The sequence below is a fragment of the Acartia tonsa genome, chromosome 3 (assembly GCF_053477335.1).
Source record: "Acartia tonsa isolate MP-2025a chromosome 3, ASM5347733v1, whole genome shotgun sequence".
NCBI classification, from domain to species: domain Eukaryota; kingdom Metazoa; phylum Arthropoda; class Copepoda; order Calanoida; family Acartiidae; genus Acartia; species Acartia tonsa.
Genome location: NC_137262.1, coordinates 4,971,473 through 5,222,988, shown reverse-complemented (window position 1 = coordinate 5,222,988; position 251,516 = coordinate 4,971,473). Strand labels below are relative to the sequence as shown.

General features: G+C 35.0%; 11 protein-coding genes and 2 long non-coding RNA genes across 16 annotated transcripts; 10 read left to right on the top strand and 3 right to left on the bottom strand.

The window, feature by feature from the left end:
• The first annotated feature begins 60,170 nt into the window (after positions 1-60,170).
• Positions 60,171-61,777, top strand: LOC145312968 (uncharacterized). The gene is made up of 2 exons (XM_080152180.1): positions 60,171-60,305; positions 60,696-61,777. The coding sequence occupies exon 2, from the start codon at positions 60,947-60,949 to the stop codon at positions 61,775-61,777; it is 831 nt and encodes a 276-aa protein (XP_080008306.1). The 5' UTR covers positions 60,171-60,305; positions 60,696-60,946.
• On the top strand, positions 61,778-66,687 carry LOC145312966 (uncharacterized). The gene is made up of 5 exons (XM_080152179.1): positions 61,778-63,515; positions 63,614-64,630; positions 64,748-65,029; positions 65,285-66,166; positions 66,260-66,687. The coding sequence occupies exons 1-5, from the start codon at positions 61,778-61,780 to the stop codon at positions 66,685-66,687; spliced, it is 4,347 nt and encodes a 1,448-aa protein (XP_080008305.1).
• Positions 66,688-99,401: 32,714 nt separating this feature from the next.
• On the bottom strand, positions 99,402-101,987 carry LOC145315059 (uncharacterized). The gene is made up of 4 exons (XM_080155106.1): positions 101,811-101,987; positions 100,444-101,021; positions 100,148-100,204; positions 99,402-99,710 (listed from the first exon to the last, which is right to left on the bottom strand). The coding sequence occupies exons 2-4, from the start codon at positions 100,631-100,633 to the stop codon at positions 99,649-99,651; spliced, it is 309 nt and encodes a 102-aa protein (XP_080011232.1). The 5' UTR covers positions 100,634-101,021; positions 101,811-101,987; the 3' UTR covers positions 99,402-99,648.
• Positions 101,988-114,923: 12,936 nt separating this feature from the next.
• Positions 114,924-121,780, top strand: LOC145313123 (uncharacterized). The gene is made up of 14 exons (XM_080152393.1): positions 114,924-115,064; positions 115,376-115,463; positions 116,046-116,209; positions 116,369-116,469; positions 116,701-116,914; positions 117,296-117,435; positions 117,715-117,787; positions 118,008-118,070; positions 118,326-118,424; positions 118,901-119,547; positions 119,678-119,827; positions 120,089-120,253; positions 120,908-121,091; positions 121,608-121,780. Exons 1-14 carry the CDS (start codon positions 114,965-114,967, stop codon positions 121,763-121,765), a joined length of 2,346 nt encoding a protein of 781 aa, XP_080008519.1. The 5' UTR covers positions 114,924-114,964; the 3' UTR covers positions 121,766-121,780.
• A 230-nt stretch (positions 121,781-122,010) lies between these two features.
• On the top strand, positions 122,011-125,109 carry LOC145313126 (uncharacterized). The gene is made up of 5 exons (XM_080152397.1): positions 122,011-122,128; positions 122,391-122,425; positions 122,587-122,668; positions 123,221-123,323; positions 124,448-125,109. Exons 1-5 carry the CDS (start codon positions 122,077-122,079, stop codon positions 124,605-124,607), a joined length of 432 nt encoding a protein of 143 aa, XP_080008523.1. The 5' UTR covers positions 122,011-122,076; the 3' UTR covers positions 124,608-125,109.
• Positions 125,110-125,157: 48 nt separating this feature from the next.
• LOC145313124 (metastasis-associated protein MTA2-like) lies at positions 125,158-134,112 on the top strand. The gene is made up of 13 exons (XM_080152394.1): positions 125,158-125,307; positions 125,567-125,650; positions 126,108-126,207; positions 128,877-128,999; positions 129,703-129,854; positions 130,344-130,454; positions 130,721-130,898; positions 131,261-131,384; positions 131,612-131,729; positions 132,159-132,258; positions 132,526-132,614; positions 132,851-132,968; positions 133,527-134,112. Exons 1-13 carry the CDS (start codon positions 125,165-125,167, stop codon positions 133,917-133,919), a joined length of 1,833 nt encoding a protein of 610 aa, XP_080008520.1. The 5' UTR covers positions 125,158-125,164; the 3' UTR covers positions 133,920-134,112.
• A 154-nt stretch (positions 134,113-134,266) lies between these two features.
• On the top strand, positions 134,267-144,455 carry Kat60 (katanin p60). The gene is made up of 10 exons (XM_080152395.1): positions 134,267-135,157; positions 135,673-135,803; positions 136,076-136,549; positions 136,988-137,161; positions 137,337-137,449; positions 137,729-137,795; positions 138,015-138,101; positions 141,327-141,460; positions 142,364-142,556; positions 143,435-144,455. The coding sequence occupies exons 1-10, from the start codon at positions 135,031-135,033 to the stop codon at positions 143,528-143,530; spliced, it is 1,596 nt and encodes a 531-aa protein (XP_080008521.1). The 5' UTR covers positions 134,267-135,030; the 3' UTR covers positions 143,531-144,455.
• Positions 144,456-148,238: 3,783 nt separating this feature from the next.
• Positions 148,239-153,004, top strand: LOC145313119 (uncharacterized). The gene is made up of 2 exons (XM_080152387.1): positions 148,239-148,515; positions 151,963-153,004. The coding sequence occupies exons 1-2, from the start codon at positions 148,282-148,284 to the stop codon at positions 152,812-152,814; spliced, it is 1,086 nt and encodes a 361-aa protein (XP_080008513.1). The 5' UTR covers positions 148,239-148,281; the 3' UTR covers positions 152,815-153,004.
• Positions 153,005-153,041: 37 nt separating this feature from the next.
• Positions 153,042-161,412, top strand: LOC145313121 (NADH-cytochrome b5 reductase-like). Of its 4 annotated transcripts, XM_080152389.1 has the most exons (7): positions 153,054-153,190; positions 153,658-153,832; positions 157,533-157,646; positions 158,122-158,243; positions 158,612-158,675; positions 159,442-159,569; positions 160,541-161,412. In XM_080152389.1, the coding sequence occupies exons 3-7, from the start codon at positions 157,551-157,553 to the stop codon at positions 161,010-161,012; spliced, it is 882 nt and encodes a 293-aa protein (XP_080008515.1). In that variant the 5' UTR covers positions 153,054-153,190; positions 153,658-153,832; positions 157,533-157,550; the 3' UTR covers positions 161,013-161,412. The 4 variants fall into 4 exon arrangements, with proteins under 4 accessions (XP_080008518.1, XP_080008517.1, XP_080008516.1 ...); XM_080152390.1 differs by lacking the exon at positions 153,658-153,832 and having other exon boundaries at positions 153,053-153,190; XM_080152392.1 differs by lacking the exons at positions 159,442-159,569; positions 160,541-161,412 and having other exon boundaries at positions 153,042-153,190; positions 153,771-153,832.
• On the top strand, positions 161,393-200,531 carry Polr3B (RNA polymerase III subunit RpIII128). The gene is made up of 28 exons (XM_080152386.1): positions 161,393-161,558; positions 161,948-162,034; positions 162,559-162,608; positions 162,965-163,122; positions 172,255-172,325; positions 172,944-173,035; positions 173,778-173,937; positions 174,138-174,222; positions 174,980-175,162; positions 175,487-175,556; positions 175,812-176,014; positions 176,378-176,538; positions 177,697-177,786; positions 178,097-178,260; positions 178,835-178,936; positions 184,964-185,018; positions 186,109-186,268; positions 186,573-186,769; positions 187,234-187,343; positions 187,745-187,916; positions 188,529-188,637; positions 189,538-189,681; positions 189,892-189,979; positions 192,432-192,573; positions 192,794-192,963; positions 193,463-193,574; positions 198,627-198,706; positions 200,180-200,531. The coding sequence occupies exons 1-28, from the start codon at positions 161,457-161,459 to the stop codon at positions 200,262-200,264; spliced, it is 3,402 nt and encodes a 1,133-aa protein (XP_080008512.1). The 5' UTR covers positions 161,393-161,456; the 3' UTR covers positions 200,265-200,531.
• LOC145315058 (uncharacterized) lies at positions 163,488-169,384 on the bottom strand. Its single transcript, XR_013877939.1, has 2 exons — positions 169,283-169,384; positions 163,488-164,011 (listed from the first exon to the last, which is right to left on the bottom strand). It is a non-coding gene; the product is annotated as an uncharacterized LOC145315058 (long non-coding RNA).
• LOC145313120 (uncharacterized) lies at positions 200,376-220,907 on the bottom strand. The gene is made up of 10 exons (XM_080152388.1): positions 220,653-220,907; positions 220,194-220,309; positions 207,777-207,845; positions 207,121-207,236; positions 206,585-206,641; positions 205,720-205,835; positions 203,380-203,466; positions 202,148-202,246; positions 201,065-201,145; positions 200,376-200,669 (listed from the first exon to the last, which is right to left on the bottom strand). Exons 1-10 carry the CDS (start codon positions 220,826-220,828, stop codon positions 200,534-200,536), a joined length of 1,053 nt encoding a protein of 350 aa, XP_080008514.1. The 5' UTR covers positions 220,829-220,907; the 3' UTR covers positions 200,376-200,533.
• LOC145315057 (uncharacterized) lies at positions 213,560-218,484 on the top strand. Its single transcript, XR_013877938.1, has 2 exons — positions 213,560-213,645; positions 218,216-218,484. It is a non-coding gene; the product is annotated as an uncharacterized LOC145315057 (long non-coding RNA).
• Positions 220,908-251,516: the final 30,609 nt, after the last annotated feature.

Here is a 251,516-nt window from a genome sequence, read left to right as displayed (position 1 = left end):
TCCCCCCCATTTTTTTTTTTTTTTTTTTTTTTTTTTTTTTTTTTGGTGAAGAATTCTTTTGTAGAAATATTCTTTTGAAGAAGAATTCTTTTGTAGAAGATTTCTTTTGTAGAAAATTTCTTTTGTAGAAGATTTCTTTAATTCTTCTTATTTTTTTTTTGAATTTTTTGTTGTTGTCATCTCTTGTGGCAAAGCCCCTAGAGGCTAGGGGCGAAGCCGCTAGTTATACATATATCAATAATATGTTCGTTTGCTATTTTTCTGTGTTTGAAAATGTTTTAGGCCAAACTATGAAAATGGTATATGAATATTTATGAGGTTTTTAAGAAGCTTATTAATTCAGCCGCGCGGCTTTAAAAGCTACATAATGAGCAACAGCCAATATACTTCAAATGAGCAACCCGTTTATTGTTCATTGTGAATTTGAAAACACGTTAGATTTTTATTTTTCATTAAAAACTTTAAATCACAACTTTACAAAACATTCATCTGTGTTGCCCAAGGGTTGATTTAATAGATTTTGAAAATATTTTGAGAAAAATAAAACTTTGCTTTAAAAAACCAGCTTATGTAAACTTTTTATATAATCCACCAGACAATAAAACTATTTCCTTTCAATTTTTCCTCCTGTGTCTAGATCTTTCAATTCGACATCCTGAAATTCAAAAGTTGTCACATTTTATAGGATTGGCAACCGACAAATTTTTTACAAAACCAAACCATAAGCGTGCAAAAAAAGAGGTGTATCCCCTTTAAGAAAGTCAAGTTGAGTGTTAAGTTAAAAAGAAATTTAAGGGTGGTGGGAAGGAACACAGTAAAAGTGTCTGACTGACTATGACGTAACAAAAAAATTAGCCAATGAGAGGCCACTATAAATTTTACCATTGGTCAATTATGGCCTCTCATTGGCTTTTTTTTTTGTTACGTCATAATCAGTCAGACACTATTACTGTGTTCGTGGGAAGAAAAAAATTGAGCTTGCAAAGATTGTTTGTTTGACTTTAGGTATGATGATTATGTGTATCAATCCCCCCCCCCCCGCCCCCATGAAAAAAATAAAACTCCTCTTGATGTGTGTAATAAGCCACTGCTTTGAACCATAGACTGCATTTCATTAACAATTGCACAATAAGTTTGCAAACCCGCTCTTTTAGCATATATTCTTATTAATCCTCAGCCCTGGTTTTGTCAATTCGTAAATGATCAAAAATTTTCTTTAATAGGCATAATCATCAAATATGTTTTCTTTCTTAATGAATGCGGCTACCGAGACCTGCCTTTTACATAAGTTAATTTTCTTCAAAATATTTTATGCTTACTTTTAATCATGTCAAAATTTTAATTTATGTGAATCTATTTGTCCACAGATGGAGAAAAAAATATTTCCAATATGGCTTCGAAACTGATTAATATCAGCTAGATTAAAACCAGTTCTTAGTTAAACTGAAAATCATGTAAAGCATTGTATTACAGGCCATTTTCAAGAGTATAAAAATAAAATTACAATATCAACACCAGTTTTGTTAGACCAAAGGGGCTGAATCTTTAAATTTTTCATTTTAACATCCGCAGAAGCTGTCTATTTTTTTCCTACTTCTCCTCTCATTTTTATGACGTCGCGTGGCTGATTTTAAAGTCACTTTGTTTAATAAAATCCTTTTTAAATATTTTGAGGACAGTATTTTTGATTATATGTCATTTAATTTCTGCAAGATATTTGCACAGAACTTTGGCAGATTATTTCAAAAATAAACGTGCAAATTACTCCTTACAACCTCCTCCCTTTCGCACATCCCTGTTTTTTTGGGGGGAAATACACAGAGATCAAAAGGGATAAGACAATTCCGATAAATTGATTAACTTCCCAATGATGATAAATAAATATTGAACTTCTGTAGATTACAATTAGTGGTTGAAGCGTTTGAACTTTATGTTAAAATTAAAAATATAAAGGTACCCAAAGTTGTTGAGCCAACGAATAAGAAAAGGTTATTTCAAAACTTTGGGCACTAGTAATAAACAGCCCAATATCATCTCCCTCCCTGCCCAAAGCCCTAAGAAAAATGTGTTGGGATGAGAGAAAAAATATTTGTCTCCAAATTGAACATGAAAATAGTTTAATTAAATTATCCTTATTATCAAATAGAAAGAAAACACTTTCACTGTTCATCCAATAATTAAAACTTTGTACTTTTAGAAAGGTTATTTATCTCATAGTATTATTGACAGCTTTCCGCGGATATCAAAAAAAAATTTAAGATTGAAACCAGTTTTGCCAATAAAATTTATATTCATTTTTTATTCTTATTTTAATAACAGTTGAAAATTGTCCTGAATAGTTTGCTACACAAGATCTTTTAGTATGAGAACCGGTTCTAATCCAACAAATATTTATTGGTTTCAACGCAATACTGGAAAAATGTTTATGTCAATAGGATGTACTATATTGTTGTAGTTTTACTTTAAAAAAAATGTTTTTTTGATATTTTTCCCGGGCTCGACAGCCGCTACTAAGTTTCAACTTTATGATCCCGTTAGGATAATTTGAAAACAAATTTTGAAAAAAGGAATACAATAATTGGGTCAGCTTTTTACTTCAATTTAATTTTTAAAATTTTAAAAGGTTGATTTCGCCGAGGCTTACAGGCGGCTGCCGAGCTCTGTTTTTGACCTCGTAAATCAATTTATTCCAGAGATTATATTTTTCCACCATTTCTCTTGAGATGAAAGCTTATAACGTTATTGGTTTCTGTACATTAGTACCTTAGTGGAATAGTACATAATTTTTATAAAGTGACGATCAACTTTATTCTAAAACTATTGACTGCACCCCCTAAAAGCGAAACAATGGAAAGATTATATTATTCATTATATTACAAAATCAAAATATGCTTATGTTGCATAATTTTGACTTCATAAATTTTTGTATTGAATTTGTCATCTTTGTTATATCAACTTTTGTACAGTACACGAAAAATTTAATGTATTTTCCTTTTTTGGTTAAAAATAAGAATTTGCAGTAATAATTTATGCACAATGTCTCTGGTGTAAATTAGTTAACATAGAATAATGGATATAGGATATACGTGGATATATTGACAGGAGAAAATTTAATTTAGGTTATTAATATTGACCTCATTTATTATTCAAGTCGTTCATCCAGTACAAGTAGAGTGTATGGGGTGAAGGTAGTGGATGGGAGGTATTTTTATTTTAGCCAGCTGCGAGTCTAAGTCACTCTAACTATATTAGAGTATATAAAAAACTGGTGCAACATCCAAGTAACAATATATCAATTTGTAAAATAGTTAACACAGAATATAGAAAATATACATTAGTGTCAGTAGTTTAGAGGGTTCCACAAATTTTTACAATTGGTCAAATTTTACATATTAGGCTCTTTTTGTTTTTACTATAAACAGAAGCGTGCAGATAGGGGTTAAGGGGCGTGTATCAAACCCCCCGGCAAACCCCCTCTCGAAAACAGCTAAAAGGAATGAAAGTTTAATAAGTTACAACCCTTTAAATTTAAGGGGGCCAGGTGGTGAAAAATAATGCATAATTTTAACATCAATTCTTTGATCAAAGGACACCAGTTTCACATTTAAGTTCGTTTATTATATGTAGGGGATGTAGAGGGTGTTTCTATCACCCTTATTTTGAATGGAAACAAAAAAACTCATCTTTTAAAGTTTTACCCTTATTCATTATTTCATTAATTTACATAATATAGTCGCATTTCTTGGGATAAAGCTTTGCCTGGGTAAGTTATATTGTGTTATGATAAAATCCCAAAATTTGTTGCGTGTATCATTAAAACAAACCGTATATAACAAAAATAAAAAAAAATATGTTTGTCTACTAGAATTTCCTTTTTAATGTTGATGTATATAATGTATCTAATATGAATACATTATATCCTTACTTGATTACCACATGGATAAAAAATCAGACATTCATTGTTGTAGATGTAAAAAACGTTGTGCAACTTTCTAAATTTCAAGTATATATATCTAGTGTATATAAATGATGAGGTGGTAGGGAAAAGTTTGCTCAGAATATCCTGCTCATACAATCTTGTTAACACAGGATGCATCACTGACTGAGTAGGGTGTAGTATTCCTCATTTTTTTGGGTGGGTATTGGAATTGAAATAAAATACTGGAGATTTATTAATTATTGGCAGACAGGCACATCAAATTGTGTTTAATAATTACACCTAGTTTATTGATTTCCAGTCTATTTATTAAGATTTTATTTTATGGGGATATGATATGAAGACGCTGTTTCAGAGATTAAATCATTGATTATTAAGCCCCTTTAATTATTCATGTTAATTTTAATTTTAAATTTAATAGGAATTTTCATTTAGTGTAGTAAAGGCTTTAATTAAATGTAATCATTAAACCAATTAATATTTTGAATGTTAAGGGCTTGATACAATATTGTTCATTAAATCAATTAATATATTTTGAATAATGAGCACTTGAGGGCTTGATACAATATTGTTCATACCTTCTATTTTCTCTATCCAAGAATTATGTGCAAAGTTTTGATGATTGCATTTTAGATTATATTCTCATCATATGTACATTTACCTAAGTAAGGTAAAATAGCTTTAGTTTTCAATTATGCTGATTGTAGCAGAGCTACTCTACAATTTGTGCTTCAAGCCTGTCCATTGGAACATACAAAAAAGTTGCATAGATGCTTATAATTTCTAATACATAATTTTCCTAGCAAATTTTATTTTCTTAACTTCAAAAATTACAAAAGTGTCAATCTCATGGTATGGCATATGGTCCAAACTATAAGTGTTTTTGGACAAACTACAGATGATTTTCTACTTATGGATGTAATTGCCTTTGTTACTATAAATTTTGTGTTCATTCTTACATATATTACTATTTTGTTTGTGAAGATATTTAATTGTTTTATCATGGATTATGATTTATCAAAGAAAATGATAATTATTTCTTTAATACTTTTTTTTATAAAAATATATTAACAATACTCCAAAGAAACCTTTTTATCTCATTCATTTCCTGAGGATAAAAAATCTATTCTTAATTCTAGAATCAAAGATTCAATTTTAGTTGACTCATACACTAAATGTTCTAGCCCCTTTTTGAACTTTAATTGATTTTGGGGGATGGGGTTGGTTAAATATCACATTGTCAATAAATACTAATTTATAAGATAGACATTTATAGATTTTGAAATTAAATTGGTGTCAAAAAAAGAATCTGAAGTGAGATACTTGTAAATTGATTGAAGATATTTTTAAAGTAGCAAGGATTTTCTTGTCTGTAGCTTAGGATTTTTATAATTATTGAACTGATAAAGCTCTCCCTTTTGTGGAATCTTCACATAGGTTTCGAGATGGTTTTGCCTAATTCGTTTGTTTTCAATTTGAGTCCATTTCTCTGCCCTTCCATTTCGGTTCAAAAAGCCCTTGGATAATAAGTATTATATATGTTATTTATGAGTGTTATGACTTACTTATTGGTTGTAATATTGAATAAACTGGTGTGATGATGTGAAGAAAACAATGACAGAAGACACATTTTTGGCATCAAAACATGGTAATATAAACAAAACATATTACTTATTCAAGGGTATGTATAGAAATACAAGAATAAGTGGGAAATAATTTTAAACATCAATGACAATACCAATAAGAAGCAAAAGTCATAGATATAAGACAAAGTGTAATATCAAAAAATTCTAACTGCCCATATTTGATATTAAAAGCAGTATTAAAAAAAATACATTTCTCCCATGATGTTTGTTAAAGACATTTTGATTTATTGAGTATCTTTAATACTAAAAAAGAAAATGTTATTGCCCATACTTTGAAATCTGAAATGACAAATCAAAAAAAAAGGGAGAAAAAACGGTCCTATGACAAACGCAGGAGTCCCAAATGGCGGAGTGGACAAATGCACAAGTGGAAACTTAACCTAACCTAACCTATTTTAGACCATTATATAGGTTTTTTTAAATGCCTAATCCCTGTGGGGGGCTTATTTTAACATTCATATCTTAACCTAACCTAATCTGCATAGAAATACTTAATTAAATTAATATTTTTACACCCCTGTTTGTCCACTCCGACGTTTGGGACTCCTGCGTTTGTCCTGGAACCGAAAAAACGTTTGCTTATTTATAATCATTTTCGTATCTCTAGCGACCACAAGTAGAAATTTGGAAACACTCTAACATACCAAATTATTTTCGTGACTTTCTTAATTTCACAGGTCTCAAAACTTATCTAAAGAGGCAAAATTCGAAATTTTATAATGTTTCTTTTAAAAAATAAAGTAATGTGCAAACAATTTTCTTGGAATTTTGTGAACTTATCATAAAAGTTTAGATTAAATTCTTCGCTTAAAAATTATTTTAATATTGCACAGAAAAGATGTTTACATTATTTTTTAGTAGCGAATCTCCTCTATAATTCTTTTTGTCTGTCCGTCAGTAACAGACAAAGTAATTTTCTCGGCTCTTATTAAAGATAGACAGTGGAATGACATATGCCCATCTTATCTATACATTATTTGTCCATCTGTTTGTTATTTGGGGTGCTAAATCGATTCCTAGATTTCGTGATTCTCTCAATTCCTATTCAAGATAGAAGGCTGAAACTTTTAGAGATTAAATAAATTTACATTCTTCATATTTTCACCAAGTTTTCTTAAGTTTTGTTTTTTAATTGCAGTGCAGTGCTAGATCGATTCCTATATTTGTATTTTCGTTATTTAAAGGTTGTATGATTTTAAAGGCTTCGAATCTTGATTTCCCTATTTTATTAAGTTTAATAATTATTATATGACACTTCTCTATAATATTTTTTCCCCAATATCCATTCATAATTCTTGAGCTTCGCTACTTATGGATGTTGTCATCCTTGTTTAGTTAACAAGAACAATTATGTCAATTACAAGCTAATAACAGTAGGAGAAAATTAACAGTGAATAAAGCGAGAAAAAATTCAAGATTTTTTTAAAAAGTAAACAAAATTTTTGAAGGATGTTGTCACCAAAGACCTTTAAAATTTCTAATTTTTAAAATTTAAAATCAATGATTTAGAGTCATTTTACAAATGTTAATGTAACGGTTGGATTTATTATTACTTGGATCTTAAACAAGATAATTTAATAATGTAAAACTAGTATCTGGCTAAAATAACGATTCCCCCATCTATCCTCTTTACTCCAATCCCCCCCCCCTCTCCTACTGGATGAAAGAACGGACCAATAAGTTATGACCATGTTAGCAACCTAAATTGATTACAATTTTCCCCTGTCATAATATCCACGTATATTCTATATCCATTGTGTGACGACAAACACAAACTTATCCATTATTCCTGCAAACAGACATCCTACTACTTTGAATTTTAAAAGCAAAAAGATTAGTGTGTAAGAAATAATAAAGTTTAGTTAATCCCAGAATTAATCCCTACCAAACTTATGTAAACCTTAATTTAGAATACAGAACAGATAAGTAATAAATGCAGGAATAGAGGAGTTTACTCATTTTTTACCATCACTTTTATCATAGTTATTATTGACAGGTTTCCGCGGATACTAAAATGAAAAATTATAAGACTTATTCCAGTTTTGTCGGCCTAGAGATGCCAAATGTTGGTCTAGAGATGCCAAAGGCCCAGGTCAACAAAACTGTTATTGACTTTATGATCTTTATTTTATTATTTCTTAAACATTTTTTAAAATACGATATGATATTTATATGATTTTAAAGCTAACTCAACGCCGGTTCTAATCCAGCGGATTTAAATTGTTTCACTAGTCTCACTGTGGAAAAAATATTACAGGTTAATGTTTATAATTTTTCATAATTGCCATGTCTGTCTAGGCCACCCAACAGCCGACCGTAACAAAAAAGGGCCAAAAACCTTACCCTGACTTAGTCAGAAAGTAGATTAACCTAAAACATTTCTATGTGAATTTGTTCAGTAATTATCCATATATTTAGCTACAGACAAAAAAGCTTACCACTTTATATAATAGGATAAAATACCTCAATGGGGAATAGTCCCTTTCGTGGCAACGCCCCGTCGTATTTTTAAAATGGCTTTTTTATTAGATTAGGTTAGGTTATATTGGGTTTGGTGATTGCCCCACAGGGTTAGGAGAAAAGCTACTGTGAAAAAAATACGAAGAATCGCCCCTTAAAGTGCGATGTCACGAAAGGGACTATACCCCCGCCCTGAATGTAATATTTAAAGTATAATTTTTAATATCTTCCTTTAAGTTTATTTATGGCCCATTTACGGTTCATTTTAACCAGTGAGAAATGCATTTCATATACTACAAAGTTGATATTTTTCACATCAAATAAACAAGAATAAAGATTTGCGATTGTTATCAATTAATTAATGTTTAAAATAGTTATTTATCGCATCGTATTATAGACAGGTTTTAGCGGATAGTAGAATGAAGATTAATTCTAGTTTAGTTAGCCCCGTGGGTCTAAAGGCCAAAGCTAACAAAACTGGTGTTAATATGTTGATTTTGATTTTATCATTATTCGTAGAAAATTGTCTGTAATACGATAAAATACGTGTATTTCTCACGCACTGCAGTATAGCTAAGAACTGGTTTTTGTCAAGCGTATGTTTTGATGCCTTACTGGAATTGTTATTTCTTTCATCGTATTATAAACCGCTTTCCGCGGATATAGAATGTACAATTATAAGATTAAAACCAATTTCTTAGCCCCGAGGTGCCGAAGGCACGGGCTGAAAAAACTGGTTTTAATCTTATGATTGTACATTTTTATATTCGTAGAAAGCTGGATATAATACGTTTTTTCGTATTGATAAGAACCGGTTCCTAGCCACCGGATTCGAATGAATACGAGAAAATACGTGTATTTCTCAGTATAGCTAAGAACCAATTTTTGTCAAGCGAATGTTTTGATGCCTTACTGGAAAAAACGTTAAATTATCCCTAAAGTTGGAATAGTGCATATTGTTTTATCAACTTTCCGCGCCTGACAAAGTAGAAGTAGGTTCTACAACTCGTTTCTTACATTTTTCCGACTTCCAGTAAACGACATTTTTTTATATGTTTTGCCAGCAGCTTCGTCTATAATCTAGAGGATCTGTATACGAAGGAGGAGGAAGTTGGCAGCAATGATAGCATAAAACTAGCCAGCTAATATTGATGAAACCTTTAAAACTAAAAGCAACAGCTACTAACCTTTGTCTTAAAGAAATTAATTTTAAACCATCTTGTTATTACTTATTTATCTACAAATTACAATATATTCAATTATGTTGTAATTAAAAACTTTATTTTATACTGTAATCATAAAAACAAATTTGTATTGAATGTTAGAGTATTTTAAACATAAAATTATTTCTGGTTTCGTGGAAAAGAAAAGAGAAAAACAATAAAACAAACTTTTCAAACAACTTCCTTTTCTTTTTTTCTTCTTCTTACTTCTTACAAAAATTAAAATTAAATGTTTGTTTATTTTGTGGGTTTTAATTAATGGATAAGACAGTTGACATCCTCAATGAGGATAATCAAGATTACCCCTTCTGTAGATTAAGATCATTGTTTGATACGTTAGGACACTATTATTTTTAACTAACCCATGAGAATTCAGCAAAACTACCGAAAAGCTTTTTTGCCAACGAGGTTATAAAACTTTGGATACCAGAACAATTAACAGCCCAATGTCCCCACCCTTCCTGGCTTTAATATACTTAGTTACATGTTGGTCGTATAAATAAGAAGTAAATTGGCAACAGTTTGATATAAGTAAAACATTTGATGCGTCATTTCAGGTTAGGAAAGGATAACAAAACACAGGGTATCGCAGCCTTTTTAGTTATGATGCTACTCTTTAATTTATTTCATTTGTCTGTCCGTCAGTTCGTAACACTATTGAGGACGTTTGATGTTCTCGACTGCTATTCAAGATACACGGTTGAAATATTTTTCTGAATATTTTCTATACCAACGCACATGCAGTTCATAATCTTCTTGGCCCATCATGATTTTTTAAAACAATTTGTTCAATTTCTTAGCTTCGCTACTTATGAATTTTGTTATCCTTGTTTATTTAATGAAGAATATTAGTTATTTAAGAAAATTAATTATCCAATCTACATAATCCTATTTGACATATGTAATAAAATTTATGTAGTATCTTGATTGTATAACTCTTTATAATAAGTATTATGCAAGTCATGCAAGCTTCCAAAAAAAGGTTTAGCAAAGATATAGAGATATTTACATAGACAAAATATCTCAAATAAGTTGTTAAATATTCTTATTCTTATTTCTGACTAAACTGTCTTGTTCTAGTAAATATTCTTATCCCTATATCCCTGACTAAACTGTCATGTTCTAGTAAATATTCTTATCCTTATATCCCTGACTAAACTATAATATTCTAGTAAATATTCTTATCCCTATATCCCTGACTAACCTTTCATGTTCTAGTAAATATTCTTATCCCTATATCCCTGACTAAACTGTCATGTTCTAGTAAATATTCTTATCCTTATACTTCTGACTAAACTGTCATGTTCTAGTAAATATTCTTATCCTTATATTCCTTACTAAACTGTCATGTTCTAGTAAATATTCTTATCCTTATACTTCTGACTAAACTGTCATGTTCTAGTAAATATTCTTATCCCTATATCCCTGACTAAACTGTCATGTTCTAAATTGTAAATATTCTTATCACTATATACCTGACTAAACTATCATGGTCTAGAAAATATTCTTATCCCTATATCCCTGACTAAACTGTCATGTTCTAAATAGTTAATATTCTTATCACTATATACCTGACTAAACTGTCATGTTCTAGTAAATATTCTTATCCTTATATTATTGACTAAACTGTCATGTTCTAGTAAATATTCTTATCCTTATATACCTGACTAAACTGTCATGTTCTAGTAAATATTCTTATCCCTTTAACCTTGACTAAAACTCATCTATCAGTAACTGTCATGTTCTGGTAAATTTAACAAATCCAAATTTTCTCTGCCATATTGCGTTTCAAACTTTTTGCTTAAGAAAATATATAAATATATAGTTGCGTACCTTGCATTTAAGGGGATTTGTTCTCGGAAGGGGAGAAGAGGAGCAGAAAAATAGCCTTAAACCTTCTCAAGACTTAGATTTTTAAATAAACTAGTTTAAAACCATACTCTTTGTAAGACTTCCCTAAACTAAAAAACCATATCGGTTTAATAGTTCTTAAAGTCATAATGAACAAACAAAATAACTTACTATATAATATGTACATTCTACTGTTCTTTTCATTAACAGCATTAGGCCATAGATTTAATTCAATATCAATGTCATGGATTGGGAGGGGCAAATTACCCCCCAGCCTAAATTATATGCGCGCACGCCCTTGATTGAACAATTCCTTGCTAGTTGTTCGTGTTTCTGAGAAAGTGTGCCAATGTTCTGATTGGTGTTCTGATGGTTAGTAATAGTGACAGAAACTCACCCATAAACAACATTTACAACTCAACTTAAAGTCGCACAAGCCTCACAAATTTTTTGGTTCATTTTCCTTTGAATATTCTTTGGAAAATTTATTTACCTACTTTAAACATTAAAATTTCATATTTTTTTTCTTTATTTTATTATGTTTAAGGAAAAATATGAATCATTATAAACACATAGTGGAAAAAAATTTAAATAGATTTCGCATTGATCTGAACAAAAAGGAGGGTGGGGATTTTAATGCAACCATCTTGTAATCGATGCGCAAATGGCACTTAGAATTCTAATTTCGTTATAAAACTTGGCATGAGTAATCCTAAATTGATCTATCTTCCCACAATCGAACAAGTAACAAGGATGACAACATCCATAAGTAGCGAAGCACAAAAAATCGTAGATGGGAATACGTACAGGTAGATTTAAAAGGTTTTTACTAAAATCAAGAATAGATTTATTAGATAAAATAAATATGAAACCTTGTTTTATTTTGTATGATGACGATGGTCAAAGTAAATTATATTAAAGATGCTCATAACAATGGGAAAAATTATTTTGATACTGATATCCCATAAAAGTTTGAAAATTAGATCAAAATAAACAAAGATCTTGGGAAATATGTCAAACATATAAAAATAGCCAAAAACCTGATAAAAGGCAGTCTGGCCGCCATGGTTGTTTTCTTAAAACGACAAAAAATTTAATTTTTAAATTCTTAAAAACTTTAAAAATTTGGAAAATCGGACCATATACACTGAAGATATGGAAAAAAGTGTTAAATATATTTATAAATAGCCTAAAACCTGCCAAAAAGGCAGTCTGGCCGTCATGGTCATTTCCTTTAAAGGCGGGAAATTTAATTTTGATATCTACAACTGAAAAAATTTTGAAAATCGGACTATAAACACTGAAGATATGGAGAAAAATGTTAAAACTATAAAAAAACAGCCTAAAACCTGCTGAAAAGGCAGTCTGGCCGTCATGGTTGTCTTCTTTAAAAGACGGGAAATTTAATTTTGATATCTATAACTGAAAAAATTTTGAAAATCGGACCATACACTGAAGATATGGAAAAAAATGTGAAAAATATAAAAATAGCCTAAAACCTGCTAAAAAGGCAGTCTGGCCTTCATGATTGTTTCTTTAAACGACAGGAAATTTAATTTTGATATCTGTAACTGAAAAAATTTTGAAAATCGGACCATAAACACTGAAGATATGGAGAAAAATGTGAAAAATATAAAAATAGCCTAAAACCTGCTAAAAATCGGTCCGACCGCAAATGATGTATTATAGTCAATTGTGCTCCTTAATAATGGGAATGTTGACAAAAAATTTCAGCATTCTATCTTTTATAGGAGCTGAGTAAATCCCATTTCCCCCATAGCGTTACGGACTGACGGACTGACGGACTGACTGACGGACGGACAAAGTGAATTATAGAGTAGCTTCGCTACTAAAAAAGTGGAAAAGTAACGGCTCAGCCTTTTTTTTTGGCTATTTTTAGGGAAAATCTATCAACGGCTACCGGCTAGAACCAGTTGAAAACGTTTGGGAGCGGCAAAGAGTGTGATGTGTAGATAAGGCTTGTGAGGGATTTGCCCCGAAAATAGCCACAAAACCAAATGGCTCAACGGCTGGGCCGCCAGCCATTAGCCGTTACTTTTCCAACTTTTCGTTCGATTTTGGGAGAATACACCTACCAAGGTTACTCATGCCAAGTTTCATAACAAAATTCGGATTTTAAGTGCCATTTGCGCATTGATTACGAGATGGTTGCATTACCTCCCCCCTCCCCTTATTTTATCAATCAAACCAATGAATACAAAGTTAATTTAATTTCCTTTTGAGTTTATATTTATTTTCTTCAAAGAATTGGGAATCAGGAGGGGCCAATGGACTGAAAATTATACTGTTATCAAAAGTTTTATAGCTAAGTAATCGTATTCGTTGGCTCACAAACAATTGGTACTTTTAAGGGTTTATTGTGAGTTGGCTCCAAACAAACTTAATTTTCAACAAGTGGGGTAATTTTTTTATCATCATTGGGGATGAATATCAATTTATCTCCCCTGGTGATCTCTGGAGATTAGCTATCTTTTATACTAAAGTAACAGGATGTCTGTGTGATTGTGTGTCTGTTTGTACCGAAGGATCTCGCTAACCGCTAAACCGATCGGGTTCTCCTTAACAGGGTAGCTTCTCATAGGTCCCGGGAAGGTTTATAACTATTTTCTTTGGGGTTGGAACACCCCCAGCCCCCCAAAAAATGTAAAATACCCCCCCCCCCCAAAAAAAAAAAAAAAAATTAATTTTTTTAACTAAAATTAAAAATGAGGGCGGAGGCATCCCCCCTCCCTATAAAAAAAACAAATTTCCACTCCCCCAAAATCTAAAATAAGAAATTGGGTTATCAAATCGACTCCCCCCTCCTCAAGTGCCCCTAGAGGCCTCTAGGGACGTAGCCGCTAGTAATGTTGAAAGTATTGATAGAGGATGGGGGGAGGGTTGTGTCACTGACGATGAAATGTGATTGTTCTAATTTTGGCTTACCATGCACGAGTGTCAGTGGCCAACCGCTCTGTGTCAGAGGGAGAGAAAGGTTTAACATAAAAATTTAGTTTAACGAGTATATCAATATCCATATGAGACAGATGGACCAACCAACATTAAAATTTATGGAGTGTCCATATCAAAATTCAATAAAAAGTACCAAGTTTTTGAGCCAAAAACAAGTAACGCAATTATAAAACTTTGGGTACTAGTGTAATTTTCAGTTCAATGTTCTCTCCCTCCTAGGTTAACATATATAAAGAAATTGTTAACCAAAAATAAATCCCCATCCTGTGGTTCAACCGCACGGTGAAGATAATAAAATGAGAGAATTATAAAAGACTGGATGTTATGAAACTAAACTTTACTGAAGTGTAATTTACAAAATATTTGCACTTATATACATACGACTGTGCAGTGCAAAATGAACAAAAAGTATTGAAATTGTTTGACAACCTTAATAAAATTATAATGAATTATTGTCTAAACAGCATTACCATGTGCGATCATAAAACGCTTTTCTATCCATGTTTGAAAATAATTACATTCCCCAAAACATTGAATTCCAAAGTTGTTTGATCAAATTTAACTAAATGCCGTTTTGAACATTTTTCATAAACTTCTCTTGGTTTGAAAAAAAAACTATGGCAATTTATAATCAAGAGTAAATAAACAACATCTTTTAGCAAAGCTGATAACTTGGAAGTAACAGAATGTCTATCAGTCTTTCTGTAGCCGTAAATCTCTCTAACCGCTGAACCAGTAGGGTTCTTCTTTACAGTGAAAGCTCTTATAGGTCCGAAGAAGTTTTTTTTTATTATTATTAAAATTGCGTAGGATACATTTACCCAGCCAAAATACCCAGGGAGTACAAAATACCACTCCAGGAATGGACAAATGAAAAAACGGTAATCACAGAATAGCTTCGCTGTTAAAAAAAAAAAGTTTGTTCTGTAACATAACTTAATTAACTCAAAATAAAAAGTAAAAAACTGCCATAAAAAAGTTTTGATGATACCTTATACAGAAAAACTGACCTTACTAGTTCAAACCTTTAGTTTGGTTTGGTTTGCTTAATATTCTGGAAAAGCGAGTGCAGATTTTTTTGCAAGAATAAGGGAATAATTAAATGGGATCAAATGGCTTTGAAACCGATTATTATCCGCCGGATTATGACCGGTTCTGAGCTATATTGAAAAATCATGTATCATATCGTATCATACACAATTTTCCTCCAATTACAAATACCAGTTTAGTCGGCCCCTAGGGGCCGAAGGCCAGGGCCAACTTAATTGGATTAATCTTTTAATTTCCTATAATCGGAGAGCTGTGTGTATAGTACGATGCAATAATAGTTATTTCTTTCATCGTATTATAAACCGCTTTCCGCGTATATAGAATGTACAATTATAAGATTAAATCCAGTTTTTTCGTATGGATGAGAACCGGTTCCTATCCACCGGATTCGAATGAATACGAGAAATAACTATTAATTAACGCATAGAACTCTTTTTCTATGTTAATAACAGTTGTCATGAATTACAAAAATGAAGATTTTTTTAAATGACCGGTCAAATCTTTTGCAATCAAATTGGAATTCAACAACTTTTGACTAGTGCAGGAAAATTTTACTTTAAAGCAATAATTGGGTAGATATACAGACGAACTAACTCGATGAAATTAAGAGGCTTTATGCTTCAAAGATATAATTTAGTATTAAGACATCGCTGACATTTTTTTATTTTGAAAAAAATCATATTAAACTGGGTGCAAAATGTTTCTGGTTTAAGATAACCCAGTCTTCTTTTCCCTGTGTTTCATAAAGAATGCAACTTATCATATAATATATAAATAGAAGTACTGGCAGGTACAAAGTGCTAAAGATAGAGAGAGATATTGGGTAATAATAGCTAATGTGCACATGATATTTTCCATTTTTTAATTCTTCAATAAAATGATTTCCAATTAATTTTTGTTTAGTTTTAATCTTTACACCCAAAATGCAATATATTACAGTTTGTGAAGATAACCTTACCAATCAGTATCCATTATATAATTTATTTGGTTCATGCACAAAAAAATAAACATCAATTATAACCTTGTTTTTAAACTATTTATAAAAGAGAAGCCGATTGAATATTTGTTTATTTCCTATTAAGGTCTAAATAACATAGTTCTGTAGTCATTTATTTGTGCATATTTCACTTGTTTAACTTTTTCAACCCGAAGAACAGCATGAACCTAGTAAAAGTGTCTAACTTTTTATCTTTGTGACGTAACAAAAATCTAAGGATGAGAGGGAAGGTGGGAAAGGAAACCCCTAAAAAAGAGATGGATTTTTGTTACGTCACATAGATAAAAAGTTAGACACTATTACTAGGTTCAACAGCATGGACAAGTACAATTCTACTTTCACATTCCATGGATTTTTGTTCTGTGTGATGATTGTGTGATGTCTCCTGCAACAATAAATGGTTCTAAGAAATTTGTAAAACAAAAAATTACAGCTAAATATCACCTTATTGTAGTTTACTTTAGTAATGTTATGTTATTGCCATAAATTTCCTGAAACCACCCCCATATAACTTTCATCACTAGCTCAATCAACATAAAAAAGTGGATTGAACATTTTGTAAGATCGTACTGTACATATGTACATCCTTGTATAAAAATAACAGAATGTCCGTGTGTCTTTGTGTCTTTTTGTATCAAAGGATCACAAAAACCGTTGGACCAAAATGGTTATCCTTTACAGTGAAGCTTCTCAAAGGTCCTAGAATGGTTAAAAATATTTTGTGGAAGGGTACGGACACCATCACAAGAGAAATCGCCCCTAGAAAAAAATGATCTCCAGCTGCAAATTAATATTCATTTTCTTCGACTCAATTCTCCCCCCCCCCCCCTTCCTTTCTGCAACTAAGGTACCTCTAGGGGCGTAACCGCTAGTATAAAAATAAAGAATAAGACGTATAAGTCACAGAGTTTGAACAACTTTGACCATTGCATTATATTACTAACTATAGATTACTCTGACATGAAACATCTATGTATACTCTACTGTGTATAGAATACTCCTGTTTACTCTAACATGAAACATCTATGTATACTCTACTGTGCATAAAATACTCCTGATTATTCAAACATGAAACATCTATGTATACTCTACTGTGTAAAGAATACTCCTGATTACTCTAACATTAAACATCTATGTATACTCTACTGTGTATAGAATACTCCTGATTACTCTAACATGAAACATCTATGTATACTCTACTGTGCATATAATACTTATGATTACTCTAACATGAAACATCTATGTATACTCTATTGTGCATATAATACTTCTGATAACTCTAACATGAATCATTTATGTATACTCTACTGTGTATAGAATACTCCTAATTACTCTAACATGAAACATCTATGTATACTATACTGTGCATATAATACTCCTGATTACTCTAACATGAAACATCTATGTATACTCAACTGTGCATAGAATACAAATTAGAGCTTTTATAATTCTCCAGATTACAGGGAACATTATACTAAACTAAAGTTTTTATAAGCTCAGGTACTCTACAATCAAGGTATCAAAGTTCCAATAGAAAATGACCAATGATAGGTCAGTATACAATTGGTCAATTACAATGTATGATTTTCTGTCCTATCATTGGTCATTTACATTGTATGACGTCATTTTCTATTGCATTGGACACTCTACGCCGTTTCATCAAAGTTTAGCTGAGTGTTAATGACTAAATTATTGCCGTCAAACTGAATGCCTACATCCCTGAGCCAAACTGAATCCCTACATCCCTGAGTCAAACTGAATCCCTACATCCCTGAGTCAAACTGAATCCCTAAATCCCTGAGTCAAACTGAATCCCTACATCCCTGAGTCAAACTGAATGCCTACATCCCTGAGAATTGTTCAGTGTACCATATTATTACTCTCTCTACATCCCTGAGAATTGTTCAGTGTACCATATTATTACTCTCTCTACATCCCTGAGAATTGTTCAGTGTACCATATTATTACTCTCTCTTCTTTAATTCATTTATTCTCTTCAAACAACATAATAACAAGTATAGCATAACAAAATCAACAAGATTACTTTTTAGAATTACTTAATTGAAATGATTAAAGATAAAATGTGAAACTGCATTTTTTATTATCTTTATAGTAGGACAGACGAAAGTACATACGGACATTTCGAATTATAGATTAGCTTCGCTAATGAAAAAATAACAACATCTTTATATATGGACATTAAGATATATAAGATGGAAAGAATTTTAATGTTAGAGGTAGATTTGAACTCTGCATCAAATTTTAAGGATTTTTTTTATAAAATTCGTTCTTTAAAGGCGCAAATACAATTTAAGTTAATTAATTTTGACATCCGTGATAGATGAATTGAAAACTTCCCTCGCTCTAATTGGTTAAATGATGTACGACACTTAAGCTTCTCCAATCAGAGCGCAGATAGTTTTCAATCCACCAATCACAGATGTCAAAACTAATTAACCTAAATTGTATTTGCGCTTTTAGATAAAGAATTATACAAAAAAACGAATTTTATAAAAAAAAAGCCTTTAAATTTTACGCAGATTTCAAATCTACCTCTAACAATTATTGAGAAGCTTTGCTGTACTAAAAAAAAGCTGAGACATTCAAGTTTGTCTTAAAATAAAAAAAAGTACATCATGCCTTAGTTGCAAAAATAAAGATAAAAATACATTTTAACCAGCATCAATATCTTTTTATATTTTCTGAGAAAATATGATATTTATATCAATATGGCAAAGAAAAACAGACTTTGATAATAATGTTTTTCTTCATACCACGAATCCGCAAAAAGGAAAAATAAAAATTATTGGCGAAAAATAACATTTAGTTTCCAATGTTACATAAGATAAAGCTAAAGGAAAAGTATTTCCAGAGCTGGATCTTTAAATCATTTCAATGGTGCGCCAAATCGGGGTGAGCCAACTTTCCACTAATGAGAGCACAGCATTTTACGAAATGCCGCGCTGTGATTGGCTGAAATTCGGCGCACCCCGATTTGGCGCACCATTGAAATGATTTAAAGATCCAGCTCAGTATGGCTTCCGTTGGATTAAAACTGGATCTCATGATGAAAAATTATGTATAGCATCGTACTACAGACATTTTTACACGGATATCGAAATAAAAATCATAAAAATCAAGTTTACTAAGCCCAGGCATTTGGCCCCTTAGACCTAACAAAACTGGTTTTAATCTTATAATTTTCATTTTAATAACCGCGGAAAGCTATCTATAATACAAAGCTATAAATTGTAGTAGGGCGGCATCATACGGACAAGCCTTTCATAGAGTTGCTATGCTTCAGCTTATCAAATCACAACCCAGCGCTAATCCTAGTTTATCACCACTTCACCCGGCCCCTTCGGGGCCTTGCCGACACCTCACAAGCAGCGGTCAAATTGGACATCTCTGATAGTAGGAGGGGCGCGGCCCCTCTACAACCCCAAGCCCCAGTCACCTGTCTTGCCGGGAGATGTCTGCCTTCCCCTTGCTGAAGCTTACCCCACAAATATTCACCAAAACAGGGCTCCGCCCTCAGCTCCCCACACCCCCTTCTACCTAACCTATTTTATCATCTAATTGTGTATATATAGTAGTAATCCTATTGTAAATGTATTCAGTCTAAAATATATCTCCTTAGTAGCAACTACTGTTAGTTATTTATTGATAGAATCTTTAAGGCTAGGGGCTCGTTTGAATCGAACTCGCGATTGTAGGGTTAAAACGCTTCACCCTATCACAACTTGGTGTCAGCGTGTTTCAATCGAGCCCTGCTAAAACTAGCCAATTCTATCTCTGATTGGACCCTTTTGCAAGTAAGGGGACAGTCAGCCGCCAACTAAGAAGCCAACTGACCCGAGAGACGGCCTTTTTTAGGTCAATTTTCCATCATTTTTGAACGCATTACGTAGGCATCTGGCCTACTGCAGGCAGATTTGGCCTGCTAAAAGCGCCAGTTAGCGGCGTTTTCCGCACCGTTTGGGAGCTGCGCTAGGTGCGCAACCACGGTGATCGGATAACTTAGCCCAGACTATACAGAACCAAGTCTAATTTGGCATGTGTAGCTGGGACAAGCCCCAGGACACCCAGGCCAAACCTACAAGACGGACAGCTGCTTAGCTGGTCTCCCCGAGAAGGCAATGTGTGGCTGTGAAGCTCCAGCACACAAGTAAGGCCTACCAACTGCAACGGATAGCAGAATTCGAACCCAAGGCGCGGCAGGCAGGAACATTCCCTGCCGCCACCTCTCTGGATTCGAACCCACGGCGCTGCAGGACGGGACATTCCCTGCCGCCACCTCTCTGGATTCGAACCCACGGCGCTGCAGGACGGGACATTCCCTGCCGCCACCTTTCTGGATTCGAACCCACGGCGCTGCATGACGGGACATTCCCTGCCGCCACCACTCCAGATACGAACCACCGGCGCTAGCAGGACGGGTATTCCCTGCCGCCGCTGCTTCTAACGCCGACCATGTCGCTGGAACCAGCCCAGGACACCACCTACCGGCGCTTGCAGGACGAGCATTCCCTGCTGCCATCGCTTCCAGAATCACCTTTTAGAGCTCTGAGTGATAAATATATATAAGTATTCCCAAATGTCAACCAAGTGATAAAGTATTAATTGTTGACCTAGTGATTTAAAAAGCTCAAGTGATTCGAAGCTCAAGTGTAGACCACCCCCAGAGGTTTGCACCCACTATGGTAGGCGAGAGCACCATAGCTGCGGCCCGACCGCCGCCGAAGTTCCGCCCGACACTGGCAGAACGGGAGGCCCCCTTGTCCAATGGCCAGGACCTCCACTTCCCCTGCCATATCAGGGTGAGGTTCCCCACTCACGACCCTGCCCAGCACGTACAGGTTGATGCCATGGTTGATTCTGGCAACCGTGTACCAGGGTTGGCTGTTATTTCCGAGTCCCTCATGCACGCAATGGGCGTGCATAGGATGTTGATTCCGGACAACACCCAAATCCTGACCGCTAATGAGGAAGGGCAGCCCCTCCAGGTAATTGGGAAGTTACATGAGTTGTATATGGCAGTTAGTCGGGACCGAACCTGTCGCGCCGCGGTCAGCTAAGTCCGAGACCAGGCCCGTCAAGTCGTGGCCTGATGCACTCGGAGCCGCACCCGACCCACGTGATTCAGCCACTCCCGACGCCGAGCCCGTCTAGTTGCGGCCGGACACCCCTGAGCCAAGGCTGGCCCCGCGCCAGCAACCACGTACAAGCTGAATGCCGTCACTCCAGCCAATGGCCAACCACCCCAGCTTCGGACGGCCAAACGGGTAGCCCTGCCTGGGCGCAGCATCATGGCTGTCCCCGTTGAACTGGTGGGGCACCGTACCAAAGACGCCATCCAGCTGTCTGCCCCGGAACAAAGGTTTAGGGAGTACCTTGTCATCCCAGAAGGCCTGTATGCGCACCGGCCTGGCTCTGCCAACATGTTCCGAGTACTGGTGGTAAATGAGGGGGAGATGCCGCTCCTGCTGGACGCCGGCCTCCCTGTGGCAGGGGAGCTGGTGAAACCCGACATCCTGGAGGTCTCTGATGAGCCTCCCCCTCGCCTCCACTCCATTCAAGAACCTTCTGAACCCCCAGATATGCAGCAGCTGTGGGCAGACCTTGAGCTGGAGGAGAACGAGTTCCTGCGCAAGGACCCCCTGCTCACGAAGGAGGTTTGGACAATGATATCAGAGTACAGAGACGTATTCTCGAACTCTACCCCAGGCTGCACCGATGTAGTAGAGCTGCAACTCCGACTAAAGCCTGGGACCCAGCCGATCCGCCAGAAATTTTGTGATCTGAACCCCCTGGTGCCCATCAAGAAGAAGGACGGGAGCACCCGCTGGGCTGTCGACTACCGGGCCCTCAACAAGTGCCTAGAGTTAGACAGCTACCCCCTGCCCAAGATCCAACAACTGGTAGAGCGAGCCGGGGGACACCGCGTCTACAGTGCCTTAGACGCGGTGGCTGCGTACTATACCATCCGAGTGTCCGAGGATAGCCGGCCCTGCACGGCCTTCACCACACCTAGAGGCTTGTACCAGTGGAAAAGGATGCCCTTTGGCCTAGCCACCGCACCTTCCGTCTACTCCAGGTTCATCGCCGGGGTCCTCAACCCCCTGGGCACAGCCAACCTCCAGTCCTACCTGGACGATGTCTTGTCCTTCCACAACGACACCTGGGCCCACTTGGCTAGACTCCGAGAGGTCTTGGAAGCCCACCGTCGGGAGGAATCTGCCTCAAGCCCTCCAAGACCAAGCTGTTCCGAGCCAAGGTCGATTACCTGGGCCACACCCTCAGCCGCGAAGGCATAGCCATGCAGAAGGACTACATCGACCGCATCCTAGACTGGCCAGCCCCTAGCACCCCCAAGGACCTGCTGGTGCTCCTGGGGTTCTTTGGGTACTACCGGCTGTTCATCCCAGAGTACGCCGACCTCACCTACGAGATGAATCGGCAGAAGACGGCCAAGGCATTGACATGGACGGCTGAAATGGATGCCCAGCTGGTACAGCTCAAGGACAAGTTCCGCCAAGCCCCGATCTGAGCGCCACCCAGGTTTGACCTACCAGCCGTGTTCCAGCTCACCACTGACTACAGCAGCCGGGCCATCTCCGCCATTCTCAGCCAGGACGGCAAGGAGAGGCTCATTGCCACCATGGGGCGCAAGACGACTGACCCCGAGACCCGCTACCTGTCCTGGAAGGGAGAGATGGCCGCCATCATGTATGGGATCCGGAAATTCCACGGGATCCTGTCCAACTGCAGCTTCCAGATCAACACTGACTCCTCTGCCTTGCTACAAATGAAGTCACTCAACGCATCCACAGGGATGGTAGCCTGCTGGCAGGAGGAACTGGCGGCCCTGGACTTCACCGTCTGCCATCGTCCCGGCGCCCAGAACACCAATGCCGACGCCCTCAGCCGCTGGGAGGATGACAACATGCCTGCCCCTTCCGCCGAAGAATTAGCAGATCAGGCTGAGTATCTCCACCACCTCTGCCAGCTAGGGGAGCCCGCACCTGGCCGACCCTCAACAGTACGCCTGGACCCGGAACGAGTCCTGGAAGCCCAGACCCAAGATCCTCTCCTGCTCCGTGTCCGCCAGTGGGTGGCTGACGGGAAGCCCCCAACCAAGGCTGAGCTCCGGGGCAAGTCTCGAGATGAACAGCAGTACGCCAGCCGGTTCGCAGCACTCGGACTCAATGAGCACGGCTGCCTTACCATCACCGCCAAGACCCTGACAGGGGAGAGGACTCGTTACCTGCTGCCTTCGGCCCTTTAGCAGGACGCGTACTTCCTGGCCCATGGAGCCCCCATGGCTGGACACCATGGGATGGACGCTACTGTAGCTCGCGTCGCCATGCACTTCTGGTGGCCCACCGTGCACCGCGACGTCCGCCTGATGGTCCAGACCTGCCCTGAGTGTGTACAGAAGATCACCAAGGAGCGGTTGAAAGCCAGGATACACGTGCCCTCCCGGCAGGGGTATCCACAGCAAGTCCTGTTCATTGACCTTGTGGGGCCCCTACCTGAGACGCCAGCCGGGAACCGCTACATCCTCACCTGTCAAGATGGGTTCAGCCGGTTTGTCAGCCTCTACGCCATCCCCAACAAGCGCACGATCACGGTCGCTGAGGCCTTACTGCACCGCCACATCGCCACGTTTGGATGCCCCCTGAAGATCCACTCCGACAATGGGATGGAGTTCACCGGCCAGGTATTCAAGGAACTGGCCTCCCAGCTCGAGATTGGCCTGACACATCCGCCGCCCTACAACCCGCAGACCAACCGGGTCGAGAGGTTCCACCGGACGCTCAACACAGGCATGCAGATGTTCCTAGACAGAGACGACAACAACTGGGAGCCGCACTTGCCTGCTATTGCCTTCGCCTACAACACAAAGACCTGCAAGGCCACCGGCGTGACCCCCTTCCTGGCCTACTTTGGAAGAGAGGCCAAGCTCCCAGTGGACCTGGTGCTCCGGCTGCCTGACACTGAGTACGCGTCGGCCCCAGCCAATGTCCAGGCCATCCTGCAGCGATACCACGCCGTGTTTGATGCAATCCAGCAGCGGGAAGACGGGACCATCAGAAGGAACGTGGCGGCCTACGAGGGAACGGCCAAGTACGAGGTTGGAGATCTGGTCTGGTATCTGGCCCCCCGCCTGGTGCCGGGGAAAGCAGCCAAGATTAACAAGAGGTGGACTGGCCCCTGGAAGATAGTGCGCCAAGCGACGGACGTCCACTACGTCATCAGCCCAGCCTCTCCAACAGCCAGGATCTCAGAAATCACCGCGCATGTTGGTCGGCTGCGCAAGTACACTGGAGATGTCACCGCCCAGCAGATTCCAACGGACATTCAGGACGATTTGGACGGCGACGAAGACGCCACCGAGCTGCCGGTCGGAGCCGCGGCGGTGCCATCCAGTGGACCAGGTCAGCTCCCCGTGTACCAGCTGGCTGCCGCGGCAACCGAAGCCTCACTGCCCAGCCACCAGGATCGTGACCCCGTGGAAGAGAACCTGCAGAACCAGCCCAGCGAGCAACGGCCAGCGCCGCCGGCCCCAGAACCACCCACTGATGCAGTATGGAACCCAGATGCAGACATGGAGCCCCTACCTGCCAGCAGCGAGCCCCCAGGACGAGAAGTTGCCACCGAGATGGAAGTAGCGGCCCCCGAGGACGAAACGGAAGCGATGTGCCCCCTCCAGATGACAGCCATCCCCATCTGGGTAGGAGCCAAGAGGCGGAGCAACCTGGACAAGACAGGCGCCCCCATGGAGTTCTACGCACCTACTACCATCGTTGTCCCTCCTCTAGGAGCCTCTAGAGTGAGCCTGGGTCTCTGTGTCCAGCTGCCAGCCGAGACAGAGATAGTTCTCCAGACAAGGCCTAACTTCCAGCGCCGAGGCCTGACCGTCGCCAACCCTCAGCAGGGAGCCAACCGGGAGTTGACCATGCTGATCTCCAACCACAGTCAGACCGAGCAACGAGTTTCCCGAGGGGCCTGTGTAGCCCGGGCTGTCCTACACCGCGCTGTGCCCCAGGGAGAGTCTGCCGCCCCCCATGGTTCAAGGCCTGATGTCCCGGTGGTCCCACAGCCCTTGAAGGGGAGGTTGTAGTAGGTTGGCATCATACGGACAAGCCTTTCATAGAGTTGCTATGCTTCAGCTTATCAAATCACAACCCAGCGCTAATCCTAGTTTATCACCACTTCACCCGGCCCCTTCGGGGCCTTGCCGACACCTCACAAGCAGAGGTCAAATTGGACATCTCTGATAGTAGGAGGGGCGCGGCCCCTCTACAACCCCAAGCCCCAGTCACCTGTCTTGCCGGGAGATGTCTGCCTTCCCCTTGCTGAAGCTTACCCCACAAATATTCACCAAAACAGGGCTCCGCCCTCAGCTCCCCACACCCCCTTCTACCTAACCTATTTTATCATCTAATTGTGTATATATAGTAGTAATCCTATTGTAAATGTATTCAGTCTAAAATATATCTCCTTAGCAGCAACTACTGTTAGTTATTTATTGATAGAATCTTTAAGGCTAGGGGCTCGTTTGAATCAAACTCGCGATTGTAGGGTTGAAACGCTTCACCCTACCACAAAATAACTATTAATGCATTAAAGTTAATATTTGTTTTTGTCTACGTTTGTTACTTAAGATCCTTCAAGTCCAGCTTTTTTAGAGATTTTATATGACAAACAGATAAACAATCATCCAGGGGGTTTTATTATTTAGAATATTGTACATTGTTAGTTATGGTACTTTAACCTTTTTCATTATTTCCAGACTATGGAAAAGCATTTGATTGTTTTTCCCTTAGAGAAGGTCATTAATTTTGCATAGTGACTAGGTATTCAAGTGAATGTGACAATAATCGATACATCATTACTTCGATGTTGCACCAGATTTTCATGGACTCTCATAAAGTTATGCTTGCAGCTGGCAAAAATAATTATATCATTAGTCCACCCCCTCCCCTCCCAATGGATGAACGAACTGAATAATAAATGAAGTCCATATTAGCAACCTAATGTGACAACAAATTTTCACCTGTCAATCCTAAATCCATTGGGACAATAGATTGATTTTTAAAAATGCATACTGTACAAATTATTAGATCAAATACAGATGCGTCAGATATGAAGAATATAAAAAGGAGCAATGTTTGTAGCTTTAGATTTGTTGTTGGTTTAAAATTTAAGTCTAGGGGTGAATTATTTTGTTCTTACAATATAGAGTCTAGATACTAGAGGAACAAAAAAAAGTTTCACTATATTTCAACATTAAAAGAACATTTTTATATAATATCATTCAGAAAAATATCAAGTTTAACTTCAACATTTAAATGCAAAGATTTTTGCGTGAATTTTTATATTTTCCCATTTAAACGTTCAAATTTTCAAATTCATCATTTAAACTTTTGAGTTATTACAGATAATTACTTTTACTGTATCATGATGATTTTTGGGTTTAAGAATAATTATTTTTCGTATCGTATCATAGACAGTTTCCGCGGATATTAAAATAAAAAATTATACGTTTAAAACCAGTTTGTTAGTCCGAGAGGCAGAAGGGCCGGGATAACAAAACTAGTACTAATTTTATAATTTTTATTTTAATATTCATGGAAACCTATCTGTAATACGATGCTTTATGGTTGAGAACAGGTTCTAGTCCAGCTGATATCAATCGGTTTGGAAGTCATACTAGAAATTTTATCAATGTCTTTTAAATAATGAACGAAAAAGGCGAAACAGAAAATACAATAGATATTTATCTAAATTTGTTATACTATAGCGGGTTTACCTCATTGTTACAGTAATCTATTAACAATTTTGAAATAAACAGAATGAATAAAACACACAGACTTACAGACAAACAGACAGACGCACACAATGAAAATAAGAGTGTCAGACTGACACATGAATAGAAAGAGAATGCATGAAATTGAAGAAAATAAGAGAATAATTTGGTACTATTCCAATAGAATTACAAGAATAGATTCTTGATATAAAAAATAAATGTAGCATAGTTGCATGGACCTCAAACTTTAGGCTGTAAATCATACTGGTCCCCAAAGTTTATTTTACTCACTGGCTCAAAAAACTTAGGGACTTTTATTAAATCTTAACTAGGTTGTACAATAAGAGATATAAGTTTTCCGGAATTTTAATGTAGGGAGTAGATTTGAAATCTGCATCAAATTTTAAGGATTTTTTATAAAATTCGTTTTTTGTAAAATTCTTTATCTAAAAGCGAAAATACATTTTAAGTTAATTAATTTTGACCAATAGGATAGGTGGATTTTAAACTACCTGCGCTCTAATTGGTTGAATGATGTACGACATCCAATCAGAGCGCAGATTTTTTAAATCCACCAATCACAGATGCCAAAATTAATTAACTTAATTTGTATTTCCGCTTTTAGATAAAGAATTATACAAAAAACGAATTTTATAAAAAATTCTTAAAATTTGATGCAGATTTCAAATCTACTCCCTACATTACAATTCCGGAAAACTTATATCTCTTATTGTACAAACCAACAATGTATAAACTTTTCCACCAATAATATTTGAATAATTCTTGCCCTGGTCTAGTTTTAGGCAATTTTCCTAATCATCATCATCGCCATTTATCTCTTCTTTCCAGAGCATAGGCCACGCACAATGGTTCTCAATTTATCTTTGAATTAGGTCTCAGTAGGGGCGTCTCTGAAAGATGATAGATTCTCATCTTTCAGTTCATCCAGGAATTCCCTCCTCCAGGTTGTTTTTGGTCTACCAGGTTTCCTCTTTCCCGTGAAGGGGTTCCAAGTCAAGGCTTGATTGGTTAAGTCATCATGCCCTTTTCTTAGAGTGTGCCCCAACCATCTCCATTTTCTCTGTTTTATTGTCAGTTTGATGTCTGACATATCACTGCGCTCTAGAAGCTCAGCATTTGTAATCTTGTTTGGCCAAAAGATCTTGTGGATTCTCCTAAGACATTTGTTGACATATGTCTGTAGCTTGGAGACCACTGCAGTGTTCAGGAACCAATTTTCGGCCCCATACAGCAAAACAGAGAGAACATTTGACTTGAAAAGTCTTAACTTGGTCTTTATGGAGATGTTGTTGGAATTACAAATTTTCACTGATCAAAAATACTAATTTAAAAATCTAGGAAATCTTTAAGACGGCCAAAAGTTTTTTTTAAAAATTAATTAAACTAGAAAATCCTCTATTTTATCAACTCTAATGTTTCACCCAATAAAAAGAAATGGCCACATTTCATAAATTGGTCTTTCCCTCCTTCTCATTTTATTATGTCATAAATTTTTCCTTTTTCTCTAACAATGTAATGGATATTTTGAAAGGCAAAGAATCGCCTTAGACGATTAGGTACAATGTTATAAGCGAGGCAACTCTATAATCATGATAGAAAATATACATGTGTCTTTATGAAGCATCCTTACTCCATTCTAAAATTGTTTATAATATATTTGTCAAGGCTTCTAAATATGCTGAAAATAAAAGAAAATTTAGATAGTAATAGGTTCGATGCCTGGCCCTTAAACAGTAAACACTTCATTCTAAAGTTTAATTTAATTCTGTCAAAAATGTGTTTTTTTTTATATTCTTTTCAGGAAGCAATTTCTTAGCACTAAAAGAGATGCAACACTTGCCTTATTAAATATGCATAGATCTTCAAGACAAATATCGGGCTACTAAGATACCCTATAAAATAAAACAGTCCAAGATTCCGATATTTTATTCTTTTACTAGCGGCTTCGCCCTTTAGAGGCCACTAGGGGAACTTGAGGAGGGAGGAGTAAAATCCCAAAACCCATACTTTTTATTTCAGATTAAAAATAATCTTTCCGAGTGAGTTTTTTTCTAGGGGCTATTACTCTTGGGATGGTGGTGGTACCCTCCCCCAAAATAGTTATAAATCTTTCCGGGACCTGGCTATGAGAAGCTACCCTGTTAAAGAGAACCCGATTGGTTCAGCGGTTAGTGAGATCCTTCGGTACAAACAAACAAAAAGACAGACAGACAAAAATCGTTTTACTTTTTGTCATAAATATATTTATGAAATAGAATTCAAAGGAATTTAGTATTTAAGAAAAATAATTTATTTACTTTCTAATTTTCGCATCAACTCTAACATCAATGCCTATTTGCATTTCTATGAATGGTAATTTTTACAACCAAAAAAAAGTAAACCAGATTTAATTAAAATTATTTTTAAAATTGTATAATAGTTTTTTATCGCATCGTATTATAGACAGCTTTCTGCGGATATTAAAATGAAAAAAATTAAGATTAGATAACAGAGGGACAGGATAAAAAAATGTTATTAAATTTATGTATCTGATTTTAATATTCGTGGAAAATTGTCTGTAATGCGATGCTACGAGTGATTTTTAGTATAACTGAGAACTGGTTCTCATCCAGCGGATATTATTTGGTTATAAAGCCACACTAGAAAGTTTATTTTCATGACGCAAGAACACAAGAATCAAAAATACCTCTAATTTTGATTTTTTTTATGGATTTTTTATGAAAAGAAAAAAACTGGTCAACTTTGATACTCATTTAATTTGCTTATAATATGGCAATGTCAATTTCAATGATTTATTGACAATATCATGGACGACAATATAGATATAAATGATGAGGTAAATCACGTAGAAAACATACATACACCATTATGTATCCTATTACTTGTTGGATAGTAGTAAAGTTGTATTGAACTTGTAAACATGATAAAGTCACGTCTGTCTCTCTATCTTTCTATACGTCTAGAAACTTTGATTAGTGCAGATTTTCAATTCTTTGGAGTACAGCTCCTAATAAAGTACATAATAGCCTGACTATAGACTACGAGGAAGGGTTGCGCGCTCCTTATTTTGGTGCATTTTTTAACCAAATCTTCCTTAATTTAATTTATTTACCGATGCGCACTTTCGTCAACCCACCCTTTGCACGATCCTCACCTGGTAGTGTATGGTATTGAATTGCAAGCAACTTTTTTGGGCCAAGGCATTCCCACTACTCTAAATATTTACTTGGCGCATCTGATATAGCAGCAGTAGGATCAACTTTTTTGTTGTATTTTTCTTTATTTATGATCATATTTATTTGAAAGTGGTCTGTTCTTGATCATCGTAAGAAAAATATTCAAGTTTAGATTTACTTAGTAGAAAAGTTTCTATGTAATTCAAAATGTTTGTACGTTTGTCCGAAACGGTTAGGGGAAAATATTAATCTCTCGGCTGTTATTCTAGATAGCCGGCTGGGATTTTTGGTGAAGATTACCTATACCTATGACTATCTATAATACAAAGTAGAACGATGTCTGTCTGTCCGTCTGTCTGTCCGTCTGTCTGTCCGCCTGTCTGTCCGTCTGTCTGTCCGTCTGTCTGTTCGTCTGTCTATCCGTCTGTCTGTCCGTCTGAAGCTTAAGATCTCAGTAACCGCTGAACCGATTGGGCTCTACTTTTCAGGGATTATACCTAATGGTCCTGTGATGGTTTTAAGCTATTTTCTTGGGGGATGGGACACCCCCAACTCCCCCAAAAAATGAAAAATCCCCCCCTCCAAAATTTTTTTTTTTTTTTAAACTAAAATTAAAATAGTGGGGTCGACTACCTCCCCCTTCCAAAAAAAAAAATTCCCCCCCCAAAAAATTTTTTTTTTTTTTAAATATTTCTTTCAAATCGAAAATACGAAAAATTGGTTTGATTAAACCTCTTGGGACAAAGCCCCTAGAGGCTAGGGGCGAATCCGCTAGTTCAGTTTATAATTTACTTATTCAAATGGGCTATCATTCATTAATTAATATTAAAACGTATGTGAAAGGTTTCTTGATTTAATTTTATATTAATAAATTCTTGAATTAAGACCATTACTCTCTTAATAACAGTGTCCGTTCATCCATATCTTTTTTAAGCTTCGCTACGTATGAATGTTGTCATCCTTGTTGATTTATGTTTAACTTTGGTTATAAGTGGTCTGGTTATGAGCGTTTTAACCAGACAGACATTAGCAAATAATTTATATCTTGGTAACAGCAAAGTTTTTCTACAATTTCAGTCCGGAATTTACACACATCTCTTATCAATTCATCTGATTTTTGGAATGGTGATTTCTAGGACAACGAGTTACAATATTTTATGCAAATCATCTGTAGTACAATCAAGTCCTAGAAATCAACCATTACCTTTACCTCGTAAGGGCAGGATTCTCCTTCGATTTAAGTGATCATCTAGAGAATCCAGAGCATGATCTACGTGTAATGGGATGCGATACTCTAACGTTCAAGGATATTAGGTTAAGTAATATACATCAGACAACCAACCCTTTGATTGCACGACCTTTGTCAGAGAAGTCCTAACTATGCATAATAGTGATTTGCGCCTGTTTACGGGCCAAGGCATTCCCCCGACTCTTACTATTTATGTCGCGCACCTGATATAGCAGCAGTAGGAACCATTTTTAACGTCTTTAGTTATGACGCGGTGTCGGCCCGAGATTCGAACCTATCACCTCCCTGGCGACAAGCGGATGTGCTACGTGTTGAGCCATGGTCGCGGGTAAGTCATAGAAATTTTGCAAAACATTTATTGTATACAATTTGTTTGTTAAAACTTTATAAATTAATATTCTGCTTATCAAGTTCTGTCAGTCTACAAGTCTTAATGTCCGTTTGTCCTACCGTCTGATTTTAGAGCTTTACTATATCGTTGTCATCTTCCTTGTTTAATATAACATATAAAAAGAGCTTTTAGTATTTTTATCCTTAGCGAAAACAATTATTTTGATAAGAAGTACAGAAGTTGGAAAAATCTAACAGGTGTTATTAATAAATCACACTAATTATTACAATTGTATATGACTACATAATCTATTTTCAAGTATCGCTTCGAAACCGATTAATATCCGGTGGATTAGAACCGGTTCTCAGCCGTGCTGAAATATTATGCATAGCATCGTATTATATCCAGTTTTCTACGATAATTAAAAAAAAAATCATAATATTAATACCAGTGCTGGCCTTTGTCCCCTCGGGGAAAATAAAACTGGTTTTAATCTTATAATTGTACATTTTCATATCCGCAGAAAGCTGTTTATGATACGATGCGATAAATATGTATTATTGATCACGAAGCATCTGATAGACGGTGCCATGTCAGTTTGGTGACATCAATACCGTGTTCTTCTTCATTTTTCAAAGACCTCTTTCGTCTGCTTCTAAACTATTTTCTGCTGTGTTAATATAGGCGACACAATTGGTTGATTTTCTATGACCCGATAGAAAGGTTGCGCAAGATGGTTGCGATGGGGAGATACCAGGGAGTAAGTATGGATCGAATATTCAATTTTTAAGGAGTCTCAGACTTTGGGGACTGGCTTAAAGGGAATGTGCACAAATACAGCAGATTCTTACTGATTTTGGGGACTTGCCCATCAATGCCCCGCTAACTAGCTGAGCTAGTTTTGAATATGCAGACAGAAAAGTTTGTTATTTATCGCTGGTTTTAACAAATATTTTTTCCCAAGAAAATGTCTTTTCATGTATATAAACTCTACTGTGATATTTATGTATTAAATAATCTAAGAACCGCTTGAATTTGGGGGTCAGTTATAAATATATCAGAAGGGTTGAGGTAGTTCTAAACAAGATTTTTCTAGTGATTAATTACAGAATGTTTACTACATTGTGATGTGTTGATAATTTAATTTTCAAGTAAATGATTTTTTTCTTAGAACTAATTTTGTTCTAAATTAGGTTACCATGATCCCTTTACAATTTTTGTAAAATTTTCTTGATAAATCTAGTTTTCATTGTTTTTCAGCGAACCCTCTTAAATTGAATTAATTGCCCATTGTCCTCTCCCTTGCTCCCTGGGGAGATACAGTTATTTAAGATTCGACAAACAGGTAAGCAGAAGAAAAATATTGATTTTCTTAAAACGCAAAAAGATGATTTTAAAAATATCAATATTTGTGGTATAAAAAGTTTGTTGAAGTATTTTTCTTTGTAAATTTGATGACAATAAAAGTTTTAAATTCAATTTGGTTTACAAATCCAAAGTAAATTGTATTTTCTTTTTGGGAGCGTAGGTACTCTATAATACTAAGGTTTATGTTAGTTCTACTCTTCCAGAGGCGTCCAGAAGGGGGAGTTCAGGGATCTTAGAGGATAGGACAATGGCCGATAAATGGATGTACATATTGATGATACACAAAATTACCCCTTCTGTAATAACGGTTGAAACATTTGGACACTTAACTTAATGAACCAACCAATCAAAATTCATTAAATGTCCCCAAAGTTGTTAAGCCAAGGAATAAGAAAACTTTTAAAAAATTTTTATAGTAATAAACTGTCCAATGTCCCATCCCTCCCTTGGAAGTGGGGGGGTGTATCACTATCCAACCCCATGGGAAAATTAAGGTCAGTGGATATACTACGAAGGGATCCACACCCCTTGGCATGGGTCTGCACCCCCCGGATACACCCCCTAAACTATAAGGGGGATGTCAAGTAAAAGAAAGTCTATACTACTCCCCTCCCTTAAAATAAAAAATTGTGCGCCAAATTGATAAGGACAGATAATAAAGAATAGATAATGTTTAATTTTACGGTAGATAATTTAGTATAAAAAAGGAGAAAATATATAAGAATGAAACCAACAGATGGACACAAGTAACTTACTTTTATAGTAGCTTCGCTACTTGATTTTTCTAGATTTTGAATAAAGTTTATTCCGTTTTATTTAAGCTTCTCTTTAAGCTTTAAATAATTCCAAATATGATGACATTGCAATTTGAGAGTTGCGACGTTTTTCGCAGATTTTTCTAAAGTTGGAAATTAAGAAGTCTACACATTTAAGCCAGAAGGGTAGATTTTTATATTTTCATTTGTCCAATTTATGAAAGATACCAACTTTAATCCTTAATATAAAAGTAAAAGTATATCTTGTTTGTTACGAAGGATCTCAATAACCGCTAAACCGATACAGTTTTCTTTTTCAGTGAAGCTACTTATTGGTTCAAAGAGTGCTATTTCGGGGGAGGGTTCTTTTACATTATTGAATGAAAGTCGACAAGGATAACAAAGTTTTAAATAATTTCTGATCGACCTTTAAATAGTATATCTATTCTTCTTAAATCTCAATTTTACAACCTTATAGTTTACATAATATTTGGCCTTTCAAACCAAACTATCTGAGACCAATTTTAATCAGTCTTTATTACGATATTGTAATAGATCATTCAAAATTATTGATATCATAACTTCTTTTACAACGTTCATTTTTAAGCCTTTAGAATTACAATGGAATAAAAAAAAGTTTACAAGGATTTAGGACAATTATAAAGGTTTCTTAAATAGAAATAAATTCCTTGTGAAGTAAAATTGTGGATTAAGAAAAAAGAAATATGTTTATAAAGAAAAAAATCGTTTTAGATCATAACATAACATAACATTAAAAATCTAACTTTTAATGTATATAGTTCAGTTTTAGGGTAAATATTTAAGTTGTAAAGAATATTAACATTAATCTCAGAAGCGCAGCCATTTGTTCACTATGGTTTTTTAGTAAGACCGTCTATACGTCATTTAATACAAGCAAAATTTAGTTTATTGACTATTGAACTTCAATATTTGGCATTCGACAACTGTCTCTGAAAAAAAAAATATATGGATTTTTTTATATTTTGCTAACAGTGGTCATTATTACTTATAATACATTATCATTAATTAGCGGCTACGCATCTATCCTCTAGAGGCTCTATATTCGAAGAGGTTAAAAATTGTATAAAACTGTCCCAAGACTTAAATCTGAAAATGAAACCGCCTAAAACCATCACAAAAGACATCTGAAGCTTACCTGAAAAAGATAACTCAATCGGATCAGAATTATTGAGATCTTAAGCTTCAGACAAAAAAAAGTCTTACTACTTCATATAATAGGATGTCTGTCTCCAACGATGCAATTTAATTGCAAGCAAATGTTAATTTCAAGCAAATTTTAGTTCCAAGTAATAGCTCGGAAAATTAGGTCAAACTTTGCAAGTATTTGCCTAGTATTTGCAAACATTTTTGCAAACCATAAGTATTCAGTAAACAATTTTTACTTGGGGTAAGAAAAAATGGCACAATCAAGGACATCCATCTTTTTTGAGGGGAATAATATGATGGGTTTCAAAGGTTTGAAGTTTAATGTATTTTTCTAAATCTTGAGGGTGGAAAATTAGAGTTTCAAAGTTTAAGGGGTATGAACACCCCCGCCCCCCTTCCATGGAGTTCTATTAGCACAATATAGACATTTTCTAAAAGACCAATTACCGTTTTAATGAACAACTCATTTTTTCATCTATAGTGAGTTTTTTTCAATATTCTTATTAATAAATAGACTTTTCTTCAGATGATATGTCCTTGTCTTATGTGAGATGGTTGATTTAAAAATATACTGATGTATATCAAGGAATATACTGTTCTTCAGATGATATATCCTTGTCTCATGTGAGATGTTTGATTTGAAAATATATTGATGTATTTCAAGGAATATACTGTTCTTCAGATGTTATATCCTTGTCTTATGTGAGATGGTTGATTTAAAAATATACTGATGTATTTGATGAATTGAATATACTGTTCTTCAGATGATATATCCTTGTCTCATGTGAGATGGTTGATTTGAAAATATACTGATGTATTTGATGAATTGAATATACTGTTCTTCAGATGATATATCCTTGTTTCGTGTGAGATGGTTGATTTGAAAATATATTGATGTATTTCAAGAAATATACTGTTCTTCAGATGTTATATCCTTGTCTCATGTGAGATGGTTGATTTGAAAATATATTGATGTATTTCAATAAAAAAGAATGTTTACTCAATAGAAAGAAAATTGTATTGATTCTTATCAGGAATACAATGATATGTTACACATTTTAAAACAAGTTTCTCAATAAAGGAAAATCATATTTTTGCTGCAAAGTATTTTTCTATACCTAAAACATGGATTAAAACACTATACACTAAGATATATAGGTTTTCCGGAATTTTAATGTTAGGGGGAGATTTGAAATCTGCATCAAATTTTAAGGATTTTTTATAAAATTATTTTTTTGTATAATTCTTTATCTAAAAGCGGAAATGCATTTTAAGTTAATTAATTTTGCGCTCTAATTGGTTGAATGATGTACGCCATCCAATCAGAGTGCAGATTTTTTAAATCCACCAATCACAGATGCCAAAATTAAATAACTTAAATTGCATTTCCGCTTTTAGATAAAGAATTATAGAAAAAACAAATTTTATAAAAAAATCCTCAAAATTTGATGCAGATTTCAAATCTCCCCCTAACTTTAAAATTCCGGAAAACTTATATATAGCTATAATGATCAACCAAAGGCTTTTTAAGATGTTAAAAGTTTTAAGTGTGGCTATTCATTTTTCTAATAAATAACTAAAAGGAAATTTATCAACAACAAATAAGTTATTTTAATAAAACATTTTTAGTTTAAATTTAAGATCTAATGATTTTGTTTTTCAATGGTAAAAACAAAAACCTTTTTTTCCTTTTATTTAGTGGCGTGATAAGCGATTCAAGGTGAAGTATGAAAACATTTAGGGGGTGTTAATACACTCTACACCCCTCTACCGCATGCTACGTTTATTTGAATCCTGATGACATGTCCCTTAATCCTTACAGGTTTAGAATGACATTATTGTGATCCCTTGAATCTGATAAACTTCCTATTTCCTAAGCTCCGGTGTACATATAATAATGTAAATATAGATAGATAAATAGATATATAGATAGATAGATATATAGATAGATATATAGATAGATAGATAGATAGATAGGTAGATAGATAGATAGATAGATAGATAGATAGATAGATAGATAGATAGATAGATAGATAGATAGATAGATAGATAGATAGATAGATAGATAGATAGATAGATAGATAGATAGATAGATAGATAGATATATAGATAGATAGATAGATAGATAGATAGATAAATAGACAGACAGATAGATATTTAGATAGTATTTTGTTCTGTAAGTACACATCGAGAAATAATTTCCAAAAACATTAATTTTATTTTTAGCAATCACTATAAAAAGAGGTTGTAAATTTTTTTATTTACTTTGCTATTTATCAAAAAGTAGTGGGGACAAAACACCTAATTTAAAAATGCCTAACTAAAAATGCCTAACTAAAAACACCTAAGTTTAAAAATACCTAATGTTAAAAACACCTACGTTAAAAACACCTAATTTATAAATGCCTAATCTATAAATGCCTAATTTAAAAACGCCTAACTAAAAATGCCTAACTAAAAATACCTAATTTTAAAAATGTCTAATTTTAAAAACGCCTAATTTAAAAATACCTAATTCTAAACTATCTAAACGCCTAATTTAACAATGCCTAATTCTAAAATATCTATTTCATAATTTTGTAAAATTTTAATAACATTAATCCAATTGGCTGATTGTTCTTGCTTAAGGATCTCGCTAGTCATTGAACCAATATGGTTCATCTTTACAATGAAGCTTCCTGTAGGTCGTGGGAGGGTTTATAACGCTTTAGGGGAGGTTACCAACACCTTTCAATGAGAAATCGCCCTTTGAAAAAATCTCCCCCTCCCTCCCCCCTTTTTTTTATATTTCTTCAATCTTTCTTTATAAAACTAGAACTAAAATGGGGGATGGTCAACTATCACCCCCCAAGAAAGCGACGCTATGGCTACTTAGGTTAGTGAAGAAACCAATAAAAATCTAAATTAATTTTCTTTGTCCTTCAACCTTTGAATTTACTAATTAAATTATTTCTTACGTGAGGTGCCACAAACTAATCATAAAATTTTATTTTTAAAAGCGAAGCTTTTCTATAATTAGGGTCGGTCCGTTCAAGCCTTTTTTTTGGGGGGTGGTAAAATTATTAAAGGGGGGGGGGTAATTTGTTTTTTGGGGGTAAATTTTGTTAAATATTTAGTATTACAAATGCGCACGAAGTGCGCAAAAAATTGTTTTGTCAGAGATTTTTTATTTTGGGGGGCGTATTTACCCCCCCAAAATTGTTTGGGGGGGGGGGGTAAATACCCCCTCCTAAATGGTTGGGATGACTTCGGCACCCCCAAGGTAGGGGTAAATTTTAAATGGGATGTCTGTGGGTCCGTTTGTACATCTGTCCAGTTTTCTATTTCAAACTATATTTTGAAATTTTGGAGGGGGTCGTAACCCCCCCCCCCCCCAATTAAATTCCCCTGAGCACTTCTAGGGGGCGTAGCCGCTGGTTTAATATATTCAATAACAGTTTTAAGATATGCTTAAAATTAGGTTTTTTTAAATTAGGTATTTTAAAATTAGGTATTTTTAAACTTAGGTATTTATAGTTAGGTGTTTATAAAATTAGGCATTTTTAAAATTAGGTGTTTTGTCACATTAGGCATTTTTAAAATTAGGTATTTTTAAATTAGACATTTTTGAATTAGGTATTTATAAATTAGGTGTTTTGTCACATTAGACATTTATAAAATTAGGCATTTTTAAATTAGGTATTTTTAAATTAGGTGTTTTGTCCCCACTCCATCAAAAATACCACAATACCACAAAATAAAAGCAGAAGGAATTTTTTTCAAGACGTTTCCTAGATCTTAAAAGGCAAGCTGGTATCCTACTAGTTTTTTAAACTATTATGTAAACACACACACAAAACAAACAGATACACACCAGGGATCTTAATGGATAAGACATTGGATAATTAATTTATGTACATCACCAATAATAATCAACAACAATAACCCCTTCTGTAAGTTATAAATATTAGCTGAAAATTTTGGACAATATCAGTTTGGGATCATCCAATTGAAATTCAATATAAGAAGTACCCAAAGATTTTGAGCGAACGACAATGGGTACAAGTGTAATTAACAGTCCAATGTCCCCTCCCTCCCTGAACACACACACACTCGCACAAATTTGTAAAGTTTTGACTCCTTTCAGAGCAAGTTGTAATGAAATTATCACTTTGGTAGTTGAGAACCACAGAGAGTAATACAAACCATACTTGTACAGTAACAGGTACAAGTAGTTACATAGTTGAGAACCACAGAGTAATACAAACCATACTTGTACAGTAACAGGTACAAGTAGGTACATAGTTGAGAACCACAGAGAGTAATACAAACCATACTCGTACAGTAACAGGTACAAGTAGGTACATAGTTGAGAACCACAGAGTAATACAAACCATACTTGTACAGTAACAGGTACAAGTAGTTACATAGTTGAGAACCACAGAGAGTAATACAAACCATACTTGTACAGTAACAGGTACAAGTAGGTACATAGTTGAGAACCACAGAGAGTAATACAAACCATACTTGTACAGTAACAGGTACAAGTAGGTACATAGTTGAGAACCACAGATAGTAATACAAACCATACTTGTACAGTAACAGGTACAAGTAGGTACATAGTTGAGAACCACAGAGAGTAATGCAAACCATACTTGTACAGTAACAGGTACAAGTAGGTACATAGTTGAGAAAGTAATACAAACCATACTTGTACAGTAACAGGTACAAGTAGGTACATAGTTGAGAACCACAGAGTAATACAAACCATACTTGTACAGTAACAGGTACAAGTAGGTACATAGTTGAGAACCACAGAGTAATACAAACCATACTTGTACAGTAACAGGTACAAGTAGTTACATAGTTGAGAAATACAGAGTAATACAAACCATACTTGTACAGTAACAGGTACAAGTGGGTACATAGTTGAGAACCACACAGAGTAATACAAACCATACTTGTACAAGTAGGTATATAAATAGCGCAGCAAAACACTTTGGTAGTTGTGTTGAGAACCACAGAGAGTAATACAAACCATACTTGTACAGTAACAGTTGAGAACCACAGAATAATACAAACCATACTTGTACAATAACAGGTACAAGTAGGTACATAGTTGAGAACCACAGAGTAATACAAACCATACTTGTACAGTAACAGGTACAAGTAGGTACATAGTTGAGAACCACAGAGAGTAATGCAAACCATACTTGTACAGTAACAGGTACAAGTAGGTACATAGTTGAGAACCACAGAGTAATACAAACCATACTTGTACAGTAACAGGTACAAGTGGGTACATAGTTGAGAACCACACAGAGTAATACAAACCATACTTGTACAAGTAGGTATATAAATAGCGCAGCAAAACACTTTGGTAGTTGTGTTGAGAACCACAGAGAGTAATACAAACCATACTTGTACAGTAACAGTTGAGAACAACAGAGTAATACAAACCATACTTGTACAGTAACAGGTACAAGTAGGTACATAGTTGAGAACCACAGAGTAATACAAACCATACTTGTACAGTAACAGGTACAAGTGGGTACATAGTTGAGAACCACACATAGTAATAAAAACCATACTTGTACAGTAACAGGTACAAGTAGTTACATAGTTGAGAACCACAGAGTAATACAAACCATACTTGTACAGTAACAGTTGAGAACCACAGAGTAATACAAACCATACTTGTACAGTAACAGGTACAAGTGGGTACATAGTTGAGAACCACACAGAGTAATACAAACCATACTTGTACAAGTAGGTATATAAATAGCGCAGCAAAACACTTTGGTAGTTGTGTTGAGAACCACAGAGAGTAATACAAACCATACTTGTACAGTAACAGTTGAGAACCACAGAGTAATACAAACCATACTTGTACAGTAACAGGTACAAGTAGGTACATAGTTGAGAACCACAGAGTAATACAAACCATACTTGTACAGTAACAGGTACAAGTAGGTACATAGTTGAGAACCACAGAGTAATACAAACCATACTTGTACAGTAACAGGTACAAGTGGGTACATAGTTGAGAACCACACAGAGTAATAAAAACCATACTTGTACAATAACAGGTACAAGTAGGTACATAAATAGCGCCGCAAAACAAAATGCACTAAAATGCAAATAGATAAATTAACAAGGACAATAATACCATAATTACTAAGTTAAGAGTTAAAGACCCTAGGGGGCTAGGTGTCGCTTCGGGTACTAGACCTTTCTCCACGCACCTTGGAACATACATACATTACTTATGATTGCGGTGTAAAGCGTCCAATCACCCATCAGACAACCAACTCTCTGAGATGCACGACCTTTGTCTGAGGAGTCCCAACTGTGCATGGCAACGAGTTGCGCCTGTTTTGGGCCAATGCATCCCCCCCCCCCCTCTAACTATTTACGTCGCGCATCTGACATAGTAGCAGTGGGAACCATTTTTAACGTCTTTAGTTATGACGCGGTGTCGGACCGAGATTTGAACCTATCACATTTCCGACGACGAGCGAATGCGCTACGTGTTAAGCCACGGTAGCGGGTTTCAATTACTAAGTAACGAGGAAATAACAACATTTATCTATAATTTAAAGTGGTAAGCTCTTTTGTCTGGAGCTAAAGATCTCGGAAATTCCTGGTCCGAACTGGATGTAATTTTTAGGAAAGTTTTATATGTCGTGGGCGAAGCAACTATTACTATTTAAAGAATGAAGAATTTAGTCTTAATTTAAGCTTAACAGATAAATGGACAACCCTTTGAAAGAAGTAAAAATTCTGATGTAATTTTATTGAGTAGATGCGATAGTATATATTAAAGAAAAACTTTGCTCCATAAAAGAACAGAAAAACGTAAATTAGATTCAAAGTTTGAAAATAAAATTTTATTTTCTTCTACCTTTCACAGACGTAATAAAATTCTGAAATTTCATTATTGAACATTATAAAGAACAAAAAAGAAGCATGGAAAAATAAAATCAATTAATTTGCCTTGGGAAACACTTAAATAAAAAAATATAGACACCATGGAAACTGTCCCAATTTTGTATAACTTTTGCGGAACATGTTCCAGTTACGTCATATTTTTCTTTCCCGAAAAAGGGAAGGGGGGAAGAAAATCTCTTCAAAAGAGATGGGGAAAACCCCCTTTTCTCCCATCTCTTTTTTCTTCCCCCCTTCCCTTTTTTTCTTTCCCCCCTCCCTTTTTCGGGAAAGAAAAATATGACGTAACTGGAACATGTTCCGCAAAAGTTATACAAAATTGGGACAGTTTCCATGGTGTCAAAAATATATAATTAACAAAAGCAAAGATGAACAAATTATACAAAGGAACAAAAAAATTAAAAACACATAAGGACATTTCATGAGTGTCTTAAAATGCAAGTTGAAAAAAAAGGACAGACTTTACATTTTCTAATATTTTAGAGTTGCTTGCTATGCTTTAGATATCCAAATATGTTAGTTAACTAATAAAGTCATCTGTAAAAAATGTACAAATATACCTACTGAAGACGAAGAAAGTCCCTCAATGACGTCATAAAAACGAGGGATGAGGAGAGGAGGAGTGGGAAAGAACACCCCTAAAAAGAGATGAATAACCCCTCGTAACATGTTGATTTTTTGAGGGACTTTCTTCGTCTTCATACCTTCTCTAAAACCATTGGATAAACCCGAGGATTAAGCAAGTTAGAAGTATCTTTCAAGTCATTTTTAGAAAAACTTTTACAATGTTTGATGAAATTTTAATGGGCGATCTAATAATAATGTTACCTACCAAAAATATCTTGTAATTGGGTGTGGATAATTTTTTAAGTGGCAATTTCTCTTTGAAGGTGGTGGTACCCTCCCCAAAATAATTAAAAACCTTTCCTGGACCTATGAGAAGCTTCTAAAGGAGAACCATATCAGTAGCAAATCCTTAGGTACAGAAAAACAATCATCTTGTTACTTTTATATAAGGTTTGTTTCTGTTTATAGAGTGATAAGGTACATTATAAAAGTCGTATCATGCATATATATGAATGCAGAAAGGTAATAGCAATAAATCTTTTGATATCATTGAGTAGTATGGAAGAAATATATTATTTTGAAAAAAATATGGTTTTCCATATGTATAGCTAGGCTAATATACTTCACTTCATACGGTATTCATACAATACTGTTAAAGAGCTTTTCTTATTTCTTTTAATGAAAGCATTCAAAATAGAAATAGAGGGTAAGAGGTTAAATTGTAAGATAATAAAAATATCTTTTTCTACGGGGAGGCACATACATATATAACTTACTTCTTTATATAGGATCGTAAATACTCTACAGTGTTCTCATTTCTTGTAGATTTCTAATTTCTAAGCTCAAAAAGAAAATATCTCACAGAAAAAAAAAGTTCGATTAATTATTTGTGCTATTGTTTTATTTTTCATAATTAATATTTTCAATTTTTATTAGGTTGCGTGAATATTATTATAATTTTTGCAATTGACAAACAATTTATATTAAAACATAACTCTTCTGTTTTTAATAGGTCTGTGGGAACACCACTGGTTATAGTTAGCCTGAAGATTAATGATTTACTGGGACAATCAATTCAACGAACAGAGAAGAACAGTGGAGCAGTGTGCCTTGAAATCAACATAAACATCTATTAAATAAAGTATTAAATTTCCTAAAACAGTTAGGGAGTTGAATCCATTTTTATAGAAGCAGAAATATAATCTATGATTATGGTTTGGACCCTCTAAAACTGTAATCTACCTTTCCACTTTCCCCTCTCTTGGTGAAGATATCTTCAACGCCGATACGATTTTTGAAATGTAAGATTCTACTTTCCCCTCTCTTGGTGAAGATATCTTCAACGCCGATACGATTTTTGAAATGTAAGATTCCACTTTCCCCTCTCTCGGTGAAGATATCTTCAACGCCGATACGATTTTTGAAATTTAAGATTCCACTTTTGCCTCTCTTGGTGAAGATATCTTTAACAAGAGAGGCAAAAGTGGAATCTTATATTTCAAAAATCGTATCGGCGTTGAAGATATCTTCACCAAGAGAGGGGAAAGTGGAAGGGTAGATTACAGTTTTAGAGGGTCCAAACCATAATCATAGATTATATTTCTTCTTCTATAAAAATGGATTCAACTCCCTAACTGTAAAAAATATCCATAAGGGCGAAGCTCTAAAATCAGACGTTAGGAAGAACGAACATTGTCAGAAATTACTAAACAGAATATTAATCTGTAAGTCTATACAAAATTGTATATAATTTGTTTCAAAATTGCGTAAATACAATATACTGTATAAGGAGAAACTTACATTTTTAGGACTTGATTATATAGATGATTCGCTCAAAATATTGATATTGAAGTTTGTATCCCTAGGAATCAATTGATTCAAATATCTAATAATTACGATAATGATAACATAAAAAAATGTTAAATTCATATTCATCTTAAAAAATTGTTTACAGATGAATTTCAAATGTTGTAATGTGCTTTTATATAATTATCATGCTTGATGTTACAAATATGTAAGATTAGAATTTGTTTTAGTGGGTTATTATTCAGGTTTTAGTCTATTTCTAGAGATGTTTGGCATGGAAGAATTTGCTTATTATCAAAATCTTTTTAACTTTTTTGTATGAATTGCCAAAAATAAATTCTTTGCGCAGACAGTATTACTTTATTTTATTTTATATTTATATACTTTTCAATTATAACCTTGAAGGCAGAGAGAAGCTAGTTCCTATTATTTATAGTAGCGTACCTTCTCTATGCCTCAGTATTTCCGTCCATACGTCCTAAAACTCAACCTTAATATTTGTGTACGAGGAATAATATTTGCTATCAAATGCTTTACTAATATCAAAGTGACTTTAAATTTCCACTGAGACAACATATATTTAAAAGGTGTTAAAATATAGCCTCTAAAAGAGGTCAATAAAATAGCGTAAACTACCCCTCTCCATGAAATATGTCGATTTAAAAAGCGTCCACGAAAATGGCCTCAAAAGCTCTTACTAATTTATAAAATAGGATTATATTATTTATACAATTTCAAACTTCCTTTTCATAGCATCTACATTTTTGACAATATCTGTATAGTACATTAAGATGACATTAAAAAATGATTTAAACATTGCAGCTTGGATAAATTCACATTATATTTCAGAAATAAACATTTATAAACAACTTTCTTACTTTAGTACAATGTGTATAAACAAGGTTATAGGTATAAGGAAACAATTTCCAAAATTTCTGCAAATAAAAAAAAACCTTTTTTGTCAATATGCATGCTTATGTGGTTTTCAGGGACATCAAAAGAGGGGAGTAAAGGGGTATTTACCACACCCCCACGAACAAAAAACAAAGAATTAGGGGGGGGGGGGTAATTATCTCCCCCCCCCTCTCTGTGAATTTTACCCCTGGGGTAATAATTTTTAAAGGGGGTTATAAAATAAACTTTTATCTACTCCCAAAGTTAATTACGCCTCCTATCCAGTTTTCCACCCTCTCCCCACACACAAAAAAAACTTACTTGACTGTTGGTTTGCATTATTTTACTAAAAAAGAAGAATTTTTTTATCATTATTAAGTGTACTATTTCTTCTTACAGATATGAAAAAAAACCTGGCCATTAACTTTGATTTATTTTTGCTTCAATCTTGTAATAATAGTACGTAGGAAAACAAGAATGAGACATTCTTTGTGAGCAGCTTATTAGAACATCTTATACGAGAAGTACAACATAAGAAGAAAAATAGTATTTTTTGTTAAAGAAATAACTTATTAAATTTAGTCCTTTTTAACAAAAGGCGTGCAGAAGGGGATGTATCCATATCCAACCCCCTAGTAAAATTAAAAGGGGGTGGAAACACCCCCATACACCACTCTACATCCCCCTTGAAAGTTCTGGGACACTTTTGGGACTTTTAAGTGAGAGTGAGGAGTAAGATGGGTGTCTAAATTTTCGAATGTACTTTGCGCAACCCTTGTCAAACTCCTCTGCAAGCCACGGCTTATGAAATGAAAAATTAGAGGTAAATGGTTAATAAGAAAAAAATTCTTGAATATTCATCATAAACTTTTTCTGAATGAAAAAAGTTTGTTGAGTTTTTAGTATGTTAACATTTTATCCTATTTAGATATTCTCAGAAAAAAATATTAAAAAATTTCTTTTTTTTCCTAGTATATAAAAAGAGTAATACATACTCTATAATTTCAGTTATTTGCTCGTTTCACAGTTTTTAAATCCGCAAACAGGGGTTTTATTTTTGTTTTTCGGGGGATTTTTATTAGCATTACAACAATAACTTTCAGAATCTTTTTTTAAAAATAGGCATAATTTGAGTAATCATTATTAAACTTAAAGTAAATATTTTTAGTCAATAAATAATTCTTGTAAGCATAACTATATATTTGTACCAAAGGATCTCGCTAGAAGCTTTACCGATATAGTTCTCCTTTTAAAATGTAGCTACTCATAGATCCAGAGAAGGTTTAGAACTATTTTAGGGGAGAGTTTCCTTCCAAGTGAAACGCCTCAAGAAATAGATAACCCCCCCCTCCCTAAAAAATGTATTTTCTTGTTGTAAAGAAATTAAAATGCTAGTGAAATATCCAAATATTTTATTATTCTTGTTTGAGATCTAAGAGAACCATGGATTATGAGAAAATGGTTTCAGCTACAAACAATGAATTGTACTGCATTGTTTAAGGACATTCATAAATTTTTAGTGCTTAATTATGATTAAGGAGATGCTTCACTTATAATATTGAACCTTGTTGTCCTAAGATGTATTGTTCTAAAAATTAGATAAATAGGATAATTATAACTTACAAATAAAATTATCAAAAAAGTTAAAAATCAGCATGTTTCAAGCGGACGTACGGACTTTCTAATAATGATTAGAGAGTTGCTACGCTTTTAAATTGAATATAACTATTGCAGGAATCATCAAGTTTCACAGTTTGAAAACGATCAGACACTTCTCACATGTATTAATTACCAGTAAGAACTATCAAGACAGACCAACCCTAATTATATGCAAAAAAGCTTTTCTAAAAAAAACAGTAACAAAGTACATAGTGAATGTACTGCTTTCAAAGAAGTGACTTCAATTTTGCTCACCATTTTGGGATTTCTATATAGATGCTTTATGATAAATTTGGAAGGACTATCGCACAGTTCATTACTTAATTGTAGAACTTATCCCCTGTACCGTATTGTAATCATTGAGAGAACTGTTGTACTATTCAGTACCAAAATATAAACCATTTCCCCTGTACCTAACCAATGTATTGTAATGATTGGAAGGACTGCCGAGCCGCACTGTTCAGTATAAAAGAATAACCATTTCCCCCCTGTACCTAACCAATGTATTGTAATGATTGGGAAGGACTACCGCACTGTTCAGTACAAAAATGTAGACCATTACCCCAGTAACTAACCAATGTATTGTAATGACTGCCGAGCCACACTGTTTAGTACAAAAATATAAGCCATTTCCCCTGTACCTAACCAATATATTGTAATGATGGGAAGGACTGCCGCACTGTTAAGTACAAAAATGTAGACCATTTCCCCTGTAACTAACCAATGTTTTGAAATGATTGGAAGGACTACCAATGTATTGTAATGACCGGAAGGACTACAGCACTGTTCTGTACAAAAATATAGACCATTTCCCCTGTACCTAACTAATGTATTGTAATGACCGGAAGGACTACCGCACTGTTCAGTACAAAAATATGAACCATATCCCCGGTACCTAACCAATGTATTGTAATGGAAGAAAACTAAATTGAATGAATAATTAATCCCTCTGAAACACATAGGAAGAGACAGGCATTCTTTGGAAGAGATTACCGTTTAAAAATAATAGGGGTCTAATGTGATAAGACAATGGCTAATAAATTGATGTACACCACCAATAATGCTACACAAAAATTACCCCTTCTGTAGATTACAATTAGTGGCTGAAACCTGTAAAAAATTTGATGAACCAACCACTAAAATAAAGTTTTTAGGCCAACAAATATGAAAACGTTATTATAAAGCTTCGGGGACTAGTGTTATAAGCAGCCCAAAGTCCCCATCCCTTTAAAAATTTAGATTTTCTAGTAGCAAGGGCAATGTGAAGAAGAAAAATATCGAAAAATGATTTAATTTGTCATAATTTACTAAAGGTATTTACGTATTATCAGACATCAATGCATATACAACAATACATACCTGTAAAACATACGCTGGCAGCAGATATGCTGTTCCACGAGGAGGAAGAGGATATTGGACTGTAAGTTATGCCTGGTCTGAGTCTCCAAGGTTTTGAAATATATTCTTTCATTGGTATTAAAACTTTTGTTAAATCTTAATTGGGTTGCACAAACTAGCAGTGTCAAAACTATTCCACCAATGACATTAATCTACCGAATGTGAAATGTACCCTAATTTATCGTCCATTGTCCAGTAGTCTTTTTAGTCCATTTCTAATTTACTACTGATTTTTTTTCCTTCAGGAAAGACCTACCCATCCTACAGTGAAAACAAGAGAAAGAATAAATAGGAAAAATACTGGGAAAAAAAGAAAATGAGATTGACCAGTATACAACAAGTTAGGAATTTGAATTGCTTTCGGTGTAGTAGAGTAGATTATATATTATTCTCTTTTCATCTTTGTTTTGAAATCATTTTTAAACAAAGCTTCTCGATAAAGTAAGATTTTACATATAAAAAAATGTTCATGGTACCCTAAATTCAAACAAAAGCTATGTATCAGATGATATCTAGTATCCAAAATATACTTGGATATTATGACAATGTTATTTGTGTCGTTGATATAAGTTGCTAATATAGTCCTCAGATATTATTCAATACTTTTGTGGTATTCGGCAACCGTGAGCCATGCCTATGGCAACCCTGACCTGGGTTCGGGGAAGGGCCGAGGGCCCTCCCCCGAGTCCTGGGGAAGGGGTCTGCCGACCCCCTCCCTATGCCTAAAATTAATGATAGATTCTGACAGCCTTATTATGGTTAAGCTGTATTGTTAATTCCCCCCACCCTTTCCAGGGATGGGGGATCATTATTGCCCAAACTGACTATTGTATATGTATTATATTGATTCTGTTTATGATTATTTATTCCTATCTGTGTATTCATTGTTTGTTGTATATAACTTTAGTAAACCTTAGACCCTGAATAAAGGAACAACTGAATAGACTCTGTTTATTATTTAGTGATTGCTAGAGAAGCGTAGCTTCTCTATAGTATAGGTGTCCACGTCTGTTCACACTGCCGTAGTCATTTGAACTCTGGTGTCTGCCAATTGTCCTAGGCGGATACCACAACTTTTGGTGACAGCTGTGTGAGATTACGGCAAACCACAAGTGTAGAGCAGACGTGCAGCTGAGGCTAAGGTACTCCCAGCAGTGAAACTGGCAAAACTGACACAAGCAACCTGAATTACCCACCCTGGATAGCAAGGTCTAACTCTGCATCCGGCAGTTGTGGAAGCGAAACCTAGCGAAAGACCACTAAGTGTGGCGGAACCCGAGCTGCGGAGAGTAGCGAAATCGGACGAGAGACTGCGGAGAGCAGCGAAACTTGACGGAGAACCGCGAGAAGCGCCGACATCTAACGGAGAATTGAGCGCTCAAGGGCTGAAACAGGCCTGCGGACGGGCTGAAACAGGCCAAATAAGTGCAAACGGCTGAAAATAGGCCAACATTTACTGCAAGAGATAGCAGGATCCGAACCAGCGGCGCTGCAGGAAGGGACATTCCCTGCCGCCACCAGCCGGATTCGGATACACGGCGCTGCAGGACGGGACATTCCCTGCCGCCGACAGGCTGAAACAAGCCAAATAGCTGCGAGCTGCGAGCGAAAATACGAGTGTAGTGTACCAAGCAGAAGAAAACTACGTTAACTCCAAGTATCCTGAGAGGCTACAGCGCAGCCACCCATCTAGAAAAACAGATATTATATCACATTTTAGGGATTACCACCCTAGTGTGAAGGCTGAACAATAGATTTATGAGCAAGGCTTGGTAAACAAATTTGTTGTGTATTGTGATAAAGCTAAAAATAGAACAGGCTTGGTAAGCAAATCTGTTGTGTATTGTGATAAAGCCAAAAAATAGAACCTAGATGTAATATAACAATGCATTGATAAACAATCTAACCCCCCAAGCCTTCAGCACAACAAATACACCCCTTATCCCAATGGAAGGGGAGGGGCCCACCATCAATTGAAGAAAATACAATCGAGGTGACATAACAATAAGCTCAGGATTAAGGAAAGGGCACAATTACCTCACCACACAGTTACTTCAAACCTACAGCACTCCCCCCTCCCCATAGGGGGGAACGGACGGTTTTACCCCGTCCCCTCACGCGCTCCCCCTTCCTACCCACACTTGAATATGTCCGCCCACGGTGTGGAGATAGCGACCGGGAGAACAGCGCGCCATTTACGGGTCGCGCAGCAGAGCTTGGGACGCACAACAAAATTCAACGGACGAATAAGACAAAGCGGACCAATGAGAGAGCGGATTGAGGGATAGGTGCGCGTTTTACCTGTGTGTGCGAATCTGACGGTGCGTAAGCGCGTTGCAAGGAAAGGATATTTCACGCACACACACACACACACAGGAGCGGAGCTACTCCATAGCATCCAACAGAGATATTTTTAGAAAAAAAAAGACTTGCAAGCTCCTCCCTCCTATCTATAGTGTGATAAGGAAAACCAAATCAGTTCCTGACAGCAGTTCAGACCCTCAACAGCTATCTACACCTACCAGCCTACTCTACAACTCAGACAACTAGTGACAAGTACTTTAGGTACACCTAATTTAAATCTTTGTAGTTAAACTACCAACCTAGTGACAAACAGTGTTGGCTGCCAGGCTAGAAAGCCTCAAGTGTAAACCATTTATAGTATTGACTTAAAAAAAACTTCGTGTCCCGCCGCTGAACCTTTGACCCGATGGAGCAGCCACAAGCGCCAGGAGGCGACCAGCTCCAAGGATGGCTCCAGGATGATCCCCAGCCGGCTCCAGCCGAGTACCGCAAGCTGATGCTGAGTAACCTGCCGGAGTATCGAGGACCGCCCAAGCAATCCTGGAATTCCCACATCCGGAGACTCGAAATGTCATGGGCGGCTTACCGTGTGCCCCCCCATGACACACTGAACCGCCGCAACGCCCTTTTACTATCCCTGGTGGGGCAAGCGGCGGAGATGGCCTCTCATCTGTTTGGCGAGGCAGGCCAAGCCTTGACATATGAACAAGTCAAGGCCGAGTGTGAAATGTTATTTCGTCCAGCCTATGAATCCCAGACCCTGAAGCAAGCCTTCAGGGATTATAGGCAACACTCGACAGAACCTATACAAGCATACATATCCACAAAGTGTGCATTGTATAGGGAGGCCTATAGCCATGAGGACCTTGAATTATTGATAGACGAATTAAATCGTGTCATTCGTAACGCTAATGTGAAAAGTGAAATGATGGGTCATGAGATCGCCTCGGTACCTGAGTACACGAGGCGAGCCATGTTTACCGTCACAATGATCACCAAGCAGCTGAAGGAGGGTGTGTGCCTAGTGGACGCCACCGACGGGCTCACGGGATCCGCCAGCGTCCAGTTGCCCCAATATGATGAGTCGGAGCCAATGGAGATTGGCGCCTTGGCTCCGGGTCTCCACCAGATGGGGAAGGTCGCCCCAGATGACAAGATTCCAGGCCGCTGCTATCGCTGCCATGGTGGGCCACCGAGTCCGAGACTGTCCTACACCTATGGAGGTCAGCCTAGAAGAGAGACGCACCCAGCCACGCCGTGACCGTCCTGCCAAATGTGACCGTTGCCATTACGCAGGCCATACGGCGGCCGAGTGCAAGGCCGACTGGGACCAGGTAGCCGGCCGGAGATGCGTCGTTGACAAGGGCGCTCCCTCAGGAAAGCCCAGCAGAGTAGCCAACATGGAAGGGAGCGCGCCCCCAGCAACACTCCAGCAAGCAGACGCCCCCAACGCAGCGGGCCGAGCCGACGGAATGCCGCAGTTTGGAACCGTCCCAGCTAGGATCAACATGCTGGGAGGAGCGGCTGAACCCAACCGGGTTGGTCTGGGCTTCAGCCTCAATCACCTGGGGCCGGAGTTCGTGCAGCCCACCAACATTGCAGAGCCAGAAGTCCTGAGGCCTCAACCCTTCAGCCTCAACATGATGGGGCCTGCCAGACCGAGTCTACCCAGCAAGAGTGGAGGGGCGCTACCCAGCGCCACTGAGACGGTGTACGGGGAGGCCCTGGCGGCCGCTGAGCGAGAGCGGCAGGAGGCGCTAGCCAGCGCAACGGAGTCGATGTATGGGGTGCCATCTGGCGCCGCCACCTGTGATGACTGGGGGGTGCTATCCAGCGCCCCCACCCTGGTGCCTGGGGCGACAACCGTCGCCGCCACCGAGATACCTGGATCCTGGAACGAGCCAGCAGTCCCAGAGGGAGGGGTGACATCCGTCACCCCCAGTCAGCCAGCGCCACCAGCCAGCCGGGAGGGTCCAGCGATCCATCAGCCAGCGCCACCAGCCCGTAGGGAGAGCCCAGCCATACACCATCCAGCGCCCCCTGCCAGCCGAGGGAACCCAGCTGACCACCATTCCCAACCGAGTCAGGATAAGTTAAATTTGACATATGTATTGTATCCAAAGCATTGTAACCCTCCAGCCTTGCCTGTGCCTCCCGCACCAGAGGCTGGGGAGATTGAAATTTGGGGATATAAGGACTTGCCTGTGCCACATGCACCTGAGTTCCTAGGGCAGGGGAGGGACATAATCCAGGGCGAGCCTGTGCCACACGCACTCCAGCCCCATGCCACTGGGCATGCCATGGACAAGGGAAGGGACCCCTTGGGGCTAGGGGAGCCGACACCCAGGCAGGCGCCAGTCGCCTGTCAGTCTGTCATTGGGGAGGGTATCGGGATGCCCCGGGCACCCAAAGATAACGCTCAATGGAAATTAATATCTAGCCAGGAGCAGCCTAGCAGTGTCCAGCCCCAAGAAGCAGCCGTGGCCCGAGCCGAGGATCCCCAGACGCGCGTGCGAGGTCGATGGCTGTCTGGTAGATTCTCACACTGGTGGATGGTTCTGTGGGGACTACTGCTCGCAGCCGTGTGGCCTACAACTAGCTACGTCCTGGTAGGGTGGGACTGTGCCAACCCCACCCATGTCACAGCCTACAACAAGGAGAAGATGTGTAGCACGGAGCCGCTACACCAGGAGGTGCCCTTGGGCCATGAGGTACATGTCCTGCAACAAGTCAAGATTAGGGAAACAACGGGATATAGCTGTCAACTCACCGTGTCCCAGTGGACATTTAGGTGTGGAGTATGGGGCCACCTCAAGGTGACCTCGGTCCCCACCCTCATGCGGCCAACCAAGATTGATCCAGAAACGTGCCGAGACCTGGCCAGGAACCGAGTCTACACGCTGCCAGGCAAGACCCAGCCACTGACGTTTCAGCTGAACCATCCCCTGTTCTTCACCCTCGATATGGTGGGCGCCTTGGTCAACAGCCCCGAGGGGGTGGGTTGTGAAGGGGAGGACATCCATTTCGAGGGCCAGCTGTACCGCAATGAATTAGTGCTCCAGGAGCGACGGCTGCTGGTCAAGGAAGAAACCTATGTCGTCGAGAATGGACGGGTGGAGTCCATGTCTGACCACCTGACCCTAGAGTGTCCCCATTCTGAGCCGTCCTGCATCACTGGGGAGGCCACCTACGTGTGGGACCACCTGGGGAGAGATTGCCCCTTGAGGCTGATCCGCAGCCTCCAGCCTAGCCTGGTGATGGATGCGTTTCTGGTTGACCATCAAGCCCAATTCTTCATCAACATGACTACCCCCACCTCAATAGTGAACTGCGACTTTGAGGCCCATGCCACCAACCACCCAGCATTGTTCGTGGCAGCCAACCCGGCCGCGGCAGCGCTGCCCAGAGTATCGGCCAGGGACGTGGATGTCCCCCTGCAGGCCCAGATACATGCAGGTTACATCGGATTTACCCTGGAAACTCGAATGAGAAGCACCGCAGCAGAAGAAGTAGCGGCCAATTGCTGGAAGCTCCAGCAACTAGACCCAGCCCATCCGGTGCGTGTCCAGGGGAGCACGTTCTCTGTGCTGAGGGGAGATGTACTGCTCCAGCTTACCTGCCAACGCAATAAATATGTTGTCAGGGAGAGCAATGAATGTTGGGACAAGGTGCCGGTGGAGCCCACAGGATTTGTAGATGCCGTGACAAAGGTGTATAGCGGCCACGCCACCAAAATTCCCTGCTCCTCCACCTACCCCCTAACTGTACACGCTGAGGAAGGCTGGATAGAGCTAACCCCCGCACCTAAGAAGAGGCCACCCCCGCTGGATACACCCAAGCAGCTGCTGACAGAGCCCTTGGATGACTTTAGTTCGGGAGGCTTGTATTCGCAGGCTGAGCTGAACGACTGGCAGCAGCTGCTAGCGTTCCCAGCGTATAAGGCCGCCATGCTGACCGGCCTGTCATATGGCTCATGCGTTCAGCAAGGTAGCTGTTCAGCCACCGGAGACCATGGGATCGTGTCCTACGATATTGACCGACTGGCGGAGGAAGGAGAAGCAACCCTGGATGTCTGGGCTGGGTTCAGACAGGCTATTCACGAGTGGGGAGATGGCGCAGCCATACTGTGTTTGCTGTTGTTGATTCTCAAGCTGCTGGGAGACTTAACCATCATTTCCCTGGCAGCCTGTATCACCCAACCTTGTATCGTAAGGCCTTGGCCAGAGCCAGGCTCACCCATGCCAAGTCCCGGGACTTTTCAGTAGACTGGGATGCCATTCCTATCGGCTGGGAAGCAGCCGAGGAAATGGTATCCATGCAATCAGCAGATAGTGGGAATGACCGCCCAGGCAGGCCTGGGCCACACTCTGGAAAGCCCCGCGGCCCCTCGGGAGGCCAGGCTGTCGCTCAGACGGTCAACCTGGTAGCCAGTGCCCCAGCCGCTGCCAACAACAACCAGAATGCCCCGCTACTGACCGGCCCCGCAGCGGCTGTGCCCCACGCCAACCTGACACCTGCTGGCGCCGAGCTACGTGTCCAACAAAAGCCAGCCTCTACCTTCTATCCCACGTTGGGAGCCCATCAGCCCTGAAAATCACCACTAGGATTCCATTGAATCATTATCGCTTGTATATAAATTAGCCCTAAGGAGCGGGACGAAGGCCTCAACCACTGTCGGAAGTCTGCAGGGAGACCCCCCTCCCAGCCTTCCGAGGGGAGAGTTGTGGTATTCGGCAACCGTGAGCCATGCCTATGGCAACCCTGACCTGGGTTCGGGGAAGGGCCGAGGGCCCTCCCCCGAGTCCTGGGGAAGGGGTCTGCCGACCCCCTCCCTATGCCTAAAATTAATGATAGATTCTGACAGCCTTATTATGGTTAAGCTGTATTGTTAATTCCCCCCACCCTTTCCAGGGATGGGGGATCATTATTGCCCAAACTGACTATTGTATATGTATTATATTGATTCTGTTTATGATTATTTATTCCTATCTGTGTATTCATTGTTTGTTGTATATAACTTTAGTAAACCTTAGACCCTGAATAAAGGAACAACTGAATAGACTCTGTTTATTATTTAGTGATTGCTAGAGAAGCGTAGCTTCTCTATAGTATAGGTGTCCACGTCTGTTCACACTGCCGTAGTCATTTGAACTCTGGTGTCTGCCAATTGTCCTAGGCGGATACCACACTTTCCCCCATAGTCAGCGAAGAGGATGGGGTAAGTTCATAAGTTGGGGATGGGGGATATCGTTGTATTTAAATTTTCTTTGTTAGTCAGCTAGGAGAAACATTTCATTAGAAAGAACATCTCACAATATCCAAGTATTATATATCATTTAGTAAATAATACTTTAATTATTGATGTAGGATTTTGATCAAGAATTAAACAAGAAAAAGAGGAAGAATGAGAGAAAAGAACCTAGAACAACAAAACTACACAAGACTTTATTACTGAACAGAGCTTTATGCTGCTTAAGTACATTAAAATCAATTCAAATTCCCCATTGTTTTTATGTTTTTAGAAACTACATACAAGATTTAAACATAAACATTACATTAACTTTATTTATGCTTTTACAAATAAAAAGTATTTTTTCAAGGATGCAACATCCTTAGGCAGCGAAGCACAGAAATATTAAAATTTACCAAGAAAACAAACAGAAAATAAATGGTACACCGACAAACGTCCTAATACGACAAACGTCCTAATGCGACAAACCTCCTAAACGACAAACCTCCTAAACGACAAACCTCCTAATGCGACAAACGTCCTAATGCGACATCTATTTAGTAAAACGTCCTAAAAATTTTAAAAATTATGAAATAAGAAAAATCTTCCAAAGAAGTTGTATCAACTTTTTTTTTTATAGCTAGCCGGTCCTTTTAGTAAGTAGTAGATGTAAAATTTTTCATAGAATTCAGATATGCAATCGGTTTTTTTGTAGACCTCTTATTTTTTAAGTAATTTAAGTTTAAAAAAAAAAAATTAAGTCGATTTTAAGGTACTAAAATGCAACAAAAAAAAGAAAGAAAATGGCCATTATGAACAAAAATAGTAAGATCTTTAATTTGACACCTTACTTTTTCAATTCTGTCAGGTAATTATTGAAAAAATCGATTTTTTTAAACCCACGAGAATAAAAACTTTGAACTCAATTTTATCATTTCACAAGTAAAATAATATGGGTTCATATATACCTTTAGAATCAGAAAAATATTACGAATCCATTGTAAGCAAAATTGAAAAAAAAGTTTACAATATAGTATATAAACTACAATAAAAGGAATTATATGAAAATATCATATTATATTGTACAGGCAACGTCTTAACTTTTGAATTGGGTATAAAAATGGGAAGGGGGTATAGAGTGGGTAAAGAGGGGGTAAAAAAGGGAAGACGATAGTGTTGCCAGAACAAAAAATACAATTGGCCATTTTTATATTTTTTTATTTTTTTACTTTTTTTCAATTTTGCTTACAATGGATTCGTAATATTTTTCTGATTCTAAAGGTATATATGAACCCATGTTTTTTATGTCTGTTTGAGAAAATATTTAGGTCTAAAGTTTTTATTAAACCGAGGTTAAAAAAATAGATTTTTTCAATAATTACTCAACAGAATTTTAAAAGTAAGGTGTCAAATTAAAGATCTTACTATTTTTGTTCTTACTGGCCATTTTCTTCTTTTATTTCGTTGCATTTTAGTACCTTAAAACCGACTTAATTATTTTTTTAAAAAACTTAAATTACTTAAAAAATAAGAGGTCTACAAAAAAACCGATTGCATATCTGAATTCTATGAAAAATTTTACATCTACTACTTACTAAAAGAACCGGCTAGCCATAAAAAAAAAAAGTTGATACACCTTCTTTAAGAACAAAATCCTCTAATTGTAAGAATACTTATCAATATAAAATTCAAAATGGCGATAAAACACAGGAATATAATCTTTTAAAACTTATTTTTTTAATAACTTTAACCATAAGCTAAATTTTAAAAATCTGTCCGACAGTTTTTCCAAAGTCTGTGTTGGCTATCAAACGGATTGGCTTCGAACCCGATACAACTGTGCATTACAAAAAATAGACCTTTAATTTTTTAGATAATATATATTGCCTCTTATCTTAGAACATTTTAAAATCAAATTTGGACAAATTAATTTTAAAAAAAAAATTAGGACGTTTTACTTAAGAGATGTCGCAGTAGGAGGTTTGTCATTTTGGAGGTTTGTCGCTTAGGACGTTTGTCGCATTAGGACGTTTGTCGCGGTAGGACGTTTGTCGGTGTACCAAATAAATTAATAGATAGAGAAGAAGATATTACCTGACTCTCAATCTTTAGATTAAATATAATATCAGTTCTAATGTTAACAGTCTAAATAGTTTTAAATAGGAATAAACAGCTAATATTTCTCAAAAAAAGATCCAAAAAGCTTCTTGTTTTTAACTTTTTATAGACACAAAGATCAGTAGTGAAAAATTAAAAGCAGCTGAAAAGCAATTGCGGTTTGTACTTAAATATGATTCCTAATAATGGGAATGTTAACAAGAATCTATCTTGAATAGGAGCCGAGAAATGCCCCTGGCGTACTGACGTACTTGCACTACCTTTTAGATTGGATATGATATCAGAGGTGAATTCTTAAAAAAACTTATGCTTCACCAAAATCAGTTTGCCCCACTAAAATTTAGTGAGGCAAAATTATCCATTCTAAATTCTTAACGAGCCTCACTGATTTTAGTGGGGCAAAATGATTTTAGTGAGGCAAATTTTTTTAAAGAATTCAAAAGATCCAAAAAGCTTCTTGTTTTTCAACTTTTTATAGACACAAAGATCAGTAGTGAAAAATAAAAGCAGCTAAAAAGCCATTGTGGTTTGTACTTAGATATGCTTCCTCATAATGGGAATGTTAACAAGAACCTATCTTGAATAGGAGCCAAGAAATGTCCCTGGCACACTGGCATACTTGTGTGGGAGTGTCCCCGCTTTAGCCTCAGGGGTTCGCGATCATGAGCTTGGTAGACAGACAGACTTACAACCACGTATTGCAGGTCAGCTTTGCTGATCTGACTATAACAATAACTAACAGAAATTCCAGTTTGATGTTTATTTGGAAAGGGCAACTTAAATACTAATAGTTTAACAACAATATATAATAACACATAGATTAAGGAAGTACAAAGCAAAAGATATCATATTAAATTGGTTGTTATACAAGGCTGATCCCCTTCCTGAGCCAGGGAGGGAGCGGAAGATGTATAACTGATTGGATAAACATAATAAATGGCACAACAACTATACAGAAGCATAATACATTATATTGATCTATTCACAATGGCTTCTCCCGTAGCAAAAAGGGGAATCAACAGAAAATTAGGGATACAGCTGGGGAGCGAAGCTACACTATTAGTCTGGTAAAGTAAAGGCGTCCTACACTTGCACTAACTTTGTTAGAATCTTTGTTTTTAAAGGAAAAAAAATAACAAAAACACTGTGAGTTGGTGAGGTGAGGTATTTTTATGAAATGCATAGAAAATGTAAAGTTTATTGAAAAATGCACCAAATCCCACCTCTCATATACATTGAAAAAGAAAGGGCTGTCAGCCGTTCTTATTTTGAACTCAGTTTTTTTCCTACGGGATCTAAATATACAAATTTAAAAGTTTTTTTGACACAATCTCTGGATTGCAAAAGAGTAAAATAACTTTTTTTCCATATTGGGTTGCAAACATTTTTTTGTACATTTCTCTGGGTGCATGTACAATTCCAATACACCCCTCAAAATAAAAGATATGGGCAATATCACTTGAGGTCCCAAATTGAAAACACAAACCTCCACCCCCCCCCCCCTCTCAAGACACCTTATAACATAAAAGTAAGGGGCCTATAATCAGTTTACTATGGTTTACAAGACTTAGGGGTACAGGGTATTCCTGCAAGGTTTGGGCACCCCTCAGGGGTAGGTCATGTTGGAGATCGAACGTGTGTACATCTTTTAGCCAGATACAAGATGATCTTAAAACCTTGACTTGGTTTACCATTAACCTAATTCAAAAATTTTTAAATTTCATTTGTAGTTGAGGAGAAGGGGGGGGGATCTTTGTCTGAATGCCCTTCCCAGCAGCATGTTTTTTTTTCTCTCCAAAAAATATCGTTTTCAGCCGCGGGTGGTGATATTTTTGAAGAGAAAAGGACAAAAATAATTTTGCTAATGCCTTCAAAATCTCCTGAGATCAAAGTTAAACAAAAACTTTACACTTTTCAAACTGTGAGTGTGTGTGTGGGTGTGTGTTTTATGTGTGTGAGTGTGTGCATATATGTGTGTAATCCTAAAGTTTAACGTTAATTTACACCATATGGAATATCTACCTATCCGTCTTTGCATTTCCTACGTATATCTATTGTATTGGAAGTATAATAGTGTGATGCGTTTGTGAACTCGAACCTTTATCCTTTTGTTTTCCTTATCATTAATGTCAGTTTGGAAAGCGCTGAGATTCAAATTGAAAGTTCATAATTGGACGCGGCAATCAAAACAACGCTTGCGCATTGATCATAAACAAAGCAAGCGTGGCCATCTTTAATCTTTCTTTCAAAATGTGCGGATTATCTGCGTGATAAAAAACCATGTATAGTCAGAATTGTGGTGTTGTCCGTACTGAAAAATACCTTTGAGTGCTTCCCGGCTTTACAGGAACAAAAACTTCGGTAAGAATTCTTTCTTTAAGCATTTTTAATGGAATGGAGTGATTTTTTTAAGACGGCAAATTAATCTTTCATTTTTACTTAAATTAGACCAAGTAATTAATTTATTTTTGTATCAGAATATTTTAATCGTAGTCTATAATGATTTTGTTTATGAATTTCAAACTCGTATTTAATTTTGATTAATTTTAAGCAAAAAGTAACCCTAGCATTCTTATATATTTTAAAATATAATTTCGAAGTCACGCAACCTCTCATAATGAATATTTACTTTATTAAAAAAGATGATTGTTCCAAATAAGAAAAAGATTTATTCTCTTTTTACAAGATTTATTTTATCATGTATTTAACATTTTAATATTTGATTATTAATTTTGTTATTTTCTATTTCAGCATGACCGTTTTCATACAATAAATTGTATTAGTAACTATGCTGGTTTTGTCTCTTGTGGGAAGTAGCAGGTTTCGTACGTCTGTACGTAAAGATCTGGTAAACGGCCAGCCAAATGCCGTTGTACCGAAACAATGAAAACGGTAAGAAGTCCAGTCAGCCAGTCAAAGCCAGTGACAGTTACCGTATGTGTTGAATGTGAATAAAATTCTACACGTGACTATAGTTGTAATCAGTGCTAACAAAAGTGAAAATGCCACCTAAAAAGAATAGGTATGCACTATTGTCGGACAGATTGCCTAGGGCAGTTGAAGTGATAACCGAAGAGTTAGACAGAGTGATGCAGGTAGTTTCGGATACCGCAGACATCAATGTTAATCTCACCAAGGAATGCATCCTTGTTCATGATGCGAACTTAAATCTTGAACGTACCATGAACGGTCTTCAACAGCTGGACGTGTTAATCCAGGATGATGATAACCTAAAAGATTTTTATAGTGACATTATCACGGCGCAAAAGAACTATAGCGAGTTAAAACTCACATTAAGTGCCATAGATGAGCTAAGAGCGATAAACAATGAGGTCTTAGTTCTTGGTGATGATCTTGCAGCTCACAAAAACAGTTTGCAACAACGTTGTATGCAAATAGTGAAAGTTATTAAAGGTGATTATATACCTCTACCAACTAAAATTATCAGTGATATGACTAAACTGATGGAGACGCTGGCAAAGGCTAAGCAAGAGCCTGTTACGCCAGTCTCGGGTGCCTCGGTAGATCCTATGCTGCCGTCATTCGGCGCCCAATCGTTTGCTGCCAGACCGATGTTTTCGTCTCATGGGTACATGCCACGCCTAGACGAAAAACTCCTTCCCAGCTTTGATGGGCAAGAATCTTCTTATGCGCAATTTAAGGAGAATTTCCAGAAGCTTACTACTGGATATGAGCCCAGCTACCTGCAGATGGTGTTAAGTTGTGAACGAGTAATGAAGGATAAACCGTTGAGGCTGCAGTTGCAACAGATTGCCACGCATGCAGCGCAATGGACATATTTGGACCAACTGTTCAAATCCAGAACCAGATAGATGTTGTGTATATTCAACAGCTGGGACAAGAAAGGTAAATTGTCCGAGAGCGGCCAGATTGTTAGCGCTCTCGCCGAGTTCTCAGGTGCCATCAACCAGCTCAAGCAGATGACCAAGGCTGATGGTAACGACGCAGTTTCTACAAGCCAATGGCTCACAGTTTTATTGTTGGAGATGTTATCTAAGAAAATGCCAAAAGAGTTTCAGGATAAGCTCGACCTTGCACTCGGGAGCATGGTCGTTCCCGACGTGCCTAAGCTGCTGGATATACTAGAACAGCAGCGTGGCGCATTATTGATGCGCAGCAGCCACGGCTTGGACACGCCGTCAAAGAAGAAAGGTAATCCTGCCGCAGCTGCGGCCGCCGTAGGTAAACCTGGTACACCTAGCAAGTTCAAGAAGAAGCAGTCCTGTCCGTCAGACGGCTGCAGTGGAGATCATTTTTTGTTTAAATGTTCGAAGTTTACAACCATGTCTGTTCCAGAACGGAAAGATTTTGTGATGAAAATCTGCGGGTGCCTCTTATGTCTTAATAAGGGGCACCGCGCCTCAGAGTGTCCGCGTGCTGAGAAGCTTGGAGGCTGCAGGATCAACAATTGTGGACAGAAACACAACTCCCTCCTCCATGAGTCCGTCGCCCAGGTTTCAGCTGTGTATGAAGCGCCATTTTTGGGTGAGAATAATTACATGTTAATGCTCCAGAAGCTGGACGCGCTGGATGTCTACAAGAGGAAGGTGCCTGTGTCTGGGATGTGGGACACAGGTGCCAACCTCACCATGGTTACACAGTCTATTGCCAAGAAGTTGCAGTTGCCCTCTACTGGACGTGTAGCTACCATTTCAATGGCTGATGGTAAAGTTCAGTCATGCCCAACAGTTAAACTCTGCCTGGTTGACCGTAACAAGAACAAGCATGTTATGGAAGCAGCTGTTGTGCACACAATTGGACATACAGATGGGCTGCGCAGCATGGACCCAGTCGCCGCAGCTGCTCTGTTTGATATGAGGCCACAAGATTTTTCATTGGTCAATGGACCACTTGATATTCTCCTAGGGCATGTCACGCCCACGACGTTCCCAGCGGCGGATAAACTCATCGGCGAGTCAAGATTATACCGCAGCATTTTTGGCACAGGTTTCCTTGTTGTTTCAGCCGATGGAAAGCCTGTTGTTTGTAAAGTTACCAAATTGGAAGTTGCAGCTATGGACTTCCTATCGTCGGAGGCGTTAGGCGTACAGCCGCCGCGGCTGTGCAGTGGATGCACGGGCTGCAGGCATTGCCTGGCACTTGCGTCAGGCAAGTCAGCCGTTGATCAGCGAAAACAGGATCTGATAAAAGAAGGTTTAACATTGGATCTTGTGAAGAAAGAGTGGACGGCAGCTTATCCGTACCGGCTGCCAACACATACGCTGCCGAACAATTCGCGGCAGGCGTATAATATTGCGCTTCGTGATCGCCGGCGCATGATAAAAAACGGCGAATATGACGTATTCGTGAAGGTGTTCAAGGAGGCGGTGTCCCGTGGGGTGTACGTCAAAGCCACGCCACAAGACTTAGCATTTGAAGGTCCAGTTTATTTTAATTCATTAGTGACGGCCTTCAAGGATAGCATTTCTACCCCCTTGAGAATCTGCGCAAACTCTAGCTTGACCTGCAATGGAACAAGTTTAAACCATATTATGATGGACGGCCCACCACCTACCTACACTTTGTTTCACAATCTTATTCGGTTCAGAAGTTACAAGTGTGCCTGTGTGTGTGTGATGTCTGTAAGTTTTACAATTCTTTGGCGGCCACATATGAAGATTCGCAGCTGAAGAGAGTGTGGTTTGCAGAGGATGAACATGCCAACCCCGAAGTTTACTTGACCAAAAAAGTTAACTTCGGGGAGAAATTGGCAGGCGATTTCGCCGTCACAGCCCTGAGATTGACAGCACAGATTTTTGGAGGGCGCAGCCGCCAAGATGTTCATGATGTTTATGGATCTGAATACGTCAAGGGAGCAGAGGTAGTTGCAAAGCAGGACCTGTGGAGAAGTGAGCAACAACCTACCGGTTCCAAGTTTGTACTGCATCAGGATGCTCCAGCTATCAAGCTGGAGCAGTGTACCTACATTGATGACCATACTGGCGGCCATAATAGCAAGCCAGAAGCCGTCAAAATGGTCGAAGAGTTGAAGGAAATGATTGAACCTGGCAACTTCAGCTTTAAATCAGTTATTTATTCTGGAGATGATGTTGATCCTGTTAAGGTACTGGGCATTCAATGGGCCCCCAGAGAAGATGTTCTTACTCTACCTGCTCGGGTGAATCATGGCGCCAAGATAAAGGGCCGAAAATTGCTGGAGGACCTTGATCTGTTAGATTTATGGAGAGCCATGCCAGAATGTGTAACGAAGAGAGAGATTTGGCGGGTCGTACAGCAATTATATGACCCTCTTGGCCTTATGTGCCCACTACTCCTGAAGTCCAAGCTTATACTTCGGGAAGTTTGCATTAGTGGCGTATCATGGGATGAGCATGTTCCTGCCAAGCTGAGAGATGATTTTGTTGACAGTTTGGCCGACAGGGCTAAGCTTGGAGAAGTGCTATTTCAACGTTCTTTAGTTCCTGATGAGCCATTGGGGCTCCCAACCATCATTGGTTTTTCTGATGCTTCAAGTTCAGCCTACGCAGCCATCATCTACCTACGTTGGCCAACGGCCAGAGGCTTCGAAGTGATTTTATGCAGTGGCAAGAGTCGTGTGGCTCCTGTTAAGATTGAGTCTATTCCAAGACTTGAGTTGTTGTCATGTTTATTAATGGCAAGATTGGCGGACGCAATTGTCCGAGCCCTGCCCTTTGCAGTAGCAGGCAAGATGTTTTTTAGCGACAGCACTTGCGCTATATCGCAAATCGTGTCTGAATCAGTGATGTTAAACAAATTTAACAGTCATCGTGTGAGTGAGATCTAACAGCTGACCAGCCCAGAGGATTGGCGCTGGCTTCCTACAGATCAGAACATTGCAGATCTTGCCACCAGAGGTGCCTGTACCATTCAAGATGTTTCACCAGGATCCAGGTATCAGGATGGGCCTGAATGGCTGCGCCTGGAGCAGGACCAGTGGCCTGTAAAGACGGCGGGTGAAGTAAATCACCCCATCCCAGAGGCTGAGATGAATCAGCGCATGGTCCGATTGAAGTGTATGGCCGTCCAGGTAGTAGATACTGATTTCTGGAGAACTTTAGCACGACGTACCTACAGGCAGGCACGTAAAACTATGCAGGCGGTGATCAGAGCTGCCAACTGTTTTAAGTTGTTGCTTCCGGCCAGGCAAGAGCCGATGAATGATTCGGTTCCAGCCGGACAAGAGCCGACGGGAGTTTTGGTTCCGGCTGGACAAGAGCCGATCAGTGTTGCGGTTCCAGCTGGACAAGAGCCAACGGGAGTTTCGGTTCCAGCTGGACAAGAGCCGCTAGTTGATTCCAAGTTTTATGGCAATCACACTTTTTCAATTACCTACCTAGATGTGGTGTGTGATTTATTCCTGGCATCATACAACCAGGAGAAGGAGATGGTTATGGAGGCTGAAGGTAAATACGATAGTCTTCAACCTTATTATCACGAGACTGAGGTGTACTGGCCTATCGTTGGTAATAATGGCTATTATCCTGTTCGTAAATTCAGAGTCCTCAAGATGCGTTCCCGTGGGGACGAGGCCTTGGAGGCAGCAGCCGAGGGAAAGAGAAAGCTGTTCAAGGATTCCCCTGGCCTTATTTTGATTGATCGTCACAATAACTTGGCCAGACTGTTCCTACAGCAGGCCCACGATGAACTTGGCCATGCCGGTCATAGAAAAACTTTGGTACAGAGTCGCTGGTATGCTTGGATATCACGTGGCCGCCAGGAAGCTATGAAGGTTGTCAAGTCATGTTCCAGTTGTTGTCTAGAGTATGCACGTTGTTCAGCCCCAACTATGGCAGACGTCCTGCCCAACAGGTTAGAATCTTCAGTTCCATTCTTCCATGTTCACCTTGACCTTGCTGGCCCGATGGAAGTTACAAGGCCTGGAGTCCGCACCAGGAAGAACCCAGCCAAGTACAAGGTTTGGTTGCTAATTGTTTGTTGTCGTTTTACACAAGCAGTGTTTATTGATGTTCTGCTGGATTACAGTACTGAGGCTGTCATTATTGGCCTCAGAAAGCTTCAAGCATTCTACAACATGCCCAGAGTCGTGACTACTGATCGCGGCACCAATTTTCTTGGCTCGAAAAGAATACTTGATGAAGTTATGAAGAAATCTGATGTGAGTTTTGAGTGGCACCTTGTACCGACTGGCGCTCATTCGTATGTAGGAAGTGTTGAGCGCCAGGTTGCCATGGTCAAGCGTGTCCTCAATAAGAAGTTGTGTGGAGCTGTTGTCAATCACAATGAGTTGTTGCTGCTGACTGCTGAAACTGCTAGAGTTTAAAACTCTAAACCCTTGAGCTATGCTACACAAGGGAATGATGTTAATACATGGAGAATCATTTCTCCTGCTGATTTGTTGGGTGGCAGAGCTAACGACGGAATTTGCTCGTTCGAGACCGGTTCCAGAGATCGAATTACACGCCGTTTAAGCCATCTGGAGGAGCTGACTAGACAGTTCCATGAAGTCTACAAGCAGCAGCTGCTGCCTGAGCTATTGCGCACGGTAAAGTGGAGGCGCAATCAAGTTCCGCTGAGCGTTGGAGATGTCGTTCTTGTTGACGGGTGCACCAACTTGGTTAAGAAGTATCGCCTCGGCAGAGTTCAAGACGTACGAGGCGGTGGCCGTACAGTTGTAGCCCGTTTCAAATTGTCCGATGATGTTGAAGCCACGGATAACGAGATTTCTTCAAGACGATTGTTGAAAGTAAACCAACCCCAAGATGATTCCCAAGACGATTAAGTATTTTTATTAGTATCGTTCTTATCGCGTTTTTTTTAACTTTCAACAATTGCATATTTTTTAAATTTATAATTGACGCAAATTTCCTTACAAATTCGTTTAAAATTATAAATGAGCTCAAAATTTTATTTCCAACGCATAAAACTAAAGTTTTCTATTCGAATACATAAGTTTTCTTTACAGATTTATTTGATCGGGACCTGGGATTTTTTCGCGTAAAAAATCTTAGGTACGTATTTTTTTAAATTTGGATGCGAAGCATTATTGTCGTTTCTTGTTTAACAGACGTGAAATATGATATATACAGATAAGAATATAAATGAAACACATTTGATCATTTTAAAAATATCTTTTTATATTACAAGCATTACAAATAATTTAATATTAACTATATATATTAAGATTATTACATTTTAATTTCGTTCTGAAGATTACCTAAAACAAAAAAGCAGTAATTTTATGAACACAGCAGATTTACTTTGATTTGTTTGATTTTATTTCGATGAGTATAGCCTAATGAAACTGCTATACAAAGCGTTCCAGCTCTGTTTCCTCGGCCGAACGCCTTGCATAACAGCAAAACTAAAGCTTAAGAAATATCTCATAATTTCATAAAGATTCTTTTTAGTTTCTTTGATTCCTTCTTTCTTTGAAGATTTTAACTTTAGAACATTTTTCATTCTATTTTTTTCAGAAATGTTCGTGAATTGAGCCCCGCGCCAGGAATCCTGTTCACGGTTACACAAAAAAGAAACAAAACATAACCATAAACAGGACTCGTCGCACGTGGCATTATTATAATTGTAGTGCGTCGGTTTGATCTGCAAGCTTTCGAGGTTCAGGTTGAACTGAGGCCCCAATTGCTCTTAATTTTAAAAAAAGACTGTATAAATAAGTACACAGAAAAGCTTATTATCTATTCAGCCAAAGAGAAATTGCCAAATAAACACTTTTTGAGACTTTTCTTTTACTTTGAGCTTAATTTAAAATTCGCATATGCAAAAATGCAATTTTACTTTCATTTTGATGTTTTATTGATGAATTAATACAGTTCTTTTATATGTTCTTAGATATAAGGATATTTTATTTTGATGATATGTTTAGATTAAGGATAATTTTACTTTATTTGATTATTCTGTTTATCTAGATTTAAGGATTGTTTCTTATCTATCTTTTACATAAAGATTTGATCGAAGAAAGATTTACGTATGCATTTTCACTTTTCTTTAGCAAAAAATATTTGTTTGAAAAGAATTTTTTAAGTAATTATTCTTCTTTTATTAAAAGATTTGAATGAATTATTTGATGATTAATGCAGATTATGTTTAGCATTAAGTTTATTTTAATATTAAGAATATTATTATTATCATTATTATTGATTAGGTACCTAATTAAAGTTTGGGTACTTATTTTAAATTATTATTATGTATTGCATTACATGGTCTAACAAATTCAAATAACCATTTGTTTATTTCGAAAAATTGTGAGGCCATGAGAATAAGTGTTATGAGTGAGTAGTGAATGTGTAAGCTTTCAATGAAGAATGTTTTATTTCCTATTCCTTTATTCCTACATTTTTGTGGAATTGTGTCATTTTGTGTTAGTGCGAGTATTCGTGAATATTACTACTAGCAAATTTGAGGCCAAAAGGCCAAAATTTAAAACTCTTGTAATTTATGTAGTTTTGAATTGTGACTTTTGTGGACATTGTCTGCACACAAAGTTGAAAATTTGAATAGTGTGGTGTTCGATTCCCCACTTTCAGGCGGGTGTGTATTGGAAGTATAATAGTGTGATGCGTTTGTGAACTCGAACCTTTATCCTTTTGTTTTCCTTATCATTAATGTCAGTTTGGAAAGCGCTGAGATTCAAATTGAAAGTTCATAATTGGACGCGGCAATCAAAACAACGCTTGCGCATGGACCATAAACAAAGCGAGCGTGGCCATCTTTAATCTTTCTTTCAAAATGTGCGGATTATCTGCGTGATAAAAAACCATGTATAGTCAGAATTGTGGTGTTGTCCGTACTGAAAAATACCTTTGAGTGCTTCCCGGCTTTACAGGAACAAAAACTTCTGTAAGAATTCTTTCTTTAAGCATTTTTAATGGAATGGAGTGATTTTTTTAAGACGGCAAATTAATCTTTCATTTTTACTTAAATTAGACCAAGTAATTAATTTATTTTTGTATCAGAATATTTTAATCGTAGTCTATAATGATTTTGTTTATGAATTTCAAACTCGTATTTAATTTTGATTAATTTTAAGCAAAAAGTAACCCTAGCATTCTTATATATTTTAAAATATAATTTCGAAGTCACGCAACCTCTCATAATGAATATTTACTTTATTAAAAAAGACGATTGTTCCAAATAAGAAAAAGATTTATTCTCTTTTTACAAGATTTATTTTATCATGTATTTAACATTTTAATATTTGATTATTAATTTTGTTATTTTCTATTTCAGCATGACCGTTTTCATACAATAAATTGTATTAGTAACTATGCTGGTTTTGTCTCTTGTGGGAAGTAGCAGGTTTCGTACGTCTGTACGTAAAGATCTGGTAAACGGCCAGCCAAATGCCGTTGTACCGAAACATCTATATTAATATGTTGTACTTTTCAAAAATTAAAAATCTGGATGAGAGAAACCACTCTACAGGTAGGTTGTGTTGGTCCGTCAGTCAGACCAATACAAGGATTATTTTGAACGTTGCCATTCGTCCTATCATATTAAATAAAGTAACTAGCGGTTTCGCCACTAGCCTCTAGGGGCTTTGCCGCGAGAGGTAATTAAAAAAAAATAAGTACCTCTAATGCTAAAGCCTCCACCTATAAAAAAAGAAGTGGGGGAAGAAATTTTTTGCTTTTTGAGGGGGTAAGAGGTTTCCCCCCCTCCCTCCTCCCCCCCAAGAAAATAGCCTAAAACCGGACCAGTAGGTATATTCCCTAAAGAGTAGAATCCAATCGGTTCGGTGGTTACCAAGATCTTTGAAAAGAAAAAAAGTTTTCTGGTCCTTTAGAGAGGCTCTACCCCTACAGGGTCCTATTCCAACTGAGTGCTTTCTTTGCGGTGCTCTTCCAACATTTAATTTTGCTCACGTAACCTTAAAAAAGACTGAAATAACATTTTTTCTTCAAAATGTTCTTTTGTTGTCCAAGCATCAATATTAATAGTTATTTCTTTCATTGTATTATAAACGGCTTTCCGCGGATATAGAATGTAAAATTATAAGATTAAAACCAGTTTTATTAGACCCGAGGTGCCAAAGGCACGGGCTTAAAAACCGGTTTTAATCTTATGATTGTACATTTTTATATTCGTAGAAAGCTGGATATAATTCGATGCTAGACATAGTTTTTTTGTATGGATGAGAACCGGTTCCTATCCACCGGATTCGAATGAATACGAGAAAAACATCCAAGACGTTTTTGTAAAGATGTTTGACAACTAATATTAAATATTTTAATTTTGAAAGATTTTTCTCAATCTATGCACCGAGAACTTTATCCAAAATCATATTTTGATATGAAAGTTTTAATTCCTATGAATCTGAAAACTTTGATAGTTGAATTACAGAAAGTTCTTAGATAGATAGATAGATGTATTTCAACATAAGCATACAAAATGATAATAATATTTCTTACACATATTTACAAAATTTTATGCATAGTTTGGTACTTTCATAACCTGGGTTGGCCGTTGCAAAAGCTGGAAGTACCGATTTAAGACAAACATATTCAAATGATTTTTTAATGTTTCTAGCTACATAGAAATTTTAATCAGATAATTAAATTGGATATATACATATAACATATAAATAGGTTTAAATAGTATAAATAAATAGTAAGGTATTAATGATGGTATTTACACTATGATACAATGGGGTTAGAGAAATTCAAATTTTGATAGTAAATTAAGGCAAATTTTAATTATTTTTACAGACAAAACATTTTTGCTTATTACAATTAAAACTCTTATATTTATCTAAAGCTTTCTTTTTGATGAGATTTTTAGTGGAATTTTTAGTTTCAGCACACCTTATAGCAGTGTCTAGGTTGTTCCATATTTTAACAAAGCAAACATTAGGAAAAGTTTCTAGAGCTTTATGTTTAGGTAAAGGTACTTTTAATTTCATTACTCTGTTGGATAACATTGGTTCAAAAATATTATTGAATGAGTCTGGCATTTGTCCTGCAAGGAAACTTTTTACAAAGCTACCTATGTTAACAGTCATAATATCTTCAAGTTTAAGTAAATCAAGTTTTTCAAGTAATGGATCTACATGAGCATTGTACTTTGCATTAGCGACATATCTCACAGATTGCTTTTGTTTTAATAATAATCTACTCATTCCCTCACATTTAGCATTACCCCATGTTATAATAGAAAATTCCAAGTGCGATTTTACAAGGGAATTATATATAGATTTACGAATTTTAGTTGGTGCAAACTTTTTCAATTGATTTAATACAAAATTAGCACTAGATACTTTGTTAATAACTGAGTTTATATGGTGTTCCCACGTTATAAACTCATCTAGATGAACACCTACAAATTTAAAAGATTTAATACTACAATCATTTCCAATTCTTTCAATCTTTTCACCACCAATTTTTATGACTAGAGAATCTTGGACACACTGCATTTTTTTGGTTCTAAAAACCATAAACTTAGTTTTGGCAACATTAAGTGAAAGTTTATTTGCTTGAAACCAAAGTTTAGCTTTTTCTAGTTCAATATTAACCCTTTCCTCTAATCTTTTTAAATTGCTATCACTGTGTGCAAAAATTGTGTCATCAGCAAAAAGTGAAGAAAATATATTAATTGCATTTGGCAAGTCATTTATATATAATAAAAACAGTATAGGACCCAGAACACTACCCTGTGGGACTCCATGGGTTATGTTTTGAATAGATGATTTGACACCATTAATTTCTACATATTGAGAACGATTATTTAAATAAGAATGAAACCATTTATTTGATAAACCTTTAAAACCATAATGGTTTAGCTTGGTTAAAAGAATTTGGACATTGCAAGTATCAAATGCCTTTTTTAAGTCAATGAAGCACCCCAGTGTGTATTCTGGTGTTTGAGAATCAAGACCTTGGTATATTTTATTCAATAATTGAATTAAGGGCTGTGTTGTGTTGTGCTTGGGTCTAAATCCATACTGATGTTTATAAAGAATATTGAACTTATTTAAGTATTTAAACATTTGACAGGCAACTATTTTTTCCAGTAGTTTAGAAAAGGCATTTAATATACTAATAGGTCTATAGTTATCAAATGAATTATTCCTTCCTGATTTAAAGATTGGCAAAATTTTAGCGCATTTATAATTGTTTGGAACAAAGCCATGTTTAAATGAAAGATTAAATAGGTGAACAACAGGATCTATAATACTTGGCATAATTTCTTTTAAAAGTTTAGTAGAAATATTGTCAGGTCCACAACTTAGTTTAGGTTTTAGCTTATTGAGAGTAGAAAAAATTATTTGAGGGGTGATTTTTTGAAAGACAAAATTTTCATTGACTGGAACCCCAAGGTAGTCATTAAAATCATTTTCGCAAAATGGAATTTCATCTGCTAGGCTGGGACCAACATTAATAAAAAAATTGTTAAAACCCTCACAAATATCTTGAAAGTTTTCATAAGATCTGTTATCATCAGTAAAAAGATTTGGGATAGAATGCGTTTTTTTATTCTTGTTAATAAGTTGATTAATTGTAGACCAAGTTTTTTTCATGTTAGACGAAAATTCATTGAATTTAGAAAAATAATACTCTTTTTTGGCTTTCCTAACTGCAGATTTATAAATATTATTTGCAATGACAAATTTTCTATTGCTATCAACGGTTTTATCCTTAAATTTTTGTCTTAATAACATTTCTTTTTTCTTTCTTAGGTTTAATAAAGCTGGTGACATCCAGGGATTTTGGGGGATAACTCTTTTGTTGGGTTTTATAGTTTTAAAAGGGAAACATTTTTCAAAGTTTTCATTGATAACATTAGAAAAGTTTTCAAAAGCACTCTCTGGATTACAATCTGTAGTTATGTCAGACCAATCAAAAGAGGATAAGGATTGCTTAAATATTTCAGTATTTTCATTAGACATATTTCTTTTTTGTATAAAAGAATCTTTGTTTTGCTTAGGATTACTAACATTTAAGTAAAATATTGGGAGATGGTCAGATAGACTTGAGTAAATAAGTCCGGCATTGTAATTATCCATCCTTTTATTTGTAAAAATGTTATCAATCAAAGTGGCACTTGTTGGTGTAATTCTGCTAGGTAATGTAATAACTGGTAAAAAAGAATGAGAGATTAACATATTTAAAAAGTCGTTGGTTGGAGAATGTTCATTATATTTAAGCAGATTAATATTTAAGTCAGAGCAAAGAATTATTTCTTCTGCATTCATAATTTTGAGAGAAGTTAGAGTTGTATTAAGCCAATCAGAAAAAAATTGTATATTGCTATTAGGTATTCTATAAATATTTGCGATTATCTTAAACTTGTTTCTTGAAATGTAAACTTTAATTATTAAAGATTCAAAATTGTCATTAAAGCACGAGAATTCTTTGATAATTTCATAGTTTTTTAAGTTAGATAAATAAATAGCCAAACCCCCTCCCCTCTTTACTTCCCTATCTTTTGAGATTAGATTATAATTATTTAGACAGACTAAATCTTGATTTTTGATTCCCCACGTCTCTTGGACACATAAACAAGAGAAATTAAAGTCTTTGTTTTTGGATTCCTCTATCAAGTCTCTAAGATCATTTGATTTATTTGAAATACTGCGAATATTTAAGCTTAAAACGGAAAAAATTTCACTTTTATTACTAACTAGCGATTTAAATTCATTTTGATCAACATACTTACAACTATGCCCAAAATCACTATTCAATACAAGCTCATTCTGACCATTACTTGAAATTAAATCTATATCATCATCAAAGCCCTATAATAACAGATAAGTTTAAATTTTACAATTAAAAAGTGCCAGTTTGGAAAATTAATTTTATAAGTTATACTATTAAACCCCAAAATAGTAAACTTGATTATCATATAGTAAGAGATTGGTGACATACAATAGAGATAAAGTGTAGAGTGGTGACTTTAGTTTAGACATATATTAGATTTGATATCAGAGAATGATTTTTAAATTTAGAATCAATTTAATTCTTTTTCACATATTTTGGCTTTGTATCAGATTTAACACCAACATGATTAGGCAGATAGCTGTCGATATCACTTATGGTGTAAGTAAACGAATTTTCACTTTTGGGATAGTAAGTTAGCCAAACGGGTTTTTCGCCTTCTTTGACAGTCATGTTAATGTCTCCATTTTGGTTTGTGTCAAATTTGTGAATGGATCCTTTTTTCTTTAGAAATTTGATATGACCTAAAATCTTATAACGATTTTTAGTTAGCTGGAAGTTTATGAAGAACCTTTGTCTGGGAATGGATGACTTTACCTTCGGCCCAGGATGTGAAGAGTCACATTTCTTGGTCATATCCTCCCCCTCCTTCTTGTCCCCCTCCCCCTCCTTCTGGTCCCCATACCCCTCATTCTTGACCCCCTCCCCACGCAGAGCCCCGCCTCCATTTTTCGGTATATCTGACTTCTTTACTCCTCCTCTTTTGACAGCGGAAACCAAATCAAAATAGGGTGACCCATTTTTTCTGTTCCAAATTTTTAGCAGGACTGAGTTGTTTTTTAGTTCATGTACTGCTGTTATGTCAGATTCAGGAATTCTGACTCCATAGCACTCATGGACAAGATCTAATGTCCTATCTGTCAGAGTTCTTGTGTCCTGTTCATCATGGGGTTCAAAGAGACTTTTCCATCCTTTTTCAACATTAGGCGGGCTAGTAAGTATAAAGTTGCCCTTAAGATTACGTTGCAATGAGTAATCTGCCGTATTCAACGCTTCTTTAGCCTCAGCCTTAGCAGTCTTCACATCATCCTTCAGATTTGTGCATTTGCCATCTTTGCCAACAGTTTTCCACTCTGATCCACTAGTGGAAATTATGTGCTGGCAAACAATAAATAGGTAGTTTAAAAGTGCTTTGTTGTTATTAACATCGACTTCACACTTTTCTCTTCCTATTTTCTTCAATACATCTTTCACTACCTCGACATCAACTTTCTTGGCCATTTTTTTAGAAATAAAAATTTTGTGTCACCCTACTAGTTTAACTGTAATTCACATGAATAGGATTATAGCGGTCAAACTAATTATGTGTTGCTTGCTTGAGAACTAGATCATCTTACTTTGAAAACATTTATCATATGTATGTTTTTAGAATATAAAATATCTAGAGCTATTTTTCTTTTTATTAATTTAAATATTATCTTTAATTGAATTCTTTTAAAGAAGTCTTTTATTAGATGCGAAGCCACTCTCCGAATGTTTCAGTCTCTCTGTATTTCTAGATTTTTTGTAAGGGGTAAATTTCATGTGAAATTTAACCCTCCTCTACCAATATAGATATTGCCTTCTTTACTCTTCTCTTTTTTTAATTCCTTCTCCTTTATTTAGAAACTAGCGGCTTCGCCCCTAGCCTCCTGGGGCTTTACCCCAAGAGGTATAATTAAATCTTCTATTACCTACCCAGCCAAAAAAATGCGAATGGATCGCAAATTTTCGTAAATACAGGGTGAATTTGCAAAATTCGTAAAAAAAATTGGGGGAGAGATTTTTTTTTTTGGGGGGGGGGGAATATCTATTGGTAGTATTGCCTATGAAATGAGTAGCCGCACTTCTTTTAAATTGGAATTTTTTATTTGTATTGTAATGAAACCATGTGGGGTATAATTCAGGGTCTGATGTTATATTTTTTGCACATTAGTTTTTATCGGGTTTTACAAATATTTCTAAACAGATTTATTTTACTAAATAATATAAAAATAGTTTGTTTTTTTTATAGCCATATAACATTTCAACTATTAGGAGCAGTATTTTAGTGTATGTTTTTTTCTTGTACACTATACACTTGCGTACATTCTCCGAACTGCTGGTTCCCTGTCATCTGAAACCTTACTGCAAAATAAGTTATGTATTCTGATTGCATTGTGAGTGAGTTCAAAAAGTTTTCACACATTACCACAGTAAAATTATTTAGCACGAACTTTTCTGGTACACCGACAAAAATCCTAAAGAGACAAACGTCCTAATGCGACAAACGTCCTAAAACTCAAAAAGGGACAAACCTCCTAATGTGACAAACGTCTTAAAGGACAAACCTCCTAAAGGGACAAACGTCCTAAATGCGACAAACCTCCTAATGTGACATATCTTAGGCAAAACATCCAAAAAATTTTCCAAAAATTAAGAAATAAAAAATCTTCCAAATTTTAATGAACAATGGCGATAAAACACAAGAAAATAATTTTTAAACTTAAATTATTTCTTGAATAACTTTATCCATTGGCCAAATTTTAAAAATCCGTCTGACAGTTTTCCCAAAGTTTATGTTGGCTACCCATCAGATTAGTTTCGAACCCAATTCATCCTTGCATTACAAAATTCGACAATTAATTTTTCTTTTATTTAAAAAATAATTTCCTCTGATTTTAGGACATTTTTTAATCAAAGTTGGAAAATTTTAATTTTTAAAATTTTTTAGGAGGTTTTACTTAAGAGTTGTCACATTAGGAGGTTTGTCCTTTAGGACGTTTGTCGCATTAGGACGTTTGTTCCTTTAGGACGTTTGTCGGTGTACCATTTTTTAACATATTCTCTAATTTGAAGGGAGGGAACATTGGCCTGTTAAATAAACTAGTTTCTAAAGTTTTATAACCATGTTAACTTATTTGTTGACTCTAAAAATCTGGGTATTTTTAAATGTTAGTTTCAAACATATTGGAATGTGAACTTTATAAGAAATTTTTAAATCTAAGTAGTGAAGTTTATCTTTATCTTGAAAGCTCTGAAATTGTTATTGTAAAAAAAGAATTAGATATTAGATTATCTAAGTTTCTTCTAAGTGAAAAAAAACAAGTATAAGGCAAAACTTTTTAATCTACAAAATGTGAATAAACAAGATTTTATTAGCAATGAAATAAAACCTGCTGAGTCTGACAATAACACAACTAAAAAACGTAATCGCAGATTTATAAAACGTTCCAAATATAGGAGAAAAATGAAAAGGTTAAGTCAAAAACCTTTAGATGATTTGGTCATTAATTATTCTGACCATGTTTTAACATCAGATGAAATTTCGCTTTTCAACAAACATTTAAATTTCGTTCCTTTGCCAAAAAAGCTGAATATTACCAGCTTAAGTTATGATGTTAAGAGATTCTCTAGGTCAATGAGATGGAGGGAAGCCATTGATTTAAATCCCGATATTTTTAGTGAAAATTCTGATACAAATAATATACCAGAATTTAGCGTTCCTGTTAAAAAATTTAATCTACCTTCATGTCAGCCAACTAAAACTTTGTCTAATTTTCTGTATGGAATTGAAAGTGATTTAATGTTTAATCAAAAAAAGAAAGTCTTTCCCAATGTATCAAAAGGGGAAGAAATTGCCTTAAAAAATTTAATTGACAAACAAAAATCGGGTCACATTGTTTGTTTAAGAGCTGATAAAGGTGGTGCATCCACTATAGTAAATAGAAATGATTATATTTCAGCGATTGAAGGTGAACACCTCAGCTCAAAAATAACCAATCAGGATGGATCTGTTTTGTCTGTTTATAGACAAATAGATCAAGTAATGGTGAAAGTACACTACAACAGAATCAAGGAGGCCTTAGAGGATGCTGTTGTAGACGAGACTATTGACAAAAAGCTGGCTGACCAACTTTTGCCTGACCAACCAGCAGAAGCGCGAGGTTATGGCTTAATCAAAGTACACAAAGGTGCAGCAGAAGGTAAAAAAATTCCGCCCACTAGATTAGTGATAAGTGGGTGTTCCAGCAATACTGAAAATCTAAGTAGCTATTTAGATTTTAAAGCCAAACATATTCCCCCAATGCTTGATAGCCACATTTTAGATACCCCTAATTTACTACGTTTTCTTGATCAGCAAAATGAAAATATGGACCAATCAGAACAGGCTATATTGGTCAGTATTGATGTCGAGGCACTTTATCCTTCAATTCCTATCAATGAAGGGATACAAGCTTTTAAAGAAGCTTTAAGTGATAAGAAATATGGCGATTGTAATGTATCTATTCCTTTTTTAATTATGTTACTGTCTTTTGTTCTAAAATTCAACTCGTTCATATTTAATGGATTGTATTATTTGCAAGAGTGGGGGACAGCCATTGGAACAAAAGTGGCACCAACATATGCCAATATTTTCATGGGAAAACTTGAATCCCAATTACTCACAGATTGGAAAGGCCGTCCCCCCTCTTGGTGGAAACGCTTTAGAGATAAAATCAACCTTATTCGACGTTCACTCAAAGCCCAAAAATAATGGACTTAAAAGTGTATTAAACTGTATATAAGACATTTGCGAATATATTAATACCATTAATTTGCCTCTTAGATAGAAACAAGTATGTTTTTTTAATATTTTTCTCTTGCTACAAATCAAATTTCAAATTTGAGTCACCAAAAATGCTAAACTAATTTTTGCTCTAGAAGAATCAATTTTTGGAGTTAGAAAGTGCTTAATACCTCATTTTAATTGCCTGGCATTGCTCTATAATATACAGATAATGCCTTGTTTTTTTATGGAACAGCTGACTAAAAAATCAAGGTTTTGTGATAAACCCACTTTTGTTGTTGCTCCATAAATGATATTTTTTTCCCCAATTTTTTTGGCTGTAAAGAAGCTTTATATATTCATATAACATCCACCTAAATTTGATATTTTATTTATAACATCACCAGAGGGAATTGAATTTTGGAAAAAAAATATCAATTTATATTTTACACTGCTATGCATTGTTCTTGTTCTTGTTTCTAAAAAAAATTTATATTATAAAAAAGAGAATTATTTAACGCTTCTATAGGTATGTTTATCATTTTTATAGGCTAAATATAACTATAATTACACCATTTTAAAGTTAGACATCATAACATATTAACACAATTATTGAATCGGTCTGTATTATTAAGCTGGCAACTCTTAAAACAGCTGCATTTCATTATCCTATTATATAAAGTAGTAATCTTTTTTGTCTTCAGCTTAAGATTTCGACCATTACAGTACCTATTGAGTTCTGTGTTTTATGGATGCTTCTTATAGGACCCTGGATAGTTTTGGAATTTTGAAAAAAATATCAATCTATATTTTACAATGCTATGCATTGTTCTCATTCTTGTTTCTAAAAAATATTTTTATAATTAAAAAGAAAATTATTTAATGCTTCTATAGGTATGTTAATCATTTTTCTAGTCTAAATATAACTATAATTTCAGCATTTTTTAAACATCATTATATTCAAGTTATTGTAATTTTTAAATAAAATATCAATATCAAGAACTATTGGAACAATTTTTACCATGCAAAACAAGGTGTTATAAAGTGTAGGATCCCTCACAATATCTATCTGTCCGTCTATAATGCATTACACATGTAATGCTAATAGAGAGGATGCTATAAGAGTGCTCTTATAATGTGAACTTCTCATAATTGAATGGGCTTCCTGAAACCAGAGACCATAAAGTTGGCCTAGTCACTACAAGGGGGAGTGCAGGAGTATCCAGGGGGAGGTGCTTGTAAAAGGGTAATTTTTTTAGGGATGGGGGTAATCAACCCCCGTAATATATTATGGGGGGTATAAAACCAGCCTTTTAAATTTTTTTCAATAGGAGTAAAGAAAATCCTTAAAACTTACAAATCTAGGAATCAAACTAGCACCCCAACCAATAATCGGTTCCATGCCAAATGTAGGAGTGGAAAAACATTGGAGGGACAAATGCTTGAGTCCCAAACGTCAGAGTGGAACAAACGCAGGAGTGGGACAAACATTGGAGTGGACAAACGCAGGATTTTTGGGACAAACATCTAAGTGGACAAACACAATTTTGAATTTTTTTTATACAAATTCAGCCCCCCCTACCTTCGTCCTGTTACTTTTCTTAGTTAGGTTAGGTTAGGATATAGGCTAGGGGGCTGAGCGCTGCCATAGTCATTATTTTGTAGACAAGGGTATAAAAAATTTCAAAATTGTAATATTATTAAAATAGTAGACACTCCTAGGTTTTATTTAAGCAATGTCCACTCCAATGTTTTCCACTCCAACGTTTGTCCACCTTGATGTTTGTCCACTCTGACGTTTGTCCCATTCTTACGTTTGTCCACTCCGATATTTGGGACTCCTGCATTTGTCCACTCCGACATTTGGGACTCCTATGTTTGAGGTAGAACCCCAATAAGTAAATCTCAATAAAACTTAATAAAATTATGCAAAATATCAAAGTATTTAATCCCTGAATTTCAACCATCTAACTTGAATAGGAGTAGAGAAAATCATGAAAACTTGAAATGTAGGAATCGATATAGCCCACCCCAGTTTTTTGGCAAATCCTAATGAAACTTGATGAAAATATGGAGTATTGATAGAGAGAGAGAATATTCAATCCATGAAAATTTCAGCCTTCTATCTTTTATAGAAGCCGAGAAAATATCGTTTTCCCCTTTCTGTCTCAGACAGACAGACATACCAATGAACAGACATACAGATAAATGGACAGACAATGGACGGACAAATATTTTGAATTATAGAGTAGCTTCACTACTAAAAAACTAAATAGGATAGTTGTTGTACACAAATTGATTTCAGTATGTTTTAAATGAGCTTACTTAATCAAGGACATCCAAGCTTTTTGATTTGGGGGGAAGGGGGGGGAATTGAAATATCTAAATTTGGGCATCCCCAAGTTCATTTTGTGGGGTAATCTTTATATAATAGAGGCAAGGACGTCAAAGCTTTTTATATTTTTTTTTTGGGGGGGGTGGGAAGGGGAAGAATAAAAATTATGGGGTTCCCCCAAATTAATTAATAACCCTTAACCCCCTAACCCCCCCCCCCCCACCAGGACATCCCTTTACATAAAGTAATAATTATAAAGTTGCTAAGTACCTTACTGCTACAAAAATCATCTTCCAACATTTAAGATTAATTCTAACACGCCTGAATTAACAAAAAGAGCTAACCATGGCGTGGATATACACATCCTAATTGTAAAAATGTTTTGCTTTTTAAAATTGTAAATCAATTATTCAGGAATCATTTTACTTTGTTTATTTACTAGCAGCTGTGCTCCAAGCATCTAGGAGCTCTGTAATTAAAGGAGTAAGGAAATTAGTAAAATAGCCTTATACTTTACCAAAATCTTAAGCTACAGACAAAAAAGCTTTATATAATATGTATTAATTTGTAAAACTGCAAATGATAAAATATGACCTATTTTTTTCTCTTTAAAGATTCTCTTCAAACACCTCCCCCTTTTTATATAAAGATGCTAATTCCCCCCCAACCCTAAGAGGATATAAGCAGTAAAAAACCCCGCAGGAACACAATTTTCTAACACTTCTTTCTTATTTAGTCTTTTAAAAGGATTCAAAATGCATTGACATATATATATATATATATTTTTTTTTAACTCTTATTTTATACATCTTAATTGGAACTGATGATCTATTTTTATAGAGAAACATATGTATTCCATCAATAAAAAGTTAAAAAATTAAGTGTGTTTATACATATAATACTTACTATAAATAATAGGATAATGAAATGCAGCTGTTTTAAGAGTTGCCAGCCTAATAATACAGACCAATTCAATAATTGTGTTAATATGTTAAGATGTCTAACTTTAAAATGGTGTAATTATAGTTATATTTAGCCTAGAAAAATGATAAACATACCTATAGAAGCGTTAAATAATTCTCTTTTTTATAATATAATTTTTTTTAGAAACAAGAACAAGAACAATGCAAAGCAGTGTAAAATATAAATTGATATTTTTTTTCCAAAATTCAATTCCCTCTAGTGATGTTATAAATAAAATATCAAAAGTCAAATTTAGGTGGATGTTATATGAATATATAAAGCTTCTTTACAGCCAAAAAAATTGGGGAAAAAAATATCATTTATGGAGCAACAACAAAAGTGGGTTTATCACAAAACCTCGATTTTTTAGTCAGCTGTTACATAAAAAAACAAGGCATTACCTGTATATTTTAAAGCAATGCCGGGCGATTAAAATGAGGTATTAAACACTTTCTAACTCCAAAAATTGATTCTTCTAGAGCAAAAATTAGTTTAGCATTTTTGGTGACTCAAATTTGAAATTTGATTTGTAGCAAGAGAAAAATATTAAAAAAAACATACTTTTTTCTATCTAAGAGGCAAATTAATGGTATCAATATATTCGCAAATGTCTTATATACAGTTTAATACACTTTTAAGTCCATTATTTTTGGGCTTTGAGTGAACGTCGAATAAGGTTGATTTTATCTCTTTATTGATGACATTCTTTGTTTGTTTGTAGGAACAGAGGATGAACTTCTTGATTTTTTAAAATATATAAGTACATTTCATAACACTATTAAATTTACATGTGAATATCGTTTAAAAGATAAAATTGTAAAAACAAAATGGAAAAATGGCCAATTTATTGTTGAAAATTTTCCTATTTTAAATATTAGGCCCAGATCTGTTGATTTTTTAGACTGTAATATTTGGATAAATGAAAATAATAAATTTGAAACTGACCTTTTTGTAAAGGGATCAGATCGTGTAACCTATTTAAAGCCTCAAAGTGCACATGCACCATTTGTCACAAAAAATATTCCTTACAGCTTAGCCTATAGATTAAAACGTATTTGTTCTTCAAATGATAACTTTGTAATTAGATTAAAGGAACTTGAATGTAATTTATTAATTCGTGGATATAACTCTAAAGTTATAAAACATGCTTTTGAGAAAGTAAAGATTATTTCTCGCACACAAGCCTTACAAAAAGTTGTTCATGTAAAAAGTAACAGTAGACCTGTGTTTTGTTTAACATATGACCCTCGTATTGATTCTGTATCTAATTCTATGAAAAAACATTTCTCTTTAGCAAGTAAAGATCCAGTTTTTAAAAAAACTTTTCCTCTGATGCCAATGATAGGATATAAAAGAGCAAGAAATTTAGGTGAACACCTAATTCGAGCCAAGTTATATCCTACTCAGAGATACAACTTAAGAGAAAGAAATGGATTCTTTAAATGTAGCATAAGAGATATTGGTTGTAACCTGTGTAATCGTAGTCAAAATATTGCTGAACATGTTGCCAGTTTTTCTCAAAAAAAAGTACCCAATCAAGTCAAATATTAAATGTTCAGATAATTTTGTAATTTATTCTATTCAGTGTAAACAATGTCCAATGCAATATGTTGGACAAACTTCTAATGCTGCCTCTGTTAGATTTAATGCTCATTCTTCGGATATTTTAAACAAAAAAATTTCAAAGCCAGTTGCCAAACATTTTAACAGTAGAAACCATTCATGGTCAGACATGGTTTTTACCCCTTTTGAAAAACTCCACAAAAAAGATAAAGCTCTGTTGGATATCAGAGAAAAATATTGGATAAGAGAAAAAAAGACAGTTGAACATGGTTTAAATATAAATTCATGACAATTTTATGTACCTTTTTGCTAGTTGCAATAAAATTTTTTTTTTTTTGTTTTGTTTTGTTACATTTGCTCATCTTTTTAAAAAAAATTTTCTTGGTCAAACTTTTACTTAAAGACTGATCTGCAAAGCTGCACCTATACTGAAGTTTTTTCTAGAGCAAATGATTTAATAACTTGTTTAATTTGACCGTCCAACTTACAAAAAATTTACAAAAAATCAATCAAAAATTTGCCAGTTTCAATTTGTGTTTTGTTAATAATGTACATGGACGAAAAAAAGTAAGATTTTATTTCAAATTTAATTCTATTTTGTTATTTAAACTGCCCTACTTTGCATTTAATTAACCTTGTATAAACATATATCCTATTTATTCACTTTATTTGTTATCAATGTGTAACCATAGGGAATTTTAATTCTTTTTTTTATATGTAAAAATGCCTATAAAACATATATTAAGTAATAATTGACTTAAAATGCATATTTTGATAAATTTTAATTGCTATTTTTTTGTTTAGTTCCTGATGATGAGGGCAGTTTTGCCCTCGAAACGTTGAATAAATTTAAAAATTTGATGCCTTGAGTTTTTCTGTCTGAGGATTTTACATGTTGGGTCCGTTAACCATTCGTCTTACTTAGTTTCAAACTGATAGTGTCTAATCAATTTTATCCAATTAATTTAATCAATTAAAAGGGTAATTATATTTATCATTATTGAGAATGTATTTAAATTCATTGTCCGTTGATTTATCCCATAAGATCCCCACTCATTTGATGACTTTAATTGATTGGTTTGCACAAAACTAGGGTTGGGCCGGATACTTTTTTGGCCGGAAACTGGATACCGGATATTCGGCTGACATCTAATGCCTAATATCCGGCCAGATATTGAAAATGACCTGATACCAGACAATTTACCGGATATCTGGATCCGGCATTAGAAATCAGCTGGATATACGGATAGTTTTAATATCCAGTATCCGGCCAATTATTGAAAATTGCCGAATATATGGTCGGATATCCAGCGAAACCGGATATCTGGCCCAACCCTACACAAAACAAGAGTGTCAATTGCTTTAAATAGTTGTAAAAGGTTTTAAATTTAAAAAAATAAATAAATAACCAAGAAATCAGCATTATAATTTACCTTAGCATATAGAAATCGAATTTTAGTTTTGTTCAAATGCAAGAACTTATGCAAGAAAATTTGCCACAAATAACTATGTTTCAATTTCTGAGCATCCTTTGTTTGAACTTCAATTAAAACTTTCTCGCCATTATCAACAATCGTTGAACTGATAGACCAGGAAAACTTTACAATTATATTCTCACATTCACTCTCCAGAAATGGGAGATTGTACTGTGCGAATTTCCTTTTAATAAAATATTATGAAAAAAATTTATAGTCTTCAATCTGAAAGTTTAAAGCTGTGATTCTAAGCAACAACATACCAATACATTTTATATTGCATAAATTTATTAGTTTGAGCTTCAATGTCCAAAGTTATAGTACATGTAAGCCAAAGATTCCAACTTGAACATCACTTTTTTATGTGCTTCAGTCATGGGTAAAATTAAGACATTTCTTTGTTTAAATAGTGATATTGATTGTATAAAAAGTAATCTTGAACTTTTAAATATTTTAGATTTACATTTTGCTTACATTGCAATTGTTTATTATACAGTATTTTAGATATTTATCTGGGTATGTGGACAGGAATTAGGATTAAAGGATACTTCAAATGAAATAAACTAAAGCCAAACAAATTTAAATCTTTCCCACTACTCATATTCTTTAATTTAATTAATATATTCATGTATTAAGAGAAAAAATAAAAAGAATGGAAAGTGAAGTATAAAATAAATTCTTGAAATATTGTTTATGTAGATTCGTAGAATGTTCTGAGCTTGAAGTGTGACAATTCATGAAACTTTGCAAACATATTGATGAGGTTGGTCATATTTGAATGGTGGAAGGAATGACAAATTTTTAAAGTTAATTAAAACTATATCTATTAAACATATAATTTACTAGATTATTGGCAAACTAGTAATAAACTTATGTTACCTGATGTTGGCTTAATTTGTTTTTTTGTTTGTTTATTGTTTATACATATAACCCTGAGAAGGAAGGAAGCTGCTTTGGATTGAAATGGACCATTCTTGGCCATTTATATTCGGTAATAAACATACTTTTATTGCAGAACAGGGTTAGGGATAAAGAATATACAATAATGTTTTAAATTTAAGAATAGTTACTTCTTGCAGCGTATTATAAACAGCTTTCGGCAAATATAAAATGTACAATTATAAGATTAAAAGATTAAAATTTTTAGCCCCGAGATGCTGAAGACACGGGATAAAAAAACTGGTTTTACTCTTATGATTGTACATTTTTATATTTGTAGAAAACTGGATATAATAAGTTGCTAGACATAATTTTTTTGTATTGATGAGAACCGGTTCTAATCCACCAGATATTAATCAGTTTTGAATGAATATAAGTTATTTCTAACACTGTATGAATTTAACTAAGTTAAAAATCATCTTCTTTTGGATATTATTGATTAGTACAATCAAAAATTTTGTGAAGATATTGTTTTACGTAAGAATGGAGTCTATTAGCTTGAATACCTGATGAGTTTTCTTTAAATTGAAATCATTTATGAATTGGGAAATTCTAAGAATAATGTAACCTCTCTGAATGGGTGAAGATTTGAATGGATGAAAAGAAGCCATAAGTTTTTATGGCCACTAGATCTGTACTTTTTACACTTAGCTGTTGTAAAGAAGTACATGAAAGGGAGAAAATTTGATGCCTTAAATTAAAACTAATAGTATAATAAGCTGATATTATTATAATAGCAAATATTAGAAAAGTAACTTTATTATCACTAACAAGATACTGCAAGAGCATATCAATCAAATTCTGAATGTAATTTCTTAAATTTTTTTATTTTAGTTTTAAAACTAAATTTTAATTAGAAGTTAAACTTTTAATATTCGATTAGGAATTTTTTAAAATAGGAAAACACTGTATTTATTAATTTGTAAAATTTTATGGGACATTCAATATGTTTGTATTGTGTTAAATAATGTTATATATTCAAAACCAATTAATTACTAAATTATATTATGTACTATTTAGTAAAGTAAGCGTTTAATCACTGGGTATTTATGTAAATAGCCCGTCATGACCAATTTGTGCAAATATTGTACTGTACTATGTACACAGATTATATAAATTATGTTTACAATTTCTATCTTTTTTCAATGAACCCTCTTGTTTTTCTAAAATGGAGACACCTGTCTGACATTTTTGTAACTAAATTATACTTAAATGTAAACTAAGAAAGTAGGATGATATGTATAAACTTTGTCAATGGATCAACACTTTAAACAATCTTATTAAATTTTTTTGGAGAAATGCTTAAAGAATTGTTTGAATGATGCTTTTTCGAAAAGTTTTAGGACAATAAGTATTATATTATTAAAATTAAGTTGAAATCATAAGAAAGTTTTGATTAATCTAGCTGACAAAAGGGTAAAAGTATTGATAGCCTAAATAAGACATAACTTACAAGATTTTTATTTCATATTAAGATTGATAATCTTAGGCTCATTAATATATATTTTTATTACCAGAAAAGGTGTTCAGATCTATTTCATATTAAGGGGTCCAATCTGAACTAAATTGAATTGTGTATATAAAGCCATTTGTGTTTGTTACTTTCAACATTATACCAAAACTTTTATTTTTTTGTGCAACATCGCAAAATGATCCGCAAAACTTATTATAATTGATATTTCTATCCTGTGACCCGTCTAGAAATGTATGATATTGAAACTTAAGTTTAAAAAAAAGGATGTAGGATGACTGTCTTTCTCTATATGTGTATCTCTTTTATAATGATCTCGATAACCGCTGGACTCATCATATTTAATCTAATTAGGGTGAAGATGGGTCAACCATCCCAAGAAAAGTTACCCAGGTAAAATTTTTATTTCTCCCGCAACCTCTCTAGTAGCAAAGTCACTTAATTAGTCAATAATAACGAATGGGACCTGTGTTGAAAGAAAAATTTGGAAAAATAAAATATCTAGTATCTTAAATAGCACCTGAGTTAGAGCCTCTAGTGTGGCAAAAACTATTTGGTTTATTTTTGTTAAGAACAATCATAAAAATCTAAGATCTTCAAGATAAACAAATTTTGATTGTATTTAATGTATAGCATTTATATTTTAGTTCCAGGTGGCTGCTCACTTAAACTTTGTTTAGACATTCCTGCACATAATTTAAAAAAAGGAAAAAATTAACTTTTAAATTATTAAGATGAAAATCATATTTACAACTTGTTATTCTTATGGGTTAATTAATGGTAGGACATCTGCCCTAATGAGAGCATGAATAGAATATAAAACATAAAATTTTGTTATAGATAAGAAGACGTGGAACTTTTAAAACATACTATTACAGCGAGTTTTATAAACTTACTATTTATCTTTTTTTATTAATAAAAGTTAGAGCTTTCTTATTCATAGTTTCACTACTTGCAGATGCTCTGATTTTATTTTGTAAGAACAACATATTGATGTTGAGAGTTTGGAAAATGTTAAGAAAGTTGCATCAAATATGCAGCAATAAAGTGGCCTTTATATGAGAAGAAAATTATCTAAATTGTTATATTTGAAATACATGTTTAACTCACCTATAATTTTAGAGACCTGTAAAATAAAAAGAATTTAAAATCCTCCAACATTTGAAAAGTTCTTAGCTAAAGAATAATACAAATAATTTTATTTAGGGTTCATATATAAAGAACAAGGATGACAACATCCATAAGTAGCGAAGCTCAAAAAATAAAAATGGATATCGGAAAAAAAATACTATAAAGCAGTGTCATACAATAAACAATAATCTTGATAAAATAAGGAAATCAGGAAACCTTACAAATCCCGCAACCTTAAAAAATCACGAAAATTTAAAAATCTAAGAATCGATCTAGCACCGCAATTTAGATAAATCTTAATAAAACTTGATAAAAATAAGTAGAATATGAGCATATTCAATTCTTGATAATTTCAGCCACAAATCCTGAATAGGAATCGGGAGGGCCATAAATACATACAAATCTATGAATCGATCTAACACCCCAAATAAAAGACAGATGGACAAAACAATGTATAGATTAGATGTTATAAGAATCTTCACAAAAATTTCATCTGTCTATCTTTTATAGGAGCCGAGAAAATCACGTTTCCCCCACTTTGTCTCAGACGGACGGACATTTTGAATTAGAAGCTTCGCTACTAATAAGCAGGAATAATCCCCTCCCTCCCTAATAAAAGGGCTTAGGACAAACCATTTATCAATACCTATAGCAATGTTTATGCTATAAAGATGTCAACTTTTTCTACAAATAACTTTTCAAATACACATATACAATAAGGTGAAGCTAAAACATAAAAATAATAATGCACATTGAGTGCACTGTGCTTCGCTTTTAAGGATGCTTTAATCCTTGTTTTAAAATGATATTATATTGTAAGCTTATACTATCAGGGCTCAGCATCCGCGCGTCAGCCACATTTTACAATTTTAAGTCTAAAAATGACCAAAATATGGCAATCCCACTTTTCAAAAAATTAAAAGCATGCAGACAGGTCTAATTTAAGTCGTGGCTGATGCTCGGCTGCCGAGCCCTGCATATTATCTTTGAAAGTGATCCTTTGTTTTGCTTGAATTTACCTTTTCTGCCTTGGGGTAAAATAATATTTGTTTATGATTATGTTAAACCCATAATATAATATAACAAGGATAGAAATATTGATGGGGAGCATATCATATATAATCTTAGATCAAGTCTCAAAATGCGATAAAAAAAGTTGGCTTATTGTTTTGATTTTGATAAAACGAGATTTTTCCAATAGAAGTTTATTTGGCTTCACTTAATTTTTTTGCCATTTTATTTTTATTGGCGTCTTAAAATTTCTACTAGCGGTTGAGCCCCTAGCATAGGCATAGTTACTCTGTCTTCAAAAGGGTAAGAAGGGGGCAAAAAATAGCCCTAAACTATACTGAGACCTCTGTGAAGCTTCCCTAAAAGGGAAATGTCTATGATTAAAGTCCCTCCACAGATTATGGCGTCATACGATAGAATAACCAATGAGGGGCCAGAATAAATTTTACCATTGGTCAATTACAGTGTATACTAGCCTCTCATTGGCTATTCTATCGTATTACGTCATAATCTGTGGAGGGACTTTAATCATCTTCAATGTCTATCAGTTCTGCAGTTATCAAAAGCTTCAGACAAAAAACCTTATTGCCTTTCTTACTTACATGGAAAACAAAACAATACTGACAGACAGACAGACGGACAATGTAAAGTGTAGAAAATCTGCTTTTAGATAAAATCTTTTTCTATATTCAATTTCTCATAAAGGATAAAATGTTGAATCATAAAATTAAACAAAATTGTTTGAAATGTGATATGTTTACAAAATAAAGTAAAAAAATTAGGGGGGAAGGGTCATTTTGTTAGACTTGATTTCTTTAGGAATTTAGGTGGTACCCTGCCCCCAAAATGTTTAAAAACATTTCCAGGACCTAGGAGAAGATAAATTGTAAAGGAGAACTATATCGGTTCAGCAGTGAGCAAGATCCTTTGGTACAAACAGACGCACATAAAAGCTCATAAACATCCTGTTACTTTTATAATTTAGTTTTTCTTAATATTTGCTTCAGAAAGGAAACACTTGCTAACTGACTGAGCTATTATAACCATACGTGGTGGGGATATAATACCTTTTCTATGCAAACCTGAACATTAAGGATATTTAATATTTTTTAAAGGATTTTTTAGTTATTTACTGTCAATCCTTTGGATATTTGTTGGTGCATATGTTTTCAGGTGGCATGGAGATTGATCCTACGAAAACAAGTAGGAATACCTCCCATCCATCCCCTTTACCCATCCCCTCTTTAGCTACTTAATAAAAGAACTGACCAATAAATAAGGTCCATATTAGCAAGCTAAATTGACGACATTTTTCCTTGTAAATACATTCACGTATATCCTATATCTATTAGTGGCTTTAAACACATTAAAGATTTTAATTGTCACATCCAAGCATAGGAAAATAGACCTTAAATGTCCTCTCCAAAGTCACATGTGATAATCCTTCCTTTTGTAGCTGTGAAACAGCGTTTAGTGTCCAATTGACCAATGGTAAATTGTAACCTGGCCTATTATTGGTCATTTTTATTGTATGACATTTTTTTTATTGGGCACTATACGCTGTTTCGTAGCTGGTAAAATTATAGTAAATAAATGTTGTCATTAAAGCAAAAAAATAGAGGGGGCATGAGCTATATGTAAGACTTTCCACAGGGCGGAACCCTGCCCTGATTTTGTATTGGGTCTTTTTAATCAGCTATTAGTTGCGGAAATATAAACACAGCCGAGACCCTACAAAAGAACATAAAGCAATTTGCTAGCAGACAATAAGGGACTCCACTACTTGGTCCAGGTATTTGTCTGGATTATACATCTATACTTATACATTTATTATGTTGGCAAGAAATGTTGCAAATAATCTACAGTTTTTTTTAATATATATTTAGAGTCATAGTCAAATACTTTGTTAAAATCAAAAATACACAAATTCACGTATTAAATCCTCTCTCTATATGTTTTATTTTTAGCTCTTTACTTTTCTTAAGATTAGACCAATAATTCATTCTTTTCAATTTCCAATCTTTTTTCTAGAGTATATTTGCACAATTTCTTACGTAAACCGTCCGTTTTCTATATGATTTGAATCCAAGAAAATGACATATAACATATGGTAGTATCCACACGGTTTTGCCTGGGGGGTGCTCAAAATTTTTAACAACCCCATTATGATTGATCTATGACATCCGACTTAAACTGAAATCGAGAGGGTGTATTTAAAGAAGATAGAAGTGATTAAATTGTGAGAGGGGTTGACGCGCGAAATCAACAAAAAAAATTTAACACCCATCTTTCATATTTAACTTGACACCCCCCTTGGGTGTTTGAGGGGGGGGGGGTGTATCAGCGGGTTGTAAATCATTAGTACAGGGTAGTGTAGGGGGTTGTATCATTCCAGGGGGGTGGAGGCACCAAACTTCTGCACTCAACTCTGGTAGTATCTCTTAGAAACCAAATTGAAGCTTGGCATATAAAGATATGACTATAATAATAAAACTAATTGTTCGATAGCGATTCTAGTATGTCGGAGACATAGTTTTTTTTATTTATAGGGAGGTAAAATGGGGTTTATAAAGGTTTGAGGGTGGTAATATAATGTATTTTTTTTATTTTAAGGGGGGTTGGATGAGGTGTTTAAAACTTTGAAGGTGGTAATACACCCCTTTGGGGCCTATGGTTGGAGATAATGTCGACGTGGTATGTCAGAAATGTATCAGCTAATATTATTGTTCAAAGAATTACATGTTTGAAACTTCTAGGGGAGTTAATTAATCTTTCATTGATATATCCTTTCATTAACTTCAACCTTAGGGGTTGTTAGGGGGCCAAAATGAATCATAATAGGAAATACCTAATATATAATATGTCTCTTTGGGTTTTAATAAATATGTTTGCCAGAGTTTTTATTTCTTTTTTCTAGGGGAAGAATCATTAATCTCTTTTTTATTTTCTTGTATAATTTACACAGTGAGAAAGGGGACATTGGACTGTAAATTACACCGGTACCCAAAGTTTTATAAAATGTTTTGCTCAAAAACAGAAGATGTATTTCTCTTATCATCATGGGGTACCCACATTCATATATCTCCATTGTCTTATCCCTTAGGATCCCTGAATGAACAAGACCAGACACTTATTTGTGTTGGATCAGACGTCATAAGAAGAGTTTGTACCTAATTTTTTAAAATATTTGTTCAATTATACAAGAGGGATGAATTTCACACTGAATATTTTTTATTAGCGTTATTTATATTGATACTTAGTCTAACCCATTCTAAAATAAGCATGGCATAAAAAACGGGATTTTTTTTCAAAAAGTTTGTTTAAGGTTCATATTTAAAATAAAGACGATAAATGTAGAGTAGACATATTACTTAAATCCATATTCCTATCATAAAAAGTAGAAAGGGCTTTTTATCTGAAGCTTAAGATCTCAATGACTACTGAACTCTGATTCATTTCTCTTTTTTATGTAAGCTTCACATAGCTCATGTGTTGGTTTTAGGCGATTACATTTGCAGATTTAAGTATTGGAATGGTTTTAGGCTCTTCTTCTAGCCCTTCTCTGACTCTACGAATACAGAGCCCCTCTAGACTAGGGGCGTAACTTCTAGTTAAGGTATAAGAAGCCTAGCACTCTACAAAAATCAACACATGTTTTATCTTTTTTATAATGATAATAATATTTTTTGGTTGATTCTTTTTCCAAGGAGATAAAATGATAAAATTACATAGATGAACCAATTTCAGAGCTTTCCCTCAAAGTAATTCTTGACCAGTGCCCCCCCCCCCCCACTCCTCCTCTCCCGTTTTAATAAATCTAAAATACAGTGGGAGAGGGATAAAACCTAAGCTAACCTAATGTAGGGTAGACTGGGGAGGGGGGCTTATGTTGTCACTGAGCACTTCGAGAGAAACCGCCAAATTTTTCTTGTTATCATCCTTCAAAAAAAAACTATAATTTAAACGGATGGATGATTTAATCTAAATTTTGTTATCTTTATTTATTTTAATAAAAATGAATTTTAATTTTTCTGAAATTCATAGATGTATATAGTCATTATTCGTAAATATAGAATAAAAGTTAACTAAAGAACACAACTTAAAATTTTTATGATATTAGCGGTTATGCGCCTAGCTTATAGGGAAAGAAAACAATGGGGTAACTTGGTAAGTTAGTTTTAGAAAAAAATTCACTCAAATGTTGTACCAATATGCTCTAAAATTCTAAATGTCCGTCAACAACGTTAAAAGATATATATATGACGTTTCGTCGTATTTTCACAGTAGCTTTTAATAGATTTTTTCAGGTTAGGTTAGGTTCAGTTGCGTTAGATGATTAACGGCAATTGGCTTCACAGGTTAGGGGCCCCCGCAGGTGCTAGAAATAGAAGAAAAGCTACTGTGAAAATACCACGAAAAGTCCCTTATGAGGCGTTGCCACGAAAGGGACTATACCCAATAATTTTTATACTTCTAATATATTTTTTTGTTTATCATTTTCAATATCTTTGTTTGTTTGATCTCAGTATATGAAGTAAAAATATTGATACCTTTTTGATTTATATGACACTTCTATAGATAGTAGTAGTACTGTTTATATCAAAATATTATTTTATATTTTCTTTTGCAAACTTTCTTCTCTATCTTTTGAACTATTTACAGAGTTTTAGAGCTTGATACTTTGTGTATAGGTATAAAAATATATTTAATTTGAATGAAAGTAAAAAATGACAACACCGAAATTGGGCAATTATAATCGCTCTCCCCCCTTTTTTTGAAATAAATCTAAAATAGTGGGTAGAGATAGATTTTCGTTTCGTTGTTCATTAGCTCATTTCGGGTTAGGTTAGGCTATATTGGGCAGTTTATCACCAATATTGAAATAAGAATAATACCTTCAGCCCCTCGGGTCTAAAAAAACTGGTTTTGATCTTTATTTGAGCATCTGCGGAAAGGTATGTATTGTATAATACGATGCGATAAAAAAAAACTAGGTATTCTAAAATTAAAATTGTAAGTATATGTTTATTCTGTGCAATTTCTCAGTTTGTTTTCCCAGATATCAGTTTCCAATACTTTATTACAACAGATTAAAATTCAACTTTTTTGCGTTATTTTGGCCAACATTTATTTTATGCACAGAAAATGAACTAATTTTAAGGCTAAATCTAACTTAACAAATACATTTAATTTAAGTATTAATGCTTGAATTACTCAAAATAAAACAAATTGATTTCACAATTTTATTTATTTATGAAGCATAGTTCATGTAGGGTTGGGCCGGAAACCGGATATCCGGCTGATTTATAATGCCGGATATATGGCCAACGCCGGAAATACGGAAATTTATCGGATATCTGGCCGGACAACCGGATATCTGACATTAGAAATCAGCCGGTTATCCGGTAACCAGATAGTTTTAGTATCCGGTATCCGGCCGAATATTGAAAATTGCCGGATGTCCGGCCCAACCCTAGTTCATAGAAATCTAAATTATCCTTTATTCTTTATTGAACACATGATTACTTTGATAAAAGACTAACCAGGGCTCAGCGAAATGGTAGATTACAAAAATCATATTGGCGTTGATAATATCATTACCAAGAGAGGGGAAAGTGGAATGGTAGATTACGTTTTTTAGAGGGTCAAAACCGTAATCATAGATTATATTTCTACTTCTATAAAAATGGAATCAACTCTCTAACTGTTTACCCTAGATTAAATAAAACAATAATTTCGAACAATAACTACGTTTTAAACTATTTACAACATAATTCATCAAAGTAAAGTTAAATAAAACTATTCATATTTTGCTTACTCAAGTTTCAGTTCTTGTAGTTTATAAAATTCCGTAAAAAATGCATAATAAAGCAATTTAATAAAATAAATTCTTCCAAAATTATTTCAAAACTTACATAAAAGTCTTTTGTAGCGAAGCTTCTAAGAGTCATGGTTTTGAGTTTACGAGTAAGTGAACAAACTTCTGGATAGATTTAAAGATTTTAATTTATTGTCTGGGGTGAGGGGGCAAGATCTCAATAGGTAGTTTAATAATTTTTTTTGACGATTATTTTTTGTTTATAGGGGGAGGGGCGGGAGGTAAAAAAACACATAAATGAAGTAGGAAATGTCCAAAATTCACCTAATTTGTAAAAAAAAAGAGCAACAATGATTTTACTATTTTAGAGTTATTTTTTAAGTGTCCCCACTCCCAAATTTGGATGTCATTTAACAAACTTAGGTTTTCACCGTCCTTGTTATTTATAAAAAAAAAAAAGAAAATAAAAATGTTCCAAGAAACCAAAATTATAAAAATTAAAATATCAGGAATAATTTACATTCAAGTGTTAAAAAAGGGGAACTGTAACACAGAATCTATAATACAAAGTAGAACGATGTCTGTCCGTCTGTCCGTCCGTCTGTCTGTCCGTCCGTCCCTTAAGATCTCGGTAACCACTGAACCGATCGGATTCTACTCTTCAGGGTATATACCTATTGGTCCTGTGGTGGTTTTAAGCTATTTTTTTTTTTTTTTTTTTCTTTTTTTTTTGTAGAAGAATTCTTTTGTAGAAATATTCTTTTGTAGAAGAATTCTTTTGTAGAAGATTTCTTTTGTAGAAAATTTCTTTTGTAGAAGATTTCTTTAATTCTTCTTATTTTTTTTTTTTTGAATTTTTTTTGTTGTCATCTCTTGGGGCAAAGCCCCAAGAGGCTAGGGGCGAAGCCGCTAGTGTTTAATAAAGGAGGGTGTCCAAGGACGTCCAATGGGGGTGGGGGGTAAAGGGAAGATTACCACAATCAAAAATTAAAAATCTTGGACGTCCTTACCTATATGATAATAATTTGGAAGTTATTAGACTTGTTTGAAGCCCTCTATAAAAGAATTAAGCTTTTGCTACGCTAATTATGAACGCTGTCGCGTTAAAATTAAATAAGCAAAGCTACTCTATAACTAGGTATGTCTGTATGTTCGTGTACAGTAAAAAAGGTGTTTTAAGCATCAATTAGATGCTATACAGAGAAAGCAATTCTTTAAAGATAAACTAATTCATAAAGTCTCCTATTTGTAAATTTTTAATAGATTAATTAGTAATCTGTCATATATTTATGTTGTGATGTCATATATTTAAGTTTGCAGACATGTTTTAGTTGTTACTCTTAATTACTCTTCAATTGCTCTCAGAAAGAATAAAGAGAAAATATATTATAGTCAGTTGATATTGAGAGTCCTAACACAGAACATTATCTGGTTTGGGTTCGAGTCTTATTAAGACCAATTCAGCTATTTACAGACATCCTATTACTTTAGCTAGTTTGCATAGGCAGATATTCTACCCCTTCAAAGTGCATAGTTAATTAATACATTGTATTAATTAAACAGACAGTCATCCTGTTGCTTGGTGTCCTGATATACAGACAGACATCCTGCTACTTCAGAACTTTCCAGCTTAAATAATCAGTAGTTTTGAATTATTAATATATTTAACCATTCCTAAATAAAGTATATATATCTAATCTTATTTACTCAAAAACTGCATTTAATCCAATATAATAAATACTTAAAAAACTGTTTGCATTTTGAATTGAATATTAAGTCTACTCTATCATTAACTTATGAAAGTCTGTCTATTTCACATTTGGCGCAGTCTTATTGTGCTACGTGTTATTTAGACCTGCTACTGAGTTAAGGGTGGGGGAAGTGGTGTTTAATTTGAATTCGATCACTTTTTGAGATTTTTTTATCTCGGATTTTTCACAGTTTTGTTTTATTTTTTTTTTATATTTATAACTTGATTTATATTTTAAGTTTTTGTGGAATTTCATTCTTTAACTCTTCTGATCTAAATTTCACGGCGAATCTAGTTCTAGTGCTCGGATATGGCTGATGGAGAAAAAGGAGAGCGGAGTAAAGGTGAAGGCAAGCGTGGACGGCCGCCTAAGCGTCCTCGGGAGACTGACAGTCAGGATGATGATGGAACTCCCGAAAATTGGGAGGAGGATGATGATGTGGCTGAGGATGTTGGTGCAGGTGCCAATGCGAATGTGGAGTCGGCGTTGGCGATGTGGAGAATGACGTTGTGCCTGAAAGCATAAAAAAATATGTTAGGGCAATGTTAAAGGAGCATACAACTGTCAAGGGTCAGGTGGATAAGCTAACGGCGGCGAATAAACGGCTGGAGAATAAGGTGAAAGAGTTCAAGAATTCTGATGAGCATAAGAAGTTAGGCTATGATGTTGATTTGGCTACTATTAAGAAAAAGGTGGCGCAACTGCCATCGGATGGGGATATTAGCGGTTTTTTGTATGAGACAAGTATGGGGGCTAGTGTATCTGCAGTCAAATTGACGGGAGATGATTTGTTTAATGCATCTTTCATTAATCGTTTGAGTGTGGAGGCTAAATTGGATTCTACCAATTTCGAGGCTAAAAGGGTGAAAAGTGCTCCTGGACATCTGAAGTTTTCGCAGATTGAGTTTTTGGGTCCGGTTGGGAATGGAAATTGGATGAATGTTCGTGAGAGTTGTTTGACCGAATATGAGAATCAATTGTTGGATATATTTCCTTTAATTGAGGAAAGGGCTGAAGTGCTTAAGGCTTATAAAAAGGTGGCCGGCGGTAGTGTAAGTCAACAGACTGTAGAGGAACAGTTTAAGGAGTTTTGTCTTGTAAGAGGAGTCAAGTGGGATAGTGATTTTGTGCGGGATGCTCCATTTTGGGATGGAAACATTGATTTTGAGGATTATTTCTTATCATTATGGAGGGTTGCTTGGTTCGCAAAATTGGAGGATCCTATGCTTTTCAAGGACGTTCTGTACAATAGGATATTTGAGTGCAAAGGAAAGAAGATGGGGAGGCTAATTACGCCGGAAGCCAATGCTTCCCTAAGTGCTTTAGGTTATTACCTGTTGATAAGAAGGTTGGTGATACCTTTTGCTGATATTGAAACTGCGACTGAGTACTTTTATGCCCTGAAACAGAAAAGTGGTCAAAATGTGGATGGATTCTTCAATGCTAAGTTACGGTTGTTTAGGCTTATGCATCCTGGTCAAATTTCTAGACAATCTTGGCGTGATTTCTATAATAATGTGACTAAGAATTTGCTGTTTTCTGATTTAGCTAGAGATATGGCTAATTTCATTGAATCTATGCATTACCTGGAAGATTACAGTGCTTTCTTGACTTATTTGATTCGCAGAGGTCAGCATTACATAAGCTGGGCCCGTTCTGGACACGTTTCACCTGAAAATGTAACGTCCTGTTATTCTCAGGCTATGGAAGGGTTGAAGCTAGAGGATTCCAGGGAGGTAAAAGCTAGGCCTGTAATCAGTGAAGTGCATGTATCCGATTTGGAGGGCAGGACTGAGATTGGCGATAATAATGCGTGGATTGAAGGGGATGATGATATTCCTTGGGATCAGGTTGAGAACGTGATTGGGGCTCTGAATTCGAAGGCTAAAACTATGATCTGTTGGTATTGTGGGAAAAAAGGTCATGTAGTGGCTAGTTGCTGGCAGAAGAGGGACGGTAAGCCGCCAGCTCCTGATTCTCGCATAGGAAAGACCAAAGCTAGGTTTTTCTCAGCAGGTAGCGAAAAGAAAGAAGGTCCTGGAGTGCCTAATAATAGGGTAATACCTGAGCAGTTTCTGAAGAAGACAGTCAATCAGGTGGGGCCTGTTGTGGATTCTGAAAAGAGCAGAGATGAGAAACAGTATGAGGCTATGATTGCTGACATAGCTAGGAACAATTTTCAGCAATATCCTATGTAATAGATATGATTGATTTGATATATAAATTTCATTTTGGGATGAAATTTATAGATCGTTCTTTTATTCGTATTCATTATATAGGCTATAGTACTGTAGTTGATTTTTTTGGGTTTGCTATGTGTAATTAGTTAATGTTGCTGTTTTGTATTCAGATAATTGCTCTCAACTTTATAAAGTATTTCTGTCTTGCTTATTCTTCAGTCAAGGTGTGATCGTGTTAGTGGCTGTCAATGAAAACAATATATATATATTTATATATATATATTTACTATATATTATATTTTTGATAGGTACCTATGCAAAGTTGTAGTAAATATTAAAACTTTGAGAGGTACTTACTTGTATGAGAAAAGGCTTGGTGTGTAGCTGTGTAATGCCGGTAGTCTGGAAGTTGTACAGGATTTCATAAATCGAACAGTATGTTGGCGGCTGGTGACGGATGGAGGGCTGACTGCTGTGTAGTGGAATGATGTATATCTAAAATTTAAAATTAATTAACATGGATATATTAATTATTTGTAATACTGCATTAAGATTTTAATTTGAAGGTATATTGATAGAAATGACTAGGGTTTTCAAGAGATCGTGAAGTTTTTGAAGATAACGAAAATGCCTATTTGTGCGGATTTAGATTTTTTTGTGCCAGGGGCTGATATTACGGTGAAGGAGTTAGGAATTATTGATACAGGAAATAATTTTAATTCTTTAATATCTAGAGAAATTCTTGATAAACATGGAATTGAGTTCTGTCCTGCTAAATTATCAGCGTATTCAGTAGATTTAAAGAAAGTTAATATTATTGGATATGTCGAGTTGAAATTTAGATTTGCTGGAACTCAAGCTGTGTTTACGGAGATATTTTATGTACCTGAGGTAACGAGTAGGTTGGTGAATCTTGGATCTGATTTCCTGAAAAAGAATAAAATTAATATTTGTTTGGATGAGGATAAATTTGAATTTTGTGGGGAATCTGTTCCTATTAATTCATGTTTACAGAAACAGGTGGTGGCGGAGATACAGAAAATTCCTATTTTGTCCGGACGAATGAATTCTGAAATTCCATCTAAACCTACCTTGCCAGGGATAAAGGAGGGGGGTGGGTTTGGAGAGTTATATTCAACGAAGTATAATGTGAAGTTGCTGGACAAAACTATTTTTTATCCTGGAGGATCTACAGCTGTTGTGCATGTGGCTGGATTAAAGAATGATGGGTTTTGGTATGTGTCCCCTAATTCTTTTAAGATGACAAGTGGTAATGGGATTATGATTATTGAGGGAGTGTATCAGCCACGGAAAGATGGGTCCTGCGTGGTTAATGTAGTTAATGCGTCAATAAAACCTATTACCTTGCTGAGAAATGTGAAGATGGGGCATTGTTTCGTCATGGATAATCAAGATGTCACCTGTAATAAAACAATAAATGAGTTGGATAAGCCAGAAAAGTTGTCGGGGCAAAAAATGCATGAGCGAGTACAGTTTATTATTCAAAAATTGAAGTTAGATGAAAACCAGATGATTAAAGAAAATCCAGAATTGAAACCTAAGATTATCAAAATTTGTTTGGAAAATTTTGATATCTTTTCAATGAATGATTCAGATATTGGTGATTGTCGATTAATGACATATAATATAGAATTGTTACCTGGAGCTAAACCTGTGAAGGCCAGAAATATTCCGTTGAATCCAGAGTACGATGCTAAGTTGAAAGAACAGTTAACCAAATGGTTGAACGCCGGCATTATTGAAGAGGGTTTCTCGGATTGGTCTAGTCCTATTTTTGCTGTGAAAAAGAAGGCTGCACCTGGAGCAGAGGCGAAGTTGAGGTTTGTCATCGATTTTCGCAATTTGAACAACGTGACTAAGCGGGTGGCGTGGCCGCTGCCATTGATTTCTGATAATCTGACGAAGCTGGGTTCTGGCAAGGTGTTCAGTACTCTTGACTTGACAGCTGCTTACCATTCGATGACTATGGATGAAGACTCTAAACCGTTGACAGCTTTTAGTGCAGCTAACAGGATGTATTTGTTTAACAGGTTGCCATTTGGGTTGTGTAATGCACCCAGCCTGTTCTGTGCTCTGATGGATAAGGTGCTGTCTATCCTGCCAGGAATGTATGGATTCTGTATCAGTTATTTGGACGATCTGATCGTATTTTCATCAAGTCCAGAGGAACATGTAGAGCATCTGCAGGCGCTGTTTCAAGTTCTTAGGCAGGTCAACCTGAAATTGAATTTAGATAAGTGTGATTTATTGACTAGAGAATGCCATTATTTGGGGCATATTATTAGTGCCGATGGATTGAAAATGAATCCTGCATATTTGGAACGGATTAAGGATTGGGGCAAGCCTAGAACAGGGAAGGAGTTACAGAAGTTTTTGGGATTTACCAATTTTTACAGAGGATATTTTGCTGATTATGCCAAGAGGTCGTGCATGTTGGATAGTCACAGGAATGACACTATAATTAAGTGGACAGAAGAATTGAATAGAGTATGGACTGAATTTATGGAAATGTTTAAGACTGAGATGTGTAAAGGCTATCCTCAATGGGATAATCCTAATCTTTTTATCATGGACGTAGATTATAGTTCTCAGTATTTTGCAGGGATTATTTCGCAAGAACAGGATGGTGTAGAAAGAGTGTTCGGTGTCTGTAGTAAAAAGTGTAATGCTGCGGAACAAAATTATCCTTCTTATAAAGGAGAATTAGGTGCATTAGTATATACACTAAAGAATTTTTTACACTTTTGTAGGTTTCGTGAATTTTTGGTTCGGACAGACAGTATTTCATTGGTGCATTATAAACGTTGGGCTAAAGGATCAATAAATGGTGTCACCTATCGATGGATAACTTTCTTGCAAAGTTTTGACTTTACAGTTATCCATTGACAGGGGACTAAGCATGTGAACGTAGATTATTTGTCGAGAACTGAGTTAGATTGTAAGGAACATCAACTGAAGGATTGTCAGGAGTGTAGAGAGACAGATAATAAAATTTTGGATCCTTACCTGGATGATTCACCATTTCTGGATCAAATCTATTCCATTATGCAGGTACATTCTGCAGAGGATGAGGTGGATGTTGAGTTTGTCTGGCAACGTAGTCTTCAGCAGGACGAGATTCTAAATGAAATAAGGTTATGGATATTGGAAAGGAGACAGTTGTCTTCTTATGAGAGGGCGGAGTTATCGGGCAGAAAAGAATTATTGTACAATCTTATTGGCCATATGTATGTGCTAGAGGGGGTTGTAATTTTCAGACAGCCTTTGGCCGAAGGGGGTTTTGTCGAGAGGCCTGTAGTGCCTCTTTCCTTATATAATGATATATTTGATTCAGCTCATGGTGGATATGGTTCTGGACATAGAGGTGTTCAGGAGACAATACGTAAGATAAATGAGAGATTTTTTATGCCTGGCGTGAACAAGTTTGTGGAATCGAGAATGCGAAGTTGTATTACATGTTTGAAAAAGGCTGGAAGTAATCCTAAACATGTTTCACCTATAACTCATTCTGTTCAAAGTAGTGAAGTTTTTGCTAATATGTCAGTGGACCTAGTTGGTCCTTGGACTCCATGTTATCATCAGGGACAGACGGTTAAGTTTGTCTTAATCATGGTTTGCTTATTTTCTAGATATGTCTTTACATGTCCGTTAGTTGACGCTAAAACTGAAACAACTGTAAGGGCTATATTGGAAAATTTTGTACCTACCTATGGCTTATTTAGGGCTTTGAGATCGGATAGAGGTACAAATTTTACAAGCAGTGTGTTTAAGGGGGTGATGAAAGGATTGGGGGTGGATACTGTTCTAGTTCCCCCCAGGAATCCAAATTCGAATCCTGTAGAGAGGCAAAATCAGAGTTTGTATGCTGCTTTGAAAGTAGATGAAAACCATGGAACTAAGGACTGGGCTAAAAAATTACCTTTGGCTACGTTAGTGATTAACTGTTCCAAGAGTTCAAGAACTGGTTATTCTCCATTTTTTCTGGTTTTCGGTCGTCAGCCACGTATTCCCCTCGATTTTCTATCACCAGCTCCGTCTGATGAATCTTCATCCTCGCGGTCGTATTTGGAATTTCTGAAGAATATGGAGGACGTAATTAAGAGAATTTCTACGAAATCCAAATTATATTTAGAGGTTCAAAATAAACACAGAGTACAGAAGGAGGCATTGAGAGTGACAGATGTTTGTTATGCTTTCTTCAATATTGTGAAGACTGACGTGTCCAAGAAATTACAGTCTTTTTATGGGGGGCCTTTTATTGTAGTTAAGAAATTTTCGGATGCATTGTATGAATTGGCACCTTTTGGGAATAATCCCATCAAGAAAAATCAGGTTGTGGCTAGAGATAAAATTCGAAAAATTCATGCTCGAACGGAGGTTTTAGGAGAGGAGGTTAATTTTAACGTTTTTCCTTTACCTGAAATTTGCCCTTCCGATGAGATATTTTTGGAAGTGGATAATATGCCTGTAGAGAGGGAAACTGTAGAGGAGAGAGAGAGTGAAGATGTTGTGTATTTGTCACCTGAAAATGATGGTTTTGAATTGGCAGAGGAAAGAAAGAGTGACGAGATTCAGGAGAAGGAGAGTGAGATTGCGGTTGATAATGACAGAGTTTCAAGGGATGGAAATGAGTGGGATATTAATAGAGAAAATATACCTGTAGGCGAAGGAGTAGAGGTGGGAGTGACAGATGAATCTGTGGTGCCTGCTCCTGTAGCTGAGGGTAATTTTGACAAGGTTGAGCTTCCATCGGAACAGTCGTTTTTGACTCTGGCGCCGCCGCAATCTTCGCCTGAAAGATTAGTGACAATTAAGAAAAGTGGGTCACGGGTGGCGAAATATTTATGGGACACTGGGAGGAGGTTAAGATCTCAGGTAGGGGGTCCTGTGGTACATGTTCAGATAGGAACTCGAGGACAGAAAAAGTAGGGAAAGGAGAACTGATAATAATTATTCTTGTATAAAAAAAGAATATATATTATAAAAATATATTATAATAAGAGTTCATGAATTGTTATTTGATTATTTTAATAACAAATATGTGCTGACAAAGCTAGTAGGTGGAAAGTTGTTCTACAATGAAAGGCTAAATCAGTTGATATTTGCGGGTGGACTTGTGAACAGTTATCAGCTAATAATGTCTGGTCATAATAATAAATTCAAATCAGGTAAATATTTTTTAATTTGGGGATTGTATTTAATATCCTGTGGGGCTGATGTGGTACCTGTGCTAGTAAAGGAGTGTGTTGGCGACGGTCCTGAATTGAGAGCTTCAGAATGTACAGTGTTTGGACAGCATGAGTTTAATGGGACAATCAGTGGTCACCTGTTAAAAAAAGTAGGAGTGAGATTTCTGCCTGCGGTACAATGTCACGTCGACAGAACGGTTCATACCTGGTATTGTGGCAAATATAGCCATATACATTTAGGGGCACCAGCTGTGGTTAGTAGTGATGAATTAATTTCTTGTGAAGATTGTAAAAGGATGGAAGAACAGAGGGTGTTAAACATAGATGGACGACAGTTGCCTGTAGCGTTTTATGACCGGTCAATGACTTATTTCATAAATGGTACCATTCTGTATGATGATATGATGACGTATGGAATTGACCCTCAGTGCAGAGGAGATGGTATTTATTTAAATAATACCTTTGTGCCTAATACTTTCCAAGAAGTTCAAATTACAAGTTATTTGAAAAATATACAAATTTCAATGTTACCTGATAACAGTTGTTTTCTTGAGGATCAGTTCATTGGTGCACATTGTCTGGAGTCTGATCTGCGGCTTGGGCTTGATCGAGTGATAGTTCACAATAAATCACATGAAGATAGACGTCATTTTAGTTATTTTCGGACTGTTGAAATTGTAAATTTAACTTTGTTTACATTTTCTAATATGGCGGATGATGCTAGTAATCAGGGTGGCCAAAGTTGGTTGGCGATCTCTACACATTTTTCGTTGGGATTGAAACTGGGGAAAAAAGTGGAGTTTTCTGACTTTCTGACTGATTTGCATTATTTTCATACCAACGTCCCGGATGTATTTTTGTGGATTACAACAGCTAAAAAGAATTTTTTTCCTTGGATGCGTAGAAAGGAGGAGGATGGTGCTTTATTATTACAGCTGACTTCTTCATACCATCAGGTGGAAAGGATTTTGCAGGCAGAACAGGGGTGTTGGGAGAATAATTTGTTTCATTCCAACATCAAACAAGTAGGAAATTTGTTGGTACAACATCTAGGGGAGATGGAACTTGTGTCTGTGTGTAAAAAAAGGTGGTTGAATGTGACTTTAGGAGCGAATTTGCCGTGTTATCTTGGTCATTTTTCTTTGTCCATGGACAATAGAATTGTCGCTGTAGAACCGTTTACAAGATTAGTTAAGAATGTTTCCTTGTTGATGGCTGTTGAGTGCAGGAAAAATCCAGTATTTGTGAGGGTTAAACCTGGATTATATTTGGGCAACAAGGGGGCAGGAATGCAGCTGGTTCAGACTAAACGGCTGGAGGATAGTTGGCTGAAGGTACCGTTGAATTTTGAGCATCTGTTGGATAAGGGAGAGATAGGACAGGTGTTGGAGTCTGTGGAAGAGGCTAAACTTTCGGAATTGGCTGCTAATTCACATGCTTTTGTTGTAGAGGTTACAGAAGATTGGTTTGTACATCTATATAATACCTCGATTAATTGGTTGACTAATAGTTGGCAGCATTTTGTTATGGCTGTGATTGGTGCTGCGGGGGTGGTTGTTGGATTGCTGTGTGTTGGTTGTTTGGGAAAACTGTGTAACTGCGTTAAATTTTCTCGTTATCCTTCGGGGAGGCAGTAATTTAAATTTGGCATCCCTGATAAATATAATTTGTGTAAAGTATTTCGTTTTGAATGTCGTCTTATATATGCAAAATGTTAAAATATTATAACATTTAATTATTGATTATTATCAGGAAATGGAGATGGAAACGAGAGGCGGTATCAGCGGGCGTCTGGACGGCGGGAGGAGCGTGAACCGTCTGTTGAGATGCTGGATGCTGATAGAGCTAATCGGCGGCATGTTGTGTATAGAAGAGATGATAGAGAAGGGTCTCGGAGGAGGCAGTATGAGGTAGAGTCGCCCAGGTATGAGCCTGTGTACGATGACGAGGACGATGTTGGCAACGTGGGCCTTGAGGTTGAGCTTGATTCCCGGGATCGTCTGCCTAGTGATCAGAGTGGTTCGGAGCTAGACAGTTGGGCTGAGCCTCCAACGGACAAGCCTGAACAAAAGGTGGCAGATACTAGTTCTGGCGAGGGACGGCGTAGGTTTGGTAAGTTTGTGCCAAAACAGGCTGCTGTATCGGTCAGGACTAAGGGAGCCAGCAAGGCTTATGATGATGCTGGGGAAGGTACTTCCAGAAGGGGCGTGGTTAAGCGTCCTGCTGGGGCAGATTCTTTTGGACCTAAACAGAAGAGGGAGTTACCAGACTTGCGTGCTGAAGTCGAGAGGAATAAGGCTGAGCGCAAGAATGACAGACGTGGTTTGGCGCCGCTCAGTGATGAAGATATAGGTCGAATCAGTAATTCTGTTGCTGTAACTTTAAAGCCTATGGTTGAGGAAAAAATTCGTGAGGCTGTAAAAGAATCAGTCAAAAGTTTGAACGTTGCACAGAAACTTTGGCAGACAGACGGTCATAAACGGATTAAAGACATGTTGGCCACGCATAAGAAGGATCTAATGGAATGTATTAGGAAGGTGGATACGGAAGTCCAGCAAATGGTAACTACTACTGCACAACAAAAGGCTTCTTATCTGGTACAGCGTGTACAGACAGCAGTGGCTGATAATTGGGAAAGTAGTTCAACCAAGTTGGGACAACAGGTGGGGCAACAGGTAGAAAATGTTTTGGCAGGGCAGGGAACTAAGGTTCAAGAGGCTATTTCTGAGATGGCGCAAAAGGAGGCTGAAGTGCAAAGGCACCTGGCTAATATTTTTAGCGAGTTGTCCGAGATCCGGCGCAGAATAAACAATGACTTACCGGCTGTGGCATATTGGCAGCTGCAACAGGCTGGGACTTCTGGCGGTGCTGAGGCTAACAATGGGGTGATGATGGTTCTGGGAGGTGTTCAGGTCGCTGGTGGTGTTGAGATGGAGGTGGCAATGTCGGCAGATGGGTCAGCGGTTGCTGCAGAGGTGGCGGCTGTGAATGATACTGCCGCGGCTGTAGATGATGCTGTGATGGTTGCTGTAGGAGGGCCAGTGGCTGCTGCAGCGAGTAATGCGGTCATGGCGGCAACAGTGGGTGTCTCGGCTGAGGTTGGTGGAGGGGCACTGAACACTCCTCCTCCAGTGGGTGAAGGAGATGAAGGACTTGAGGCCGGGGTTAATTTCGATGTAGGTTCACCCAGTGAAGACGTTGATCCCAGTTTGTTGGATCAGCCTGATGGATGGTGAAACCATGCCTAGCTGGATGGTTTCAGAAGGGGGTAAATGTCATATATTTATGTTGTGATGTCATATATTTAAGTTTGCAGACATGTTTTAGTTGTTACTCTTAATTACTCTTCAATTGCTCTCAGAAAGAATAAAGAGAAAATATATTATAGTCAGTTGATATTGAGAGTCCTAACACAGAACATTATCTGGTTTGGGTTCGAGTCTTATTAAGACCAATTCAGCTATTTACAGACATCCTATTACTTTAGCTAGTTTGCATAGGCAGATATTCTACCCCTTCAAAGTGCATAGTTAATTAATACATGTTATTAATTAAACAGACAGTCATCCTGTTGCTTGGTGTCCTGATATACAGACAGACATCCTGCTACTTCAGAACTTTCCAGCTTAAATATTCAGTAGTTTTGAATTATTAATATATTTAACCATTCCTAAATAAAGTATATATATCTAATCTTATTTACTCAAAAACTGCATTTAATCCAATTTAATAAATACTTAAAAAACTGTTTGCATTTTGAATTGAATATTAAGTCTACTCTATCATTAACTTATGAAAGTCTGTCTATTTCACAAATCTTACAGCATTAATATTTTTTTAAAGAAAAAACATATAATTCACATATTTATCTTTAAAAAATATAATAAAATTGAGTCATCTAGCGGCATAATTATAAACTACATATAATAGAAGTTTGGTGATTATCTCTGATAAAAACATGTATAATACAAACTAATACACTTTTAATAAAAATGAGGTTAAAAAAAGTTTTAAATAAAAAGAAAGCATGACATACAGAGATAGTTATTTTTTTTTGTAGAAATTCCTTGCTTCTAGTGTTAAAAAAATAATACAGTAATACCATCAATAAAACTTCTCTATAATTCCTGTACCAATAAGCATTCAGTGTATAATTTACTTGGTCCATCAGTCTGTCGGTATGCTCTGACGGTCATCTAATTTATATTTTTTAAAAATGATTTTCTCAGCTGCTATATTAGATAGACACTTAATTTTTTCAAGAAAAGATTTTCCTGGTCGAATAGCATCTACTTAATACCTCACTTGGACCATTAATATTCTGTAATAGTCTAAAGCTCGTCTACTCTATAAATTAGTAATGATCTTAAATACATTTTTCTTAGCTGTCATCAAAGATAATCCGCTAAATTTTAAGTGAAGATTTATATGACAACTCAACATCATTATTTACGATAGTCTGTCCATCTGTCTGTTATGCACTTTGCTTTGCTGTTCATAATTTCACAATCAAGGCGTCGTTACTATATGTATAATGTATATGGATGTTGTCATCCTTGTTTAAACTTTATATAAAGTTTTCTTAGCATCTAAATGTATATAAAAATGAATGGTTCCTAGTATTACAATAACAAGTTTTTAAGATGAAAAAAATATATATATATAATATCCTTATACTAAAGTAACAGGATGTGATATGTCTGTTTGTCTGTGTGTTTGTACCGAAAAATCTCGCCCGCTGAACCGATCGGGTTCTCCTTAACAGAGTAGCTTCTCATAGGTCCTAGGAAGGTTTATAACTCTACCACCCCAAGAGAAATCGCCTCTAGAAATTTTTTTTAACTAAATATAAAAAAAGTGGGGTGCTTCCCCCCCTCCAAAAAAAATTTAACCCTCCCCCCCCCCCCCAATTTTTTTTTATTTTTCTTTTCAAATCTTAAATAATAAATTGGGTTATCAAATTCGACTCTACCCTCCTCAAGTTCCCCTAGAGGCCTTTAGGTGCGTAGCCGCTAGTATGTAAATAAAGGCATATACATTATACACATAATTGTATTAAAAAATCATAATATGATAATTATTTTCCAGAAACAATTCCCTACCCTATAATGTTTCACATAACCAGCTAAAGCTGAAATATATTGTCATCAATCGAGATTTAGACAGTGCAAATTTGCATATACATACATAGTGTTAAAACACACAAGCCGAGTCTGCAGCCGACATGAAATCAACACCAGACCCACGAACATAGATTTATGATGGGTTCGAATCCCGGCTCAACACCGCACCATAACTGAAGATGTTAAAAAAGATTCCCAATATCGCTATGTTAGATGTGTGACATAAATGGTTAGAATAGGGGGTATGCCTTGGAACAAAACAGGCACAACTCACTCATAGTTAGATCTTCCAGACAAAGATCGTCCAATTAAAGAGTTGGTTGTTATTTTATACGGTCCTATGACAAATGCAGGAGTCCCAAACATCGGAGTGGACAAACGTCGGAGTGGAAGCTTAACCTAACCTAACCTATTTTAGACCATCTTATATGTTTTTTAAATGCCTAACCCCTGAGGGGGGCTTATTTGTACATTCATATCTTAACCTAACCTAATCTGTCTGGAAATACATAATCAAATTAATATTTTAACACTCCTCCGTTTGTCCACTCCGAAGTTTGGGAATCCTGCGTTTGTCCTGGAACCCTTTATACCCTAATTACCTATGAGCAGATTTCTTTAAAGGAGAATTATATCGGTTCAACAGTTAGTTAAAGCTATATGGAGAAAAACACACATCCTATTACTTTTATAAAAGGATATAATAAGAATCTTCAGCCAGTGATTAAAAGAAAATAACAACAATAAAATGAAAATAGAATTGTTGAACATTTTTATTTGTAGAGAAGCTGTGCAAATAAAAATGCACAGATGCAAAAAAACTAAATTTATTATTTTCAATATTATCTATGACGTAGAGATTATAGTATATGCTTATGTACATATATGAAGAGAAATATTGCAACTAAATCTTTCACATTTTCTTTTAAAAAGCGCAGCTATTATATGATTTGAATTATTTTTATGTCTGAAGATAAACTACAACAAATTTTCGCGCAAAAATTGTCTGCAATACGATGTTATACAATATACATGTTTGTTTCAGTATGGTTGACAAGCGGTACTAATCCAGCGAATATTAATCGGTTTCTAAGCCATACTGAAAAAAAGGATTATAGTTTTTGGAAATTTTTATGTCTGTCTGAATAAAAATATTTTCGTATATCCTGTGGTGGTTTTATGCTATTTTACCTTCAATGTTCTTTTCCATTTATAGGTCCTTGTAGGCTATGAGCTATGCAAAAATATTTAAGGTTGTTGTTTCGCTACTACTGGATATTGTATGCCTTGTCTTTGTTCCTTTACTAAGCATATTTTGATCAATCAAGAATTGTCATATATTGACAATTCTAACAAATTTGAAAGTCTTGCAAAGACTCCAAATAAGAACAAACTTTAAAATATTAGACTACTAGCGACTTCGCCCCTAGCCTCTAGGGGCTTTTTTCTCCAAGAGGGAATTAAAAAAAATGCAATACACGTGGTGCAACAACCATAACATCTAAGAAAAATAAAAATGGGGGGGGGGATTTTTGTTTTTTTGGGGGAGTTGAATGTGTCCCCCCCCCCCAATAGAAAAGCCTTAAACCACCCCAGGACCAGTAGATATATTCCCTGAAGAGTAGAATCTGATCGGTACATTGGTTACCGAGATCTTAGGGACGGGCGGACGGACAGACATCATTCTACTTTGTATTATAGATTACTAAAGTCCCGTAATTATTACTGTATTTCATCCGTCATCAAGCTGCCCACAGACTGAAATTATATTGTAATAATTAGGTTTGTAATATCTTAGTAAAAAGACTTTTTAATGTAAATTTTAAAAATTAAGTAAGGTTCTTAGTCCTTTGAGATCTTTAAAAAACTCGGATCAACTGCATTTCACAGTAAAATATTCCTGGTAACGAATATTTCCAAAAATCTATGAATTTTAAAGGCTGCTAGCTGCCAAACGGCTAAACGTACAGATCATACACGCACCCTGTTTTAAGCGGCATAAGAAGGCCTACAAATAATCTGGAATAGCCATAAATAAAGAATGCATAATTATCTCGTAGTGTGGAGAAATGCGCGAAAAAGACCTATTTTACGCGTATTTTCTTCAGTGAAGCTTTCCCTGTGAGTGTGCATCACTGATCTTAGCTTATTTTGTAGGCCTTCTTATGCCGCTTTAAATGGTGTGCGGGTATGATCTGTACGTTCAGCTGTTTGGCAGCTAGCAGCCTTTAATATTCATAGATTTTTGGAAATATTCGTTACCAGGAATATTTTACCGTGAACTGCAGTTGATCCAAAAACTCTAGACTGGATCGAGCGATTCTTTGATTATGGGAATGAATAAGTCTATTTTATTTTATGACATTATTCATGACTAGTGGCAAAGCCCATACACTTTTACAGATATCATTCTGTTAAAAATCAAATAAAAATTAGCTTTTCATTACAGTTCACCATATGTCCATATAAGTATTTAATTTTTATCCCTCAAAAGAAAAGCTTCTTGTTCCATTCTTTGTTGTCACTATATTTGGAGGGGGGGTGTCCTACGCCCCAAGAAAATAGCCTAAAACCACCACAAGACCAGTAGGTATATTCCTTGAAGGGTAGAATCCAATCATCAGTTCAGTGGTTACCGAGATCTTAAGGGACAAACATACAGACGGACGGACAGACAGACAGACATCAAGCTACTTTGTATTATAGATATTGCTACTTACCATTTCTGTATCTAAAGCAGATCTAAGCTAGGGGCGCAAAGATTATGAGATATTCAAAATAAAATATCTCAAAGTTTGGTATATATCAAATCTAAAATATTTATCTCAATCATAAATTGAAAAATTTGTTGAACTATGTTTTTTTTCAAGGACATATTAAACTTTTGTATGAAACGTCATAATGGTTTAATCTGTAATACAAAGTAGAACGATGTCTGTCTGTCCGTCCGTCTGAAGCTTAAGATCTCAGTAAGCACTGAACCGATCTGATTCTACTCTTTAGGGTATATACCTTTAGGCAGTTACTTCAAAATAAATAGAATTTTTTTTAATTACCTCTTGGGGCAAAGCCCCTAGAGGCTAGGGGCGAAGCCGCTAGTATTCTTAAAAGCGCAATTACTCTATAACTAGGGCCATTTAGTCTTTATGACAATAATTAGATATTGAAACACTGAGGGAATGATTTTGTTTATATAGATTCCGATAACTATAAAGTATTTTTAGGCATTTCATAAAATATTTACTTGGCTGATTCTGGAATAAGCAAAATAAAATTTTAATAGTGAAATAATCCCAAGTTAAAGTTTGTAGCTTCAGACAACTTATTTTGGACTTTTATGAAAAGTAGAACAAAAACGATTAAGATCTTTATAATCCTCCTGTTATAGAAATTATTAAGATTTGTTTGTCTATAGCGAAGGACGTCACTAACCACTGAACCGATGTGGTTCTCCTTTGCATTGAGGCTTCCTATATGTTCTTAGATGGTTTTAGGCTATTTTATTTCTATAAAAGTCACTAGTTTTTTATAAGGTTCCACGACAAACGCAGGAGTCCCAAACGTCGGAGTGGACAAACGCAGGAGTGTTAAAATATTATTTTAAGTAAGTATTTCTATACAGATTAGGTTAGGTTAAGATATGAATATACAAATAAGCCCCCCGCAGGGGTTAGGCATTTAAAAACCTAAAACATGGTTTAAAATAGGTTAGGTTAGGTTAATGGTCCACTCCTGTGTTTGTCCACTTCGACGTTTGGGACTCCTGCGTTTGTTCTAGTACATTTTATAATACAGGGGAAAATTCAAACAGAAATCCACTATCTTTTATAATGGGATTTAATTATATCTTAAACAAGGATGATAACATCTAAAAAGCAAAGCTCCAAAAACAAATATTTTTACTTGCACAGCACATGACAACAATCCTTTAGACTTTTAGAAATGATTCACTTATATTCGTCATAGGTTTCAATATTCCATAAGAGATTAAAATATTAACTGCATGCTGCATGGTATAGGAAATATTCACACACAAAAACACAGCCGCGTATCTTGATTACCAGCCGAGAAGATTTCGAATTATAGAGTAGCTTCGCTACTAAAAAAAAATGTTGCCCGTGTAAATAAACTAAATTTTGCACGAATAGTTTTTAACAAAAGAAATGCACTACAGAAATCTGACATTGATCATTGAGGAAACATGTAGCAAAATCATATTTATATAAAGGATGAAATTGATTTTTTAAATTACCTGTATAATGTATATGGTTTAGATTTTCCTTTATTTCTTTTTCAGAAGTACTTCGCCCCTTGCCTAACAGGAGACTTTAATCATACTTAATAAAGTTCTCCTACTACGGAACGTATAGATTAAATTTATTAAATTAATATATCGTTTCTGAGATCTTTTTGCTGCTGATCTATATTGTTTTAAAAAGTCAAAGAATTAGTCATGAATGGCGAACAATGTAAAAAGTTTAGTTTATATTTTGAAGGGAATTAAAAATATATTATATCAATAAAATTTGACTGTATATAATATTAATTTATTATTGTTTTTTTTATGTATGTACACCCAAGAATGATAAATATAATCTAATACTTTTTTAAAAATTTGTAATGTCAACACTATGAATATCAAATAATAAAAAGAAAGCAATGTTTACAATTTGTAGCAGACAAAAGTTTCAATCTCCATTCATTTCCTCTACCAACATTTCCTTCCCTTTCTTTGTATTAGAACTCTTACTTCTCCATACCGGCCTACGCAAAAATACGGTATTCTAATAATTTATTTCAATTAGGTCGACTATTTAGAAAAATAATTTTAACGATTTTTATATCTAATTGAGGTTTTAAGTTCTATTTTGGAAAAAAAAATTTATTTAAAAATCGTCGGCCTAAATACATTTTTCCAAAAACAGCGGTATTTTAATGTACGCATGCGTAACAAAAATCAAAATAGAATCTGATTGGTCGACAATAATACAACGTCTATGATTGGTGGAAATCGTAGCGATATTCCCATTGAAGGGAAAATTTATGTTGCCAGATTGATTTAATACTTTTTTAGATAATTAATATATTTGTTTATCTCACAAAATACGTTAAAATTAATTCCTAAGATGTTTGATTAGAATTTTAAATATTTAATGTAATAATTATTAAAAATATGACTCAATACATTATAAATTTTATTTTTGGCTTAAGTTCATTTTAAATTCAGGCAACATGAATGAAGTGCATTATTTCAATTTGTCCCCCAAGAAAGAATACAAGCTGAAATAAGGAGCAAGTTTACCGATTATCACTTTTGTTATCATAAATAATAACAAATGTTATTAATTTACAGAATATAATTTTTTTAATATGACTCCTACTTAAGATTTGTTAGTAAACAAAAATTTAATGTTGAAAATTGAATTATTTATGACTAAAACTTTATAAAAATACAATACATACCACAAAGGGGACTTTAGATTCATGTCGCTAAACAAAAGTAGCCTGAATTATATGAAAAGAAGACAAAATACGCACATATCTGAAATTGAACTTTGTTTGCATGTCCTTTGATTATGTATACATTTTTTTGTAAACAATTTTGTTTTTTATTAAAAGTATCTAAAATTCTTTCCAAACATCAATAAAATAATTTAGGTGATGCTCTTTTTATAAATAGACCTTCTCCATTTACTAAATTAATCAAGACCACCTTTTATTTTTCTTTTTACTGTTAGGTTTGATTTCATATAATGTACGTTATATCAGAAATGCATTGTTAAATATTAATCAAAGTAATGTAAACCTTTTGTAAAATTTTCAGATCCTTAGCTGGAAAGATTTCAAAATGAACACCTTTCCGAAAACTTTTCACCTGTCAACAAACCATTCCGCCCTTTTGGGGCCGTTTGATGCGACAATTTTGGACACCATGGAAAAGGGTACAGGTAAAGATTGGAATACTCTATTTTCTTATCTGATTTACTTTCTGGTGTTAAATATTTTAGAAAACATATTATTTTTTATTTAAATAGGTATAACAATAAAATTTGAATATTTAGGTATGTAGCTTCATTTAACAAAAATCTTTTTTTTGTTAAAGATTCGTAATCTTAAACTTTATTACTAAGTCGATGAAAATCCGGGAATATTTCTATAAAATTGGACCCAATTGATTTAGTCGAGATCATTAGCTACGTACAAACATTCAGACAGGCATAATGTTACTTTTTATTAAAATTAATTATACTCTTTTTAGGGTCTCATAGTGTGTTGCATCAAACTGTTGTCTCCTTCACCCTTGAGGAAGGAAAAGATCCAAAGTATGCCATTGGCATTCCTGGAAGGTAATTGTAGTTTTCTCGTATTCATTCGAATCCGGTGGATAGGAACCGGTTCTCATTCATACGAAATAACTATGTCTAGCATTGTATTATATCCAGCTTTCTACGAATATAAAAATGTACAATCATAAGATTAAAACCAGTTTTATTAGCCCGTCCCTCGACACTTTGGGGCTAAAAAACTGGTTTTAATCTTATAATTGTACATTCTATATCCGCGGAAAGCGGTTTATAATACGGTGAAAGATATAACTATTATCAACAACTTCTTACACGTGTGAATGTTTCAGAAGTGCCTCAATGAACAATATAAACCATCCGCATCTTTAATCACAATCAATAATTTACGAGGTCATAACTTTAAATATAAACATACACATATTTTTTTGTGCATTATGTAGAATTTAAATAAAGCCATGACATCAAAAATATATGATACAAATACAATTTAGAATTACCTACCAAAACAAATAGAAACCAAATCCTTATCAGCTTTGAACGGTTGACCATGAATAGATCACAATGGATATGTCGAATTTATTCAAAATAGATTTTAACAAAGGTATGTACTTTCTTACCTTGCAGGATGTATGTGAACGGCACAGACAACTTTCTAAAATACGCCAAGACCAACCAATTGGTGAATGGTTGCCATGAGAAATTTAGCTGGAAAGTTTGGGTCAGACAGATGCGTGATCCTTTGTACAAGAAGCTAAATTTAGATGCTGAATTGATGAAGCAATTTAAGGGTAAGTATTGCAAATTTGTGTTCCTCAATTTTAAAAAGAATTTGGTGGATAGTTATTCATTATTTTTCTGCTACGTTCCACAATTTTTCACCAATTGTTTTCCACGTATTCAACAAAACGATCATTCCATTAAAGATGATTTTTCTTGTTTTTATTTAGATACAAGAACGGCCAAACGAAACCAAGAGAACAAAGAAAGAATAAACTGCTCATATTACATCGTCATGATGGCACCAAAGGGATACGACAAGTCGCCAGAGGTTTGTCATTTTAGTTAAATAGTGCAGCTGCTCTATAGTTGGTTAGGTTGTGTGTACTATTCAACCGTCCATGTGAATTTTAGCCAAAACGCATGTGACAGTCATAAAACAGTTTTTTTTTTTTTAAATAATGTTTTAATCCTTTTTATTTTTTAGATAAAATATCAACTTAAGTACACCTAGCAGGTACTATACTTGGTTTAATGGTAATCATTTATTTTTTATTAACAGGATCTACAAGTTTCTATGAATACTGGAAAGATTATCAAGACAGAAACCTCCAGCTTCGCAAAGTTCTGGAACCATTTTCTGGACAGCCAGTTTCAGGACGTGAAAATTGAAAAGGATTCAATGGACAGCAACTGGTTCTTGTTGAGTGATGTTGGTCTGACTGGTTATAGTGGTGGGGATATTGATTATGATATGGTCAAACAAGCTGTAGAAAGTAAGACATTTATTTATTTATTGCCATTTTTACTAGAAAATATTTTTTTTCTGCATTGAAAAATTAGAATAACAGAACAGTGGACAAAAATTAACATTCGACAATAGCAAATAAAGTTTTGAAAGAGCAACCTTTGTTTTTTTAATCAAATTAGCTATACATACTTTAATATGCTACATGGTAGCCTTGACTATGCCTTATAACTACAGAAATCTTAATGCAAGGTTTGATGAAGAAAAATTGAATCGAGCCATCTCAAATTTACAACCATAGCTACCTATTGCTTAGCATCTTTAGCACAGACAGACAAATCATAAGCGTTTATGGCTTTGTGGAAAACAATAATCTCTTCTTTTTTTTTACTGATCCCTTTTTTTCTAGTGAAAGGAACCATTAAGAATTTGATCTTTCCCTTTGGTGGAATTATTGAATTGGAGAATGGCGAACTTGCACTTTTCCACAAGAAGACTGTTGTCAACGACGGTTATATAACCGGATTTATGGATCAGCTCAATGTTAAGGTAATTAATGAGTGCTTTTACTGAAACCTATTTTTGAAGAAAAAATCTTATTTCTAGCTTATGCGGGGCTCATAAAACTTAACCTAAAACAGCATCAAAATTCATTTCTCAGAAAGTCCCTATCAGTTTCATGTTTCGATTTAATTTATCATATAGATAAGAATAGTTTTAAACAATCAATCTCTTTGGAAAATAGGAAAGAACTATATTATAGTAATATATTGCGGAAGAGAAAAGGTCATAGCATATGCCTAAAATCTAATATTACAATTTCTTAAGGTTGGCTCGAAAGTGGACGTGATGACTATTCCAAACATGAAAGATGAGAAAGAAATCATCCATGGATTTGATGGTAATTATAATGTCTGCATCTGATGGCCTATGGACATAAAAAGAATGAGAGATGAAGGGATGACCATTGCACGAAAATCTTATTGTGTTTTTTTTAGTGTCTTTTATTTCTTGAATTCCTTTTATTAAATCAATAGATTACTACAGACCCACATACAAAAAAAACTTACAAGTTTTTTTGGCACATTAATAATGCCTATTAAAAAATCTTTCATTTTTAGGAAAGTTCATTGCTACGAAAGTGTTTGCTGGTAAAAGAGATGCCGCTTTGGAAATGGGACAAGGAAATTCATTTATTTTATATTGATTTCGTTTAATGTACTATGCTTTTCAGATATATTAAGAATTAAGGTTTCCAAAAAGTTTGTCTTATCTTATCGCTAAATTCTTCCAATATCTTATTAAAACCCTCCAAAAAATTAGATCCTTCTAGGATTCGAAAACAATTTTAGTTTATGAAAATTTGGTGTAATATCCAAATATCAATATATCCATATCACCTAAGTAAACAATAAGTAAATGAATATTATGCACCACAGTGGGTAAGTCAGAGATGATAGCTACTAAACTTGATGGCCAGGGTCACAAGATTATTGTCATTGAAATGTATGAGAATGAAGAAGGCTTTCTTGATGGAGGTTTGTTTATTCTTTTTATTTAGTTTGTTTTAAAAAGAAAATTCGGATCATGGAAAGAAAACTAAGTATCGGGTTTCGTCGTATTTTAACAGTAGCTTATCTTCTATTTCTAGTCTCTGCGGGGGGCTATCATTAAAATTTACCTGACCTAAAATAATCCATCAAAAACTTATTGTGGAAATATGACAAAATATACCTACTACTTCGTTTTCTTTCCATAGTCCTTAAATTCTTGATTTTCTATTTTACTTGGTTAAAAAATTGAAGATTAAGACTAAAATAAGTAGGTATAAAGCGGTCAACTGCCTTAGAGTAAAATCTAGCTTAATCTAGGTATAAACTATTTCTCATAAATTCTTTTTATCAGGCCATAAATACTTTTTCTTTCAATTGTAAAAACCCAACCATTTAGTCTTCCTTCCTGTCAATATTTAAATTATTTTACAGGCAAATAAGTAATGTTGTGCTTTATTTAGGCTTGGGAGTCCTCCAATACTCGCCAATGATCCGCATGAAGAAGGCCTCCGAGAGTATGGTCGGAGAATATGTCAAGTTTGAGGGCAAGAACATTTACTTTTGTGGATGTAGTCTCAGTGGAATTGACTTGGCTCACCTGATCCGAGTCGGGGACACTATTGATGTCATCCTCACTATGCTTGAAACCAAAGAGGACAACGCCCAGTACGCAGTCAAGTTTGGGCACATTGGCTCTCTCCCACCTGAAGATGTTCTCATGCCAGAAGGAACAATCACCACCAAGAGATTACTTGATAGAAACCTGGATTTTAATAGGGCGGAAAAAATTTTGTTGAAAAGAGTTGGGCCAGTGAGTAAAAGTATGCCAGCTGATACAGCTTTGGGCAGGATTATCCAGCTGGAAAAGCCGGAAAATAAGGAAACCTGCTGCAAGGGAACTGTTCTCATTGAGACAGGCAAGCATAGAGGCAAGAAGGTTAAGCTCAACAGAAACAAGCTATCCGTCCTCGGGCTGTCTCTGGCAAATGCAGACTTGTTATACTGTGTGTCCAGTCATGAGGCTGTTTATGTCGACGTAAATGGAATCGATGATTATCCAGAGGGGGTTTTTGTACCCAAGTTTGGCAGGCTGATTTCACCATTTGAGGTAAGATTATATAAATTCTTATGTCAATAAAAAAAAGCATCATCAGCTATTGACGAAAATGGATTGAGTCCATTAATGGTGGTAGTGCAGTGTATTAGGCACCTACTCATTTAATTTGATTAATTTTCAGTGTACTGAGGTGACTGGCGCTGAGTCCCTGTCTACCGAGGACAAGTCCGAGCTAATCCAATACCTGCATCAACATGGCATTGATTACCAGCTGTTTAAACAGGTCCTGGCTGGTACAGCACCTAACAGATACTTCATTCCGTTCCCAAAGGTAAACCAGTTTTTACATGTTCAATAACAGGAAAGGATTTAAGATAGCTTACAAAAAAAGTATAAAATTAACCTATTTAGTTTAAATATGTCTAGACATCTGTAAGGATAGGATAATTTATTTTAGTGAAGTATAATTTTTAATTAGGTAAGCCGAAGTAAAAGTTCTATGTAATAACCAATAAATAAAGTTATTCTTAGTCTTTGTCTTTTTTTTATAAACAAATACTTATAAATTTTAGAAATTGATCAATTATTTTAGTTTTGTTTCCCGCAATATGTGCAAGGTCACGTGACAAATCTGGAAACTATTGTTAACCCTAAGAACGGGTGCATAGCCGGCACTGTTCATGTGGATACAGGATACCTCACCCTGGACAAACCTGGAGTGGATGGAAAAGGCATTGTTAATATGAAGGATGAAAAGGTACCTATGTACTTTTCATTGAGGAGAAAGTTTTTTACACTTCTGTTGTTGTAATTTTAAAGTTAATATATTGGTGTTTTAAGTACAATTTAGTGCAGGGGTGTATATTCTGCAAAAGACTATTTTTTCCCCTGCTGCAATTTTTTTTTTTTTTCCGCTTTTTTTCCAGCAAGGAAGGGGATAAAATGGAAAAATATTTTCAAAACTCTTTATATTATTCATATTATCCCCCCTCCCACAAATTCTTATAGTTTTTTTTATCACCAAAGAGGGGAGAAAAATGCAAAAAAAAATGCGTTCAGTTCTCTTATATAATTTTTACATTCCCCCCCCCCCCCCCCCTCAGCAAGGTGAAATTTGCAAGATACACACCCCTGATTTAGTGGCGAAGTTAGTAGTCAGGTTTTCTATTAATATGATGTTGATTATTTTTATGCATAAAAAAATATTAAGGTAGTTTTTATTGTTATGCTACTTATGGACATGATTCTACGTGTTTTAATTTTTAGTCGTCTATTTACACTGATTAACGACTCGATCGAGTGATATTTCTTTAATGAAACTTTTAGTCAGCTTGTAATACACCAAATCAAATAACAAATATTTTAAATATGTAAAAAAAAAGGCATTGTCATAATGAAATATTTTGTTTAGGTATCATTTGTCCGATCAAACTTCTGGGTGTTTGGTCGTAAATGCGCGAAGGCTGACCTGACCTACCTGATAACGCCCAACCAGAGGGTCAACCTGGAGGTTGAACTCATCTCTGATGAGGACAGAGAAAAGATTGCGGATTTAGCCCCGTCTGTCAAATACAAAGCAACATGTATTTGGGTTGGTAAGTTTGATTTTCAATACTTTTTTGTTTGAAGTCTGTTATTCAGACTTAATATTTGGCTTATTTTAGCCGCTTTCCATTAGATTTAGTTTTATTTTGTAGATGGTATTATTAAAATCCAATTAACCTTTTTTCATGCGGTTTATTCCCCTATACAATAGGTATACATTAAGATTGAAGAAAAAATACATGAAGTAGGTAGTTTTTTACTTTTTTATGCATTCATAATGTATTGTAGTTTATTTAGTCCATCTGATCTAAAATATTTTAAACATTTTGATAATGGATATATTATTACTTTTATCTTAAACCAGATTTTCATGTTCTCTAATATACTGAAACTTGTAGCGGGCTAAAATAACGTTACCCCCTTTACTCCATCCCCTCCCCTTTTTCTGCATGAACGAACTGACCAATAAGCTAGTTCTATGTTAGCAACCTAAATTGATAATTTTACCACTTTCAATATATCCACGTATATTCTAAATCCATTATTTTGATGTTATTTTCATTTAGGTCCTGCCCGTCCCAGAAATGATAAGGACGATCCAAACAAAAATGACGTCAGTATCTTTGATTGGCTATCCAAAAGGAAAATAAGTTGGAATTTTTGCAACAGTGTACCATTACCTAATAATATTTCACCCATTTGTATTAGTTGGTGGGAAGGGTAAATTAGTTCAATCCTTATATAAAAGTAACAGAGTCTTTGTGTCTGACTATACCTTAGGATCTCGCTAAATAAAAGCTGTACCGTTATGGTTCCCCTTTACTACAGTGTAGCTTCTCACTGGAAAGGATTATAAATATACCGCTACCCCCCCCCCCTTTTTAAAAAGCTAACCGTTACTTACAAATTATAGAAATATATATACCCTAATTAAAGAAAAGCTATGCTTTTATAAACTCCAACTTATTACACAGAGGTCTGGACATTAAACAGTTTAAAGAACTTCTGGATGGAAATTTGCCAGCACATCGTCAGATGGAACTCGACATGAATAACTTCTTCCTGCCTCCTATGGGAGATAATGACGGTAATAGTTATGTATCGCATCATATTATGGTCAGCTTTCCGCAAATATTAAAATCAAAAATACTTGGATCAAAGTAAGTTTTGCTAGCCTTAGAATTTAGCCTTTTAAACCGTTTTTCTTAGGTATTGAAAACATTTTTTTAATAATACACTTTTATTCTAAAACCGCTTGGGTTTATAATTTCTTTCTCTTCAACTCTCTCCATTTCTTTCCCCAATTTATTTTTAATTGTGAAATTATTTTTATGTATTTCTTTATTTAGGAAGAAAGGGAAAAGAAGCTGGATTCGGTCTGGTGGTATGTTTTAGCATTTTGTTACATTTTTTGTATTCACTTTTAAAATTAGTTTTAGCAGTTTTCAAACGTTCACTGCAGTTTTCTTAGAGGATAGGACATATGAATTATATTAAATAATTTTTATGTTTGAATTAAAAAGGCCAATTACAAATATTTTTTAGGCTGAACCTGTTCAAGACCTTCCAGTGCTACGTCATGGAACAGGGCTGGCTAATATGCTGGAACAATGTATTGTGGCTGCTGGTAAGCACATGTTTGGTTATTTCTGACAAGTGGCTTCGCCCAATTAGAGGGTGAGATCTACCCCCCATTGCATCTAAAATAGAATTAAGAGTAAGACGGTCTAAAACCATTAATACAAATTGCCCAATCGGCCCTGCCGTTTAAGGGATCTGATTTAAGATACTGACAGACACAAACCCTGATTCTTTAGTATTGGATTGTTAGTACCGTTGTTGCTTTACTGTCGGCTGTGCCCCTAGCATCTAGATTAGCTGGGTATATTCGAAGGAGAAAAGAAGGGAGAAAATAGCTTAAAACCATCCTGGGACCCATTTAAAGCTTTCAATAGTTACCAAACTTTTAAGATAAAAAACTTTTTACTTTAAATAATAGGATATCTTAAGGACCTAAAAGACTGTCCATGAAGGGGTGTGGATTAAGGAGAGGGGGAAGTTTTAAAAAAATATTATACGATACCTTATTATAACTCTAATCTAATGATTGGTTTCCTCTTTCGGTCTGTAATCAACCTGGTATTTTATATTTAGAAATTTTAGTGATATTTTCTTTAAGGACCTCTTGATCCAAGATTGATGATGCTAATTCATAATGATGACCAGGCCCAGGCAGCCTTCCATGTCTCCGAGGCACTCAAGTTTGCACTCACACACTACAGGTAATCCTGGTAATCCAGGTAATCCTGGTGTTCCAGGTAATCCTGGTAATCCTGGTAATCCAGGTAATCCAGGTAATCCTGGTAATCCAGTTAATCCTGGTAATCCAGGTAATCCTACAGGTAATCTGATAGGAATCTGGTAACCGGAGGTGAGAACAAGTTTATTACAGAATTTCAAAAGACATATTTTTTTTTAAAGGAAGGTTTCCTGAACGTTAGCTTTACCATGAAAAATATCCTATTGATTTTAAACCTTGAGAGTTCCTATAACAATAAAGAATAATATTATCTATACCACAGCAATTCTTTACTTAATGATTATTATGAATATTCCAATTAATTTCATACAATCTCTATTTGATGATGTTCGTTTGTCCCTTGTAAGTTGTATGATTTGAAAAGCTAGTCTTTTATGAATTTTATGATCCTAGTTATGAATAATTTCTAGGTAGTCATAATTGATATTTTTTGTAGAATTGGAATATAAAATAAAACCTTTTACATGTTGGTAAGAAAAGCAGGTATATAAAACCAAAACTTAAAGTCAAAGGAACTCGACTAAATAAAGAGTTACAGCTCTGAGATTTGACATGGCAGTTGCTTTAATGAGGTACAATATGGAACTGTGAAGAAAACCGCCGTTTTCCGCCGAATTTGTTTAGCCTTTTCTCGCAAAATTGAATTATAAGGAACGACAGGAAAGTGAAAGGCTGCTAATGCAGGAGAAGAGAAGTGTGGTGTTACTAGAAGTATGATGCCGTTCAATATATTTGCCCTTGACACTTGCGATTTTTTTTAATATTGACATATTTGAAATATTACGTGTCAAGTGAAAATATAAGGGAAATTTTTATGAAAGAAAAGTTTATCTCAGATGATTGAAAATTGTCTAAGTTAGCGAAAAAAGTAAAAAGAAAAATTTCGGCGGGAAACGGCGGTTCCACCGCCGTTTCTTCACAGTTCCATATTGTAACTCTTTAAAGCAACTGCCATGCCAAATCTAAGAGCTGTAACTTTTAATTTAGTTGAGTTCCTTTGAGTTCAAGTTTTGGTTTCAAAAAGTGTCACTTCCGCCCCCTCCCTTTTAAAAAAAAACAGTTTAGTGATGTTGCTATATGTTTTAGGGAAAGGACCAACCAACCCTACAATGGGTTGATGGGTGGTAGGGGCGGCCCTCCCATGGGCCAGGGATTGTCGTCATGGGGACCTGGCGGCAACAAGCGTCCAGCTGGCAGCGGCAATGGTTTTGGCAGAGGTGGCAATTTCAAAAGACACCGCTTTTAAATTGAGAAATATTGCCTATTAATGGCAATATTGTACTTGCAAGACACAAGGTTTAGATTCTCGAATATTTAGAGACTTCATTAAACCTTTCAATATCTTTCTTGTAAAGATCAACATTTAAAATATGTTTCTTTGATGTCAAATTGTAAAAAAAATGAGAAAAATTGCTTTTATAAAATACTGTTTGTTATTTGTAATTATTTCCATTTACTTTACCTTGTGCTAAAAATAGAATAAAATTCAATTGCATTTGCTCTTTACAACCTAGAGCATAAAACAAACAAAAAACAGTTTTGCTTTTTAAAACCATTTTTGACCCTTTTGTCAGATTGGCAAGCCATGACATTTTTGCATTTGTAAGGGCTATTTGTAGTAGCCAAACATAATTTTTGTCATTGTAAAAGGCACTTTGGCCTTAAGTTGTATTTTTGTACTTATTTTGTTATGTTTTTGTTAATTTTGACAACCAAAAAAAATTAAATAATCATTTCTTTATTTCAGATGTATTAGATTATTGAGTTAAGCATAAAAAGCTGTTGGAAAAAAAGCTTTGAAAAATGGCGATGAATAATATGTACCGCGTGGGTGACTATGTGTACGTGGACACCGGACCAACAGACCCGTACTCGGTCAGGAGGATTGACGAGTTGCAAAAGCTGCCGAACGGCAATGTCGAGGTCGAAGTGATGATGTATTACAGGCAGAATAATTGGATAAAAAAATGAATAAATGTGTTTTTTTTAAGTATGAGGTGGTTGACAGTAACACCCCTCCACCCTCTCTTGGACGTCTTTAAACATAAGTCAAAGTTGGATCACCTAAAAATACACAAAAAATAACATTTTTCTTCCCTGATGGTTCCTTTAATTTTTGACCGCTGATATAAAAAAATGGACCATAACCATTACTTCTCAACGTTTATTTATTGATTTTATATCCATTTAACTTTATTATTTAAGGCGGTCAGAACTGCCGCCCGATATGGCCGCAGTTGCCGACGAAAATTTGGCGGAATACTGGGATGAAATGTCAAAAAGATACAGGTAGCCCCTTTTAACTCCCTAAAGTCGAACTAAATGCTCGTAAGTGTTGCCAAGAAGAACGTCTAACATTAGAGGTCTCTAGGGCACTTGAGAGGTGAGTGGTTGAATTCGTCCCCCCTCCCCATATTTTTATTTATGGGGATGGTTAATGTTTTTGGCAAGGAAAGTCGACCAACCCCCCCTTTTTTAATTTTAGTATAATAAAAATTAAATTTTTTGTTTTGGGGAGGGGGATAATTTTTTTTTAGAAGGGATTTCTCTTTGGAGAGTGGTAGTACCCTCCCCAAGAATAGTTATAAACCTTCCTAAGAACTGCTAGAAGCTACATTTTAAAGGATAACCATATCGGTTCAGCGGTTAGCGAGATCCTTCTCTGTACACAACAGATACATACAGATTCTGTTTCTTTATTTTAAGGATTTCAAAGCTGAAAATTAATTTACAAATATTGTTACAGAGCTCAAGTACATGAAAGAGAACTATTCCTGGCCAAAAAGACAGAGAAAATCTCAGCAACACAAATTAGAGGCAAATGTACTGTTTGTCTATTACACAAGGTAATTATATTTATCACATTTAATGTGAGAATGTTGCTATTCTCATATTCAAAATAAATGCTGTAATAAGCTTTAAAATATTAAAACACTAGTCTCTCATTGGACACAAAATGACGTCCAATAAGAAAAAGGAATAAAAATATTGGAAAGAAAATTATTTTATTTCAAAATTAATTCTTGGCATTTTGGAATAAAAAATATAGGGGAAAGAAAATTATTTATTTCAAATTTATTTCTGGTCTTGAAATAATATTCATTATTTTATTTTAATTCGAGTGTCAACCAATAAGAAATAGGCATGCTGTTTTAAAAGTTTGGAATAAAAATTATTATTTTTTGTCAATTCTTTTTTTCAGAGTATAAAATGAGAATAAATTTTCCAACATCATTATTGATTTCTAATTTAACATTTCATACAGTGGGTAATATTTATTTCAACATTTTTTGTCATTCAAAATCAAGTGTCACAAAAATAATAATATTTAACATAAAAAAGAAATTTTTAAAATAATTTTGTTTTCTTTATTTGTTGAAGATTTAAGCCCAAGCTTTTTCTGAGGGGGGAGACCCCCCTCAACCCCCCCTCTCCTGAGGGGGGAAACCCCCCTCGACCCCCCCCCTGACGCTCTCTTCTTTAAATCTTTCATTATTTCTGTAATTTATTCTAACTATCTTATAAATTTCAAAACATGAGATAAAAAGGAAATAATTTGCTGTACATTATTAAAAAATTTAAAAATTGTAAAAAAAATTCCAACATGATTTTAAATTTTAGATACAAGAATATTTTTTCCTATATGATATGTTAAATTTAAATACAGGAATAATTTTGTACTGTGGAATTGAAGAAATAAATGCTGTACATTAGAGTGGCTTGATTTTCAATGATTTTCTAATTTTAAATGTGCTACATACGCTTTCTGTCTGAACATCATATAAGAGACCAAAAACTGAGAAGAAAATATTTTGAATAATGGGGAGGCTCGCTGATGCATGTAAACTTTTAGAAAGACACTTGTGGGGAGAATTTTTTTTTTTTTTTTTGCGGGGGGGCAATTAATTTTCTTTCAAAGTATAGCTTTATGCACCTTCCCAATTTTGTCTTGAAGAGTAGAATAAGAATAAAAAATCTGTTTTTAAAACTATTGATCCTAGCAAGAAAAATCCATAAATAAATTTAAAAACCAAGAGATTTTACATTTAATTTAAGATTTTTCATGCTTGGATGAATATTTTTTAAAACCAATTTGATATTCTTATATTGATCAACAAGACAAATTCAAAAAGATGCATAAAGCAATACTTTGAAAGAAAAAAAGTTGCACCTCCAGAATAAACTTCTAAAGTTTTTAATGCATGGAAACACCTTCCCCCCATTTCCCCTCAAGGACAAAATCAATTTTTTATATTTAGGTTTCTTATATGACGTTTAAACTGTAGATGTTGATTACAAATTCAATGTCCAAAATTGATCCACTCTACTGTACATTGTTATAATTTAATATTTGATGTGGGTATAAACATTAGACATAGATGGTCAATCTGACCCCATTTTTTTCTTAAAAAGAAACCTTTGTTCACTTTTTGTTGTATATGAATTACAGCCCTATAGGCAACATTATTTGCAACTAAATTTTGCAATTATATAATTTTTAGAAAGATAACTTTATTATAAGAAATTAAATTATTTATAACTAACTTATTATATGTTGTGTCATACGCTTCACATTATATGATGGAAGAAATATTTTCTTCAAATATTTCACCCAAGGAAAGCTTTAACCTAAGATATTCAACAATTTATAGCTGATACATAATGTAAACAAAATTCCCTTGTGCTGTCTCTAGGTTATCTCTATTGTATAAATGAACGTACAAAAGAGGAGGAGAGAGAGAAGGAAATAGACAAAAAAGTGAGGGAGGGGGAAGGGGGAAGAAATATAGAGAAAAATAGACAGAGATATTTATTGTTCACCCTTAGATGATATAAATTTTTTGATAGACTTTTTTGAATTTAAGAAAAAGATAGAGAATGAGACAAAACCAAGTATCATATTTTATTAATATTGCTTATACAAGAAAGGTCATTCAAAATTATTTCACCAATATTAAGGTCAAGTGACAAAAATTTAAATTTCCACCTACTTCGCCCCCAGAGGGGGCAATAGTAGAAGGAAAATTTAAATTTTGATCACATGACCAAAATTGTTGAAATAATTTTAATATCCTTTCTAGCATTCACAATATTACGAAAATATGATAAATAACTATTCTTTTGTTGGTGTAAAATTCTGTTCTAGTGGTCTGTTTGCTCCCAACGACTAGGGGGGGAAAAGGGTCTGAAAATTAGCCGAAAACCGCAAGACTTGAATTTAGAAATAACTGTTCATGGACCCATGTGAAGTTTCTTAAAAGGACACACACAAAACTTTACTAATATCATAATAGTTTTATGGAAATTTTAAAAAAAATTTTTGGAAATTAAAGTGGGCCATTTTGTGGGGTAGAGGGTGGTTTCTCTGGTTGATGGAGGGAGGGGAAAGGTTGACCTAGATTCGATAGAATATATAAAATCTTCCTCAGTGTCAATATGAATCTTCCCTGAAAAGAAGGAACTAACCCTTCTTTTGATTTTTGAAAGATTTTATCTCAAGTTTTGTTTTGTTTAGGCTGAGTCTTTGTTTTCTTACATCAAGGCAGAAGATGCTTTCTTCTATACACTGGTCTATGATCCTGTTAACAAATCATTGTTTGAAGATAGAGGAGAAATTAAGATTGGGTCCAACTATCAGGTTTGTTCAATGTTCATCTTATCTCGTATTTCTTATATGTCCTTTTTTTAAAATTAGCTGAGAAATTAAAGAATAGTTATCAATGTAAATTTTAAAAATACCGTCATAGGTTTTGAAATCTAAACGAGATAAATCAGTCTTTTACTTTCAAAGCGATTAATTTTTTTTTTGTATTTCTTTAACACAGTTGCACGGACAGGCATACTCTCATTGTAGAGTAGCGTTGCTTCTAGATACTTTTGATTTTTTATTGTAAATGTTGTTGTATTGGCTGCTCATAGTCCATATTCGTGTCCAGGTTGTCATCAGTAGGTGGGGGAGGGGAGGCTTATGGAGGGGGCTCTGGAGGGGGGCGTTGAAGAGGAGGGAGGCTGGTGAAACTGGGGTGTGATGATAGGAAGGCAGCTACGAGGGTGGGATTTTGCCAGAGGTCAATGGGATTTAGGTTGGTGGGGTTATTAGGGCAGGAAAAGAGGTGTTGGACTGTTTCAGGGGTAGGATTGTTGGGGCAGGATGGGCAGTTGGGTTTATTGTAAATTGAAAGTTTAGGTAAATTAAGAATGTAACATTGATGTATTTAAATGTAAAATATTAGACATTTAAAATCAAATCTTATCACATAAGTTTTTAAATTTTAAAACTAAGTTAGGGCTTGATATTGCTCTTGAAAATTATGATTTTAATATAATCTTGTTTACTCCAGGCCGAGGTACCGATTCGACCCTGCGGCCCCGAGGAGGACACCAGGAGTTGTTCCGACCTGGAGGAGCTGGTCTGGTCACCTGACAACAAGCTCACTGATACACAGGTGGATCAGTTCCTGGTTCTGGCCAGAAGTGTCGGTACTTTTGCCAGGTAAGGTTTGCGACTTTTGTTAAGGAATTAGCTACTATCAAGATGTCTCTAAGAGAACTTAAGGGAGAGAGGGGGGGGGGGAAAGAGTCGAACATCTATAATAAATTTCAGCTTTAGAAAAATTGGGTTTATTTCGTTTCTCGGGGCGATTTCTTTTTTTTTTGGGGGGGGGTGGAGGTATTATCCCCCCCCCCCAAAAAAAAAAAAATAGTTATAAATCTTCCCTGGTCATATGAAAATAGAAACACACAATTCATTGGAATATTTTTTAACCAACAAATTCGGCTGCGGCAAATCCCACAACCCCAGCTTTATTTTCCTTAATACTTGCAAGGAGCTTAAACATTGCGTGAATATTTGGCACTAGCCTTGCGTGGCTCTCATAGCATTTATTTAGTCACATCTAACCAGAAAGTAATAACAAAACTTTTCTAAAGAAGCTTGTTTATGGTTCTTTGTCAAATCGGTGTAAAGTCTATTTGTTTATAGAGCTGTAGACGAAGCGTCCACACTAAAGCAGCCATCCCTCCACATGTCCGCGGCTGCAGCCTCAAGGGACATTACTCTCTTTAATGCCATGGGACTTCTACATAATAACAAGTAAGTTTATGTTAACAGTAGCTTATCTACTATATAAATTAACTTAACCGTGTAATTTCTTAATTTATTATATAACACAATCTACTTCATTGATGATACAGATTCAGTTTTTTTACAATACCTGTCAAGAAATATATGTATGCTGCATATCTAATCTTATTAATTCAAGAAATAAATTGACTGACTACTGTATAATGCGTTACTGTTTATTTTGTTACTTTTATACTGCCTTAAATATTTTATTAACACAATTGTATTTGTTCTAGATATGATTTCGCCAAGTCGGCCCTTTCGCTGGTGGCGAACGGCTCTCCACGGCTGTGCACCGACCAGATGGAGGAGTGGACGACGGCCGAGGCCGCCCTGTTCGAAGAGGCCATGGAGAAGCACGGCAAGACATTCAATGATATCTGGACAGAATATCTACCATGGAAAACTGTTAAGGTATAATTTTAAATCGGTGCTTTCCCAGTGGCCACTTAAGAAAAGATCCTTGTTAAATAAATTGAAAAAAAGGGGTAGTCTTTTACCTTATCCCTGCGGGCCCGGGGCCTGTAATTGCTGTGACCTAATATGACCTAAAGTACTAAATAAAGCAAAAAAATGCTCCCCCTTATTTTGAATTTATTTTAAAATAAAGGGAGGATTATCAGTGCGCAAGAGGGTAATCTTTAAATCACATAAAAATACAAAATCCCGCAAAGTAAAATGTTTTAAAACTAATACATATAGGTATGACTTTTGTAGTTTTAAATTTTTTGTTGTATTTTTTTTTTTAACTATTAGGTACTCCAAATTTATTTCAGAACCTAGTTGATTATTACTACACCTGGAAGACCACAGACAGATATGTCCAACAGAAACGGCTGAAGGCTGCTGAACATGAAACAAAGCTGAAGCAAGTGTATGTCCCAGATTATTCAAAACATGGTAAGCATACAGCATATGGGATTTAAAGATTTAAGATAATGGCCGATAACTTCATTTACATCCCAAATGATGATACACTATTTTCTCCTTTTGTAGATTAGAATTAGTGATTGAAACATTTGGACACTCAACCCAGTCAGAATTCAATAAAGATCATTAAAGAAGAAAATCTAGTATCGAATAAACCATATCTTTCTATTAATTCATCCAGTAACCTATGATTTTAGATGGAGCTATACCTGGCCACCTGCTGCAAGGAGCTATCTGTATATGCTGTAAGGCCACCCAGTCCCATTCCTGGTACGAGATGCCGGGAGCACAACTTATTGGCATGATGAACTGTAGGTATGCATTTCGAGTATTTTAATGAATATCAACAAGTATTAAATCTACCTATAGACATGGAACAAAAAGTTCAATTTTATATATTACTTATTATTTTACATGTCTCGTTATTTGTAAGGTTCTCAATGGCACTTAGGAGGGAGGAGTTGAATTCGATAATAACCCATTTTTTTATTTTAGATTTAATGCGTAAGAAAAAGTTTTAAAAAATAGGGGGAGGACTCAGGGTGGAGGGTAGCTCCTCCCTTCCATTTTTAATTTTAGTTAAAGAAATTTTTTTTAAAAATTGGGGGCTTGGTGGTACCGCCAAAACCTATAAGAAGTTACCCTGTAAAGGAGAACCATTTGGTTCAGCGGTTAGCGAGATCCTTTGGTTCAAATAGACAGTCAAACATGCTGTTACTTTATTATAAGGATGACACATTTTAGGATTTGTAACTCCTGCTGGACAGCTTATAGAAGATATGCTGCGACAGCTCCTGGTGGGGTCAGCAAGGATCTGGCCAATTACAAAACAGCAGGTTACAAGGTAAGCATTATTTGTCTTTAATTGTCTTGGCTGCGTCGTAACAAATGACGTTGAAATGATGATGGTACTACATATTTTTAAGCTTGTCACGGTCTTATGAGAGTTGGCCCATTTTTGGTCTTCCAGAACTGATTATTTAATGGTCTGACTTTTTTTTACATAATAATATGTTATACCAAAATTCAGCCATCCGATCCCAGAGGTTATCCAAATTAAATCCTGGTGAAATAAATGTTAAAATTATTAAATGGATTCTTATATTTTCAGGGTAAGAAAGCTACAACCCTTATTCTTCAGCAGACCCTCCTCTCACAAATTGCCAAAAAGCTACCAAAAGGAGCCTCCCTCAATGTCAGGTAAGTTTATCCAAAAAAAAGTAAAAGAATAGAGGGGGCATGAATTATATGTAACTCTGCCCACAGGGCGGAGACCTTGTCCCGTTTTCGTATTGGGTCTTTGAAATCAGCTAATAGCGTCGGAAATATAAACCCAGCTGAGTCCCTGCAAAAGAACAGAAAGCAATTGCTAGCAGACGAAAAGGGTCGGGTAGTTGTCTAGATTAGACATCTATACTTATACCTTTATTATTAAGGCAACTTGGGAGAAAGCCGCACAGAATAATCAGCCTGGAAAGAGTGAAGGATGACTGCTGTAAGATGGTCTCCTATATCCAACCAAACAAACTTAAACAGATGTTGTGCAAAAGGAAAATATTCATGTTAAAGATATCTTTCTATTTGGACGGGTTACACCTTGAAATCTTTTTTTGATTTATCTATGAACCAAATCTTGCTTAGTGATATGCATGATTATATGGTTAAACCCCCTTCGGACAACCAACCCTTGAGATTACACGACATTTGTTTGGAAGTCCTAACTTGCATGGTAATGAGTTTAGGTGTATTTTTGTCATCAAAACTGTGAATATGACAGCCTCATTGAATTTCTTGGGTGTGAAAATGACAGTAAAACTGTGTTTATGACAGTAGTAAAGGTGTAATTTTGACAGTGGATAAAAGATATTGCCAACAATACAGCTAAAAACAAAATTGACAAAAACACAAACTTTTTGTCAAAAACACAGAGGCTGTATTTTTGCTAGTGGTAAAAGTGGCAGCACCCCAATGAGTTGATCCTGTTTTCGGCTAAGGCATTCACTCTGACTCTGTATTTTTATCCAAAATATTTCTTTATTATTGGGAATTATCTATCACTTTGTGTTATTGAAGCAAAATATCGTTAACATGATTATATAAAATATTAGGAAATACAAACAAAAAATTCCAATGGATAAGATAATCGAGCGCTGCGGAAACCCTGACAAATCCCGCCCAGAATGGTTAATACCCAAGCCCAAGGACCAGCTGCCGAAGCCTGCCAAGGAAGCCTTTCCGCGCCCTCCAGGCGGCCGCAGCGGACTGTCCGTTCACGGCAAGCCTTCCAGCAGCCTTCTCCTGCCCACCCTACCTGCTGGTCCTAGCTTGAATAGGATCAAAGTTGCGGCTGCGGCTCGTGGACATGTTCGGAATGGAATTGAAGTCAAGGCTGCGCCCGACGATATTTTCTTTAAAGCAAATAAAGCGTTTAAAAGTCAGAGAAGTGAAATGACGGCTAGAGTTATTAAGAAGCTGGCAAGACGGCCCACCAAAACCTTCAGATGATCCGAGGCGACGGCGGCAGAGATGCCGCCAATTTCGGCTGCCGTTTGGCGGCCCCCATTGTCGGCATTTCCGTCGCAAACGTCATCGACTGCGGCGGTTGATATACAATATTCTTCGCCTAATCTCATTCCATACCAATTACCATTTATGTAAAAAAAAGTTATTCGTTGTTTGCAGGGGCAGGGAATGTACACTTGGGAAAATAAATAGTAGAGCAGGAATGACAAGTATTTAAGTGAACGTTCTGTTTTGTAAGTAAGAGTTACTTAAAAGGGATAGTAGAGGAATAACTAAAATGTTATTTTTTGCCAAATTTATTTCATTTCTGCTCTGCTATTTGTGTTCTATATTGTGCACCTGTCCCATGCATTGTGTCTGTCTTAAATTGTGCATTATCAATTTTTCAAAGTCAATGGGCAATACAGAAAAAATAAAATCTGGTATACAAAAATTCCTTTTGGTAGGTATCTTATTTTGTTTAACTTTATCGAATTTTAAAGTTATTTAATAACAATAATTTACAGAGAAACTTACAAAGCAAGTTATTTCTTTTTTTACATTTGTTTGAATTTTTTATTAAATTTGATCTCTTTTTTAACTTATTTTGTTTGTATGCATTGATGAATTATGGTCAAGTGTTTAAATACTGTCCTTTATTGTAATTTCATTGTAGTTCTAAATATTGTAAATCAATGTATTGAAAATAGTTTGAATATTTATTTTTTTAAATTGGAAATACTTTGACTACGTTCCTAGCCAATGAAATATGTTGTTTGGGGTTTTATAGGGAGAAAGTTGACAAGTGCCCAAAGTTTTATAACAAACTTTGGGTACCTACATTTATTTAATTTTTAAAAAATTTCTTTCATTCAATAGTTTATCTACAGAAGGGGTAATTCTGTTCATCATAATTGGAAATGTACATCAATTTATCGTCCGTTGTCTTATCCCTTTAAATCTCTGGATTTTTTAAGGATTTTAAAAATCTGTAAAAAAAATATTAATTTTCTACTCAGTACAAAATGTGCAAACTTGAATCTTTCAGAATGCGCCAAGCCCCTCTCTAACTTTACCCCCACAGAACTAGAGGCTTCCAGCAGCAAGAATAAAAATGTCCATCAGTGTAACAGATATATGTGATAATACGAAGCTAGCTCGGGAGATGAGCTTGCTGGGAAACTATGAAACTGCCAGTGTTTATTATCAAGGAGTTGTTCAACAAATACATAGATTATTAGGTACGCGGTTAAGTGTTTTACAGTAAAACAAGGATGACAACCTCCTTAAGTAGCGAAGCTAAAAAAATTGATGGAAATTTCCCTCCAATTTTTTTGCTTTTTCTCGTCAAATTAGACAATTTTGAACATTTTATAGGTACAAAATTATTATTTTTCAATAAAGTTCAACTTTTATTCAACTTGGTACTTGTGATTTTTTTTGTTCTAAATATTCTAAGCATGTAACTCCAAAAAAACGTGTCAATACAAAATACAGAGGAAGTTTATTTGAAAAAAAAAGATTGTATATACTTACCAAATTATTCATATTTGTCATTGCCACATTGGCGATAAATGGCAAAATTAAATTTTCGGCGGGAGTGGGGTTTCGGCCGCCGTTTCTCAACAGCTCCATATTACACTTCATTAGAGCAACTGCCATGCCAAATTTTATTGTTAATCTCCTATTCTAAAGTCTTAAAACAGATAGGTCCTATTGCAGGAATGCCCCCCCTATATCATTACATATTATATAGGAACAATAGACGATCCAGGTAGAAAGATGAAATGGCAGCAAATCCAGGGGGAAATTGCTCAGGAGTATGACGTCATCAAGAATATTATGCAGACGCTGAATCTCTTTAAGGGTGGCCATTATGATTCTCAGGTAATATTAAAAGTTCACCTATAAAGAGCTATTTGGCTTCAATCTTTTTGGGCCAGTCAAAATAACAATTCCTTTCAAATGTGGTTCTCATGCTTGAGATAACCTGTTATATAAAATATTAAGGTTTTTTTGTTGGCAGAAGCTAAAGATTTCAGATGGTCCAATTTAGTTGTACTTTTCAGGGAATATCGTGGGGTGGTTGTTGGCTATTGTAGACAATAAGTAAATGAGCAATACCTACCTACCTAATGATAAATTATTTTTCTGCTCAGGTTGTTGGTGCCCGTTCGCATACATCATTCGAGGAACCGACCAGAGACCCAGCCGTTTGGCCGGCTCCGCCGCCGCGAGATCCTGCAGTTTGGGAGCCGCCAACCCAGGCGGCCGACCGCGGCAGCGTCAAGCCCATTCGTGGTCCCAAAAAGTCGGAGCCTAGCCGCGGTGGTAGAAACAACAAGGCCGGCGGATCAGGCGGTACAGCTGCTGCCGGTAAACGTGGCGGTCCACCGAGTAAAGATGGCAAGAAAGGACGTTCCAGCAATGTTACGTATGGAAATGTTGCTAGTATGGGCAGTAGTGGTGGAGGGCCCAAGGCTCCTGGAGGATCTGGAGGCAGCAAAAAGGATGACAAGGATGATGATGGCGGTAATGGGGGCGGGGGAGTTGATGATGAAGGGCCCAGGTTTGATGGTTCGGGCTATGATGGAGATCTTGTGGATATGCTGGAGAGAGACATTGTTCAGAAGGTAATTTTAATGGAAATGTCTTGTTTAGTAGTTAGAATTCTTGTCAAACAAAGAAAGTAATAGGTACCTCTAAGTTTAAGTTTTCTTTAGTTTTATAGAAAAGGTCGTATAAAATAATTATTCTTGCTAGGAGGGAGAGGACATTTGGATGTATATTTTACTAGTCCCCAAGTTTTATATTATAAGAATATAACATTTCTCATTTGTTGACTTAACAACTTTGGGGACTTAATTTAATTTTGATTGGTTGGTTCATTAAGTTGAGTGTCCAAACGTTTCAGCCATAAATTTTAATCTAAAGAAGGGTAATTTTGTGAATCATAATTAAAGATGTTCATCAATTTATGGGCCATTGACTTATCCCTTTAGTTCCCTGGATTTATGAGGTTTTTTGTATTTAAAATTAAATATCTATAAAAGTTTATTTTTTTTTATTAGGATCCAAACATCCGTTGGGACGACATAGCCGACCTGCACGAGGCCAAGCGGCTGTTGGAGGAGGCCGTCGTCCTTCCCATGTGGATGCCAGATTTCTTCAAGGGTATCCGTAGGCCCTGGAGGGGTGTACTCATGGTGGGTCCTCCAGGCACTGGTAAAACTATGCTTGCCAAGGTAAAGATGATTATTTTAATAAATTTTAGAAAAAAGCTCACTAAAGATAGAAGTCTTATTTTATAACTTTTAAACATATACAAATTCTATACCTAATGATTTTAAGTTTATTCATGTTATTTAGGTAATTTATATCTTTTTTTAAGGCGAAGATGTATTATTTCTATAATTCTAGGCTGTTGCAACAGAGTGTGGAACAACTTTTTTCAATGTGTCCTCCAGTACTCTGACCTCCAAGTATAGAGGAGAGTCGGAGAAATTGGTTCGTCTACTTTTTGAGATGGCTAGGTTAGTTGATAGATTAATTTTTTATTGCATCAAATGTTATGAAAGTAAATAAATGTAAGTTTAGTGGGTAGAGTTAGTATGGCGACCCTTAAATCTACACACAGCATTACCTGAGAAATGAATATAATCTTCCTTTAAAGGAACAAGGGTTCTTATTCTTTTTTAAATTTTCCTTCGTACTAAAAGAATTTATGCATACGTTTAGGTAATATTTTTATTTTGTCAAATGTATTTAAAATCGTTGTGTGCCTTGGTCAACTATTTTTATTTTATTTTTAGATTCTATGCTCCAAGTACTATATTCATTGACGAGATTGATTCCCTGTGTTCTCGCAGAGGCAGTGAGGTAAGGTTTTTTTGCCAACCATTAGATTGTTCTTATTCATCAAATTAAATCCAAACAAAAGTGATGTGTTTGTTGCAATGGACGTTGTAGGTTATATACCTTATACCAAGTATAATAATATGTAGTAACATGGATTTTAACTTCGATTGGATTTTAAGCTTGGAACTTTTTCGAATCAGCTTGTTTATTATTATTTTGAATATGATTTTCCTTGTTCAGAGTGAACACGAGGCCTCTAGGAGGGTGAAATCAGAGCTGCTAGTCCAGATGGATGGTATGTCTAGTATTACAGATGAACCTGGTAAGGTAAGTAAGAGTTACTGCTAGTCCAGATGGATGGTATGTCTAGTATTACAGATGAACCTGGTAAGGTAAGTAAGAGTTACTACTAGTACAGATGGATGGTATGTCTAGTATTACAGATGAACCTGGTAAGGTAAGTAAGAGTTACTACTAGTACAGATGGATGGTATGTCTAGTATTACAGATGAACCTGGCAAGGTAAGTAAGAGTTACTACTAGTACAGATGGATGGTATGTCTAGTATAACAAGATGAACCTGGTAAGGTAAGTAAGAGTTACTACTAGTACAGAAGGATGGTATGTCTAGTATTACAGATGAACCTGGTAAGGTAAGTAAGAGTTACTACTAGTACAGATGGATGGTGTATGTCTAGTATTACAGATGAACCTCGTAAGGTAAGTAAGAGTTACTACTAGTACAGATGGATGGTATGTCTAGTATTACAGATGAACCTGGTAAGGTAAGTAAGAGTTACTTCTAGTACAGATGGATGGTATGACTAGTATTACAGATGAACCTGGTAAGGTAAGTAAGAGTTACTACTAGTACAGATGGATGGTATGTCTAGTATTACAGATGAACCTGGTAAGGTAAGTAAGAGTTACTACTAGTACAGATGGATGGTATGTCTAGTATTACAGATGAACCTGGTAAGGTAAGTAAGAGTTACTTCTAGTACAGATGGATGGTATGTCTAGTATTACAGATGAACCTGGTAAGGTAAGTAAGAGTTACTACTAGTACAGATGGATGGTATGTCTAGTATTACAGATGAACCTGGTAAGGTAAGTTAGAGTTACTACTAGTACAGATGGATGGTATGTCTAGTATTACAGATGAACCTGGTAAGGTAAGTAAGAGTTACTACTAGTACAGATGGATGGTATGTCTAGTATTACAGATGAACCTGGCAAGGTAAGAAATAAAATTATTAATGACATACAGGGTTGTCATATCGGGCGGGCGCTTTTGGGTGGGCGGTTTTAGGGGGGCGGTTTCGGGCTGCCCTTTATTGGGTCCTTTTGGGCAGATTTGGGCACCCTCCGTTTTGGGGGGTGAGATAAAGGGGAGGGGCGGGCCTATTTTTTGGGTGATATTCAGGGTTGTCAAATTGGGCGGGCGGGGTCCTTTTGGGCAGATTTTGGCACCCTCCATTTTGGGGGGTGAAAAAAATGGGAATGGGGGCAGACCTATTTTTTGGGTGATATTAACTATTATATAAATTAGTAAGCTTTTTTTGGATTTTGCTAACCGCTGAACCGATATGGTTCTCCTTTCCAGTGGAGCTTTTATAGGTCCTGGGATGGTTTTAGGCTATTTTATATCCTTTTTATATGCTTTTTGCGACATTTGCCCAAAAAGGGTGCCTAAAACCACTTTTGGGCGCCCAAAACCCTTTTTAGCAATTAGGCGGCCCGTTATCGAAAAAAATGCCCAATATGACAAACCCTTATGACATAACCTAAGTATCATAAAATACATTTCCAATGCCAAACAGATCCATTAATACAATTTTAACACTTCTCATTTACAAGACCATAAATTACATTTAAGCGGGGGGAGGCGGGTTTAACATTCTTTTAAATCAAAACCGCGGAACCGCCGTTTTCCGCCGAATTGTTTTTGTTTTTTTCTCACCAAATTAAATAAGGGGGGGGGGGGTTAATGCAACCATATCGTAATCAATGATTAAATGGCATTTAGAGTTCGAATTTCGATCTGAAATTTTGCATGAATAATCCTTGGTAGGTCTATTTTCCCTAAATCGAACAAAAAGTTGAAAGTTGACTGGCGGCTCATCCGTTTTGTCATTTTTTTTATATCTTAGGAGCAAAATAGTCACGAAACCTATCTCCACATAATACTTTTTGTCGCTCAAAAACCTTATCAAATGGTTCTAGCTGGTAGCTGCTGGTACTAGAAAGGGGGGGGGCGGATGTGCCACTTTTTGAAATCAAAAGTAAAACACGCATGATCTCAGCCCATAAAAGAGTTACAGCTCTAAAATTTGGCACAGCAATTGCTTTTGTGGAGAACAATATGGAACTGTGAAGAAACGGCGGCGGAACCGCCGCTCCCGCCGAAAACCGCCGTTTTTCCGCCGATTTTTTTTTGCCTTTTCTCGCCATAATAAACAATTTTGAATCATCTGAGATAAACTTTTTTTTTCATAAAAAAAATCCCTTATATTTTCACGTGACACTTGTAATATTTCAAACATGTCAATATTTTAAAATATTTAAGTGTAAAATCTTTTGTCAAGTGAAAATATAATGAAAATTTTTATGAAAAAAAAAATTTATCTCAGATGATTGAAAATTGTCTATTATGGCGAGAAAAGACAAAAAAAAATTCGGCGGGAAATCGGCGGTTTTCGGCGGGAGCGGCAGTTCCGCCGCCGTTTCTTCACAGTTCCATTTTGTTCTCCACAAAAGCAACTGCTGTGCCAAATTTTAGAGCTGTAACTCTTTTATGGGCTGAGATCATGCGCGTTTTCTTTTGGTTTTAAAAAGTGGCACATCCGCCCCCCCCCCCCTTTAAAAAATGGTTATTGCTATCATTTAACATGAAATAAACCAAAGATATGTTTTAAAAAGTTGATTCCTTTGATGAATTTGCCCTTAAAATAGGCAAAAAACGGCTAAACGGCTGAGCCGTCAGCTGTTACTTTTCCATTTTTTTGTTCGATTTAGGGAAAATAGACCTACCAAGGATTAATCATAAAAAATTTCAGATCGAAATTCGAATTCTAAGTGCCATTTAATCATTGATTACGAGATGGTTGCATTAACCCCCCCCCCCCCCACCCCCTTTTTTATATTATTTGTGACAACCCTTTTTTTTAACAAAAAATTCCTTGTATTTGTTTATGTTGAAGATGTTTACTATTGAAAAAAGTGTCAAATGAAGATATAAGCGAAAAATAATAAGTTTGTCTCAGATGATTTAAAATTGTTTTATTTGGCAAGGAAAAGCTAAAACAATTCGGCGGAAAACGGCGGTTCCGCGGTTTTGATTTAAAAGATTTTGACGGAAAACGGCGGTTTTCTTTTCTATGAGAGCGGTAGTTCCGCCGCCATTTCTTCACAGTTCCACATTGTACTGCCATGCCAACTTCCAATGCTGTAAATATTTTTTTAGTTGAGTTCCTTTGACTTGTAGTTTTGGTTTCAAAAAGTGTCACACCCGCCTCCCCCCTTAAATTTTTTAATGAATGAAAATTTTAGGTAGTTATGGTGCTCGCAGCTACCAACTTCCCATGGGATATTGACGAGGCTCTGAGAAGAAGATTAGAGAAACGAATTTACATTCCACTACCCACCACAGAGGGTAGAGAAGCTTTGCTCAAGATTAATTTGAGGTTTGCCTATACTTAGTTAACAAGATTAGAGTTAGTATTTTCACTGAAAAACTTGTAGGACATAGCAAGCATAAAAGTAAATAAAATTGACTTTTGATATTTTTCAATTGAATATTTTATATGACCTAAACATTTCCAATGTTATTGAGAAAATATAAAATAATAAGTTTTTTGTTTAAAGCCTAAGATCTCAGAAATTTCTGTTTGAATTGGTTGTAAGTTTCAGAAAAACTTGTTGTGTGATTATTATTGCGAAGAGAAATTCGAGTCAACACATGGAGAATTGAACTCGAACTCTCACCAGTGGTAACACACTGTGCTACGGTGGTGAGAGTTCAAGTTAAATTCTCCATGTGTCGACTCGAATTTCTCTTCGCATTAATAATCACACAACTTCCCCTGGTTGTGTAAGAAAGGGATTATTGAGTAAGTTTGGATACTCAATAGTAACGTACATAATATCAGTACTTCCCTTATCCCAAGCTCCTCTGCGGAGAGCGTCATTCATTACGGTGACTTAATTTGGGACACCGGCCATACTCGGCGAGGGTGAGGTAATAATGAGTAGCTCTCATGAGATAGCGGGTCAAGTCATAATGTGCTTGAACGTGGAGCTTGATGGCCCTAGTGGCTATACAAAAGTGTCTTAACCTACTCCATGACTACTTAGGTCCAAACTCTAAGAAACTATGGCTAATCAATCAATCAATCAAGAAAAACTTGTATGTATGTATATCCTATTTGTGGTGGCTTTTAGCTATTTTCCTGTCCTCCGCGGCCCTCCCCTAGAGAATAATATATTAAATAATGTAAATAAGAAAGTAATGTCAATAATCTATTTTGAATTTAATTATTGTATATGTCATCTTGATTAGTATCTAATCATATGCTTTCTACTTTTAGAGAGGTTAAAGCCGAAGAAAATCTTGATTTGAAAACCATAGCCCGCAAACTTGACGGGTACAGCGGTGCTGACATCACCAACGTGTGCAGGGACGCCTCCATGATGTCCATGAGGAAGAAGATTGCGGGACTCAAACCCTCGGAGATCAGGAACTTGGGCAAGGAGGAGCTAGATCTACCTGTTACTAAGGATGTAAGTTGTTCATTAACAAGGATCTTAAGGGATTAGGCAATGGACGAAAAAAAAACACCCCTTTTCTACATTAAAATTTGTGGTTGTAAAATTTTTAATTAACCAAGTAAGATTCAATGAAAAAGCTACAAGTTTCTGAGCCAACGAATAAGAAACTTAAGTTACATGTCAAATTGACAGTCCAATGTTTCCTCCCTCCCTGACAAAAAGTGTCACAAATACTTGTAGAACACTCCCCTTGTCGTTTTTTTTATCCAAGGTTGCTCAGCAATACTGTAAAAGCTCCGGTTAGGAAATGGGTCAGATTTTTTAATTTTTGCATACATTAGCAATTGCCAATATCTATCGGATTTCATAAATAAATTTTGCTTCAAGCATTAAAATAATTTCTCGTATTCATTTGAATCCGGTGGATAGAAACCGGTTCTCATCCATACGAAAAAACTATGTCTAGCATCGTATTATATCCAGCTTTCTACGAATATAAAAATGTACAATCATAATATTAAAACCAGTTTTTTTAGCCGGTGCCTTCGGCACCCCGGGGCTAATAAAACCTAGTTTTAATCTCATAATTGTACATTCTATATCCGCGGAAAGCCGTTTATAATACGATGCGAGAAATAACTATTCCAGTCGTTCAGTTGGTTGTTTACAAACATGCAGTACTCTTCAGCTTCCTAGTTGGGCAATAATAAGGAGGACAAAAGATGGGTTTAACTTTGGCTTCCCTTCACAAGGAGTTGGGTTTCACTTGGGTTGCGAAAACCCGACTAATGCATGTATGGAATCATGTATGCCTGTAGACAAAAGGACAATGATTTTTTGATATCTAAAACGCATAAGTTTGGACGAAAACTAATCTTGTTTTAATTTAGGATTTCCTGGAGGCTTTGAACAAGTGTAACAAGTCTGTATCCAAAGAGGATCTGGACAAGTATGAAAAATGGATGGAGGAGTTTGGATCTTCTTAAAATATGCAATCAATCAATCCATCTATCACATATTATTAGAAAATATTATAAATAAATAAGAAAAAATGATAATATTAGATTTGGGTGATCATGATGTTAGGTGTTGTAAGTTGGTGAAAGGGATTATAGTTTAAAAAAATGTTTTAAAAAACTTGTAATAAGAATCTTTTTGTAGAACAGTTTGCCTTAAAGAAATACTTTTTTTCACTTAGAGATTAGTCTTTATTTGTTTAGACAATAGACATGCACTTGCATTTAGCTGTTAAAGATTGGGGTAGGTGGGGCAATGTTCATTGTTCATCTTAAAGTTTTTAATGATGTTTAGAATATAAGAGAAAATAATCCTTTGATATTTTGGTAACTTAATATTAATAAGTAAAAAAGCTTGAAATTTTTTAAAAAGTTTCCCCCTCTAAATTTTCTAAGATATTTTAGAATTAACTGTTATTTATAAAAGTTTATACCTAATGCAATTTGTATTATTATATTTATACATTGATAAAAACAATGATTAATATAACAAAAATCTTCCAATTTTTAAAATGTAACAGTACCTACCGTCCTTGATAACTATGATAAAATTAACTCAACCGTCCATTTATGTAAAACTAATCGTCCAGTGATGCACTTAAAACTAAAATTTAACGATACTAACTTTTTGTAATTTTTACAATGTTTTAGATTATATAAAAGATTTATACATAATGAATACGTCGTAAGTTTTTAATCTAAATAATGCATTTGAAAGAAAAAAAAACTTAGCTAATTTGTTTTTAGTTAGAAAACTAGTCAATTTGAAAAAAATATATACTCAAGAAAAAAATTTAGATAGTCACTAAAAACAAATGTTAATTAGTTAACCAAGTTTATTATAAGTTTATAGAATTAATATTATTATAACAAATGAATAAATTTTAGTATAAAATGTTTAGTTGTAATGACTTTTCTTTAGATGTTGTGACATAATTTCAGATAATATAATATGAATTTAACAAAATGGTAAAATGAATTATGACAATTTGGTGAAGTTGGCATATATTCTCTTTTTACACACTTTGAAGAGAAAAATGCGTTTAGATTTTTGGCTTCCCCACAAAAAAAAGTCAATAGTAAGGTTCCAGGGGTATCTAAAACATAGGTTACAATTAAGTTTATAAGTTTTTTTAATGGGAATTTTAAACTGATGAAAACTAAAATTGCTAGTAACAGAATTTATATTCCATGATTTCTTTAGGGTTCCACTTAAAGTAAAACTTAGCTTTATATTTTTAACTAGTTTATTTTTATTAGGATTAATATTAACAATGATGACAACATCAATAAAAGCGAAGCACTGAAACGGTAGGACAAACGGACATTAACAATTGTATAGTATCTGAACTGAATAACCAGAAAATAAAAGTATAAGAGTCGAAGCAAAATTGTAAGTAAATTCGGTGAAAAACTGCTGTGTATAGGATAATGTTTATGGACATGCTTACATCTTTAAAATCAGATCAAACGGATAATTAGATCACATAAAAATTTGTTGTTAAAAAAGTAGAAAAATCAACATGTTTAAAATGGACGTACGGACATTTTTGTAATGATTATAGAGTTGCTACGCTTTCTAAATCGTACCTAACTACTACAGGAATCACCATGCAAAGTTTGAAATCGATAGGACAATTCTAACATGCCTAAATTAACGAATAAAAGCTAACTATCTCGGACGGACGGACCGACCCTAATTTTAGAAAAGCTTCGCTTTTAACAAGGAGTAGGATAAAAATTAAAAATCATCTTTTTCTTGCTAGGCTTTCTTTAACTTAAGTTTACTAAAACAAACAGGGAGGGAAGGGATACTGGGCACTTAATTACACTATAGTTTAGTAACGTTATCTTATTCGTTGGCTCAACAACATGGAGACTTTTATTGAATCTTTATCGATTGTTTCATAAAATTCAGTTTTTAAACGTTTCAACCAATAAGAGGGGGGGAAGTTCTGACACATTTGCGTAAACCTGGTATATAGGCTTTATCTTTGGACTGAGAGGATAGGTTATTAAAGATAAAATCATTCTTACAGTAGCGTGCGAACCGAAGGGGGCATTTGGGGCAATCGCCCCCCCCTAGCGACCAAAACGCCCCCCATTGCCCCCCCCTAGCAACCGCCCCCCCTGCCCCCCCCTAAATGTTAAAAAATGCCCCATTTTGCCCCCCCCTGGTCAACAAAAATGCCCCTTTTTGCCCCCTACCCTACAAAAAGCAAAACTATCCCAGTTTCCAAAAAAAAGACCAAGAAATACTCAACAAAAAAAAAAATTTTGGCGCTTCGCGCCAAACAGAGAGTTACTATTCATTTAACCCTACCAAATTTTTAAATTAGTGTAGAAATTAGGTTATAATCTTTATTCACTGAACATAACAAACCAGGTTATAGGAAGTATTTTATTTTGTATAATATAAACTTTTTACCAAAGAAATTTTGTACATCCCCAATGATGATACACAAAATTACCCCTTAGTAGTTTGATTAGTGGATGAAATGTATGGAAACTCGACTTAATTAACCAACCAATCAAAATTCCATTAAAGTCCCCAAAGTTGTTGAGCCAACGAATAAGAAAATTTTATATGAAATATTGGGGACTAATGTAATAAATAGCCCAAAAACTCCTCCCTCCCTGCATATTAGAAGAAAAAAATTTGCGCTTCGCGCTCTTCTAAATGGTTTCTGCTATGAAATATTAGGGACTAGTGTAATAAATAGCCCAAAAACCCCTCCCTCCCTGCATATTTGAAGAAAAAAATTTGCGCTTCGCGCCCTTCCAAATGGTTTCTGCTATGAAATATTGGGGACTAGTGTAATAAATAGCCCAAAAACCCCTCCCTCCCTGCATATTTAAAGAAAAAAATTTGCGCTTCGCGCCCTTCCAAATGGTTTCTGCTATGAAATTTTGGGGACTAGTGTAAAAAATATGCCAAAAACCCCTCCACCCTGCATATTAGAAGAAAAAAATTTGCGCTTCACGCCCTTCCAAATGGTTTTTGCTATGAAATATTGGGGAATAGTGTAATAAATAGCCCAAAAACCCCTCCCTCTCTGCATATTTGAAGAAAAAAATTTGCGCTTCGCACCCTTCCAAATGATTTCTGCTTTTTATCACAATGAAAGGACAAGTAATTTTTTTTTATTTTTTACATAGTTCATTATATCTTTGGTTTTTATGGTATGATAAATTTTTTGTGGAATATGATATTAAAAAAAATAAAATTTCTTGCTGTTTCGAGCATCCAGTATGTAATTTACTTTGACTTTCATCACACAACATACAGGAAAAAGGATTTGTGACTTTTTCTACCTAAAATATATATTTATTTCAACAGATGCTCTTTAAATCTACTTGTCTGTATTCTTATTGATGATTTTTTGTGCTTTGCTATATAAAGATGTTGTCATCCTTGTTGTCATACAATAAAGAAATATCTAATATCATTTTTTCATATTAGGTTGATTTTTGGTAAATTATTTCCAAAATGAGTGTTTTTATCTCCCCCCCCCCAAGTTTTTTTAATGGGGTTATTCATCCTTCCTGCTGAGATTTTATAACATCCCCTTCCACCCATTAAAAATATTTTGTGGTGGAGGGGGGGGGGGGGAAGGTTAATTTATCTTCTGTACTATTTTTTCGAAGATGCTTTCTAGCTCCCTTCCCTTCGGTCATTGCAGGGTGGGGAGAAGGGATGGGGGAGAAGAGATGGGGCGGGGAGAGATGGGGGGGGAGAGGTGGGGGATATAAATGAGAAATAGGGATGGGGGAAGGGATGGGGAAGAAGGAATAAGGACTAGGAGGCCCATAATCAAATAATCCCACCCCTTAAAACGCCCTTATGTAAAATTAGTATATATAATCAAAATGCCCCCCCCTAAAGCAAAGTGCCCCCCCGGGGCACTTTGATTTAGGGGGGGGCAAAATTTTACAAAATCTTCAAAATGCCCCCCCCTAGACAAAGTGCTTCGCACGCCACTGCATTCTTATATGATGAATTTTCCTAAGTTTTGAGATTTTTTGGATAGGCCTCCAGGTTCCGGAGCTTCAGACCTCCAGGTGGTCTCTGTACAGGTGAAAGTTAAAAATTAAATTTTTTTGAAGAGTTAGAGGTCAACTTATAAAACAAAATATGCAGCTTTTTGAATGTTATTCACATATTTAAAGAAAAAACATACATATTTTGTTCCATAAGCTGACATCTAACTCTTTAAAAAAAATTTGATTTTTAACTTTCACCCGTACAGAGACCACCTGGAGGCCTGGAGCTCCGGAACCTGGAGGCCTATTCAAAAATCTTAAAACTTAGGAAAATTCATCATATAAGAATGATTTTATCTTTAATAACCTATCCTCTCAGTCCAAAGATAACGCCTATATACCAGGTTTACGCAAATGTGTCAGAACTCCCCCCCCCCCTCTTATAGTCTACATAATGGATAATTTTGTGCATCATCATTAGGAATATTATGTTGGCTCAAAAACTCGTTGACTTTGATTGGTTGGTTCGAAACTTTTTACCTATAATTTTATTCTATCCTAAGATGTAATTTAGTCTTGAGATGTATATCAATTTATCGTACATTGTCTTATCCCTTAAGATCGTTGTGTAACTGTCGTTTGCTAATTCCTATTTCCCTGGTTACTGTATTTTTTAATTGAAATGTTGTTTTGTAACAGAAAATTTACATTTCAGAAAACCATATAGTTAACACAAAATGGGAACTAAAGTGGATAAAAAAAGCAGTGACAGCCTAAAGGTCAAGAAGTCTAGTTCTAAGGTTGCTAAAGTCAAAGTTACCGATGACAGCCTAAAGGTCAAGAAGTCTGGTACCAAGGTTGCTAAAGTCAAAGTTACCGATGACAGCCTAAAGGTCAAGAAGTCTGGTACCAAGGTTGCTGAAGTCAAAGTCACGCCTTCCATGAAACCGGACAAAAGTGAAAAGAAAAAGGTAAGTTTTATAAATATTATATATGCCTCGGTTTTGACCAGAGGTGGATTCTTTAAAAAAATTTGCCCCACTAAACGCTTAGTGGGGCAAAATTGTTTTCGTAAAAAATCCTCCAAAATCACATAAAAAATCTACAAAAATTAAATAAAATCTTATGTTAACCCTTCTATGATTTTGTTTAATTTTTGTAGATTTTCAATGTGATTTTGGTGGATTTTTCATGAACAAATTTTTGCCCCACTAAGCGATTAGTGGGACATTTTTTTTTAAAGAATCCACCTCAGTGGTGTATTTTCTGCACAAGATTCATATTTTCCCCTGCTGCAAAATATTTCATTTATTTCCCAACACTAGTTTTTGAAAGCTTAGCTTTTCTATAATTAGGGTCAGTCCATAACGGTTAGCTCTTTTCGTTAATTTAGACATTTTATAAAAGTCCTATCGATTTCAAACTTTGCATTGTGATTCCTGTAATAGTTAGGTATGATTTAGAAAGCATAGCAACTCTATTTAAATGTTTCTATAATGTCCGTACGTCCATTTAAACATGTTGATTTTAAACTTTTTTACAACAAATTTTTATTTCAGCCGTTTTGCCATTTCTTGCCTATCTATACTGCAAATTAGTCACGAAACCTATCTCCATATAATACTCTTTGCCACTCCAAAACTCTATCAAACGGTTCTAGACGGTAGCTGTTTGTACTAGAAGTTATTTTTTGTGTGTGAATATTCTAGGTTTCTAGCAACAAAAATAAGTTTCACCATGGTTTTATATTTATTAAAATAAACTTCGAAAGAGACAGACAGACGGACGGACGGACAGACATCATTCTACTTTGTATTATAAATAATTGAATTGTCTGTCTTAATAAAACTTTTGTTTCATTATTTTTCATCTTTTTTAGAGTTTTTTAGCTTAATTTATATAGTAAACAAGACTCAGTCGTTCCAAGTTCTAATTGTATGTCTTATCTGCTAAAGTAGCATGATGTATGTGTGAAATTGTGTTCATCTTCACACATTTCATTTTTATCCTTTTTTTGAAAAAAGGCATATACTTGTCACTTCTTCCAACAATTGAAAATCTAGTTTTAGTGTCTCTTCGTCATTTGTATGTCCCTTGGGACCTTTAAGACATTGGTCTCCAAAAAGTTTTGGAATAATATCCAAAAGGGATAGTTGCATGAAGGGCATTTTTAAAAAAAATTATTTCAAGCAAAAGTTACAAATATACCGTGAAACATATTTTTTGTATTACAATAAATAAATAACAATCAATTAACCATCACTAAATTAGACGTCATGCTGTTTTTGTGAAAATAAGCTAGCTATATAAATTGCTTATGTCACAAAAAACGATTTTCATGTCATTAAATTTTAAAAATTATTTGGTAGAAAATTAAAATTCTTTCAAATATATGCCATATAGGTAGATATAGTTTAAACTATTGACCAGGTTCATACAATTAAGTTCAAATGCATTTCATGCTAATACCTTGCTCTTGTTATTCGTTCAAAACTTCCTTAACATTTCGAAGTTTTTTTTAATAAGTATAAAACCATGGTGAAACTTATTTTTGCTGCTAGAAACATAGAATATTCACACACAAAAAAATACCCAAATTCACTCTTGGAGGGTGCTTAAAATAACTTACTCTTATTCGTGCATAGTCCCCTTTCTATATTCTCTGGGGTTTGTATCTATAAGAAAGTGATATTTTTATATGATTTAAGCATCAGCTTTCATGAAAACTTATCATGCTTTTGAATAAAAGAGGACTATCTACGAACTTGAGCAAGTGATTTTAAGCACCTTCCAACATTGATCCATAGTATTTTTTAGTGAATATACTAGGTTTATGTTAAATATTTGGTTTATCGACTCAAAAGTTATGCTTCACCATGGTTTTATATGAAAAAAACTTTAAAATGTAAAGCATTTTTAGATATAATATCATCAACTGCTTTGTTGAGTTCAAAGGACGAAATAAAATAAAAGCATCAAATGCTGTAAATTGCAAAAGTACATTAATAAAACTGTTAAAAATATTACAGGCTACCAACCCTTTTCTAAACATACATTTGTAATCAAAATGATATACTTTTGTGTCAAAGCTTTTAAACAACAGTTTGAACTCATCAAAACATTTGATGAATTTGCACCAAACTATGCTTAACATTCAAAGTTTTTTTCATATAAAACCATGGTGAAACCTAACTTTTTATTCGATAAACCAAATAATAAACAGGAACCTAGTATATTCACTAAAAAAATGCCAAGGATCAATGCTGGAAGGTGCTTAAAATCACTTGCTCTTGTTCGTGGATAGTTCTCTTTAACAACATTTTTAATAGCAAATCGACTCTAAAATTCACTCTTTTCATCTGTCAGTCTGTTGTGCTATGGGGAAAAGGGGGGGGGGGGGGGTAATGCAACCATCTCGTAATCAATGATTGAATGGTACTTAGAATTCGAATTTCGATCTGAAATTTTTCATGAGTAATCCTTGGTAGCTCTATTTTCCCTAAATTGAACAAAAAGTTGGAAAAGTAACGGCTGGCGGCTCAGCCGTATAGCCGTTTTTTTGCCTATTTTCAGGGCAAATTCATCATTAATTAACTAGGAATCAACTTTTTAAAACATATTTTTGGTTTAATTCATAATAAATTATAGCAATAACCATTTTTAAAATTTCTAGTACCAACAGCTAGAACCGGCTAGAACCGTTTGATAAGGTTTTTGAGCGACAAAATGTATTATGTGGATATAGGTTTCGTGACTGATTTTCTCTTAAGATAGCCGAAAAATGGCTAAACGGCTGAGCCGCCAGCCGTTACTTTTCCATTTTTTTTGTTCGATTTAGGGAAAATAGACCTACCAAGGATTATTCATGCAAAATTTCAGATCGAAATTCGAATTCTAAGTGCCATTTAATCATTGATTACGAGATGGTTGCATTAACCCCCCCCCCCCTTACGTAGGAATCAACTTTTAAAACATATTTTTGGTTTAATTCTTGGTAAATGAAAGTACATAGGGCTTGTGACGTATCTAGGGGTAGGTTTTTATGGGTGGTGAGCTCAAAAATACTTCCAAAAATAGTGGCCGCCCATCCATATGGTAGCTTTGTAAGTTGTAATGGCCGCAGCTCAGCTGGGAGCGGCCAAGAGTAGAATGAGTAGATGGTGCTTGTGACGTGTCTAGTGGTGGGCTTTTATGGTTACTTAGCTCAAAAATAATACAAAAAATAGTGGCGGCCAATATATAGTGCTCAAAGATGAAAGGGTAAGTTACAAGTAGCTTTTTGTTAATTTTTCACTTGTTTTTTTTTATTTTCTATATTGCTATTTAAGCAAGTATGCTTTATTTAGACCTCATTACAGTTATTATTGCAAATACATTACGCTGGTATAACTTACGCGAACTAATGTGTTTATATTTAGGAAAAGGTTAAGACGACAGTTGTAGCTCCACCTAAATCCGCCAAAAAGAAGTCAGAACTGCCAGTGAGCTTAACAGTTTCAGATGTTATTGGGAAAGTTATCGTCTTTAATGGCTCTAAAAAGTTTGGTTGGATCAAAAGAAATGATGCAAAGGATGGCGATAGAGATATATATTTTCGTGGTAATGATGTACTCTGCACACCTGGCCTTGAGGTTCAATTTGATATGAAACAAACAGAGAAAGGACCACGGGCTGAGAATGTCAAAATCCTGGAAACTCCTGAAAATAAAGCTCTCAAAGATTGTATTGAAAAGAATAGAGTTGTTGAAGAAGAAGTTTCTGGTACAGTTACCTTTCGTCATAAAAACAAGACATTTGGTTTCATCAAAAGAGAAAAGGAAGCCCCAAAGACCACCAAGAAAAAAGGAAAAGAGAAAAAAGAGGATTTTGAGAAGATATATTTCTGTGAAAATGCAGAAAAATACAGACCTGGCATGAATGTTAGATTTGATATAGCACTAACAGATAAAGGCCCAAGGGCAGTAAATCTTGAAGTTTATGGAAATGATGACGATAATGACAATGAGGACGGTGATGGCAGTGAAGACGGTGTTGATATTGAGAACGACGATGACAGTGAGGATGGAGATGACAATGAGGACATTGAGGAAGGCGCTGACAGTGAGGACGGCGCTGAAAGTGATGACGGTGATAACAATGATAGTGAGGATGGTGATGACATTGAGGACAACGCTGACAGTGAGGACGGTGTTGACATTGAGGACGGCGATGGCAGTGATGAAAGTGATGAACCAGAACCCCCCAAAAAAAAGAAAAAAACGAAAAAGTGAATAATACAATCCTAAAGATTTCTTTGTTTTTAAATTATTTTCCAATAGTTACGAAGACATCTTTTTTTTGATAATTCTTGGCATTTACAATATTTTTCCTATAATTGAAGAAAGCTTATTTACATTGTTACAAATGTGTATATTTTTCTAAGACTGGAAATTATGTTCTGCTACCTACCGAATTTTTTTTTCAGAAAATCATTTAGTTTATACAAAATGGTTAAGGAAGTAGGTAGATGAAGAGAGCAGTGCAAGCCCAATGGTCAAGAAGTCTGGTGCCAAGGCTGCTAAAGGTTTGGGCCTGGACAAAGTCAAGTCTGCCATGACTCCAGACAAAGTCAAGATTTCTACTCCTGCTAAGAGTGAAAAGAAGAAGGTAAGTTAAACTCTTGATAATTCTTTATTTCTAAACTAGCAGCTACGCACCTATATGCCTCTTCTTGGGGTATTTGAGGGGATGGGGGGGGGGGGTTTCCCCCTTTGAAATCTTAAAAAATTAAGGGGGTCATATTTTTTCTTTGGGCAATATCTCTTGGGAGGTTGGTGGTACCCTACCCCAAAATAGTATGTTAAAACTCCACAAGACCTGTCTACACAGTATACTCATGGCCGCTCCCAGTCGTTTTTTTTAGCCAGTTCTATCCTGTAAGCAGCTGTTACTTGAAAAAAAAATGGTTATTGTTACCATTTAACATAAATTAAAGCTAATATATATATTAAGGATTACTCATTTAAAGTTTAACGAAATTCGGATTTTAAGTACCATTTTGTGCACTGATGGAACCCCCCCCCCCCACCTTTATTTTACAAAAAAAAAATATTATGCAGGTTTTGATAATTAAGATTAGAAAACTGTGCGACCTCAATTACTTGAATTTTTCAATAAAACAATATCTACGTGGACTTTATATAAGTCAAGGAGAAATAAAAGCGATGGTGACGAAGTTAAAGTAAAGGTTAAGACTGAAGAAAAGAAGCCTGCCAAGAAGGTTGCTCCTTTGCAAAAGAACGACAATAGGTAAGATAAAAAAGCTAAAAGAAAATGTGGGAGGAAGGATGATATGAATAAAATAAATAGTTCTGAAAATATTTTTCCATTTTTCCCCTTCCTTGCTGGAAAAAAACTAGGAGGGGAAAAAAAATTTGCAGCAGGGAAAAAAATGAATCTTGTGCAGAATATACACCCCACAGTGGTCTATTTTGGCCTTTTGGTGGACATTTCACCTACCTCTACTCAAAGTCAATTTTCTCAGCTTGTAGTTGATAGAATCGTTCAAAATAAAAAAGTGTGCGCCTTATTATTACCTAATACAACTCGTATATCCATCTAGAGAAGAAAAACAAAAGCCAACTGGCCTAGAAAATACTTTGAAACTTAGCTAAAATTTCATATTTTTATATTTTTTTCTTAAGTCCTAGAGAGCCTAAATTCGATGTTTTAAAGCAAAAAAAAACATTTAAAAATCTTGAAGCATGAATAATTATTACTGTAGAAATGATTATATAAAGGTAAATGATCTATCACCAAACTTTGTACAACATACATTTGATACAACTAATTGAAGTTTCTTCACCCTTATTTTACGAAGTTATTTTCTCTTAGATAATTAATAATACTTAATGTAATCTAGTAATAAAAAACAAGGATAGGTTACTGGCAAAAATTATTTTATTTTATTGGAAAGGAATTCATCTAATAATTGTTTTTGTGGTAACCCAAGTTGTTGCTTCTTATCACGAAATAAATACACAGGGATATGTTACTTGAAGACAATCTTTTTGGCTCCAAAAGAAAGTTTCATACAGCATGCAATAGCAACGAGGAAGGGGACATACGACCGTAAATTACACTGGTACCCAAAGTTTTATAAACACATTATCTTGTTGGTTGGCCCAAAAACTTATTATTGAAATTGATTGGTTGGTTTCAAACTAGAAGTGTTTAAATTTTTTTACCAATAATAAAAGGGATAATTTTGTTCATCATTATTAGGGATGGATATCATTATTATTTAATCATCCATTGACTAATCCCTTTAGATTACTCGTTCAATAGCACTTAAATGGGAAGGAAAATGATTAAATTCGATGACTGAAAAGTCTGAGGCTTTGTTCCTTAGATGCCATATCTTTGACGAAAATAAAATTTCCAGATGGTTTTAGTCTAGCATTGGATATACTATTACTTGAATGTTACACCAGATTTTTATGTTCTCAAAAAAAGGGAAACTAGTAGCAGACTAAAATAACTATACCCCATCCCCCTCCTTTACCCCATCCCATCTCCTACTCGATAAATGAACTGGTAAATAAACGAGTTCCATGTTAGCAAGGGAAACTCTCAGCGGACTAAAATAACATGACCCCCTAATCAACCTCATTTACCGCATCCCATCTTCTACTCGATAAATGAACTAGCCAATAAACGAGAAACATGTTAGCAAGCTAAATTGACAACAATTTTTCCCCTGTTATATTATCCCCGTATATTCTATATCCATTAGTCTAGCAAGTACCCGAGGCTATAGCATAAAGGGTAATGCGTTTGCTAGTTTTTATTTTGTGTAAAACAGAATCATGCTAGAGACGTTAAAAAAGGCTGCAGCTTTGTTAGGCACGTTACTTTTAGAGTATAGGCATTGTATTGCCCTTGAATTGATAAATGTAACAAGACATTTTTATTGATATTATACCTACTAGTTTAACAAAAATCAAATTATTGTTCGAAAATCTGTTTTAGATATCTTACATAACAAACACACAAATTTAAACATTAATGTTATTGAGAAGAAATAAGTTAAAATGCATTTTTGATTAAAATTAACAAAGAATAAAAAAAAAAAATTTTCATGTATTGCAATTTTAGAGTTTACCCTATAAAGTTAAAGTTAAAATTTGAAATAAACCGGGCCCCGTAACAACCTAAACTAAACATCAAACTATAACATTATACCTGTATATTAAGAATACTATATGGTTTGGTATGTTACGGGGCCCGGTTTTTAGTCAAAAACTTAAAAAACTTAAAATTATTGCCAAAATTTATTGCAAAAATATTTAGGAAATGACATAAAAAAATTTTAAAAACAACTATAAAATTGATGAAAAAAGTAAAAAATAAATGTAAAACCCCAGTTTCCTAATATATCATGTAATATTATGAATATAAATAGGTGAAGAAACTTCATTGTATCAATGCAACACTGAAAAAAAATATTTTTTCCAAAGATGGTGAAAATTCAAAAGGTAAAATTTATGACGTGAAAATAATCCTGAACCTTCATGTTTCAAAGTTCATAATTCATCAACCAGTAGTTGAAAAGACAAAAACTCTTCGGTTTTATATGAGATAGGGTATATATTTTCAAAAGAAATTATTAATTTTGAGGAATTCCAATGTTGATTTTTGGCGAAATGTCCGGCCTTAGACCACTGTGCACCCCTTCCACATTTTTCATTAAAGATTTTCTGCACTCATTTTGTCTTTATCAATCCCTTTGTACAATACTTATATTAAAGTTCGTCAGTCAAATATTCTGAAATTTTGAATGTCTTAGCCGATTTTCATCGGATTTTAATTTGTTTTTGCTAAAAGCATTATTGCTGGAAAATTATGTATTTTCTTAATATTGAAAATAAAAATTTCTACATCTTTACATAAAAAGTTTGGACAAAAATAGTTTTAACCAATAAATCCAAAGGGGTAGTTGCACGAAATGCATTTAAACTTGAATTTTGTGAACTGCATCTTTTTTCCTGTTAAATGGTTTAAACTACATGTATAGGGCATATATTCGACAGAATTTAAATTTTCTACCGTTGATGGTATACTTGTAACTCATGCTTGAAATAAGTTTTCTGAAATGCACTTAATGCAACTATCCCTTTAAGTTAAGTATATAAGGTTTCTTAAGCCAAAGAATTAAACAACGCGCGTATAAAATTTGGTTAGATACCAGTGTGTCCGGTGTCTCCACCTTTCATGGATTATTATCCACTTGGCCGTCAGTCAGTCCTCTTGTCCGTAATGCTCTGGGGGTAATCAGTGATTTCCTCTGCTGATTTTGAAGATAGACAGCTGAAATGTACAGTAAGGGGGGGTTTTTTAATGCAACCATCTCGTAATCAATGAGCAAATGGCACTTAGAATTCGAATTTCCATCTATAATTTTGCATGAGTAATCCTTGGTAGATCTATTTTCCCTAAATCGAACAAAAAGTTGGAAAAGTAACGGCTAACGGCTGGCGGCTCATCTGTTTTGCCATTTGTTTGATATCTATATTGCAAATTAGTCACGAAACCTCTCTCAACATAATACTTTTTTCTACTCCAAAACGCTATCAAACGGTTCTAGACGGTAGCTGTTGGTACTAGAAGTTTTAAAATTGGTTATTGCTATCATTTAACATGAAATAAACCAAAAATATGTTTTAAAAAGTTGATTCCTACGTAATTGATGATGGAATTACCCTGAAAATAGGCAAAAAACGGCTGAACGGCTGAGCCGCTAGCTGTTACTTTTCCAACTTTTTGTTCGATTTAGGGAAAATAGACCTGCCAAGGATTACTCATACAAAAGTTCAGATCGAAATTCGAATTCTAAGTGTCATTTGCTCACTGATTACGAGATGGTTGCATTAAAAAACCTCCCCTTTAACAGCCATTATCTTATCACTTTAGATCCCTGATAAAAGGTTTAAAAAATCCTCTAATTCAGATATAAAAATGCTCCAAAATGGCGACCAATAATGATGTCACTCCATGGAAGCCTTTCGAATCTGACTGCTGCGGGTCAGGCTGTAATCCATGCATTCTGGATATTTATCAACAGGTTTAGGTTTAGACTTTTAGCAGCGCCTTAATCTGCAGCTGGCGCAATGATATACAGATATAAGGGGTCATTATTTCTAGGAGTGATTTGTAAGGAGAGTTGTGGTACTCTCCCCCCAAAGAGTTAAAAAATCTTTCCAGGACATATGAGGAGCTACATGTAAATTGTAAAGGATAAGTGGTTAGCGAGATCCTTTGGTACACACAGATCAAGTTACTTTTATATTAGGATAGTGTTTAATAGGTTTCTTAAGCAACTTACCTACAATATAGGACCAATTTCCAAGGACATCTTTCCAATTGAATTATTTTGTGTGAAATTCTTTTTTTTCATAACTTACAACATAAAGAAGAATATTAGTGTGGAAATTTCTTTCGCTGATTGTCCATTTCAATTCATCTATCAATTAATTCATTTTTCCCTCTTAGGCACTTAAAATCAGTTAGCTTTGAAAAAAAAAATACTTTTGTTCTAGGAATTAGAACTATCGAAGAAGAAAAATGAAAACATATCCAGCAGTCATTTGAATCCTGATACCTACACTCAATTTAAGCTGGTACAAATTACTCAGCATGTGAAAGATGTTAGTATTTATAGGCAATGATTGTTTATTGTTTTATCCTATTAAAAATAGATCGACAGAAAAGTAAATATTTTCATTTAAATGTTTGATAGTAATCGGCCCCCTCAGGCTAAAAAACTTGTTTGAACAGTATGATTTTTATTATATTATTCGTAGAAAATTGTCTATAATACGATACTATGCATGGCTCAGAACCGGTTCTAATCCAGCTGATATAGATCGGTTTCGAAGCCATTGGAAATTATTACTTCATACTTAATACATTTTGACGAAAAAAAAACAAATTACTGTTTGGAAAGTTTTTTTGACGTGTATAAAAAGATACCTAATTATTTGCATATTATGATTATTGTTTAAGTGAATAAACAATCAATTTGTAAAGGTTTGAGCTAAATGAAAATGAAAAACTTGGCCACAAAGTGGGACAACACGTTATCATCAAACAGGGACATAATTTCTTGTTAATGAAGGGGGGGGGGAAGTTCTGACACATTTGCGTAAACGGTGAGTATAGGCTTTAGCTTTGGACTGAGAGGATAGGTTATTAGGGATAAAATCATTCTTATATGATGAATTTCCCCCAGATTTAAGATTTTTTGGATAGGCCTCCAGGTTCCGGAGCTCCAGGCCTCCAGGTGGTCTCTGTACAGGTAAAAATGAAAAAAAAAAAAATTTTAAAGTTAAAAATCAACTTATAAAACAAAATATGCATATTTTTTCTTCAAATATGTGAATAATATTAAAAAAGATGCATATTTTGTTTTATAAGTTGACCTGTAACTCAAAAAAAAAAATTTTTTTTTTTCATTTTTACCTGTACAGAGACCACCTGGAGGCCTGGAGCTCCGGAACCTGGAGGCCTATCCGAAAAATCTTAAATCTGGGGGAAATTCATCATATAAGAATGATTTTATCCCTAATAACCTATCCTCTCAGTCCAAAGATAAAGCCTATACTCACCGTTTACGCAAATGTGTCAGAACTTCCCCCCCCCTTATTTAATTTCTTTAATATATATCGTTAGATATATGAATCAATCCTACTTTTTTATGTTCGAGCTTGTGTCATGATAAGTTAATTTAGGTATCTTAATTTCTTAAAATTAATTTACCAATGAAAATAAAGAGATAATTAAGTATTTGTCTATTTTACCATAATATTAACATAAAATCAGCATATACAAGAAAGTATTACCTAACAACATTAAAACAGAATCATCCAACAATGCCTGGATCAAGCATTACTCGACAGTACAGTATATTGTCTTCTCCAAATGATATTGGATATTTTGAACTGTTGATAAAATTGTATGAGAATGGAGTTATGTCTTCTGTAATTAGGTAAAAAAATATTTAATACTTAATATACATTACATTTTTAATACCTAATAGAATTGATAGAAAAAAAAATCAACCAATATACACCGTTTATATCTATTGTACTTCTTATGTAAAGAAAAGAAATATAATCTAACATACGTTACCTTTTTCATTATGAACGCAAATGAATTATTCGGAAGATGTCCCAATTTTATGCATGCCAAAATAATGTAAGCCTCAGTGCAAAGTAAAATTGAAAATCTTAACAACTAAATTAAACATTAGGTATAATCAGGTTTATTTAAATTATAAGAGTGTTAATGCAACCATCTCGTAATCAGTGAGCAAATGGCACTTAGAATTCGAATTTCGATTTGAACTTTTGCATGAGTAATCCTTGGTAGGTCTATTTTCCCTAAATCGAACAAAAAGTTGGAAAAGTGACGGCTGGCGGCTCAGCCGTTTTTTGCCTATTTTTAGGGTAAATTCATCATAAATTACGTAAGAATCAACTTTTTAAAACATATTTTGGTTTAATTCATGTTAAATAATAGCAATAACCATTTTTAAAACTTCCAGTTCCAACAGCTACCAGCTAGAATTGTTTGATAGCATTTTGGAGTGGCAAAGAGTATTATGTGGAGATAGGTTTCGTGACTAATGTGCACTAAAGATTGCCAAAAAATGGCAAAAAGGCTGAGCCGTTAGCCGTTACTTTTCCATCTTTTTGTTCGATATAGGGAAAATAGACCTACCAAGGCTTACTCATGCAAAATTTCAGATAGAAATTCGAATTCTAAGTGCCATTTGTTCACAGATTACGAGATGGTTGCATTAACCCCCCCCCCCCCCTTATTTTATTACCCAAATTTATGCATTAAGAATACCAAATATTTCTTTTTTTTTAACCCCTCCTTAAAGAGGAGGGGGGAGAATTATCAGAATATACGCCCATGTTTTAATAATAAAGTAATCTAAATTTATTTTAACAGAAATTGGAAACCTGGAGACTTAATACTAATGCGAGGTCCTTTTGGCATCATACATTCAGAAGCCCTATCCAGATATTCCTCCCTACTGATTATTTGCCAGGGAACTGGCTTAGTTCCATTTATATCACTACTGCAACATTTATTAAACAATGAAGATTCAGAACAAATGATACATCTAATTTTCTGTGTTAAAAGCTGTGATCAAATATTGTTATCCCAAAATTTATATGATTTTTGTAATTATTGGAATTTTAAGCTAACAATATATATTTCTAGTCCTGTAAGTAGTAATTTTAGATTGTTTGGACCTAATAAAACATTTATAAATAAAAAGCTGGACACTACAGCATTGAAAAATGAGATTGAAAAGAAAAGAAAATATATTTTATGTGGAAGTAAAGAGTTTATGTCTTGTATGCAGAATTATTTAGTAGAATTTAATGTTGACAAAAGTGATATTTTAAGACTGTGATATTCTTTAAGTGAAGCTTTTCTATACTTACGGTGTTTACTTTTCGTAAAGAATGTAGGTCGGATTGTGAATTGATGCTTGTTAGAATAGTCCTGTTGATTTTTAATCTATTTTTTAGATGGTGACTTTTTAATTTTTTTTCACCTAAAAGAATCATACTATTAGGTGATTATTTTGTTATATGACGATTCACAGGACGATTAAGATTAATGGCATAAGTGTAACCTTTTTACAATGATGTCTAAAAATGTACTTTTTGATTCTATGAAACGTTAGGCTTTACATTTATGGATGTTGTCATCCTTGCGAATATTTTAGCTTTTTATACTTTTGCTAAAAAAAATTTGCATTACTTACCTACCTATTTAATAATAAATAATTTATAAATATTATTTTCAGATTTAATAATGTTGTGAGCAAGTCAGATAAAAAAAAAACATAAAAATGGGGGAGTTATTTGGATGGGAGGGTGTGCCAAAATCAGAATTGGCCGCCCCAATAAAAACTGTCCAGGATAAATGGAAACTTGTGCCCGCGTTTTTAAAGGTAAAGTATCTTAGTATTACTTGTGAATTTATCGGCTTGTGTACCAAGATCTTTCATATGAAGTCCATGGGGTAAAAGGTTATTTATTTCCCCCCGCCCCCCCCCCCCCCTCCAATTTATGCTCGGGTGTCAATAAACTCTACGGTTTTTGAATCATTAAGGCTTACTTTGTTGCAATATAGGCAACCATCCCTTAGATTATCCTAAGTTCTAACTATGCATGGTTTTATTGTTTCCAATTTGGTCCAAATTGTTTATCCACTCTTACTAAGGACTTAATTAGGACTTTCTTACAAAGGTTTTGCAAACAAAGAATGGTTGTCTATTACCTACAATGAAATCAAATAATTCTAGTTCCATAATTAATGACAGTAAAAATACTATCCTAGGTGAAAGGCTTGGTGAAGCAGCATATTGACAGTTTCAACTATTTCATCAACCAAGACATCAAAGATATCATGAAGGCAAATGAAAAGGTATACCTACTACATAACATTTAAAAGTAACAGGATAACTCTGAGTTTGTCTGTTTGTAACATAGGGTATCGCTAATCGCTACAATGTTCTTCAGAAAGGTCTTTTGAAGTTTTAAACTATTTTTGGGGAGAGTAGCACCACCCTTCCAAGAAGAAAATCATCTCCCGAAAACTTAAATAAATAAAGAACGCCCCAAAACTGCCACTAGAGGGCTATATGTGCGCAACCACCACTTTTGATTATAAAGTAGTTGCATGAAAGATTTTTTTATTGCTGTCAATAACTGAGCCCCTAGAATCAATTTTGATTGTTTTCACATTGAAAGATGTATCCCATAATTGTTTAAATAGATCTAAAGTTCCAGTGTTTTACACATATTGCTGAAAAGAAACGAACTCATTCAATTTCTTGTATGTAGGGGTTAAAAAAACAGAAATAAGTGTAATTTACTGGGGTTTTTATGTATTTGTTTTGAAAAGGTTTGTTTACTACAATCCAAACTCCTACATTAATTTTTTTCTAGGTTTCCAGCGATGCTGATCCGATGTTTTACATGAAATATTTGGACATCAAGTAATATTATTTTATAAATAAAATTACCAAGAGGATATTTTCGTCCATATATGAAGCGCAGCAACAATATTTTGCATTTGAAAGAGCAACATACTTAAGCACAGTAATATTACAGAAAAACCTAAAACATATCAACTCAATATAAGAATTAAGATCTTTTTTGCAAGCGTGTTTTTGTTTGCGGCTTATCTTAAAAACTGCGTAGAAATAATATTTTAATATGTGTCGTTTACTGACTTAGGAAGATGCATAATCATATCATTTTAGATTATCTGTGATTTAGATAAAAAATATTTTGAAAATTAAAATTTTTGTAGTTATGTATTAAAATACATTTAAAATGTTCTTTTTTCTAGGGTTGGAGAGCCGAACACAGAGGAGGGTTTCAACATAACTAGATCCACATCCCCGCATGATTGCAGGCTCAGAGATATGACATACTCTGCCCCAATTATGGTTGACATTGAGTACACCAGAGGGCAGCAGAGGGTCATTAGAAATGGTTTAATCATAGGTAAAGAGGGAAGTCATTTTCTAGTAAATCCCGTAAAGGTGTGTGTTATAAGGCCTAAAAATAGTAGTAGAACGATAAGATGCTCTATATAGTGGTATTCCCTATTGAATAGAACAATAGTGAAATTTTTTTTTTTTTGATAACCGTACCTGGAATATCTATCATAAGAAATTTCTATCAAATGCTTTGTTTGGCTCAAACTGACAAAAATTAAAAAAATATATAATTATGATAATAATGTTTTCTATAGGTACAAGGTAAAGGTTAAGAACAATCTATACCATTAAATAAAGGAAGAAGCCATTCTTTACAGGTTGTACGAGCAGTGAACATTAAAATGAAACTTTAACAAATCATTAATAAGATAAGATAAGATTTTATTTCCTCTAAGGTGCATATAATTAGGGCGAGTTACTAATAAAAGTTTACAATTTTTTAACTATAGGTTTCTTCCTGAAAAAGATTGCATGTTAATTAAGATACTAGGTTTCTTCCTGAAAGAGATTGCAGGCAAGATAATAAATAAGTTATTACATTTTATAGTGAATAAATAATAAATTAAATTGTAATTTATTAGCAATTTTAAGATCCTGTAGTACATTTACTATTTATGTACCTAGCTCAGGGTTGTAGTGAACTTCTCCTTCCCCGTTCACCTACATTTTACATTTTTACTATACAATTATTATATAACTGAACACTGAGCAAGCTGTGAAGCGAGTGGATGGCTTAACCCCGGCCGGGGTTGTTGAACCGCAGTTCTTCGCGGCGCTTACCAAATCGTTTCATAGCTTTAGAAAATAGTTGTAACAATTTGTTTTAGTTACAATATTGACATATATAAAAACATATATAAGACTACTATACTACGGTATGCTGAATATACCATCTGACAATCATTCCACTAGAATCCATACGGGGTTTCCAAAAATAAGACCAATACAATTATGTTATCGGTGCCATGGAAGTTAGCCATGTTTTTTTTCCCGTTATAAACTGCGACTCCCACCGCCCTAACGTTCCCGGATTAAAAGATTATAAGAACTGAGTAATTTAAAATCCTGTGGGATTTTAATCCCACATTTCTTTGATACCTGTAATTTATTTCCGAACCCGTTACTATATTCCTACATCCCTGATGGCGTTTATTAAATAAGAATAAATTTACATATTTGAGTTTTTTGTTGAGTAAAAACTAGAGGGCTTGATGGATTTTAGCCACATTTAAACATTTAACATTGAACATTGCAATAACAAGGAATACATATGCGTGGTAGGCGCGCATATGTACCTAGTACGTTAAGTAAAAACTTAAATAAAACCAAAATAAAGCTAAAAAAGATATAAAATCTGAAAACTTATATGTATTTTAGAGAAAAACTGGTTTTATTTGAATTATTGTCAGGCGTTTTGGTGGCGATGTACTTAGGTATCCTATGTTGAACGTGTATTCAATATCGGCTATGCTAGTTGTAGAGTGGCTTTGTAGCTTTGAAATTAAATTCTTGTTAAGTTTGATATTAAGAAATTGTTTTTGCTAGATTCAATTTAAGAAGGATAAAAATCATTTTTAGAAACACATCAGTTTACTAGCATTGTTCTTCAAGTGAAGGTTCTTTTTGTAAGGATTAATAAGACGTTAAGACGTTAAGACGTTGAGACGTTAAGACTTAAGGAGAAAAGTATTGACTGAGTGAGGATTTGGCGACAAGGACTGGACTAGAGATAAAGAAGAATTAAAGAAAGAGATGGCAGGTTTGGTGTCCGAGTGGCTGCGCACCAGAGCTCTGACCGCGGCGGCCGGTCCCTGGAATAACTTATCTGAGCGATTAACAAACGCTTCCTTGTTGGCAGAGTTTTACCTCTGGGAGGTTTCAATTGAGGACGCTGTTTACCTTGAAATGATTGGGATTTATGACGAGATAAATGAGCTGCGCTCGTTTATCTTTGTCAGACAACCCCGTAGCTTGACAGGCTACCTGTCCGGGTTGCGCTCTTTGCGGCGCACACAAACCGCCGTTCCTATCATCAAGGAACGGCTCCTGGCGTGCGCGGAAAGATGCGCTCAGACTCTTAGTGGGCGGCGTCGGTCACCTTACCTGCCAGAAATTGTTGACGCTAATGAGGATTGAATGACTGAGTGGTCTGATCTGAGGAGGAACTGACCGACGGTATGGCTGATTGTGAATAGAGATAGAGAGGAGTGTGAGGAGAGTGGGCTACAGACTAAAGACTAAAAGACTGAGTGATGGATTTAATTTTGGTTGAACCCTATGATATTGACGCCTAATTTGTAGTGATGAATGTATATGTGAAAAAGTATGTATCAACCTATCGTTTATATATTTAGATGAGTCTGCTAGAGCCACCCTGCTCCGGCGCTTATTAACCTGTAACTGCAGCAACATATAAAATAAATAAAAGTGCTTGAAGAAAAGTTAGTTTTGTTTGTAAGAATTGTTAAAATAAATAATTTCTCCAATTTAATGGATTAATTTTCATGTCAACAACCTTACTGTTGTTGCAGTTATCAGTAACCTGTATCGCTGTGTCCCAACCTCACGCCTAAGCTTAATGCTCAACGACTTAATAACGCCAACGCTGCTCTATAATAGGATGTTTCCGTGCGTTCAAATATAAGACTTTCCGGCCACAACAAAAAACTATAGATTGTAGAATGGATGACAATGGAATTGGTGGAATTATGGTTGATGGAAAAACAAAAAGATTTTTGGTGAATTTAATGATATTGGATGAATATAATGAGTATGAAAACATAATTAAATTTGAAGTTAGAATGTTAGAATGTTAGAATGCAAGAATTTGGTGAAGTTTTGTAGGAAGCACTATATACCCCCCTCCCTATTTTTGGATTTTTGAGTATAAGACATGGATGAATAAAATATTGTTAGAACACTTACCATTTTTAAGTTTGTTAGTTATAGGTACCTATGTAAAATCAATTTGGTTAAGAAAGTGGGTAAAACATTTTCTATTGAATTCTTTTTCATTTACTATTTGCTTTATATTGTTTGGGAGACTGTTAAAAATTGTGGGAAAAGAATGAAGGGGTGAGTTCAGTAAAAAAGTTCTGTTTACTCCATTTGCATATGCAAAATTATTTACATTTCTTGTATTATACCTATGGCGATCACGGGAGATCTCCCAGGTATTATTAAAAATTTCTGGCTGTAAGCCATGTAGGTACCTATACATAAATTTACAAACGTTAAATTTAATTAATAAATTAATGGGCAATATCCCATTACTTTTAAAATATTCTGCTGTGTGTGCTCTGCTAGGTAAGTTTTCTATGATTCTTACTGCCGCCTTCTGTATCTTCAAAATGGGATCTAAAAGATAGGCTGGACAGGCTGTGAACAGAAGGCAGCAGTATTCCACATTTGATTTAATATAGCTGGTATATAAAATCTTTAAGTGTTTCTTATCGAGCAAGTGGCGCATGACGCGCATAGAGTAAATAATCTTTGAAATTTTTGCATGTACTTTTTTAAGGTGATAAGAAAACTTTAATTTTGTATCCAAGCTGATTCCTAAGTGCTTTACAAAACCCTCATTATTATCATCTACAAGGTTTAACTTTGTGATCTTTTCAGGGATGCTTTCACCTACGTTGTTCATGTCTATGAAGACATTAGATTCCGTTTTTAATTGAATTTCTTCAGGGGTAAGATTTTCTCTAGGGGAAGTAAAGACCATAACTTTGGTCTTGAGGGGATGGATTAAGAGTTCATTTGCGTTATACCAGGCGGTCAGTTTAGGGATGGTTATTTTTGCAAGTTCAATCAATTCTGCTAATGAGTTCCTTTCCATGAAGGTTAGGGCATCATCAGCGAAAAGATTAATAAAAACTTCTGGGCTGCAATTTGCAAGGTCATTTATGAAAATCAAAAACAATATTGGGCCAAGAACTGACCCCTGTAATACGCCTATGATAATCTCTTCCAACGTAGATGAAAACAGCCCCTTAAAATACACCTTTTGACGTCTATTACTATAATAAGAACGGAACCATTGTAATGGTAATCCCCTTATCCCTGCATTCCTTAACTTTTCAAACAACAAATTCCTAGGGATCATGTCGAAACACTTCCGTATGTCCAAAAATATGGACATACAGGAATTGTTTCGACCTAGACACTGAGTGATCATATTTGAGAGGTCAAGGACATTATGGTAAGTTGAGATATTTTTCCTAAATCCAAACTGTCTGCAGTTAAAAAAGTTTTTTTCATCCAAAAAATTTACCAAGCTATCGCATACGTACTTTTCCAGGGGCTTGCTTAGGTTATCAATCAATGATATACCACGGTGGTTATCCATTTGATTGAGTGAACCTGATTTGTGGAGGACAAGAATTTTGCTTACTTTCATACCGTCAGGAAAGACGCCAGATTGGAGGGAAAGGTTATAGACGTGGCAAAGGGGGTGTGCGATAACATCCGCACAGCGGGAAATTAAGAACATGCTGACATCATTGATGTCTGTGGACCTTTTGGGCCTGATGTTTCTAATCAAATTTATTACTTTGAAAGGGTAAAGGGGTTCAAAAAAGATTGAGTCTTGAATGGGGGGGGGTAAAAATTCTGCAAAGTTTTTTTCTGTTGTTGGGATCTCAGGTTTAAGGGAGGTTCCAATCTGGCTAAAATAGGAATTGAATTCGTTAGCGATAGCTTGGTCACCCTCAACTTTCCTATCCCCGACCTCTAAGTATGAGCACTCCGCACTCTTTTGATCAAATCCTAGCATATTTTTTAAACAACGCCATAATTTTTTACTATCTCTGCCGCAATTTCTTATACTTAACCTATAGTATTCTAGTTTTGCACGACGTACATTCCTATTATAAGAGTTTCTATAAGAGTTATACAACAGCTCACTTTCCCTTGTTCTTTCCCTAAGAAAATTGTCATGGAGGGTGTGTTTGTGTTCCCTCATTCTCAAGAGGTACTCGTTCATGAAGGGCTGCTGGGGTTGGACCCTAGAATTTTTTTTGACTTTTACAATGGGGCATGAGATGTTATATAACTCAAGAAACTTAGCTATGAAATTACTATAGGCAACGTTGACGTCATTTTGGTTAAGTACATTTGACCAATCGGTACTGAAAAGTGCGTCATTTAATGAATTAATGTTATCATCGCCTAGCAATCTTTTTTCATACGTATCAGGTTGTTTTGGTTTTTTGTTAGCATTAATTCTATACGCATTTATCAGCAACAAGTGGTCACTTATTTGTGATGTTAGGACACAAGACAACATAAGATTTGGAATAAAATTACCAACGCCAAAAATGTCGATCAATATTGAAGTGTTTTTTGTAATCCTGGTGGCCTTTGTAATTGTATTCAAAATGCCGTTGAAATTTAGCGACTCTAGCAGACGCATACTAGGGCTGTTGTTTTCATTAATCCTGAACAAGTCAAGATTAATGTCTCCAACAATAAAAACGGTAGGTTGAGTGACATAATCCTATCCAATAATTCAAGGTAAATTTCAAAAAATTCATCAAGTTCAGCACTACTTTGATTAGGGGGTCTATAGGTATTCAACACTAAGAATTTAAACCCATTAAACGAACATTTGAGACAGATAGATTCGCATATACGTTCTTTAAAGGAGATATTGTCAAACATTCTTACTACTTTATAATGTTTTTGCACGAGTAATCCCACCCCTCCCCCCCTTTGTGCTTTCCTAAGGTTGACATGCCAGTTATAGCCTTCAATATTATACACGTCAAAATTTGCATTGGAATTTGCCCAGAGCTCTTGACACGCAAGAACGCTGGGCCGTATTCCTTTGCAATTAAATTTATCTATACACGCCACCAATTCATCAAATTTAGAATTTATCGATTGACAGTTTAAAGAAAATAAAATTATCAGTTGTTCTCTAAAAGATTTTAATTTTGTTATTGCTTCATTTTCTGACATGTATTGACAGTTAATACCAAATTCTTCGTTAAATCCATCAAAATGTTGGCCATATATAGGGTTTAGGAGGTCTAGTGTAGGGTTAAGATTTAAATTAGCAGGTACCTGTTCATTTAATCCATTAGGGAGGCTTGTAGGGTACTGGTGTGGAGTCTAGGTTTATCGCAGGAGGATTAGCACGTATATCATCCAGTGGGAACGACTGAAAAACAATATATATCAGCATACATAAAACATGAACATATTTACAATAGCAATAATAGTGAAATAGATAAAACATTTAGTTAGGAGGTGATGTGCCTCCGCTCTTTACTTTCCCCCCCCCCCCCCCCCCCGTGGTATATTAGCTAGATACAAAAAATCTTTTAATCAATATTTTTTATCTAAGAGTTGGCATAGGGGGTAGGTAGGTAAAATAGAGTTAAATTCTTTACGTTTTTTAATCTTTGACAGACGATGACATGACATTATATGACAAGAAAAAAAACGGATTAATTTAGTAATTAATCAATAATAATAAGGACAGTAAGTATAGTAAGTATTTGTTATCTGCTAGAAGGTACTATCTAATCATTTTATCTTACTGTCGTTGGTTTTCTTTGCAGTTCTTGCAGGCATAGATTTCAGTTGTGGTAGCGGCTGCAGTTTAGGTGGTTCCGCTTCTGGCTCCCTGGCTGCTGGGCGGGCTGCTGTTGTGGCAGGGGCTGGAGCTGCTGCTACGCTGGGTGCAGTTGTTGGAGCTGGCATCGGCTCGGCTGGGGCACCTGCGTTCTCATCCTCGGCCTCAGGGACATCGGCGGCTGCCGTGTCAGAGGTGGTGGCGGACTCCAAGGGTGGGAACTCGTCCATGTTGGCAGCGTTGGGAGGAGGTTCAAAGCTATCCTCAAAATCATCCTCTGTGATGAGGGGATTGCAGAACTTTGAGTTGGGGAAGAATGATCCTCTGTCTGCATAGGGCACGCTGTTGTATTTGATCAGGGGGGGCTCCATTGATGTGCTGAACAGGTTCTCGGTGCCAGGTATTGGTCTTGTCATACCAATTAATGTGTCGGCAAATGGATTCAGAACTTTTTGCCATCTGGATCCTGACTTGATCTGAAAGCCCACAGTTTCCCCCATTATTTTGGTGCGGGAGATCAGCTTAGTTGAATGCAAAAATGTCTGGACGTTTTTATTCAAACGCGTTGCATCGTATTGCATTTTTATCATTCTACCTGGATAATAGGGTGCAGGGGACACACTCTGGCTGGCTGCCTTGTACTGGTTCAACTTAGCTGTGTATTCCTCGAGGACAGGGCGCTTGGATATCATTACCGCTTGGAGGTGGACGCGGGAATGAAACCTGAAGATGGCCTGTGGGACTTCCTTCTTCTTGGGGTTGAACGGCAAGTGATGCGCGTACTCGATGACGTCCCCCCAGTACTGGGGGACGAAATCGAGTAGGCCGTTACGGTGGGCTATTTTCAGTGAGGGCAGAATGAGTGTGTTGTATATCAGCAGCATGGTGATCTTCTCACGGCTGTGCGGCGACTGGAAATTCGTCACCCTCAGGGACCACGCCCTACTACGCTGCTCGCGGCAGGAGTTCTGAAAAAACGAATAGCGTTTAAAATTGTCATCGTTTTTTGCTTGACTTTCGAACTTACTCTGGAGGACCGCAATACTATCCTTTATCGCTTTTAGAGTTTCTGCCGATATTTGGGCATCCTTAAAATTGTCAATTTGCTCAAGAACAGAGATTTTATCACTAAGTTCGGAAAATTGTTTTTTTACCGCATCTATTTCTTTTTTATGGCTAGAGATAGTATTAAAAACTTCTTCATGTCTTACCTTGGCTTTTTTGTTATCGTATTCCTCAAATTTTTTGTCGAAAATCACTTCCATTTTTTCCCAAAATGCGGGAGATGATTGTTCCGGCAACATTTTCAAGCGAGTGAAGCCGTGTGGCTAAGATGGAGGTGATTTCGTGTTCAGCTAGCCAATAGGAAGCGAGGAAAATTGATAACAGCCAATAGCGTGGTTTGTTGTGGACGCTACTTACTTACTAGCCAATGAGAGAACGACACTGATTTGGCCCTCGTGTGACGTGGCCAAGTTTTAAAAATAGAAATAGATAAAATATTGCGGATTTTTATTTCACTTGGTTAGGCGATTTTTCACAAGGATAGTATTAACGGTTTTACACCGGCGATTTTGCCTAGACGGCGGTGTAAAATATGGTGCCAAAACTATATACGAGTTTGCCCATGGCTACCATATCTTCCCAGTACCAACACGCGGAGGGACCACGGACGTGGGGTAAAGGGGAATTAGTAAAGAGCGGGGGGTGTGCTGTACAGACTAGTACATACACATGGGCTAGAGAGAGAGAGATGTTGTTCGCTCCACGCTCTGAACTAAACTAAACTAATACAATGACTTAGTGAAACAAACCAACACAACAAGTTACATACAGACAATTTTGAAAACATTCAGATATACAATCTATATAAGAAGGTAAGAGATTCAAAGTGGAGGTTGCATGTCATATTCTTTTATTGCTTGTTGTGTAGTATGTCATTTTTAGTTTCAAATCCTATTTTAAAGCCAGAATATTTTTTTTATAATAAAGATTGACCAAAATATAGTTGAAAAACAAGTTAGTTTTTTGATAATGAAAGTTTAATTTACAGAAAAAAATGTTCTAAAATGTAGTTGTTCGCTGTAGTGAAATTGAAATGAAACAATGCACATTGAAACCTTCTACTTCAAAGCAAACAAACATGAAATTCCACAAACATAAAACTAATTTTTGTCACCTTGAATAAATCAACCTGTAAAGAATGGCTTCTTCCTTTTTTTAATGGTATAGATTGTTCTAAACCTTTACCTTGTACCTATAGAAAACATTATTATTATAATTATATTTTTTTTTAATTTTAGTCAGTTTGAGCCAAACAAAGCGTTTGATAGAAATTTCTTATTTTTTAAAGATATTCCAGGTACGGTTATCAAAAAAAAAAAAAAAATTTTTTTATAGTTATTTTTATAGACAGAAAAGAGGGGATATTTCAATTGACAAAATATTTGACAACTTGACAAGGATCAATTTAAAGCTTTCCTGAATATTTTAATCCTTTAGAAAGCCCCTAGTATTTTACCCTTAGAAAAAAGATCACAATTTTGCTATTCTTAGGTCGAATGCCGATTATGCTGCGTAGCTCAAATTGTGTTCTGCATGGAAAATCAGAGGCGGAGCTAGCCAAGGTGAGTTGTGTTGGTTTAGCAAAGGACAAGCACAAAACTCACTTAAAAATTTCTGACTGATGTTTCAAGCAATTTATGAGATTTTACATTACAATACAATATGTAAAATATATATTGCACACAAGCATAGAAAAAATATGTATAAATCAAAAAGTACCTACAAACTTTGTTTAAGAGCTTTTTTTGTGTTATTTCATTGATTTGTGTTTGCTTTTCTAGGTACCTTTCTTTTTAGTAACAATACTACTTTATAATTAATTTTGGCTGTTCGTCTGTCAGTCCATAATATTATCCTATGAAGCAAATTCCCCAGCTACTATTTAAGACAGACAGCTGATTTTTTTTGTTAAGATATGCCTTTCCAAAGAGCATCCAGTATACAACTTTGCCTGTTAGTCATTCAACAAAAGGCATATGGATCTGTTTTTATAAAGGTTTTCATGATTTCTCTCATTATTCTTTTCTTATTTTCTTCTTTCTCTTTCTTCCTCTTTTGAGATAAATGATTACTCTGTAATGCACTATGTCCTTTTTTCAATCCATCATTTTTGTGATTCCTTACTTATAGATGTAGATGTTGTCATCCTTATTTATTTTATTTATCAACCATTATTTTAGTTCAACGAGTGTCCCCATGACCCTGGAGGTTATTTTGTTGTCAGAGGTCAAGAGAAGGTCATTCTAATCCAGGAACAAATGAGCAGAAACAGGTAGTTGACATTTAAAGTAGTTGTTACTTAGTTTTTGTCTGTCTGTCTGTATTGGCGATACATTTGCATAAAGAAGTGGCTCACTTTTGCGGTAAAACAGGCTTGATCACTCTGAAACAATCATCCAATTAGAACCAGTCATGCATCATCAATAAACATATACCTGACAACATTGCATTAACGACATATTAATCTTGGCAGCTTTTGATTCTTCTTATATTGGCAGCTGGCTATAGTCTTGATAAATCTAAGCTCTTGCAGCTTACTATCTTCATTAGATACATTATAAGGGTCATCATCTTGTCCATTAAGATCTTCTTCTTCTTAGTCTAAAAGTAGGAAGAATATAGATCTGCGTTGATTTTGTATTTTATTTAATCCATTCAATTAAGCTATATGACAAAATAAGTTAGAAAATAGATTTTTTATCGCCTCGTATTATAGACAATATCTGCGGCGGATAATAAAGTAAAATATTATAAGATTAAAACCAGTTTTGTACACGCAGAGGGGCGGAATGCGCGGGCTAAGATAACTGGTATTTTATTTTAATATTTTTGGAAAATTTTATGCAATACGATGCTATACATGGTTTTTCTGAACTGAGAACCAGTTCTAATCTAGCGGATATTAATAGGTTTCGAAGCCATACTGAAAAAAAAACATTAGATTATCTCTCTATAAGGTTTTGACTATGAATTTTTCTAATTCTCCATCAATGAACAAAATTATTATTTTCTAGAATGATAGTAGAAAAAGATCGACTAGGAGCCATCACGTGTCTTGTCACGAGTTCTACACACGGTGTAAAGTCAAGAACAAATGTCATCACCAAGAATGGAAGATATTATCTCAAACAGAATTTGTTAGAGAAAGATATTCCTGTTGCCATCATTTTTAAGGTAAGAGATGTTTAGGTAAATAGTTTGCAGTGAACATAAACATGCAGAAAAGATCGATTTTGCGCACTTTTTTCTTGACCTTTACGTTTGGCCTTGTTTATATAAATTATTGTTGCTTTTTTAGGTAGGTAAATTGTATTGATTTATAATCTTAGAAAATCCAAAATACTAAAATATTGACTACTGCATTTTTTTATTAGGCCATGGGTGTGATCAGTGACCAGGAGATTGTTCAAATGGTTGGAACTGAGGATAAGATTATGACGAAGTTTTCTGCGAGTTTAGGTACATTTATACTACTTATCCTTATAAAAAGGATCTTGTTAACCGCTGAACCGATATAGTTCTATACAAATGTAGCTTCTCATAAGTACAGGGAAGGTTTATTACTTTTTTTTAAGTGTGTATGAAATCAAAGTTAATTGACCTTCTACTTTTATATTCATGCATTTTTGTCTAAACTCAAAGTGCCCCCCAAAGGAGCACATAAAACTTCCTACCCCTTAATTTTTAGAATTGAAAAAAGAGGGTGTTGTACTTTTATCTTTATGCCTAAACCCTGCGAGGCCCAGGACGATCACCACCTCACCCAAGGTTATCGGGGTAAACCCTGCGAGGCTGCGATGTCCTAAACATTTAGGGCTACCCTGTACCCAACATTACTTAACTTAACCTGACCTAAATTTAAAAACGCGAACACTAAGTACCTCTTTTTTCGTGTATGAAAGTGCCATTAATTAGGGTGGCTTGATATGGAACACCTGCCAACACTCTAGGCCAGGGTGATGAGTAGCTTCCACGAGAATTGCGGGTCAGCTTGTAATGTAACATAGAATCCATTCAGCTGTACGCGAAGCTTACCAATCTAAGAGATTGGCCAAAGGATTCTCACTTCCAGTCTCCGTGTGCATCTGAGTCCTAACTTCTGAGAATCATAGCTACAACAACAACAACCTCTTTTTTTTAATATAAGAGGGGTATCTGTACTCGACTAGTATAGGTTAGGCAGTGTGAAAGAAACCCACATTATTTTTTTTTTTAGAGGAATGTCATCGTGCCAAAGTGTATACACAAGATCAAGCCCTCAAATATATTGGCTCAAAAATGCGGCAACGAAAATTTTTTGGCGGCCCCAAGCGAACCCCAGTTGATGATGCCCGCGGACTTATCGCCAACACTTGTCTTGCGCACGTGCCTGTCGTTAATTATAACTTCAAGATGAAGGAATGACATTTTACATTTGTTTACTAAAGAAAGTTTAATCAACAAGACAAAACTTTAAGCTAGGTATCGGACGTAATTTACACCAAAGATTTAATTATGGTGTAAAATTTGCAATAATACTTCTGGAAATTTGAAAAACTCTTTACTAAGTAGGTATACCATTTCGTATTTTGAATCTCCTTGCTTTTTTTCTTTTCCCTTTTGCCAATTATCTTTCCATTTACCATAGTTAATAGTTATGTACTGCTTTTGGTAAGTTTTTATTTTTTTTCACTATTGGACTTCATCAGTCTTGTATCAAATGTAAAATGGTCTTGTGCAAAGGCTTTATACCTGGCCCTTATGGTGCGAAGAATCATTGAGGCGGAAGGCGATCCTGAAGCGCTGGATGATAGGTATGCTTATAGAGTTTAGTGAATTTAGATGTTTTAAAATTCTCCAATGACTATCAAAATTTAAAACCATATTTTTATCAGATAACTATTCTTTGTTTTGATAATGTTCGTCAACAATAGTTATTAAAAAGATTATTAATACTTGCAAAAAATTACAAATAAATGTTCTTAATGGTTCTCAAATTTGCAGTGGTCTTGTTATTATTGCATTTTTTATACTTATTTGTCCTTGTTAAAAAAAAGTATATTTTTAAGGGACTATTATGGAAACAAAAGGATGGAGTTAGCTGGTTCTCTTCTATCTCTCCTGTTCGAGGATTTATTCAAGAGACTCAACTGGGAACTAAAAATGATTGCGGACAAGAACATTCCGAAAGTGAAGGCGGCGCAGTTTGATATTGTCAAGCATATTCGACAGGATATGATCACTGTTGGCTTGGATACAGCTATTTCTTCAGGTACCCATTATTTTTAGTTTTTGAAGGATTATATAGCACATTAATACTTAAACTTATTCAAAAGTCCAGTGCCAATGTATGTTGTATGTGGATGATTTTTTTCTGTTGACATCAAAAGCAACAGAATATCGTGTTAATTTTAATAGTGAAAAAGTTCCAAGTGTTATCTTAGATGAAGTTTTCCAGTAGTTGATAGATTTTTTAAACAAACCTTTTTTCTTAAATGTGGTGGTTAAGGTTTCGACCCTAACCTATGCGGGATTAGATTTGATTCCCTTCAGACTGACAAAACGGACAAAAAAAAAAACATTGTTATACTTTGTGTTATAAGTTTGGCTGGTAAACTATCTTCTTTCTTTGTAGGAAATTGGACAATCAAACGTTTCCGCATGGAACGGCAGGGTGTAACTCAAGTTTTGTCCCGGCTCTCCTACATTTCCGCCCTCGGTATGATGACAAGGGTTAACTCACAGTTTGAGAAGTCTAGGAAAGTCAGCGGACCCAGATCTTTGCAACCAAGTCAGGTTTGTTTGATATTGTTTGTTTCAGTAATAGCAGGACACATGCCATATGATTTAATGAAATAATGCACGGCTCTAGCGTTGAAAAGAGACCATCCACAAAAACAAACATTCAGCTAAAAAGTAGTCATCTAATCCTTGTCATTTTTTACAAAATAAACCATATTTCATAGGTATATTTATGAAAAAATCAGATATAATAATTTTAAAAATAAAGGATTAGTTTTAAAGTAAAAGTAGCAAAAAAATTGCTTAAAAATAACAAGAAATAGTTGGACGTCTTTATTATAAATATGATTATCCCTTCCATGGTCCATTTTATACGAAAGTTTGATTAAAATGGAGCAATTTTACCGCTGATTTAGATCCAAAGGAAGGGGTAGGAGGGATAGGGGTTCATAATGTTTAATGTAACCTTAATTGGAGACTTATGTACATTTATAGATTTCCTTTTTATCCTCTTCTATTGATTTTAAACTCCTACCAAGAAATAATGATGTATAAATCTCACTCTACATATATGATTACACATCTTGTGTTTAAGTTAAAGCTTGGTGAATCTCTAAATATGCTTATAATCTGTATATATCACTATACATGTTTTAGTGGGTAATGTTGTGTCCTAGTGATACACCAGAAGGAGAAAGTTGTGGCTTGGTGAAGAATCAATCTCTAAATATGATACTAATCTGTATCTCATCAGTATACATGTTTTAGTGGGGAATGTTGTGTCCTAGTGATACACCAGAAGGAGAAAGTTGTGGCTAGGTGAAGAATCTATCTCTGATTATAATTATAATCTGTATCTCATCACTATACATGTTTTAGTGGGGAATGTTTTGTCCTAGTGATACACCAGAAGGAGAAAGTTGTGGCTTGGTGAAGAATCTATCTCTAATTATAATTATAATCTGTATCTCATCACTATACATGTTTTAGTGGGGAATGTTGTGTCCTAGTGATACACCAGAAGGAGAAAGTTGTGGCTTGGTGAAGAATCTATCTCTGATTATAATTATAATCTGTATCTCATCAGTATACATGTTTTGGTGGGGAATGTTGTGTCCTAGTGATACACCAGAAGGAGAAAGTTGTGGCTTGGTGAAGAATCAATCTCTAATTATAATTATAATCTGTATCTCATCACTATACATGTTTTAGTGGGGAATGTTGTGTCCTAGTGATACACCAGAAGGAGAAAGTTGTGGCTTGGTGAAGAATCTTGCTCTCATGACACATATCACGACAGAGGTATATTTTAGAAAATGTAAATATTTTACTTTCATCTTCGCTGAAAGATAAAACTATAAACAATGAAGTTTTTATTGAAATGGGTAAAATGAGGGGTTATAAAGGTTTTAGGGGGGGAGGTAATCTAATATAGTTTAAAAATTGGAGGGGGAAACCACCTCTTTACCCCCCCCCCCCCCCTTCGGGACTATAAATTAACCTTCACCCAAAATTTTTGACCATTTTTGAGAGACATAAAGAATTTCAGATTCATTGATTTTGCACAAGCATTGCCCCCTTCCTCTATAAATGCGATTATTTACATAATTAGGGAGATGAAACAGCTGTCATGCGTCTGGCATTCAACGCCGGGGTTGAGGACTTGTTCCTGCTCTCTGGTGAAGAGATATCAGATCCCAGGATTTATACTGTTTTTCTCAATGGTAACATCCTTGGAGTGGTCAGAAATTACAAGAAACTTGTTAGAACTTTCAGGTATAGTAAATACTTTTCTCGTATTCATTCGAATCCGGTGGATAGGAACCGGTTCTCATCCATACGAAAAAACTATGTCTATCATCGTATTATATCCAGCTTTCTACGAATATAGAAATGTACAATCATAAGATTAAAACTAGGTTTTTTAGCCCCGAGGTGCCGAAGGTACATTCTATATCCGCGGAAAGCCGTTTATAATACGATAAAAGAAATAACTATTATGCTATTGTAATAGAAGTTGGATTTCCATCTGCCAAAGTATCAGGATGTGTGTTTCTGTCTCTCAAATTTTGCATAACTTAGAGATTACATGTCTTATAAATTTCAGTTGATTTATTCAGAAATAGAATTTATTTATATCAAAGTAGTTGGATGTATGTGTCTTGTGTCGCAATGACATCATTTTTCTTAAAAACAAATCTTGTTTGACTTATTTTTTGGCTCATTTAAATCAATCACAAAAAGATTTTAGTTTATGCATGTAATTGCCTTGTAAACCCATAGGCTTTTTGAACTGAAGAACAGACAGACAAACAAACATCCTTTTTTTCATAAAAATTATTTATTTTAGGCTGCTGAGAAGAAATGGAATTTTGAACAGTTATGTATCTATCTATCCTCATCATAAGACTAGAACTGTTAACATTTGTTCTGATGGTGGCAGATTATGCAGGTTAGTTATTATATTGGTCAATCTTTTTAGGATCTTAATCAGCAGCAATATACAAGGCTAAGTAGAGCATAAAATAAGGGGGGGGGGAGTTCTGACACTTTTGCGTAAACAGTGATTATAGGCTTTGTCTTTGGAGATAATGGATAGGTTATTTGGCAAAAAAGTTTCCTTTTGGGATGTAGTTTTCCTATTTAAAAAAAAAAAATTGGATTCGGCCTCCAGGTTCCGGTACTCCAGGCCTCCAGGTGGATTCTGGACAGGTATAAATTGAAAAATCAAGATAGAACAAAACTTATTTAACAAAAGTTTGTACTTTATGGATGGTATGAACTAATTTGAAGAAATTTTTGAAATCGGGCTCCAGGTTCTGGTACTGCAGGCCTCCAGGTGGATCCTGGACAGGTAAAAATTGAAAATTTTTAATTTTAAAGTTAGAACAAAACTTATTTAACAAAAGTTGGTACTTTATGGATGGTATGAACTAATTTGAAGAAATTTTTGGATTCGGCCTCCAGGTTCCGGTAATCCAGGCCTCCAGGTGGATTCTGGACAGGTAAAAATTGAAAATTCAAGATAGAACAAAACTTATTTAACAAAAGTTTGTACTTTATGGATGGTATGAACTAATTTGAAGAAATTTTTGATATCGGGCTCCAGGTTCTGGTACTGCAGGCCTCCAGGTAGATCCTGGACAGGTAAAAATGAAAAATTTTTAATTTTAAAGTTAGAACAAAACTTATTTAACAAAAGTGGCTTCTTTATAGATGGTATTAACTAATCTGAAAAAAAATTTGAAATCGGGCTCCAGGTTCAGATGCTGCAGGCCTCCAGGTGGATCATGGACATGTAAAAATTGAAAATTTTTACTTTAAAAGTTAGAACAAAACTTATTTAACAAAAGTGGCTTCTTTATGGATGGTATGAACTAATTTGAAGAAAATTTTGAAATCGGGCTCAAGGTTCAGGTGCTGCAGGCCTCCAAGTGGATCCTGGACAGGTAAAAATTGAAAATTTTTTATTTTAAAGTTAGAACAAAACTTATTTAACAAAAGCGGCTTCTTTATGGATGGTATGAACTAATTTGAAGAAAATTTTGAAATCGGGCTCCAGGTTCAGGTACTGCAGGTCTCCAGGTGGATCCTGGACGGGTAAAAATTGATAATTTTTACTTTAAAAGTTAGAACAAAACTTATTTTTACAAAAGTAGCTTCTTTATAGATGGTATTAACTAATCTGAAGAAAATTTTGATATCGGGCTCAAGGTTCAGGTGCTGCAGGCCTCCAAGTGGATCCTGGACAGGTAAAAATTGAAAATTTTTAATTTTAAAGTTAGAACAAAACTTTTTTTTACAAAAGTGGCTTCTTTATAGATGGTTTTAACTAATCTGAAGAAAATTTTGAAATCGAGCTCCAGGTTCAGGTACTGCAGGCCTCCAGGTGGATCCTGGACAGATAAACAGTAATTTTTTACTTTAAAAGTTAGAAAAAAACTTATTTAAAAAAAGTGGCTTCTTTATAGATGGTGTGAACTATTTTGAAGAAAATTTTGAAATCGGGCTTCAGGTTCAGGTACTGCAGGCCTCCAGGTAGATCCTGGACAGGTAAAAATTGAAATTGTTTACTTTAAAAGTTAGAACAAAACTTATTTAACAAAAGTGGCTTCTTTATGGATGGTAGGAAGTAATTTGAAGAAAATTTTGAAATCGGGCTCCAGGTTTAGGTACTGCAGGCCTCCAGGTGGATCCTGGACAGGTAAAAACTAAAAATTTTTTCTATTAAAGTTAGAACAAAACTTAGGTATTGAACAAAAGTTTATACTTTATGGATGGTATTAAATACTTTAAAGAAAAATTTGAAATTGGGCTCCAGGTTCAGGTACTACAGGCCTCCAGGTAGATCCTTGACATGTAAACATTGTATTTAGTACCTGAACCTGGCGCCCGATTTCAAAATTTTCTTCAAATTACTTCCTACCATCTATAAAGAAGCCACTTTTGTTAAATAAGTTAAGTTCTAACTTTTAAAGTAAAAATTGAAATTTTTACCTGAACCTGGAGCCCGATTTCAAATTTTTTTTCAGATTAGTTAATACCATCTATAAAGAAGCCACTATTGTTAAATAAGTTTTGTTTTAACTTTTAAAGTAAAAATTTCAGTTTTTACCTGTCCAGGATCCACCTGAAGGCCTGCAGTACCTAAACCTGGAGCCCGATTTCAAAATTTTTCTTCAAATTAGTTAATACTATCTATAAAGAAGCCATTATTGTCAAATAAGTTTTGTTCTAACTTTTAAAGTAAAAAAATTCAGTTTTTACCTGTCCAGGATCCACCTGGAGGCCTGCAGTACCAGAACCTGGAGCCAGATTTCAAAATTTTCTTCAAATTAGTTCAAACCATCTATAAAGAATTCACTTTTGTAAAATAAGTTTTGTTCTAACTTTTTAATTAAAACTTTTCAATTTTTACCTGTCCAGGATCCACCTGGAGGCCTGCAGTACCAGAACCTGGAGCCCGATTTTAAAAATTTCTTCAAATTAGATCATACCATCCATAAAGTAGCAACTTTTGTTAAATAAGTTTTGTTCTAACTTTTAAATTAAAAATTTTCAATTTTTACCTGTCCAGGATACACCTGGAGGCCTGCAGAACCTGAACCTGGAGCCCGATTTCAAAATTTTCTTCAAATTAGATCATACCATCCATAAAGTAGCAACTTTTGTTAAATAAGTTTTGTTCTAACTTTTAAATTAAAAATTTTCAATTTTTACCTGTCCAGAAACCACCTGGAGGCCTGGACACAGCTAGCTTAAGCCAGGTGCAGGTTTACCTGAGCACGCCAAAGAAACTAACTAGCAGGGGTGTTCTAGGAAGGTATTGTGAGTTCATAACTACTCTTACTTAAATCGTAGCTGTAGCTTCCCTACTATGATTTTTTTCAAAATACATTTTCTTGGCTGCTGGGTTTCAAATTTTCTTTCTACAAGAATTATGAAATGAATTGTTTGTTTCAGCGAGTTAGTTTACAAAGTTTAAAGAGCAAATCTAACTGTTAACTGGATATTTCAATCATATAATCCAATCCATCAATGAAAAATAATAAAAAAAAATTCATATTCTTTTACTAATTATAAAGTTTTATAGTAGATACTTTCAAAGTTATATAATCTACATTTAGGCTAATTAACCATTCTTATCTTCAATTTAATTGATGAAAGCAATGATAAAAGCCTGGTGAATCTGTATCAGATTGTCCCAGAATATTTCTGAGACAATTCTGAAACACCAAGTCTATTTTCCATTTCTCTACTGCAAATTATATTTTTGAATCAAAGATATATAAGATTATTTTAAACTTAATCATCTAAACTATAATATGTCTGAAACAAGTAAACTGAAATAATCCTTACAGTAACATTCAAATATGGCAAGGTATGTGTCCATTGTGGCAAAAAATATAAATAGAGTAGATCATACTGAAATAGTTTACATAGTATACTTAATTCTCAGCTATACTACACAACAAGAACAAACTTCTTAGTAGAAAATATATTTCACTTTATTCAAGCCTTCTCATGTTTAATCATTTGAGAGTTTCTGTATATTTAATGAATGTGAACTATAACATTAACAATACTGTGTTTCCAACTGGCACATGCAGTACATGTTGAAATATCTTAAGTACTGCCAAAAAAATACTGGTAATTTAACAAAATTACTTGCTATGCTTAATTATTAAGATCTTATTCTGCAAACAAATACCTGTTCAGATGATAAAACAGAGCAGAAATGCAATTGTAATATTTGTTTGACTGCAAGATCCCAAAGATTGAAAAAAATCAGGTCTGTATAGATCATCTGAATTAGTATATCAGATTCTAAATAATAAAACACTTTAAAAAAAGAAGATACCTTCTTTATTAATTTGTCCAACAAACAAGAAATAGGTTCTGGTATCAATCATCAATGTAATTTGTGTCATTTATCTGATCATATTGTTAAACATGTACTGATATTACCTGTCAGAAACTCTCAAATTATTAAAATTGAGAAGGCTTGAATAAAGTGAAATATAATTTCTACTAAGAAGTTTGTTCTTGTTGTGTAGTATATCTTTTGAGAATTAAATAGACTATGTAAACTATTTCAGTATGACCTACTCTCCTTATATTTTTTGCCACAATGGACACATACCTTGCCATATTTACCTGTTAGTGTAAGGATTATTTTAGTTTACTTGTTTCAGACATATTATAGTTTAGATGATTAAGTTTAAAATAATCTTATTTATCTTTGATTCAAAGATAAAATTTGCAGTAAAGAAATTTAAACAAGGATGACAACATCCATAAAAGCGAAGCTCTGAAACGATATGACAGACGAACATTAACTTTTGTTGAGTGTCAGAACTGAATATACAAAATATGAAAATATAAGGTTTGACAAAATTATACGTAAATTTGTTGCAAAACTTCTGTTTAAGGACATACTGACATTTTAATACTTGATTATAGAGATGCTTTGCTCATAATATTGTACCTTGTTGTAATAGGAATCAGTAATCAAAAAATCAGACTAATCGGATGATTTTATCACATAAAAAATTGTTATTAAAAAAGTAAAAAAATCAACATGTTTAAAATGGACATACGGACATTCTGGTAATGATTATAGAGTTGCTACGCTTTCTAAATCGTACCTAACTACTACAGGAATCACCATGCAAAGTTTGAAATCGATAGGACAATTCTAACATGCCCTAATTAACGAATAAAAGCTAACTATCTCGGACGGACGGACGTACGGACGGACGAACGGACGGACCGACCCTAATTATAGAAAAGCTTCGCTTTTAAAAATACTAGGTGTTTCAGAATTGTCACAGAAATATTCTGGGACAATCTGATACATATTCACTAGGCTTTTATCATTGCTTTCATCAATTAAATTAAAGATAAGGATGGTTTATTAGCCTAAATGTAGATTATATAACTTTGAAAGTATCTACTATAAAATTTTAAAATTAGTAAAAAGGATATGAATTTTTTATTATTTTTCATTGATGGATTGGATTATATGATTGAAATATCCAGTTAACAGTTAGATTTGCTCTTTAAACTTTGTAAACTAGCTCGCTGAAACAAACAATTCATTTCATAATTCTTGTAGAAAGAAAAATTGAAACCCAGCAGCCAAGAAAATGTATTTTGAAAAAAATCATTGTAGGGAAGCTACAGCTACGATTTAAGTAAGAGTAGTTATGAACTCACAATACCTTCCTAGAACACCCCTGCTAGTTAGTTTCTTTGGCGTGCTCAGGTAAACCTGTACCTGGCTTAAGCTAGCTGTGTGGATTACCGGAACCTGGAGGCCGAATCCAAAAATTTCTTCAAATTAGTTCATACCATCCATAAAGAACCAACTTTTGTTAAATAAGTTTTGTTCTAACTTTAAAATTAAAAATTTTCAATTTTTACCTGTCCAGGATCCACCTGGAGGCCTGCAGTACCAGAACCTGGAGCCCGATTTCAAAAATTTCTTCAAATTAGTTCATACCATCCATAAAGTACCAACTTTTGTTAAATAAGTTTTGTTCTGTCTTGAATTTTCAATTTTTACCTGTCCAGAATCCACCTGGAGGCCTGGAGTACCGGAACCTGGAGGCCGAATCCAAAATTTTTTTGAAAATAGGAAAACTACATCCCAAAAGGAAACTTTTTCGCCAAATAACCTATCCATTATCTCCAAAGACAAAGCCTATAATCACTGTTTACGCAAAAGTGTCAGAACTTCCCCCCCCCCCCCCTTAAAACACCAAGTCAACAATTTTTACTTGGTTTTTTTAAAAATTCATTTTAGATATCTAGCTTATTTGAATTTCTAATTTTAATCTTCATTTGTGTTTGGTGTAGCTTACCCACGGCCTATTTTCATTATGCTTTATTATTCACTTATACTTTAAATCATCACATGAAATTTAAATTCAATGCTTTTGGTGTTTCATATTAAATTAAAAAGAACAAATTTTAGGCCATACATTATTGTGAGACGTAGTAAACCTTTGGTAGCTCAACATCATATCCAGGTATTCCTTTTGCTTCATTTTAATAGCTCAAAATCTTATGTATAAAATGGGGGGGGGGGGTGTTAATGCAACCATCTCGTAATCAATGTATAAATGGCACTTAGAATTCTAATTTCGATCTGAAATTTTGCGTGAGTAATCCTTGGTAGGTCTATTTTCCCTAAATCGAACAAAAAGTAGGAAAAGTAGCAGCTAACGGCTGGCGGCTCAGCTGTTTAGCCATTTTTAGGCTATTTTCAAGGTAAATCCATCACGAAACCTAACTCCACATAATACTCTTTTCCGCTCCAAAACGTTTTCAAACGGTTCTAGCCGGTAGTTGCTGGTAATAGAAATTTAAAAAATGTTTTTTTTTGTATCATTTTAAATGATTTAAAGCAAAAATATGTTCAAAAAGTTGATTCCTACGTAATTTATGACAGATTTGCCCTAAAAATAGCCAAAAACGGCTAAACGGCTGAGCCGTTAGCCGTTACTTTTTCAACTTTTTGTTCAATTTAGGGAAAATAGACCTACCAAGGATTACTCACTCATGCAAAATTTTAGATTGAAATTCGAATTTTAAGTGCAATTTATACATTGATTACGAGATGGTTGCATTAAAAACTCCCCCTTATTCCTTTAATAGTAATATTTCCATTACAAATTAGCATCTAGTATGTAACATACCTATATATTATCATTATAACGTCTACTTGAATAAATAAGAATGGTTTGCAGTGACTCTTATCTTTTAAGTTTTTGCATTAAGGAATATTGCAGTAGTAGAAAAACACTTCAGACTCACATTAGAATTAAAATTCATATTTGCTATTTATTTAACACTTTAAAAATCCACATAATTCTAAAATAATATTTTAATAAGGGGGAGGTCATTTTCTAGTAAATTCCTTAAAGGTGTGTAAAGGTGTGTGTGTTATAAGGCCTAAAAATAGTAGTAGAACGATAAGGTGCTCCCTATTGTTCTATTCAATAGGGAATACAAATATATAGAGCACCTTATCGTTCTACTACTTTTTTTAGGCCTTATAACACACACACCTTTACGGAATTTACTAGAAAATGACCTCCCCCTTTTTATTTGTTTTAGGATCTGATTGAAGAGAAGCTGGTATTCAAAGACTTTGTAAAGAAAGGACTGATAGAATATCTTGATGTGAATGAAGAGAATGATAGCAACATTGCTCTGTATGAGAAAGATATCACTCAAGACACAACTCATCTAGAAATTGAACCTTTCACTTTACTGGGTGAGTATTCTTTTAGTAAAATGTTTTGAAAAGTTGCGTGATTTTCTTGTTTATCGTATATTTCTGACAAAATAGGAAGGATAAGCTGATGGAAAAAAAAGGTTTTTAATGGTCTGGATTTTAGTTCATGCTGGCCAGCCAAAATCTCCTACCTGAAATCCTATCTATACTCTATTATCTTTGCTCGTTCTTATCCTTGTTTTATTGATACTAAAAATCTTCTCCAATGTCCGATCCATGTCCATTCATAATTTTATTTGTGCTCTGCTATTTATAGATGTTGGGATCCTTGTTATTATTTAAGGTGTATGCGCTGGCTTGATCCCCTACCCGCACCACAACCAAAGTCCCCGGAACACATATCAATGTGCTATGGGCAAGCAGGCCATGGGCTCGATTGCGTACAACCAGAAGAACAGGATTGACACGCTGATGTACAACCTGGTGTATCCTATGAGACCTATGGTCAAGTCCAGGACTATTGAGCTTATCCATTTTGAGGTAAACTTCATTCAGACTTGATAAAAATAAGCAAAATGTTTTCAGGGCTGCTTACGATCTCCGAAACAGTATAAAGCAAGAGGTTGTGTCCATTTAATACTGTCAAATCCATTAATTCAATAAAAACTTTTAGTACATAATTTCCTTGAATAAGGACCGACAATCAATCAATAATTTTGAGCATTTTCGGTACCTAATAAACCAAGAGAAAATGCATAATTATATTTATGGAATATGTGTTAATACCGGTTCTAAGCCAAACTGAAAATTTATGTGTCGTATCATATTAAAGAAGTTTTCCACGAATAATAAAATATAAATCATGAAGCAAAAATCATAAAAACAAACCGTTTTTGTTAGCCGGGCCTTTGGTCCCTCGAGGCCAAATAAACTGTAATTTATCTTATAATTTTTCATTTTACTATCCACGGAAAGCTGTCTATAATACGATGCAATTATTCCAGGATTTGCCAGCCGGACAGAATGCAATAGTGGCTGTGATGTCGTACAGTGGATACGATATTGAGGATGCAAGTATTCTGAACAAGGCTAGTCTTGACAGAGGCTATGGAAGGTAGGTTCCTAGTATTTTGAGCAAGGCTACTCCGTATTTCACTTTGTTGATGGGTCCATGTTCCTCAAATAAGCTCCTAAAATCTTTACTTACCAATATAATAGAATCTTTAGCTCACCGTATTCTAACCTCGATAATTTAATCAAACATTCTATGTTATTGAGAAGAATTACCAACAGAAAACAAAATATTTTTTTTTTATTCAGAAGTATTATGATTAATATTATAGATAGACTGGACTTAGTAATACAAAAGTAAAAAAAGTACTTAAGGAGAAAAAAAAAAAATAGTTTTTAAAATAAACGCCGTTCAAATGACTTTTTAGTTCACATTGGAGCTATCATTTATATTATAAATGATTTTTTTTTAAATGGAAAAACTGCAACAAGAAAATATTGTAGGTGTCTGGTGTACCGTAATCAGAAGTGCAACCTGAAGAGATACGCCAACCAATCCTCTGACAGAGTCCTGGGCCCCATGGTGGACGCAGAGACAAAGAAACCTATCTTCAAGCATCAAGCACTGGATGGGGATGGTATATCTGCCACTGGTGCCAGGGTTCTTAATAAACAGGTTGGAAAATAGAAAATATGGTCCTTTACATGCTAATTTTTATTGCTTTCACAATCCTGCTAGGTTTTTTTTTGAAGGGGATGGATTTGAACTTCTGGCTAAAGGTGTTTAAACTTATTGTGTTATAGATTAATCTTGTTGCTGTTAAGTCAGACGCTTTTCATTTGTGCTATGATTGCCCTTGTCCAATGAATATTTGTGCACCAATTGGACCTTCAGACAAATAACTTAAACTTACAATCAAAATGATGTTTTTTTAACATCTTTCATCTGTGTTGCGTTTACAGCCCATTAAGCATTAATTACCAGAGGTGAATTGTTAAAAAAAATTTGCCTTACTAAAATCAGTTTGCCCCACTAAAATCTGTGAGGCTCGCTAAAAATTTAGAGGGGATTATTTTGCCTTACTAAAATTTTAGTGAGGCAAAAGTTTTTTTAAGAATTCACTTCAGGATTCATTTCGAGATAATTTGATAACAAATAGGCTTTGCTTTAGTTATATGTATATATACGGTAAAAAAAGAATCACTTTAATTAACAGAATTCTCTTAGTTAGATTCCTATACATAAGTACCAAGCAACTTTTATTATGATTTTGATAATTTTTGTTAGATTCTGATAAACAAGTGTATGCCTACAGTGACAAGAGACCCTCTTTCTGAACCTGGAATACCAAGACCTAACCAAGCTGAATATAGAGAGACTCCTATATCCTACAGAGGTACAGATTTATTACAAGCTATAGTGTTATTACTTTAAGTTACACAAAGTACTTTCTTCATCACTGATATATAACCCTCTCCAATTTCTAAATAAATGGGTGATATTATCGTTTGTTCATATTTATAGGTAAGGATATATTGGGTACTGGTTAGCCCCGCGTATGCCCTAATCAATCCTTCCTATTATCATTCTTTCCTCTCCAATATGATTTTATCTATTGCTTATTATTTTTTTCTTTTTTTTGTCTTATATGGCCTGTATGAAAACAATGTGTGAATACACATTACTGCATACTTCCTGACCTTTTAGAAAACTGCCATTTGGGAAGAAAATTTTTTTTACAAATTAACCATATCAATAAAATTTGACTGTATATATAAATGTTTATGATATTCATTTAATTCATTTATTATTGTTTTTTTTATGTATGTACAGTACACCCAAGAATAATAAATGTAATCTAATCTATAGGCCCGCTTATTTAAGAGTTGTAATAAATCTACCACCCAATTGGGGGTAGAGAAGTTTGTACACTTACTTTTGCAGACCAATCATAGATTAACCTAGACACCAAAAGTTTTTAAGCATTTATAAAAATTAGTGGTATGAAGGATGCTTTTGTAAAAGTTAAATATCATTTTCCTCCTTGTATATTTATCAAATATTGACTAATATTTCAAATGACCTAAATGCTAATGCTAATGCTAGACCTAAAGTCTAATGCACAATAATTTAATTTCATCATTTTTTAAGTATTCAAGACCTTACAAGCCATTGTTAACAAAGGTTCATTAGGTTTATAAAAGAAATTTCCCTCCATAACTTTTTTTTTTGATGCTTTTTATTTATTTTTCATATTTAAGATATTTGACATTTATGAGAACAAATAATCTTTTAGGTCCAATACCGTCCTACATAGAGAAAGTGATGTTAACATGTGACTCAAACGATGCCACCCTGATAAAAATCCTCTTGAGACAAACCAGAAGGCCAGAGTTGGGGGACAAGTTCTCGTCCCGCCATGGACAGAAGGGAGTTACAGGTATGGTAGCATGGCAACTTCCATCCTAATATTACCTAAAGTAGCATTTTCCTTTCCATTATGTGATATTTGAAAATAACATCTTTATAAATAGATTTTTATTAAAAAATTCTAATATATCAAGCTTTTTCAGAACAGTATGCGAAAGACTATGCTTTTTAAAGAATGATGAGGAGAAAAAAATTTAGCCTCTTATCGTATTTGTTTTAGGATTGATTGTTCAGCAAGAGGATATGCCATTCAATGATCAGGGTATTTGTCCAGATATGATTATGAATCCTCATGGTTTTCCTAGCAGGTATACTTGTATAATATTATAATATATAGATAGGAGGACATACCATGCAATGATCAGGGTATTTGTCCAGATATGATTATGAATCCTCATGGTTTTCCTAGCAGGTATACTTGTATAATATTATAATATATAGATAGGAGGACATACCATGCAATGATCAGGGTATTTGTCCAGATATGATTATGAATCCTCATGGTTTTCCTAGCAGGTATACTTGTATAATATTATAATATATAGATAGGAGGACATACCATGCAATGATCAGGGTATTTGTCCAGATATGATTATGAATCCTCATGGTTTTCCTAGCAGGTATACTTGTATAATATTATAATATACAGTATGACCCTCGAAAAAGTATTTTTAAGCATCTGCAGCCCTTATTTCTCAATGAATTATTAAAAAATGCATATGTCCTTGTTCTCCATAGTATTCCACGTAAGTAGATATAAAAATATTTTTTTTACCTCCATTAACACCGGAGATTTTTAGAGCTAAAGTTTTGAAAAAGTGACTGAGAAAAAGAATTTTTTTTGTTTCTCTTATTTTTTGGATTGTTATATTATGTTTTTCTGGCAACTGAATAATGAGACACAAAGAAAAACAAGTTAACTAAATATTTCTTTTTTATTCCACCAAAAAATATAAATTTTTAATGGCAAAAAATACTACTGAATGAATTGATTAATTGCAAATTTTAGGTTATTTATTAACCCTTATTTATAGAAAAGGATTAATTATGACAGTTGCTCCGCCTACTTTTCTGACATCTCAATTATTTAATTGGGGGTAAATTAAGCTTTTTAGACTAAAAAATCATTATGTTTTATATTTATTTTCTTTATAACTTTTTTGTTATTAAAGTTAGGATTGTGAAACAAAAACAATTTTCCTGCTATATTCATAGAGATTTATTTGGTTTTTTAATCTTAAACAATTTTGCCTAATAAGTAAGTTTTTCAAAATATCATTAAACTAAAAAGACTCAAAAAATATGTGTAAAAAAATGCTTTTTACTCAAAAACAAAATTTTTTATTTCATTTTGTATAAAGTTTCTGCTAGTAACAAAAATAAAAGGATTTCTAGCTTAATTTTGCTAAAAAAGTCGTTTCATGTTAAAAGTTACTTTTTCCTCAGTCACTTTTTCAAAACTTTAGCACTAAAAATCTCCGGTGTTAATGGAGGTAAAAAAAATATTTTTATATCTACTTACGTGGAATACTATGGAGAACAAGGACATATGCATTTTTTAATAATTCATTGAGAAATAAGGGCTGCAGATGCTTAAAAATACTTTTTCGAGGGTCATACTGTATAGATAGGAGGACATACCATGCAATGATCAGGGTATTTGTCCAGATATGATTATGAATCCTCATGGTTTTCCTAGCAGGTATACTTGTATAATATTATAATATATAGATAGGAGGACATACCATGCAATGATCAGGGTATTTGTCCAGATATGATTATGAATCCTCATGGTTTTCCTAGCAGGTATCCTAGTATAATATTATAATATATAGATAGGAGGACATACCATGCAATGATCAGGGTATTTGTCCAGATAAGATTATGAATCCTCATGGTTTTCCTAGCAGGTATACTTGTATAATATTATAATATATAGATAGGAGGACATACCATGCAATGATCAGGGTATTTGTCCAGATATGATTATGAATCCTCATGGTTTTCCTAGCAGGTATACTTGTATAATATTATAATATATAGATAGGAGGACATACCATGCAATGATCAGGGTATTTGTCCAGATATGATTATGAATTCTCATGGTTTTCCTAGCAGGTATCCTAGTATAATATTATAATATATAGATAGGAGGACATACCATGCAATGATCAGGGTATTTGTCCAGATATGATTATGAATCCTCATGGTTTTCCTAGCAGGTATACTTGTATAATATTATAATATATAGACAGGAGGACATACCATGCAATGATCAGGGTATTTGTCCAGATATGATTATGAATCCTCATGGTTTTCCTAGCAGGTATACTTGTATAATATTATAATATATAGATAGGAGGACATACCATGCAATGATCAGGGTATTTGTCCAGATATGATTATGAATCCTCATGGTTTTCCTAGCAGGTATCCTAGTATAATATTATAATATAAAGAAAGGAGGACATACCATGCAATGATCAGGGTATTTGTCCAGATATGATTATAAATCGTCATGGTTTTCCTAGCAGGTATATGGTTTGTATGCGTATGCATAAAGTAGAGGTCTGTCTGTAATTAAAAACTTTATCTGATTTTTAAGATTTATGTATAAAATACCTACCAGTTCTGATTTTAAAAGTTTTTGTCGAATTTTCAAATTTATAATTGAAAGTTCATGATCATTTGCAATTTAGAGTCATGAGTTTTCAAAAAATAATCTTGCTTAAATTGTTTCAAAATGCTAGCTTTGTTTAGAATGACAGTTGGCAAGCTATTGGAGCTACTTGGAGGCAAAGCAGGTGTTCTGAAGGGAAAATTCCATTATGGCACGGCGTTTGGAGGCTCCAAAGCGGATGATATCAGACAAGAACTCGTGGAAGCTGGATATAATTATCAGGTTTATATTGTACAACAATTATAGGAAAGGCAGGGGAGGGGGGGGGGGTGAGCTACTTATTTCAGTCGCGTTCCAGCTTGCAATCATGATAGGATTTAAACATATGTATCTTCTTATACCTAAAAACGTGGCTTATATATAAAATTCATCTTTAAGAAGTATGGGAGAATCTCTTACAATATCCATGTATTATATATCCATTGCTATGTCACTTTTTTAGGGTAAAGATATTCTGACATCTGGAATCACAGGTGAGAGCCTGCAAGCCTACATCTACCATGGACCTGTATATTATCAGAAGCTGAAGCACATGGTGTTGGACAAGATGCACGGCAGGTCCACAGGTCCTAGAGCGGTCCTCACTAGGCAACCTACTGAGGGCAGATCCAGGTAAAGATTTACGAGAAGGATTTACCTCTAAGTGCATAGTCGAACATGGAAATCCCAGTCTCCCCCTCCCCTAACTTTCAAATTGATTGAAAATAAGAGGGGTGGATTCGTTTCAGAACTAAAAAAAAGTAGAATATAAGTAAAAACATTATTGTAAGCAAATTTGTTGCAAAACTGCTAAAATACAGGATACTGTTTAAGGACATATTTACATTTTTAGGACTTGATCATAGAGAAGCTCCGCTTATAACATTGTACCTTGTTGTAATAAGAATCAGTGTTATAAAAACCAGATGAATAGGATAAATATATCATGTAAAAAATTGTTGTTCAAAGGGTTAAGTTTGGAATTGACAGCACAATTCTAACATGTCTAAATTAACGAAAAAAGCTATCTGTTCCGGACGGATGGACGGACCAACCCTAATTATAGAATAGCTTTGCTTAAAAAAAATTTAAAAGCTTATTACTGCTGTGCTTCTTGATAAAAAATATTTAGGGATGGAGGTTTGCGGCTGGGAGAGATGGAGAGAGATTGCTTGATTGCCTACGGTGCCAGCATGCTTCTTGTAGAAAGGCTTATGATTTCTAGTGATGCTTTCAATGTTGAGGTAAACTAGAATTATGTATCTATCTATCCTACATGCTTTAGTGCAGAGGAATATGATTTCTAGTGATGCTTTCAATGTTGAGGTAAACTAGAATTATGTATCTATCTATCCTACATGCTTTAGTGCAGAGGAATATGATTTCTAGTGATGCTTTCAATGTTGAGGTAAACTAGAATTATATATCTATCTATCTTATATGCTTCTAGTAGAGAGGCTTATGATTTCTAGTGATGCTTTCAATGTCGAGGTAAACTAGAATTATATATCTATCTATCTTATATGCTTCTTGTAGAGAGGCTTATGATTTCTAGTGATGCTTTCAATTTCGAGGTAAACTAGAATTTTATAATATCGACAAGTATCTCTTATGTGCTAGTGGAGATACTTATGATTTCTAGTGATGCTTTCAATGTCGAGGCATACTAGAATTATATTTTTACTAATCTGCAGTTTCCCTCGATTTGCCTAGTCGAACAAAGATACCCCTCCTCCCCCCATCAAATATTGTGAAATAAATTGAAATAGTTTTTTATAGTTTGTTTTTTATTTTACTTCAGGTCTTTAGGTTAGGTGATATTGTGTTGAGGGTTTCTTGTTGTCCCTCAACGTTAGGACACATTAGGCATTGGCCCCGCAAGTTAAGGCATAAAAGGGAAAACCTACCTTCTATTAACAATATATCTGTGCTCGCTTGGCAAATCTCTATTAACTTTTTGACCCTTGTCTTATGCGTAAAGTGTCATTAAAAGTAATCTTGAGGGAAATTTCTAGCCTGTAAAAAATTCAAATCACTGTGATGTACTGTTAGGTCTTGCAGATAAGGATTACGCAATCAAAAGGTTGGTTTGTATGCAGAAAATTTTGTATGTCTGTTATATTTTTAAGGCATGAGGCATTTATTCAGTGGTAGATTAGGCCGTACATACATAATACACCATGGTACTGCTTAGTACCTGAGGTGAATTCTTAAAAAAAACTTTTGCCCCACTAAAATTTTAGTGGGGCATACTGATTTTAGTGGGGCAAAAGTTTTGTAAGGATTCGCCTCTGGTGTATTATAATTCCAGGGTGACCACCATGTACGTTATGTTCAATATGTTCATATTGAACACCATTTTAAGTTTTTTTGGTACGTTTTTGTACGTTATTGGTTTTTGTGTTCAATATGAACATTTCAGCATACGTTATTGTACGTTTTTCTGTAATGTATGATTGTATTAGAAATCATTAATAGTTTGTATTTCTTAAAAACTATTATAAAAAAAATTTCTGCGCGCTTCGCGCGCCATTTTACAAATTTTTCCTGGGATCTATGACGTCATTGTGAAGCTTCCATAAAATAACTATACTCCATCAAACATTTCAGTAAATATCAAAAAAAAATTCCTCTAATTACATACCTTACCAAGACAAATGAGAATTTACACTTTAAAGGAGTGTTATATTTGTTCATCAGTTATCGAGATATTTTTTAGTTGATTTTTGTGTTTTCATGTACCTATAGGAATGAGATACTACTTTCTATAATACAAAGTAGAACGATGTCTGTCTGTCTATTCGTCTGTCTTAAGCTTAAGATCTCGGTAATTGTTGAACCGATTTGGTTCTACTCTTCAGGTAATATACCTACTGGTCTTGTTGTGGTTTTAGGCTATTTATTTGGGGTTTGGGACAACCCCAAATCCCCTACAAAAAAGCAAAAATATCCAATAAAAATTTTCTATTTTTCAAAAATTTAAGTAGGTAAGTGGGGGGGGGGGGGGAAACTCCCTTAAAAAAAAAAAAAAATTTTTTTTTCATTTTAAAAGCGAAGCTTTTCTATAATTAGGGTCGGTCTGTACCGGTCTGTACCGACCCTAATTATTAATTTAGTTATTTAGGCATGTTAGAATTAACCTATTGATTTCAAACTTTGCATGGTGATTCCTTTAGTAGTTAGGTACGATTTAGAAAGCGTAGCAACTCTATAATCGTTACTAGTATGTACTTACATCCATTCTAAACATGTTGATTTACTTTTTAAACAACAAATTTTTAAATGATCTATTCATCCGATTGTTCTGATTTTTGGTATATTGATTTCTGGGACAACAAAGTATAATGTTATAAGAGAAGCAACCCTATACCTAGTCCTAAAAATGTAAGTATATCCATAGACATTATCCTGTATTAAGCAGTTTTTTCAATTTACTTACATTTTTGCTTCGACTCTTATACATTTTTATTCTGATTATTCAGTACTGACACTATACAAGTGTTAAAGTCCGTATGTCCTACCGTTTCAGTGCTTTGCTTTTATGGATGTTGTCATCCTTGTTTTTTTTACAAATTGCGAACGAACAATTTTATACCTTTAAGAGGGGGACTTTCCAATACCTCTTTGCAGGGTGTCGGAGCCATATAATTTTGATCCGGCTCCGCGGAGCTGTATTTGGAAATACGGCTCCAGCTCCGGCCCCGGCTCCAGCTCCGGCTCCTACCTTAAAATTATAAAAGTAGAAGGATGTGTGTCTATTTGTTAAGTAACAATAGTTTTTCAGTTTATTATATGGAAATAGACCGTTGCCAAATTATAATATTACTTTAAAAAATCATTTTTAGCTAATCCGGAGCCGGAGCCGTTTTTAACGAAAAATACGGCTCCGGGCTCCACCAAAAATGTTGCTGCTCCGGCTCCAGAACACTGCCTCTTTGGGTGACGCCCCTAGAGGCTAGGGGCAAAGCTGCTGGAATATTTAATCGAACATAAATAGACGAATAAAAACCTAATTATGAGGTAGGTACTTTTTACATGATCAAATTGGGGTAAATTTTCTTAGGGGAGGTAATTAAGTGGGGATAATTAACACCCAAAACAGATTTCAAGGGGGTAGAAAAATTGCCAGCATTCATCGCGTGCCAATTTACCGTCCCCCACCCCCTCACAAATTGAGTTTTTTTATACCCCCCTTCAGTTGTGCTGAGAGCTTCAGAATGAAAACATCTCATTCCCACACAACTCACTGTATTTGTGAAAGGTAAGCAATTTAACACTAACTATGTTACTAATACAAAAAAACACTTACACTGACTTTAAAAAAATAAGAAAAGGTTACTACACAAATAAAATCCTAACACACTAAAAAAAAAATTTAAAAAAGGTAACTACACAAAATAAAAACCTAACACACTCTAGTATGGAGTGCAAATTTAAAAACCTTAAAAACTACTTAATACTAGAGTATAATAAATCGAAACTACTAAGTTAAAATTCATACTTTTAAGAAGAAAAAAAAATCTGCTGACTTAATTCTTAGAAATATTCATTGATTCGTCAAAAATAAAATTAAAACTGCTAATTGCTGAGTTTTAAGTTATAAAATTACAATCTGATTCATGAACAGTTAATATATTAATTAAATATAAACAAGTACTTAAAAGGACACTCCTAATTACTAAAAATCAAAAATCAATTTCTTTATTTTAGATCAACAGCTCGCTCTGGAAACTCTGACACACAGCTCATAACGCAGACAGAGAAAACTCAAACACTCAGTGACAGAAAAACAAAACAAAACCACCAATAAAAACACAAACATATACAAACCTGAAAACTCACCACCAAAAAAAAAAAAATTTAAAAAAGTACTATGAAATTACAACAAGAGCAAAAAATATACAAAGACAAAGAATAATAAAATGAAACTACTGTGACATGACATAAAATGACAAAATAACCCAACTGACAATGTATGTGATTTAACCATTTACAGCTAGTTTGCAAAGTAAACATAAAACAAAAATAAACAACTACTGTATTAAATAACAAAAAAAAATTGTAACAATATGAACCATAAACCTGCTTACCGGAAGTTTTTTTCTTTCATAAGTATCCATATATGTAATAATATATGTTATAATGTAATCATTTTCAGGGCGAAGGGGGATAGGCAGGAATGAAGGCTACTAAATTTAAAAAATATAACACATTTAAACATGACTTTTGGCCTTTCAGCCTGTCTTGTCCTTCTGCCGCCTTCACCCAATCCCCAACCTGAAAAACAAATCCAAGTCGTGGGTAAATCTACAACGTACCAAGATACAGTGTAGTGCCATGAATCTTCCTAGTTATATTTTAATATATAATACTGTATATGTTAATTGTAATTCATTATTAAATCCTAATGTGCTTTATTATTATATTATATGTAACTAGTGGAATAATAATAATAATAAATCTATCTATCTAAATAATAAAGGTTGGACAACCTTGGATTAGTATACTTCTTTCTATATATACTAGCGGCTACGCCTCTAGAGGGTTCTAGGGGGGGGGGCGCACTTGAGGAGTAGTGAATTGAATTGGATGACCCAATTGCTTAATTTAGATTTTAAAAGAAAAAGTAAAAAAAATATTTGGGAGGGGTATTTTTTTGGGGGGGAGGGGTTGACGCCCCATTTTAATTTTAGTTTTAAAAAATTTAAGGGGGGGGGATTTTTTTCTAGGGGCGATTTCTCTTTGGAGGGTGGTGGTACCCTCCCCCAAAATAGTTATTAACCTTCCCGGGACCTCTGAGAAGTTACCCTGTTAAGTTATTGGAAGGAATATGGAGGGCAGAAAAATAGCCTAAAACCATACCCGGACTCTTTATGAAAATGTAATAGAATATAACCATCTAGGGACCAATAAGAAGCTTCCATATAAAGGAGGACCACATCGGTTCAGCGGTCAGCGAGATCCTTCCCTACAAATAAAAAAGCTTACTACTATAATATAATAGGATATCAATTCCCTGAAGAGTAGATCCCAATCAGTTCATCATTTACTGAGATCTTAAGCTTCAGACAGACGGAAAGACATTGTTCTACTTTGTAATATATATATATATATTTATATGTGTGTGTGTGTTTTATGGTACGTTATTGTACGTTATTTTTTCAAAAAATGTACGTTATTGTGTTCATTGTAATTTTTTTGTAGTACGTTATTTTCAATATTAATATCAAAAAGGCGGTGGTCGCCCTGTAATTCATATGACCTATTTGATTTGACGAAACGTGTTGTATATTTAGGTATGTGGCAAGTGTGGATTGTTGGCATATTCTGGATGGTGTCATCCTTGTCAATCCTCTAGTCATGTCTCTGCTATCAGGTATTTACTATTCTTGATAGTATCATCCTTGTCAATCCTCTAGTCATGTCTCTGCTATCAGGTATTTACTATTCTGGATAGTGTCATCCTTGTCAATCCTCTAGTAATGTCTCTGCTATCAGGTATTTACTATTCTGGATAGTGTCATCCTTGTCAATCCTCTAGTAATGTCTCTGCTATCAGGTATTTACTATTCTGGATAGTGTCATCCTTGTCAATCCTCTAGTAATGTCTCTGCTATCAGGTATTTACTATTCTGGATAGTGTCATCCTTGTCAATCCTCTAGTAATGTCTCTGCTATCAGGTATTTACTATTCTGGATAGTGTCATCCTTGTCAATCCTCTAGTAATGTCTCTGCTATCAGGTATTTACTATTCTGGATAGTGTCTTCCTTGTCAATCCTCTAGTAATGTCTCTGCTATCAGGTATTTACTACAGAAGCTTTACATAAACCAAACAGATTAGCCGTTTGAGATATCTTAAACACACATAGGTATAAGTACTTCAAAGCACTTAGGCTATAATTTTATTAGTAGCGAAGCTACTCTAGGTATTATTCACTTAGTCAGTCCGTCCGTAACGCTACGGTAGAAACGTGATTTTCTCAGCTCCTATTCAAGATAGACTGCTGAAATTTTTAGGGATTATATTTATGTTCATTTTCTACATATTTGCCTATTAATTGGGGTACTAGCTCGATTCCTAGATTTTCACGTTTTCGTGATTTTTCGACCCTTATTCAAGATAGACGGCTAAAATTTTCAAGGATTGAAGAACTTTACACTCTACAAATTTCCATTAAGTTTGAGTTTCATTAAGATTTTTTATTGGTTGGAGTAACGTCCGCTACGGGAGGAACGTGATTTTCTTGGCTCCTATTCAAGATAGCTTATAGACTGCTGAAATTTTTAGGGGAAAACAATATGTTCACATTCTACATATTTCAATAAAGTTTCATTAAGATTTCATTAAGATTTGCCTATTAATTGGGGTATCAAGATAGACGGCTGAAACTTTTAGGGATTGAATAAGTTCACGCTCTACAAATTTCCATTAAGTTTTATTAGAATTTTCTTATTGGTTGGGGTGCTGATAATATATTCTTAGTTTTCCGTCATTTTCTCGATTCCTATAAGATATACATCTGGAATTTTGAGGGATTAAATAAGTTCAAATTCTACATATTTTCACCAAGTTTTTTAAAGACTTGCTTATTGGTTGGGGTGTCAGATCAATTTCTATATTTACTAGTTTTCCTTATTAGCTTAATGCTTCAAAAGACCATGATAATTTTATTTAGGTTTCATGTTTTACTCAAGAATAATGTGTTTTTTTCTGTACTTATTTTTTTCCGGTTCTCGTCCATCCATAATTTTTGAGCTTCGCTACTTATGGATGTTGTCATCCTTGTTACTATTCAAATTGCCTCCTTTTTTATACCAATTCAAGCTAATGTTTCTTATTTTTTTAGGATTCCATATGCTTGCAAGCTGCTATTTCAAGAACTGCAGAGCATGAACATTGTACCCCGTCTCAAGCTGGAGAAACAATGTTAAATAAAATTAGAACATTTCTGTCTTCCATTTGGAAGATTTTTTAAGAACGAGAAACATATAGGCCGATAAAACCAAGGACGTCCACGCTTTTATTTTTTTTTGGGGGGGGGGTTCTCAAATGTTTTTGAAATTCAAAATTTTTGGGGGAGAGGTTAACACCTCGAAAACCTCCATCTCCCCCCTTCTTGGACGTCCCTAAAAAAAAGGAAAGAGCTGTGATTTTTTTCTATTTATTTTTTTTTGTTACAAATAAAAATATAAATCCAATTTTACATGTAGTTATTAATATTAGTAGATTCAGGTTTCATGTATTCTTTATGTTGGTCTTTATATTTATTGACAAGAATGTTCCAGATCCAAACAGGACATTCGTCGCCGTATATTTCCTCGCAAACTTGTTCTGATCTACAATGAAAATGAATCATCATAGTTTTTTTCTACTAAAATAGTAAACAATTACGGCTACGCCTCTAGAGGCGTAGATGTTTGAATGTATACTTGTAACTTATGCTTGAAATAATTTTTTTGAAATGCACTTCATGCAACTATCTTTTTCAAAAGAAAGATAAATATAAATTTTGGTGGGTAATTTTTTTCTAGGGACGATTTCTCCCCTAAATAGTTGTAAACCTTCTCAGGGCCTATAAGAAGCTACATAGTAAAGGAGAACAATTGCGTTTCAGCGGGTAAAAAAGATATACATCATTAATTTTTGTGACGATTCTTCTCATAAATTAACACCTATCCATCAACTCAAGTTGGCCGTCAGTCCTTAATGATTTGATGGAAACTATGCTTACCTATCTATGTTTGCTGACTGTAAGCCATGATTTAAAGCCTTTAATAAGTCTTGTTCTGATTTTAAATCAACTGAATGCCATCTACAAAATAAGATTAATTTTTTTAAATCCAATGAAATAAGGATTTATTGTATAAGGGGCGCAGTAACCACAGATTAAGAATAGCAAGAATAGTTATTTCTCGCATCGTATTATAAACAGCTTTCCGTGGATATGAAATGTAGAATTATAAGATTAAAACCAGTTTTTTATCCCCGAGATGCCGAAGGCACGAGTCAAAAAACTTGTTTTAATCTTATGATTGTATATTTTATATTCGTAGAAAACTGGAAATGATACGATGCTAGACATAATTTTTTCGCATTGATGAGAACCGGCTTTATTCTACGCACCGGTTTCAAATGAATACGAGAAAAAAATTATAACATACCTATTTAGTACATGTTTAAAAGAAAAGAATTTTGCCATGTTAAAGCACAACCTAGTGTTGTTTTGTGAGAAAGAACTATGGTCTGTTGAATGACTCTTTGTAGGTATGCTGTTTGAAAATGGCTTGTATGAAAAATGTATAATAGTTATTTATCGTATCGTATTATAGACATCTTTCCAATGATATTAAAATAAATTAATTAAATTATAGGATTAAAGTCAGTTTTGTTAGACCCGAAGGCCCTAGGCAAACAAAACTGGCATTGATTTTCTCGTATTCATTCGAAACCGGTGGATAAGGACCGGTTCTCGTTTTTTTAGCCCGTGCCTTCGGCACCTCGGGGCTAAAAAAAAACAGGTTTTAATCTTATGATTGTACATTCTATATCCGCGGAAAGCTGTTTATAATACGATGCGAGAAATAACTATTATTCTCTTCATCTAATATTCGTGGAAAATTGTCTGTAATACGTTGTCATTCATGATTTTTCAGTATGGCTTAGGACCGGTTCTAATCCAGCGGATATCAATCTATTTCGAAGCCATGCTGGAAATCATTTTACCTAGTTATGGAATAGCTACTCTACTAATAAGCTGCTCCCCTATTGGTGGTTATAGAAGCCCTGCCCCACACCTCCAAATAAAATATTAAACCTGGTTAAAACACCGCCGGCTGTTTGTGTCAACATTGCAGACAAGTTTCCCCAATATCCACCATTCAATCCTAGCTCACAAATACTCCTTCTCATACATCTATACATAGATAGATAGATAGATGGATGGATAGATAGATAGATAGACAAATGGATGGACAGATAGATAGATAGATAGATAGACAGATAGATATTAAGACACATAGATAGATAGATGAACATGGTAAATAAGTTTCCCCAATAACCGCCATTCAATCCTAGCTCACATATACTCCTTCTCATACATCTATACATAGATAGATAGATAGACAGATGGATGGATAGTTAAATAGATAAACATGAAATATAAGTTTCCCCAATATCCACCATTCAATCCTAGCTCACATATACTCCTTCTCATACATCTACACATAGATAGATAGATAGATAGATAGACAGATGGATGGATAAATAGATAGATGAACATGATTTATAAGTTTCCCCAATATCCACCATTCAATCCTAGCTCACATATACTCCTTCTCATACATCTATACATAGATAATTAGACAGATGGATAGATGGATAGATAGATAGATAGACAGATGGATGGATAGATAGATATATAGACAGATGGAGGGATAGATAGATAGATATTAAGACACATAGATAGATAGATGAACATGGTAAATAAGTTTTCCCAATATCCACTATGCAATCCTAGCTCACATATACTCCTTCTCATACATCTATACATAGATAGATAGATAGACAGATGGACATATGGATAGATAGATAGATGAACATGATATAAAAGTCTCCCCAATAACCGCAATTCAATCCTTAACATGTTGATTTTTTACTTTTTTAACAACAAATTTTTTTGTGATCTAATTTTCCGATTGTTATGATTTTTGGTATACTGATTCCTGGGAAAACAAAGTACAATATTATAAGCAAAGCAACTCTATATTCGAGTCCATAAACATTTTCCTGTATCAAGAAGTTTTTTAACAAATTTACTTACAATTTTGCTTTGACTCTTATACTTTTATATTCTGTTTATTCAGTTCTGACACTATACAAGTGTTAATGTCCGTTTGTCTTACCGTTTCAGAGCTTCGCTTTCATGGATGTTGTCATCCTTGTTGAACTAAAATTAAAGTTGTAGAGCGTGTATATCCTGCAGGCTTCCTTCCATTGATAGATAAATTCATAGAGAGATAGTTTGATTGATTGATTGAAAGACAATACCTGTTAATACCAGCGTCCATTAAATGCCAGGTATTCAATGTCATAACCAAACCAAGACTAAGTTCTTCTTGAATAGTTTTTGGATCACTAAAAGATATATTTTTATCAGCGTTTCGGAGCCGTTTGATTTTGGTGCGGCACCGGCTCCGACCTAAAATCAAGAAAAACTCGACATATTATTTTCCCCCATAAAAAATATTTTTGACTTTTGAAGGTTTTAAAAGTTCAATTTTTGATAAAAATGGACTTGAAAAACTTAAGAAGGGCATTTTCACATGACAAAAAAGAGTTACCAAATTATAATTTATAAAAAAATCTTTATTTATCTAGTCGGAGCCGGAGCCGTTTTTTTAACGAAAATTACGGCTCCAGCAAAATATGGCGGCTCCGAAACACTGATTTTTATACTCTTTTTGTTTTTTTTGTTTTTAGTATTTATTAGTGATGGGAATCCGGATCCGGAATCCGAATCTGGAATCCGGAATCCGCCCAATTTTCGGCCAATTTTGGAATCCGAATCCGGATCCGGAATCCGTTTTTTATAGCGGATTCCGGATTCTAAATTGGTAGGCTAAATTTAATTTAAATAGGTTAGAAAATACCAAGCACATTTATAGGACATACGTAGCACTTAAATTTTTAAATTTACTAATGTGATGTAAATGTTTTAGTTATGCTGGAAGTCAACACTTTAAACAAATCAAGGCTTCAACCAAGTAACATAGTGATAAATTAACGAAAAAAGCTATCCCTCTGTGACGGACGGCCTTTTAAAATACTGCTAGAATCCGGAATCCGAATCCGGAATTCGCCAAAAATAAGAATCCGGAATCCGCAAGAATCTGTCACTTTTTTTGACGGATTCCTTCAGAATCCGGAATCCGAATCCGGCCCAAAAATTCGACGGATTCCCATCCCTAGTATTTATACAAACTATCGACTGCACCCTTAGCATCTAGAGAGTCTCTACTCGAAGATCTAAGAATAGAGATGAGTAAATAGCCTAAAACCCTCCTGGGGCCTATGTAAAGCATCTCTAAAAAGAAAAATCCTTGAAATTTTAAGCTTTAGACAAAAAATCTTTCTACTTTATATAATAGGACTAGCGGCTTTGCCCCAAGAGATGGTAAAAAAAGTGTAAGGTGAAATTTGTACAAAAAAAATAATAAGAAGGACCAAGGAAATCTTCTACAAAGGAAATATTCCACAAAGGAATCTTCTACAAAGGACCAAGGATATTTCTTACAAAAAAAAAAAAAAAAAAAAATGGGGGGAGTAGAATCCGATCGGTTCAGTGGTTACCGAGATCTTAAGGGACGGACGGACAGACATCGTTCTACTTTGTATTATAGATATGAGTAATATTTTTTCTTTGCTAATATACCAAAATACATGAGGCAAGAACATGTTCGGTCAAACGCAAAACCTTGCTACTTTATCCTTTGCTAGCAGCTTCGCCCCTAGCATCTACAGCTCGCGAATGGGATAAGAAGGGAGGGGGGCAGAAAATAGCCTATAACTATCCTATGCTTTGATTTTAAATTAAGTAGCCTAAAACCATCCTGGGGCTAATATGAAGCTTCCCTACATTAGAAAACTCTATCAGTTAAGAGCCAGTCGAATTTATAACGGACAACTACTTCATATCCTTATACTAAAGTAACAGGATGTCTGTTTGTGTGCCTGTACCGAAGGATATTGCTAACCGATGAACCGATTGGGTTCTCCTTAACAGGGTAGCTTCTCATAGGTCCCGGGAAGGTTTATACTATTTTGGGGGAGGGTACTACCTCCCTCCCAAGAGAAATCACAATAAATCGAATTTTTTTCTTCTCGAATAAGGACTCCTACGTAACATTGCAAAGTATCGTAATAATTTGATATAGAGACTCCTTCGCAACATTTCAAGGTATCGTAATTTTTTTTAAACACCAAACATTTAAAGTGCCACTAGAGGCCTCTAGAGGCGTAACCGCTAGTCCTTATAATAAAGTAACAGGATGTCTGTCTGTTTGTCTGTACCGAAGGATCTCGCTAACCGCTGAACCGATCGGGCTATCCTTAACAGGGTAGCTTCTCATAAGTCCCGGGAAGGTTTATAACTTTTTTTGGGGAAGGTACCACCACCCTCCCAAGTATTCGTGCCTACCAAGAGAAATTACAATAAATCGATTTTTTCTCGAATAGAGACTCCTACGTAACATTGCAAAGTATCGTAGAAACTTGATAGAGACTCTTACGCAACATTTTAAGATATTGCAAAAATACATTTAAAGTGCCACTAGAGGCCTCTAGGGTGATAGCCGCTAGTAATTAAATATGTTATTAATTTTAAATCACCTTGGAATTTCAAAAGAACTGGAAGTAATATTGACAAACTGAGAATCCTGGTGGCTAAATATTGTCAGACTCAAATTATTTCCAGATAATCCCGCCTCCAGGTACACTGGCAAATCCTGGAAGAAAAAAAAGGTTTACAAAAAAGATTGCTGACCTTTTTAAAATTCAAATTGCACGGCTTGTGTTAATGGTAAACAATGTTATGAAAAATAAAATATTTTTTTTTTCAAATTATATAATCATGTTCCAACTTACTTAAAACTTTTCAACCATTCTCACATTTTTCAATGTAGCTCATAAACAACAAATAGCACAAAAAATAGTGCTTGTATTTGCAAAAACTAGAGCTAATATAGGTCCTAACAATATGCAGAGCATTTTTTTACTATTAACACACGCTGTGCAATTTGGATTTTAAAATGGTCTGCATTTTTTGGCACACACTTTAATTATGTGCGTTGAAATCACATCAGAGTAAGGTAAATCTTTGTTTGTAGCTGAATGTTTATGTCAGTTAAGATTTCGTGTACGGCTTGGAGAATGAGTAGTAGTTTCAGGGAAGGTTAGTATTTTTACCAGCGAGATTAGGGGACAATGGGCTGTTTATCACACTCAAAGTTTTACAAAAACGTTTTCTTATTCGTTGGCTTAACAACTTTGGGGACTCTAACTAAATTTTGATCGGTTGGTTTATTTAGTTGAGTGTTTAAACCACTAATTTTAATGGTAATTTTGTGTGTCATCATTGGGGATGTACATCAATTTATTGGCCATTGTCTTATTCCTTAGATCCCTGATTTTCAATAGACAGCCATTATCTATTGGTATTGGAACTGGTTTTGTGATGTCAATATTATTTCAAAACCTGTTTTTGTGAAATTGCTCTTTTTCTCCTCCCTACTCCAGGTGGCGTCATCATAACCTAGAAATTAAAAAAATAGCAACGAAGCTACTCTATATCTTACGTTGTGAGAAACATAATTTTGAGGGGCGATTCGTTGTATTTTTAAAATGGCTTTACATAGGTTAGGTTAGGTGATTGCCCCAAAGGATTAGGCAATAGGCCCCACAGGGGCTAGAAATAGAAGAAAAGATACTGTAAAAATATGAAGAATCGCCCATTAAGGTGCGTTGCCACGAAAGGGACTATACTCCATCCTTGTTATCAATAATTTGACTTAACTAGTACTACCTAAGACTAACCAGCGGTGAGCCTAAAATCAAGGATCGGCATTCGCCTGTCTACCACGTGAAAGCTCAGGGAAATCAACCTTAAGTGATATAAAAAAAACAGCTGGAAGTCTAAACATGACCCAGATATGGAAATCTCTCTTTTGTCAAGCATCCAATGGGTTTTAATTTCAGGCTTGAACGCAGGTGCCAAGCCCTGCTAAAATGTACCTGATTAGCAGATGCTTGTCCAGGATTAACGTTGCTTTCAGCATTGTTATTCAGATTAACATTGTCAGAATTATCGTTGATATTGTTCCTATTGTTATTGTTGTTGGCGTTGGATACTGAAAATTTTTTAAACCTAGTTCATCAAGAGTAAAAAGCTTCCCAGAAAAGCAAAAATACGTTAAAATCAGGGAGTGAGATTCAGACAAACAATTATAAGTGAAAATTTCCCCACAACAATCTTCCCCCATTCCTCACCCTTCTTACCCACTTCCCTTCAGCTACAACGACTACAAGTTTTACATCAATTTTACGCCAACAAAATATTTAATTTTCGGCAATTTAAATGGAATTAATTGGCTGAATCACAGCCCCTGTGTTAAAATGAAAACTTTAGTTCTTATTAAAAGGGATATTTGAAATGTACAAAAACAAGGATGACACAATCCATAAAACCGAAGCACTAAAATCATACGGTAGGAGAAACAAATATTAACACTTGCAGACGATAACAGAACTTAATGACAGAGCAACATTTTTGTATATACATTTATTACAAATTTGCTTAAAAACAGTATATAATTTTTATATTACTATCTTAACGTGGTATAAATTTTGAAAAACTTAACTATTATAAATATTTATGATATATTTTTTACCTAAAATATCAACAATGTTGAAAATGGATAGAAGTAGAGCCAAAACACTCCACGTACTCATAGAGCCACCTGAAAAAAACAGTAATCTTATTTCATGTCGAAGTTTTGTTTAAATGGCAGTAAATGGAACCTAGTAAAAGTGTCTGACTCTGATTATGACAAAAAAAATTAGCGAATGAGAGGCCAGTATACACTGTAATGGACCGATGGTAAAATTTATAGTGGTCTCTTATTGGCTAATTTTTTTTTAAAGTCATAATCAGAGTCAGACACTTTTACTAGGTTCCAGTCAGGGGCAGTCCGTCTCATCAACAATTCTTCAATAATTCTTCAACAATTCTTGGAAAATCACCAAACCTACCACGGTAATCGTCAGCTGATATAGCAAAAAGAAAGATGCAACTACTTATATTATGTACTATTATTCATTTCAGACAGTATAAATCATAAGCTATCACCAAACCTTGTTAGCTTAGAATTTTAGGATTGCCGTCTGCTGGTGGAATCAAAACAAAGATTTCTTACTAAAGAATTTAGAATTAGGGAGATTAAAAAAATATTTTTAAAAACTTCTTAAAATTAAAATCTTTAAATTTTTTTCTTATCCAAAATATTTGTAACTGTTTAAAATCAAAAACAAAATATTTCAAAAAATTTTTAATCCTAAACATTTTCAAGCACTTTGTTTAACCCCCTGAAGTAGGTTAATGCAAAAGTTTCAAAATGATTCAATAACTAAATAATATCTCACTTTATGAATCTATAAAAAATGAAATAGGACAAATTCAATCAAAACAATTTGGATCTTTAAAGAAAAATTGAAAATAATTAGAAAATAATCAAACTTATGCCTAAAGCTCAAAATTAAATTCATTTTTCATTATTTATCAAACAAGGATGACAACATCTATGAGATCAAAGCTCTGATACGATAGGATAAATGGACATGAACACTTACAGAATGTCAGAACTGAATAATCAGAAGTTAAATGTATAAGAGTCGAAGCAAAATTGTTAGTAAACTTTGTTGAAAAACTGCTTAATACAGGATAATGTTTATGGACATACTCACATTTCTAGGACTTGATTATAGAGTTGCTTCGCTTATAATATTGTACTTTGTTGTCCCAGGAAACAGTATACCAAATCAATAGGATAATTAGATCACATAAAAATTTGTAATTAAAAAGTAAAAAAAATCAACATAATGTTTAAAATGGACATATGGACATTCTGGTAACAATTATAGAGTTGCTACGCTCTCTAAATTGTATCTAACTACTACAGGAATCACATGCAAAGTTTTAAAACAATAGGACAATTCTAATATGCCGCCCTTTTGATCGTTTTCAATTTTTTTACATTAATGATAGGGAAAGGGGGGACTCTGTGCTCTACAAGGCACTTTGGGGGAAATTACCCAAATCTTAAATGATTCAAATGTTTGTAAGTTGTAATATTCGGAGAAGATTAGAAGTTTTTAGGTTTGATTATTGCAGTACTTATTAAATCATGATTTCAGGGAAGCTTTTTTATTTTACTTCCCTAATTCGCCACTTTCCTCCAACGTGTTTAGCCATTAGAGACAAGAAGTTGCCAAGAAAGTCAAAATTAAACTACTACAAATATTATAAAATGTATGATTGTGAAAATTCAGAGCTATGTAGTTCAGAATTTTATTGCTAGGTGTCGTAAAAACCTTTTTTGAATTAAAATATGTATATGAGATGAATTTTTAAATAATCTTAAATATTTTTCAAAGTATCACAGCTATTCACTCTTTAGGATTTTTATAAATTTATTCACTCTTTAACATATAATTTACGAGTAGTTTATGATTTAGATAAAATACCTAAATATCGTAAAAAAGCTTAATTTCTGCCCAAACATCTTTAAACTGTACGTGTAGGCGAACTCTGTCTATCCTTTTAGCATGGCTTTTAGTAAACAAAGCAAAAAGTGTTAAAATAATGCTTGAGTTTCTTATCAAATTCTGCCAAAAGTTGCTTTATCTCATCATCAAGTTTAAACTGGAAATCTAAGAAATCAGCTCTAAAGCATTGTTTGCCAGAATAGCCTTCCCTTGTCCCTGGGTTCCAGTAAATTGGGTCTATGTTGCATAATGTACAAGGTGTTTCAAATAAAACTGCGTTTTCCGGTTTTGGGAAACAACCAGTAGGAGTATGAAAGAAATAATTATATATATTCTTAATCTCTATAAAAATATGGATCAATTTTATAAAAGGTATTTTTTTTAATATCTCCTAAAACAATAGCGCTTTTTAGAGCTTAAAGAATTTAAAATGTATGTGTGTTGCTTTATTCTTGTAGAATTTAGGGCTATAACGTCCAATTAAATTTTTCTTTTTACTTGAAAACGACATTATAGCATGCTCAACCAAATATTCTAACAATTACATTTAAAATCTAATTCAATAATGCTTTTTTAAAGAATAAATAACACATTTTATTTTTGCTTTCATTACGATTCAATCATGATCATTCAGTTATGCTCTCATAACCCTTCCTCCTACCCCTCCCCTTTTAATCTCTTATTATTATTATTTGATACTTTATTTGTCTTTATCATTTACATACAAAAAATACATTTAAAGTATATCAATATTATTTTAAAAGTCATTCACAATATTCAAAAAAATGGATAAAAATTATTTATGTACACATATATTAAAGAATATTATATAAAAATTACATTGGTTATAAGAAAAGATTTTTTACATACTGTGACATCCCCTTTCTTTAGTCATAATTGACGTCTTCATAAAGTAATAATGGATCACATTTAAGATTTGATTGGCAGACTGATTAAGGAAGGGAGGGGCATGGACATTTTTATTAACACTGTTGGGTACAAGGGTCGCCAGAGGATGACTGGTCCCTTACCTTGGTATTGCCCCTTTAATTTAAGTCAGACATCCTGTGGTATTCCCTGAGCCCAGTCATCAATAAAGCCTCAAAAAAATATTGTATCACATATAAGATGTGCTTGGTAGACTGAATTAAGATGAGTGGGGCAAGGACAGGTATTCTGATAGTAGACAGCTCTGACCCTGTTAGGTTTAAGAGTCGCCAGAGGATTAATGAAGGATCATTATTGACTGGTCCCTTACCTAGGTATTTACTCTAGAGCTGAATAACTCTTAATCCCTTTTGATTTGACATTTGTGACATATTAACCTAATATGATATAAATAGAAGCACTTTATACGGCATTTTCAAACTAAGATAGCTTGCTTTTTTTTTAAGATATTGAAATGAATTAAAAAGTGACTTGTTTTATTTATCAATGCGCATGGAATTAAAAGAGATTTTTTTTTAAAAAATGCCTTTGCAATAGAGAAATAGAAAAAAATAAATTCCGAGGAACCCAAAAATCTCTGTGCATGTAGCCAAAAAAAGAAAATATGTAAAAAATCTCAAATGTGGACATTGATTTAACCTTTTATTACTATAATATTGAACTTTTCAGCCTATATGTTGCAAAAAAAATAAGTTAATTGAATCTTATTGTTGTCACAGATTTAGGATCAGGCATTTTTAACCTACATGTACCTATCAGTACAGCCACATTTTTAGAGATATCAAAAACCACCTTAAGTAAATGTTATGTGCATTTTTACAGAGAATATGGACCTATAAATATTTTTTTTCATGCTCCTTCTGGTTAATTCCCAAAACTGGAAAACGCAGTTTTTTCTTAAACACATTGTACATCCCTAATAAAGTTAACAAAATTACTACGCTGTAGATTTACATTATTTTTTGAAAAGCTGGACTCTGCTATTTGAACCAATTAATCAAGATTTAATTAAAGTATCCAAAAGCTTTTCAGTCAGTTAATGAGGTATAGTGTTAAAAAAAAACTTTGGGTGACAGCGTGTCGAAGCCGTTTAATTTTGATGCGGCTCCGGCTCCGGCTCCGGCTCCTGCCTTAAAATTAATATATCAATTTTTGTTCATTATTGAATTTGATAAAATATAATAAATATTTTGCTTTTATTTGATTAAAGCTATATAAAAGTAGAAGGATGTGTGTCTTAAGTATTGTTAGGTAACAATAGTTTTTCAGTTTATTATATGGAAATAGACCGTTGCCAAATTATAATATTACTTTAAAAATCATTTTTAGCTAATCTGGAGCCGGAGCCGTTTTTAACGAAAAATACGGCTCCGGCTCCACCAAAAATGTTGTTGCTTCTGGCTCCGGCTCCGAAACGCTGGGTGACAGTATAAATAATTTACAGTCCAATCTTCCCCCCTCCCCGCACCAGGTACTATGCAATGTTATACATGCTTACAAGGATCTAGAGATAGGATGATAAACGATAAATCAATCTTTCTTTAAATTCTTGGTTTGAAATTCTGTCTTTTGTATCTGCTAAGATATTGGGGGAAGAACTGTTTGTTGAATAATTTAACCACTAATGTCTTGTCCCTCCCAGCCAAGCATAAGAATTGAAAATCAGGTGTAATCAGGAGGAGTGTAAATTAAGCAAATGTTGTATCGTACTAATTTTAAGGGCGGGATTTTCAAGTTAAAAGATGAACTAAGAAGATTAGGTGTCCCATCACAATAGCAGATTTCTAAAAAAAAGCTATTAATATCGCGAATTTATCATCACATCAAAAAAATTCATAATTTCGTTTACTTTCTTTTTGATTTGTGTTTTGCGATTAAAATAATATTGGCATAAGAATCATATTTAGCATATAATTTTCGCGTATTTAGTAAAACACCTTCCCATCCCCTTCTTCAAACAAACCAAAAACAAACAGGTAGATTTAAAATAAACCTTCCCCCTTTAAATAGTACATACATAACCCCCCCCCCCCCTTCATCTTCATCTACTACTTACAAACAATGATTTGTCAGTTGACCGCTGACTTTACTGTTAGAATTTTTTTTTATAGTAGCAATATTTAGTATAGTGAACTCCTAGCTTTCTTTTCATAAACAAAACAAAACAAAGTGAAATATTAATATCTAGCTCAATCTTGTTAGGCGCGAGGCTATTCAACAGTTAGGGTCTTTTAACCCCTCCCTCGCCATGTAAAATTCAAAACATTAGAGTAAAACACTAGAGGAAGAAAGGGTTAAATAACTGCATTTCCCCATCGCATCAACCTTGTGCAACATTTCTATTGGGTCATTGAAGCAACCAATGGTGTCGCTTTTATGAACACAGCCAAGTAGCAGAAAATAATTTAGAAGCAGACGAAAAAGGTCATTGAGGGAGTTGAGAAAGGGAGGTAGTTGTCTGTAATCTTTACTATAGATCTGTTATCAAAACTAAAAAACAAGAATACTGTAAAGAGCCTGATTTTCCTATGATTTATGCTGACAGAAAGCTTCGTGAATTCAAATAAAATTAGTTCTTGTTTATAATAGTTTTGTTTATCTTTGTTCTAAATAACGCATCTTCGGGGAAAGATATTTTAGTATTATCTAAAATATCAAGATAATAATTGAGTTAAAGTTTATGATTTGAAATTAAATATGTATAGTTTTAACAAATTTGTTTTATTTTTATATAAAGCATTTCCACTAATTTAAAATATTACCTTTTTCCTATTAAGTATTGATTTTAATGTTTATTAAACTGAATGAGTTCTCCTATTTAGAGAAACTTCTCGTAGGTTTTATGATGGTTAAATTTTTCTGTCCCTTCAAAAGTAGAGCCCCTAGATACTAGGTGCGTAGCCGCTAGTTTAACATAAATGGAAACAGGCGATTGTTTGAATAAATTTTAAAATTTATATTTTTTCAGAGAAAATGGACAATAGCTTTGAGAGAGACTTGATAATTGTTGGCTTTATTCTTGTTCTTTTCTTCATTTATTTATTAAAGGTAACATCTTTATATCCTTATACTAAAGTAACAGGATGTCTGTTGGTGTGTTTGTGTCTGTGTTTGTACCGAAGGATCTTGCTAATCGATGAACCGATCGGGTTCTTCTTAACAGGGTAACTTTTCGGAAAGGTTTATAACTATTATAAGGGAGGGTACCACCACCATCCCAAGAGAAATCGCCCTAGAAAGAAATAACCCCCCCATAAAAAAAATTTATTTAATTTTTAACTAAAAATAAAAATGAGGGGACGTCAGCCCCTTCGTCCCAAAAAAAATTTCCCCTCCAAAATTTTTTTTCTTAAATCTAAAAAAAAATAATGGTAATCAAATTCAACTCCCCCAGCCTCAAGTGCCCCCAGAAGCCTCTAGGGGCGTAGCAGCTTGTAGCATAAAAAAAGGATAGCCTTTGGATTTCCTTAGTCTTATATACATATACTAGCGGCTACGCCCCTAGAGGCCTCTAGTGGCACTTTAAATGTTTTTGTTTGTTAAAGTTAATTTTTTATGTACGATACCACCTTATTTGACGTTGAAGTCTCCCCTAAATTTTGCAAAATTTAGATTTTTTTGTCATTTCTCTTGGGAGGGTGGTGGTACCCTCCCCCAAAATAGTTATAAACCTTCCCGGGACTTAGGAGAAGCTACCCTGTTAAGGAGAACCCGATCGGTTCAGCGGTTAGCGAGATCCTTCGGTACAGACACACAGATACACACACAGACATCCTGTTACTTTAGTATAAGGATATGGCAAGCTACTCTATGATATTTTGTCATTTACTTTTCTTTGGCTAGCCTAGTAATAAGTCCCCCCTTTTCCTTTATATTAATGCAAGGACAAGAAAACCCTATGCTAGTTCATTTTTTTATAGCCAATTATTTTTATATCTCTTGATAATTTTATTGTTTAAGTAAGACGTACAGAGCACTGTGTTCCAGAAATCCCGAAAAATATAAAAAATCATAGAGAGCGTATAATTGAAAATTTTGATGAAATTTTCTTTGAATAGCAATAAATATACATATATCTTTTTAAAAATGGTGAAAAATACTTATAATAGGGGTTTTACACAAGGGGCGTCAAGATAGTCTAATAAGCACATTTCAGAAGCTGTAACTTCCTTTGTTTTGGGGCTACATTGACAACCCAAATAACAATGTATGTTAACCCTTAACAGTCTGGGGGGGGGGGGGTCGCCCCGCCTTCTGGTATTTTCTGTCTCATTTTCTGTGTGTGAAAGATAGAGAGCTATAACTGAGTGACTTGTTTTAAATGGGTACGACACATAACTGAAAGTTGAATATCTCCATCCTGGCGGGCACAGGATGCCAGGATACGTTGCATATCATACAGGGAAAGAACAAAAATATTTTTTTTTATGACTTAAACTTAGCATTTCCTCTTACCAAAATACTAAAATATCTTATATTACTAGATCCAAATATGAAATATAGGAGTATATTTAAGCAGGGAGGGAGGGAACAATTGGCTGTTTATAATACTAGTCCACAAAGTTTTATAATAGTGTTTTCTTATTTGTAGGCACAACAACTTTTGGGACTTTTATTGAATCTGATTGGTTGGTTTATTTATTAGTTGAGTGTCCAAACATTTCAACAACTAAATGTAATTTATAGAATACACAATGGGCAATTTTGTGTATTAGCATTGGGGATGTACATTAATTCATCTGCCATTATCTTGTCCCTTCCAATCATAGATATGTAAGACTTTAATTTTTACTTTAAAGGAAACATTTTCTACCTTAATAAAAATAAATTCTACTCTGTTCTTCTTTGTTAATAAGTATGAAAGAACCTTTTGTGAAAGGTTGCTCAATAAAAGGGTAAAGGGAGTAGATAATGTTAAACGTATAAAATCAGAATATTTATGGTTGATCAAGGAAAACACTTCAAGCTTCAATGGGATCTAAGATAGATATAACCCCCCCCCCCCCCCCCAATGAGGGGTATGATAGTTCAGATAAGAGCTAAGACATTAGTAGATAATCTTTTATTTGATTTTAAAACTTTTCTTTACTTTAAGTTTAATTTAATATGTGTTTTAAATAATAAGAAAAATATATTACTTTTTATTTCATGCCTTAAAAAATTGTTATTTTTTTTGGTTGACCCTAGTTACTTAAGAGCTTAAAAAAAAACTTCGGAAGATTTAGGAAGATTAGGCTAAGTTCTATAATATTGTACATAGTTCTAATTTACTCATACGAGAGGATTTTATTGCCATCCTTTGCCATTTTTAGTTCTGGAACCAAACGTAAAATTTTCATTTTTAAGAAAATTGTTTATCTTACAAGAAACGGGTATGTCTAGAAAAGTACCTACAATTACAACAAAAAATGGAGATTTGACTTCTTTTAAAGGCTAAACGTTTAAAGCATTGCATATCGAATCCAAAAATGTATAATACTTAACAACAGCTTTAAAAATAATCCGTCCACACGGATTTGAAATGTAGTTTAGTTGACCAAAAAAAACAGTTGTCTACTATAATGAAAAGGAACCTAATTCCAAACCTCTGGTATGATTACACATACAATTCTTATTTTTCATATTAAAGAGTTAATTCTTTCGGTTTTATTTCCAAAAACTTGTGTAATTGTATATTACTAAACAATTGTTTAAAAGTGTATTTTCCAAAATGTAAAAATCGATTTTTTGTCACTGTCTGGAACATAGTGCAGAGACATAGAATGGAGAATACACACTCACATTCAAAACAAAAACAAACGCATTGGGCGCCAAAAATATGCCAACATTCTATTTTATAGCCATTTTATAGCATAATTGTAGAGCCCAATGAATGCGTTTGTTTATGTTTTGAATGTAAGTGTGAATTTTCTTTATGTCTTGAATTCTCACCTCAGTATAGACAGACATGGCTTTATGGAGACAATATTAAGTACAAGAAATGTTATTTTGCCTTTAATTTACGTCTTCATTGTGCCCAATACTAGCTGCAAATTTTTATTAGACGTGCAACTTAATAACACTATTCTAATAATCATAGTATGACTATTACATTTTGCATTAAAAAAAACCCAAATTTAAAAGGACAGAGGTCTTAATTATAATAGTAGCGAAGCTAGACACAACCCAATCTTTCCCGATTTTGTATAATTTTTACGGAATACGATTCCAGTGAGGTCATATTTTTCTTTCCCGAAAAAGGGAAGGGGGGAAGAAAAAAAGAGATGGGAGAAAAGGGGGTTTTACCCATCTCTTTTGAAGAGATTTTCTTCCCTTCTTCCCTTTTTCGGGAAAGAAAAACATGACGTCACTGGAATCGTGTTCCGTAAAAATTATACAAAATCGGGAAAGATTGGGTTGTGTCGCGAAGCTATGGTCAGCCAGTGCACAACGAAATGGGGGGAATGTGATTTTTTTTTCAGTTGCTTTTAAAGATGGACAGCTAAGTTTTCTATGATATATGTCTCTATCTGTAAATTGTTTTGTCTGTCTGTCGGTCGGTCTTGCTTCAAAAGACATAAAAACATATTTTTTAGATTTCTTTTAGTATATTATCTCTCTTTCTTTTCTTCTCTATTCAATGATTTTGTTGTGCTTTGCACCTTGTCAACCTTGTTTTTACGCACTTTAACAGAAACTAGCGGCTACGCCCCTAGAGGCCTCTAGTGGCACTATAATTGTTTTTTTTTTATAACTAAAATATGGCTATTTTACGTTTGACGTTTATTTTTCGTTGAACTCTCTTTCTAAAATCGCGAAATTTAAAAAATAAAATATTTCTCTAGGGAGGGTGGTGGTACCCTCCCCCAAAATAGTTATAAACCTTCCCGGGACATATGAGAATCTACCCTGTTAAGGAGAACCCGATCGGTTCAGCGGTTAGCGAGATCCTTTGGTACAAACATACAAACACACACACACAAACACACAGAAAACACACATCCTGTTACTTTATTATAAGGATTAATATAAAAGCTTTGCGTTGAATAAAACTTGTTTATCTTTGTTTTTAAAAGCGAAGCTTTTCTATAATTAGGGTCGGTCCGTCCGTCCGTCCGTACGTCCGTCCGTCCGTCCGTACGTCCGTCCGTCCGAGATAGATAGCTTTTATTCGTTATTTTAGGCATGTTAGAATTGTCCTATCGATTTCAAACTTTGCATGATGATTCCTGTAGTAGTTAGGTATGATTTAGAAAGCGTAGCAACTCTATAATCATTACCATAATGTCCGTACGTCCATTTTAAACATGTTGATTTTTTTACTTTTTTTACAACAAATTTTTATGTGATCTAATTATCCGTTTGATCTGATTTTTGGTATATTGATTCCTGGGACAACAAAGAACAATATTATAAGCGACGCAACTCTATAATCAAGTCCTTAAAAAGTAAGTATGTCCATAAACATTATCCTGTATCAAGTAGTTTTTTAACAAATTTACTTACAATTTTGCTTCGACTCTTTCGATATTTTTATATTCTGATTATTCAGTTCAGACACTATACAAGTGTTAATATCCGTTTGTCCTTCCGTTTCAGTGCTTCGCTTTTATGGATGTTGTCATCCTTGTTTTTTTAGATGTTATGTAGTAACGCGAGCATACTGTACAAAAGCCATAAAAGCCGACAACACCAAAGAATCCCAACCTCACCGCCACCGCCTCAGTCAACAGCCAACCAACGGCCGGCGGTTGTGAAAATATCCGCTATTTCCGCCTCCCAACCGCCACCGCCGTACGATGTTGTTGTGGGATCTTATGATTATCAGTACCATCAGTTTGCCTGATCTATCAATTATAGAGTAGCGGTGTCTTTGTAAATAATAAACCTTTAAAAAATACTTTAAAACAAGGATGACAACATCCATAAAAGCGAAGCACTGAAACGGTAGGACAAACGGACATTAATACTTGTATAGTGTCTGAACTGAATAATCAGAATATAAAAGTATAAGATTCGAAGCAAAATTGTAAGTAAATTTGTTGAAAAACTGCTTTATACAGGATAATGTTTATGGACATACTTACATCTTTAGGGCTTGATTATAGAGTTGCTTCGCTTAAAATCTTGTTCTATGTTGTCCCAGGAATCAATATACCAAATATCAGATCAAACGGATAATTAGATCATATAAAAATTTGTTGTTAAAAAAGTAGAAAAATCAACATGTTTAAAATGGACGTACGGACATTTTGGTAATGATTATAGAGTTGCTACGCTTTCTAAATCGTACCTAACTACTACAGAAATCACCATGCAAAGTTTGAAATCGATAGGACAATTCTAACATGCTTAAATTAACGAATAAAAGCTAACTATCTCGGACGGACGGACGTACGGACGGACCGACCCTAATTATAGAAAAGCTTCGCTTTTAAAAAAGCAGTGGCGTGCACAGAAATTCACAAGGGGTTGGTGAGTAACCCTACCGCACGCCATTGCTTAATAGTACAATTACAAAAACTCTCTTTCTATGATAACAAGGATGACAACATCCATAAAAGCGAAGCACTGAAACGGTAGGACAAACGGACATTAACATTTGTATAGTATCTGAACTGAATAATCTGAATTTAAAAGTATAAGAGTTGAAGCAAAATTGTAAGTAAATTTGTTGAAAAACAGCTTGAAGCAGGATAATGTTTATGGACATACTTACATTTTTGGACTTGATTATAGAGTTGCTTCGCTTATTATATTGTTCTTTGTTGTCCCAGGAATCAATATACCAAAAATCAGATCAAACGGATAATTAGAACACTTGAAAATTTGTTGTTAAAAAAGTAGAAAAATCAACATGTTTAAAATGGACGTATGGACATTCTGGTAATGATTATAGAGTTGCTACGCTTTCTAAATCGTACCCAACTACTACAGGAATCATCATGCAAAGTTTGAAATCGATAGGACAATTCTAACATGCCTAAATTAACGAATAAAAGCTATCTATCTCGGACGGACGTACGGACGGACGTACGGACGGACGGACGTACGGACGGACGGACCGACCCTAATTATAGAAAAGCTTCGCTTTTAAAAAGCGAATTTAATAATATTATAGAAAATGTATTCAATGACCTACTAAAAATTTTTTTGAATTTAAATTCTATCTTTATTATGATTTTTTTAGCTATCGCTCATTAATGATCTAAAAACCTACTTTTACTGACTCTTAAAGTAAATTCTACATTGTACCTTTATCATAATATTTATTGTTATTTATTAAAATGTAAATATGAAAATAATTGACTGTTTTTATTATTAAATAAAATTTGATACTGGATTTTCTATTGCTTTAATTCTAAATGAGGTAAAATTTTAAACTGTTATGAAATATAAACAATTTTTGTAGCTGTTGTATCAAAAGGAAAGAAAAAAGAATTAGTAGTTCTTATTAGTGTTTATTTTACTTTAGAATAGGTTATATTCGCTATTCCTGTAGTGATAAGGCATACAGAAAAATATATCTCCACCCCGCCCCCCCCCCCCACCGTCATATCTTGAATTTATTTCAAAATTAAAAGGGGGATTTCTGTTGAAAAAATTAATATTCTTACTTGGTTTAGCTGGAGGTCCACAGTCCGCACTCCCCCCTGGGAAGAAAATTACTGGATCAGGGGGCGGGGGAGGCGGTGGCTCATATTTATGCTTCGATTCTGATGCTACTTGTTCTCTAAAACAAGGATTATTTCATGTATAGCAAATTAGCACTAAGACTTTTTGTGGTGAAATCCTTTATGTAGCCATAAATAATTTTGATTTGCCAATCTAGGATAAAAGGGCCCTTTGTAAGACTTTTGCCGCAGTACTTGATATGGCAACAGTAAAAAAAGGAATTGGCGAGTAGAAACTATTGCTTATTTTTGCTGTTTTTCCTTTAATATAAAGATTTTGGCAAGGATTGTACTTTTCAGGGAAGCTTTATAAATATTTATGTTACTTTCCTGACATCCCTCTCCCTCCTCTAGAGGCAAAGGGCGAAGTAACTTTTCAATCTAAAAAGTTCATTTTCATACCTTGTGAAATCATCCGCCATTTTTTGAAGAAGTTTTCCACCGTGCTCTGGTATAATTAAGCCTCCAAGATTATTAGTTGCAAAACTTCCGCTAGAGGGTTTATTTTTGTTGTTGTTAGTTGCAAAACTGCCGCTAGGCGGCTTATTTCTGTTAGGTCCAGATACTAATCTTGACATTTGTGTAGGTCTTCCTATCTGCTAGTTTTTTATATACTTTTATTTTCTTTAAATAGGGAGGGAGGGGACATTGGACTGTAAATTAGTTTAGTACAAAAGCTCAATAATCACTTACGTTATCTTATTGGTTGGTTTAAAAACGTTGGGTACTTTTACATAATTGTGAATGGTTGTGTCCAAACTTGTTAACCCATAATTTTAAACTACAAAAGTGTAATTTTGTTTATCACAATTAGGATATAATTCAATTTATCATCCATTGTCTCTCAAGATCCATAGAGAAAGTGGCAGTAAAAAGTATAAAAAGTTTCCTGCTTATTATTGAAATACTTTTGTTGTATATTATTCTCCATTCTAGCCATAGGATTCAATGATGGCATATTAAATAGTTCGGTTAGGGAACTCATTTTTGGGCTGAAAAATCGCACAGATTTGAAACAATAAATATTGAAATTTGTTTTCCTGTGCCTATGGCTTCGAAACTAATATTCACTGGATTAGAACCGGTTCTCGGCAATAATGATAAAATTTTGTACTTAAAGACATTTTACAACGAATATAAAATATAAAGTTTATGCCAGTTTTGTTAGCCCGGATTCAACTAAACAGGTTTTAATCTTATAATTTTTCATTTTAATATCCGCAGAAAGTTGTCTATAATACATTGCGATATATATAACTATTATTTTTGAAACAGAAAGAGGTAAAGTTCATAACGAATAGATCTAACATCAAATGAGGATTTTATAACAATAAGGTATAGTTATAGAAGGTATAGCAACTACAGAATCATTACTTGAGTATTTCTATTTAAACAAGGATGACAACATCCATAAGTAGCAAAGCACAAAAAATCATGGATTGGAATACGTACAAGTAGATTTAAAGTGTATTTATTAAAATCAAGAACAGATTTATTGGAGAAAATAATATTTTGTATAATGATGACGGTCAAAGTAAATTACATAAAAGATGCTCATAACAACGAGAAATAATATTTTGATACTGATATCCCAAAAAAAGTTTTAAAATTGGACCACCACAGATATTGGGAAATATGTAAAACATACAAAATTCGCGAGTCGGCTCCTATTTTTTTCTGGCTCCCAATATCGAATCTCATATGTATTATAGTAAAGATTATAAGCAAATTTACATATATAATCCCAGAATTTTGGGAGTCAATTCATGTCTTCAAAGGCGATTTTTTTCAAAGATTTTTGGTGTTTAGGAGCCACTTTACAAATTTGATATGTAACGGTAATAAAGATGTTAAAGATAAGAAAGTATTGTTTATAAATAATTAATTACTCTTCAAATACTTGAAAAATATACTGCTAAAAAATCGCGCAACCTATTATATTTGTTAATTAAAATCTTGTAAACGGCTTGAATGATTGTTACAAAATTTTATTTATTGGGATTTATGTATTTTATTTAAGATCTATAAAACGGCGAAATCACACATCTTATTGACTATTCTATAAATCAATTTATCTGTCTGTATGTATGTGTTAACAAAGATCTCATAAACAGTTAAATCACACAATTTTTAACCGCTGGACCAATTGTGGTATCCGCCGAGGATAATGGCAGACACCGGAGTTCAGTTAGATTACGGCAGTGTGACAGACGTGGACACCTTACTATAGAGAAGCTACGCTTCTCTAGCTTTCACTAGATAATGATCAACATCTATTTTCAGTTGTCACTTTATTGAAGGTTTAAAAGATACTGAAGCTATATACAACAAACAATAATTACATGGATAGGAATAAATAATCATAACATAAAAGCATAAATAATACATATACAATGGTCAGTTTGGGCAATAATGATCCCCCATCCCTGAAAAGGGTGGGGGAGAATTAAGAATACAGTTAACCATAATAAACATGACAGATTCAATCATTAATTCTAAGCGTAGGGAGGGGGTCACTAGACCCCTTCCCCAGGACTCGGGGGAGGGCCATTGACCCTCCACCGAACCCCAGATCAGGGGTGCCATAGGCATGGCTCACGGTTGCCGAATACCACAACTCTCCCCTCGGAAGGCTGGGAGGTGGTTTCCCTACCAGACTTCCGACAGTGGTTGAGGCCTTCGGTCCGCTCCTTAGGGCTAAAATATATACAAACGATAATGATTCAATGGAATCCTAGTGGTGAGTATCTTCTTAGGGTTGATGGGCTCCCAATGTGGGATAGAAGGCAGAGGCTGGCTTGGGTTGGACACGTTGGTCAGCGCCGGCAGGTATCAGGGTTGCTGGTGGCACAGTTTTTGCTGGAACAGTCAGCAGTGGGGCCTGCTGGTTGTTGTTGGCAGCGGCTGGGGCACTGGCTGCCAGGTTGATCGTCTGAGCAGCGGCCTGTCCTCCTGAGGGGCCGCGGGGTCTGCCAGAGGGCGGTCCTGGCCTACCTGGGCGGTCATGCCCGCTGTCAGTTGATTTCATAGACACCATTTCCTCGGCTGCTTCCCTGCCGATGGGAATGGCATCCCAGTCCACTGAAAAGTCCCGGGACTTGGCATGGTTGAGCCTGGCTCTAGCCAGCGCTTTCCTATATAAAGCTGGATGGTACAGGAACACTTGTGATATCGCATTCAGGGCTGCTCGGACTCCTCCTTGTGCTGCTGCCAGGGAAATGATGGTTAGGTCCCCCAGCAGTTTGAGGATCAACAACAGCAGACACAGTATGGCTGCGCCATCTCCCCACTCGTGGATGGCTTGTCTAAATCCAGCCCAGACATCCAGGGCTGCCTCTCCTTCCTCCGCCAGTCGGTCAATGTTGTAGGACACTATCCCATGGTCTCCTGTGGCCGAACAGCTGCCTTGCTGAACGCAGGAGCCATAGGATAGGCCGGTCAGCATGGCACTCTTGTATGCTGGGAACGCCAGCAGTTGTTGCCAGTCGTTCAACTCAGCCTGCGAATACAAGCCACCTGAACTGAAGTCATCTAAGGGTTCGGTCAACAACTGTTTAGGCGTATCCAGCGGGGGTGGCCTCTTCTTGGGAGTGGGGGTTAACTCTATCCAGCCTTCCTCCGCGTGCACAGTCAGGGGGTAGGTGGAGGAGCAGGGAATCTTGGTGGCATGTTCACTGTATACCCGTGTCACAGCGTCTACAAAACCTGTGGGCTCTACTGGCACTTTGTCCCAACACTCCTTGTGCTCGCGGACAACGTACTTGTGACGTTGGCAGGTCAGCTGCAGCAGGATGTCTCCCCTCAGTACCGAGAACGTGCTCCCCTGGACACGCACCGGGTGGGCCGGGTCTAGTTGCTGGAGCTTCCAGCAGTTGGCCGCTACTTCTTCTGCTGCGGTGCTTTTCATGCGCGTTTCCAGGGTAAACCCAATATAACCTGCATGTATCTGTGCTTGAAGGGGAACGTCAACATCCCTGGCCGACACTCTGGGCAGCGCAGCCGCGGCTGGGTCAGCTGCCACGAACAACGCTGGATGGTTTGTGGCATGGGCCTCGAAGTCGCAGTTCACAATCGAGGTGGGGTTGGTCATGTTGATGAAAAACTGGGCCTGATGGTCAACCAGATATGCATCCATCACCAGGCTGGGCTGGAGGCTGCGGATCAGCCTCAAGGGGCAATCTCTTCCCAGGTGGTCCCACACGTAGGTTGCTTCCCTGATGCAGGACAGCTCAGAATGGGGACACTCTAGGGTCAGGTGGTCAGACTGGGACTCCACCCGTCCATCCTCCACCACATAGGTCTCCTCCTTGACCAGCAGCCGTCGCTCCTGGAGCACTAATTCGTTGCGGTATAGCTGGCCCTCAAAGTGGACGTCCTCCCCCTCACAACCCACCCCCTCGGGGCTGTTGACGAGGGCGCCCACCATGTCGATGGTGAAGAACAGGGGGTGGTTCAGCTGGAACGTCAGTGGCTGGGTCTTGCCTGGCAACGTGTAGACTCGGTTCCTGGCCAGGTCTCGGCACGCTTCTGGGTCTATCTTGGTTGGCCTCATGAGGGTGGGGACCGAGGTCACCTTGAGGTGACCCCATACCCCACACCTGAATGTCCACTGGGACACGGTGAGCTGACAACTGTACCCAGTGGTTTCCCTCACCTTGACTTGCTGCAGGACGTGTACTTCATGGCCAAGGGGCACCTCCTGGTGTAGGGGCTCGGTGTTACACATCTTTTCTTTATTGTAAGACGTGACATGGGTGGGGTTGGCACAGTCCCACCCCACCAGGACGTAGCTGGTTGTAGGCCACACGGCTGCCAGCAGGAGGCCCCACAGGACCATCCACCAATGGGAGAGGCTTCCAGGCAACCATCTTCCTCGTACACGCGGCTGGGGATCTTCAGCTCTGGTCACGGCTGCTTCTTGGGACTGGACACGGCTGGGCTGCTCCTGGCTAGATACAAGTTTCCATTGAGCGTTATCTGTATGCGGCCGAGGCACCCCGATACCCTCCCCAATGACAGACTGGCAAGCGACTGGCACTTGCCTGGGTGTCGGCTCCCCTAGCCCTAAGTGCTCCCTTCCCTTGTCCAAAGCATGCCCAGTGGCATGGGGCTGAAGTGCATGTGGCACAGGCTCGCCCTTACTCACTTCCCTCCCCTGCCCTAGGAACTCAGGTGCATGTGGCACAGGCAAGTCCTTATTTTCCCAAATTTCAATCTCCCCAGCCTCTGGTGCAGGGGGCACAGGCAAGGCTGGGTTTTTACAATATCTTGGATACAACACATTTAACAAATTCAACTTATCCTGATGTTGAGCAGCTGGGTTCCCTTGGCTGGCAGGGGGCTCTGGATGGCATGTAGCTGGGCTCTCCCTGCAGGCTGGTGGCGCTGGCTGACTGGGGGTGACGGGTGTCACCCCTTCCTCTGGGACCGCTGGCTCGTTCCAGGACTCAGGTCTCTCGGTGGCGGCGACGGTTGTCGCCCCAGACATCAGGTTGGAGGCTGGCTCGTTCCAGGATCCAGGTATCTCGGTGGCGGCGACGGTTGTCGCCCCAGGCACCAGGTGGGAGGCGCTGGATAGCACCCCCCCATCATCCCAGGTGGCGACGCCGGGTGGCGTCCCATACATCGATGCAGAGGTGCTGGCTAGCACCTCCTGCCTCTCTCGTTCGGCGGCTGCCAGGACCTCCCCATACACCGTCTCAGGGACGCTGGGCAGCGCCCCTCCACTCTTGCTGGGCAGGCTCAGTCGGGCAGGTTCCATCATGTTGAGGCTAAAAGGCTGGGGCCTCAGCACCTCTGGCTCGGCTATGTTGTTGGGCTGTATCAGCTCTGGCCCCAGATGGTTAAGACTGAAGCCTAGGCCAACCCGGTTGGGTTCAGCCGCGCCGCCCAGTACGTTGATCCTAGCTGGGACAGTCCCAAACTGCGGCATCCCATCGGCTCGGTCCGCAGCTCTGGGGGCGGCTGCTTGCTGTGGTGGTGCTGGGGGCGCGCTCCCTTCCATGTGGGCCACTCTGCTGGGCTTCCCTGGAGGGGCACCCTTGTCGGCGGTGCGCCTGCGGCTGGCTACCTGGGCCCAGTCAGCTCTACAATCGGCCGCCGTGTGACCGTCATAGTGGCAACGCTCACACTTGGCAGAACGGTCACGGCGTGGCTGGGTGCGTCTCTCCTCTAGGCTAACTTCCACAGGCGTTGGGCAGTCTCGAGCTCGGTGGCCTCTCCCCTGGCAGCAGTAGCAGCGGCCTGGAACCTTGTCATCTGGAGCGACCTTCCCCATCTGGTGGAGACCCGGAGCCAAGGAGCCAATCTCCATTGGCTCCGACTCGTCATATTGGGGCAACTGGATGCAGGCAGATCCAGTCAGCCCGTCGGTCGAGTCCACTAAGCACACACCTTCCTTCAGCTGCTTAGTAACCATGGTCACGGTGAACATGGCCTTACGAGTGTACTCAGGTACACTCGTAATTTCATGGTTCATCATGAGGCGTTTTACATTGGCGTTACGAATTCCACGATTTAATTCGTCCACCAACAACTCAAGATCCTCATGGTTGTAGGCGTCCCTATACAAGGCGCACTTAGTTGATATGTACGCTTGTATAGGTTCTGTCGAGTGTTGCTTGTAATCCCTAAACGCTTGTTTAAGCGTTTGGGATTCAAAAGCAGGGCGAAATAGCAATTCACACTCGGTCTTGACCTGTTCGTAGGTCAAGGCTTGGCCTGCCTCGCCAAACAGATGGGACGCCATTTCCGCCGCTTGCCCTACCAGTGACAGTAGTAGGGCGTTGCGGCGGTTGAGGGAATCATGAGGTGGCACGCGGTAAGCCGCCCATGACATCTCGAGTCTGCGGATATGTGCCGACCAGGATTGCTTGGGCGGCCCTCTAAACTCCGGCAGATTGCTCAGCATCAGCTTGCGGTACTCGGCTGGGGCCGGCTGAGGGTCATCCTGGAGCCATCCTGGGGCTTGGTCACCTCCTGGGGCTTGATGCTGGTCCATTGGGTCAACGGTGCAACGGCGGGCACAAAGTTATACAGTACTAAAATGGATGGTTTGTCACTTGAGGCGTCCTAGCCTAACAGCCAACACTGTTTGTATCACTAGGTTGGGAGTTTAGTTGCAAAGATATAACTTAGCTGTACTTATCACTAGTTAGGTGTTGAGGTTGTAGGGTAGGCTGGTAGAGGTAGATAGATGTTGAGGGTCTGAACTGCTGTCAGGAACTGATTGGGTTTTCCTTTATCACACTAGAGCTAGAAGGAAAGAAACTTGCAATTCTTTATTTGCTAAAAATACCCCTGTTAAATGCTATGGAGTAGCTCCGCTCCGGTGTGAGTGTGTGTGTGTGTGTGTGCGTGAAATCTCCTGTCCTTGTAACGCGCGTCCGCGCCGTCAAATCCGCGCACACGGGGAAAACGCGCTCTCACCCCTCAACTCGCTCTCTCATTGGTCCGCTTCGTCCATTGGATTTATGATATTTTCCGCACTCTGTTGCGCTACCCGTGAATGGCGCTCTGTGTGTCCGATCGCTAGCCCCACACTACAGACGGACTTAGTCTAGTGTGGGTAGGAAGGGGGAAGCGCGTGAGGGGACGGGGGTAACTCCGTCCGTTCCCCCTGTGAGGGAGGGGGGTAACTGTGTGCTGGTGTAATATTGCCTTTTCTTCTTAATCCTAGGCTTATCTATTATATCACCCTGATTGTATTTGCCTTCAATGGAGAGGGGCTCCTCCCTTTCCCTTGGAATAAGGGGTGTATTGTTGTTGTGCTGTGGGCTTGAGATGTTTTGATTGTATATCAGGGTCTTTATTATATTACATCTAGCTTCTATTTTTGTCCTTATCACAATTGCATAACAGATTTGTTTACCAACTCTGTTCTATTTTTAGCTGTTATCACAATACACAATAATCCAAGCCTGTTCTATTCTTAGATTTATCACAACACAACAATTTGTTTGCCAAGCTTTGCTCATAAATCTATTGTTTGGCCATAACACCAGGGTGGTAATCCCTGCAATGTAACATAATATCTGTTTTTCTAGATGGGTGGCTGCGTTGTAGCTTCTCAGGATACTCGGAGTTGACGTAGTTTTTCTCTGTTCTGGTGCACTACACTCGTATGTTAGCTCGCAGCTTGCAGCTATGTGGCATGTTTCAGCCTATCGGCGGCAGGGAATGTCCCGTCCTGCTAGCGCCGCTGATCCAAATCCGGCTGATGGCGGCAGGGAATGTCCCGTCCTGCTAGCGCCACTGGTTCGGATCCTGCTATTTCTTGCAGTAAAGTTGGCCTATTTCCAGCCGTTTACACTTATTTGGCTTGTTTCAGCCGGTCCGCAGGCCTGTTTCAGCCCTTTTGGCGCTCAATTCTCCGTTAGATATCAGCGCTGCTCGCGGTTATTCGTCAAATTTCGCTGTCTCGCTTCCACAACTGCCGGATGCAGAGTTAAACTTTGCTGTCCAGGGTGGGTAATTCAGGTTGCTTGCGTCAGTTTTGCCAGATTCACTGCTGGGAGTACCTTAGCCTCAGATGCGCATCTGCTCTACACTTGTGGTTCGCCGTAATCTCACACAGCTGTCACCAAAGTTGTGGTATCCGCCGAGGATAATGGCAGACACCGGAGTTCAGTTAGATTACGGCAGTGTGACAGACGTGGACACCTTACTATAGAGAAGCTACGCTTCTCTAGCTTTCACTAGATAATGATCAACATCTATTTTCAGTTGTCACTTTATTGAAGGTTTAAAAGATACTGAAGCTATATACAACAAACAATAATTACATGGATAGGAATAAATAATCATAACATAAAAGCATAAATAATACATATACAATGGTCAGTTTGGGCAATAATGATCCCCCATCCCTGAAAAGGGTGGGGGAGAATTAAGAATACAGTTAACCATAATAAACATGACAGATTCAATCATTAATTCTAAGCGTAGGGAGGGGGTCACTAGACCCCTTCCCCAGGACTCGGGGGAGGGCCATTGACCCTCCACCGAACCCCAGATCAGGGGTGCCATAGGCATGGCTCACGGTTGCCGAATACCACACAATCAATACAAAATTTTCAGGGAAGTTTAATGTAGGTCTCGGGTTAGTTTTAAGTTGTTTTGAGGGGGGAGGGGGGTGGAGATTGTCAACTAAGATCTCGTAAAATTCCGCGGTACCCAAAGTATCATAACAGCATCTTATTAGACATTGGGGACTGTAAATTTCCGCGGTACCCAAAGTATTATAACAGCATCTTATTAGACGTTGGGGACTGTAAATTTCCGCAGTACCCAAAGTATTATAATAGCATCTTATTAGACATTGGGGACAGTAAATTTCCGCGGTACCCAAAGTATTACAACAGCATCTAATTAGACATTTGGGACTGTAAAATTCCGCGGTACCCAAAGTACTATAACAGCATCTTATTAGGCATTAGGGACTGTAAATTTCAGCGGTACCCAAAGTATTATAACAGCATCTTATTAGGCATTAGGGACTGTAAATTTCCGCGGTACCCAAAGTATTATAACAGCATCTTATTAGGCATTAGGGACTGTAAATTTCAGCGGTACCCAAAGTATTATAACAGCATCTTATTAGGCATTGGAGACTGTAAAATTCCGCGGTACCCAAAGTATCATAACAGCATCTTATTAGACATTGGGGACTGTAAATTTCCGCGGTACCCAAAGTATTATAACAGCATCTTATTAGACATTGGGGACTGTAAATTTCCGCGGTACCCAAAGTATTATAACAGCATCTTATTATGCATTAGGGACTGTAAAATTCCGCGGTACCCAAAGTATTATAACAGCATTTTATTAGACATTGGGGACTGTAAATTTCCGCGGTACCCAAAGTATTATAACAGCATCTTATTAGACATTGGGGACTGTAAAATTCCTGCGGTGCCCAAAGTATTATAACAGCATCTTATTAGACATTGGGGACTGTAAATTTCCGCGTTAAAGATAAAACAATAGCCATTAATCCTAGTAGGCTAAATTTTTAATATGTTGTACTCAAAGCAATTCCTAACAACTTTGCTTTTATAAAAAAGTTGAAAAAAATCACTTTAAATATCATTTTTTCCCTTCGTAAGTTCGTATGTAATAATTATCAATGGAAAGAAGGAAAAAAAGATAGATAGATAGATATTAGATATGTTTAGGCTAAGCAATGTATGGGTTGCGTATGTATATGTGTGTGTGTATTATGTGTTGTGTTATAATTACATACGGAAGCCCTTACCACAGCGCATCCAACTTACAACTAGTTTTATCAGTCTGTCGGTCTACAAGCCATAAAAGACATATTAAATACTACACTCCATAGATGCCTCTAGGGGCACTTAAGGTAGGGGGGGGGGAGGTATCTCTTATTAAGAGGGTGAAGATACCCACCCCAAAATTAAAAAAAACTTCTGACCTTAAGAACCATATCGGTTAAACAGTTAGCAAGATCCTTTGTAACAGACAAAAAAGCATACTACTTTATTTCAATGGCATCTATAAACCCCGACTAAACTGTACATATATTAATTAGGAAATTATCTAGTTTTACTTTCTCAAGATTTTCTACAGATATGATTGTCCTTGTTTAAAAGTTTAACCTTAAACTGCATGGGAGGCAATTAATTTCCAACGAACTATCATAACAGCTAAAATATTTGAAGAATAAACAAACAGATAAATAGATAGATAGATCACACACCCACTTACAAATACATATACACATTTTAGCATTTTTTTTGTTGTAAAATTTTAAATTATATTTTGTAACATAATTTTCTAAAACATTTATTAAAAATTCTCTTTTTGTTTTATGAACACTTTGTGTTTTATTAAAGATTTTTAAAGCATGCAATTTCAAGTGTAAAATAGTTGAAGTAAATTAAAGTAAAACAAGGATGACAACATCTATAAATTCAAAGCAGTAGGACAAACGAACAGTAACACTTGTAGAGTGTCAGAACTGAATAATCAGAATATAAATGTACGAGTCTAAACAAAATTGTAAGTAATTCTTTTGAAAATCTTTTTGATACAGGATAATGTTTATGGATGTACTTACATTTTTAGGGCTTAATTTTACAGATGCTTAGCTTATAACATTATACCTTGATGTAAGAAGAAGAATTATTCTCGTATTCATTCGAATCCGGTGGATAGGAACTGGTTCTCATCCATACGAAAAACTATGTCTAGCATCGTATTATATACAGCTTTCTACGAATATAAAAATGTACAATCATAAGATTAAAACCAGTTTTTTAGCCGGTGCCTTCGGCACCTCGGGGCTAAAAAAACTAGTTTTAATCTTATAATTGTACATTCTATATCCGCGGAAAGCCGTTTATAATACGATGCAAGAAATAACTATTACAAAACTCGGATGAATAGAATAATTATAGCACATTTTGTTGTTGAAAAGGTTAAAAACCTACATGTTTTTAATGGACTTAACAGACTTTTGGAAATGCTTATAGAGTTGCTACGCTTTCTAAATTATACCTAACTTATATAGGAATCATCATACAAAGTTTTTAAATTGACAGTACAATTCTAACATGTCTAAATTAACTAAAAAAGCTATTCATTCCAGACAAACAGACTGACCATTATTATAGAAAAGCTTGACTTTTAAAAACGTTTTTTTACTGTATAGAAAATGTGTAAATTTCAAATTTAACCAAAAAATTCATTTACTAAGTATATTTGCGATAACTTTTATTTAATGAAATCTTCCAATTTTTAACATGTATAAAACGGCCTGCTTAATTGCTTCAAGATCCATGTCAGATCTGTATAGGAAATAAATGTCTATAAACGAGCTCAAGTTTTCCAAGGAATATTTGTTGAAAACTCATAGTGCTCCAATAATCCATAATAAACTCTCATTGCCCAGAACGATAAGACCCATTATTTTACTTTATTCAAAATAAATTCCTTTTTTTAATTTCATGTTGCTATTTACCTTATATCAATGTATTTAATTTCTAATCATAAAAAAGAAAATTTAGATTTATAATATAATAAATTTAAGAAAACTCTGTTTTAAAAGAATTCGATTGTGGCGACACTTTGTGTGTTCAAATATTAAACTAAAATTGTAATCATCATCATTAACCCTTTGGTGATGGTAATGTAAAGAAAAAATATAATTTAAAAAATCTTTTTAAAATCATTTAGATAATTAAATATTTACTTTTTTTTAGATAGTAATGCCGGGTGAGGAAAATAGATTTATTGAGAAATAGATATGCATAGAATAGGGAGATAATTATATCGAGCCAACTCTAGTATGTATAGATTAGCAATAAAGATAGTCTTAATTGCTCAACTGAATTTTTCTGAACGGAAAATATTTCTTTTTTTATTTAAACTTGGAAACTATTTGACTTTTACTGTATAATCTACTAACTGCTTTGCCCCTAATCTTTAGGGCGAGTTGGGAATGTAAGAAACATAGCATAAAATCACCCCAAGATTATTCATAAAGCTTTCCTGAAAAGTATAACCAATTAAGACCCACAATTTCTGTAATTTTTAGCTTCAGACAAAAAAAACCTTACTACTTTATAGTATGGAACACTGTACTAGAAGCGGCTACGCCCCTAGAGGCATATAAGCGCTCTTGGTTTGGGGGGAAACATATATTGTTATCCCATAAGTGATTATATATTATGTAAATTCTAAATTTATCATATTATATTCATAAGTTTTAAAGTTATTGTATCAAAGCCAATTTAAGGATTCTTTCAATTTAGCAAAATGTGTAGCTTTTAATGTTAAACTTATAACTTGCTATTATTTCAACAATATACTAGAAATTTAATTTCATTGGCTGAAAATTTTTCTGTTATAAATACTTTAATGAAATGAGTTATTTAATAAACCCAAATTTAGCAATAATAAATATTTAATATTATATTTGAAATTCAAACATAAGTCAAAATCTAACAATCTATAATACAAAGTAGAATAATGTTTCTCCGTCCGTCTGTCTGTTTGTCTGTCTGTCCGTTTGTCTGTCGGTCTGTATTATATTTTACTATTCTTTTATATATTAAACATTGGAGTGTTATTCATACTCTAAAAATGCACGAAACTTGCAAAATGCCATCCTTGTTAAAACCACAGACAAAACTATATAGCAGTGTAATTAAAGGCATACTAAAATTGTTATCTTAACTTGAGACAAAAATAGGTGTAGCCCTGGGATTTTCAGGGCTTAAACATTGGACAAAAGTTTGATATAAACACATAATTAAACTTATTATGATAGAACAGTTGCTTTAATTTTTAATTTAACAAAAAAGTCAATGGATGAGATGATATGATTGTAAAACTTTGGGGACAAATAGAATTTACAATCCAGTGTTCCCATCCCTTCCTCCCTGATCTAATCTGCTTCAGTAATAAGAGGTATTTTTTTAAATCTTAAATTATATAGGTATAAATTATAGAATGATAAAGGAGAACTCAATCGGTTAAGTGGTTATCGAAATCTGAAGCTACACACAAATTAACTTACTACTTTATACGATAGGATATATTTGAAATAACTTATACATTTTTGAAATAACTTATATTTTTTTCTATCGATTTATCCTTTAGAATTCGTGAACTATTACTTGAAAAGGTAAAGATATTAGAGCTAATCACAAACGGTTTATTAGGGACCCTTTAAAAATAAGGGTATCTTAAGCTTTACTTTAGTTTGGGGGAGATAGGCTACCCTTAAATTTAGTAATGTCAAGCTTAAGTAAAGATTTTGATAGGCATACTTTAGCCTTACATAAACCTCTCATAAACAAGTGTACATAAGCCTGTACTAAACCTTCCTTATTACATCAACTTGCAATAAAAAATAGGAATATTTTAAAACCTTTCTTAACTTATTCTTTATGTATTTGTTTATGTAAAATAACGTGGATTTAAAAAAATGTATTTCATAAATAAATTACAGTTCTCTTTGCATTATTTGTAAGAATAGAATTGTAGAAATGAACTCTTTGTATGATTAAAAGTTCATAAAGGCAAAGAGAAAAAAGTAAAAGAGGGGAATCAAGGGAATTTAAGAATGGACAAAATCAGTAGGCCTGGCCATTTTTGCTGTGCTAAACCATATTGTTGTTGCACCTCTTTCCAAACTAAAAGAATTTAAAGAAGATTAATTAACTTTTGTTATAAAATTTTGATATTAAATTGTTAAAAAAACCTTTTTCTACTAATATCGTGGATTTAAAAGATTTTTATTAGCAAAGTTACTATATAATATGAATTTATGTCTGTCCATCTGAAACATTTATGGGAAATTTAATATTTGAGAAAGCCATTTTGGTTCAATTGCTTTTAATAGAAAAGGTTCTGATTGATTTGAAAACAATTTATTTTATCTTTTATCTTCATTTTAATTTCAACATTAAATGAAAATATGCTTAAAAATGATATTGGAAAAGATGTTGTCTTAACTCTTATTAGTTTTCCTCATGACATTATAAGGCTGCACCACCAATGTATTTTTCCCCTCTCTCTTTTACTTTACTTACTGCTTCTCTTTTCCCCCCAATTGTTTATATCTACCCTTTTCAACCGATTCCCCCCAATAAGTGTACCTTAATTTTGTGTTAACACTCACTAGGCCAATCCTCCCCCCACCTCCCCCCCCCCCTTAGTGTTCTTCATTTTGGGTTTAAAAGTTATCATGATTGAGGCTGTACATTTGTATCTAACGTTTTTTTTCCTTTTTTCCCATTAATCTTAATCTAGTTTTTGCTACTTTAAAGATAGCATTTTATTTCTTTTCTCCCTTAATCTTGTTTTTAATACTTTAAAGATAACATTTGTTTAGCTGATTTATAAAAACTCTTCCTATCTTTTCTGTATTTAAGATAGGATACCCTAAGAAAAAATAAGGCTTTCCTTATTTTATTTAAATAATAATGAATGAAATTCTTTCTTAGCTAGACAATTTGATACATTTTTTTAACAAAACATATTGTAGATTAAATTTAACTTTACTACAACAGAAAAAAATTAACAATCTATTTGCATGAATTTGTCTATTGGATGTACTCTTTGCATTTTTCCTTTCTTATTAGAGAGTTGCTAAACAAGAATGACAACATCAATAAAAGCGAAGCTCTAAATTTGTAAACAATTATAATGTAAAATAGATTAAATGCAGGATAATGACATACACTCATTTTTTAGGAATCATTATTTCAAATATAAGATCAAGATGAATAGGATAACTAAATAATTAAAGTTTTTATAAAAAAAAGTTTTAAAAATCAGTATGTTTAAAATGAACATGTGGGCATTTGGATAACGATTATAGAGTTGCTAAATCGTATCTAACTATTACAGGAAACATTATTTGAAATTGATAGGATAATTCTTATATGCCTAAATTAATAATATGAGCTATCAGATACAGATGGACGGACTTACCCTTATTATAGAAAAGCTTCGCTTTTAAAAAGAGAAGTACAAAGTTGCATTCTCTCAATTAAATTTGTTATGTAATTACATTTATGTTCCCAATCTTATTAGTATTGTTATTTTTAAAATTTTAGATTTTAGGAACCTGCCTTAATTGAATAGATATAGGACATTTAGATACACATTTTCTAATGCAGCCAATAGGAAAACAATGTAGCAATAATTCGGCCATATTATTGGTTAAAAATTGTGCAGATTTTTGTACAAAAGTGAGGACGTCAAAATATGTGGGGAAGGGGGGGGGGAGGGATGGTTGTTTATCTTCCTAAAAATGCTTTGAAAAAAAATTTTTTTTTATTACCCTCACAATAAAATCTTTACCAACATTTGATGAAGGGGTAAATAATTTTTAGTAGTGAAGCTACTCTTTAGATCCAAATGTTTGTCTATCGGTCAGTTTGTCCTTCAAAGACAAAAATGTAGAGAATATGATTATCTCATCTCCTATTCAAGATATACAGCAGTAACTTTTTGTCAACACTCTCATATTAAGAAGTATAATTATCTATTAACCCTTACAGATCAGGGGGGGGTAATATTGACCCCCCCCCCTCTATTTTTTTCAATGTCATATTTTTGTAGGTAAGATAGAGAGTTGTGACTTCATGACTTTTTAAGTTTAGTAATTATATGTTGGCAAGAGTTGATCTTAAAAGGATATCTAGTCTATGTCGGTCATGGCGTCCGGTCAAAGTCGGTTAGGTGGCACCAAAGAAGGTGTATTTTCTTTTATTTTTATATCTAGCCGGTGCTTTTAGTAAGTAGTAGATGTAAATTTTTCCATAGAATTCAGATATGCAATCGGTTTTTTTGTAGACCTCTTATTTTTAAAGTAATGTAAGTTTTTTTTTTTTAAATTAAGTCAATTTTAAGGTACTAAAATGCAACAAAAAAAAGAAAGAAAATGGCCATTATGAACAAAAATGGTAAAATCTTTAATTTGACACCTTACTTTTTAAATTCTGTCAGGTAATTATTGAAAAAATCGATTTTTTTAAACCCACAAGAACATAAACTTTGAACTTAATTTTATCATTACCCAGGCATAAGAAATAGGCGTTATATATACTGTTAGAATGAGAAAAATATTACAAATCCATTCTAAGCAAAATTGAAATAAAAAGTTTACACTATAGTATATAAACTACAATAAAAGGAATTACATAAAAATATTATGTTATATTATACAGGCAACCATCTTATTTCTTATTTTGAGAATAAAAATGGGAAGGGGGTAAAGAGGGGATGAAGAAAGTGTTGCTTGTACAAAATAATATATTAGGCCATTTTTATTTTTTTACTTTTTTTCAATTTTGCTTATAATGGATTCGTAATATTTTTCTGATTCTAAAGGTATATATGAACCCATATTTTTTATACCTGTGTAATGATAAAATTAAGTTCAAAGTTTTTATTCTCGTGGGTTTAAAAAAATCAATTTTTTCAATAATTACCTGACAAAATTCAAAAAGTAAGGTGTCAAATTAAAGATCTTACTATATTTGTTCATAATGCCCATTTTCTTCCTTTTTTTTGTTGCGTTTTGGTACCTTAAGATCGACTTAATTTTAAAAAAACAAACTTAATTATTTTAAAAATTGCATAACTGAATTCTATGAAAAATTTTACATCTACTACTTAATAAAAGCACCAGCTTATATAAAAATGTATAATTACCAAACTTACAGCCGTTTGAAATTTTTAAGTAAAAAAGGACCTAAAAACAAAGGTTGTTAAATAAAAGGGTGAAGGAAGCGAAAATTGACTTTGACTTACTTAAGGTCGGAAATTCATCATAACACAGGGGACTTGTACAAAAAAATTTAGCCCTCTAGCTCTAATACGAACTGAGATAATATGGGGGGGCGTTGAACGCCCCCCCCCCCCCTGACTGATTAAGGTGCGGCAAGGGGCCCAACTGTTAAGGGTTAAAGCTAAAGAATCAGGAAAAAATATATCATCTAAAAATTTTGTTGCCCAAATTATTGAATTTAAACAAATACGTCTAAATAATCAAAAGCATTTCAGAAATTTATATCATCTAAACATTTTGTTGCTGAAATTATCAAAATAAAACTTATACAGTTACAAATAAACAAAAGGGTTTGTCTTACACCTCTATATGTATGACAGAATTTGGTGCCAGATAGACCATCTAGATCTTATATATCTATTCATTGGATGTCAAAGCTCTTCCCACCTCTACCTGCTTTCTTTTGAATTAAGAACCCTTAGGCATCGCTAACTTTAATGTAAGCCTACCTTAAAGTTGTACTAAAAAAGCTTACATAAATTTGAAAGTAACCTTTATCAACCCCCCCCCCCCCCACCACCACCCTTCCCTATTAATTTCTACCTGCTTTCTTTGCAAAGAAAGGTTTAGGAATCCCTAACTATTTATGTAAAGGTAGCTTAATCCCCTCCCTATTTTCGATGCCCCTAACTTATATGAATCATCCCTTTTGATCCACTTCTCCATCAAAAATCCTAGGGTATCTTATCAAAAAAAGGTACCTTAACTAATTTTAAAAATAATAAGAAATAAAATTCTTTCTTAGGATGACAATTTGATGTTTTTTCAACAAAACTTTGTGTGGATTATTTTTAATTTTACTATAATAGAAAAACAAACTATAAGGATAGATCATATAGAACTAAAAGCTACTCTTTGTAATAAACATATAAAATTTGTTAACATGTGGCTCTTTGTAGATTTTAATATCTATATAGATGTTCATACATTTTAACAAAAAAGTATCATAGGTTCAACACTTGCCTATTTCTAATATTTGATTATATGTCATGTGTTTTACCTATATTTTACATGGTGCCTTTACCAAGCTAAGAAATCACTCTCTACAAAACGTTTTTTTTAACCTTTCTTTATAAATCTAACAGCTTTAAAGCTTAGAGGGGTTGTAGCTATTAAGTATAACACAGACAGGACTTGAAAAGAAACTACTTAAAAACTAATGAAAGCTATATAATTTTTATGATTTTTTAGCTAAAAGAACAGTTAGCTGTTTTAAATAATAACCTTTAAAAAAATATTCTACCAAGAAAGTACAAAAGTATAGTATAATGAACCAATAGATATAGTAGATCTAGATGGTAAATCGGGCCCAATAAGAAATATCCAAAGAGGTAACTTTATCCCAAGAAAGTTAACTATTTAAAGATGACTTCTTATATATGTTATGTCATATATGCTTTAAATCATGCGAGGGAAGAAATTTTTTAACCATATGACCAAAGCAAAGGCTTATCCTATGAAAGACTATTTTAGATGATTCATTTTGCGAATGATATCAAAGGATAATTGCTCTTTCTAACCAAATTTTGTTTACTTTCTAACCAATATATGGTAGATTGATCCTCCCCTGTATTCCTATTGGCTGAATTTGGGAGTATGTATCTAGATTACACCTTTTAATAATTCTTACTTGATAATTTCTGATCAGCTGAAATAAATTTCCTATTCGAGCCCTAGTTTCCTAAAGTGTACAGCAGATAACCCAATTATTGCAGACCCTATTTTCAGCGACTCCGGTCAAATGTAAAAGCGATTTAATGTATAAACGATTTATACATTATACATTCAAAAATTTTAATTTTTCAAATTTTGATTTTTTAAAAAAGTTTGAAGCTTTTTTAGCTAGTAGCAAATATTGAGATAGGACGCGGAAGCTACGCACACTTTCGGAAACTAAATTCAGTTCATCTAATTTCTTTATTGGTGTTCCTTTATTTCTTCAAATCTTGAATGACAGCTTTAAATGACTTATTTTTGATTACATTTTTTTACGGCAATGCTTCGCCTATCTATTATGAAGTGTTGATTTAGGGAAAAGAGAACACTGAAAACATTTTTTACTGTGCTAAGAAAATTGCTAATAAAACATCACATGTTTTATTTTAATAGAGAAAGAGGGGACAATGGGCTATTTATTACCAGCTTATACCAATAACGAAATTAATTTGAAAAAATCACAAACATTAACACTTGTATAGTGTCAGAACTGAATAATCAGAATATAAATGTATACGAGTCGAAGCAAAATTGTAAGTAAATTTGTTGAAAAACTGCTTGATACAGAATAATGTTTATGGACATACTTACATTTTAAGGACTTGATAGAGTTGCTTTGCTTATAATATTGTTCTTTGTTGTCCCAGGAATCAATATACCAAAAAGCAGATCAAAGGGATAATTAGATCACATAAAAAATTGTTGTTAAAAAAGTAGAAAAATCAACATGTTTAAAATGGACGTACGGACATTCTGGTGATGATTATAGAGTTGCTATGCTTTCTAAATCGTACCTAACTACTACAGGAATCATCATGCAAAGTTTGAAATCAATAGGACAATTCTAACATGCCTAAATTAACGAATAAAAGCTATCTATCTTGGACGGACCTACCCTAATTATAGAAAAGCCTCGCTTTTAAAAATCATCCTGTACAAAACATTTTGAAGCAATTCATATAAATCTAATATCTTTAGAGGGGTAGCCAAAAGATGTGGTGTATGTCTGTCTGTGTGTGTAGAACTGGACTAAGAACTACGCATGAAAACAGTTTTTAGTATCTTTAAAAGTTTTTTAAAGCAAGAATAAGTTTCCTTTTTTTTAAATATAACTAATGGCATATAAGAAGCTTCCATGAGAGAAACCTATTCATTCCAGAAGCTAGCAAGATATTTTAAACATCCTTGATTATATCTTTTTTTTTATGACCATTGTATTTACCTTCACTTTTACTTTATTTCTAAAATAGCAGCTACGCCCCTAGAGGCCTCTAGTGGCACTTTAGATGTTTTTATTTGTTAAAGTCTCTACATTACTTCTTTATTTTACGATAATTCTCTTTATGTTACAATGAAGTGTCCCATATATTTTAAATATTTTGATTTTTTGTCATTTCTCTTAGGAGGTTGGTTGTACCCTCTCCCAAAATAGTCATAAACCTTCCCAGAAACCATTAGAATCTACATATTAAGGAGAACCCGATCGGTTCAGCCAGATCCTTTGGTACAGACACACAGACAAACAAACATCCTGCTACTTTAGTATACGGATTTTAGCGCATATGAAGGAACACAAATGAATATATCAATCAGTTAAATGTAGATGAAATCAGGGATCTAAAGGGATAAGACAATAGTAGATAAATTGATACCCCGCCCAAATTGAATTTTGGGATGCCTAGGCAAAATTTTTGAATTTTGATCTACCTCCCCCCCATATAAAAAAGGCTTGGACGTCCTTGTACTGTACAATTAGTGGTTGAAACGGCTGGATATTAAGATTAATGAACATACCAATTAAATTTCGAAAAAAAGTCCCATAAGTTATTAAGCTATTGAATAAGAAAACGTTATAATACAAATTTGGGGACTAATGTAATATTTTAGAAAGCCCAATGACCCCTCCCTCCCTGGATTGAATGAGAATTTGTACTTGCTTTCTACCTGACTTAACTAGATAAGATACCTTTTATATGTTAAGTATACCTAAGTAATTTTATGTAACCCTAATTAAATAATTAAAAAATAAAATTAAAAAATATGAAAGATAAGTCTTAATTAGAGTAAAGTTTTTTTCGTCTACATAAATAGAAAAAAAGAAACATTATAAATAACTAAAAGTGTACTCATTGTAATAAAATTTGAATTATAGCTCTTTAAATGTAGAATCAAATAATTACATCTATTTTGTTGTTCATTCATTTTAACGAAAAAAAATAATTTGCAAATGTTTAGCACACCTGCCCATTTCCAATATTTGAATATGATTTGTGTTTTTTATATATATTGGGGAGGTTAATTTACCATATTTTCTACTAAAAAAATCACCCTATAAAAAATATTTTGAAGTAACCATTCTTTATAATTATGAAAATAAAAAAATATCTTTAAAGAGGCCTTAGATGGTTAATTGCTATTATGTATAACACAGATAGGATGTATGTGGCAGAATTTACAAGGAACCGTGCTCAAAAACTTAAAAAAGATAGAAATATTTTTTAAAAATCTTTAGTTAGAAAAACAATTGGCTGTTTTAAGACATAACCAAAAAGGTACTCGTGTATCAAACCTGATTTTTCTTGACCTAACTTAATGTAACTAAGAACAAAATAGGAACCCCTAGTAAATCTCATAAGGTACCTTAAAGCTTCCCTAAGTCTTACTTAACATTACTACATTTAGGAATACTTAACAATATCTTAGAAACTTCAAAGGGATACTTAACTAAAAGCTTACATAAGCCTGACATAAGAAAATACCATTAGGAACACTTATCTTCGTTCGTGATTCTCACTTATATTTCTGTAATAAAATTCCCAGTTGTCGTTGATGATTCGCCAAACCCAAATTTTTAAAAGTCTTTAAAAAAATAACAATAAACTTATTTTGGTGCTATTATAATTAAATTTGGTATTTACTTGTCTGTCGCGTGGAAAACTTTTCCTTATAAAGTATTACAGTTCTTTGTTCGTTAAGATCTTAGTAACCACTGCACTGATTAGGAAAGCTAAATATAGGTCGCTGGATAATTTGATGCTATATTACTGACCCTCGTCTCTAGGGGCGCAGTCGCTAGTAATATCTCTACAAGGATGACAACATCCAGAAGAAGTAAAGCTCATAGTGTACTAAAAATACGGAGATACGGAAAGTGTCATGTGTGACGTAATAAAAATACGTGGGAAAGGGCGATGGATTTAGACCTATTTTTATGATGTCACACATGACACTTTCTGCCTGACAGACAAAAGGGAAGTTATAGAGGAAATTCTCAATTGTCATGGAAATATTCATAAATCCCCAAATTTTACATCGACTTAATAACCAACATAATCAAATTCTTGTTGATATAACACAATTCCAAAGCTTAATAAAGGCTTCAAAACCTAAATGTTTTGACAGTTATATGAATTATGATATTTAAGGGTGGCAATTGCTAACAGAATTTTTTCCCATCTTTTTATCATATGATCACGATTTCTTTAGTAATATGTACATTTTATTGCACGACGATTTAAATCATTAATTCGGTTCAAAAGTAATTTATAAGAAATAATTTGTATACAGATATAAATTTTCCTCAATTTTTAGGGTACTGTGCCCAGTGAAATAGCCTAAATCCATTGGGAAAAAATTTAAACTGATTGCTATATTATTTTTAAGATCATAAACACAGACGGGCATCAAACCTTAAATTTAATGTCATATATTCATATTATAGCTGGTTATATGTATTTGTATATGTTGGGTTTGGTTTTAGGCTATTTTGAGGTAGGTATGTCCATGTGACCAAATATTTGTTTTAGTTCATTATCTATTTAATTATTAAAAAATTAACTAGAAAAAAGAAGTATGGAAATTAAAAAAGAAACAAAGAAATTAAAATCATTTGACCAAGCAATTAATGTTCCAATGTTAATTTATAAACATTTAATCAGTAAACCATGTCAATAACTTTTCTAAATGATTTTTCCGCTAAGAGAAAGCAACAGGGTTCGGCAGCCGCGACTAAGCCTCAAATTAAAACCTGTTTATGCTCTTGAAATTTTTTTGAAAAGAGTTATTGCCCTATTTGGGTCAGTTTTAGACTTTCAGCTGATTTTTAAAATGTAAAATATTGATTTTCATGTGGCTTACAGGCGGCTGACGAGCTGCTGCCGAGCCCTGAAAAGCATTGACTTTTGGATTAAGCTATAAAAGTTGGAAAGATTTTTTTATGAATATAATAGATTTGAAATCTGCATAAAATTTTAAGGAATTTTTTATAAAATTCGTTTTTTGTATAATTCTTTATCTATAAGCGCAAATACAAATTAAGTTAAATAATTTTGACATCTGTGATTGGTGGATTGAAAACTATCTGCGCCCTGATTGGAGAAGCTTAAGTGACGTACTTCATTCAACCAATTAGAGCGCAGGTAGTTTCCAATCCACCTATCCTTTTGGTCAAAATTTATTAACTTAAATTGTATTTTGCGCTTTTAAATAATGAATTATATAAAAAACGAATTTTATAAAAAAAATCCTTAAAATTTTATGCAGATTTCAAACCTATTATATTTATTAAAATTCTTTCCAATTTTTATAGCTTATTTTGGATGCTTAAAGTTAGGTATTTCTAGGACTTTTAAGGGATCAGACAACGGGCAATAAATTAATAAATGTTTCCAATGAAGTTAAACTGATTATTCCTCCTGTAGAATATTGGTTATTGGTGAAAAGTTTGGACTAGTTATAAACTAAAGTACAATAGTATTTCAACCAATGAATGAAATAATGTGGTTATAAAACTTTGAATACCAATGTAATTAATTCCAATGCAACCTCATTCCTATGGTTTTTCTTAAATATTATCCTTTGTAATGTCCCTATATCCCTGTACAGCTAAAGTGGGTGGAAAGAAATGAATAGGTTTATAAAAGATCACACTAGTAATTTCAAATATACTAAACCTAATACACATGAATTAAAGGTACAGAGGGTTTGAATAAGATAATATTTGTACAGTTTTTTCAATATCCTTTACTTTATATTCTTTTATATTGTCCCATGTAGCCTTATTTTAATTAAGATGCAATGTTGTTTAAGCTATGGACATAATTGTCTTTGTTTGTTTAGCTTTGACTCGTGAATTAACTTTACTTGTAGCAATAAAGATAACTTTTCTTATGATTGCAAGACATTTGTCTGAAAGTGCTAAAAGCGCATGGTTATCAGTTTCATTAAAATTAAATCTAAAACTTTTACTAAATATAGACAGATATAGAGACCAGCTATAAAGAAATATATTTAGAATGATAAAAAAGCTAAATAGTAGCTCTGCAATGAAATATTTATGCTTAATAACCGCTTTTCTCAGCTTTTTATCTTAATACTAGCAGCTACGCCCCTAGAGGCTTTCTTAGGGCATTTGAGGTGGGGGTGGGATTTAAATTCTAAAAGACAGAGTAAAATGATGGGTTTTTTTTTTGGGGGGGGGGGGGAGTTGATTACCCCCATTTTCATTTCAATTTTTAAACGAAAAATTATGAGGGTGAGGGGTAATTTTTAAAAGCGAAGCTTTTCTATAATTAGGGTCGGTCCGTCCGTCCGTCTGTCCAAGTCCATCCGTCCGTCCGTAACGGATAGCTTTTTTCGTTAATTTGGGCATGTTAGAATTGTCCTATCGATTTCAAACTTTGCATGGTCATTCCTGTAGTAGTTAGGTACGATTTAGAAAGCGTAGCAACTCTATAATCATTACCAAAATGTCTGTTTAAAACATGTTGATTTTTTTTACTTTTTTAATAACAAATTTTGATGTAATCTAATCATCCGATTGATCTCATTTTTTGGATACTGATTCCTGGGACATCAAAATACAATATTATAAGCGAAGCAACTCTATAATTAAGTCCTAAAAATGTCAGTATGTCCATAAACATAATTCTGTGTCAAGCATTTTTTCAACAAATTTACTTACAATTTTGCATCGACTATTATACATTTATATTCTGATTATTCAGTTCTGACACTATACAAGTGTTAATGTCCGTTTGTCCTACCGTTTCAGCGCTTCGCTTTTATGGATGTTGTCATCCTTGTTTTGGTAGAGACAGACACAGATTATCACTTCCTTAGATAAATAGATAGATAGTCAGATAGACAGACAAAAAGATTAATAGATAGATAGATAGAGATAGATAAAGAGACAGATAGATAGATAGATAGATGGATGGATAGATGGATAGATTGATAGATGGATATATGGATAGATAGATACAGTTAAAACATATTCAATAATTTGAGGATAGATAGATACAGTTAAAACATATTCAATAATTTGAAGTATTTTAAGAGTTTTTTTTGTCTAGAGTTAAAAATCATGAAAATCGGTAAACTCAATTAGTTGTTCTTTTAAGGGCAGCTTTATACATATCTTACTGGGTGGATTTAAGCTATTTTCATTACCTCCCTCGCACAAATATATTATAATCTTATATAGGAAATAACTGCAGAGAGAGAGGGGACAATAGTCCCCAAAGTTTTCTTATTCGTTGATTTAATAATTTTATGGCCTATAGGGAATTTTGATTGCTTGGTTTATTGAGTTGTGTGTTCAAACGTCTCACTCACTAATCTTCAGATAAGGTAATTTGTGTATAATTTGGGATGTTTATCAATTTATCGGCCTTTGTCTAATCCCTTTAGATATCTGGTTATATTATAACAATTTGTTATTAAAAAATCTTTAAATGTCTTTTTATGTTATATTCTTTTTAGTAGCAAAGCTACTATATAAATAACTTTGTGTGTCTATTTGTCCGTCCATCTGTACGGCTAGGGGGAAATATCAATTTCGTAGAAAGCTGAAATTTTTAGTGTTAACCTAAGAAAGAGAGGGGACAATGGATTGTTTATCACACTAGTCCCCAAATTTTAAAATAAAGTTTACTAATTGTTGGCTTAACAACTTTGGGGATTTTTCTTGACTTTTGATTAGTTGGTCCATAAAGTTGAGTGACTAAACGTTTCAACCACTAATTGTAATCTACAGAAGAGGTTATTTTGTGTATCATCTTTGGGGTTGTACATCAATATATCGGCCATTGTCTTATCCCTTTAGATCCCTTGTTATATTATAACAATATCTTATTTATCTTTATCTTTAAATTGCTTCTTATGTTATCTTTTTTAGCAGCAAAGCTACTCTATAAATAACTTGGTGCGTCTGTCCATGCGTCCATCTTTATAACTAATGGGAAACGTGTATTTCTTGACTTCTATTTAACGTAGAAAGCTGAAATTTTTGTTGAAAACTTGTAAGACCCATGCACATCCTGGCTATACATCTTCCAATAATTACATTATACCAGGGAGGGAGATGACATTGGGCTGTTTATTACACTAGTCCCCAAAGTTTTATGATAACATTTTCTTTTTTGTTAGTCTTACAACTTTGGAGACTTTGGTTGGTTCAATAAGTTGAGTGTCAAAACGTTTCAACCCCATTTTTTCATCTACAAGTGGGGTAATTTCGTGTAAAATTATTTGGATGTTAATAAATTTATCACCTTTTGTCTTATACCTTTAGATCCCTGACATTATACAGTTTGACTTTTTTTTACTAGAAAACCTTTTTTAAACAAAACTCTAATTAGGGTCTGTCTGCACGGTCATCAGTTTGTAATTTGGACGTGTTAGAATTGTCCTATTGTTTTCAAACTTTGCATGATGATTCCAATAATAATTAAGTAAAATTTTAAAAGCATAGCAACTCTGAGAGAGAAAATAAGATTTACCCGCGGCAAAAATCAAGTTTCTTGGATAACTAGCGAACGGATTGGGTTAGAGTAGATCTAAACACGGCAAAATGAGCGTCTCACTATGCTGGATTCACACAAAAAAATTAAAGGAGCTAGGACAATTTTAAAATAGGCGGACCAAACGATTTATGTTCCATCGATACGAGTCGAGGCTTAAAAATTTCGGCCTTTCAGCAAAAATCAAGTTTCTTAGATAACTAGCGAATAGCGGATTAAGCTACAGAAGATCTAAACACAGCAAAATGACCGTCTCAATGAGTAGAACACATACAAAAAATTTGAAGACTCTGGGACAACTTTTAGGTAGGCGGACCACATGATTTGTGTCCATCGATACAAGTCGAGGAGTAAAAAATCAAACTTTCAAGTTGTGGCCCGACAAGGAAGGAGTTGGAATCTTAAACCCATATTTAAAACTTAAATGTGGCTTGTTGAGACAAATATTTTGCCGTATTAACATCGACTGTAGCTCAAAAGACAAAAAAGTTTTCCTAGGAGAAACTGTTTTTTTCAATTTTTGAGCTTAAATTTGAGCCAAAATCTGTAAGTCAAAAACACAAATCGTTTGGTCCGCCTATCTTAAAATTGTTCCAGAGTCTTCAAATTTTTTGTGTAAGTTCCTGGGGTTGAGACGGTCATTTAGACACCCTAACATCGATTCTAGCTCAATCCGTTCGCTAGTTATCGAAGAAACATGGATTTTATCAATTTGGTATTTAATGTTTTTAAACATTTAAAAGTGAAATTTCAAAGTATAGTGTATTTTTTAGGGGAACTATGATGTGCGTCTATCTCCGAAAGTCCACTATGACCCTATATGGACTTGGTGGAGGTTTTAGTGTCAAATGGCAACACAAAAGTGCCTACTAAGCTAGTCTACGTGGTAAATGTGCCCTTTAAAGGGTAGATAGACAGGAATAAGGTATAACCAACAAGCGAAAATAATCTAAAATAATATTTGGGGGGCAAATGGAGAGGTCGTCAATTTTACGATGTGTTGCCCCCCAACGACAGCTGAAAAAGACGTATAAGTTTCGTGATTTTTTCCCGAATTAATTTCATTATTGGTATAAGCTGGTAGATAGAGCTCCTTTATCGTAGTATAGAAGGCTTATAAGTAGACAACGGTTGGTTATATCTTAGTAACGGTTAATGATCCCTTCTTTAAAATTATCCCTTTTTTAGATTGTAAATAGTGGTTGAAACGTTTGGACACTTGCTAAACCAACCAATCAAAGTCCTATAAAAGTCAACAAAGTTGTTAAGCCTCTCCCTCTCAGGGTTTCAGAGGATAGAAAACTTGAGATTTAGGAAGTTGAAAATGGGGTTTTCCTCCTGCACGCCCTTGATACCAAACCATTACAGTGAACTCTCTTATACACAGGATAGGTTAGTATATCTAACTTACATTTCTTAGGTGGGTATATCCATACTAATACTCGCTATAATTTTGAATTCAATGGTTAGGCAGTATACATTGTTTATTTTAAAACTATTTCTAAACCCCGACATTGAGGGTAAAATGGGCTGTTACTTACTCTAGTCCCCAAAGTTTTATAATAACGTTTTCTTGTTTTTTGGCTTTTCCAAATTTTTAATGGTTGGTTTATTAAGTTAAGTATCCAAATGTTTTAACCACTTATTGTAATCTACAGAAGGGGTAATTTTGTTAATTAACTTTGGGGATGTACATGAATTTATCGGCCATTGTCTTACCCCTTTAAATCCCTCTTCTAAAACGCACCATACTATCTTTCTCTATCTTATACTTCTTTTTTAGTTTGTTGATTTGTTTGTCTGTAAAGGATGGACAAATATATATTAACATTTTAAATTAAGTCTTATTTTTAAATGTCCCTTTTTCATTTTATAAAAAAAAACTTAACTCAATACAACATCAAAAATTTTCTCTATTAAAGACTTGTAGCTGACTAAAATAACGATCCCCCTCATCCACACCCTTTACCCAATCGACTACCCCTCTACTGGATTAACGAACTGCCATAATAGCCAAGTATCCACTATATATCCATTGTCATCCACTAATAAAAATGAATAGATAGATCTTAATAGCGAAGCTACTGTATAACTCAATCTGTCTGTCTGTCAGTCAAATTTACCTACAATTTTGTTTCGAATTATGTACATTTAAATTCTGATTATCCAGTTTTGACACTCTACAAGGGTTAATGTTCTTTTGTTCTTTGTTTATAGAGCTTCGCTTTTGTGGATGTTATCATCCTTGTTTTCTTTTACAGTAGAAGAAAACACTTAATGCTCACTGATATGGAATATTCGCTGTCTATCTTCGGTTGCAGCCGAGAAAATTGCATGTCCCCATAGCGTTACAGACTGGCGGACTGATGAATAGACAAAGTAAATTAAGAGAAGCTTCGCTGCTATTAAAGAAATTGAATTAATTGAACTTTATTATTTAAGAACATGTTGATAGTGTCCTAGAAAATTTTCCTTATGACATGACGTCAGGGAGAGGTGAGAGGAGAAGTGGGAAAGGAAACCCCTTAAAAAGAGATGGATCTAATGACGTCATTATAGGACTATTTTAACACGTAAAATTTTTTTCTGGTGGTTCATGTGTATTTTTAGAGAAAATTACTTTTTCTAGTCATAGCGGTCAGACCGCTCCTTAGCCACTTTTTAGCGGCCAGCCGCTAAATTTTAAAACAGCTGTAGCGCGGCCAATTTTGTAGCTAGGATGGCAAAATTTTAGGACGAAGTTTTATTTTTCATAACAAAAAAAAATTTCTTTTTCTGATCAGCGCCGAAAAACGGCAAATAACGGAAACCGCCATTTTCGGCGGTTACGGCGGTAAAACAGCGGTTGGCGGCGCCAATTAACATTTTTATCTGTTTATTGTTGCTCAAGGATTTACCAAAAAAAATATAGGTCTCTAGCTGTAATAGAAGCAACGATATTCATGATATATATCTGTAGTAAAAGCCGGACAAAAATCGGTCATAAAGTCGGCCAGGGAGCGGTCAAACGGTCATAACACCACTTTTCTCAGAAGGTCATTGATATCTAAGTATTCATCAAAAAAATTTAGGTTTGTACCTTAAACACAAAAGTCATAATGTAGAATTTATTTATTTTAAGATTTATTTAGGTTTTTTTCTAATTTTGGTGCTACCCAACCGACTTTGACCGGACACCACGACCGACACAGAACAGATATCCTAATAAAATCAACTCTTGCCGACGTATAATTACTAAACTTAAAAAGTCACAGCTCTCCATCTTACCTACAAAAAAAATGAGATTGAAAAAACTAGAGGGGAGGGGGGTCCTGGAGCCCCCCCCCCCAATCTGTAAGGGTTAACTTATAAGATTGTTCTATGTTTCCTAACTCCTTAAATATGTAAAAAGTTTTCATGTACGATTTTACATAGAATTAATATCAAAAGGTTATAAGTATTGTAACAGAGGGTGGTGGTACCCTCCCCCGAAATAGTTATGAACCTTACCAGGACCTATAAACAGCTACATTGTAAAGGAGAACCATCTCCGTTCGGTGGTTAGCAAGATCCTTCGATACACAAAGACAGACAAACACACACACACATCCTGTTTCTTTAATATAAGGATTATTTTGGATAATTTTAAAAAAATGAAAATTATTTTATACAGCAAATAAATTTACCAAAACAAGGATGACAAAATCAGACAACATAAATTTGTTGCAAAATAAATTAAATACAGGACAAACTTTCATTTTTAGGATTTTACCATAGAGATGCCTAGCTTATAATATTTAACTTGTTGTCCTTTCATGCTTTAAATGGACGTACGTACTTTTTAGTGACGAATATAGAGTTTATGTATAAAAGAATTGTTCTGTTGTTTCTCTGAACCACAAAAATTTGTAATAATGATTGGTTGTAAGATTAAATCAATATTCGTCTGATATGTGCCTTTTTCTTCTAATAAAAATGAAAGCCTAGCCGCTAATACCTAAAATAAAGTATCAGGATCTGTGTCTGTCTGTCTGTACTAAACGCAAAATCAATGTGATTCTCCTTTACAATGTAACTTTTAATAGGTCCTATACAATTGAGCATCCATTATATGAGGATGCTCTAGAGGAAATAAATTTTTATAGGGAAATGCGTTTTTCCACTTTTGCTAATTAAGATAAAAGGTTAATTTGTTTTTTAAGAGCTTCGCTACTTACAGATATTATCATCCTTGTTTTAATATTTTTATTGTATAACTTTATTTGTTAACGATTATTGCAAAATTTTCCGAGCGGTTTTAAAGGTAAATCATAGGTTTTATGTTATTTTAATGGGGGGAATGCGACACTAGCTAACATATTTTTTTTCTAATTAGACAACCTGTCCTATTTATTAATTTGTTAATTGTTCTGTATGTATGTATGTATGTGTGTATGTATGTCA

Coding starts and splice junctions, on each gene's coding strand:
- LOC145312968 (XM_080152180.1), top strand. CDS start 60,947: ATGCCACCTAAAAAGAATAGGTATGCACTATTGTCGGACAGATTGCCT.
- LOC145312966 (XM_080152179.1), top strand. CDS start 61,778: ATGTTGTGTATATTCAACAGCTGGGACAAGAAAGGTAAATTGTCCGAG. Junction 63,516..63,613: donor CAATCTTATTCGGTTCAGAA/GTTACAAGTGTG, acceptor TGTGGTTTGCAG/AGGATGAACATGCCAACCCC. Junction 66,167..66,259: donor TGTCCTCAATAAGAAGTTGT/GTGGAGCTGTTG, acceptor ATGCTACACAAG/GGAATGATGTTAATACATGG.
- LOC145315059 (XM_080155106.1), bottom strand. CDS start 100,633: ATGACAAACCTCAACTTCGCCTCTGCTCCAGGTGCAGCCTTCTTTTTC. Junction 100,205..100,443: donor CTTCACAGGTTTAGCTCCAG/GTAACAATTCTA, acceptor GTTTTATTACAG/GTGACATCTTGATTATCCAT. Junction 99,711..100,147: donor TCTTCACATTTCTCAGCAAG/GTAATAGGTTTT, acceptor ATTCTTTTTCAG/GAAATCAGATCCAAGATTCA.
- LOC145313123 (XM_080152393.1), top strand. CDS start 114,965: ATGAACACCTTTCCGAAAACTTTTCACCTGTCAACAAACCATTCCGCC. Junction 116,915..117,295: donor GGTCAAACAAGCTGTAGAAA/GTAAGACATTTA, acceptor CTTTTTTTCTAG/TGAAAGGAACCATTAAGAAT. Junction 118,071..118,325: donor CGCTTTGGAAATGGGACAAG/GAAATTCATTTA, acceptor TATGCACCACAG/TGGGTAAGTCAGAGATGATA.
- LOC145313126 (XM_080152397.1), top strand. CDS start 122,077: ATGGAACTCGACATGAATAACTTCTTCCTGCCTCCTATGGGAGATAAT. Junction 122,129..122,390: donor TCCTATGGGAGATAATGACG/GTAATAGTTATG, acceptor TTCTTTATTTAG/GAAGAAAGGGAAAAGAAGCT. Junction 122,669..123,220: donor ACAATGTATTGTGGCTGCTG/GTAAGCACATGT, acceptor ATTTTCTTTAAG/GACCTCTTGATCCAAGATTG.
- LOC145313124 (XM_080152394.1), top strand. CDS start 125,165: ATGGCGATGAATAATATGTACCGCGTGGGTGACTATGTGTACGTGGAC. Junction 125,651..126,107: donor GAAATGTCAAAAAGATACAG/GTAGCCCCTTTT, acceptor ATATTGTTACAG/AGCTCAAGTACATGAAAGAG. Junction 129,000..129,702: donor AGATTGGGTCCAACTATCAG/GTTTGTTCAATG, acceptor TGTTTACTCCAG/GCCGAGGTACCGATTCGACC.
- Kat60 (XM_080152395.1), top strand. CDS start 135,031: ATGTCCATCAGTGTAACAGATATATGTGATAATACGAAGCTAGCTCGG. Junction 136,550..136,987: donor AGAGAGACATTGTTCAGAAG/GTAATTTTAATG, acceptor TTTTTTTATTAG/GATCCAAACATCCGTTGGGA. Junction 137,796..138,014: donor GTTCTCGCAGAGGCAGTGAG/GTAAGGTTTTTT, acceptor TTCCTTGTTCAG/AGTGAACACGAGGCCTCTAG.
- LOC145313119 (XM_080152387.1), top strand. CDS start 148,282: ATGGGAACTAAAGTGGATAAAAAAAGCAGTGACAGCCTAAAGGTCAAG. Junction 148,516..151,962: donor ACAAAAGTGAAAAGAAAAAG/GTAAGTTTTATA, acceptor GTTTATATTTAG/GAAAAGGTTAAGACGACAGT.
- LOC145313121 (XM_080152390.1), top strand. CDS start 157,551: ATGGCGACCAATAATGATGTCACTCCATGGAAGCCTTTCGAATCTGAC. Junction 157,647..158,121: donor TTCTGGATATTTATCAACAG/GTTTAGGTTTAG, acceptor CTTTTGTTCTAG/GAATTAGAACTATCGAAGAA. Junction 158,676..159,441: donor AACACGTTATCATCAAACAG/GGACATAATTTC, acceptor ACATTAAAACAG/AATCATCCAACAATGCCTGG.
- Polr3B (XM_080152386.1), top strand. CDS start 161,457: ATGGGGGAGTTATTTGGATGGGAGGGTGTGCCAAAATCAGAATTGGCC. Junction 162,035..162,558: donor TCATGAAGGCAAATGAAAAG/GTATACCTACTA, acceptor ATTTTTTTCTAG/GTTTCCAGCGATGCTGATCC. Junction 176,015..176,377: donor GGATACAGCTATTTCTTCAG/GTACCCATTATT, acceptor CTTTCTTTGTAG/GAAATTGGACAATCAAACGT.
- LOC145313120 (XM_080152388.1), bottom strand. CDS start 220,828: ATGTCAAGATTAGTATCTGGACCTAACAGAAATAAGCCGCCTAGCGGC. Junction 220,310..220,652: donor ATGGCGGATGATTTCACAAG/GTATGAAAATGA, acceptor TCCTTGTTTTAG/AGAACAAGTAGCATCAGAAT. Junction 205,836..206,584: donor GAGCAATTTCACAAAAACAG/GTTTTGAAATAA, acceptor TTTTTCTTCCAG/GATTTGCCAGTGTACCTGGA.